This window comes from Lepidochelys kempii, chromosome 1 (genome assembly GCF_965140285.1).
Source record: "Lepidochelys kempii isolate rLepKem1 chromosome 1, rLepKem1.hap1, whole genome shotgun sequence".
NCBI lineage: Eukaryota > Metazoa > Chordata > Testudines > Cheloniidae > Lepidochelys > Lepidochelys kempii.
Genome location: NC_136380.1, coordinates 222,642,602 through 222,930,959, shown reverse-complemented (window position 1 = coordinate 222,930,959; position 288,358 = coordinate 222,642,602). Strand labels below are relative to the sequence as shown.

Sequence of the window (288,358 nt, the reverse complement as noted above, 5' to 3'; positions counted from 1 at the left end):
CAGGCCCCTGACTGGCCTTGGCCATTTGAAACCCCTTCTCACAGCCCTGCCTACTTTTGCAAGCATAATGGAAATCTGGCTGGGTAATACTGCAGTTTTATTGTTAGCCTGGATCACCCATAGCTGTTCACACACTGAATCTTGTTTTTGAGGGGGGATTGAAGTTAAAGAGGGATGAAATGTTAAAGGTAATATGCAGTACAGCTACTGCTGTTCTGGCCTTTAAAAATAAATTACTGACTCGTTAGCTTGTTTTCACTCCTTTTTGAAAAAAAGTCATTTGAATGACAAAGAAATTGTATAAGAAAACAGTATAAACTGGACTCAAGTATGTTCCTAAGACATCCCATTAATCCCAAGGCATTCTTTACCTCAAATGGAGCAGAAACGGAGAGGGAGCAATATATATTGACATTTTATTTCCAGCTGTGAGAGCCAATAATCTGGTCCAGAAGAATGAAGGTGGTTGACAAAAGCCAAACTGAAGATGTAAATAAAGGAAAATATAAACCCATTAAAAATAGACTAAGAAGGCATGAGTAATTGGTAGAGGGCTATGGAACTTCTGAGGAACCAGTTCAAATCCTGGCCATGGTTTTAGTCAGAGCTGGTCAAAATGTTAAAAAAAATAATTTTTTTTTTACCTTGGAAAAAATGGCCTTTTTTTAAAATCAGAAATTTTCTCCCCAAAACTTTGTTTACAAATGTTTCATATTTTCTTGGACAAAACTGAAAAATGAAAAAATAGGGTTTTTTCCTCCTCCTCCTCTCCCCCCCCCCCCTTTTTCTTTTCACTGCCTTCTTCAGTGGCAAAATGGAAAAAGGAAAGGAAAAGGGGGAAGGATAACTGAAAAGTCCCAAAATTGTAAAATAAAAACAAGCATATCAAAGCTAGAAATTTGTTAATTTTCATTTAAAAAATTCAAAACAAATAAAAGTTCCTTTTCAAAATCTGTGGAATTAAAATTGCTGTGGAAACATTTTGCAAAACCCTTTCCATTTTTCGACCAGTTCTGTTTGAAGGGATTTGAAAGTCACCGCCTTTTGTGCACTTATGTAAACAGGGATACAGGAGAAAGCATGGACAGTGAAAAGGATTTTAGATGATGATACCTTGTGTGGAATGTTGCCTTTATGTGCTTAGGGAGAGGAGAAGTGTCGGGCGGTGGGGGGTAGCTTATTTCTTTTTTCTTTTCTAATTAAGCTGCAAGAAGATGGCGGTGCCGTCCAGAGACTGATGCCTTCATTTTTTAAAATCACAACTCTATTTTGTGAGTGCTTGACTTCACACACACACTTTTTGCTGTATTACCACTTGTGCAAACAAATGACAGATGATTATACACATGCAGACCCCTTTTATACTTTAATCAGGTTTTGGGTTTTTTTTGCTCCGTGACAAGAGAGATGGATATTTTAACACCAATATTTAGATCTTGGAGACTATTGCCACTCATGAGACCTGGGTTCCATTCCCGGCTTTACCACAGGCTTGGGATGAAATCTGGACCCCACTGAAGTCAATAGGAGTTTTGCTATTGATTTCATGGGGCCCAAGATTTCACTGTTACTATACAACCTTGGGCAAATCACCTAGTGTGAAATCCTGGCCCTATTGAAATCAATGAAGGTTTTGGAGTTGACTTCAATGGGGCCAAGATTTCACCCTTAATTTCTCTATGCCTCAGTACCCTATCTATAAAATGGGGCTCATAATGCTCGCCTGCCTTTTGCAGAGTGCTTTGAGATCTGTGATTAAAAAGATGCTATATAAGGGTATTTCTGAATCAAAATATTTCAGTTTTTAGGCATTCCACGTTTGTGATGGAAAAATTACAATTTTCCATGGAAAGTAAGCACTTTTCATGAAAAATGCCATTTAGATAAAAGTGCAATTTTCCATCGAAAAACAGCTTCAGTGGGACATTTTTGACTAGCTCTATTAATAAGCCATAATTATAAACAATCTATTGACTTGTTGGACTCTATAACAATTGATTAACCATTTCTTAAAGCCTATATTAATAAACTATTTATAAATTGAATCATAATATAAAGTATGAACTTTTTTTACGTGGCTCTGCAGTTTGCTAGATGCCTCCCAATGCAAACTAGTAGCCATGGCCCCCTTCCCAAAGATTTTATAATCTAAATTCAGACATAATGCAAAAAGGAGGGGTGGTAGGGTGGAACTTTTTGTAACTCAGAATTTCCATTTAGCAGGAAATTTTGACATTTTGAAACATGTTTGTTTTGAATCAGAACAAAATCCAGTATTTTCAAAATTTCCTTCAAAGTGAAATTCCAAAAATTTCAGTTTGGGAATTCCAAGATTTAGCTGAGAATTTTATGTTAATTATTTTTCATTTTTATATTATTTTACATTATTTCATAACATATTGGTAGCATAATATGCCCCACTACTATTGACGTGTTATAATTAAGACTAAGATTTTGTCATGCATATTTCTAGTAAAAGTCACAGATATATGACTTTATTGCCCATGACCTGTCACGATTTTTACTAGAAATATGCATGACAAAATCTTAGCCTTAATTATAACATGTCAATAGTAGTGGGGCATATTATGCTACCAGTATGTTATGAAATAAAGTGATATATCTGTGACTTTTACTAAAAATATGCATGACAAAATGGGGAGGTATGGGGTCCCCACAACACCCCAGGGGACCCTGGCTCGGAGCTGTGAGATCCCATCACAGTTCCCAGCCACCACGGGTTGTGGGGGGGACCCTGCAGCTACTAGGCGCCACAGGATCAAGTCTGGGAGATCTCTGGAAGTCATGGATTCCATGACCTCCGTGACATATTAGCCGTAGTCATAATATGATGATCTTATAGGGAAAAGTTGCAGTTTTGCTGAACTTTCACCCTAAACACAGGCAGATTTTCATTGGAACCCTGCCTAATTTTCCTGCCAGATCGCCTTGTGGGCTACTGGGGAGTACTGTCTTCCAGGGTCTACAGCTCCAAGGCAGCCCCACCATGCATACTGTTCCAGAGCTGGGGACCCAGAGTTTCCAGAGCAGCCTTGCTGTGCAGACTGTCTCAGGGCTTACAGGTTCCCTGATTCAGAACCTGGATGCCCTGGGAACCCTGGGTTGAAGTAGTGCTCTCATAGCTTCTAGGCTTCCCAGCTCCAGGGGGAGTAGCTTGGGGAGTCCTGCCGTGAAGGGGCATCTCGCTAGTCCATTTTGTTTTTAAACAAAAAACACCTCATCACATTTATTTGATTTTTCTGCAGCAATTGGGTTATTTGGAATTTTTTTTCTGCAGGAAATTTCGAAATTTCTGATCAGAATAAAAATTTCTTGAAACACTGGAATGCCCCCTGAAACGAAAAATCTAAGTTTTGACCAGCTCTACTCACATGTCATGGCTCCTTAGTCCTATGCTGTAACCATGTGCCATGAAATGCATGGTTATCACTTCACTGCAGAATCGAATAGTAAGAACAAAGGGATCATGAGGGAACTTTTGTTTGGATGCCAAAAGCTCTTGAAATGATTAGAAAACATATTCCAGTTTAGGGCAGGTGTATCAGAGTTAAATAGATTTGTTTTATATGATACACTTGACATTTTCCATTCCTAAAAATGTCTTTGTGGTATGTGAGCACTTAAAACTCATGTCATGGCTGTAATGATCTAGATTAGAATCCCTGACTCCAATCGTTAAGAAAAGACTGTGTTCAACAGTTGTCCCATAATGTTCATGAAGCTATTTGAAAGGTTGTACACAAGAAATGAACTATCTCAAGCAGACACTAATCTGACATTTAAAGCAGAGCAGATGAAGCATTGTACTTTTTATTTTATTTATATGTATTTCCTTCCCCTGACTCCACTTGGAATGGACAAATGAATGACTCACGATGGCTCAGCTTCAAGGCAATCTGACTCATGGCAGCATAGCCAAGGCAAAGCAACAGCAACCAAGCAAAAAAGCAAACAAACAGACAGGATGTTAAAATGCTCATCTGTAGCAGCAAAGTGCTTTCCTGACTGATGCATGAAAAATAGGTCTCAGCGCTCAGAGAGGGAAAAGGGAAGGCCAGAGCCAAAGATATAAATCGAGCCATCAAAGCTCACTGCAGCTGGTGTGGGTAAAGGATGCAACAGGAAAAGTGAAGTTACGCTATATTAGAGCTGGGCAAAGATTTGTGCTAAATCTTTCTTTGCCAAAAAAGTGCAGATTTGGGTCCAATGAAACAATTTAAGAATTTGAGTCAGTTTTAGTAAGTTGTTTTGATCGGGGGAAAACAAACACACACACATATTTTAGAAATGTCAAAACAATTTGTTTTAGCATTTCCAAAAGAAAATGGTTGACTTGTTTCAGAAAGAAGTTTTTCCTTTTGAATTTCACTCAATTTTATTTAAAAAAAATGTACAGTTTCTTTTATGGTGTTTTTAAAAAACCTCAAAATCAAATGAAACCTTTAGTTTCAGGTTGAACAAAACATTTTGATCTACCTAAAATGAACTTTTTTCCGATGTTCAAATTTTTCAGCAAAATGAAAATATGTTACTTGTGTGTGTACCTACATTTGTTTTTCAATGTGGCACCAAACCAAAAAGTAATTTTTTGCACAGCTGTATGCTATTTGTGTACATTTAACCACCATGTCTGGCCATGGTGTTTTGAACTAATCCCAATTTTGCTCCCATTGACTTTCAATAGGAGCTAGTTGGAACCTTTATTTAGGAATTTGTCCTGGGACTTGGGTAGCCTACATGCAAATCCTGACAGCAAGGACAACCCAGCCATGGGTTTTTGTTGGTTTTTTTTTTTTTTTTTTTTTTGCAGTGACAGTGTGTAGAGTGAGAGGATAATTCTCATCACCAACACCTTGGAGCAGCACTTGGAAGTGAACAGATAATCACTGAAAGTTTTGGGGTGCTAGCTTTGTGCTCATCTCACTCAAGAGGCAAGCTGCTGCATTCTGCATTGAGTCCAGCTTCAGAACCTTCTTAGGCAGAGTCTGCATTAGCCTGTATTTCTAAATTTTCTCACCATTGGTATCACTAGTGCATCTCTGTTGTTAGGGAGGACTCATATAGATTGGCCAGCAGCATTTTAACCACCATGTCATCTAACGTTACATGGAGGAGGTCTGGACAACATGGTGGTTGGACGCGAGCGCCAGGTCTACATTAGTTCTCCTACCTGCGGCTACTCAGTAGAGGGCTGTAACTGTGTTAATGTTGGTAGGACAATTTTGAGGAAAGGGTTAATGCCAATGAAGTCTTAGAGAATAGACTCAATGGGTACGTCTGCACAGCAAGCTGGATCCCACGGCAGTGAGTCTCAAGGCCTGGGTCTACAGACTTGGGCTTGCACTACAGTGCTACAAATAGCCTGAGACTGAACCTCTACACAGCTATTTTTAGCACCGTAGTGTGAGCTCAATTCTGTAGAGCGGGCTCGGAGACTCAAAGCTGCAGGATCCTGCTTGCTGTGCAGATGTACCCAAATGGCGCATATTGTAGGACTCTGATCATGAGGTTTGTATAGACCTGGATCACTTGCAGCGTTCACATCAGAGAGGAATGGACACAGCTCCTCACTAACCATAGATGGGAAAAGGCATTATTTGCCACTGGTATCATTTGAGAAACTGGGGTCAGTGATATATCCAAAATAACACAACACATATGTACCCCATGTTTACTCAATGTGGCTATCTGGCACCTTCTCGGGCAGGGGTGGCCAACCTGAGCCTGAGAAGGAGCCAGAATTTACCAATGTACATTGCCAAAGAGCCGCAGTAATACATCAGCAGCCCCCCATCAGCTCCCCGCACCTGCTCCCAGCGCCGCCTGCCCACCAGCAGTCCCGCCAATCAGCGCCTCCCCCTCCCTCCCCACGCCTCCTGATCAGTTGTTTTGTGGTGTGCAGGAGGCTCGGGGGGGGGGGGGGAGCAGCGAGGGCACAGCAGGCTCAGGGGAGGGGGCGGGAAGGGGTGGGGGCAGGGCCTGTGGCAGAACCAGGGGTTGAGCAGTGAGCACCCCCGACACGTTGGAAAGTTGGTGCCTGTACAAGGAGCCGCATATTAACTTCTGAAAAGCTGCATGTGGCTCCGGAGCCACAGGTTGGCCACCCCTGCTCTAGGGATTGGCACAGCAAGCTTTATGAGTCTGTACAGACTTTGAGCTGGCAGAGCGGAGTCTTTCAGCTTAGGCAGTGGTGATTCATGCTTTTGATCCAGAGGTCCTGGGTTCAATCCCTGCTATGACAACTTACTTGGCAGCAATGCAAGGCAAATCCAAACCATATTGGTAAAGGGTAGACAAATAATACAGGATGGACCCACAGCCACCACCCATTCTTTTAGCTATTTCCTCATAGCTACCAGTGTGTTTCTATCACGAGGGCACTTTTAGTGCATCCAGCAGGATCTGCATAGGCCAGTTAGTGCAAAACATTGATGTGCTTCAGAATTCACACCCCTTTAGTGAACATTGCTGCACTGGGTAGTCAAGCCCTTAGATTGAAAGCTCTTTGGAGCAAGGATTATGTATGGTATATGTGTGTGTGTGTATATATATGTATATATATAGTCCCTAGCACAATGGAGCCCCTGATTTAATAGAAAGACAACAGGAGCAAAAAGGAACTTTAGCACTTCATTGGAGTTATGCCTGATTATACAAATGTAAATGAGATAAGATTCAGGTCTTGTTTTTTAGACTGATGCTCTGAGGACTGGAGCTGACTTATTAAATTTAGAGCAAGTACAGTTACTTCAGTTCAGTTGTCTAAACTCAAAAGCCAATTTTTGTGTGTCCTTTCTTCCTTCAAGATTTTTCCACGCCCTCACTATTCATGATAAATAGCTGGCTCAGTAAATAGCCTAGGGTATTATATAAGCTCTGTTCCAAGCATTTGGAATCTCCCTTACTGAAATTGTAGCCAAGCAATTCCCTTCCTATTTGCAAAGCCCATTTTGTCTGTACTTCTTGTACCTAATTTAACTGCAGTGAGAGAGTGGTTCTCAAGGTTTTTTTCTTCTTCTTCTTCTATATTATGACACCGTGTTACAACAGAAAAAGTTTTGGGAACTCTATGACCCCCCCCCCCCACACACACACACACACACCCTGTCCCATCTAGCCTTTGATTGCAACCCCTTGACACCTGACTCCCTGGGGTCATGACCCCCAGCTTGAGAACTAATGCACTACCAGAACCTAACTAACTCATGCTACCTTAGGAGGGCCTGTGGTGCCCTCTGGTCTTGCAAAATAAGCAGTAGTGGGGCACTATTTGGATGAGAGACCTCTAAGAACCACACAGGTGCTGAGGGAAGTGATAGTGATAAAGGAGGTGGTGTTTTCTCTTCTGAGTTGGTACCAAACCCACGCCACAGCATGATGTTAAGGGTTACTGTGCCAGCCAACTAAGTGACCAATGCAGGTGGGAGTGGAATCAGGAATGGTGAGGGTAACCACTATGTGATGATTGCTTAGTCTTCAGTTTCGGCACATTTATATCTTGGTGGGTCTCTTAAGAACATAAGAATGGCAATACTGGGTCAGTCCAAAGGTCCATTTAGCCCAGTATCCTGTCATCCGAAGGTGGCCAAAGCCATGTGCCCCAGAGTTTCTGTTTTGTGTTGAAATATTGTGGAGGAAGTGAGTAGCTAAATCCGCAATATAGTTTCAAGAGGAAAAGTTAAAGTATTCTTCACTTTCTGTCTTAAACTGGGGCTTATGGATAATTTTGCTATTAAGCAGTTTCTGAGTCTCACCTTTTAGTAACAGTTGAAGTGACTATTTGCATATTTTGTCTATTTGAATCCATGATCGGTTTAAGTCCTGACCCTGCAAACACTTATGCACATGAGTAACTTTACTGATATGAATAATCCCTCTGAAGTCAAAGGACCTGACCTTAAGACCCCTTTATATCCCTCTAGCAGTATAAAGGAACCATAAAGTGGGAATACCCAATTTACACACCCAATTTATAGCCTCTTTACACTGCCAGAATGGTGTAAAAGAGCTTTAGTGTAAATAAGAACCTGGCCCAAATACTTTATTCCCATCAGCTTCCTGTTGTAGCTCTTGCATATGTCAGGCAGAACACAGCACATCTGTTCCCTTAGGGAATACATGTGGATTATTTGTTTCCTTACAGAATAGTGATAATCTACATTTGTATCACAACTTTCATCCAGGAAAATCCAAATTTTTTTTTTACAAACTTGAGTCTTGCAAGCACTTATTTACTCACATGAGTGGTTCTGCTGACATCAACACCTGCTCAGTGGTGCTTAGCGGTGAATACATTTGCAAAGGTTTGAATATTTTTCTGTGTGTTTGGCAGGAAGAACACATGGAAGAAAAATGTCTGGAAGTCTTTAAATATGTTTATACGCGGTTCCCAAAAGGGCTGTAACACTGGTAAGGCCAGCTATGAAAATAAACACTGAGATACTGTACACATATGTTGGGAGTATTTTTAGAATTTTCCTCTACTGTAAATAAGAAGAAAAGTAAAGGCCTCTTTATTGGAGCAGGAGCAACGTGTCAAAATGGCAGGCAGTCAGGTGACACAAGAAAAGAGTCAGTTATTTATAGAAGCAGATGAAACAATTTTAACAATCCTCTTATTATTCTTTGTGCTGTTATGGCCCATTTCAGCTGAGGATCTTTAAAAAGATTCGTTGATTTTAATCCTCAAGTTCCGCCTGTGAGACAGGACTTAGGTGCCAAACTTCCACGTTGGGTGCCTCAAGCCATTGACAATCACAAAATCTCTGCTCAGCTGTGTAACACTGTAGGTGCCTAAAATCTCTATGGACCAAAGTTTCTACCCTGAGTTTCCCAAATTTTCATGCCAGGGCATGTGCACAGCTGTCTAGTTCCTGTCACGGCCCAGCACGTAACTCTCAATGGGATTCACAAACTAGGGCCCAACCAGTAGGTGTACTCTGCTCACACCTAAATTGGTTGGAGGAGGAGGGCCAGAGAGCATATGAGAGAGACTTTTTATAGCCTGTTGGTTAGGGTGGAACTGTTGCCGGCACAGAGTGCCCGAGGCAAGCAACAGCTGGGTTCGTTGCCCGGTGTGCATCGCGCCAATGACCACAATGGGGTGGAGAAGCAGAGAGATTTATTTGGAGCTCCAAATAGGGCGCAGGGAGACTGAGCTGTCTCAAATCTTGCAGCAGCTCATGCAGATTCCAGTATACATTTTATACCTTTGCCTACTTCACTACACAGGCTTATGCAACCCATTACCTGTTGCCCCGTACAATACCGTAGCCAATCAGCTAAAGCAGCCAGTTGTGTTTTTCTTCAGTAGCATTTCCCGAGCCTTGCCTTATTTGGTCCTATTTGTTACCGGTTTTTGCTACACATTTCTGCCTTATCTATCTGTTTCCCAGGCCGAAGCTGGCCTTGGCTGGCGATCTGTGTGCAAACCTGTCTGTTTGTGTGCTAGCTTCCTCAGAGTTATGCAGGATCACAGAGAGTTCAAGAAGCAAAGGGGTCTTGGTTTATCCGGGCCTAGAGCAGGAGGGCTTCATCGACACTCGTGGTCTTCCACCCTCCCGAGTTACCTAGTGTAGTGCCCAGTGTCCCCAACAGTACTGTGGGAGGGCCAAGTTCTAGTCCCCCTGCTCCAATGAATATTTAATTATTTAAGCAAAGTGGAACAGCTTCATCAGAAGAGATCAAGTGCCCCATTCTAGAATACCCAATAGCCCAGTGGTTACAGGGGGTAGGGGGGCTGAAATGGGAGACCTAAGTTCAAGTCCCTGTTCCAGATCAGATAGAGTGGGGCGTTAAAGCCAGGTCTCCCACATTCCATGTGAGTGCTCTAACCACTGGGTTAAAGGTTGGGGGCAGGGAAGTGTCTCTCTTTTTTTTTTAAAACAGGTGAATAACTCCAGGAGAGTTGTGATTAGGGGGTCAGGGCACATGACTTATGAGGAGAGGCTGAGGGAACTGGGATTGTTTAGTCTGCGGAAGAGAAGAAGGAGGGGGGATTTCATAGCAGCCTTCAACTACCCGAAGGGGGTTCCAAAGAGGATGGAGTTCACCTGTTCTCAGTGGTGGCAGATGACCGAACAAGAAGCAATGGTCTCAAGTTGCAGTGGGGGAGGTCTAGGTTGGATATTAGGAAACACTATTTCCCTAGGAGTGTGATGAAACACTGGAATGGGTTACCTAGGGAGGTGTTGGAATGTCCATCCTTAGAGGTATTTAAGGCCCGGCTTGACAAAGCCCTGGGTGGGATGATTTAGTTGGGGTTGCTCCTGTTTTGAGCAGGGGGTTGGACTAGATGACCTCCTGAGGTCTCTTCCAACCCTAATCTTCTATGATTCTATCAGCGGAGAAGGTTCATGGCTATGAATCCTGAGTGGAGATAGAAGTCTGGCTCTGGCCCAGAGTATGTGCCTACCAAACTCCTTTTGAAGGGCAAGGCTTACGCCACACTCCTTTCTTCAACATTTCCTATGGGCTAACATGGCTCCCCACTCAGGGTGCTGGCTTTTGTGAATCCCCTTTTTAAGTGCCTCACTTTCCATACATTCTACAGGGAGTCTGGTTGCCTAATTCAGAGTTGTGAAGTCTGTTAGGTGGCAGAGCACCTAAGTCCTCTTGTGAATCTCACCCATAAGCTTTAATATCTCCATTTTGCAGAGAAGTAAACTGAGGTATAGGTAACAAAGTGACTTTAGATCATTACAGTGAAATAAGGAGGAAGTCTAGACTTTGGGTCTCTTCTCTAATTACAAAACTGCACTTCCTCCTCCTAGAGTAAAGTTATTTAAATACATATATTTTAAATATAGAAAAAGTCTGCCTAATAGATTGTGGCATGTGGTAACCCCTTCATTATGTAAACATGTTCACCTTGAGCAGAATTTATTACATGCTAAAGAGAATATGATTATTTGTGTAAGCCTCTTTTAAAACATTGGCAGCACATCACTGCAGGAATGCAAGAACTGCCACTTTGAAAACAGTAGTAGAGTTTTGAAACATGCACTTATTTAATGAATTGATATTAGCATAACCCTTGCCCCTCCTCCCCAGAATTCTGCAACACAAATTACCTAAACAACAACAAAATAAACGTACAAACAACTGTAATGTTCTTGTCCTTACTTTTTTCCCTATTCTATTGCAAAATGTTGTATCTTTTTCTTTAAAGATGACATGCAAAGAATTTTTTTAAATTTGGGTTTTACACACACACACCCCTATATTAAATTGTGTTTTATATCTATAGATAGACATAAGGCCTGAATGGTTTTAGTTTTTTAAGGCATTGGTAGGGAGTATTCTGCTTGTTTTTTTACCTTAGGAAAAGGATCTAGGCATCTCAGAGATGTGTATTTTGAGCCCTCATACTTTAACTGAAGGGGTAGGGATACTGAACCTTTAACAAATACATTCTTTCACTGAAATATTGATTAGGCTTTGGAGTTTAACAGGTGTTAAGAATAACAAACACAGTGTTAAACATTCTAACAATTCCTTCCACATTCAAGACTTAGCTTTCACTTTCTTGATTCTTGTGATGTCAACATTTTGCTTGTTCTCCAGTTGCAACAGATAATATTTAATATATAATAAACTAAGAGTATTTCTGTATAATATTTCAAGGTAAACAAACCAGAATGTCTAATGTTTGGGTTTTTGTTTGGGGCTGGGGGAGGGGGATTTTTTGGCTTAAAAAAAAAAAAACCTTTCACCTCGCTCAGTTTGTTTTCCTTTGCTGGTCACCTTTAAGAAAACTTTAATAATGTTAATTTAAAAAGTAAAAAGATCCCCTCACCCTCCAGCCAAAAAAAACCCAACAACCCACTCTTAAAGAAAGTCCCATTAATGCCTTGCTAGAAAATCTGTGAATAATGAAGACTTGCTGATGCTTTAAAACAGATGGCAGAGGATTGAGGGGGTGTGGGAAGGAGGCCAGGAAGAGTGGGTTCTGTCACAGAGTAGTTTTCCTTTTGGTAATGGAAAACTGCTATTTTGCTTCCAGAAAGACTTCCTTTCCGTTCTGTTGTAATGAGGATTTGCATGCATACAATGCCTTTCAGGACTTCTGAGGTCCAGTAAATCCAAGATGTGTTTGTACATATCCCGAAGACCCATATCCCATGTTTTTCTTGACTTATTTTTCATTGGAACATCAGATAATTCAGAGGGAATTCAACAGCCCTTCACTTTTGCCAGTTAGTTCAGCTTCTTTGCCTCCAGGCCCAGGTTTCAAACAGGAAAACTGAGTCACAGCAATATTTTTTTCCTTCTCAGCTGCAGGCAATTATCTTCACACAGTTTTTTTGGAAGCTGAGTTATGATCAACCCTGCTTTCCACATATGAACCTCAGAAAACCCATTTTAAGGAAGGAGAATTACCAGCACTTAATACTCAAGTCCAGACTATTCAGGGAAGATCTGCAGAGGCAAAAAAAGAGAAGGTGGCTGCTTGACTCCAATCAACGTTCAATTTCCATTTGCAAACTATCCTTTGTGCCTTTGAAAATCTCCTTTTCATTCATTAGCAGGAAGCCTACTCCCATGAATTCAGCCTTTTTAAAAACCCACTTATTTAATTTTATTCTTGTATTTTAACAAAACCTTCCAACTATCTCCCATTTGGAGCTGTTGGGTGCTCAATGATTTTGTAAATCAGGCAGATGCTTACATATGGATTTAAAAACCTAGTTTTAGGATCCTACTCTTGCTATGGTTTATATTATTTTCTGCTATCATTAAAGACTAAGATTTTTCAGACATCTTTGGAATGCCCTGGTTCATCAGAAAATGCCAATTCATTGAACCTGAAATGCTTTGTGGAAACATATTTGATTTGACAAACTTCTGATGAAACACAGGTTTCCTGTCAGCACACCCAGCAGGCTTCTGGGGCAAACCCATCATGCTCAAGATGGGGCTATCAGGTCTTCTAGGTTCCCCATTCTACTGCAGGGATCCTGGGAACCCTAGCTGGATCAGGGGCTTTCAGGGCTTCTAGGCTCCCCATTCTTTGGCAGAGGACTCCCCTGACTCTGGGGGGACTTGGAGGCAGCCCAGTGAATCCTCTAGAGTTGAGGGGAGTTGACTGCTCCATTTCATTTCAGTAAAATCGAATTGAAGCTGCTCAGTGTTTCCAAAATGAAATTTTTCAGCTTTTCTTTTCCATGGGAAATTTTGCAGTGTTTTACTTTTTGTTCCAAAATGGAATTAAAAGTTCTTTGAAAGATTAGAATTTAGTGTGGAACAGAAATTCCAAGTTTTGAACAACTCTACTCCTGACAACCTCCTATGAATTATAATGGCATAAGAAATCATAGGTAGGGCTATGATTTTGTCATGGTGGTCACAGAAGCTGTGAATTTGAATAAAGTCCGTGACATGCCTCCAAACACAGTGGTATTGTGACCTGACACACACAGCCCCTCCATCTCCATCTATGGAGGGTCAGACAGGTCACATCTAAGTGGTGTTGTGAACCTGTGTGATATGTCACAATGCCAATCAAATTTGGCCCTTTGCCCCTCCATCTTCATCTACGGAGGGGTGGATGCACCAGACCTGAGTGGTGGTGCAACCACATACACTAGGTCGCAACTCCCCGAGTAGAGAACCAGGCCCAGCCTCACAAGACAGTAGCTGCCACTGTGGGGCAAATACAACGTGCTCTCGCTCTCCAACCCCTACCCCCAGGTCGCCTGCTTTCTCCTTTTCCGTGACTTTATTATTTTTTCCCTGCATGTCTGCCATAAAATTTATTTTAAAAATTCCATGACAAAACGATAGCCCTAATCATAGGATACATACTTTACAGTACTCTAATTGCTGAATATGTACTTTGACACAATACTATCAGTTGAAAATGACCAGTTTCAATAGTTACCAAAATATCCACTTCTCCTTCACATTGCCAAGTGCCCTTACTGTGGTGTATTGAGAACTGTGCTGGAATTGCCAGTTATCCCTTTAAGAATGGGGCAGGGAGGGATTCTACTTGCAGACTAGGAGGCTGTGAGTGAAGCATGCCATCTGGCAGCAGCAGTCAGTCTGAAGAAAAACGGCCTAGAACAAGGAGGGGTGAATTGTGCCTCACTGCCTTATGGAGCAGCCTGTTTTGTCTCTGCTTTTGATTACTGTGTGTTCTCAATCTGGATTCTAAGAATAAATATAGTGTTATGTTGCAACCTTCCAGCAATAGTATTTTGTTTTTTAATCTTACTTCTCTCTTTGTTTGCCATGAACATAGCATTACCTCCCATTGGGAAGATGAAGGTGCTCAGCACCTCCTTTGCTGGAGTTCTAGGTCTCTATCTTGTACAATTAAAAACATACGAGAGAGACAGAAATTTTTGTTTTAACTTTTTTAAAAAAAAACATTATTCTTTTGCTAGAGTTCCCAGCAAACTAAGACAAAGTAGCCCCTTGTCACAGTGTAGCTGGCCTCTTTAAGTGAAGTGGGTCCAGCACTCCTGTGCCAGCACAGGGTCATCCCCAGGGTGATCTGATTAAAAGGGTAGGGCAGAATCCGGAGCTAATAGATGAGGGGAAAACAGTTGTGGTGGAAGGAGGTCCCCGGAGGGAGAGGCTTGAATTCCCTAGGGGAAAGGCCTGGAAAGCAGTGGAGGAACTAGCCTGCTGACCTTCCTGAGCTGAAGAAGCCAGTGCCAGCAGTTTGAGAAGGGCTGAGGCCTAGGAAGCCAGTGGAGGGGCAAGCTTGCGCCCTTTCCCAGGCAGAGGCTTGGAAGCCAGGAAGAAGCCTAGGAAGGACTTCAGCTGGTCATTTTGATAAAAGAACAGGCAGTTTAGGTTGGACATTAGGAAAAACTTACTAACTGTCCTAACTCAAGCACTGGAATAAATTGCCTAGGGAGGTTGTGGAGTCTCCATCATTGGGGAGTTTTAAAAAGCAGGTTGGACAAACACCTGTCAGGGATGGTCTAGATAATACTAGCCTTGAGTGCAGGGGGCTGGAATAAATGACCTCTCGAGGTCCCTTCCATTTCTATGATTCTATGACTCTACGTTTAAGAAGAAGAATGGGGTAAGTTAAAGGATTTCAAGAAAGGAAAGAAAATTGATGTAGGAAGAAAGATGGCCATGGATTTAAAATGTATAAGTGTGCCCTAGTAAAAACAGAGTATTTTATAATTTATTTATATCATGTTCGTGCCTCGGATCCCCAGTCATGGGCCAGGATCCCATTGCGCTAGATGCGGTACAAACACAGAACAAAAAGAACCCAAAGAGGTTATAATCTTCTGCAAGACACGCGCTACACATGCGTTAGGAGGAGACGGGAACTGCTTTGCACGTGAAAACTGATGGAATTCAAAGGGCCCACAACCGGAAGGCTATCATGAGGTATTGGCTGTTGTGTTGCATGTGACCTTATGCTTTCTAACTGATGTTGCTGTCTTTCGAAGCAGTGGGCTTGTCTACACGGGCAAGTTACAGCGCTGCAACTTTCTTGCTCAGGGGTGTGAAAAAACACACCCTTAAGTGCAGCAAGTTTCAGCGCTGTAAAATGCCAGTGTAGACAGTGCACCAGCACCGGGAACCGTGCTCCCAGCGCTGGTAACTACACCCCACATGTAGATGTTTTCTGCTGCAACCACACAAGCCATGTTAAAGCCTTCTCTCAAATATTAGAGCTCTTTACAAAAGTTGTTCCCATTCCCAGTGCTTTCTGATTGAGCTCTCTGATTACAACTGATGCAAAAACTGTTCTGAGGAATGACAGAGCAGCAGCTAGCAGTCGTGTTCTGTTACTAGCGGGGCAGGGAGAGAGCTCTGCTTCCTTAGGGGAAGTTCAAGAGTCACAGCCAGTGACTCAGCATTATTCTGGTAACTACTTAGAATCATAGAACTGGAAGGGACCTCAAGAGGTCATTTAGGCCCGTCCCCTGCACTCAAGGCAGGACTAAGTATTCTCTAGACCATCCCTGACGAGTAAGAGTCCAACCTGCTCTTAAAAATCCCCAATGATGAAGATTCCACAACCTCCCTATGCAATTTATTCCATTGCGTAATCACTCTGACAGGAAGTTTTCCCTAATGTCCAACCTAAACCGCCCTTGCTGCAATTTAAGCCCATTGCTTCTTGTCCTAGCCTCAGAGGTTTAGAAGAACGTTTCTCCCTCCTCCTTGTAACAAACTTTTATGTACTTAAATTATTGTCATGTCCCCTCTCAGTCTTCTTTTCTCCAGACTAAACAAACCCAATTTTTTCAATCTTCCCTTATAGGTCATGTTTTCTAGACCTTTAATCATTTTTGGTACTCTTCTCTGGACTTTCTCCAGTTTGTCCACATCTTTCTTGAAATGTGGTGCCCAGAACTGGACACAATACTCCAGTTGAGGCCTAATCAGCATGGAGTAGAGCAGAAGAATTACTTCTCATGTCTTGCTTACAATATTCCCGCTAATACATCCCAGAATGATGACACCCCCCCCTTTTTTTTTTTTTTTGCAACGGTGTTATACTGTTGACTCGTATTTAGCTTGGGATTCAAGCCAGATCCCTTTCCGCAGTACTCCTTCCTAGGCAGTCATTTCCCATTTTGTATGTATGCATGCCAGAGGACACACAATTTAGATCCTCCTCTAAATGCGACCATTAAAAATGGCTTTCATATACAATTAACTCCATTTACAAGTGAAAGAATTTTTTTTTCTGGAGCTAGTCAAAAAAATGGAAAAACAACTTTGCAAAGAATGTAAATAATCTTTGAAGTTGTTTCTACTTGCAGGGTTCAAAATGAAACAATTTCTCAAAGATTTTCACTAAATAGATTTTGAAAAAATGTGAATTTTCAAAATTACAGATTTTTTTCTTCTTCCCTTTTTGCCACTGAGTGCAGTAAAATGAATAATGACCAGGTTTGGGTTTTTGTCTTTGTTTCCTTTCACCTGTTCCACTCTGTAAATTATCAAATCTGGGGTCTATTCCCAGTTCTGCTCCTGGCCTGCTGGGTGACCTTTGGAAAGTCACTTCCCCTCTCTGTGCCTCCGTTTCCTTTTGTAAAATGGGAATAATGGCACTGACCCCTTTGTAAAGCACTTGGAGATCCACTGTTGAAATGCAAGTATTATTTATTATTACATGGATAGAGATAGGGGTATGCAGTCATGGTAACAATCACAAAATAATTTGATAACTTGTGTGGTGTTTCATCTGCATGTGAAATGCAGACTGACAGAAGAACTGAAATGCTGTATGTTTCCTTTGAGTTGGGCATGGAAGTAGTTTTTAATACAATGGTATATAACTAAATGAAATGCCCCAAAATTCTCAGTGACTGTGTCATTTAAAGGCTAGATGGCAGAGTCTGACCTCAACCTCTCCAGTTGTCACACAGCAATATTGCCAAACCCACACGCACCATTGCAAGTGCCAGGTTATCATGTCCTGAAAGAACAGGAAGTTTATAGGAAAGTGCCAGAAGGTAGGGATTGTTCATGCTGGACTCCTTTTTTGCCAAGGAAGGGGTGCAACAGACATGGTGTAGTGGGGTGGTCACCCTGCTCTGGCCCAGAAGGGGTTAAAACAGCCCTGGGAACCAATAGTAAAAGCAGCCCTGGAGGGGAAGGGGGGAAGAGGAATGAGAACAGTTGGGGCAAGTTGAGTGAGTAGCTGACCACAGCTGTGACCAGCTCAGTCAGGGTCCAGCTGGCCCTTATAAGAGAGCTGTGGGCCAGAAATGAAGAAGAGTCTCACTCTAGTCCTGGAGTGGGAAGGGTTAGCTGCTGGGAGCAGAGCAGAGCAATAGGGCAAGGGAGCTCGAGCCTGGTAAACCCCCACACTGCAGGCCTTGAGGAGGGCCTATGAAAATGTACTGGGGCTGCAGAGGGGTAACCCAAGGATAGGCAAAGGTAGCAGGTCTTAACCCCTTGCCAATGATTAGTGGCCATTACAGACTGCAGACTGCCTCAGTGAGCAGGGGCTTGATGATGACTGGCAGTAGCCACTGAGGCAAGGTGGGTTTAGAGGGTTGGGGGCCCTCCTGGGAGGGGAGACCCAGAGAGTGGGGGTACTGCTGGGGAAGAACCCCAAGGAAAAGGGCACTGGAGTCTGGGAGGGACGGGGCCACTGGCAGACGAGATTCTGGCCAGAAGGAGGCGCTCTGTGCACTGGAGAGCTAATTCCCAAGACAATCAGCAGGAGGTGCCGTGCCAGTGAGTCTTCACTTTGCTACACATGGTAATTCCTGCAATATCTTTGAACGATATTATTGTATTAAGTTGATGTACTATTGTGGGCAAGGATTGTAAGTAACCTCTCTAGTGGGGGAGTCATGACAGATAAAAGACCTGGGAGTTCAAAAGACTATATTGAAAATGTGCTAGGTAGGTATGGACTTTTGGGACAGTAAGCGGATCCCTTGGGGAATCTGTAGGGAAAGGTTCATACAAATTCTTCAACTCTGGTTATACAAAAACCCAGACTTTTTAAGTTGCACCCTGAGGACAGGGTTATTGTCTGCTGATTATCTGTTACAGAAGACCAAGAACATAACAGCCATGCTGGGTCAAACCAATGGTTCATCTAGCCCAGTATGCTTTCTTCTGACAATGGCCATTGCCAAATGCTGCAGAGGCAACGAACAGAGCAATTTCAAATGATCCATCCCCTGGCCTTCAGTTCCAACTGTTGGCGGTTTAGGGACACCTGGAACATGGGGTTGTGTCCCTGATCATCTTGGCTAAGAGCCATTGATGGGCATGAATACATCTAATTCTTTTTTTTTAACCCAGTTCTACTTTTGACCTTTCCAACATACCATGGCAATGAATTCCACAGGTTGACTGTGTTGTGTGAAGAAATACTTACTTTTGGGTTTTTTAAACCTGCTGCTTATTTATTCATTGGGTGACCCCTAGTTCTTGTGTTATGTGAAGGGGTAAATAACCCTTTCCTAATCACTTTCTCCATAGCATTCATGATTTTGTAGTCCCTCTATCATATTCTCCTTAGTTGTCTCTTTTCTAAGCTGAACAGTGCCAGTCTTTTTATCCTCTCCTTGTATGGAAGCTGTTCTATACCTCTAATCATTTTTGTTGCCTTTCTCTGTGCCTTTTCCAATTAGAATATATCTTCTTTGATTAGGTGAGCTCAACTGTATGCAGTATTTTGACTTCACATTGAGCAGATGTTTTCAGAGAACTATCCAGGGTGACTCCAAGATCTTTCTTGAGTAACAGCTAATTTAGACCTCATCATTTTGTATGTATAGTTGGGATTATTTTTTCCCAATATGCATCAAAGGCCCAAGGTGTACTAAGAAATAGCTGATCTGCGCTCTGGTTCTAAAATGGATGACCTTGTAATTGTGGGGAAAACCCAGTTGTGGGTTTTGAACAACTAAAACCTACCAAAACCCTGGGCTGGAGTTGGGGGAGTGACCTCTGGTAAGCTTTTCAGCATGGGTGTAGGTTTTTATAGTTTTGATATTTTCACTGTAATGCTTTCACTTTAAGAATAAATGTGCTTGCTTAGAAGGAGCTGTGTGGTAATTTATAACTGTGGGCAATATATGGGTTACAGCTTTACACTTTAAGCAAGTTGGGTGCTGGGGGGACGCAGGCCCTCCCACTCCACTGCGTCCCAGCCCAGGGCCCTAGCAGTGGCAGAAGACGCGCTGCGGAGTCAGTGGGGATCCTGGCCACACCACACTGACATGGGCTCTGGCAGTGATGCAGCCAGACTAGGGTTGGCTGCCCCCAAGCTACTTCCATACTCCCCCTCTTGAGGTACCTGGATCAGGGTGGTGCCCTCAGGGGGATCCAGCACCATGGGTTCCTCGGGATTGTTGGCCAGGGGGTACACTCGGCAACTCCTCTGGGTAGATGGCACGGGGCAGGTCGGGCCAGTCCTCAGGTCTTCCGCAGGCCGGTGGGCTTTCCCACTTGCAAGCGAGGCCGGAGGCGTCTGGCCCTGGTGGCTGTTTCCCCAGTGAGCCCTGAGGTTGGGCCTTTATACTCCCAGGGCAGTGCCTGACCCTCTAGGGGGTGGGCTCAGAGCTCCCTGGCTCCGCCCACTCTGGTGTCCAGAGGGGCTCGTCTCTCTCCGCAGCAGCAGGGAACCACACCGCCTCACTACAAACAGCTAAATGTTGCTAGAGGACCCATCCAAAGGGGCCTTTGCAGACTGTGCCCCACAGGGCAGTGGGGATGGGCAAGGCCATGGGCCACCTTTCACTCAGGCACCCATCAGTGAGGAGGCAGCAGCTCCCCCTGGAGGTGGCACTCACCTGTGTGCAGTGTGGGGAAGGAGGATGCAGCAGGGCATCTGGCTGCGGGCTGAGTCCCCCACCCCCTTCGACATGGGGCTGCTTCTCCGTCCCTGCTGCTGAAGTCCCAGCGCTCTCCAGACTGCCCTGGGACAAGTGCCCTGTGCCAGTTCCCAGGGCAGAGGCTGCTCTCCCACTCCTATAGCAGGGGCTCTGCCCAAGGGAAACTGCTCCCCTTGCACTGCAGTGGGGCTTGTCCTGACTTCCATTTAACAACAGCTTCTAAGGTGAATCAAGAGTGGAGGTGGTGCTCCCTCCCTGAGTCCCACCATGTGGGGTTGGCGTGAGCTGCCTGGCGTCACTGGACTGAGCTGCCTGGTGTTGCTGCTTTCCCTCCCCACCGAATGTTCCTCCACGCCCATGCCTCACAGCTTGAAAACCTCTATGCTAGATCCAGAGGTGATGCATGAGGCATTCATGTGCCCCCCTTCCCCCCTGAAACTTTAAATTTTTGCCCCTTGCACTATCAACAGTTACATGTCACCTCTGTGCTCGAGGGACCACTGAGGTAGAAATACAGGTTCAGTTACCCTGAAACTGTGACAAGGAGAACATCTGAATACTTGGCTATGTCTCTATCTACTCCCTAACAACCAGGGTGTCTCTCATCCATTTCACGGATCTTTATTTGTTTTGGCTATGCCTGCAACCCAGCCTGCTGCAAGCCTTTGTGTCTGTTGCTTTAAGCCTAAATACCTTCCAGTAGTTAGAAGCAGAATGAAATCTGGTCCTTTGATTCATAAATCTGAGACGGGAATGACTTCAACAGCCAGACTCATTTATAATTTAGGCACTGGAATTAGTTTTAAAGCAAACGGCTCACATTTTATTCTGGTCTCATGCTTTGATAAACAGTCACCATTTACTCCTAGTAAATAACTACCCTTTCCATTTACCCTTTCACTTTCAGGCATGGTATCTGGAATGATAGGGCTTAATTAAGATCACATAAATCTAAAAAAAATCAACAAGTATAAATAATGCAGATTTTAAGACAATCCACCTTGAAAAACAACTTCCAATCACCTGCTTAATTTTGTCTTTGTTATTTAATCCATACAACTTCAAATGAAGCCTCAAACCTAAAATCAAGATCTTTCATTGCTTTATAACAAATGGTTCCACATTTCAGTAACTAGCTACAGTGCTGTAAAAAGCAATAAAGCGTCTGATTTAGAATGACTGGTTCAGTCTTCCAGCATTGTGTGTTAGCAATTAATCCTTTTTAAAGCAAAAATAATATTCAACGGATGCGACTGCAAACGTTGCTGCTGAGCTCATCTTATTGTCCTTAAGAGCGGAAGCAGTCTTGGCTATTGAAATCTGTAATACTTATAAAATAGTCAACAAAACAGAAAATCCCACCAGGGTATATGCGGGAGGGAACAGTTGCTAAATAGTTGTCGTCCAGTGCTATTCAGCAGGAAGGTTGGTGGCTGTGAAATGGCATGTGGAGGGTGGGATTAAAATAGGGTAGCGGGGATGGGGATGTAAGGATCCTCAAGTCTCCTTCTGTGCGACAGACTCCTAGAAAGGGAGAAGAAACATAGACCTGTTCACGAGTGATAGTGTTGAAAAACACACTTGTGAGTGGAGCCAAATGAGAGAGGACTTTGTCATGCATCAGTGGAAGCACATTGGAGTGCTGCCATTGACTGCAGTAGGTGCAGGATTAGGCTGAAAAAGAGCACCCCAAACAGTAATTATTCAGCCCCAGATTTAAAGGAGGATCTGTGTGTTCTTCCCAAACATATATTTTTACTCTCTAGTGATTTTACATAGATCTGAAGACTTTAGTATTACATATAACACTCATTTTGACAGATATTCTGTTTGTTATTATGGAGAAATTGATGGTGGTGTAACAAGTCTGACCCCTAGGGTATGGAGACAGAGGCTGCAGGAAGAACTCCAGTTTGTATGCAGAAAGGCCCAGAGCAGACAAGGGTGCAGCTGACTGTGGCAATCAGAGTGGGAAGAATTTCCCCCTGTAGAGGCCTTGGACCTGGTTGACCAAACTGAAGTGTTTTTCAGTTGCTGGCTCCGGAGGATGAGGAAGAGAGGCAGTGGCCATTAGCAGTGGTAACGAGGGAAAGGCTGCAGGATAAGAGAGGCTCTTGGGGATGCTGCGTGCAGCATTTGTGGAGTCAGACAGTTGTAACTGTCGGTGAGCAAACTCTTTTCTTTTGTTTTAAGCTGGTTCCAGAGGTACCAGTCAGCAGTAAACAATAAAAGATAATTCATTCTTCATCCAGTAACTGATCTCCTGGTTCCTCCCACTCTGGTTCTAGTTATCAAACCTTGATCTTCCCTTGATCGGGATCCACTCCATCACCCGGGGTCTCTAACTTTACCCTGGGGGAGGAGAAGAGTAACAACTGGTGTCACATGTGGGATAGAGAAGTTCTGAGAGGAGACACTGAGTTGGTAATCTTGATGAGTTGACATAGAGCAAGTTGCTGAGGTGCTTGCTCAATCCATGCCAGCCAGGTAATGCTTGAGGGAAAGATCCTATCGTGCGTCTGTATTGAAAAAGATTCAATTTAATCAGGCTGCACTGGAGGGAAATATTTTATTCAGTCATCTGGAGATAGACTGTTGAATCAGCAGCTACAAAGCATTCAGGCTGACCTTGGAGGCCACCAACAAGAAGTTAAATCTGAATTTATTCTAGGAGATAATGAAGATCCAAAAAGACTTAGCTGATCTTCAACTGGCAAACAGAGTTGAGATGGAAAAGGGATTGAGAGAACTGAAAAGGAGATTTCTGGTCTTGCAGCCCACCCTAGAAGCCAGCATTTTGGATGAGATGAGTAGACATTCGGGTAAACCAGAACCTTTCAAAAACATTTGCACTCCCATCTCCCTTCATATCCCTGCAAGGATAATGTGGAAGCCCATTGTATTTGAGAGTGAAAACTCATTGGAAAGCTTACTTTAAAACAGTTTGACATAATATGCCAAATGAATGGCTGGGGAGAAGCAGATAGGGAAAGTTTTCTGGCAACTAACCTGGATGGGCTGGCCCTTACCCTGGGGCAAAATCTGCAGCACTGTAAGAGACAGAGCTATAAAGATTTGCTGCAAGCTTTGGACACGTGACTGGAGCTAATCACCCATCAGAGTTGGCCAGGACTCAGCTGCAGGCCATATGGAGGGGCAAGAGGGAGACCCCACTGAAGTTGGCAAAGGACCTACAGAGGCTGGTTTCACTGGCTTATCCCTGTACCAGTCCAGAAACCCAGAGCCAGCTGGCAATGGAGCATTTACGATGCCCAGCTGGATACAGACGTGCAGCTGAAACTCTGCGAAAGGAGACCAGGCTTACTCCAGACAGTGTGGAAATCCTCACTGAACTCGAGAGCTTCCTTGCTGCAGTTCAGCAGAGAGGACGGCCGCCATTTGTGAGGAAGCAGAGTCCTATGAGAGCCCATCTGCATCCAATACAAGTGGAGGAAAAGGGGAGTTTAATCAGGTGACTGAACTTGTAAAGCAGTTAGGAAAGGGCTAAGTCTGGCGGAAAATTCGACGTGTTAGCAATGGTGGTGAGAATAAAGAGACTGGCTCACTTAAATGTTGGCATTATGGCAAAATTGACCAAGTCAGTAGAGAGAGTCACGGGAGTATAGGGAGGTTCCCTCATACAGTTCAGGAAATGAAGCTAAAGTGGCAAATCCTAAGCGTGCATGTCACATCCCCACTGTGCTTGTGCAAATCTGGGCAATTGAGTAACCACTGAGGAAGTCTGGCAATTACATGTAAAGTGGGGACTACAAAATGCAGAGGGCTTGTAGATATTGGTTCAGATCTAACAGTAATTAGACCAGACTTGCTGAGAAGGCCAGGGATTGGAGGTTCCAAAAATTGGTGTTCGCTTAATTGGTGAACTGAAGATAATAACTGGGGACCAAGCACCAGTCCCAAAATGGGAGACATTGGTCTTAAAAGTTGGCCCCCTAAAGCTTGAACAACAGGTCTGTGTAGCAGAAATAGGGGATGAGTTTATCCTTGGGTTAGAATTTGTCACATCTAATAAATCTGTTACTAATGCCAATGGAGGTGTTCTGCAGATGTGATCAGTGGCAATTCCCTTTCCAGATATAATTAATTCAAGAGCAATGCCTTGCAAGAGGTTGGTGCACTGTAAACAAGTTATCATAATTCCTGGAACTGAAATTTATTGTGCCAACTAAATGTGTGGGAGACATCCCCGCAAGTGAGAGTTGGCGAAATATTGAGACTTGTTTGGGCAAGATTAGTCAAAGAAGTTTTCTCACTGCTAAAGCTCTAGTTGATCTGAGTCAGGGTTTTTTCCCTGTCAGATTACTGAACGTCTCACATAAACCTCAGGTCAGTAAAAGGAGTACTACAATAGTACAGTTTGAACCAGTGAGTTTGGTGGCATTTGATGCAGAAAAGGACTCTGTGGAAGGAGGGAGTGAAATAGAGTTCCTAGAATTCTTTCAGTGCAATGCTGTACATTTAAAGATGGAACAGTAGGGAAGTTTGAAATATTTTCTGCAGGAAAATAAGGGGTAGTTTCCCTATATTGCTATTGGACCAGGAAAAAGTACGCTGGCATCACACGAGATTGACACTGGGGAAGCCAGGCCAGTAAAACAGACACCTTATTGGTTGTATGCCGTGTTATAGCAGCCATGTTGGTCCCAGGATATCAGAGAGAAAAGTTGGGTGAGGTAATATCTTTTATTGGGCCGACTTCTGTTGGTGAGACAAACTTTTGAGCTAACACAGAGCTCTTCTTCACATCTGTGAAACTTAGGACTTGTCTACACTGGCACTTTACCGCGCTGCAACTTTCTCGCTCAGGGGTGTAGGAAAACACCCCCTGAGCACAGCATGTTTCAGCGCTGTAAAGCGCCAGTGTAAAAGAGCACCAGCACTGGGAGCCTCTCGTGGAGGTAGTGTGTTGTTTTTTTTTTTTTTAAGAGTGTTGGGAGAGCTCTCTGCCGTGACGACACAAGCCACATTAAAGCGCTGCCAGTGTAGACTAGCCCTTAGACTGTCACAGTTAAATGCAAGGTGGAACAGATTGTTTAGTAGAAGTAATTCCAAGGAACCTATTCAAGGTGAAGTGGCCCATTAACACCCCTCCAGACATAAGGCAGAAAGGAAGGGTGGAGAAGCAGCTGGGGGGATTCTTAGTGGGTTGTATCTTTTGGCATGTAATAAGCCAATACTCATTGTACCAGTAACTTCCCTTGATCAGTGTCCACTCCTCCACCCAAGATTTCTAACTTTACCCAGGCAGGAGTAACAACTGGAATTCAGGAACATTTTTTTCCGCTTTGTTTTATTGAAAAATATCACATGAACTGTCTGACTTTTGTGCAATTTTCCATGCACACGGTTCCAGGTATGAACTGAGGGAATCACTTTGAACTGCATGTAGCCTTCGTATCTGATTTTTATTTTTTTCCTTTTTATTTTCTATATGTTTGTTATAAAATAGAACCTCTACATTCCCATTGGCGTAAACGAAAGCCCGGTCATCTTAGTGGATATACTGTTTGCTTTAGATTGCAAATACGGGGCTGGATCCAACCCAATGGAATTCACTGTAAAGCATCCCTTGACTTCAATGGGCTTTGGATGAGGTCCATTGCAGACGTCTTCAGGTGAATTGTGCCAACTCTGCACACACTAGAATATTTAGGGTACAAGTTTACTAAATGGCACAGCAAGATTACTATCAGTGCATATGTGATTCTGCATTGGCATACAGCCAGCACAAGGGCCATACTCACGTTTCCTCTTCACTGTCCTCCTCATGGGGAAAGGAGGCATTGTTATGCAGAAAATACTACACAGGATCATTTAAGGGGACAAGATAAGATGTCATGTTTATTATAACACAATTTGATTTATGACCAATAACTAATATCTAATACTTATGTCCACGTACGCAGACGCACACACACACACCCCGAAATGTTCTGCAGCTGCTGTATAGTTACCAGTCCTGAATGTAGCTTGAGTTTGTGGTTTGATTTCACAGCTTGGAATCGTAGTTCGTGGTGGCTAACTGGCCAGGAAAGCCGGGCACAAGGAAGGGCTGGGTCTCTGTTGGGCACATACCAATGCCCCTTGATGTTGGAAGCAGAACGTTACCCTCCAAAGTCTTCCATCTCACTCATCCTTTTTGTAGGCTTTAGTTTGAATCCAGAGTCTATAGGTCTTGCTGTGTCACGCTGCCTCTGGGTTCGGTGTGATTGATCACCCGTCAGTTGCAGACATGACTTTCAGCCTGGGACCTGGCTTTGATGTTTCTTCAATTGTGCTTTTGTTCTTTTCTTTTTATGGTGGACTCTTCTTGCTTTGTCAGGGCTGTTATCTGCATCTTCAGCCATTGGTGTTTACACTTTATTTCATCAGGACAGGCTGGGGCTGGAGGTTGATTCCCTCATCCATACACACCCCATTCATACATCTAAACTACACAAATAAGATTACATCAGGGTTTTTGCCAAATGAAGGTTGCAGCAGGGTTTACAAAATGGAGTGAGCATTTTAAAATGGAGTTTGGGACAAGTTAAAATGGAATTTGAGTTACAATATGGACAAATGTAAGGAATGGCAAACAGTGACCAGAAGTTAGTGTTGAAACAGTGTAAGTTTCAGCAATTTAAGCAGCAATTGGATCGAAAGTGAAACTTACAAGGGCAGACACCTGAATAGCTGTGGCTCTTAACAAGCAGCTTCATTGTCAATTAGCCAGTTATTGGGGTAACCGGTTTTATGAATGAATGTTTCATTCATAAAACTTTGTTTATGAAGTTATAATAATAAAGCGAACAATTAAATAATTTCATTGATCAGATTTACAGCATCCAAGCATCACTAAGTGCTTGAGTGGCTAAGTATTGTTATACCTACAAGTGGAGGAACTGAGGTTAATTACCTTACCCAAGGTCACACAGACTCCCAGTCCCCTCAGACAATGCTTCCTCACTTCGTAAGTGTTCTGTGAACTTGTATCCTTTAAATAATCCATTTACTTGGAAATTAAATTTATGGAAAACAATCACCTGACAGAAACAAAAAAGTAGTTTTCAGCCACGGAATTGAAAAAATCAATTATTTGCTCAGCTCAACTCCTGACCATGGCTTTCTACATCTTGGGGCAAGCGTTCCTAGATATGGCAAGTCTTTGATTACCCTGGTAAAGACAATTGAGTACTGTTACAAAGTTGTTGCGGTGCTGTGATCACAAACCAAGATCTCATGGGAGTGAAATTGTGGAAGGGAAGAAAGATGCATGATTAGATAATGTAGAAGTGAAAAGGTTGGGTTATAATTTTTTTAACTGCAAAACTCCATTAGTAACTGCACATTTCCTTTGCAAGAATTATAAAATATGTATATTCAGATATTTTTGTGGAAGTGTCTGTGATGTCACTCACACTTCAGCTTGCAGACCTGTCAGTCCAAACTGCAGATTTTATTGGTTCAGTATTTCTTGCATAGGTGCTGGAACTAGAGGTGCTGGGGGTGCTGCTTGAAGTGGTTTCCATCATATACAGGGTATACAGTTTGGTTCAATGACTCTCATCACCCCCACTATACAAATTGTTCCAGCACCCCGTAATGCATTTTTTTTCTTTTAACTGTGCTTTCTATTGACTTCAAAGAAGATAAAGTCCTTTCATTTTAAGCCAAAATAAGTAAGAGTTAATTGAAGTCTCTAAAGAATGGAAATTACGGAATACTAATTTCTTCCCAGCACATTATTTCCATAGACCTCCATAACTAGTTTCTTAAGGCACCTTTCCTTTAGGTGATGGCTCTCTAGTAAGTCAGCAGTAACTATTAACTGCACAGACATCCAAGATTTCATTCTCATAAGATCAGTCAACGGACTGGTGTAAATAGACTATATAGTGATTTACACACGAGCTGAGGATCTAGGTCAATGCATTTAATCTGTTTGTTGCAGCAGCACGTTATTCCAGTTTCAAGAGCTTCTGGAGTTGGCTGTATTTAAAATATTTTACTTCAATAGTGATAGAGCACTCACTAACTGGAGCTATTGATAATTATTCAAGCTCCTATTGCTTCTGGATGTTCCTCAGAACTCAAACTCCAGAATCTGTATCAGTCACAACAGCCAAGACTGCTCAGATAACTTAGTTTTCTTTCCCTCTGCTTTTATTACTGAGAAGAAAATTAGATAGCTCAAATAGAGGGAGGAAAAGCTTGTTGCTGTTTCTTGCAGAGTGAGAGGCACAATGCAAAGCTTCTCAAGAAGGCTACTTGAGAAAATCAGAGCCAAATAAAATTCAAAGTCTGAGTCCTCACAGAAAAGCTTTACTGTCAGCCCTTGATATGTCAATATTACTACTACTTGAAAGAGCAGACTTGAGAGTTTCAAGTCCAGAAAAGAGAGGAGAGAAATTATTTTTATTCCATGATATAGCTCAACAATTTTCTGTTCTTGCAGCTCAGTAGATATTTCTTCTTCAGATCCTTAGTTGGATAAAAAAGTGGGACTTGACCCTGCCTCTATCCGCTGCTGAATCTCCTAATAAGAAATCAGGTCATTTTTCAACTGTTTCAGGAAAATTAGTATAACTCCTCAACAATGCCAAGAAAGTTTCTAGCAAGAATTACATTAGAATAGATACTGTATAGAATAGAATGAGGTTTGAAGGACTTTCATTCACAAGCAAACTTCCTGGAGAAGATAAAATGTTCACACACACGGAGGAATTTACATTGTCACCAGAGGAGGGGTGGGTAGGAGACCAAGAAACCCTGAGGGACAAGGATGATGATATACCTGCTGTTTCATGCACTGTGTGCTGGGTAATAACATGACAGACTCCCAGTTTCTAAAACTAAACTGACTCTTTATTAAGGGAACTATTTACAGCAGTGGTGGGCAACCTACTGCCCAAGGGCCGCATGTGACCTATCAGGGTAATCTGATTGGGAGCCATGAGACATTTTGCTGATGTTGACAGTCTGCAGGCATGGCCCCCCGCAGCTCCCAGTGGCTGGGGTTCGCTGTTCCCGGCCAATGGGAGCTGCAGGAAGCAGGGACATGCTGGCTGCTGCTTCCCGCAGCTCCCATTGGCCAGGAGTGGTAAACCGTGGCCACTGGGAGCTGTGGGGGTCCATGCCTGTGGACAGTCAACATCAGCAAAATGTCTCGCGGCCTGCAATCAGATTACCCTGATGGGCCGCAGGTTGTCCACCACAGATTTATAGAGGTGCTGCAAACTGACTTCCTGGTGCCTCCTCCAAACTCTTCACACCTGAAATCTGTGCTCCTTCCTTCCTTTTCCTGCAGGTTGCTACATCTTTCCTTCTAGTAATTTTTAAAACAATGTTGTCTTTTGTGCCAGCATTTGCCGACTTGCTAGGGCCAGAGTTTACTGGTGCATAACCCATTGCACAGACACGGGCTTTACCACAAGGCTGTTGCGGCCTTTTATGCTTCACAGTCCATCAAGTGTGCTGATCTTTGAACCAGCCTCCCATTCCTTGTTTGTGGTGGTGTTCATCGTGGGGGACTATCTTCCATCCTGTTGGTCCTCTGTATTTCTCATTTATCATGTTTGTTCTGACTCTCCCATATCAGGCCAACTAATAGCTGAGGCTCTCTCTAAGTCCTAGCTTTGGCCCTGTATGTCTGGGTGTGTCGTCTGTCTGCCACTACTACACAACTGTGCTTGATTTCATCTCCACCACAGTCCTGAGTCTATAGGTACCTCATATTACCTGTGTTCCCCTGCAGCTTTGAGTATTGCCTTTTGCCATTGCGTTACGTGGCTGTTTGATTGGACCCAGATCTGCTCACCTCTGCATAGTGGCCTCAGATTCTTGGCTTTGTCATAGCTGACTGTATGCCTAGCTTGAGATTCTCTTAACTGCTTCTCTTTCCTGTCCATCATTCCTCCACTGGGCTGCATCAGATTGCCCTTCATGGAAACAGTCTTGGTTCTCTGGCCCATCCATCAGTCCCTGTTCTGGGCTACTATCTAGTCCCTAGTTAGGTATATTGTGAGGGTCCAAAGTAGTAATAGGATTTTCATTTCTTCTTCTTCCTCCACCACTAATGTCATGACGTATCTTGATTTTTCTCTTCCATTTGCCTTTGTTTCATTTCTCTCTCCTTTCCTTCCTATCTCTTTCTCTGTGTGTTTAAACTTGGTCATCTCTGAAAGGTGGCTGTAGAACAATTGTACACTGTACAACAGGGGTGGGCAAACTTTTTGGCCCGAGGGCTACATCGGGGTTCTGAAACTGTATGGAGGGCCAAACAGCCTGGCCCCAACTCCCGTCCAGGACCCCACCTCCTATCGAACACACCTCTGCCTCTTATCCAACCCACTTGCTCCCAGCCCCCTTACCATGCCAGAGCCAGCCACGCCACCGTGCTGCCCAGCAGGAGCGGCAGGCCAGAGTGATGGCAGTGCAGTGAGCTGAGGCTGTGGGGGAGGGAGGACAGTAGGGGAGGGACTGGGGGCTAGCCTCCATGGCCGGGAGCTCAAGGGCCAGGCAGGATGGTCCTGCGAGCCAGATGTGGCCCGCAGACCATAGTTTGCCCACCTCTGCTCTACGATGTGGCTAACCTTAAGGTTATATTTTCTTCTCTTTATCACTAATATTTGTGGCCTTTGTGCAATTGTTAAATAGACTTAATTTTGAAATATACTCAATGCATAAAGAATTTCTTGAAAAATGCATGATTGTCTCCTATATATGTATTGACACTTCTTAATTCTGTGATTAAGCCTTTGTACACCAGTGTAATAGACTTTATTTAGAATTGTACTCGCTGCATATTTCCCTCATAAAATGAGGGGAAAGCCTGAAATCTATATTTTATTTGTAATGCTTTGATAAATATAAATTAAACCTCATTTTTCAAAATGCTACAATATTGTACAGTAATGCTTCAAATATTCCATTTTACTATGGTGATACTGCACTCCTTGGGACCATTACTGAAGAAAATGTTAAGATTCCCTGGAGATGTATAGTACCTCTATCTTCTCTTATATTCTGGGACAGAGGAGGAAATAATCAGCTAAACTACCATATGAATATTATTGAATGCCTGGTACAACAGCCAAGTAAGGTCCAAGGCAGATAGATCACTTCCTACAAAACACCACTAGGTGTCCTCTGTTAGTAACTGTACTCATATACTGTATGTAGTTTTCTATATACTGATGGGAAAGCTAGTTCAGACTATATGAAAAACCATCCTGAACATTTTCCTCAGAAACCAAATGGAATTTACATTTTGGGGTTTGTTTGTTTTTTTAGGGTCATCAAATTTCAGTGACATACCTGAAACCTAGGAATTACTGGAATGCTGTAAAAAGACCAAGAGTACTTGTGGCACCTTAGAGACTAACAAATTTATTACAGCATAAGCTTTCGTGGGCTACAGCCCTCTTCATCGGATGCATAGAATGGAACATATAGTAAGAAGATAAGCACCTATTTGTGTGAGATTTTGTGCATGATTTGTAAATTGTATAGGCTTGGATAAACATCCACTTTTTGAGATGTGTAACAAATCAATGGAATGCTCAAACTTACATCTCTCCTCGACTATCATAATAAATGGATTTTTAGGTCACCTAATAGATAAGCTAACCCTCCCCATGTTAGGACCTCCAGTAGTAAATCCTTAGGAAAAGGATTTACTTATATTACAAATATCTATGTAATGGGAAGAAAAGCATGATCCTGTCGTTAAAGCACAGGGGTCTGTTCCTTGTTCTGGTGTAGACTCACTTTGTGCAAGTTACTAAGCCTCTTTTTGCCTCCATTTCCTCATCTGTAAAATGGGAATAATACTACTTGCCTACAACATGGTATCCCAAACTGTCTCTTTTGCGGCTTTCATCATTCACATTTGTAAAGCAATTTGCGATTCTCGGATGCAAGGCATTACAGAGGAGCAGAGTAATGTTGGTTCCTAATCTGACCTGGAAAAAATATGAAGAGCTTAATCATTGCTTTATGGTACATGCGGATGATTTTCAGCGGTGGCACTGAAACAGTGCAAAACAGCAGCTAACTGCAATGCAGCACATTATGTTAATCTGACCTTCCTGAAACCATTAGACCATACAAATGACTTCACATTGTAGCTCCTGCCCCAGCCTTATACCTTTACGAGTTTGACAGGGTCTTCTTTATTTACACTCACAACTTGCCATCTTTCCTGCCTGCTGGTATTTATTGTGAGCACATGTAGAAGCTGCAAACAGCAGTACTACTGTTGCTCAAGAAATTCAACCTGTCTGAAGTCTCCAGTTAGCTTTCTATTGCATGGCTAGGGCTTAAATCAGCACCTGCTGTTGTTATGAAGGGGCCTCAAGCTCCCAGGTGTTGAGATGTTAATAAGGCCCTCTTTTTACTGTCATACAATTAAAGAGTTAATTGTAGGGTTAAGGTCTTATGTAAAGGGACTCTCGTCTTCATCCACCCTGCAGAAATCTTTGCCAATGTTTATTAAGCATAAAAGAAAAGAACAAGGCAGCAACACAAAAACACTTGGCGTTCAAATATTAAAGAACAAGTCATTCTGGGGATACTGCCCCTTTCCTTAGTTTGCATTCAGTAAAGTCTTCCAGAAGAAAAGCGTTGATTAGAAATATCTCTTGCTGGTGCCAAAATTCTATCTTGTGAGGAAAATATAGTTAATCCACTGTTGGATTTTGGCTCAACAGTTGGTTGTGGGTGCTCAGAGTATTCCTGCTCTTTAGACAAACTCCAAAACTACCCTCAAGACAGGAAGTTAAAGGATAGTTCAAAAAATAAATGGTCTCCCTGTTGCTTTCTTTGCTCACATGCTGGAGTCAGGATGTAGTACTCAGGCTAGTCACAAATAGGTGTGCTTTCACCTCTGGACCCCAGATGACTTTCGGCTTGCATGATCTGGTCTGTTCTAACTCGTCCTCCTTTACATTGGGGTGAGGCTGCTTGCAATGTCTTCACCTGTTTTGCTGGCCACAGCAATAGATTTCAATTAGTTCCAGAGCTGGTTGGACTTTGAATGGATCAGATAAATGACCAGCAGAAAGAGCAAATAGAATGAGGGTGAAGTGAAACGCAAGTGAGGGGATAGCAGGAAACTTAGGGAGGGAATCTTACAAAACCTTCAGTGTTGGCCTAACTTCATAGCAGGGACCATTAGATTATCTATTCTAATCTCCTGTACAACACAGGCCATACAATTTCACACTTTTATTCCTGTATTAAGCCCAATAATTTGTTTGTCTAAAGCAGATCTTCCAGAAACTTAAAGGCATCTAGTCTAGATTTGAAGATGTCAAGAGATGGAGAATCCACCACTTCCCTAGGCAGTTTGTTCCAATGGTTAGTCATCTTTGCTGATTAAAAATATTGTGCTGTAGTTGAAGTCAATAGTTTTACATTTACTTCAGAGGGGCTAGAGTTAGACCAGTGCTATGGGTTTTTGAAAACCCCACCCTTAAGTATTACATCATAGAGGTGCTTAGGCTTCATTGAATCTGGCAATGATGGCCTGACATCCTCACTGGACCTTTTGCGTCTGAATGTATCAAACAAAACCTTCCGAAGACCACAGCAAAAGTCTTGTCCCTACTTTTAAAATAAAGACCTTCTTGACCTCTTTAATGTCTTGTTTTTACTACTAAAAAAGATTGGAGTAATGCGTAATGCGCTATACAGGGGCGTGATTTCTAAAGTGCACCAATGGGTTGCACGTTCATCGGTCCGTGCAGACTCTTTGAAACAGCAGTACATTCATGTGCACTAGGGAACCTTAGTGCGCACCAGCAAGTTCTACATGGACCAATTAATGTGCAACAAGTTAGTGAACTTTAGAAATCAGCCCCTCTAGAGTGCATTATTCCTCCCCCCATGTAGACAAGCTCTAACTTGCATCAGGTAAAAACACAGTGAAGACAAAGCATTATAGGTTTACTGTGAGAGAAACTCGGTATTGTTACCATGAGCGGGGGTTTAGTGCTGACCTCACCTTGTTAACTCGGCAGTAAAACTAAAATGCCTTTACGTTCACTGTGCTGTTACCTCAGGATAGTTCACGTGCATTAGTTTCCCTGAGATAAAACACTTTTTATAGCAATGGAGACAAGGCCTGTGACCCGTAAAGACCCAGAGGGCATGGGAGTGCTCCTGTGCTGCTCTCTCTGAATTGTTGACTCCAATGTGTTTAACCATCACTGTTCCATCAGTCTAAGCTTCTGATGTCCCAACAGTGGGTGTTTCTTTCAGTCTCAAGGAATCTTTTTCCATTATAAGCGTCCTTTGAAGTAATTTCTTCATTGTTGTATTTCAGCCTAAAGAAATTCAGTCCGTGCAGTTCCTTGCACTTCAATTTGTGCTGCTGCTTATCAATTTTAGATAACAGATTTACAGGTCATGACAGGTTTTTGATACCTTCTACCTACTTTGAATCCGCAAGGCTTTAATCTACTTAGCTAAGTTCTTAACACCATAAAATTATAGGTTCCACCGCAGCACGATGTACCACTTTGCCTCTGTAGTCTTTTAGGACTGTTAAGGGTACTGATTCTCTGCTGTCCTGAGTAGCCAATGAGAACCTCTCTCTTTTTTATTTTGATTCTTTTGTAGTTTTTTAACACAATTTTCTTAGCATCTTATTTTCTACCCTTAGTTACTTGATGGCAAACATTGCTCTGGCATTCCTTTTCTCTGCCTGGGTGGAAATAAGATGCCGTTCTGTGTAAAGCATAGGATGGTACTTCGCATATCGCATACTTGGTTCCTGAATCACAAAGGAGCTGGAATCCGTCTGCAGCTGCCCAGTTTTGGGGAAGCACTGTCCATTATCATAAAGACAGCAGAGCTGGTTCCTACACCAATTGCCCTCTCACTCTGGTTTAGGGATGTGTGTCAGGGGAAGGAGGAACATGTATGATACGAAGGAGCAGAGCTATGCTCTGCCAATTCACAGCTTCGGATCCATAGGTTCTGTAAGTTTAGAGCAGCCCCAAGGCTGCACTAGCATATGAGAGGGTTTGGGATGAGGTAGGTTTACAATCAGGGAGTAATAACCAGCTTCCTGATGGTCTCCCTTCCTCCTTCTCCACGAAGCAGATCGCAGCATAGGAGATAATCCAACCTATAGTGTTGCCTTCAAGGTACACTATATACTGGTGCTTTACATAAGAGCATATATAAAGCTGTTTGTAGACAGTCAGGCCCTGTTCAGTGTAGGGCACACATCAGGGTGATGTTTTGTGTAAGAATATGGGGTGCTCTTGATAGATGCATGGTGGTACTTTGCACTGAATATTATGACTTTATTGTGTACAGTGCGGGATGTGAAATCTTGCATAGATGAGAGCAACATAAAATGCAGATAAAAGCAGGCCAGGGGTCAGGAGAACTCAAGCCTGGATTAGTGAGGGCAGTGCCACACAGTTGGCCTTGCCTAGTAGCCAAAGTCCAGCTTATGAAGGGAACATGTAGCTGAGTGCCTTATTAGCATGAGGAGGATGGCATTAAAGCTCCTATTTTTATGGATGCTCCTTTGTCCCAGCTCTTTTTTACCCTGAATACTTGTAAACAAAGGAGCAAGCTTGAAACTTACTCGTCAGTGCAGAGGACTGCACGTAGCACTTCATCTTATTTGAAGCCTACCCTCACACTTGCGCTGAAGCTCAGAAACCTTTCTCATCGCACAAGGGGGTTGAGTCTCAGTTTCATCCAAGCTGTACTTAGCATGTGAATGAGTTGGGGGGAGGGGGCATAGAAAGGTTACTTAAAGCCACTTCCATGCATTCAGTCTCTGGCATAAGTTAGGGTATCCATAAGGCTGCTCTAATTTATACCTGGCTGCAGCAGCCCTCTAGGAGCCATCCAACAGCTGAGAAGGGCCAAAGAACAGAATGCCTCTTGTCCTATACACATCCCCTCTGTCTGCTTCCACTAGGTTTATAGCTCTGCTTTTCACCAACAATGGCATAAAAAGGCTCAGACAGAATGGAAAATTGGCTCAAAAACTCTTGAGGAGTCCTTTAGTGTTGTCCTGGGCTGCTTATCTTTAATGATTGATCGTTTCCTACCTGTGTGAGGAATCATTAATTATTATTCCTTCATGGCTGCAGTCTGTTGCTTCTCTAAAGCGTGTTTGGTTTGTTTGTTTGACCATTTGCTGCTTGCTCTATGCTGTTTCCCACTGGGGATGTCATTCGTAGCTACATACTACATAGCTTTATTGTTCTGTTTCTAATAAAATATCATGAAACTGTGCATACTGATTATCTTGCTATTGGTTAGTTCATTCCTGAATAGAGATGGTGATTGTACTTTGCCTCAAACAACAATATGCCAGAATTATTGTTCAGTGACCATGTGCTGATCTCTAAAAGAATGTGAAGGTACTAACACTGACTATTTTGCACCAGTCTGACCATGTAAATCAGCCATAGATCTGACTTAACTAGTTGATTAAGCCAGAGTGGTGGAGAATAACCAAAAGGTACAGGTGAATCTGACCATACACATATCAAGGAAAGTTAAATTACAGAGTGTCACATGTGCTTATTATGTTTGATATTTATAGATGCGTGTACTCAATTAATGGTAATAGAGAAATACTGCTAGATCTTAATTTGAATAGAATATTTGTTACCAGGTACAGAACAAAAGCTAATCACCAAATTCCTCTTACAGATTCCTACAACAGTTGAGGCTTGGCAGGTACAAGCAAAAATGAATCGCTGGTTTATTATGTTTGGGAATTCACATGGCAGAATTAGAGGCAAACTCTCATTTTTTCTGTCATCACATGAGAGGCCTGGGATCATTGTTAAAGAAGGCTGGGCTCTGCCCTGGTGAGATTTACCATAATTCCAACATGAAGTTTGTTGCACTGATCTTTCACCCCCATAAGTTTATATTCAAATCAAGATCTCAAGAGATACGCCTATGGAAAATACACTCCTGCTTACTCACTTGGAGTGAGGTTTATGTTCTGTGTCAACAACACATTCTCTTCACCCTAGGAAGCCAAATTCACAGCAGAGTTATATAAAGGTAAATGACAGTTGATGAGTAAAATTTTATAGTATGTAATATAATTATATTATACCATATAATAACTAGAGTTACCTTCCTCTTTCAACATTTCACAGGAGTTGATGGGCCAGTGTCAAATGCTGCAATCCAGAAATGATAGGTCACACTGTTACTCCCTTAGGGGAGGAGTAGAAAGTTCTGAAAGAGTATCAAGATTAATTTGCTCTGTCTTCTGTAATAACACTCCTCTTTCTCTGTTTCCCCACAATAGCTAATAGAAGCAGATTGATCTGAGATGGGGTTCTTCAGAAAGACTGAATTTAGTTCATTGGGAAGAGTTCAATCTAGCAGAGAGGCATTGGGAAGGAGCCAAAGAAATTTTTATTATCTTTTGATAAAAACAAAAAATAACTCAGGCCTGTCAGGGTCTTCCTCACAAGAGTTGGGCCATTTCTTCAAAGTGTTTGTCAGTGCTCTGTAGGAAACAGCTTGTGGCTTAAGATCTTCTGAGGAAGCTGTTTGAAGGCATTTTTATTTCACAGCATCCTCTAGCTGCTCATCCCTGCCTTTCCTACACTACACTAGTTCCCTATGCAGTTCCACCAGACATCAAGATAGGAGCTAACAATTGTCGATCTGTGTGGAGAACATCTGGACAATACATATAGACTGGTCCCATCTGAAATGTGAAGGTCCTTCTCAGGGGAACTGTGCCAGAAACAAACTACATATCTCAGAATAAGTGCTAGCATAGGTACCAATGCTGCAAGAGGGGGAAGAAGTAGCTTGATCTTACCCTAATTTATTTGCCATAATTTGTTACAGTCACTCCTGGAAAAAATGCTGATAAGCTGTAATCCATTAATTGGTGGTTGTATGTATTTCTTGTGCTTCATCTTTTTTTCTGACTCATTTAGAACTAGTCTAACCTATTCATTACCAAGCAGCCTAGAGGCTATGTTAGAGAATTTGGGGAAATGAGGCTCTTGGGGTCTGTTTCGAGGGGGGTCAATGTGCTTGAAGAGCAATAGGAAAATCTATAGATTGGTTTTCCCATTTAAAGAAAAATGCATTATCTTAGCCCACGGTAGAAGCAATACAACTTGGCAAAGAAATTTTGATTTCTTTGCAACATGCTGGAAATATTTACACGTTTTCTCTTTGAAAGAATAGTATATATGATAGTGTAGCTCAGTGTTCAACTTCTCGAGCTTAAAATGGGGCTAGGGTGGGAAGGCTTTCGGGGGGGGAGGGTCAGGATTTAAAACACATTTTCCTCTCAACCAAGCCCAGGGGAAAAAAATTATAAAATGTTCAATGAAACACTTTGTGTTTAAACTAATGCAACCCAAATGATTCCCCCCCCCCCCACCTTTCCAGTTCATTTTTATGAAAGCTATGTAATCACAGGAGATTTGGTGAGACTCCTAAAGCTGTCATAGCAAAAATATGCAGATGACATGTGGCTCTGGGTCCTTTACAACAGACCACATCACTGTCACCTAACTAACCCAAAGCCTGGCCAAGATCATCTCAGAGAAGAAGGAAAGTTGGTTTAAGTTAAACCCCAGCAATTTGGAGGTTATGCTGATTGGCAGAAGAAAACACTCTGAGGAGTTTGTTGTCATGGTACAGTCCCCACTAATGGAAGAAACACACACACATTCCTCAGTGACACTGAGCTCTGACACAACAGTGTTGATGAATAACACACAACTTTTCTGGCTGGCTAGGAGGCTACATCTCATCCTTGCAGAGACTAACGTGGCTTTGATAGGACATGCTTTTGTCACCTTTCAGAGACTTTAAGCAATGTAATCTGCCTGGGAAGCAACAACTAGTACAGAATTCACCAGCTTGTGTCCTCAAGGATACTGTTTACTGTGAGCATAACCAACCTATCCTCCACTCAGTGCTTTGCCTCTGTGATGAGGAGGCATGGTCCCCCTCAGACGCAGACACGGAGGGAACACGGCAGGCTGCCTGGTGGGAGGAGCCAGGAGGGCGATGCCCAGCATGCTGGAAGCAGAGGGGTGGGACAGGAAGGAGAAATATAAAAGGCTGGCCCAGTTGCTCAGTTGAGAAGAAGCCACTGGAGGCAATAAACTCTTCTTCCCCACTGCTGGAGGCGAGCACCAAGGAGAACTGCTGTTGCCCCAAGGTCCAGCATGAGCTTCTAGGGAGCCCTGACTCTCTCAAGGCAGAGAAGCTGCTACCTCTGTCCTTGACAGTGTACCCAGAAGAGATTGAGGATGACCCCTGGATTCAGGTATGCCCGAGGGGGAGAGAAGCAAGCATCCCAGGGGAATCAGGCAGTAGTCTAGGGGAGAGTGAGCCTGAAGCAAGGTCAGCGTGTGGGCGGATCCCCGCTGACCCAGTGGTGGACTGCTCTGCCACTGATAGCCCCCCAGGCTTAGGATACGGTGGAGTTGGGTGGGCCCATGTCCCTCCTGTCACCCCACCTCTGGGGTGGTAGTATTCCCCCTCTACAGGCCAGGAGGCCTGTTCTTCTGAGTTCCATAGACTGCATGTGGTGCTCAACCCCAAACCTGAGCCCCTACACTGGGCTGGTACGACAGCTCGGCCTGATTGCAGGCCAGAGCCTTAACTTATGGCTGCCCTGCCTTGCCTAAGGGCTGGGTGAATAGACAGCTGCAGCCCACCCTGGTTATCCGCCAGAGCCCAGACTGTGCATGGCCTGCCCCACTTGAAGGATGGGCCCCCTTGTGAATCGCTAATTCCCCTACTCTTGTTCAGCTTAGAGAAGGCTTTAGCAGACCCAAATTGCGAGGAGGCGTGGCCACTCTCAGAAGCAGATGTGGCGGGATGGCCCCGCCAGCCTACAGCCTCCCTAAAGGATATTGTTCCATGTCTTCATCTTTTATCTTCAAGTTTCTTAACAATCTGGGCCCTACAGACATAAAGGATTGTCTAGTGCTCCAGGATGAGGACTCCATTGATCAAACCCCTGCTCTGACACAGTAGAACTCTCTACTGAAAGGATAAAGCTGCTATGTGCAGAAGAGAGTGCTTCCTCATGGGCTGGTCCATAACTGAATGGACTAAACTCCTGCTCAGTCTGAGAGCTACCTCACCACTTTCTGTTCTGAAAGCTGGATGCACTTGTTCAACTTTGCTTTCCCAAATTAAAGCACTTAGCACGTTATAACAACAAATATATATATATATATATATATATATATATATATACGTTTCCCTCTGGGTAGAAGAAGAGGGAAAGCACCACACATGACAGATGATGGTCATAGAGCTTCATGGATCACTGGAAAGTGTCCAGATACTGCTGTGATAGGCACAGTATAAGAACATAGAAGACAGATCAGGGAGGAACTGCAGTAGTAGAATCAGAGAAGAGAAATCATCCCAAATTGTAAATTGAAAATTGTAAATTTTCAACGGCAGAGATTGTTTTATTGTGGATTTGAATAGTACCTAGCACAATGGGGCCCTGATCCTGGCTGGGGCCTCTAAGCGCTTTTGCAATGCAAATAAATAACAATAACAATCCCTTCAAAGTAGAGTTCAGATTTTAACAAGGGGCTCCTGAGAAACCACAGGTGTACCTTCTAACACATCACTAGTGTGTTTCAAAAAAGCTTATGAGTCATAGCTATTAATGAGCTTTCATCTGAAGATACTCCTTTCTTATTTGCCCAGAGGGAGGACACGTGGAATCTGCAGTGAAGCAAAACACACCATGGATCGGAAGACCCTTATCAAGACTATTTGCTGACTGTGCCACAAAACAATATCAATACCTAGAGCTGGATGGGTAGTGTAAGGTATATAAAGAAAGACTTGCAGCTGGAACATGGCTACCACAGCCCCTACTGACTCTGTTTGTGTGAAAGGCTCATTTACAAAGCTACTGTTTTTGGTTGCAAATGAGTCCAGACACTGGGAGAAGGATTCTACTAATTTGGTTTGTTTCTGTTCTGGTGTCTGACACAACACTTGCTTCAGAGCCCGTTTCTCTTAGCTATTGTAAAGGCTGAATTGATATGAATGAGCTAGTCAAACTTGTGTCTCTCTTCTCCCCCCACCCCCCCATTCCACTTATTTTTGCTGCCTTCTCTTCTTGTCACTATAGGCCCATGTGGCTATGAAAAGAAAATATTTATGTTGGACTGGAATTTTACATTCTTGCTGCCAGGGCTGAGATGCACAAGCTGACTCTTCACTCGCAAAATAGGGGAGCCTGGGATAAAATCCTTACCTTTAACAATATTCCCAATGATTATACTTTTGTAATCAAGCTGCAAATGTTATTAGCCTTTTAAAAAAATCAGTTTTTCATCTGTAGAGAGAGACAGGTTCTTCCCTCCACCTCTTAATGACATTCCTACCATGGCAGAGGAATGCATACACAGAATCATTTTCTGTGATGTTGAATGAATGTGGTGTTTGGCACCCACAGGAAGCTGGGGTAAATGCTGTTTCTTTAAAACAAGCAACTGAATTTCCATGATCTCTGCAATTTCGGATATGTTCAAGTTTCTCTCTTGTTTGCTCTGACTGCCAAAGAACATGTCAAGTGTCATTCCCATTCAGCCTCACAGACAATGGATTTACAATGCTTTTTATCCAAAAAACAAAACCCCAAATCCCCAAAGCTTTCTGAAATCAAAATGCCACATTCATTATAGGCTATTAACACCATGCCACTGATGCCTCATTAGAATCTTTGAAGAACATTGTATTTAGAAGCTGTTTTGTTTTAAACGTTATCAGAATAGGCTTGCTATCATTAAGGTTGAGAAGAGCATTTCATTCTAAACCTCTCTCTTCAGCCATTTTCTCAAACAAAAATGTGCACTTAAAGATATAAATAGTCATCGAAAATGCTGCACATGTCACAGCTGCAAAGTGAGTTAGTTACCACTGCTCTGGGGAACTTTTACTTTTGAAATATTTGACTTTTGTGGTCTTGAGAGTGTTCAAGTGGACACAAGTGCACTTGAGCTCATGTACAACTTAGAAGAGTCTCTTAAAACATTTATCCCTATTGGCTAGTTTCTTAGCTGGAGTAAATCAGCATAGCTCCATTGACCTTAATGGAGCAATAGCCTTTTGACACCGGCTCAGGATCTGGCACTATGAATTCAAATGAGGGGTAGGCAGAGATAACAAACAGACATTAGTTCTCATGAGTAGCCCACATGAAAATAAGTTAGTTAGCAATATCTAGGACTGGAAACAGTTTCTGAGCAGAGACACTTGTGAAAAGGCATATTGGTTGTTTCTGAGATATAACAACAGTTACTGAGGCTACATTCAAATAAAGTGTCACTTTCAGATCATTTTGAAATCTCCATCAGTCAAATGACTGCTCATGACAAGAAAAAAGGGATTGTTTTTCAAGGTTGGCACTGCCCCTGTTTCTCAAATGTATGAGAACATGTTCCTAAAAATATCCTAACTGGAACCATACAAACATCTCTTGAATTATGTATTCATTGCTCACAAAATATGATCAATCCACTATATTTTGAGACCCCCTCATCCACATTTCTGTTTAGATTCCGTACTGCAAAATCTTGACATACCTAAATTATAGTGACATTAGTTGTGTATCCATAGTTAAAGGTGAGCTTAGTTTTGTACTCAAAGCAGGGATGCAATCTCTGTTACGTATGAAGAATAGAGTGTGTTTTTCCTATATTTGTAAAACTTGCTCTTTGAATAGTGTATCAATTTTTAGAGAATATACAAGTAAATCCATTAATTAGTTTTGAATTAATATTCATTTATGGGATTTTATTAAATTTATTCTGTATTCAGCCTTTTTTGGTCCCAAATGATAAAGACCACCACACACTCTTCACACATTCAATATCATTAAAATTCATTGGAATCTCTTGCATAGGTTTTGTTTGAAGAAATTAATTTACAAATAAGTTATTAATTGTTGCATTAACTATTATGATAGACTATTCTCAGACAAAAACTGCATTAAGATGGAGTTAAGGTTGAGAGTGCACATCAGTAATTTTACAGTCAGAACATTACAGGGCATGTTGTAATTATCCCCAAACCAACTAACATTACAAACCTATGAAATTCAAAGTTAAGTTTACCATGTCTGGATTTCTTTCACCTTATCTGAGCATTTCTGTACTCTAAATGTATCTAAACAACCTTAACTCATAGACTTTAAGGTCAGAAGAGATCATCATAATCGTCATGTCTGACCTCCTACAGATTGCAGGCCACAGAACCTCATCCATCCACTCCTGTAGTAGGCCCATAAACTCTGGCTGAGTTACTGAAGTCCTCAAATCATGATTTAAAGACTTCAAGTTACGGAGAATCCACCATTTATACTGGTTTAAACCTGCAAGTGACCCATGCTGCAGAGAAAGGGGAACACACCCCCACCCCAGTGTTTCTACCAATCTGACCTGGAGGAAAATTCGTTCCAAACCACAAATATAGCATTCAGTTAGACCCTGATACCTGAGTGAGACCCACCAGCCAGTCACCTGAGAAAGAATTCTCTGTAGTAACTCAGAGCTCTCCCCTATGTAGTGTCCCGTTTCCAGCTGTTGGAGATATTTGCTCATAGCCGTGACGGATGGGCCACATGCCGTTGTAGGCAACGTCGTCATACCATTCCCTCCATAAACTTGTCAAGCTCAGTCTTGAAACCAGTTAGGTTTGTTGCCCCCACTGCTCCCATTGGAAGCATGTTGACCCATTGATTTTATGTTCTAGAACTTCATTCCTCTGATGATTAGAAACCTTCATCTAATTTCAAACCTAAACTTATTGATGGCCAGTTTATAACAATTTGTTCTTGTGAAGCTATGCAATAACCATAAAGATTATGAATAATGTGCATGCCTCCCTGCCATTTGGGTCATTATTCCCTGGGTTATATTGCCTGGCTGTCTTACTCCTTTCTCTCTTGCCCCCCAAACATCATCTCCCACTGCTTGCTGGCAGCTTCTTTCTTTCTGGTGGCTCGGCTCCCCCAAAGCTGGCTTTGGTTTCCTCTCCTTTTTCTTTACCTATATCAGTGATATTAGAAGAGTCAGCAAGGCTAGCTTCTCTTTCCTGTTTCCATCTGCTTTTACAGGCTTTCTCTTTGCAATGAAGATTCAGGAGGAATGGTAGAAGCAGCTGATAACATGGACAGCCATTGCAATGTGACCAGCCACCTCTTTGCAGATTGCCAGTAAGTGTTCTGTGGACAACTAGTCGTGCGTGGACAGCAGATAAGGTGGATATCTGAAAAAAGTCAGAGGTACTAATAAATGAAGCAAGAATAGTTGGTGTCTTTAATGACTTCTCAGGAGAAAAGTCACTGGTATCGTGTGATTATTGAATAGGGTTTTATTTTTAGAAAAGTGCCTTGAATCAACCTCTTGTTGTTTACTGTGTATAATAAGCCACCAAAAGCAGAACCTTTCCCCACTTATGATAGAGGTGCCCATAAGCCTTTCATTTAAGGGGGAAATCTCTCTGTGCAGAGCCTCATATTAGACTTTAAATATTTAAATAATTACATTAAATTTCCAGTTACAATGCTGAGGGTGAAAGGTATTTTTGCCATGTTAACTGACAACGGTCAAAGATTTTGTCAAGTGTACACAAGCTTCAGAGGAGCCCTGAAGGGAATCTATTCCTCTCGGTCAAATGATTTTTCTCCAGTATCACTGGATATTGAGAAGACATTTGACCAGGTAGAGCAGATTACTTATTTCTGTTACCTGAGGACTTGGACTTCGGAATCCAGTATGCATGTTTTGTTCAAGGTTCTGTTCAAGAATATCCACAGGAAGACTGAATAGCTGAGATTCTGCCTGCTCTGATTAAGAGGAATTCCAGTAAGGAGGGATGTCCCTTGCCCCATTACTATTTGCCTTATTTGTGAGCTCACCGGCACAGACTTTGTGGGCCAGATCCTTGACCCTGATATGACCCACTTTTCATGATCCAGTTCTTCCAGCACTGAGGGCTCCTTGAGTGGCACTGGTTAGGGGATGTGTCAAGGGACATAGCAGGAATATGGAGTGAGGTTGGAGTGCTGATGTGCTCTGGCAATCCTCAGCCAGTTAGAGCTGGCTGATTATTAATTATTATTATTATTATTATTATTTGGCAAATAGTAAATTCACAGAAAAATGCCTTTGCGGGGCACTAAAACTATTTGGTTTCTAAATGGTTGAAAATGAATAGTTTTGCTTTTTTGATGAAGAATTTATTTATTCATTCATTTTTGCCAAAACTGATTGCTCAATTCAACCCAAATTCTCAAAAGGAATTTTGAGGGTTCATTTTGACATGTTTTGTTTCAGCCGCTTCTAAATGAAACGTTTCTGCTTTTCATATCGGAAAGGGATTTCATTTTGAACTTTAGCTAATTTAATAAAAAACAAAAAAAGGGGAGTGGAAAATATCCCAGGATGACCCCAAATGAAAAAACAGAATAAAAATAGTTCTGGGTCAAATGGAACGTTCAGCCTGAAATGATTTTTTTTTTCCAATTTTCTTTTTGTTTTGGCAAGAAAACACAAAACGTTCATTTTTGGTTCAAACTAAACTGAATTTTTTTTTTGGTTTGGCCCCTGAACTAAAAAATCAATTATTCACTTAGCACTACAGCTGATGTTAAGGCTTCTTGAGGGGCTGTCACCAGCCTTTGTAACTTAGAGCAGTCTCTGGGCTAATTTAACTTGTGCTGGAGAACAAACTGGCCTCTGGCAAATCCGGGGAGGAATGGAGCTCTGCTGATTGACACCAGTTGAGGAACTGACGCAGCAAGAAAATATTATTTGTAGACTCTTTAATGAATGCAGAAGTAAGAGGAGCATTGCAGCAGAACAAATGGGGAAGCCAAAAACACAAAAGAGAGAGGGGGGCTGAGGGAAGCAACCAGCTTAACCATAAAAGTTATTTATTGCCAGGTAATAACCATACAAGGAGAGCCAAACAAACAAAACAGTTACAATATTAAATCTAGCTTAAATTTGATTACAAAGTCAGATTTAGAAAACTATACCTGATCACACAAGTCAGGGTTAGAAAGCTGTACCTAGAGTACAGAGAGAGAGAGAGAGTTGGGTTCTCACCACTCCATGAAGCTTGAACCAGTCGGGGTTCCCAGGTGGTGGTAGTGGTAGCTGAGGGTCTGGAGTGCTGGAGACAGACGGAGCCCCCAGCATGATCAGTCAAAAGAAGATAAAGTCCCAAAGGAACTGATATGGATTTTGGATCCAGGAGGCATCAGACCCCTTACTTGAGCGTGGGTAGGGATTTTTGTAGAGAAACAAAAATGGTTCAAGGGAGAACACTAGATTTGTTTATGGGTAAACTGGTGGCTCAAGGAAGTATACCAAAGTTGTTTTGTTCAGGCTAGTGAGCTGGAGAGTTTGGTAGTGTCCAATGCAGAAAAGGACTCAGCGGAGGAAGGGAGCAAAGCAGTGTTCTTAGAATTCCTTCTTGAACTGTTCCAGTGCAGTGCTGTACATTTAAAAGCACAACAGCAGAGTAGTTTAAAACACTTTCTGAGGGAAAATTAGAGATTGCTTTCCCAGTCCAATATTGACGTAGAGCAAACTGTGCTGATACCACACAAGATTGACACTAGGGAAGCCAGACTGGTAAAACAGACACCTTACTGGTTATCAGTTGACAAGAGGGGAGAAACTTTAAGAGTTACTGAAGAAATGCAACATGAAGGTAGAGTTGAATCTTCAGTCAGCCCTTGGGCCTTGCTCATAATACTGGTAAAGAAAAAGGATAGCAGCACTCAAAAGCTGAATGAAGCCGTCTTGAAAGATTTGTATCCTTTGCCAAGGATAGATGATACACTGGATGCTGTGGCAGGGTCAGTTTGGTTTTCCACATTGGACCTCGAAAGTGGGTAGTGGCAGGTGCAAGTGGACCCTATGGACAAGGAGAAAATGGCATTTACATCAAGGCAATTTGAGGAGATGCCATTTGGCCTATGTAATGCAGTGTTTGAAAGGCATATGGACAGGATTTTTCATGGTATGCTCCCTTCCACTTGTTTTCTATATCTAGACAACATATTGGTGCGTGCTAAGGATTTTGAACAAGAAGTGATGCATTTGTAAATGGTCTGTGACGGGCTTAATGAAGTTAATTTGAAGCTGATTCCAAAGAAGTGTGAACTGTTTCAAAAGAAGATAACAACATACCTGGGATACGCGATAAGTGCAGAAGAAATTTCCACAGACCAACAAAAAACTGAAGTTTTGGAAAACTGGCCAACCCCTAGTACGGATGTTATACCAGTATAAAGGTGCCATGACCAAGGTAACTGAGTCAACGCTAGGTGGCCTTGTACTGCTTTAGCTGTACTGATACAGTTAAAGTGGTACAATTTTATGTGTAGACAAGGCAAAACTTAACCTTGGTTCTAAGAATCAAGCTGGACTCTTTCTTTCCCACACATCATCACCAGCAAAAGGTTCTATAGATCAGATTAGTCCTTCATTTACATCTATTGTTATGAAATCCTATTGTCTTTCTTTTATGGCCCCAGTGGCCTGTGCAAGCCCAATGTATTTAATTTTTTTAATCACTTGATAGCCCTAGTTTTTATCAATTTTTGTTCTGTTTGTACACTATGAACATACAGGAGAATAATTTAATTGCAATTAATCACGTGATTAAAAAATTAATCCTGATTAATCACACTGTTAAACAATAATAGAATACCATTGATTTAAATAGTTTTGGATATTTTCTACATTTTCAAATATATTGATTTCAGTTACAACACAGAATACAAAGTGTACAGTGATCACTTTATATTTATTTTTGATTATAAATATTTGCACTATAAAAAATGAAAGAAATAGTATTTTTCAATTTACCGAATAAAAGTATTGTCATGTAACCTCTTTATCATGAAAGTTGAACTTACAAGTATAAAATTATGTACAAAAAAACCTGCATTCAAAAATAAAACATTGTAAAACTTTAGAGCCTACAAGTTCACTCAGGCCTACTACTTGTTCAGCCAATTGCTCAGACAAACAAGATTGTTTACATTTTCAGGAGATAATGCTGCCCGCTTCTTGTTTACAATGTCATCTGAAAGTGAGAATAGGCATTCTCATGGCACTGTTGTAGCCGGTGTTGCAAGATATTTATGTGCCAGATGTACTAAAGATTAATATGTCTCTTCATGCTTCAACCACCTGTGATTCCAAAGGAGATGCTTCAATGCTGATAACGGGTTCTGCTCAATAACCATCCAAAGCAGTGTGTACTGACGCATGTTTATTTTCTTCATTTGAGTCACATGCCACCAGCAGAAAGGTTGATTTTCTTTTTTGGTAGTTTGGGTTCTGTAGTTTCCGTATCAGAGTGTTGCTCTTTCAAAACTTCTGAAAGTTTGCTCTACACCTCATCCCTCTCAGATTTTGGAAGAACCTTCAGATTCTAAAGCCTTGGGTTGAGTGCTGTAGCTATCATTAGAAATCTCGCATTGGCACCTACTTTTTTTTTTTTTTTGAAATCTGCAGTGAAAGTCTGCTTAAAACGAACAACGTGTGCTGGGTCATCATCCAAGACTGCTATAACATGAAATATGTGGCAGAATGTAGGTAAAACAGAGCAGAAGACATACAATTCTCCCTCAAGGAGTTCAGCCACAAATTTAAGTACTGCTGCACTGGGGAAAGGCTCCAGCAATGAGGGAGAGCTCTGGTGGGAGGAGGAAGAGGCAGTGGGGAAAGGATCTGGCAGTTGCAAGAACATTTCCTTGCTGCAGTGAAAGGCTCCAGCAGTGAGGAGTTACTTGAGCCTTTCCCCCCACCTGGGCCTTTCACTGCCACGTGTAGCTACACACCCTGCAGCTAGTGTGGACACAGCCTACCTTTAACTGCAGCATGTAGCTACATGTACTCTACATGCTACCACAAATGTAGACGTGGTCTACGTGTGCTGCAGTCACACCTCTGATTGTAATGTACACATACCCAGGGAGCAGGTCTGCAAAGTAAAAAAGTGCCCCTTTTTTTACTTAAACACCTTTGGAAAAGTAGAACTTCACCTTAAGTAGAGATGGGCGAGTGTTCCTAAATTTCTGATTGTTTTCTGATATGAAAAACCATCCACCAGGGACTAGATGAGACATTACATTCATTTTAATTGTGCCCAAAACAAGATTTGAAGCATCCTTTCTCTGAATGGGAAAAAGCTCACATGTTACGCTTACTGCACCATCAACTTTATTTCTACCCCTGAAATAGTGAGACCCAAAGAATTTTATTTTTATTAATTAACACCAAAAATGTGTTAGATGCTGTATAGAATGTGTAGGGGAAAAATTCTCACCTTAGAGAATTTATGGTCTATATAAAGAGCTGAAACAACAAGCAGATACAAGGAAAAAAAGAGGAAGGAAACGAAGAGGACAAAGGTTACAGACTTGGCTTAGACAGGTATGGAGCCATCTGAACTGATTTTTAAGTGAAGGGGTTTCTTTAAGTGTGTTCTGATATGTTATAAAACATTACTGATTTTGGGGTGAGTTGAAGTGGTGAGGGGAAGGAGAAGAGACTATGGCTGTAATTGTGTGGGAAGATGGGAGGAGGAAAAAGAAAAAGAGAAACCCAGGGGAGGAGAAGGATCAGATGTATGGTAGGCTGAGACAAACCAGTTAGCGAGCCATGGATGTGGTGGAAGAGGAACATAATTAAGGTGAAACTGACAACCAGATAATGATCAGAATGTTCATTGTTCCGAAACAATGAAGAAAGGCCTTGAATTTATCCTGTGCACCCTCACTGGCAGCAGCAGATGTAGGGAAGGAGATGTGAGGGTCTAGATCTTTTCCAAATCCTTGCTGCTGCTAATTCCCATCTCAGGGGAGGGAGGGAGGAAGGAGAGCAGGATGCTGAGACAGATCCCTAGGCTTGTCCTTCTAGGGCACAGGGTTAGGTTGGACTGGAGTAGTTGCTTTGCGAAAAGGAAATAGAATTGCCTGGATTTAGCAGCTGAATATAAGGAAACCAAACTAGGTCTCATCTTGCTCCAACCAACTTTGAGAGTATCAGCTTTACGTCCTTCAGTGTAATGCAAATGTTATAAAGGGTTAACAAGACGTTTAAAAGATAACTAAAGAGCTGGTGATTTGATTGTATTTTTAATGAACTTCCTGTTCTTTACTACTTGCTGGAGTGTCTCAGGTGCTTGCTTTAGACACCATATTAAAAACTGTTGATTACTTGATTGAAGTCAGGTCAATTAGAAATTAAAAGGTGCAAAACTTCAACCCACTGATAAAGGACCATTTCTGTTTGCTCTTAACTTGTACATGGTAGCTTCTTCAGTCACTGATTGAAGTATTCTAATAAATGAGGACATGTTGCTATAAAAATGTTGATCCTCCCTTGAAAGAGAATCTGTCTATCTTAGGTACTTCTGTTATCCCTTTTACAGTAATATCCGAGCACCTCACAATCATTCATTTATTTTTACCCGCAACATCACTCTTATTACTGTCGCAGGACAGAAGAGGAGAAGAAGCGGGGGACACTGGAGGGGAGAAGGGAGAACCATCAGGTGTTAGGGAAAGCTATTAAACCTCCACCCTTGCTGCAGAAATCATGCACTACTGCTTGGGAGCTGAAAAGCAGCTGATAGTGAAGTGACTGGCTTGCCCAGCTCTCTATTTGCTGATCAGTCCAGCTCCCACTGTAGGCCCTGCCCCAGCTGGCTGTGGAATGGCAGTTAAGTAGCTTACCCAGGGGAGTAGAAGATGGCAGAGGTCCTTTTTACCAGCGACCACCAGCATGGGGGGGGGGAGAGGAAGCGGGGCTCTGGTGAAGGGCGGGGTTAGAGATTCCAAGTGGGAAGGTGAGGATAGAGACAAAAGGTGCTCAAAGGGACTTAGGTGCCTAGATCCCAGATTTAGATGCCCAAGTCTCAGTTTTAGGCACCATAGCATTCCCTCAAACCCCCGTTGGCTGTAAGAGAAAGGGAACGAAGCACCTAAATTTACACAGCACCTAAATTTTTGCTGTAAAAGTCCCCATGGCACCTACATTTCTGCTTCCAGGCACGTGCACTGCTGCCTCACTCTAGGCATGTGAATTGCTGTCTTATACCTAAGCCCCAGCATGAGCCACAAACCAGGGAAAGATAGGTGTTCCTCTGCCTAGCTTTCCTGAGGGGCCTGATGTGGTAGGTGTGCTCAGGGCATGCTTAACTCCACACCAACTACCCTGGGGGAGGAAACCGCCTCTCTCCTAACTTTTAGACCAGCGGTTGAGGAACTCACCCAGGGTGTGGGAGAGAAGGTTCAAGTCCCCCCTCTGCCTGATACGGAGAAAGGATTTGAACAGGAATCTGCCATCTCTCAGGTGAGTAATGTAACTACTGAACAATGGGATATTCTGATGTGGGTCTCTCTCAATTTCTCTTGTTGAAGCCATTCTACTTTTAATTAAATATTTATTGGGCCAGAAAGAGAATGACCGTCACTCTGTAGTTGATTTCAGTGTTGCTGTAGCTGTGTTGGTCCCAGGCTATGAGAGACACAAGGTGGGATAGGTAATATCTTTTACTACTAGACCAACTTCTGTAGATAAAAGAGACAAGCTTTCGAGCTACACAGAGTTCTTCTTCAGGTCTGGGGACGGTAATCTGAGTGGCACACCTAAATACAGGTGGAACAGATTTTTAGCATAAGGAGTTAACAGAGGTTACAAGAGACCATTCAGGACAAAGTGGGCAATTAACACCTCTGCAGTCATAGGAAAAAGGAGAGTTAATGGGTTGCAGATTGCTGTAATGAGACATAAAACCAGTGTGTCTACTGAGTCTATGATTTTCAGTGTTTAGCAAAGTTATATATTTAAGCTGCCAGGCTCATCTTTTGTGCAGGTTTTCTTTGAGCATGGGATGTCAGATATGCAGTGATCATTTTGTGAAAAACATTCACCCGCAGGTGATACAGTGTTTTTGTCTTTTATCATTTTTCTGTGTGAGTTCAGTTGAGAGCAGTGATTCTCTGGTTTCACCTACATATTTGTTGTGGGTGCATTTCATGAACTGGATGAGGTGCACCACACATTGTGAAAGGCATGTGTAGGACCTAGGATCCTCAAAGGTATATTGTGTGGGTGTGACACTCTATACCTCGGGGGACTGCCTTGTAACCCCAGTATTAATCATTTATATATAAACTGTGATATTTCATCTAAAGCATGTCATGGGAAAGGTTATGATCTGCTGAAACTCACTGGTCTATCTAAATATGTATATCTTTAGTGCATATGAGGTTATGAGATTGTGTTGTATGGTTGTCACTAAAATATGCTGTGAGTTAGGGAATCGACCAGATATTAGATCCCAAGAAGCAACAATTAGGGAGGTAACCGATGCCTGCACGGGTGTCAAAAAAACATCAACAGCCATTGTCCAGCAAGGAAGTTACAATTCAGTGACTCACTTGCACAAGGCCACACCAGGGGAATTGCTCAACCTTGCCTGGGGTGACTCGGCAATGCCCACCAAACATGCCATATGAAATAGGGGACAGAGGCCTCATGGTTGGTCCTTTCTTTTCTCCCTACCCACACTGAAAGAAACGAGAACACTGGAACTGAGGAGACTGGTCCCCAGGCTAAGAGGGAGAGCTTGCATATGAAACACTGTAACCAACCTACAAGTATCCAGTGGGGTGAGAAAAACGGCTTAGCCCAGATACTGCCTACTCTATTAAGGCTGAGAATTTAGACACCATGCTTACCTTCTATTTTCCTTCGGTACCTACTCTGACTTTTGCCTATTACTTATAATCCATCTTTTGTAATCAATACATTTATTCTAATGTTTATCCTTACCAGTGAGTTTGACTGAAGTGTTTGGTAAATCTGCTCAGTTTGCGAAGGCTGGTGTATGTGGTGAATCAATTAATAAACTTGCTTTGCTCAAGAAAGGGTCTTGTATCACTTTCCAGTGATACAAGGCTGGGAGCTGGTGGGATTAGACTGGTGTTTTTCTCTGTATGATTCGTGAGTGGCTCTGGGAGCATTCATGCAATTTGGCTGGCTGTGGGGCTCCACATGCAGTTGTAGTGAGTGGTAACAGCATCTAGAGGGGTTTTCTGCTTCTCACCAATAAGGCATTGTGAGAGACAACCAGATTAGTGAGTAAAGGGGCACAGTGGTTCCACAGTCCCAGGTTCCATCTGGGGATCCTGCCACAGTGGTGCAGCAAGCAGGATGAACTGCACAACTTGTTGTACTGAGTGAATTTGGCACTTCATACACTGTGATAGAGATTTTAAGTGAGGCTTCAAGTGTAGTGCTAAGGATGGTCAAGAGGAGTTTATCAGTTTGTTATATTCTGTTTGCTTATTTTTGGAAAGGGAAGTAGGGACAGAAAAGAAAAGAGAGTGAAAGCAGTGAAGCCATTGTGAAACTGGAGCTGTTCAGACTGCAGGTGGCAGAAAAAGAGAGAGAGCACCAGAGAATCTTGGAGCTGAAAGAACTGGAGATAAAGGAGAATCAAAGAGAGTGGGAGGAAAGAGAGAGAGAGCACAAAGACACCAAGTGGACCTGCTAGAGAAACAGAACCAGAAATCACTGACCCAATGAATCCTGTCACTCCAAAAATCCATAATTAGGGCCATTTATGTCCTGCATACAACAAGGCAGATGATATTACTGAATATCTGACTAGCTTTGAAAGGCTGTGTGCAGTGCACAAAATCCCTGATGCCAAAAGAGTTCCTACCCCGATGGCAAAATTAACTGGTAAAGCTCTAAATGTATTCAGTGAAATGCCCATTGACGATGCGTTAGACTCTTGTAAATTTAAAAATACTGTTTTGCAAAGGTTTCAGATTTACCCCTGAAACATATATAGCCAAATTTAGGACTCTTAAGAGGGGTATTAGTAATGGGGAATACGTAAACAAATTTGAAAATTTGATCGGAAAATGGGGGAGGGGCAAAGGAGTGGCAAGCTTTGAAGGAATGTTGGATCTTGTTGCTCAAGAGCATTTCCTAAGCACATGTAAGGCAGATGTAAAGCAGTTCCTATGGGACAAAAATGTAGAGACTCTGGATGAGATGGCATCTCTAGCTGATGCCTTTGAATAGACCCAGGCATCTGTTGACAGCAATCCATCAAAAGAGGGGTTTAAACCTGGTGGGAAGGGAGGATCCTGTTTCATCCCTAGCAAGAAATAAGGGGGTTGGGAGCCCAGAAATTCTCTTCCCCAAAAACATCCCGTGTCAAGGTTCCTCCCCCACTCTGAACTCTAGGGTACAGATGTGGGGACCTGCATGAAAAAAAACCTCCTAAGCTTATCTTTACTAGCTTAGGTCAAAACTTCCCCAAGGTACAAAATATTACACCCGTTATCCTTGGACTGGCCGCTACCACCACCAAACTAATACTGGTTACTGGGGAAGAGCTGTTTGGATGCGTCCTTCCCCCCAAAATACTTCCCAAAACCTTGCACCCCACTTCCTGGACAAGGTTTGGTAAAAAGCCTCACCAATTTGCCTAGGTGACTACAGACCCAGACCCTTGGATCTTAAGAACAATGAACAATCCTCCCAACACTTGCACCCCCCCCTTTCCTGGGGAATGTTGGATAAAAAGCCTCACCAATTTGCATAGGTGACCACAGACCCAAACCCTTGGATCTGAGAACAATGAAAAAGCATTCAGTGTTTTACAAGAAGACTTTTAATAAAAAATAGAAGTAAATAGAAATAAAGAAATCCCCCCTGTAAAATCAGGATGGTAGATATCTTACAGGGTAATTAGATTCAAAAACACAGAGAACCCCTCTAGGCAAAACCTTAAGTTACAAAAAAGATACACAGACAGAAATAGTTATTCTATTCAGCACAGTTCTTTTCTCAGCCATTTAAAGAAATCATAATCTAACACATACCTAGCTAGATTACTTACTAAAAGTTCTAAGACTCCATTCCTGGTCTATCCCCGGCAAAGACCCAGCATACAGACAGACACAGACCCTTTGTTTCTCTCCCTCCTCCCAGCTTTTGAAAGTATCTTGTCTCCTCATTGGTCATTTTGGTCAGGTGCCAGCGAGGTTACCTTTAGCTTCTTAACCCTTTACAGGTGAGAGGAGCTTTCCCCTGGCCAGGAGGGATTTCAAAGAGGTTTACCCTTCCCTTTATATTTATGACATCCCGTTACTGGTAAATCCTATCCCAAACCTCCTGTCAAAACAGAGGAGCCCAGAAGGTGCTACCTCTGTAACTCCACTGAGCACCTGAAGAATAAAGGTCCCAAGCTGAAGGAAAATAAGCCACCAATAGCCCATGTTAGTGCGTCTGTCTTCAGTCCAGAGGCCCCAGAGGAGAACCAGGCAGGAACACCCACATTTTACCTAGCAAGTTTTGTGGGGACTGGCTCCTGTGAACCAGATGTGGAGCCACATTAAAATTGTCAGAATTAATGGCAGAGAAGATGTGGGGTGGAAAGATACAGGGGCCCAGGCCTCTCTGGTTAAACAGAGCATGGTCCCAAAGGCCAAATGGCAGAGACTGTGGGAGTGAGTGAAACCAGATTCTCCGTACCACTAGCTAAAATTCATGTGGTGTGGGAAGGTCTGGAAAGCAATCTGATTGTTACCATTACCCCCAATGGAGGGCATACCGGCTGACATGTTAGTGGGAAATGGTTTCTTCCACAAGGCTAAGAAGACTGTTAGTGTGGTGACCCATAGCAAGAAGGAATAATATATTGGGTTCCCAGGGGGAGGGGTCGAAGCCCCAGGAGCTGCTGAGGGGAATGGAGAAAGTTTCTTTGATTCTTCTGCTTTCAGGTAGGGAAAGGGCTGGAACGAGCTCCTTCACGCCCAAGGAATACAGAATATCCTTGGGATCAGGGGCAGGGGAAATGTCGCCTGTGACTGAAGATGCTGTCCCAGTTGGTAGCTGCCAGGGTTTTGCAGATGAGCAAAAGATAGACCCCACTCTAAAGAGCACAGGGAGATGTGTCCCAGAGGGGAGCCCAGAGAAGGGTGATGGAATCTTAGAAATCACTGAGGTGGATGATGGTTCCTTTAACTCTACAGCAGGGGGAAGCAGCATGCTTCTAGGTGTGTAGGAGTGGTTGAGACCAGCCTCTGCACTGAAGCTGGAGGCCACACCACCCCTGGAAGGGAGCGGGGTGTAGCATCTGTCAGTGAGAAAACTGTCCAGGCTGTTAGCTGTGAACCCTTCACAGCTGAACAGGGGATAGATCCCACTCTAAAGAACATAGAAGGGCATGTCTTAGAGGGCGATCCAGACGGGGAAACTGGGGAAGTGACGGGAATGTCTCTTCACTGGTCACTTGGGAGAGGATGCCCAGGACAGAATGGTTGATTCAGCATCTGTGAACCCAGGCATTCATCCTGTGACCCAGGTTTGGAGAAAGAACTGGATAACTTACCTCCTGGAGGTGATCAGTCACACTGCTGACTTCTTGGGGACAGAAAAAGGAGTGACCGAGGGTACCTTAATTCAGGTCCCTGCTTTTCAGGATGCTGTTCCTGATAGGCTTTCGGAATGTTAACTGTGTCTCTAAATCAAGATGCAGCTCCAACGTCTGTGATAGCAGAGGAGTTGAGACCAGAAAATTGTCAGGTGGTGGTTTGTGAGAATGCAAATGACGCAACTAATGGGGCAGGGTGTTTTTCCCCAGGCTGGTGAGATACAGAAAACAGTTATGAAAAAGCTACTGGGGAAAGGTGCATCTAATCAAAGGGGAAACACACTTAGCACAGATCACAGCCTTCTTGGAAAAGAGGGCTGGAAAGGACTCAGTGTTTGGAAGGGGGAAACACAAGATAACCCTAAAAAGGGAGCTGGATTTTTTGCATATGTACAGTTTTGGGGTTGGGAGACAGCTCCCCAAAGGACCAGCCAATATGCAGGATCCCCCTAAACCCCTATCTTGCCAGACCCAGAACAGCTGTGTCCCTTCTATTCTCCAACCTGGGCTGCCTTTTCCCTGACTTTGCAGTCAGAGCTATCACTCCTGGTCTGCTCTCACAGCCTCCAGCATGTAAGTTACTCCCAGTTGTATTATATGAGCGATATAGCCAGCCACTCTTGAATTACACCAGCAAATTCCCAGTCCCAGACTTACGCTAGAAATGTATGTCATGTACTATCCAGCTCTCTCCGGGACAATACAAACTCATATAAAGTCTATCATTTTATTAATAGAAAACTATCTACACAAATCCTGTTATCCCAAATGGGGTTTCCCAAACACTTCAATCCAACACACTGGTTTAGATAACTCAATAAAAAAAGTTTTATTAACTACAGAAGGATAGATTTTAAGTGATTACCAGTAATGAGGCATAAAAGTCAGAATTGGTTACAAGAAAATAAAAGTAAAATGCAACTAAGTGCCTAACTTAACAAGCTAAAGTAAATTCAAAGCAAAGGTCTCTCTCACCACATATTTCAACAGCCTTACTGGCTGAATTTCTTTCAGTCAGGATCCCTCTCGCAGTCTAGTGCTGCTTCCTTTGTTCTTCCATTGTTGTCCATGCCAAGGGTAGAGAGAAAGGGGAGATCATTTGGGGTGTATGCTCTCCCTTCTTTTACTATAAGAATCATCTCCAGCTGAGGTTCAGGAGACAGAAAGTCTGTGTGGGTGGGAACCCCAAGATGTTTCTTTGTCAAGATGTAGGGTTTTTCCCACACCCTCTTGCCTGCCAAAGAATGACCACTTAACCTGGCTGAGGCATCCGCTTTCATTTTGTCTTAGAGGAACTGGTTTGTGGTTGCTCCCCTGACTTGGAACATGTCTCATTAACACCATACAGAGGGATCTTATAACTTTATATACAGTGTTGCCGTACATATTTTACCAGGACAATCATGATCAGCAAATTCTGAGTTTTCAAACAATACCTCACCAGGCCTACTTTGTACAAAATGTATCATCATCTTGTAAAAGGGGTAAACGTAGGGGTACAGACTGTCACAGCCCCCCACAGATCCTTTATTCTTGCCCCTGATTTTATCTTTGTATTGTTCTCCTTTTGTGCTTCGAGAACCTTCTCCATCTTTGCTCTGCACAGCCTAAGGAGCCTGCTTCCTCCACACAAAAGCTGATGCTGCCTCTTTCCTTGCTGCAATCTGCTGCTTCTAATTTAGTAGCATTTGACGTTTTTGCTTTGCAGTCACTTTGCACATGTGTAAATGATATCACAAGGTGAAAAGCACTGTGGTCAGATCCATGCCCTATTCAGGGGATGTGGGGATCAGTGCAACCTTAGCACAGCACAAACTAGGGCAGCCCTAACTCATGTCCCTCTTGCAAGGGCCTCTTAAGCATCTGCATTAGCCATACCACTGTTGACCAGCTAAGGCCCAAACATGGGACACAATGTATGACAGAGACAAAATGAGGAGGACACAAACTATTCATGGAGGGAATTTAAAATCCTGTAGTGCAGATCATTCTTTCTTCCTCAGCACAGGGTAAGAGACTACGTGATCTCTTAAGTTTCCTTCCAGCCTTCTACATCTATAGATTCTTCTTCTTATTATTATTATTAATATTAACATTTATATTATAGTAGCGCCTAAAGGCCACAACAAACTTATTCTCCATTGTGCGAGGCACTGTACACACACATCAGAAATGACACACAAAAGAACTCATATTCTAGAAGACAAAACATAACAGGAAGATAAGGCAAACCTGGGGGCTGGATTGGGGAGAAGAGAGAAGTTTTTTAATATTATAGGATGTGTGCAATTCTGTACTACTGATGAAAGTAATTTTCAATGAGAATAGTTGAGAGAACTCATATTTGTGTAGAAAGTGAGAAATATGGGAACTCACGTGAGTGATGTCCCTCAAAATGAGGTAGGTTTGAGAGGTGTGGCCCTGGTCATGCTTCCCCACAACACACCTCAAAACTCTCCAACTGTGGCCAGCCTCTTACTCAGTGCAAAATAAGAGGCAACACAGAGCAGTTAAAGCAGCTCTGTGCCTGACATAGGAGCTCTCTACACTGGGAGCATTCACCAGAGTTGAGGACAGGTTTATGTCTACCTTCAAGCCCTTTGACATCATCCTATTTACCTAGTTCCCCCCCTTCTCTCCCCCCCCACGCCCTGAATGTAGGATATTCACCTTGGTACCAATTATTAATGCTAACGGGAATCATGCATATAGCTCCCAGGATGCCCAGGAAGGAAAAGGAGATCCTGTTAAGTTCCATCTTTACAAAAAAGCACCTGCGAAAACAAGAAAAGAATAGGAGACTTTGGAATTGTAGATTTGCGACAGGAATAATTTTTAGAACTCTGGCTACAGGTGGTTGGGAGACATAGATTACCTCACTTGTCCAATCAGAATACTGAACAGCTTTCTGTTCATAGTTGTTGAACAGGTAATAAAGTGAAATAAAAGAAAGAAGGAAATTTCAACGGGGAAAGAAAATGAGGGCCCAATTAGAACTGAGCAAATAACTGATTTTTATTTATTTATTTTTTGATTCAGGTCCAAAATGGGAAATCTGAAAACAAAATTGGTTGTTTTGAAGCAAAACTGATTTTTTAAAAAAAATTTCTCACCAAAACAAAAAATTTGAAGATGATGATTTGTTTTGAATCAAAATATATAATTTTGGGTGGGGTTTTTTACCCTTTTTAAAAAAAAAAAAAAAAAGCTAAATTTCTAAACAAAGCACAGTTTTGAAACAAAATAGTCAAACCATTTCAGTGCAATGTGTGAGCACCTAATTCACTATTCCTCCACACCCATGTCCACTTTATGAGTTGAATTTGGGAACAAGTATATGGCTTTGATTTTTTCTGAGCTTTTTATTTTAGACAAGAAATACTAATAATTATTGGCCTTGTACTGCAAAGCCCATTTATTAGTATTTTCTGATTTTAAAATATTAATTTATACTATTATGGCACTTCTGTGGTCTGGCATCTGCAGGTAGGTCTCAGGGTTCTAATCCTGGCTCTGACACTGCCTCGCTTTGTAACCAGAGACAGTGTCCTTACCTCTCTGTACCTGTTTCACCATCAGTAAATTGAAGAGAAATGATTTGATTAATATTGCTTCACAAAGTTAATGTGAAGGTTAATTGATGTTTTTATGGAATTCTGAAGGTGTGTAGCACTGTATAATTGCTAACTATTACTGCTCAGGCCACATACTGGCTTGAAGGATTTTCATACTTATGCTACACCCAAAGTAGGACAACTTAATATTCCTGGCAAAGCTGCAGTAAGTAGGGTTTTCCCTCCCTTATCTACCTATAGTACCTTAACTAACCTAATTACATTGATTTGCACCACCTTTGTAATTAAACAAAAAAACCTAAAGGCATATTTGTATGGGGAAAATAAATTTGGTCAAGACTCTCGACATTTGTTGGTTGTAAAGTGAAGATGGAATAAGTGGGCAAGAAACAGGGTTGCCATTTAGGGATGGTTGGGGGGCTTCTGCACCACCCCCAAGTTTTGTATAGGAGGTGCCCTCCCAAATGTCGCTCTTATCTACAGCATGGCATCAGTGTGGAATGTGAGTTCTGCAGCGGAGAGCTGCTGCTCCCAGCTTGTGCCCCTGGGACGGGAAGTCAATATTTTGTTTACAAACAGAGGCAGGGTGATTATGATAAGAAAGGGTGGGTGATTAAATTAAGGATCTAGGAGTCATTAGATGAGTCTGTGAAACAGGAATCCCACTGTAGGGGGTGGGGGATGTTGAAGAGACAATGCAGGGGACTCAGCCCTTGTCTACGCTACAGTTTTGTCAACAAAAGTTATGTCAACACTCAAAAAGTACTATAATAAAAATTGGTATTGCATGTTCACACTCACTCCCTCTGTCAGCAGAGTGTGTCCACAGTTGGGACACTATCATCGACAGTGTGAGCAATGCACTGTGGGTACCTATCCCACAGTCCAGCTCAACACCTTATGTCGCCAGGTCTTGTGGGAAGGTGGAGCATATCCCAGCACATCTTGGGACTAGGCTCAGTGTCCCATGATGCATTGTTTTCTGTCCCAGCATTCAATGGGCTTCTGGCTTTCTTTTGTGGCATTTTTCAACAGCCTTTGTTTGCTGTGCACCCCGGCATCTTTGTGAGAAGGGAAGGATCCTGCTCTGCTCTCCTATGCTCTGATAACTGTCATGAAGACATTGCGGATGGCAGTGCAGTTAATCGGAAAGTTCCTAACTGAAGAAGAATCCCAGTTGCCTGACATGCTGTGTGATATGGATAGGAGCAACTTTAGATTGCTTTTGGCATTCACAGAACAGCTGCATAGGGTAGACACTTTTGGGCTCAGGAAACAAACACTGACTGGTGGGATCATATCGTCATGCAGGTGAGGGATGACGAGCTGTGGCTACAGAACTTTCAGATGCAGAAAGCCACCTTCCTGGACCTATTTTCAGAGTTCGCCCCAGCACTATGGCACAAGGACACCAAAGTGAGAGCTGCCCTATTGGTAGAGAAGTGTGTGGCAATCGCTGCATGGAAGCTGGCAACTCCAGACTTCAGCTGGTCGGTCACAAATCAATTTGGAGTGGGGAAGTTGACCACTGAGGCTGTGTTAATGCAAGTGTGCAGGGCAATTAATCGCATCTTGCTATGAAGGACCGTGACTCTGGGAAATGTGCGTGAAATAGTGAATGGTTTGCAGAAATGGGTTTCCCTAACGTGGAGGGATGATAGACGGCACTCATACTCCAATTTTGTCACCAGACCACCTTGCAACAGAGTACATCAGTAGGAAAGGGTACTTCTCTATGGTGTTGCAGGCGCTTGTGGATCACCGTGGGCGTTTCATTGACATCAATGCGGGATAGTCTGAGAGTGCATGACACACGCATCTTCAGGAACACTGGCCTGTATCGAAAGCTAAAAGTGAGGACTTTCTTTCCAGACCAGAAGCTTACAGTGGGGGATATTGAAATGTCCATAGTGATCCTGGGAGACCTGGCATATCTCTTACAGCACTGGCTCATGAAACCTTACACGGGAAACCTGCACAGCAGTAAGGAGCAGTTCAACAACAGGCTTAGTAGGTGCCAGATGACAGTGGAATGTGCCTTTGGCAGGTTCAAGGCACGCTGGCAATGCCTTTATGGCAGGTTAGACCTCAATGAGGATAATATCCCCATGGTCATAGCTGCCTGCTGTGCTCTGCATAATCTTTGTGAAGCTAAGGGTGAAAGGTTTGCTCAGGGGTGGAGTGTTGAGGCAAACCGCTTGGCTGCTGATTTTGAACAGCCAGATACCAGGGTTATCAGAGGGGCCCAGAGGGGAGCAATTTGAATCAGGAAGGCTTTGAGGCAACACTTTGAAAATGAGAAGCACTAATAAAAATGAGAAGCAATTTCTCTGTGATTGGTGCTGCGATGTTACATTGCATGTAGTTTTCATAGGAAGTAACGCTGAAATTTGGGGCCTTACATTCCAGTAAGCAAATGATTAAACTGTCTATGTGTGTCTTGTTAGTGCCTGCTATCTCAATTTGTAGAAAACAAATAAAGATGAGTTACCGTTCAAAAACTGTTTTTATTGCACAAGAAACAACACAGACACACAAAAATGCTTGGTGGGAAAGGAGGTACCAGGGAAGGGCAGACTTTCAGAGCTATGTGTAGGTTCAGCAATGATTTTAAAAGTTGTCTGAGGGGGTGGAGTGAAGGGAAAACCGAGAAGTCCCGGAAAGCAGCAGGGACTCTGAGGGCGGAATCAGGGGCAGGGGAGGCATGGAAAAGAGTTCTGAGTGTGCTGCAGGGGAAGGCAGGCATGCATCTGCTCAGTCTGGAGCATTATTAAGGACTTTAGCATCTGTGTTTGCTCCTCCACGACTTTAATCATCTGCTCAGTAGCATCCTTAAACTCCTGATTTTCTTTTCTGTCCTAGCTTTCGGCCTCCTTCCACTCCTTGCGTTCCCCTTTCTCTGCTTTGGAGAAGTGCAGTACCTCCCGGATCATGTTGTCTTTGCTTCGTCTTGGGTGCTTTCTTATCTGGCAGAGATGCTCGGCCAGTGTATGTGGAGTGTTCCTCAAAGCCAGATCTGCTGAAGCACAGGGAACAATGTACAGAAGCACAATTGTTAAGTTCTCGCTCAGTATTGAAACATCTACTACATGCTTGTGGCGTCTACCCTGATCCCGATGCTGCTGCTTGCCTTTGTGCCACTTTGGTCCCTGCACAAGTGATTGCCAAATGGCACGGGAAAGTTTCCGACAATGGGCCAAGGAAGAAAGCAGCTCTTCCAAGAAATCTTCGGCAGACAATTGCCGAGTACCTCCAGGAAACTTTCCTAGAGATCTCTCTGGAAGATTCCCATGAGATCTCGCTGTGCATCAACACCCTGTTCTGCCATACTGATTAGCTACACAGGAAATGTCCAGCTCATGGAAACACAACCAGCCTCCCACATTTCTATACCCCGAACCCACCTCTGCACAACACAAACCACAGCCACTTACCAGGCATCTCCTCTCCTGCTTCTTGCTCGTCGGAGAGCAACTGCTGAGACTGGCTAGACGCCTCCGGAGTGGAGAACAGTTCCTGGCTGCCTGCCCCACCGGGCGACCCTGCCGGGAGCTCCACATTGTTGTCTAACTTCACCTCTTCATCAATGATTTCGTCCCCCAGGTTAGGTCCCCTTTCCACCACCTCCAGGCCCACCGAAGTATCCATGGCAGTGGAGGTGGGATTGCCACCAAGGATAGCGTCCAGCTCCTTATAGAACTAGCAGGTCTTAGGTGCAGCATCAGAGCTACAGTTTGCCTCCCTTGCCTTCTGGTATGCCTGCCTCAGCTCCTTTATCTTCACTCTGCACTGCAGCATGTCCCGATCATAGCCCTTTTTGCACAAGCCTTGAGAAATCTGCCGGTAGGTATCAAACTTCCTACAACTGGAGCACAGCTGGGACTGCACAGACTTCTCTCCCCATATACTGATCAGATCCAGCAGTTCCGCAGTGGTCCAAGCAAGAGAGTGTTTGCTGCGATAAGCCATGATCACCTGGGAAGATGCAATGAGACTTTTCTACGCTGAGCTCACAGGAAATGGGATTTCAAAAATTCACGTCTTCTAACGGGTAGGGGTGGATGGTTGTTTACCTGGCTGCAGGGCAGTGGAGTTCAAACTGCTGACCACAGTGGTCAGAATGGGCATTGCGGGACACCTCCTGGAGGCCAATTAAAGCAATGAAATCAAACGTTGTGTCTATACTGGCACTTTGTCAACAAAAAATTTTGCACAAAAAGCCTTATGTCTCTCTTTGGAGTAACTTTATTTTGTTGCTAAAACAGGCCATTTTTGCCATCAGAAGTCACATCTCAGTGTGTATGCATTCACTGTTTTGTTGACAAAAGGCAGCTTTTGTCGACAAAACTCTGTATTGTAGACAAGGGCTCAGAAGAAATACAGCCAAGTCCTCTGAGCCAAGGTTACATTCAGAAAAGAGGGGGATTTGAGGGGCATAGTTGAAAAGAAGGGTCCCAAACCCAGGGAAGTAATAGCAGTGGTAAAGAGAAGTTCCCACTCTACTTGTGTGCTTATGTGGTCCCCATCACCATATTATCTAAGTACCTCACACTGTCTAACCTATTTCTCCTCACAGCCCCTTGTTGAGGTAGAGTAGTGCTGTTATCCCCATTGTACAGATGGGACACTGAGGCACAGAGAGACTAAAGGCCAGATTTTTAAAGATATTTAGGCACCTAGTGGGATTTTCAAAAATACCTGGAAAGTTAGGTGCTTTGTAAACCCCACTAGATACCTAGCTACATCTTTGGGTGCCTAAAAGACTTTGAAACTCCGTCCCTGAGGCACTGGCTTGAGGTCAGATAGGACGTCCGTTGTGGGAGTCTCCCAGGTCTCTCAGGGCTATCTCCCTATCCACTGGACCAGCCTCTCTCTCTGCTGCATGCTGCAGAGAAAGAGGACTCTGATAGATGGGAGCAAAACGAAGGAGGCCAGTTCTCTGAGACTCCAGCAAAGAGTCTGAGGTGATTGAGAAGGATGTAGTGCTTGACAGCATGAAAAGCAGCACAGAGGTCAGGAAGGATGAAGAAAGAAAGAGAGATAATAAGAAGTAGATGAGAAGAGATCACTTAACGCCCAGGGGGTGGCAGGTTCTGCCCCCTGCTGGGTTGTAGAGAAATGGCTGCTGTGCAATTTTACATTTTAATTGAAAACCTTTTTGTTTTGTCATTTTTTGTTCTGAGTTCGAGAAAAGGAAGAAATGAGAAAGTGTTGGATAAATATCAGATGTGTTTCCTTATTCTTGTTGTGCCTTATTCTTAGGGTTTCTGCTGTGTCCAGGACAATTCCAGAACAAAGAACAGAAATTGCATTCACAGGGTCCGTAAAGTTGATGATTATTATTGTGATTTGTGTTATTCACTGGGCACCATCTATGTGCTCAGCACTGCTCAGAATATGTCAGAAAATGTAGTCCCCGAGCCAATGCGTGTAAGATGTGTAGCCCTGGATAAGATGGCTCAAATATTTAAGTATGAAGTGTATAGTTATTGAGCACATGTTAATATCTGAGTGGAGGTGCTGATGGCAATAGAATTTTTACATGATTTAAGGACTAGAAGATTTGACCTTCCAAATTTCTTTCAAGAGGTAGAGCTTCCCAGAGCTCCTGTGCCTGTTTATTTTCCTTTCCTGCCTGCAGTGGCCCTGATATACCCCAGAAGCTTCAATTTTTTTCTCCACTTTAATATGTGGAGTTTTCTTGGTATTTGGTTTTAAATATTCTCCTGTGAGAACTGCAACTCAGCTACTGTAGTGTTGTGTTTAAGAGCCTTGTGGAAAGTAACTAGTCTTTGGTAGATGGTGTAATGCCACCCTTACTTCTGCACTGCTGTTGTGGCTTGTGGTGCCTGGTGCTTGGCTGCATTTTGCCAGAGCCCAGGGCTCTCCTGCATCCCTCTGGCCATTCCTGGCTCACCATTTCAGATTTTTTTGGGGGGTGGGAGAGGAAAGGAAACTTTAACCATGATTCCAGGGACTACTTAGGCACCTGAAAACTCTAGGGTTTTTGCAGATAATAACTTATGAATTAGCTGACAGCAGCACTCTAATTGTTATATAAAAAAGACAAAATATATACAAACTCCAATTAAAGCCACACTTAAAGTTTATATGTAAATTTAGAACAATCAGGAGATAATACAACAAGATATTCTCAATCCCAAGCCTTGAGGTATCATTTCTGGAGCTTTAACACAGATATCAGAAACACATGTCTGATACTTTGTACACTATCTTTAGTAGAGATAAATAAAAATAAATAAAATCTGCTTACTTTCTCCAATAGACACACTGTGTTATTGCCATTATTTCTTTTTTATTAAGACAGGGAATTAATTTTTCTAATTATTTTGGCATTTAGCTTTACTGTCACAATCATGTATGTGACTCACTAGCATGTGACTCTATCACTGCTGTTCGTGTCATAGTTGGAACTGCATTTATTTTCATGCAAATTTTCAGTTATTTTACAGATATAACTAATAGTACAATTTGAAAATAAGCAAACTTCATCTGCCCAGTGTCGAAAGTTATGTGTTTAGCTAATGTTTTTAAAACTGGCACTGCTAAGGTTAGTACAAGCTAAAGTTACATTCTAGAAGGATACTGTTATTTGATTGTACCACTTTAAATAATGAATGACAAAGCACAATATGATAATAAAAGTAATAATGATAATTACTCCAGCCAGGACAGGTTAGGCATTTTAGAACTCACTACTCAAAGAATTAAAGTTAAGCCTAAGAGAGAAATACAATTATGAAATGCATAGACCAGTCAAAAAAACTAAAATAACAGCACTTTGAAAAAAGAAAAGGAGTACCTGAAGTGAGCTGTAGCTCACGAAAGCTTATGCTCAAATAAATTGGTTAGTCTCTAAGGTGCCACAAGTACTCCTTTTCTTTTTGCGAATACAGACTAACACGGCTGTTATTCTGAAACCTAGCATTTTGAAAGAATACACTTACAGAGAATATATCTGCACTGCAGGAAGTACCAACAAGTAACAACAACAATATAAGTATGTATTGGGGGCGAGTGTGAAAGAGCCAGAGTACATGACCTGGGGGAGTGGGTGAGAGACCCCGCGGTGCCCCTTTAAGAGAGCTGCACTCACCAGTCTGAAGGAACACTCCTTCAGACACAGCAGCAGCTGCCAGCAGCTCCGTCCCACTCTTGGTGAGCCCTGTTGTCCCCCCCACACCCGCTCTGTGGAGATGGAGTACATGGATGGGGGGGGGCAGGGGCCACCCTGACGTCAGTGCCCCGTACAGCGAACAGGAAGCTCCAAGCAGCAGCTGGCCAGGGGCAGCTCCAAGGCAGGGAGTGGGGGGGGGGGGGGCAGGAGCTGTGGTGCTGCAGACGCCAGCAGAGGGAGGAGCACCCCTGCTCCAGAAACACCCTGTTTATAATGGCGCCCTGGGCTTTCGCCCAGTTTGCCTGTGCCTAAGGCCAGCGCTGCTAGTCTTTAAACAGAAGTGAAAACAGTGATGCCAACTCATGATTTTGCCATGAGTCGCACAATAATTATTGTTTTCCTTAAAGCCCCAGCTCCTGGAGTCAAGTGGATATGTGATGATTTCAGCCTGCATTCTTAAAGAAACATGAAATTTCTAACCCTCCTGGCTGTGGCGAAAGCTTCAAAATGTGACCACAGTGCACCCTAAAGGCTCAAAAAGCAGATGACAAATAAAAAGAACACCAAATCTATTATTTTTACATAATCTCATGATTTTGGGTGAGCCTGATTCATGATTTTTTAACATTGGGGGTTTTTAACATTTTTCATGAAAGTGACTTGAAAGTGTCAATTTCACTCCTGTTTAAGGTCAGTTTGTAGTCTATTATTTGTAGTGAGGTAAACCCTAGCACCCCAGGTAGGTGCCCTAGTACAATGTTTCCAAAAGTTTAACTATCTATTTCAAGCTTGATGAACCACAAAAGAGTGATCTTGATTTTTTTCTACAATTGTTTCAGTCCTTGTAGTCAAGAGTTAGTAACAGAGTTAGAATATACATTACAATTTTAAACCTAACCAATGTCCCTTAAGGGACTTGACACAAGATATCCTAAGATGTTTGTATCAGAGCTGGGTGGGTCTAATATTTATTTAATTTTTTCTTTGTATAGGAATTAGATACAATGCTCCTGTCAGCTAATTTCTGTTATCTGTAAACCAAACAAACCAACCCCTAGAGTTTTCAGGTCCTCAGTAGCCCCTATAATGAAGGTTCAAGTCCCCCTCCCCAAAAATCTGAAATGGTGCCCCAGCAAGAAAGCCAGGCATTCAAGGCCTAATAGTCTTTTACATGGGCCAGTTCAGGATGAATTTAGAGCATGCTAAATTCCCCTCCATCCCTGATGGTTTCCCTTCGCCTGGTGTGAGTACTGGAGACCAGACGGCTCCCGTCCCTTTCTGTCAAGCGTGGCTGCCCCCCCCCCCGCCGCCTCCTTTTACTGAAAGCTGGAATGTAAGAGTAAGAAGTGAGATGATGATGATGATAATAGAAGAGGCAGGGAGGCGCTGCTCAGCCAGGAAGGCGAGGCAAGCGCAGCTGCAGCTCTAGCGCGCCTTTTCTCTCTCTCCCCTTGCTTCTGTCTTTGCTTCCCAAGTTCCAAGGCGATCCGAGAGCCAGGGAAGCCCGACAGAGGAGATCCATGCTCACGGTAGGGACAGACGTCGCAACAGCCTACCCCAAATATCCCTGCGCTTTCCTTAAAGCGCCACTGCCGAGGGGGGCTCCCTGCGGCATGGCTCAGGGGCACATGGGAAGAGGTGGGGCGAGGCGCGTACAGGCTGCAGGGACCCCGCTGCTTCGCATGAGGCGCGGCTGTGCGCCGGCGGGCTGGAGGAGGGGGCGCCCAGAGTTCATTCAGAGCCAGGGAGCGGAGCCGCTGCCGCCCCGCCGCCGCTTTTGTTGTCTTCGGATCAACGGGAAGCAGCCGCCGCCGCCGCCGCCGCCGCGCGTGTCTACGGCAGGTCGGCGCACGCTGATGCCAGCCCCGGGGCCAGAAACGGGAGCAGAACCCAGCCGGGGCGGGTCCGCAGCCTCTCCGCCTGCCTCTTCCCTTCGGGTAGGGGCGGGTGCGCGCGCAAAGGTTGCGCCCGGCGCGCCCTCCGGGAGGCAGCGCCAGGCAGGGCAACTCTTCCCCGCCACCTCCTGACTCAAAGCCGGATCTACAGGATCAGCGGCTGGAGGAGGAGGGAAGAGGTTTTGTGCGCCCCCGCCCCCCGCCTTGCCTAGAGTTGCTTGTGAGCGGGGAGGTGAGGGAAGCGTTTTGGAGCCGGGAATTGATCGGAAACGGTAACGAAGGTAACAGCCCGCTGGAAAACGGGGACAGTCCGGGTTTCAGCCCAGCAGAGACTTTTGCCTTTCGCCCCCCCGCCGCGGGGAAGGCGAGGAGGACGGGAGTGAGAGAGCCTGGCTTGGGGTGGGGCTGCTTTGGGCAGCGGGGCGCGCCCGGGAGGGAAAGGGGCCGGGGCAACTCGGGTTGGGCGCCGTGCGGGAGCGAGGGCTGGGAGGACACAAACCGCAACCCAAGGACGCTGCTGACTTGCACAGTGGGTAAGCGTCGAGCTTTAGAGAGAGAGCGAGAGACACGCCCGGACTGGGGACTCGCGAGGGTGCTTCAAAGCCAATGGAAACGGGGGCTGTGCTGGTACCTGCCTCTCCATCGCACAGGAGTCTGTCCTAGGCTGGCTAGTGATCATCTCCAGCCCCCGCACGTGTAGTCGCTTGGGCTCCTCCTTGGGAGAGTGGAACATGAAGTGCAGACATATGAATGAGGACAGGAATGCCATGAGCGGATAGTCACACTCCGTTTCACAAGATTTGCTCTGGGGAGGAATAGAGACTTTGTGGTGCAGTGAGGAGACCCAGTGTGTGTGTGTGTTTTTTTTTTTTTTAAAGGTGCTTTTAAAATTGCAGGTTTCTTCCCCACCCCTTAATTGTTTTCTGCCCATCAGTCAGTACAAAGAACAGCATATAACACGCAGCTTGGATGCAACTATTTAGATTTTTAATACATGGGAGGAAGTGTAATTCTGATCCCCCCAAGCACTACTTCTGCTCACATTTTATTGCAACTAAGGTAGTTCCAGGAAACAGCATAGGTTTTTCAATATGAAGACATATCCTTAATTTTAAATTGGGGTCCTAACTGTTCCTAAATCTGAGATGATCTTCAATTTTTCAGGAACAAGAGGCATCTCTTTGTGCTGTGTTTGTATAGCACTTTGAAGATGCATGCTGATAAACTAATTAAAGTGCTAACTTTTTTTGTGTAGTCATAATGAATTTGCCTCTGTGTCTTTAAAGGATTTAACTAGAGAAGAGGAGCCGGAAATTATCAGATACAGCTTTATCTTTGTAATAATACATTGAACAGCTATTGCTCCGTCCGATTGTTTTATAATCCCAGAAATTTGGTGAGCAGATTAGGCACATAAATTGATAACTAAGATTGTAATTTTGTGATAGCTGTAAAGGCTTTCTGTATACCCCAAATTTCACCCCAGTTCTGACATTTGAATTGGTGTTAAAACAAAAAGGAACTGACGTATAAACAGACGCAAAAGGTATCAAACTTCATGAGTTTTTATGAGTTTTTCAATCAGAAATCACAAGTTATGATATTCCCTTTGCAGACTAGTCAGTTTACTGCATTTGTCTGCACTCTTGATTCCTCAGCTCCACCCAAGTGGCTGAGCACGTTATTATTGATGTTACAGGCACATATCATTGTGGCTCTTTTATCTGAAGCTGTAGTGTCTGAAATGTAGCTAGCAGCTAATATAGATTATGTTTGTTATTGCTAGAGGGGTAAAGCAATGTTCTTACTAAACAGGGAAATTGCTTCTCTGTGTGTGTGTGTCTATGTCTATATAATAGAGAGAGGACTCCTCTGTCATAGGGGTAATCATAGTGATTTCTTAGGTAAGGTTGCACTGAGATTTGCACTTAAAACTGGTCTAAATCCTTTCTCTAATATAATTCAGTGATTGAATTTAGTCTCGAAAATTGACAATGTCTCTCTAGTGTTGCATGTTCTATGTAATAAGTTTTAGTAAGATACTTACCAATTTTATGTAGTAGCAATGTTTGAAAATGCTCCCTTTTTGAAATTTTGCCGTGTTTTCTTTATATTTTTGGGCAGTGGGATGGGGGACTCCTTTAGTTAAACAACCATACTCCCCTCAAACTCCACACTTAACACTCCTGCATATTCAGATGATAGTTCAGCCAGACATATTTTTAAAACACAGTGGCTAAAAAGTTTTAATGAACACTTAAAAAACAAAACAAAAAAACATTGCGTAGATAGAATATGTGAGTCGGTCAAGGTGAATCTCTAGAGAGGCTGATAGGCTTGTAGAGAGGGCCAGGAGAGTTGTGGGTCTCTGACAACCAGGCCTTTACCTTGCATCTCTGCTACAGAGATCACTCTGCTGAAACCTCTTGTGATTTTTCAGAGGTCAGCCTTGGTCTGGCAGGCCTGTGGTAGCCCTTTGGGTTGAACTCATCTGCAGGGCTTAATGACTATGAGGGAGGAAGACTATGTGTTGTGGGGAAAGAAGGGGTATGGATATGGGGGAATGAGTAAGGTGCCATTGATGATGTGAGGTAGAGAGACAGAATTGGTTACTGCAGAAGAGTTGGGGAGCAGGAGCGAGCAGCAGAGCTCTTCCCTATCTCCCTGGTCCACTGGTCTCTAGATCTGCTGTAGAGCACAGTTCTCTGGTCGCAGCATGCAGTCTGGTCTCCCTAGTCACATGGACCTTCCACCTGCATTCCACATAGAAAATTATGTCCCCCCTTTATTTGTATATTTGCTTTAATGACCATTTATTTTCATCCATAAAAGGAAATGATCATGTAAATAAAGGGGAAAGATAATTTTCTATTTGGAATGGAAGTGAGGGAATCAGGCAACCAGCTGTGACTAGGGAGCTGGGCTCTGCGCGTGGAGCTGGGAAGTGGTGGGAGTGGGATCAGAGACACTGTCTCTGATTGATATCTGTTTGATACAATGCATTTTCAGTGCATATATTATTTGGCTATGTTGGACTTAGGGGAAACAGCAGGGAGATAGTTGAATATTCTGCATTCTGTTCACTGTGCTCTCTGCCTGAATTTGGACACACACATTTTTGATTAGCCAAAGAGTTTAAACATTTTAGGCACTGTGAATAAAATTGTCAACAGCACCAAAGTCACTTAGACTCAAGGGCTAGATCTGCAAAGGGATTTATGCACTTCACTGCTACTTTACCCAATAGCCCAGTAGTTAGACACTCCCCCAGAATGTGGGACACCTGGGTTCAAATCCCTGCTCTGCCTGATATGGAGCAGGGACTGGAACTAGGGCAGGGATCAGTAGCCTTTGGCACCTGGCCCGTCAGGGTAAAGCTGCTGGTGGGCCAGGCCAGTTGGTTTAACTGGAGCATCCGCAGGCACGGAGCCCCGCAGCTCCCACTGGCCGTGGTTCGCCATTCCCGGCCAGTGGGAGCTGTGGGGCTCTATGCCTGCGGAGGCTTCAGATAAACCGGCCCGGCCCGCCAGTGGCTTTACCCTGAGGGTCCAGGTGCTAAAGGTTGCCGACCCTGAACTAGGGTGACCAGAGGTCCCAGTTTTATAGGGATAGTCCTGATATTCAGGGCTTTGTCTTATATAGCCACCTATTACCCCCCATAGCTGTCCTGATTTTTCACACTTGCTATTTGATCACCTTCATTGGAACCCATGTGACTCCCCCTACCAGGCAATAGAGTCATTGGATCTCTCTCTGGTTACTGCCAGTCTCGCTATGTCATGTAAATGATAGTATTACATTCTGGCTCTATGGATTTTTGACCCAGTTCAGAAAAATGCTAAGCATGTGCTTATCTACAATGGGACTTAAGCGCATGCTGAATCAGGGCCGTCGGAGTCTCACTGTAAGAAGCAAGGTTTTGGCCCAGTGATGCCAGCCTTGCACTGGATAGTATCTTATCCCATAAGAATGGAGGATCAGGGCCTTAGAAATTAGCTACACGATCATAGTGATGTTTTCACTCTGGCTTAGTCTGATCCCTCTTTGTGAGGGAACCTGAGCTGCTGTTTGGGCTACTGGGGCTCTGTCACTGTGGACTCCGGCATAATTCCAACATGGCTTAATACATGGTAGCCACTTCAGGGCTAACTCTGGCCTTCAGACACATCTGGCACAGATTCATTTTCATTTTGCTATTACAGGCAGTATTTATAACAGAGGGCATCTTCTGTCTTTTATTATATTACCCCTTCCCCAGTCTTTTTGTGTTTTGCCAAGCACGTAACTCCTCTTTTTTCTGACACCATCTGAGTTAGCATTTTATCCTGTTTCTACTTTTTTCAACAAATTTTTTTTCAAATTAGTGCTTCCAAATTGCTGATGACCCTTCAGAAAAGATAATAGCTATTGGGTGATGCCTTTATACAAAACATGGTATCAAAAATAATGTTTAATGGTGTCTCTGCACTGTAAATAGTGAACAGTATGTAATTAGTCTCCAATTGAGTAATTATGGGTGTGCTGGGAATTATTTTCTTTAATCATTGACTAAGTTTGTTTTATTAAAACACTTGGACGCTATTGAAGGCTTGGCAAGAATTTCTGTAATCTGACTACAAGTATGTTCAAACATAATATAATTTTGTCTCTCTCTTGTTCACAAGATTCAACTGTACATACAATCGCCCGAATATACATGCATAGAATCGGGAATGCAAGTGGTGAATAATCACAAAAGGCTAGATTCTTCCATCCTTGATCACAGTGAGTAGCACCCTTACTCCTCCACAAGTTGTGCGATCATACCTCACTCTTTTTATTTTCTACTTGCCAGGAATCAAAGCGGAATAACTAGGCGCGTAGGATGTATAGTGTATTAGAGTCTTCTCCTGAATTGAACTTTATTTTTATTATGTATGCCTGATTCTGTCGTCCTTGTGTACACTGAGAAGTAGTTTATTCCTCAAGAAGTCCGATTTGAAGTTAATGGGACAACTTGCAGGATAAAGTACTACTCAGTGTGTGGAAGGGTGGTACTTACAATTAGGAACCTCATTCAACATAGCACTTCACCATGTGCTGAAGTCCCACTGAAGTTAAGCAAGGGCTTAAGTGCTTTGCTGAAGCAAGGCTAAAATGTATAGAACCAGATTCTGATACCCTCAATTACATGAGGTAGTACCTTACGTCCAGCTCCTCAAAGGTATTTAGGTGCCTAACTTTCCATTGACTTCAAATATCTTTGAGGATCTGGGCCTTACTCCAGATTAGTCCTGTTGACTTCAGTAGGGCTATTTCAGGAATAAGGAACCAATCAACATGAGTAGGGGTATCAGAACCTGGCCAGTATTCAGACCCTGAAATAAAAGTGGCTTGATTTCCAGAGGTGTATGCCCACTTTTATTTAGGTAATTACTATCGACTTAGAAGCCTGTCTTTAAGCACCCAGGTTTGTAAGTAGGAGCCTCTTGTTTTCTGGTAACCCAAGCTCCACTATAATTCTTTTATAAAGCTGTATTGCACAACAAATTTATTATTTATAGTGTCTTTAATATCAAATGTATACCTCAGCACTTTTAGAGAGTTCATCATAACTACCCACCCTGATGTATGAAGTATAAATAATAAAAATTAAATAAAAGAAAAAGATACATTTTTGGATTAAAAAATCATGAAACATTTTCTATCCATATTAGTGTAAAATGCCATCTGACACCAAAATTAAATTTGGGACCAACTACATTGGCAGTGTCCTTTTGCTTTACCTGTCTTGACACAATTGCAAAGCCTTTCAGTAAAAGGAATGAAAGGTTCTTTACTTTCACTGCAGCATCTGTAAAAGAGTGCTGTAACCTCTGCTGAATACTGTTTGGTTAATTCCTACAATAGTCCTCCTTAGTGAATCCCAAGAGATTCCTATGTTATACCCAGACACTTGGGTCACTGTTTTTCCTTTCTCTGTTAGCGGAAGCACACCAACTGATAAAATGGTGTGCTGCAGAGTTGAATATATCGGAGGGTTAATAATGGGATACAGAGCCTCGGTTGGTAGTAGCCAAAATTTGATTCCATTTAATGGCTTCTTGGTGGCATATGTGAAATGAGTTGGTCTCAGTTCTCCTAATGCACAGCTGCCCATATCACAAAATCCAGGGCTGTAGTTGACTTTGACTGTAACTTCACTTTAGTAAAGAAGCCAAGGGCTGAATGACTACAGTGACAGCGTATGCCTATCCTCTTACTCTCTTGTATTTGTTTCTAGTTTAAAATATAGCATAGCTTATTATTAATAGGTTAGCCTTACTTACCAAGTAACATGGCAAGAAATGAAAGCTTTAGCAGCCAGCTTTGTTTTAGTGACCTGGAGCCAGTCTAATATTATACTGTAATGAGCTGTTACAGCTGTCTCTATTAATGCTACAAGATGACAATGAGGTGCAGATACCATGGAGATGGGTGCAGTATAAATATTCAAATAGAAAAGACTGCACTTTTCACAGGTATGGTGAATGTTGGTATTACAGCAAACTGTTCTCCACAGACATTGTAGTCACAAGTGTTGCTCCAGCATATTTGGTTCCAGTTATGTAATTCCCCATCTTCACATATTTCTTGGAAGTACCAGCAACCTCATGTCTCTTACAGAAAGCAGAGTGTAGTTTCTAATTTTCTGTTGTCTTCTGGCATTCAGACAGTGGCAGAAGGGAGAAAATGAATCATTCTTTCCACCCGTTTTGAGATGGAACATCTGTAATTGTGCACCCTGAGCTCTGCTCCAAGCTACACTTGTAAATCTCAGGTCATTCTGTAGTGGAGGGTTTTGTTTCAATCTTCAGAAGCACCTCACTTGAAGCACTTCCACAGGTTTTGGCAAGCCTTTAAGAAACTACAACAGGACTAATATTTTTGTGGCTGACTTCTTTACTGCTTCCAAGTGCTGATTTGAAATGGAGGGCATCCTCCTCATCCTACAGGCTGACTTTCCTTGGGCCTTACAATACTTGGGTTGAAATCTTGCCTCGGTTGAAGTCATTGCAAAACTCCCATTGATTTCACAGTAGCCAGGATTTCACCCTGGACTTGTTCATGCATTTGTGGAATCGCTGTTTTTAGTCACATAACTCAAGCACCAGTCAATGAGTTTCACAGGTCATGCATTGAATTGTTGGTTTTTGGATTAAAAAATCATGAAACATTTTGGCACTTTATAAGCCAGTCTCTGCTCAGCTACCTAATTTATCATTATTGAACCATTATTGAATGTAATTGATGTGAAGTGCCCAAGTGCCTTGTTATCCAACACATTCATGAAATGATTGGGGGTGTGTTGATCTCCAGACAGTGAATGAGGCCGTCATCCTGGAATAATACTCTTTGTCTACCACAGGAAACCTGATGCCTCAATTGATTCTCTGTCCAAATTTGTAAACTGGAGGTGACAGAAGAATACCTTCGGTTTTCCTTTGCTGAGAACTGTTGCAACCTGACTACTTTTACCTCCGGGCTTGTGGGCAGCAGAGAAATGGGATGTCTGCTTTTCTGGCAGATTCTGTGGTATTCACACACAACCACAGACACTGATAGCTCTGCAGTCTAGTGCTGGAGCCAATATATTCCCCTATGGACAAAACCACTTAATTACCAGCTTCAATTATCTTTGGGAGAAATCTCTGATTTTGGCTACTTTACTTGTCATTTCATGCCTTTTTCTGCATGCATTCTTCCTTTGTGGATTTGCTTGCACTTCTCTATAGAATTCATCAGCTTGCCATCTTCAGGAAGAAATTAAAATAAGCCTCTAGTCTGGTCAGGGCTTTGGCATAAGATGGGACTGTCTACTGTAGGTCATCTGCTCTAATTGCTGATTGCCTTTTTCTATACTTGTTACTCTGCGGCAAATTTGTCTGAGGTGATTGCCTTGCTTGGAACCTGTTGCATTCTGAGTATGTCTTCGCTTTCATCTGGAATAAGCATGTTTGGTTTGGGTTTTTTTGTTTTTAAACCAGACATATCAGGACATTTATGCTCTGTCCTGACAGACACCTTGGTCAAATTCTGCGTATGTCTTTGCTTTCATCTGGAATAAGCATGTGTTTGTTTTGGGTTTTTGTTTTATTTTTTAAAACCAGAGATACCAGGACATTTATGCTCTGTCCTGACAGACACCTTACTCAAATTCTGCAGAGCCTGTCAACTCAGTGGCAAATATTTGGGGCCCCAAATTGCTACCATACCCAACTCAAGTTCTGGGGAATTTCTCCACATACTGTCAAATACCTTCCCCCATCCCCCCAGATAAATAAATACCTAAATGTCCTAGAGTTATTCCAGTTTTGGCCCTAAAGTCTCAGGTCATGATGAGGATCCGGATGATCTGTTAACTTGATGGTGTGCATCACATATTGATACAGACAGTGGTCCCAATTTACTGCCTGTCATTTCTAGCATTTCATCTCCTTCATCCACTTCTTCCATCACCAGGCTGACAGAAGAGTTGAGAGGTTTAATTGCACCCATAAAGAAGGATTGACTTCTCATCTGAGCCACAGGCTCATCCCTTCTATTTGGCACTTCACTGACCCTTCTCTACTGCCATAAGTCTATGCATAGTACTAACATGCATTCTCTTGCCTCCTTTATGCTTGGAAGGGAATTTAACTGCCGCATTCTTAAGTTGCCTTGGCATGGGGCAGTTAAAGTGTATTATTCTTGTGTGCATACATAATTGAATTCCCTAAAGTGTTTGTAAATTACAGGGGCCAAGTTAGCATACTATACGGGGAGCAGAAACTGGCTTCAGAATGGTCTGGGCCTTTGAAGGTCTGGCAGTGTTTCTACTGAGTGACCACAGCAGATGATACACAACTTGTATGCAAGTGATTCCTGATCTGTTGGCTACAGCACCATTCACTCTGTCAGCTGAAAGCTTGATGCTGAGGACACTTGGGTGAGTCCTTGCAGAACTCCCACAGTCACTGGAAGGCCCTGATTGGGTATCACTTGCCACTTCCAAACTTGTTACAGAGGACTTCATACACTCTTCTTGGGCTCAGACAAGACCAGCTCTATATCAGGGCGATACGACAATGACACCTGAAAACCAGGGAGACATTGGACTCTACTAAGAGTAACAAAATTGTTTATCTTTGTGGTTGGTTTAAAATAATGTTTAGTGTTCCTTTAATTCTCAAGCAGTGCAAAGTTCATATGGACAAGATGTGGAAGTTTCAACAGCCACCTTTATTTTAGTAACTAGTAAACATTTAAATAGCAGCATATCTCAGTGGCCTTCTCTTTCCCAGTGCTATAGTTCCCGAGGTCAGGATTAAGGCACGTAGGCAGGTAAGACTGTCACTGTCTGTGCTTTGCATAATGACAGGTTTCAGAGTAACAGCCATGTTAGTCTGTATTCGCAAAAAGAAAAGGTGTACTTGAGGCACCTTAGAGACTAACCAATTTATTTGAGCATAAGCTTTCGTGAGCTACAGCTCACTTCATCGGATGCATACTGTGGAAATGCAGTATGCATCCGATGAAGTGAGCTGTAGCTCACGGAAGCTTATGCTCAAATAAATTGGTTAGTCTCTAAGGTGCCACAAGTACTCCTTTTCTTTTTACTGTCTGTGCTGTACCATTTAAGTGGAATAAATAAAAAAACTTTAGTCTCTAGGGTGTCTTTTTAGTTATCCTTAAATTCACTTTAAAATTATATTATAACACCACAAAAATATTCTGAAACACGCTTCCCAGCACTGATAATAGCCCAGTACTTATTTATGGAAGAATCCTAGCCTTTACATGGAACAATACCCACAGTTCTTTTAAAAACAAATATTCTGCTGTTCAATAACATTTAATTTCCATGGCAACTTATGCATCTTGTGCTGCTGAAAGCTGTCAGATACAGACCCTTTTCTTAAAGGAACTCCCCTCACTGTTATCTTATCCAGTGTTCAAATATCCACAATATTTTAAAAGAAAAAAAATCTTTAAATAAATGACTTGTCCAGGGTCAGCCTGGATTTCTGATTTGATTGTCAACAAGAAAATGAGCCTGCAACTATTTTGTAGCCAAAATATTTTTTTTCTTTTTCATACATTTGTACTACATGTAAGACTGGCTTGGATGTTTTGGGGGGCTATGGGACATACGGTATATTTCCTTTGGCTGAGTTGACTTGTTGGAGCTGGTCCTGAAGCCTACTAGTGTTCCTCATTTCAATGCAAGATTCTCCCAGACTTGCTATCTTGATGGGTATACTCTGAGTGGAGGGGAGGCTGACCTTTGGCATTATGGATTCAGGGTTGTCAGTTCACTTGATGGGAATGCCATTGCCACTTCCCCTTGTGTGTGTAAGCAGTGACACAGCAGTGTTTGAATTTGTGGTAGTTCTTTTTTTCTGTGTTTTTTTTTTTTAAATTGTGTTATTGCTAAAGAGACGGGGCCATAATGTGTTCTACATGGCAGAGCCAATGTTCACTGGGACCTAGAGCAGTAAGGGGAGAATGCACAGTTTGAACCAAGGTTGCAACAAAGGTAGTAGCTGGGTATGAGAAGAGCGGGCTACCCGGCTGTTTCTCAGTGCTTGAAACCTTGCCTTGAGTTCAGGCAGGAGGAAGACTCCTAGATGTTGTGTGGTTTCCCTCAATGGAAAAGCTGCTGATCTGATTTAACCAGTACTTAAAAATCCTGGCTGCATGGAGTATTCAGCATGGAAAAGCTACAGCTGAAAATAAAAACTCGCCTTCAGCATCATGCCTGTAAATGCCACTGAACAGCAAGTGGGGTCCCAAAAAGGCACTTGGAGTTGAGTGTATGTGCAATTAAGCCATGGGCATGTTTCTTAAATGCAGAATGAGTATAACTGGCTAAGTGTCAGAGGAGGAGTTTGAGAAAAGTAGCAGCCTGGTGGGCAAATTTTCCTCCTCTTTTGCTCTTTGGTGCCATTTATGAGGAAACAGAGAGGAAAGGAGGTCCATTCTTCACTTTCAGCCACAAGCCTGACCATCTCTCTCTTCCCCGTCTCAAATACCCTCACTGACCTCCTTTCTCTCTTCATAACCAGTTCAAGTTCCCTGTCTTGACCTTAAAGGCTCTGCACAAATCCACCCTACATGCCCATCTCCTCCCACTCACTACATGCTACCCAAGCTCTTCTGACTGTGCTTATTGTTTACTTCACCCATTCGGGTATTTTTGTGACAACTTTGCTGTCTGTCACACTACCAATTAATGTTTGCCAATCTCTCTTCTCCTCCCACTCACTTCTGAAAGTTAAGCTACTCTGCAAAGAAATCCTGCTATCAGGACTGCTCTTCACTTTGAATTAATTCTGTGCCTCTTTGTGTACTCCTGTGATTTTAGATGTTAGGCCTTTTGATATGGTTTGCTGCTCTTTTCATTCATGGTTTTTATTTGCATATTGCACAGCTGCTTACACTAACAGCCTTTATATAAATAATCATTTGAATAATAAAATTGGTCCCAGTGGTCAGAGCTCCCAGGATATTGAAGTGCAGTTTAGTAGTTTGTTGGATGGCTAGAGAGTAAATGTTGGCTCTTCAGATTGGGGTTTTGATTGTTCCAAGCTAACAGAAAATAGGATTCTTCTAAGCATCATGCATACGGTACGAGTTCTTTTGTTATTTAAGGATTTCTAATGTAATTTTTTTTCTTCTCCAGTTCTTTGTACAGATCTTCACAACTACAGGATTGTCTCAAAGGGTGGCTACTTGACTGCACTATGTTCTAGAAGGCTTTATATAAATTCCACTTGTTGATGTAGTGCTAATTCCTTGCATTTGTAGATCAATAGGATGCTTCCATACACACCTTTTTGTGAAATATGTATCTGACAAATGCAATCCTCTGCCATGTCCATCCGCACCTCTGAAATAATAATTGCTCTTACATGGTGTTTTCTATCCAAGATGCTCTGAATTCTTCGAAAGTGGTTTTCTTGATAACTGATACCTAAAGGGCATGATTTTTCCACTGCGTTGTATTGCGTATAATCATTAGCATATGTGCAGAATTGGTGTAAAAATGCAGGCAAACCAGAATTCTCCACTTTCATGGGAGGTAACATTTCACACCCACATTGCTCATATGTAAATGACTGCAGAAGGTGCAGTGAGAATCAGGCACAGAATCTACATCCAGGGTTTTATATAACTTTATATTTCCATTGTCAAAAGGACAAAACCTGGTGGCTTATCTTCCAAATAGGAAATATGGCACCCATAAATCTTACTATTAAAAAACTAGCAGCAACAAAGATTCATGCCTGCTTCATAGTCTCTCTCCTCTTAGTGCAGCACAGTCGCTGAGAGATTTTGAATTCACTTCTGTTGTCCCACCTGAAAAGTTGTCTAAAGGTATTTTACCAGACCAGCTCAAGGCAAGCTTGTCAACATCAATTCAATCTGTAATGTGAGTGGCTACGCAAAGATGTCTTCGTTATTCCCTCTTTATGGCAAATGATAAAATGTAGAACATCACAAAGAGAAAACATCTGTACAATGTTGCATTTACCTGACCTGATCCTCTTTTCTTTTTCAAGGCAGATTTAGAAGGAACCTGACTGAAGAATAAGAGCTAGAAAACAGTGTCCATTTTTGTTTCATCTGTCTGCCTGTTCAGAAGTCTGCTCTGAATGGGTGGTCAGATGTAAGCTAACAACTTTTTTGATGGAATCCCTTTGCTTTTTGTATTTTGTGCCCTCCTCTATCGCTGTTGATTGCATGTCTTTAGTGTACACTGCAAATACATCTTCACAGTAGTGTTTGCAACAGAATGTGCAATTTAGTGTTTTGAGTAGAAGCAACAAAATTCCATTAGGAGATTCCCTTGAAGAAACATGAATACAAGAACAAAATTTGAGTTCCTCTGTTGGGCCAGAGATGTCCTGCATGATCTTGTGGATGGATGTATTGTGTCATCTGTCAGGGTATTTATATCCTGCACTTGCGAGTTGAAGATCTCAATGATCTTGTAGGGTTTTTACATTTCCAGCTTATACGATCCTTCTTGGATATTCTGTATCATTTATCCTCTTCTTTTGCTATCCATATAACACTATTGGCATTATCGGCCTTCCGTAGTGGAGGTAGCATAGCAGAGGAGAAAAATGATACTCCTGCATACAGCTACAGGAAGGTGAGGTTTGCTAAAAGCAGGATAGACCTCAGGCTGCTGTGAAGATACAGAAAGCTACCAGTGTCTCCTACAGAGGATGCAAACAAGTAAACAACTGCCTCCACTTTGCAAATGTGTCTTCAGCTTCAGTGTAAGCAATTAACATTCGTCTCTGAAGAGGATGAATGCAGGGATGCAGAAAGTTCACGGATACTCTAAGGAGAAATGTTAAACGTATATATGATTATTCCCTTCAGTGGCAATGGCTTGTTCTGTTTCACTGTAATAAGGCATGCATGGCAAGGTGGTAGAAGGAAATCTGTTAAGACTGACTTGGTATATCTACATTGCAGTAGCACAGCTATAGCACTCTATCTCCAGTGTTACTCTTGTGGGAATTCTGTGCCAAAAAGTTAAAAATTCTGTGCACAGTATTTTAAAAATGTTCAAATTTCTGCATTTTATTTCTCAAAATAACACAACATAATCATGCCAGTTTCAATTATTATGGTAATTTATTTAAAAATACCTGTCAGCAAGTATGTCTGTAACAATACAGACAACAAAAAAGATTCAGGAAATGATTTTGACAAATAGATTCCTTACTAGGCATATTAATACTGAATTCTGAGTAATAATTCATTTAAACTATCCCTGACTTACCCAAGCCTTTGCACTGCTTCTGAAGGGTGTGGGACATACATTTCTGTATTGTATGTCCCGCACCCCTCAGAAGCAGTGCAAAGGCTTGGGTAAGTCGGTGGTAATGGAGGGGCTGAGGGAGAGGGAAGTAATTAATGGGAAGGAGCCTGGGAGGGAACCTGGATTGTTGGGTGTGGATAGGAGAAGTATAGAACAATTTTTTTTTTCCCTCGGGGAGGGATTGTTAGGGAGTTGGGGAACCTCCTCCAGGCAGATCCTGGCTGACCCTTAGCCTCTCCCATTCAGTCAGGTACGTCTGCACATGTCCCCATGTGGCCCCTGCACCTTCACTTCCCTCTGTCCACATGCGCCCCTGCACCCCCATTCAGCCAGGCATGGCTGCCCCTGTCCCAATATGTCCCTGCATCCCCCACTTAGGGATATCCAGAGTCTAGGTTTCACAGTTGAATGGATGATGTTGATGTCAGTGGCTGTGAGGACTCCTCTTGGTTGCTGATGTGTGGCATGGGAGACAGAAAGCTGCTGGGCCTGATGCTCTGGGTGGGTCCTTCTGGATCTGATGGTGAGGTGGTTTGGGACTGGAAGATCCTGGTTTACCCTCTGCACCCTTAACTATAGCTGGCATTAGCTGCATTGATCCTCAATCTGTGTCTATAAACATTAACTTTACTTGACATGCAATCTTTCATTTTCTAGTTCAGGCTGTTTATTCTGTGAGTATAGTAACAGCTATTAACTTTTCCTAGACTACACCCATTTGGTTAGCTCAAAAATTTGGGCTTTGCTGTTGGTTTACTATAACTTCCTGTTAGTAAACTCTGCCAGAGGTGAAGTTGTAATATGCAAAAACGACATTTTGAGTCAATGTGGATTTCCTATGGTTTATATCACCATAGTGACATTTCTGTGGTTTGGAGAGAAATAACTGTAAACGTTGCTGTTGCCCTTAAAAACTATAAAATAAATATATATCTGTATCTATAGAACTATTTACTGAGGAAGTGAACAGCTGAATGTCAAGGGTAGTTAGATAAATCTGGAAAAAAATGCACCATAAACTAGATTTCAGTTCAGCAAAATCATTTATATCAAGACAGCTTTTTCTAATGATGGTCTGGGAAGTTGTCACCAGAAAAGAAATGCATTCGTCATTCTTGTGTCTCAGGATTTCATATATTGGTTAAAGCTTATCGTCTTAGCTGTAAGGCTATTCAGCGGTTAGAGTGGTTTCCCTGAGAAACACTGTTGGTGTGCATGTGTCTCTCACTGTCACAACAGTTGGATAGTTTTACAAGGGAATAATTATGGACTTGGCTATGTTACTGTGGGGACAGATATTAGCTTGACATGTTGGGTAGAGCGTATGTAGATTTCATAGAGAAAATAATCTGCTAGGGACCATTTGATTAGTAAATTTGAGCCTCGTAATATTTCTGGGAAAAGTGTCCATGCTCAAATGTGCTGTAACTATTGAAGAAAGCCAATCATGGATTTTAATTGAATGCATCATAACTGGCTGGATAAATACAGGAAGCAAATTAGCACCTGGAGAGTAGAAATGTTCTAATGATCCTGTTTGGGACTTAAAGATGTGTCATCAAGAGGCAAACTCTGATTGCTTTGCTCAGGCTGCATGGTGCCTTACTTTATGAGTAGTTCCACTGTCATTAATGTCAATGTAAATATTTGCTGCAGTAGGATTACTGGTAGAGGAACATACTACTCAACCGGAACAGGGATATTTGAATCTGAGCCTTAAATATTACATTTTTAGTTATGGTTCTTATAATCTGTTACTGACTCAACAGAATACATTGTGTAATGCCTGTGTAACTGTTGCTACAGCGCAGGAGGTAACAGAGACCATATATTGGTGAGTGGTCAAGGTTTGATCACAAGCTCAGAATCCTTGTAATGGGAACAAATGCATAAGCTTAGTTGGTGCTACGTATTTTCTTGTTTTCCCTTTGAAACGTCACTGGATGGTCCAGCCTCCAAGATCCAGAAGAGTTTGCCCCAATGAATGGTGGAGAATCTTATCTATAGCATCAAAATAAATTTAAATCATACCCTGTTTTGTCCCTCCAAGTAGGTTCAAATAGCATAATTATGACTGGCCTGTTAACTTCACGAGCAGTACAATCTGCTCTGGGACGTGGTTTGCAACTGACCTTTTAACATGAGAGCTGCTTGGATCTGGGGATCGGGGAGCTGGGTGGTTTATTGAAGTGGCTTTCTGCCTAAGGAGAATGATTTTTTTCAGCAGTCCTCTTGGGTGCATCATGCCCAAGTGTCTTCAGGGAAGCAAGAGTAGAGAGAGGGAATAGGATCATGTTCCCATTGAGGAAAGTGTCAAGGAACTATAGAGAGGTGAGTGAAAACCACAGGATGGAACTTGGTTGATCATTCCCTGAAGTGCACTATGTGTCATGGTTCAGTGAGAGAGAAAGAAACTAGTGTTTAGTTTCCTAGCCCATAAAGAGAGAATAAAATACACTGCCATAATAATATGTAGAATAGAATTGAAATCACTGGTCTCTGGAGGAGAGAGAGAGATTACAGCGCATGGATGTCACATCACATTGGTGGCTTTTCTAGCCTCCATATTTGTAACAAAGCTGATTGCAGTGTGTTTAGTGGTGGAAACTATGTGAGTCTTCCAAAGCTATTAGATACACTTGTACGCATCAGTATGTATTGGACCGCTGCAGAAGATTGTTGCAAGAGTAGAAGGTTATAAAAAAGTGGCAAAGTGATCCATAATTTCTCTCTTGTTATCACATGGTCTTAGTGGAAACCTCTAAAAACACCAGAACATGACCATTAGGTGTTACAAAGCTCCTTGTTAGTGCGTACTACTCATATGTACAAAACCATGATTAATATGGGTTCTGGAGCTTGTGAGGCCCACACATGACCCCCTGTCATAAATATAAAGGGAAAGGTAAACCCCTTTAAAATCCCTCCTGGCCAGAGGAAAAATCCTCTCACCTGTAAAGGGTTAAGAAGCTAAAGGTAACCTCACTGGCACCTGACCAAAATGACCAATGAGGAGACAAGATACTTTCAAAAGCTGGGAGGAGGGAGAGAAACAAAGGGTCTGGGTCTGCCTATATGCTGCTTTTGCCGGGGATAGACCAGGAATGGAGTCTTAGAACTTTTAGTAAATAGTCTAGCTAGGTATGTGTTAGATTATGATTTCTTTAAATGGCTGAGAAAAGAATTGTGCTGAATAGAATGACTATCTCTGTCTATGTGTCTTTTTTGTAACTTAAGGTTTTGCCTAGAGGGATTCTCTATGTTTTGAATACCCTGTAAGGTATCTACCATCCTGATTTTACAGGGGTGATTCCTTTACTTCTATTTACTTCTATTTCTATTAAAAGTCTTCTTGTAAGAAAACTGAATGCTTTTTCATTGTTCTCAGATCCAAGGGTTTGGGTCCGTGGTCACCTATGCAAATTGGTGAGGATTTTTACCAAACCTTTCCCACGAAGTGGGGTGCAAGGGTTGGGAGGATTTTGGGGGGAAAGACGTGTCCAAACTACGTTTCCCAGTAAACCCAGTTAGAGTTTGGTGTTGGTAGTGGTTATTCCAAGGACAAAGGATAAAATTAATTTGTACTTTAGGGAAGTTTTAACCTAAGCTGGTAAAAGTAAGCTTAGGAGGTTTTCATGCAGATCCCCGCATCTGTACCCTAGAGTTCAGAGTGGGGGAGGAACCTTGACACCCCCTTCCCCACTTTATAACCCCTTTCAGTTTTCTAGGATATTTATATTTTTTTTATTTTACAAATAACAGGTCAGATCTTCCGATGATGTAAATTAGTGCATAGGAGGTACACTGTTTTACATCAGATGAGGATCTCATGCGTGTTACAATGTGGTTTAAAAATAAAAAAAAAATGACAGTGGCAGAGCACTTGTGTGCAACTTTACAAAAACCAAACTTGTGTGCCGAGGAAGAAAATCTTTTAGGGAAGGAAACAAATGTGTGTCTGTATGTAGGAGTTTGTCACTTCATAATTTTAAAGAGACTTTTCACTCCTTAGTGGATAAACAATGTCCTTTCTAAACTCATGAATTTGATCAAAGTTAATACAACTAGTCCTTCAAAAGCTATGATTGTGTAGGTAGAATTTTACTTGCTTTCCATAGTTCCTGTGTTATGAGTTGGTCTTGCAAAGTGGTTGGTTTGTTTTCAGAAGTACTCAAAAAAAGGGATATGTGATATGCCAGTAACCTGCATTCCTATTGCCTTCTGAGACTAGATGGAGTGCAGAACAGAGAACTCTCCAGGCTGCTGAGAAACTGAACTGCAGAAAGGTAATTTGGTAAAGTTCAAAGACAAAGTTTCTATTGTTTTTTGTTAGATTCTGTTGGCATATTAAATCTGGAAATTATAATATTGAGTAATATAGCTAGTGAGGCTGACAGAACAATTTAAAATGCCAATGAAAGAAGTCTACAGTCCTGACTGTTGGTAAAATTGCTGGGTTTACTACCCAAAAATTGTCTTGTATTATCTGCAAATGTCAATAAAACGTAGTTCGTTTAGACCTGAGAAATACAGTAGCATGCAGTCTGTGATTGTATTTGTATTAGGTGACTCATTCAGTGGGGTCCATTAAAATATTAAATTTATAACCTGCAATAGTTGGGTTTTTTGCCATTTTTTTTTCTTTTTCTAAGTATCAAATATTTAGTAAATACCATTGGGTAGTAAACATTAATTTGATTAAAAAGATGCCAACTATAAATTGTTTGTTTAATTAAAGGACAGCCCCCGCAAATGGCCTATGAATAAAGGGTTCCACTTCTGGAGCCCTTACTCAAAAAAACCTCCTGCTCATTTTGAATAAAAGCTTCAGGAGGGAGCCCACCTTGAATATTCACTATCTAATAATCCCAGTCTTGCCAGTTCCAAATGGTCATGAATCAGGCCCCCAAAATCATGAGACTGTAAAACAGTAATAAATTTTGGGTTCTTCTCATTCACCTTCTGGTTCTTGATCCTTCATGGCAGTGGTCACATTTTCAAGCTTTTATCTGGAACCATGAGTGCTAGAAACTTAATGAAAGGCAAGATCCTCATGTAATCACAGGGCTCCAGGAGCGGGTACTTTAAGAAAAACAGGAAATATCACAAGACTCATGATAAAATAATGAAAGTTGGTAACACTGTGGTAGCGGTAAGCTTTTTTATAGTTATTTGGCTATACCTGAAAAAAATGGTGTAGATGTTGAAATGAATTTATGGTTCCAATGCATCTTAAACTCCATGTGACTTCATTCTAGCATAACCTGTTTGTTGATGAGTCCGGGCAAAATTTATATGCCTTTTCTGTTCATTCTGGGGAAGACCCTCTTGAGACTTGCCAACACAAGGGTTAATACCATAAGTGTTACATTAGGAGCTGTGGGCCCCTTAAAACCAGACTGGGAGGAAAGAAGCTGTTTCTTTTAGGGGAAGTGGAATGTGCAAGAAGAGGTGACTTATGGTCCATTAGGTTGGGTGCCTGGTGAAAGAAGGCCCCACACTACTAGTTTGAGAAGGTCTTGTAATGGGTTCCTGAACTGCTGATGTGGATACAACAGTTGGGTCTGTTTAGGGAAACAAAGGCATCTGTTTTCCTGTAAAGCAGGAACCTTTCTGGAACCTATGCTAGAGCGACTCATGTGATATTATAGCTAACAAATTTGGCTAAGGAGAGCCAGAGAGACTGAATGGAGAGAGAAGAGATTTTTGTGCCATTCTGTATAGCAAATGTTTCTGTTCTAGGTAACTTAAGTTTATTGCTAGTATAATGATATTTTAGCAATATTAGCCAAATGAGTGTTTATACTGTGAACTTCTGATTATTTAACAGATCTTGAGCTCTTTCTCTCTTCTCCTCACCCTGGTGAGTTTTGGGTTTCAGAAAGTAGGTTTTGCGCAACTTCAGTTGCTTATACACGTCCATTTGATTTGTAGGTTAAAATGAGTGCTATTTGTTGACATATTACTGCTTCTTGAATTACACGATTTAACCGTCTCGCAATATGTCCTAAGTGGAGGAGCTTGCAAGTCGTATATCTAACAACTTCCTGGTGTGTTCTTTGAGTAGGGAGATAAAAAAACATTTGCCAAAGAGTTTGCCTGTCAAACCTGTAGCATTTTGGATCTGTAAAACACTTCAGTATTTTTCACCTAGCATATTCTCTCTTGTGAGAAAGTGGCTAGTGGCACAACCCCCAGGAAGGTGGGATGAACAGTTCTATTTAAATGGTGATTGGAAAACTGCCCTGCCAAACCAAGCATCTGATCTGGAAGCAAAGGCATGAGAGCAGTGCTGTATAAAAGTGTGCACTGAAATCCCAAGTGGCAAGTCCATTTATTTCCAAAAGTTACGTTACAGAGACAGGCCATAGATACTGCCTTATTTCAGCTGAGTGAATCTTCTGTCCTCTGGGGAATTAAACCTTCCCTAGAGTGAAAGAGGCCTACAGGACTCTGGGGATTCATCCCAAAAGTGGAAATATACTAAGGCAATACTTTCCCTAACTTTCTTAAATTTTCCCTACTTCATTTTAAACCCAGCACTACTTATGATATTTTCATTGACTAATGAGAACAATTAATGCCTGTACTCCTTTTATATTGCCATGCCTCCCCTTAGACTTCTTTTCTGAGACTGAACAACTCTATAGGAACATTTAAATATTAGTTTCACAAGCTACAGGTACTGGTTTTTTTTTTTTCTCTACTCCCCCTTTTCTCAGTAGCAAGTCAGCATTTCACTCATTTTTAAGTGGAATTACACAGAAGTAAAAATCCTTCAGGAAACTCAGTTTTCAATTTGGAATTATGAGAATATAGTAATTTGGTCTGTCATGTTGTCTTCCTGATTTTTAATCCTGGACAACGTTTGGATCTACAAGTACAAGATTACTTTTTAGAAATTTCAAGTGAACCAGAGGCTGCTCCTGAGGAGTGGAAGCGAGTTTTAATAGAGTGCCACCGCCGAATAAATAATTCACCGTTATTCAGAAATGGGACCATCCAGATCTAGTCCTTTGAAAATGTTCTGACGTTTGGCCAGGTGGTTTCATCCTGTGTCTCATAGCACATGCTGGGATTTCAGTATTAATGCGATTTCATCTCTGTGCCCCTCTGCTAGCCTTTTGGAGGGGCTAAGTTACCAAAAACTCCTGGGGAGCCGTAGGTGTGTGCTGGAAATGTGCAATGGTATTAAGGTGTGTAGTTCTCCATTGCTTTGTCTGGTGGCTAGGAATGGACACCCTCCCAGAACAGAAGGAGTAATTGTTACAGGAGGCATGGTACCAGTGCAAATGGGTGGTGGGAACTGTGTAAACCCCTGATGAGCATAAAGTACAGACCCTCCTCTGTGCCCAGTCCACAAAACCTGTTACAACCCTAGCCAGAGATGTAGCAGTTCATGATTTAGCTCTGGAGATCCCTGCTTTAATTTCTGGTATGTGAGTCAAGATGGCGGCTGTCACAATTGCTCACCCTTTGAGCTGTGATAGCTGCGGGGAACCCAGGAGAAATGTTCTATATACCACGGCTACTTTAGTGTGATAAATAGAATCAGGGTGATAGTGCAAAAATAAACTCAGGCTTATTTACTTCCTGTAGTACTTGCTACAGGTTGTAAATAAGTCACCAACTCTTTTGTTTGTGTAGTTGTTGGCTTTTAGTCTCAGTAAAACTTTAATTGCTCATCCCCTGCCTGCTCTTTGCCATCTCAGTCTCTCTGCTTCTCCATCTCTGCAATCAGGTATTTGACGTTAAAGTCAAAAAGCTGAATAGACTAGCAGTGGTCTTTGCAGGGTGAAGTATTTGCATTTAGGCTTCAGTTATATTTGTATTTGTGTTTGTATTTCCTGAGCTGTTCTGACAGTTAGGGTGTTTTTAATTGGTTTGGTAAAACTTGTGATATGGTCTGAGAGTTTCCACCTTTCCTTCCCATTGTATTTATGGCAGTTTTGCTGAGTAAGGACTTCAGATTTGGCTTCAGAGTAACAGCCGTGTTAGTCTGTATTTGCAAAAAGAAAAGGAGTACTTGTGGCACCTTAGAGACTAACCAATTTATTTGAGCATAAGCTTTCGTGAGCTACAGCTCACTTCATCGGATGCATACCATGGAAACTGCAGCAGACTTTATATACATACAGAGATCATAAAACAATACCTCCTCCCACCCCACTGTCCTGCTGGTAATAGCTTATATAAAGTGATCATCAAGTTGGGCCATTTCCAGCACAAATCCAGGTTTTCTCACCCTCCACCCCCCCACACACAAACTCACTCTCCTGCTGGTAATAGCCCATCCAAAGTGACAACTCTCTACACAATGTGCATGATAATCAAGGTGGACCATTTCCTGCACAAATCCAGGTTCTCTCACCCCTCCACCCCCCTCCAAAAACCACACACACAAACTCTCTATCCTGCTGGTAATAGCTCATCCAAAATGACCACTCTCCCTACAATGTGAATGATAATCAAGGTGGGCCATTTCCAGCACAAATCCAGGTTTTCTCACCCCCCCCCCACCCCCATACACACACAAACTCACTCTCCTGCTGGTAATAGCTCATCCAAAGTGACCGCTATATTGATGACATCTTCATCATCTGGACCCATGGAAAAGAAGCCCTTGAGGAATTCCACCATGATTTCAACAACTTCCATCCCACCATCAACCTCAGCCTGGTCCAGTCCACACAAGAGATCCACTTCCTGGACACTACAGTGCTAATAAACAATGGTCACATAAACACCACCCTATACCGGAAACCTACTGACCACTATTCCCACCTAAATGCCTCCAGCTTTCACCCTGACCACACCACACGATCCATCGTCTACAGCCAAGCTTTGCGATACAACCGCATTTGCTCCAACCTCTCAGACAGAGACAAACACCTACAAGATCTCTGTCAAGCTTTCTTACAACTACAATACCCACCTGCGGAAGTGAAGAAACAGATTGATAGAGCCAGAAGAGTTCCCAGAAGTTACCTACTACAGGACAGGCCTAACAAAGAAAATAACAGAACGCCACTAGCCGTCACCTTCAGCCCCCAACTAAAACCCCTCCAACGCATTATTAAGGATCTACAACCTATCCTAAAGGATGACCCAACACTCTCACAAATCTTGGGAGACAGGCCAGTCCTTGCCTACAGACAGCCCCGCAACCTGAAGCAAATACTCACCAACAACCACATACCACACAACAGAAGCACTAACCCAGGAACTTATCCTTGCAACAAAGCCCGTTGCCAACTGTGCCCACATATCTATTCAGGGGACACCATCACAGGGCCTAATAACATCAGCCACACTATCAGAGGCTTGTTCACCTGCACATCCACCAATGTGATATATGCCATCATGTGCCAGCAATGCCCCTCTGCCATTTACATTGGTCAAACTGGACAGTCTCTACGTAAAAGAATAAATGGACACAAATCAGATGTCAATAATTATAACATTCATAAACCAGTCGGAGAACACTTCAATCTCTCTGGTCACGCAATCACAGACATGAAGGTCGCTATCGTAAAACAAAAAAACTTCAAATCCAGACTCCAGCGAGAAACTGCTGAATTGGAATTCATTTGCAAATTGGATACTATTAATTTAGGCTTAAATAGAGACTGGGAGTGGCTAAGTCATTATGCAAGGTAGCCTATTTCCCCTTGTTTTTTCCTACCCCGCCCCCAGACGTTCTGGTTAAACTTGGATTTAAACTTGGAGAGTGGTCAGTTTGGATGAGCTATTGCCAGCAGGAGAGTGAGTTTGTGTTTGTGTGTGTGTGTGTCCCCGGGGGGGGGGGGGGAAGGGGTGGGGGGGTGAGAGAGCCTGGATTTGTGCTGGACATGGCCCACCTTGATTACCATGCACATTGTAGGGAGAGTGGTCACTTTGGATGAGCTATTACCAGCAGGAGAGTGAGTTTGTGTGTGTGGTTTTTGGAGGGGGGTGGAGGGGTGAGAGAACCTGGATTTGTGCAGGAAATGGCCCACCTTGATTATCATGCACATTGTGTAGAGAGTTGTCACTTTGGATGGGCTATTACCAGCAGGAGAGTGAGTTTGTGTGTGGGGGGGTGGAGGGTGAGAAAACCTGGATTTGTGCTGGAAATGGCCCAACTTGATGATCACTTTAGATAAGCTATTACCAGCAGGACAGTGGGGTGGGAGGAGGTATTGTTTTATGATCTCTGTATGTATATAAAGTCTGCTGCAGTTTCCATGGTATGCATCCGATGAAGTGAGCTGTAGCTCACGAAAGCTCATGCTCAAATAAATTGGTTAGTCTCTAAGGTGCCACAAGTACTCCTTTTCTTTTTGCAGATTTGGGCTGTAGATAATTAGCATATTGAAAAACTCAGGTGAGGAGATAAAAGAGATATTATCTTATAGTACCATTCATTAACTGTAATAACTTTCATCCCAGAGCATTTTATACATCAGGAATTGCTTCATGTACTGCCAAATACAGTCACTTCTGGGGTAAAAAGGCAGCAGCTGTTGAACTATGCACAATGTTACTATAGGTCTGGTTCAACAGGAAACATGCGGTCCAGTTGGATCTACAAGGGAACTTCATCTTGCGATTCTGAGGCAATCACATCTCAAGGTTGTGTGGCTTCAGGCCCTCACTGGTGGGAAAGATAAATGTGTTTTATATTTGTATGTTAGCATTTTTTAATTTTAATTTGGATTCTGTTTTGTTGTTTGTATTGTCTTTTTTTCCAAAGCAAGCACACACACCAAAACTGGTAGCTCAGTAAAATAATGTCATTCATTATTAACATATCCAGGCATGGAACTCCATGTGGGTGAAGTTAAGTCTAAAATATCTAACGGAAACATACGCAGAAAAATCTGTATGAGAATACTGTAGTAAACAATAAATAGACAAATCAGTCAGGAAATTTGGAGGTAGGATTACCTCCAAACATCTGAAATAATGGGAAGACACAGTTAAGACACTTTTTTTTTAAAGTGTATCTTAATTTATATATCCAAATGCTATTGTCACTTGTAGTTTATTATTATATTACCTTAAAAAATCCTGTGTTTAAAAGAGTGTTGAGCTTACAAAGTCAAGCTCTCAGGAGTTTCAAATGCCAGCAATAAGGTTCCCCATGAAATTTATCTCCCCTCCCTTTAGAATTTTACTTTAGGATTTTACATTTTAATTGTCTGCTCTTTCTGTTAGCTGCATCTTGAGAACAAATCCTGTGTAATCTGATCCTGGAAGGAAGAACATTGCACTAGATGCACAATAAAGTTCCCTCTCCATTGGGAAAATGAAACATTCCAAGAATTTCCCCATGGGAGCAGGGGATTACTCTCCACTTTTTCATTTTTTATGGTTACTTATAATTATACTGTGGTAGCAACAGGCCTCAGCTTTGTTGGAGCTCTATTGTGCTAAGCACCATTACACTTCATAAATAATAGTCCCTGGTCCAAGTACTTAGAATCTGTCCCCTTCTCTGCTGAGGAAAAAAAACAAACCCAGAAAGGTGTTGATTGTAAGTACCAAATCAATTTGAGTGCCAATTCAGCGCTGTCCAGCAGTGCTGTGGAGGAATGGGAAAAAAAAACCTGATTAAAAACTGATGATTCTTATGACCTGTTTGAATAATTGTAGAAAAAAATGTCTGGTGTCATGTGATAAAATAGGAAGCAAAGGGATTGAGTTAATGCTGCATGTCCAGTTTTATCTTCTTCCTGGCTTGACTCTTGTGTGATTAAACTGTGCAGCCTCTCGTTACATAGCTTTATTTGAAGGACTTATAGCCAGAGTACACTGTGATGCTTGTTGCTTATATTTAGGGCTCTACCAAATTCATGGTCCATTTTGGTCAATTTCACGGTCATAGGATTTAAAAAATCGTAAATGTTCATGATTTCAGCCATTTAAACCTAAAATTTCATGGTGCTATAATTGTAGGGCTCTGACCCAAAAAGGAGTTGCGGATGGGGGAGCCGCAAGATTATTGTAGGGGGGGTTGCGGTATCACTACCTGTACTTCTGCGTTGCTGCTGGAGGTGGCGCTGCCTTCGGGGCTGGGCAGCCGGAGAGCGGCGGCTGCTGGCCAGGATCCCGGCTCTGAAGGCAGAGCCACTGCCAGCAGCAGCACAGAAATAAGGATGACATGGTCTGGTATTGCCACCCTTACTTCTGCACCGCTGATGGCGGGGCACTGCCTTCCGAGCTGGGCACCCAGCCAACAGCTGCCGCTCTGTGGCCGCCCAGCTCTGAAGGCAGCAGCACAGAAGTAAGAGTGGTAATACTGGGACCCCCCCATAAAATAACCTTCCAACCCTCTTGCAACTGCCCTTTGGATCAGGACCCGCAATTTGAGAAACGCTGGTCTCCCCTCTGAAATCTGTTTAGTATAGGGTAAAAGCGCACACAAGACCAGATTTCACAGGAGGAGACCAGATGTCATTGTCTGTGGTGTGTTTTTCATGGCCGTGAATTTGGTAGGGCCCTACTTATATTGTACAAGCATTTTTTATTCAAAAGGCTCATTTTCAGATCTTTACAACTTTGTCAAGCTTTCCCCCTTCAGATTGAAATTTGGCATGTGTGTTCCAAGCCCAGGAAGGGCTCTGATTTGGAAAGAGTGCAGACTTGAATGTGAATGAGGCAGGATTATGTAATGAATAAAACTGGGGTACAGATGATCAAACCTTCATTCTTTCCTAAACTTGGTCATTTGGGTCTGAAGGATCCTTCCCTCATTTAGGGCAAGCATTGGATGGAGTGCATTATATGAAACATGGAGCACCTACATGATGACACTAAGAGAAATATTGAATAGCTGTTTCAATCTCTGAACATCATCCATCGTGTGTACTGGGCATCCAGATTTGACATCCTTATTGACATTTAGTAGTACGTTGCTTTGTGAGTTGTTTCATTGACTTCATTGTGTACAACGTGAGCCAGGGTGACAGAATTGGGGCAAGGGGTCTTATGGAAAAATAGTAAGCAAAGGTATGTTGTTTGTACAGTGCCTTTCACCACAGGTCCTCCTTCCTGACTAGGGGGTGTCAGTGCTACTGGACTATGAATTAACAATGATTGTATAATTAAAGATTGTGTTGTAATGCAAACCTGCAATGACTTTGGTGGTTGCAAAGTGTAGCACTCAAATGTTCTTGCCATGTAGATTGCAGAACAAAATCTAGTGCAGGGACGGCAGTCTTTGGCACGCGGCCCGAGGGTTGTTGGCCACCGCTTCCCGCAGCCCCCATTAGCCTGGAGCGGCGAACTGTGGCCAGCGGGAACTGCAATTGGCCGAACCTGCAGACGTGGCAGGTAAACAAACTGGCCCGGCCTGCCAGGGGGCTTACCCTGTCGGGCCACGTGCCAAAGGTTGCCAATCCCTGATCTAGTGTGTGCTTGCAGGTACATGGAATTCTGTTATAATCGTCCTTCAATTATCTTGATTTAAATATAGGTATTTACATCACCCCCTTAAAGCACTAGGTCGAGATTGTGCCTTTAGGGTGAGGAGTAACATGCACCACCCCAAAAACCCCAGGAGGCAGTGTGCTTCAGAAACACCTCTCCTCGGCCCAAATCACTCCCTGTCTTCCCTTCCTTTGGGAGGATCTGTACCAGCAGCAAATTATAGAACCCCCCCCTGTGACTGCACAGTTATGCTGGCTGGTGTGTGTTAGGAGGTGGATCCAAGACTCCATCCATTATCCATAATTCCCCACCCATTTGTTCTGGATAGCCCACACAGGGATATAGTTGATCCTTATTCCCTTGCATGGGTATACATCCTGAATTACAGTCTAACCTTTCATAAGGGCACGCTATATAACTACAAAGTAGTAGGAAGGTAGACAAATTGACCCAGGATATAATCCTGCCCTCCCTGGTGTCAGTGGCAAAACTCCAATTGATTGCATTAGGGCCAAGATTTTACCTCCAGTGTTACCACAAACCAGAAGAAAATTTAAGCAATGAGTCGGTCAGTAACTATTGCCTAGTACTGAAGTAGTCAAAACACCTTGAAAGTAAAATCCCAGATTTTTCAGAATATGTTCAGTTTCTGTCCACCTTAGTAAGACAGGAAAAACCATAATCTGCATTGTTCTTTTTATATAACTTTGTTCGTGTGCTACCTTTTACATTTAGTGTGACAAGCACATTAGCAGGGTGCATCACCTCCTGTTTTTCAAGCCGGTGGGTAAAATGCTTCCAGATTGACTTTATTAACTATTAACAGACTTTTCCAGATGGCCATCCCCTCTGAGAGGCAATCAGAGACAGGTGCTGCTGGGGACAAAGAGTGACAAAATGAAAAAGCAGGGCTTGTAAATAAAGTGAGAAAAGAACTGCCAGACAGACACTTACAGTGTAATGCTAATAAGTTCAAGAGCCTAGGGTGTATTTTTTTTGAGAGAGAGAAAGGAAGGAGAGGGATTTTTTTTTTTAAACAGTTAGTATCTGATCACCCAAATGCCGCCTGAATAATTCAACTGTATCCATTTAATTCTAACACAATGCAAAGGTTTGTAAGGACTCTTTACTGGCAGAAGCAGGAGCTTTAAAAATAATAATAATACCAATCTCTTTATAGAGCACTTTTTATCAGTAGATCTCAAAGGACTTTACAAAGAGAGATAAGCATTGTTATCTCCTTTTTACAGATGGAGAAACTGAGGCACAGAGAGGAGCAGTGACTTGCCCAAGATCACCCAGCAGACCAGTGACAGGGCTAAGAATAGAGCCCAGGTCTCCTGAGTCTCAGTTCAGTGCTATCCACTGCCACTCTGCCTCTGTCATGAAGAGTAAACTGAAAGAAGCACCTTTTCAGAGATCTGAAGGAGAGGGAGGCCACTGAGTGCATAGGAAGAGTCAGGCGTGTGAGGGTGGAGGGTGACTTAAAGGCACAAAGCTTAAACATTAGAGTCAAAATATAATGGGCTCAATTCTCTACTGTGCACAAGCAGTGTTCGGGGTATGTAGAAGCCGGGGTGTTCTCAAGGAGTCAGTCACAGCTGTCTGATTCACAGCCATCCAGCCTTAGAGTAAGTGAAAATTGCAAGGGCGCAGCTTACACAGTGTCATGTGAACTAAGAGAATCTGGTCTAATATTCCTTTGCCCATGTTAGTGGTAGAGAGAGAAGTTGGTGCCTCCTCTTAGTCCTCAGTGGGTGAGATGAGTATAAGAATATATTGAACAAAAGCTTCAAGATAAAATATTCCTCCTTACCATACAGTTGTTAATATTCAGATATTTCCTGGGAAGCTTTTCCAAATGAACAGAGAGCTTGAGAGATTGCATTTCTTGTATTGGCTTTCTGGTGAATTTTAGGCTATTTTTATATGACTAACACCCTCTGTGTCTCAAAACTGATGCAGCTTCAAGTTGTTAATAGAGACCTCCTGTCTTCCCAGACCAAGGTGACATTCATGGAAATAGCCATCATTGCCAGCTCACATGATTTTATCACAAGAGTTGCAATATTTGTTTTTTTCTTAAAGCCCCTGCTCCTGGATTCCTGTGATAATATGAGAATCTCAGCTTTTTGGGGGGAGGGATAGCTCAGTGGTTTGAGCATTGGCCTGCTAAACCCAGGATTGTGAGCTCAATCCTTGAGGGGGCCATTTAGGGATCTGGGGTAAAAATTGGGGATTGGTCCTGGTTTGAGCAGAGGATTGGACTAGATGACCTCCTTAGGTCCCTTCCAACCCTGATATTCTATGATTTTGTTAAAAATAAAAAAAAAGTTCCTAACCCTCATAGTTGCAGAGAAAAGCTGGAAGTTATGACCTGAGTGCCCCATAAAGGCTCAAACCCTACAAGACTCAAAAAGAAACAACCCACATTTATGATGTTTTTAAAATCTCATGGTTTTTGAGACAATCTCACACTTTTGGGGGCCTGACTCACGAGGTTGGCACAAACATTTGGGGTTTGTCAATACTGAATAACTTTGAATAGAACTGAGGAGGACTAGAGTATTGGGCGCTGTTCAGGTAGGCTGCAAAAAAGCCATCCTCAATTATTGTACTCCACTGTTGTTGGAGGGGCTGTATTATTTTACTGATTAAAAACACAGTTATTTTTTTCACAGATGGCAGAGAAATCAGGAAGTCATTAGCTGGAAGAAAACGTTTGGCTTTTGTAGTTTCCACATTGCAAGCAGCTATGGGGTCACCTTACCCTGTCCTTTCTCCATACCTCCTTTCTTCAGTTTCTCACTATGTGGGGAGAGGTTTGCACTCCAGTTTGTGATTAGGAACAGTGGAGTTGTAAGTAAAACTACTGGTAACAGTGATTGCTTCATGCATTTTCCCTCCAAGTTCCTCATTCTGTCATTTTGCTGTTCTTGTGGAGATACTGCTTGGAGCAGATTAGCCCTCCCTGAGGGGGGAAAAGGAGTCAGCTGTTGCAAGGAAGTAAGATGAGCACAGTCTTCTTCAACTACAATATCAAACCTAGGTTCAAAGGAACAACCAGGCACCTAGGCAACTATTGGGTCTAACCGACTGAGCTCACTGGTCTACCTTTCTAGAAACTTTAGGCAAGTGGGGCAAACTGAGCTGGCTTGGGCCTACCTCTTCATAGGAAGACAGCAGAAGTGGGGTAGTATGGATAGCCTCTCATCCATGTTTATTCAAGTCTTCATATTGATTCCAGATAGTGTTACTCAAACGATTTCCCATTTGGGCAATTAACATGGTACTGAGATTGGCTGTTCAGGAAAGGGACAGATGGGTAAATGAAATGGTTTTACTAATCGAAAACATTGATCAGGTCAAGTGTTTTTTCCTGTTTGCTAAATAAATGGTGTCAGCTTGCAGAAAATTTGTGGTGAGACATGCAAAGAGTGACTTCCATCAGTGATAAGCTAAGGGCATGTCTTCACTAGCAATGTTAAAGCGCGGCCACGGCAGTGCTTTAACATGGCTGTGTATTTTGCGGCACCAGAGCTGGGAAAGAGCTCTCCGGCGCTATAAAAAACCCACCCCTGAGCGAGAAAGTTGCAGCACTGTAAAGAGCCAGTGTAGACAAGCCCTAAGATTCTAGTGGGTCCTCCAACGTTCCCTTCCTGCCTCACCTGTCAGAGCTGCTGTTTACAGCTCAAAGAGGCCTAGCTTGAGGTTTGGCAGCATTAGTGCGCAGAAGGCTTGCATATCAAATTCAGCCACTAGAGAGAGAAGACCACTAATTGGTTCAGACTTCTGTAGTGTCTGCCCACCAACAGGGAAGGTTGACTTTTTTCTAGAAAAACCAAAAGCTGGTTCCTTATGTAGATTGTAAGCTGTTTAGGGCAGGGACCATCTTTTTGGTCTGTGTATGTACAACACAATGGGGTCTTGTTCCATGACTGGGGCTCCTAGGTGTTAGCGCAATACAAATAATACATTTAAATATATTTTGGCTGAAAAGATTGAAAAATTATCTGCACAAAGCAGACACTTTTTGGTAAAAAGTCATTGAAAACCCAATTTTCTGTCAAATTGCTTCAATGGGCATTGTTTCTGCCAGGCCTAATGTGAGGAGATTTTCTAGAAAGTGGAGATTTTTTAAATGAATTTTCAGTCGGGCTTAGGCCCTTTTTGCAGGCATAATTTGCAACTGCTACAGATGTGCCCACAAACCAATTGTAGGCATAAGTCTTAGCTTCATGTTTAATTATCTGATTTATACTTGCAACCAAGTAGTTAGATGTGTAACTTCTAAGATTTCTGCCCAGTTAAAAACAAGTTAAACCACTGAAAATTTGGCAATTTGTGTCCCAGAAAAGTCATTAGTGTCCAAACTGAAGTTTTAAGCTTTATGCAATCAAAAAAAGGTTCCTTTTAAAGGATTTTCATACTGGGGAAAAACTTCATATATACTTTACTTAAATTATACATCCTTTCATCTGTAATACCTTTTCTCTGTTTGTTTGTTTTTTGTTTTGTTTGTTTGTTTTAATCATCAGAGACTTTGGCAACACTGGCCAGCCCTGGTACAGGACTGGGGGTCCTAAGTTATATGATAATACAATTAACTAATAATAAGCTATATAAGATCTTTGTCTCTTAGCTGTTTCCTCCCTTCTCAAACTAGCAGTCAAGTCATAATTAGGAATATGGTGGGCAAACTGGTGTGGAATAAATAAAAATCTCCTATTAGATGTCTGCAATACAATCCTCTTTTTTCTCATCCTTAGGGTCAATGATTTGGGGCAAAGGTGAGACAACAATTAAAACTAAATGAAACCCCACTCCCGAGAGCCTACACCCTATCATATGTGTCATTAAAAAGAAAAGGAGTACTTGTGGTACCTTAGAGACTAACAAATTTATTTGAGCATAAGCTCTTGTGAGCTACAGCTCACTTCATCGGATGCAGCCACTGAATGCATCCGATGAAGTGAGCTGTAGCTCTCGAAAGGTTATGCTCAAGTAAATTTGTTAGTCTCTAAGGTGCCACAAGTACTCCTTTTCTTTTTGCGGATACAGACTAACAGGGCTGCTACTCTGAAACCTGTCATATGTGTCAGTTTCTCTATCGTGTTTAGGCTTGCTACTTAAAAATTCCTTATGAGCCATTACCATCACTCCCATTATCCTCTAGCTCACCACAAGTGCCTTTTTTAATGTGTCTCCTACAGCTCTTTGCAGCACATGATATTAAAACACTGTGATTTAATTATTAACCAATCAGGATGCTTTTACTATGTTATTAACCAAATGCAGGTGACAAAATAAAAATACTTGGCCAATCATTTTGCTGTGAGAATAATATTTATATAAAAACTAAATATTTCCCCTGTCATACTGAATTCACACTACAGTGGCTGTTTTGGGTACTGTTGATCACTAATTTGTCTCCTGAACCACTGAGGTCTGAGTACCACTGCTCTAAACATTCATGTACAGCCCACCAATAGCATATCTCATCTATTACATCTGACAAGTTTGTCACACTGGACATTACATGCTGGGGTCCTTTCAATAAATGTGCATGAGACAGGCATGCCACAGTAGACGGATTACTAGTGTGCAGATACTAGCTATGCCTTGAGGCCCCAGCCTCGCTAGTTGCAGATATCTAATGCTTGTAACACAGACAATAATCTTCTTACCTGTTGAAATAGCTTGTTATACCATCAGCCACACTCTGAGAAGTGAGTGGAGATAGTGACTCAAATTGAAACAATTAGACACAATTGCTCATTGTAATACCCATGCCATCAACATGTTGTTGATATAAACAGTGCCATGTAATAAAGATGATAATCATGAGTCCAAAACACTCATCTCCATGGTTGATTCAAACAAAAATATCTCCCATGTCTATCAACATTGTGTGGGTTAAATAACATCCATCCCATGATAAGGTGATACGAGTTGCATCACCCGAGACAATTGGGAAACATCATGGGATGCAACAAATGACAAGACGTGCATTTTGTAGCCACACAAACAGTTCTTCCAGTGAATATCTCCCAGCATCTGGCCCCCACATACATATGCAGATATTCACCCAGGAGCCATCAACACCTTTCTGGCTGCTTAATGCATGAGACACTGAAAATGAGGGTAAGTAATGCACACTCAATGTGGTGTTATGGCATTCTGTCTCCTTCTAGTAGTGGCAAGGCCACAAAAGTTTACAAGCATGTTACAGCCTTGGCTAAAAGATCTTTTAGGGTCTTTTAGGTCAAGCAGAAAAGGCTCATGCATTAAGATCCAGAGATCTCAAGTTTGATACCTTCTCCTAGCGACCCACCCAGGGCATCCATGTTACATGAGTATCTTGTGTAAAGCCAGGGCATTTGGCAAAGACATGGATGGTAATGTGCCAGCCATTACATAACATGTAAATCTTGAGAATGTGGACCTCTTTGCTGTGACAGCACTTCTTTCCAATCCAGCTAGTTGTACAGGCATGTGAGTCCAGTCAATGACATATGACTAGGAAAACCTAACTGATCAACCTTAACACAACTATTGAGGGTTTGAACCGCATGTGTATAAAATGATGTATGAACCATATATCAAGTAAGATCAAGTAGCACTGGTAGCAATGGTGATTTGTGTTTAGAAGAAACTATACCCCAGTCCCTATTGTATCACAGAGTATCAGACTATTTAAAGTGACACTATAATTACACACATGATTTGTGTATATCCTACCAATATATTGGTCTCAATCTATGAATAATTGAGGAAGGTGTGACAACTTCAACACATTCAAACTCTGTGAGGCCATAGCTGGACAATATGTCTGATACACCTGACTACATGTGAAGCTTTCACACAAATCTCAGGTTGCAAAGATCCCCAAGTTGAACCGAAGGGCAAAAAAAAGTAAGCAGAATATGAAGCATAGATGCAAATTTACCACCTGTTTCTCCATAGATGAGCAATTACATTACTGAACCAGACCATGAAACAGGATACCTCCCTGAATGAGTCCTACAACTGCCATGTTCTTAGGATGAGATTCTGGATCCAAATGCAGTCATTGTGGCATATCTATGCAAGATCAGCTTAAATAATAGATATATGTGACTTATGGGCATGTTGATTACTGTTAACAAGTTGTATAATGCATGGGAATGAAGATCACAATTGGTTGAATGAATTTGCAGACAAAAATACTAACAAGGGTATTGTTATCTTAGAATATCAGGGTTGGAAGGGACCTCAGGAGGTCATCTAGTCCAACCCCCTGCTCAAAGCAGGACCAATCCCCAATTTTTGCCCCAGATCCCTAAATGGCCCCCTCAAGGATTGAACTCACAACCCTGGGTTTAGCAGGCCTGTGCTCAAACCACTGAGCTATCCCTCCCCCTATCTTAAACTAGAGGACCTAAATAGTCTCCTGAAGTGTGATCCCAGCAACTGAATGTCCCACAAACAAATGGGAATATTTGTTACATAACACATATGCAGCATGCTGTACTGTATCATCATGTGGATGTCAGGGCTGAGGATTCCTTGGTTTTTGCAGGACCAAACTGATACCTGTAGCCAGCCGTGTAATGAGACATCAGCAGTGTAGGTGTAGCACAAAAGACGTGCTGCTAGCATCCCATTTCCCAAGGCAAATAGGGCCTGTTTTTCAGAGTTGTTGAGCACTTGCAGAATCCATTTGCTTCAGCTGGAGTTCAGCATCTCTGAATATCAGGCCCAGAATATATAAAATAGCAGAAACAACACTGCAATATGGAATGTGTATTTTCTGCACAGAGAGCCTCACGGACATTTCATCAGCTGTGGCGATATGGCTGCAGTCCATTTCACCTCTCAGTGCTGTGTCTCAAGCATTACAACTTACAATACAAGACCTGCTAACCATTCTCAGGCTTCTGTTGCCTCCCCACAGAACTGCATAAATTGGCAGATATTAGGGACTTAAAATTAGACAGTTCTTCAGTATTCCTCTATAGGGTGAACTGCAAAAGAAGCAAAATCCCAGTAGTTACAATCTTCCAGCTACAGTGTTGTGGATACTTCTTGTAGTCGATGACATCTGGACAATCCTGATGGGTCGGGGAAAACATCTTGCCCAAATAAATCAAAATTATGGAGAAGAGTTTTGAAATTGATACGGTAGGGTGTTGTATTTGAGTCAAAGATTCCTTTCCATATGTAATGGTTGACTCAAGCTGATAGTTGTGGTAGAGGTTGGGTATCTTTCCAAAACCTTGTTCTCAGGCCAACTATTCAAATACAGCTAGTGACTATGTCTAGAGTTGGGTGGAACTTTTTATGGCTGAAAAAATGCAGATTTGGGTTGATTGAAACATTTCACATAATTAGAGTTGGATTTGCCAAAATAATAATATAATTAATAATAATTCTGAAAATAAAATCAACATTTTGTTTTGATACTTTGAAAACTAACTTTTTTTGTATTCAAAATAACTTTTCATTTTGAATTTTCCTTCAATTTTGTTTTAAAGTTTGAAAAAATCTCTAAATTCTGAAAAATTGAATTTTGGGCTGAACAAAACATGTTGTTTGATCTGAAATTATTTTTTTCAACTTCGTTTTGCTTAACAGTTTGTTTCAGGCTGACCTGTATCATTTCAATCCCCTCCCTCCCCAATGATTTTTTTTGGTTCAGACGCCAAACTGAATAAGGTGATTTGCACAGCTCCAGTTATGTCCTGTTCTGTGTTTGTGTCCTAGAGTGACAAGGAGTAACTTATGCTACCCCAATGCCTCTTTCTTTTCCTAGAGAAATATCAGGGTAAGATTTTAGTATAGCTCCTGAAAGCATTAGGAAAGAATGGCTTATCTATTGACCTACACATCACTGCTTCTTTGAGGACTAGCTTACAGTTTAGGGAGGTGGATCCAGCTCCCCCAGTTAGCTAAGGGTGTAGTGTATTGTCAGCAGCAGCTGCTAGATAAGGCACACTTGGAATCTGTTGAAAGGAATGGTAAAATATGCTCCTGAGCATGCCTTTTAGGGCCACCTGAGGTATCGTGCTCTGGCTGGCAGAACTTCTGTAAAAAAGGATGCACAAAGCACAATGTGTTTGTTCCCTTTCTGCTATGTCAGGCAGGGCATGGATTTAGTCCAAAATATATTTAAAGTAAGTAAAGCTGCCTGAGATACCTTTGTCTAACAGAGCACATTGTATAGTCCATGGCACAGCCAATTGTGACCAGAATCTGAACACGCGCTGATCACAGGATGCAAGTCAGATGGTTGTTTATGAGTAGTCTGTAGCAATGTGCACTCTTCTGAATCCACCTTATGCTCAGGGAAGAGAGGAAACAAAAGCAGAGTTCTCTGTGGTGGTATATACTGTATAAAGTGCAGAAAACATAATTTTTTTTTGAACAGTTATGGTTAATTGAACATTGAGGTCCAGCATGAGAGCTAGTTTGTAGCTGTTAATATTGCCACCTCATTTCATATTCATCTGTAATCCACAGTTTATTAGTCCATCCCTGGTACCTTTCAACAGTTGAGGACTGTGCATTCCCATTCCTGCATATGCTATTGCAGCTGTAGTGCTGGTATGTGCCTCAACTGCTCCACCCCTGCCCAAGAATCTCATTAGTGGTTCTCTGTGTTTCTCCGATGTGGTTTTTGCTATACCCTCTGCCCATTACCAGTCTAACCCCCAGCATATTTCTCCACTGAGGAGCCATGCAATCAAATGCCACACTAGAAATTGGGATCTGCAGAGAGTTGAGCCATGACTCTTGGAGTCTGTGAAGAAAAATTAAGATCTTCCAGAGCTGCTTAAATGAACTGATTGCAAGCATTTGAATGGCACTCTGATGTACTTCAAGATAGGAGTGATTACTAGTGAGCTGCACAGAAATTGTGGTGATATGTTACCTCGGTCTAGGTACTTATGGCCCTCATCACTTTGGTAGATTGTGTTCCTGTGTGTGCTACCAAGGTGGCAGATGTCAATGGAAGTTTTATGCAGTGTTGTTGTAGCCGTGTTGGTCCCAGGATATTAGAGAGACAAGGTAGGTGAGGTAATATCTGGTCACCTGAAGAAAAGCTCTGTATAAGCTTGAAAGCTCGTCTTTCTCACCAACAGAAGTTGGTCCAATAAAGGATATTATTACCTCACCCATCTTGTCTCTCTAGTTGGAACTTTATGCCATAGGTATGACACAAGGAAATATGTATTGGATAACATCTTTACTACAGTGAACACAGAGGTGCCCCTGTAGTCATAGTTACTTATGCTTTCAGTCAGATGAATGTGGCTGAGTCAGTCTGTGTGGGGAGCTGGGGCATTTGAGGTTGTAACTGAGCATCATGGTTGGTGTGGTGCTGACTCTCTATTAGGATTATATGGGCATCTTCTGGTTCTTACTGTTTATGGTGTCGTGAGCTGGTGGGTGACTGTGGTGGGGTCATACATGCGGGAAAGAGGGAAGTTAAGAATTATGATAAAGTTAGATAGGGATGTCTAAAACACTGGGTGACTGGATAGGATTTGCCAGAGCATGAGACTGTGGGCCTGGTTATCAGAGATACCAAGCACCTGCAGCTTCCATTGACTTCAGCTGGAGTTGTGGGTGCTCAGAGCCAGCACCTTTGGAAGCCCTCTCCTGAGGGGCCTAGAGAAGAGACACCTGCAATCAGGCAGTGTGGCGGTAGAATGGTATTTATGTAGTCCTTTATAAATGGACCCATTATGATGGTCATAGGGTTATAACAACCTGAGCATGTCACACTTGTGACACAGCATTGCTACTGTAGACACTTTGCTTGTTTTCTCTCCTGGGACTTCAGCAATTCACACAGCTTTCAGCATGTTCAGTTGCTGAGGTGACTTAGCCCTCCAGCAGGGTCACTTGAGTCCACTCTTTTCAGGGCATTAAGATCCAAATAAACCACAAAACCAAAAATAATTTTCTGCTGCCAGTCACAGCGCATTCCCACCCCTCCATCCACCCTCTCTTCAGATACTCTTCCAACCCTCCTGGGTTCTGCAGTCTTTCCCTAACCTAGGGCTTCCGTGGCAGTCCCTCTGTTCCTTGCAAAGCCTCCATCCTCCCTTTTATAGAATGCTGATTCTCCGGGCTGCTCTTCCTGGAGTCCCTCTCTGTTCAGGTAACCCAAGGGCTTCTGCAGGGGCCTCCTTGCAGCTCCCCACTTCAGTTTAGCTCTTGCTGGCCTTTTAGTTAGGTACTCTTCACCAGGGAAGAATTTGGTTCAATATATATCTTAAAATAAGTCACAGCCAGCTATATACTGCATTAAATCTTCAATTTCCGTTCAGTTGCTTTTTTGAGTTCAGAATAATCAAAGAAACAAAAACAAAAAGATTTCCCCCCTTTACTGTCATGCTACGTATTTGGAGGGACACTATCCAGGCTGCTAGCTCTAAAATTAGAACTGCCTGCCCTGGTTTGGTTTGTGGACGCATGTTATGACATTTCTGCACTCTGCCTGTCTGTTCTGTTCTTGTGAGCAGGTAGGATATTGAAATAATTGCTTCAGAGAACAAGATGTTTGTGATTTCTCATAAGGAAATATAAAATCGGGACTGTCCCGATATTTAGTTGTTTGTCCCGCACCCCGGCCGATGTACGGTGGGATGCCATTTGTCCTGATATTTTGGCTCAAGGCTAGAGGAGTACACTGGTGAGCAGTCACCTGGGGTCCCAGCGGCACTTATTTGGGGTAGCTCCCAGGAAATGGGGCAGCAGGACCCTGCAGACCCTAGGCACAGGGGCGGCCAGGGAGGTCTCTGCATGCTGCACCTACCACAAGTACTGGCTCCATCGCGGCCAATGGGAGCTGCAGGCGCGGACAGGCGCAGACCCCCCCAGCTGCCCGTGACTCTGGGGCGCTGCGTGCTACTCACGCCCCCAAGTAAGTCCCACCCCCACAGCTTCCAGCCAATGGCAGGGTGGAGCCAGTGCTTGTGGCAGGCGCAGCACATGGAGTGGAGACCCCGCTGGCCGCCGCTGACCCTCAGAGCCAGAGGAACCTGCCAGGTGCTTCCCAGTGGGTGGGAACCATCCCCCAGGTAAGTGGTGGGGCTGCGGCTGGGGTTCTGCGCTTGTGGCGGGACTGCGGGTGGGAGCTGGGGCTGTCTGCTTGTGGCGGGGGCCGGGGCCGTGAGCCCCTGACCTGGCTTTGGCCGCAGCCCTGCCACAGGGCTCTGCGCCCCCGACCCACCACGGGGCTGCAGTGGGAGCCGGGGCTCTGCGCCCCTGACCCGCAGTGGGGCTGCGGCCAAAACTGGGGCTCTGCATCCCCGACCCGCAGCTTCCTCAAGCTGTGTATCCCCATTCCCCCATAGCTCCAGTGGGGCGGGGGTTGTGAGCCTGTGGCTGCCCCCCACCCGCCATGTGTCCCGATATTTTATTCTTGTCATCTGGTCATCCTAAAAGGAAATGACTTGTTACTAGGCTCAGTTACAATATTTGTGGCTTTCCGGAAGCCACTGGACTTTGCTTTCCTTCTTCCTCCTTGGTGTAGCCACTACTTGCCAAGTGTGTCGTGTCTATATTAATACCATAGGCAAAAAAAGTGAGAGGGGAAGTGAGTGACTGTATCTGATTAATGTGCATCATGGGGAAGCAGCAGGAAGTGCTGAGGGCAGGAGTTTTAGAATCTGAGTATAATGTCCATTTACTTTGAGGTTTCAAGCTGCCAGACATCAATACTGTTAATGCTCTTGTGAGGCTCTGCATTTGTAGTGCAATCCACAACACACCAGATCTGGCATTTAGTTAATGTACCAAATGGGAATAAGTCTGCATGAGCGGCTTGCTACCCAGAGCTGTATATTTTCTGACTAGCCAGATCAAGGGTCCAGATTGTGAAGCTTGAAGCCTCAGAGCTATGGTTTCAGCAACAGGCAGCATATTTTCCCCATCCACACACACCTGCATCCTTAGTACCCTACCACAACTACTTCTGATGCGGATATCTTAACATCAGTTCTCTGGGAGGAGCTTCCTTGCTCCCCAGCTTTCATGAAGTGCTGCATCAACCTGGAATATTTGATCTCTAGCATAGGAGTTGGATTCTCTCTAGAATACACATCCCCTTCTGCTTCTACAACCGGCAGCAGCTGCTGCTGTGGCAGATCAGAGACTGTTCTTTCCTGGAGGTGCAAGTTAAACTGCCAAATACAATCTATCTTAGGAGCAGGGATCCAGTCTCTCTAGTCAGTGAAAATCATTGTGGTATCTCCATCCCCCTTATGTTGTTGGGTAGCACTGTCATATCACATTTCTTTCTTCAGTGCAAATATTAACAAATTAATCCTCCCACCACTCTAAAGCATGCAAATAAATATTTCATTTTACAGCTAGGGAAACTAAGATAGCAAGACTTTATGATTTGGCCCACATCACAGACAAATCGGTGCTAGAGGTTAGATTAGAATCCAGCCAGCTCTGCCTCCTTATCCTATGCCCTGCCCACTAAGACCACACCTTCCCCTGGTAATCTGAATATTGAGATTAGGATGGGAAAAAACAGGTATGTCATAGAGGAGAAACAGGGACATTTAATTTCTGTTTTACAAACATGTTACCTGCCAGACCTAAGCTCACTAATGAATGAGCTGGGAATGGGTGACGGGATGGATCACATGATGATTAACTGTTCTGTTCATTCCCTCTGAAACACCTGACATTGGCCACTGTCAGAAAACAGGATACTGGGCTACATGGACCTTTGGTCTGACCCACTATGGCCATTCTTATGTCTGTTTAACCCCTTCAGCTTTTGACTTATCTTCTAGAAAGTCAAGTTTATGGTGAAATAATGCTGCTTTCTAAGTACTGCTCCAGGAATAAAAATTCACAGTTTTTGTCCAGATAAATGTGTTTTGTACATGTGCATGCACTCTGTGTAATTGCAATTTATGCATCTAGAGAATTAGATGAAACATCTAGGTTTCATTATGTGAAAAAACTGCAGTAAGTCTGGCCATTTTACATGAAATTTCAAATATAGAAAAAGACCATAGGTGGGATTTTCCAAAGCACTTAAGTGTCTGAGGAGCTAAATAGGACTTATATTCCTAAATCACTTAAATCTTTTTGAAAATTCCACCCCATATGTGTTACCCAGTTTCATCCACTTAATTTTCTCTAGCTCTGTCTGTGTTTCACTCGGCCTCCAAATGGACGTATGAACTCATTTTTCCCTATACAATCCCTGTTCACTCTTTGCTTTTCCCATTGTGAATCTAAACATTGTTGATGACATGGAAAAAATTCTTTCCAAAGAGAATTTATCCTTTGACCTACATAGAATCATAGAAGATCAGGGCTGGAAGAAACCTCAGGAGGTCATCTAGTCCAACCCCCTGCTCAAAGCAGGATCAACCCCAACTAAATCATCCCAGCAAGGCTTTATCAAGCTGGCCTTAAAAACGTCTAAGGATGGAGATTCCACCACTTCCCGTAGGTAATGCATTCCAGTGCTTCATATATTTGCCTTTCTTGTCCCTTTTCTCCTCCTAACCTCCATGAGATATAAGTATAGTTGTTTTATTAATTTAAACTTATGCTGAAACGGTGGAAAAATCCATCCAGATGTCACAGAGAAAACAAAAAACTTTCTCACCAGACTTCCGGCAAAACCTGCTAAAACATTTTGTCAGTTTTTAGTTTGTGTTCCCTAATGTCCTTCTGTGTTGTATCAGACAGTGGATATCATACCCTTCCTTCCAACTGGTGGAAACAAGAAAATGCAAAGCTTTTGAGTCTGTCTTTAGGCTGTTTTCTGACATTACAGACAGGATGCGACTATGTCCCCAGAATGTGGCATTTGGACAATGGATATTATTGCAGGTGGACAACTCCAGACTCATGATTCTGATTTCTTGCTGCTGTGAAAGTCTTATTATGTGGGCTGGCATAGAAGGATAACAGGGAAGGGGAATTTCTTTACTGGTAATTGAATTTTTTGGAATTCACTTATCTGCATTTATATATCCTTTACAACTATATTATAAGACAAGACAGCCTAGCTAGCCTTCCTCATAGTAATGAAGTCAAGCCTAATAGCTTTTTTTCCCAATTTCCTCATTGAGACAGGTATGGCAGATTGTTGATTTTATGATAAGGCCTCTATTACGACTTTACAAAATTCACTTTGGGTAGCCAGCAAAGGTTCTGTATGTGAACACTTAGATTACCAAATGCTCTTTTTTTTTCTGACTTAACCTGCTGAAAGAATAGATCGCATACCCACTGTTTGGTTTGACATAGTAATCCAATTATCAGATAAGAAATTACCATTTACAACCAAGTATGCTGTTTCACATATAGTGCAATATACTTGACGTTTTTCATCTTCGAAGTGTTTTACAAGTATGAAGTGATTAATCATCACAATTCCCTGGAGAGGTAAGTCAGATTCTCATTTTGCAGATGGGGAAAATGGAGGCAGAGAGCTTAAGTAATTAGTTTGAGGACACAACAGCTCCTGAGTTCAAAATTTTCTGGCTCTCACTCCTGTGGTCAGCTCAGTAAATCAAACTATTCTGTCACATTAAAAAATAAGTGCATCATGCAGTTCTTACTGTTTTAGGGGGGAAAGTGCCTCTGTTTAGTTCCACAGAAATACATGTTGCCTATACTTTAAATTCCTTGGCTGCTTTTAATAAGAGGATTCTGTTGATGTTCTATGTGGAATCATATAAAAAGTAATAGGCAATTGTTTCATATGGTGGTTTTAAATAATGGACTAGAAGCTTGGGATCTACCTAGATGCTCTTCCTTGTAACGTTTAAATGTTTAACACAGGCTCTGGAAGGAGGGAGGAAAAGCAAAATAGAATAAATTGAAGTGACGCAAGAGACAACCAGCAAGTTATCTCTTGAGTGAAGCTGTGTTGTGACTCCCTGTCTGTGTTAGGCAACTGCTAGATGACACCTGCGTCATAATTTATAGAAAACACTGATGTTATTTCCCCTGCTATTCATATGAGAGTTGCAAAATTCCCTCTTGCCTCCACGTCCTTTGAATGGAAAGATTAGCTGTTGCACTAGCAGAGCAAAGCCTATTATATAAAAATGAAAGTGGCTCTGAATTTAAATGTTGCCACTTGAACTGAAAAAGGTAATATCCCTATAAATTGCATGGTGATGGAACATCATGGACAAGATTCAAGTGACACCCCTATGGTGCAAATGAGATGTTGGTAAATAGGTGTAACTCTATGGGAGTGTAAGTTGTATTCCAAGGTGCAGGGAAGGAAGGTCTGTAGCAGGGAGAGAAACCAACAGAAGGATGTGAGCTAATGTCTTGTATGACACCCTTCTCCTAGTACGCATTCGGCTTGTAAGTTATGTTGATTTATCAATATGTACATTTTCCACCACTGGTGTCCCATCTAAATCTGACTCTCAGCTTCCATATAAGGGATAGCCAGAGTTCTGCAGTGGGGCCCATGGTTGCCTTAACCTTTAACAGGGATGTGCAACCTATATATAGAGAGAGAGTGCTCCAATTTGTGCTGAAATTCCTGCCCCCATTTTCTGCCACTATTGGTGTTCTCTATGAGCCAGTCTTCTACATTAAAGATAAGTGTGGTGCAATGTGAAAATTAGATGCAAGCCATCCTGAAAGTAGTAGTAATCTAGGGCTAATAAGATAAGTTTCTCCTTACTTTCAATTTAGGGTGGTTAAGCCTTATTTTTAGATATTGATAATTGCACCTGACAAGTTAATAGTGTAGACCTAACCTGGGAAAGTTTGAGGATCCCTGCTGTATACTGTAGGGACATCATGTGTAGTTCATTATAGACCACCTTGGTTCAGAAATGTTTTTGGATAATTGTAAACAGGCTGAATCCTTATCCCCACTCACAGTCGTGGTTAGTGTCCCAAATTACCCATCTTCTTGCGAGACTTCGTTTATCGGTAAATAAAATAACAGTTTATGCTTATGCCTCCTGCTAGGCTGCTCCTTGGGTTTGCCTCCAGCATTGCTCTGTTCCAGGCTTCAGTCTTCTCTATCTAGAGAAGTATTTCCACCTCCCTTTTGTTCAGGATAGGTTAATGAGTCTCACTATATTTATTTAGTCAAGCAATATTTCCTTGCAGGGTTCCAACACCTGCTGGGATGTCAACAGAAACCCCTTCCACTCTGGATTGGAAAGTATCCCCTATGAAAGCACTACTCCCAGGAATAAAAACACAGCAGACTATGCCAGTGGGCTAATGTATATCTAACCTATACACTCTAAATAACCATAACTGTGGTATCTGAGCAACTTCCAGGAGAAGTAAACACAAAAATGTCTCTCTCTTCCATACCCACTCTTAAGAACAAGTTTAAAGTTATTATTGGGAATTTTCCTTTATTTAAAATGAAGTGTGAGGGTGCTGATGTGTTTGAGGGAGTTATTGCAGAAAAGCTAAGTCAAAGAAATGTGTTTTGCAGGTGGCTGTGAATGAAGTGAGGTTTATGATCCTTTTAATTTCACCTGACAGAGAATTCCAAAATCATGGTCCAGCTCCTGTGAAAATTCCATCTCCCGGGGATACAAGTCTTCCCCTCTTTGTTGACAGCTTTATTCTTCTAGTGGAGGGAAGCTTTTGGGTGAAGCCACCATTCCAAAAGCAGAGGCAATCTCTGTTAGGTCCATTGCCATGGCAGTTAGATCCATTGCCATCCATTGTAAACCAGTACAGAGACCTGGAACTGGATGCTGTGCTCAATGAAGAGCCAGTGAAGGGAATGGCAAATCGGGGTTCCCAGGAACCCGGGTTACTGTACAGGCATGTTGCTGCATTCAGGGTCAACTGTAGCTTCCTCAGAGCATGGAGCTGTATTCCTAGGTGCAGATATTGCAGTAGTGAAGCCTGGAGGCTACAAACATGGGTACATGGGGCCGGAGCAGTGTTTGATAGGATGGAGTGTAATCCTCTAAGCAGGTGTAGAGTTCTTTGCCACTATGGCTATGTAGGTGTCTAATGGTAGTGCAGAGTCTCAGACAACCCCAATGCTACTGAGTGTGAAGACAGAGACTTTCAGTGGTGTGGGTTGGGAGGGAGGCAGTGAATTCCTTAAATAACTTCCCTCAATCTTCATTTCCTTCTCACCTCCATCTTTGCAAGATTCAGATTCAGACAGCTACTAGTTAGAGCAGATATTCACTATACTTTATAATGAGATGTACCATTAAAACCGCTGGTATTTTGCCTACACGTGAAAAGTCAAAGGCAAACTGCAAGAATAGTAATTGTTTTCACTATAAGTGGCACATATGCTATGCACCTATAAAATGGTGGTGTGATTCCCCAAGACTTTGATCTGACCACTTTAAACTTTATCTGGTAACCATAATGAGAGTTATACTTTTTGCTTACACAGTACCGTTAATCTGAGGATCTTCTCAAGAAAAATTATTTGAACAGCATTGTTAGGTAGATTTACCCATTTTACATTTGGGTAAACTGAGGTACAGAGTAGTCAAGGGATGCACTGTGTGTTATTTGCTGAGCAGAGAGTCCTGGGCTGAGACCTTTGCTTGGACCACAGGAACACTCCCCATTTTGTTAGTCCCAGGAGAGCTCTACATTCTCTAACATATGCTGTTGGACTGCAGTAGGAGTGATTGGAAAGTCCGGATTGATAAATTGATATTTCTTACTGGGTAAGTGTTTTCTCTTGGTGGGGAGTGTATGTATGTGTGAGGGGTTGGGGGAGGAGTCTGAACAGAAAACAGTTGGCTGATATGAGAAATGTGTTTTATCTCAGTTTAACATACCGGGATATGTTCTCTCACTTTTTTGACTATTCTAATGTTATACAGAGAGGGGTTTGGTAAATAGAGATCCTCAAGAATCTAGCTATTTGTGATTGTGAGTATGGTTACCAGGACCCATGTAATATGCTAATAATAGCAGGCAAAAATGGATAGTTATTTTTTTTTTTTTTACTTGGGTTTGCAGATTTACTTAAAAGGACAAGAGAGCTGTTTTGCTTAACGAGTGACAGAGCATTGTTTGATGGGATGTAGTTAAGGGCTGTAGGTGTGAAATTATATCTGCTGGCTCTGGTGTATTGGTTTGACTGTCTCTCTCTCTCTCTCTCTCTAAACAAAAAAAAGCAGGCAGACAGATATATTATCTAGATCTATATATAATGTACCCTCTTCCCTGTCTGCCTGCTGCTGTTATACTTGTGAGTAGGTAGAATATCAAAATCCTCAGCTGCCATCTCTCTCTCCCACTCTTCCCCACTACACATAGCCCCACTTCCTTGCTATGTTCCCAGCACTGCCCATATCCCCCTTAGCAAATACAGGCCCTTGTGCTCCCTGCCTGACTTACCTTTCCTGCTGACCATCCCCTCCGCATAGAGTTCTCTTGAGCAATGTGCAAGGAAGTCCCCACCACAGCTACTGTTCTGAGCCTACCACATCCTGCTGCTTCCCCATGTCAGGCAGGGGAGTCTAGTAATGGTGGAAGGAAGAATAAGATTCCCAGGTATGCTATGGGAAGAGACAGGTTACTGGCAGAGGGGAGGAGGGTTAGGTTAGGACAGGCCTGTCCTGATCACATGAAACACTCCAGGATTGGCCAGTGAAGTAAGGGTTAAGTGTCACGATAGGTTGTGTGGTTTTTTTCAAATCTGTCTACTTGGCACAGCACTGGATTCATTGTGAGGGAATGAAAACAAGTCAGCCACTCACGATGACATCAATTATGTGAAGGATGCAGCTGGAGCTCAGCAAAATGAATATATCCCCTGTACAAGAATAATCAATGAAAGGCATTGATTGGAAAATAGCTTTCAATTGGCTATTTGAGCCCATTAAAAATATAGTAACTATCTCTCCCACACTGGAGTCAGTAGATTTTACCTAATGAGATCGAAAGAAAACATTAGCCATATGAAATGATTGAAGTACCTTGCAGAACAAAGATCACTAATTGGAGAAGGGAGTTGTAATGGAAAATGGACAAATCAAGCCTTTTTCTGAAGCATTAGAAAAGACCTGAGTGAAATTTAGACTGGTGAAAAATTTCCCGTGGCCTTTGACATGGGGGGTATAATTCTGACTCCATCGAAGTCAATGGTACCATACCTCAGTGCATCCAGGATTTCATCCATTGTATATTTTCTTTTCTGTGTATTTATCAGTCTCAGATAGGGACCAGAAGAAATTACTGTTAGCATTTGCAGTCCAGGTTATGTCTGGTTGGGTGTTATCTTTGTACAGTTGGCAGTTAAGACCTTGATGTCTCATGATCTTCTCTAGTTGACTTACATCTTTGTTGATTGGGCTTGTTGGGAAGGACAGTCTTCTATAACTCCACAAATGAGGGCTCTGGAGGAAGAGACTCTATTGCCCACCGTAGCCCCCGAGGACTGTTTCAAGAGGAAGGATTTAAGCCAGCACAGAAGGTTTCCTCTCTCTTTGCCAGGTCTTTTGGATCTAGCATGTCTTCTGCTGTATCTCTTTGGCTCTCCAGTAGTAAGGGTGAGTGCAGAAATATGGTAGTTTGACCCTGAACAGATACTGTATTTGAAAAGATTAATATGAGGTCATCAACTAACATAGCTGATAACATGAAATTTAGTCACTTAAAGGAACAATCAGCTTCAAGGTTGAAAAGCCTAAAGCTTATGTACTGTTCCTTGATTGTTGTCCTATCCGGAAGGCCACAACCTTTGGGACAGTAGGTATTTGAACTTGTCTTTCCTCACTCCAAATGATCATTCCTACCATGAATGGTAAGGGAAAAAGGCAAACATTAATTGAACTAGTCTATTCAAACTACCATAAAAATTGTATTCTGGCATAAAGTAAAAGTTAAAAGTTAAACCCGCTAGTTTTTTCCATCTCACTTCCAATTCTTCCTTGCCTGGCAAGAAGATTGGCTTAAATACCCATTTGGTGTTTATATACTGGGATAAGTTGTCTTAGACATACCTCTGACAGATCCTTAGTGGAATGGAGAACAAATTAGAGGTGGGAAAACCATTTAGAATGAAATAGATACTGAGCAGAACCTTTGTCCAGAACTCAGCTCATACTAAGCCATTTTTTTCAGAAGTGGAAAAGTTTGCTTAGTTTAATCATTTTAAAATGTTTTTGTACCTTCGCACATCCTGGATTTGATCAGGACAAGAAATGCAAGTGTGGGACTCTCACAAGAGAGCCTGATCTCTTGAGGCCAAACAGGCTGAGATAAGCATATCTGGAACTTTTGTGTGCCTGTCAGAACCAAACTGAACCTCCTGAGATCCATCCGTCACGAGGAATGAAACAAAATGCCTGCAGCCATGAATGTCAGATATCAGGTTATCAAGATAGTTCAGTTTTTAAGTTTACCATTCTGTAGAGTGTTTCTTTGAGTAGCCATACTCCAACCACATCTGAAAGTATTGGTTCCCTCTTCCCCCAAGTTTAAAAAAAAAAAATCTAGCCTGCCTAAAGTTGCAACCTTAGGGTAAAAAAATTCTGTCCTGTCTGCTCAGCATAGAATTATAGAAGATTAGGGTTGGAAGAGACCTCATGAGGTCACCTAGTCCAACCCCCTGCTCAAAGCAGGGCCAACCCCAACTAAATCATCCCAGCCAGGGTTTTGTCAAGCCGGGCCTTAAAAACCTCTAAGGATGGAGATTCCACCACCTCCCTACGTAACCCATTCCAGTGCTTCACCACCCTCCTAGTGAAATAGTGTTCCCTAATATCCAATCTAGACCTCCCCCAGTGCAACTTGAGACCATTGCTCCTTGTTCTATCATCTACCACCACTGAGAACAGCCTAGCTCCATCCTCTTTGGAACCTCCCTACAGGTAGTTGAAGGCTGCTATCAAATCCCCCCTCACTCTTCTCTTCTGCAGACTAAATAAGCCCAGTTCCCTCAGCCTCTCCTTGTAAGCCATGTTATCCAGCCCCCTAATCATTTTCGTTGCCCTGTGCTGGACTCTCTCCAATTTTTCCACATCATTTTTTTTTAGTGGGGGGCCCCAAACTGGACACAATAATCCAGATGTGGCCTCACCAGTGCCGAGGGGAATAATGACTTCCCTGGATCTGCTGGCAATGCTCCTACTAATGCAGTCCAATATGCCATTACCCTTCTTGGCAACAAGGGTACACTGTTGACTCATATCCAGCTGCTCATCCACTGTAATCTACTGCAGTTTCCACGGTATGCATCTGATGAAGTGAGCTGTAGCTCACGAAAGCTCATGCACAAATTGTCTACTGCAGTTTCCATGGTATGCATCCGATGAAGTGAGCTGTAGCGCACGAAAGCTCATGCTCAAATAAATTGGTTAGTCTCTAAGGTGCCACAAGTACTCCTTTTCTTTTTGTAATCCCTAGGTCCTTTTCTACAGAACTGCCACTTAGCCAGTTGCTCCCCAGCCTGTTGCGGTGCATGGGATTCTTCCGTCTTAAGTGCAGACTCTGTACTTGTCCTTGTTGAACATCAGATTTCTTTTAGCCCAATCCTCCAATTTTTCTAGGTCACTCTGGACCCTATCCCTACCCTCAAGCATATCTACCTCTCCCCCCAGTTTAGTGTGATCTGTGAACTTGCTGAGGGTGCAATCCATCCTATCATCCAGATCATTAATTAAGATGTTGAACAAAACCGGCCCCAGGACAGACTCCTGGGGCACTCTGCTTGATACCAGCTGCCAACTAGATATTGAGCCGTTGATCACTACCTATTGAGCGCAACAATCTAGCCAGCTTTCTATCCATCTTGTAGTCCATTCATCCAATCCATGCTTTTTTAACTTGCTGGCAAGAATACTGTAGTAGACCGTATCCAAAGCTTTGCTAAAGTCAAGATACATCACATCCACTGCTTTCCCCATATCCACAGAGCCAGTAATCTCATCATAGAAGGCAATCAAGTTGGTCAGGCATGACTTGCCCTTGGTGAATCCATGTTGACTGTTCGTGATCACCTTCCTCTCCTCCAAGTGCTTCAAAATGGATTCCTTGAGTCTTGTTCCATGATTTTTCCAGGGACTGAGGTGAGGCTGACCGGTCTGTAGTTCCCCAGATTCTCCTTCTTCCCTTTTTTTAAAGATGGGCACTATATTTGCCTTTTTTCAATCGTCCGGGACTTCTCCTGATTGCCACGAGTTTTCAAAGATAATGGCCAATGGCTCTGCAATCACATCAGCCAACTCCCTCAGTACCCTTGGATGCATTAGATCGGGCCTCATGGACTTGGGCATGTCCAGCTTTTCTAAATAATCCTTAACCTATATTTTAACCACTGGGGGCTGCTCAGGACCCATGGACTGGCTTCATTGACAATAGACAACATGAGATCAAGTCTAGTCCAAGCTTTCTCCACAGGTTTTACAGCTCTTATTGTTTCCAGTTAAGTGCAGTTGAGCCCACCCCCTAAATCCTCTCTATTTTCAATCCCTCCATAAGGGCAGCCCCATTCTGAAACCTGCTCTCCTCTCTTTTTATTCCTGCCAGCTTGATATTTTTTCTGGGTGTTGTGCAGTGGACCAGCTTCCAAAACACAGGTTACATCTACACTATGACCAAGAGATCTGACTCCCGGCTCATACAGACCTACTCACGCATGGAGCTAGTGCGCTACAAGCAGTCACGTCGCTGTGGTAGCACAGGGGGCAGCAGTGGCCTCCTGGGTACGTGTGAACAGATTGAAGGTGGGTTTGTACTGGATGCAGCTAGCCTGTGCCACCACGCTCTGCTGCCCGTGCTGCCTTAGCGCTGCTACTATTTTTAGCCCACTGTCTTGATGAGAGCTAATGCAAGGGTATCAGTGTGAGCTGGGATTTCACACCCTGAGTTCATAGGGTAGCAGTAACCATAGTGTTAATCCCTTCCTACCCTGAGCCAGCATGGGATTTGCCCACCACATCGCAACAAGGAAAATACAAGTTTACTATCATTGTGTTTTGTTCTATAACATAAGCTGTCTGCAACTGTATAAAGTACTTGGTGGTATGGTACTTTACTTCTATATGAACCTCTTTCCTGGGTACAACTTAGAAATACTTCTCATATTTTATCGAAGTAGCCTACCTCTCTGTAATCAACAAACATGAATGACAAGACAAATCATTTGAAGGAAATCCCTCCTATAACTATTCACCATGCCCTATATTACTTTTTCATAAGAATTCTTTTAGATCTGAAATGCATTATTTGTCAATTAATACTGACAGGATGTAACAGGATCTATGGATAATCTTTTTGTGCCATCACTAAACGCAATGAAGCCTACTTAGCCTTTGCTTATCAAATGCTTAAGAGTACCAAGTAGTCGAAGAAACAGTATTTTTGATGCATGGGCTTAGGTGGATAGCTTATTTGGTGTCTGGCTGTGGCACATAAGCCAATAGAACAGGTGTAGAAATGGAATTCCAGATCCTAGCTACACGCTATATATTCAGACCAACCCACCAGCTGAACCCTCCAGGAAATGAGGGTGTGATTTTGGGACAAGAATGTACATACCACATGCTCTGTTCAGTTCTAGCTGTGCACGTGGCAGCAGTGGAAATTTCAGCTTCTCCTCTTCCACAATAAGAATAACAGGAATATACAGCCTGCTTCTGTAATTTCCTGAAAATCCTGTGTATATAAAGATCCTGTAATTTCAGAAAATCAGTGTATAAAGGTCTTGTCCAGGAACCAGTACTAACATCTCTTGGTGAATTCATCCTTAAGATATTTACCTGATGTTGAAACTAGAGAGGCAGGTCCTAGGTACAGATAGTAGGTTCTGTATAAGGGACTGTGGCTGTGCTCGTGAGTGCTCAGAGATGACAACATGGAGTAGTGTAAACTGTCTAGAGCTGTTTCAGAGCAGCAGCCGTGTTAGTCTGTATTCGCAAAAAGAAAAGGAGGACTTGTCACACCTTAGAGACTAACAAATTTATTTGAGCATAAGCTTTCGTGAGCTACAGCTCACTTCATCGGATGCATTCAGTGGAAAATACAGTGGGGAGATTTATATACATAGAGAACATGAAACAATGGGTGTTACCATGCACACTGTAATGAGAGTGATCACTTAAGATGAGCTATTACCAACAGGAGAGTGGGGGTGCAGGGGAGACCTTTTGTAGTGATGATCAAGGTGGGCCATTTCCAGCAGTTGACAAGAATGTCTGAGGAACAGTGGGGAGGGGCAAATAAACATGGGGAAATAGTTTTACTTTGTGTAATGACCCATCCACTCCCAGTCTTTATTCAAGCCTAAGTTAATTGTATCCAGTTTGCAAATTAATTCCAATTCAGCAGTCTCTCGTTGGAGTCTGTTTTTGAAGTTTTTTTGTTTGAAGAATTGCAACTTTTAGGTCTGTAATTGAGTGACCAGAGAGATTGAAGTGTTCTCCGACTGGTTTTTGAATGTTATAATTCTTGACGTCTGATTTGTGTCCATTTATTCTTTTACGTAGAGACTGTTCAGTTTGACCAATGTACATGGCAGAGGGGCATTGCTGGCACATGATGGCATATATCACATTGGTAGATGTGCAGGTGAACGAGCCTCTGATAGTGTGGCTGATGTGATTAGGCCCTATGATGGTGTCCCCTGAATAGATATGTGGACACAGTTGGCAACGGGCTTTGTTGCAAGGATAGGTTCCTGAGTTTGTGGTTCTGTTGTGTGGTGTGTGGTTGCTGGTGAGTATTTGTTTCAGGTTGGGGCGCTGTCTGTAAGCAAGGACTAGCCTGTATTTTCAACTGAATGCATCTGATGAAGTGAGCTGTAGCTCACGAAAGCTTATGCTCAAATAAATTTGTTAGTCTCTCAGGTGCCACAAGTACTCCTTTTCTTTTATCTAGAGCTATGAATCATCAGGCTAGCCCTCATTTATTGCCCGCTGATGACTCTTCACAGATAAACAGATATGGTACAGATAAGAAAGCAGATGTTCACCACTGCTTAGGGAAGCAGCCTTGATTGTGTCCTGGCCACAAGCTCCGATTCCTTTTCTGGAAGCTTTAGCACATTTAAGGAGAAGGGAAATCAGGGTTGACTTGCTCAGGTGGGCACACTTAGATTTGAAGGAAAAGAGTGTGGCCCTACCAGCAATCCATAGTATTGTACGTCAGGATGGAAACCCATCATGACTAAGCTGTTTTTATTGATGGCGTGAGTAACAACAACAAAACCCTAGCATTGTGAGACTTGCATTAATATTGTAAGACGATTAATGCAGCTTCTGTCTAGTCTGAGAGCTCATTTTCAGCCATCTTTAGAACTCCCATTGTCTCCTGTGCACCCATGTATGGCTGTAATTTTACAATAAGGATTCAGGCCATCTCTATACTACTTTGCATACGCTTCATCTGCTCTTGTATTTCCGCTTATTTCTGTTTCAGAGAGGATCTTGTGTATGATTAATTGCCATTAGGATGCCATCTAACAGTTCTGTTTGGTCTTTAGCAACTCCATCATGTGTTCATACTCTCCCATTTGTTTTCTCTAAGAAGCTAAGGAGGGATTTTTCACTTCAAATTATCTGTTGCAGGTTGGCAACAACAAAGAAATTGACTTTGCATGTGCTTTGCAGAATTTTATATGCTGCTTCTCCATGATGGAAATATTTTTGTCCAGTGGAATGCTCTAAGAGGCAAATCCTCTCTGCAGCCTGAATTGCTGGGCTTGGGTGCTGGGACTCGTCACAGGGTGAAGTGTGAGGAATCCACCTCTTCCAGTCATAAAATAACTGTGCTGTTACTCTGTTCACCATCCAAATAGGATCCAAGGTCCAAGCAGCTCTCCTCTCTCTGGAGGAACAAAGAATGGGGAACACATAGTGGCAGATCCTCCCCTTCCCCCCCTCCCTTTTCCCAGTCAGCACCTGTCCTGCCCCCAAAGCACCCCAGAGAAGGTGACTGGGAGTTAGGACACCTGGATTATATCTATGGCAATACTTCATACTGGTATGTCCTAGGGCTTGAGACCATAGAGTAACTTTTAATGACAGAAGTAAATTTATACTTCTAGGGTATAACTAGTGGCTTCAATGTGGAGGTGCTTGGATACCTTGGTGACAGGTACCTTTATAGATACTAGAGGTAGATAGATAAGTGGGGAAAGGTTAAGAAAGTGCTGAGCATCTGTGAAAAAGAAGTGAGAGGACAGAACAAAGTGAAGCTGTGGAGTAATGTAGAACCATTTCTTAACTCCAAGTCTCATTGCACACTGTGCTGAGGGCAGTATTTCTATGCGTTACAGTCACTTAATTCAAAGTCTGTCTAGAATAATATCCAGTGAAGGTGTTGGCTTTCCAGCAGCCCTGCTGCTTAGCTTCCAGTACTTATTACAGCTTTCACAATACCACTAGTCTCAGCAAACTTGTCTTGCTAAGAATCTTGGGTTGCAGTGTCTGTCAAAATGAGAATCCCATTTGAGCACACAAGACTAGAGCAATCCAGGTCCAGTTTGTGGCTTTAAGGGGAGGCTTCCAGTTGCACTGAATGCAGAAGAGGAGCTAGGAACGTCTTCCATGGGGAGGCAAAGACACACACCCTTAATCAGAGCACCCATGGTTTCTGCTTCCACCTGGCTGAATGGGGTGGGGAGGCTAAGACCACTTGATGTTCCCACCTAAGTCCCTGAAGCTTCCCAGTCTCAGCAGGCAATCCCATTATGTGCAGGTTGACAATGCTCCCTCTTCCCCACCTCACTCCAATGAGGAGTAAGGTAGGACAGAGAAGCCTTTATTTATCTCCACAACACAAACATTCCTGGGAATCCAGCTACCCCTTGTGTCAAGGGGTGGTATCAACACAGTAAGGATAGAGCCCCAAGTGGGGAGGAGAGCAGAAGTTAGTCTATGCCAGAGATCCCCAACCCCTTGAATCCAAAACACACTCCTCCTCTACCAGGCAAGGGAGCCTAAGAGTTGGAAAAAGAAAAGGAGTACTTGTGGCACCTTAGAGACTCACAAATTTATTTGAGCATAAGCTTTCGTGAGCTACAGCTCACTTCATCAGATGCATTCAGTGGAAAATACAGTGGGGAGATTTATATACACAGAGAACATGAAACAATGGGTGTTACCATGCACACTGTACGGAGAGAGATCAGGTAAGGTGAGCTATTACCAGCATGAGACTGGGAGGTGGGGGGGAACCTTTTGTAGTGATAATCAAGGTGGGCCATTTCCAGCAGTTGACAAGAACGTCTGAGGAACAGTGTGTGTGTGTGGGGGGGGGGGGGGGGGGGGAATAAACATGGGGAAATAGTTTTACTTTGTATAATGACCCATCCACTCCCAGGGTTGGAAGAAACTGTTTCACAGTGGCAAAGAAAGGCACATGTCGAGAGACTGACAGACACTTCTTGATTTGGAATTTTATCCCATCAGCCAGGTTTCCCATGTTACGAGGCTGTTAAAGTTGCATCCATTCTTTGTCTTTTTTTTTTTTAAAGTCCTCAGGTCAGGCTGGTGGCTTAGGAAGCAGCATTTAATTTGGGGCTCTATACAGCTGCTGGCAGGAGCCTCTAAAGGGAAGGTTTCAGAGGAACAGCCGTGTTAGTCTGTATTCGCAAAAAGAAAAGGAGTACTTGTGGCACCTTAGAGACTAACCAATTTATTTGAGCATGAGCTTTCGTGAGCTACAGCTCACTTCATCAGATGTTTACCGTGGAAACTGCAGCAGACTTTATATACACACAGAAATCATGAAACAATACCTCCTCCCACCCCACTGTCCTGCTGGTAATAGCTTATCTAAAGTGATCAACAGGTGGGCCATTTCCAGCACAAATCCAGGTTTTCTCACCCTCCACCCCCCCACACAAATTCACTCTCCTGCTGGTGCTAGCCCATCCAAAGTGACAACTCTTTACATAATCAAGTCGGGCTATTTCCTGCATAGATCAAGGTTTTCTCACATCCCCCCCACCCCCATACACACACAAACTCACTCTCCTGCTGGTAATAGCTGATCTAAACTGACCATTCTCCAGGTTTAAATCCAAGTTAAACCAGAACATCTGGGGGGGGGGGGGGTAGGAAAAAACAAGAGGAAACAGGCTACCTTGCATAATGACTTAGCCACTCCCAGTCTCTATTTAAGCCTAAATTAATAGTATCCAATTTGCAAATGAATTCCAATTCAGCAGTTTCTCGCTGGAGTCTGGATTTGAAGTTTTTTTGTTTTAAGATAGCGACCTTCATGTCTGTGATTGCGTGACCAGAGAGATTGAAGTGTTCTCCGACTGGTTTATGAATGTTATAATTCTTGACATCTGATTTGTGTCCATTTATTCTTTTACGTAGAGACTGTCCAGTTTGACCAATGTACATGGCAGAGGGGCATTGCTGGCACATGATGGCATAGATCACATTGGTGGATGTGCAGGTGAACGAGCCTCTGATAGCGTGGCTGATGTTATTAGGCCCTGTGATGGTGTCCCCTGAATAGATATGTGGGCACAATTGGCAACGGGCTTTGTTGCAAGGATAAGTTCCTGGGTTAGTGGTTCTGTTGTGTGGTATGTGGTTGTTGGTGAGTATTTGCTTCAGGTTGCGGGGCTGTCTGTAGGCAAGGACTGGCCTGTCTCCCAAGACTTGTGAGAGTGTTGGGTCATCCTTTAGGATAGGTTGTAGATCCTTAATAATGCGTTGGAGGGGTTTTAGTTGGGGGCTGAAGGTGACGGCTAGTGGCGTTCTGTTATTTTCTTTGTTAGGCCTGTCCTGTAGTAGGTAACTTCTGGGAACTCTTCTGGCTCTATCAATCTGTTTCTTTACTTCTGCAGGTGGGTATTGTAGTTGTAAGAAAGCTTGACAGAGATCTTGTAGGTGTTTGTCTCTGTCTGAGGGGTTGGAGCAAATGCGGTTGTATCGCAGAGCTTGGCTGTAGACGATGGATCGTGTGGTGTGGTCAGGGTGAAAGCTGGAGGCATGCAGGTAGGAATAGCGGTCAGTAGGTTTACGGTATAGGGTGGTGTTTATGTGGCCATTGTTTATTAGCACTGTAGTGTCCAGGAAGTGGATCTCTTGTGTGGACTGGACCAGGCTGAGGTTGGTGGTGGGATGGAAATTGTTGAAATCATGGTGGAATTCCTCAAGGGCTTCTTTTCCATGGGTCCAGATGATGAAGATGTCATCAATATAGCGCAAGTAGAGTAGGGGCTTTAGGGGACGAGAGCTGAGGAAGCGTTGTTCTAAATCAGCCATAAAAATGTTGGCATACTGTGGGGCCATGCGGGTACCCATAGCAGTGCCGCTGATCTGAAGGTATACATTGTCCCCAAATGTGAAATAGTTATGGGTAAGGACAAAGTCACAAAGTTCAGCCACCAGGTTAGCCGTGACATTATCGGGGATAGTGTTCTTGACGGCTTGTAGTCCATCTTTGTGTGGAATGTTGGTGTAGAGGGCTTCTACATCCATAGTAGCCAGGATGGTGTTATCAGGAAGATCACCGATGGATTGAAGTTTCCTCAGGAAGTCAGTGGTGTCTCGAAGGTAGCTGGGAGTGCTGGTAGCGTAGGGCCTGAGGAGGGAGTCTACATAGCCAGACAATCCTGCTGTCAGGGTGCCAATGCCTGAGATGATGGGGCGCCCAGGATTTCCAGGTTTATGGATCTTGGGTAGTAGATAGAATATTTTCTCTATTCCCTTTTAAAAGGGTAATGTTATAGAGCTAATGGAAAGAATGCTAGGCAGGAGGGAAGTAGACCTGCAGGAAAGTAGAGAGCAGCCAAGAGCACCGAAAAAATTGACAGCCAGCAGAAAGACAGAGGACAAAGGTAATAATAAAAAGACTTTTCTACATTCATGGGGTTGGCTACCAGCTACCTCTTTCTCTATCTTCTATAGAGCAGGTCAGGCAAACATCTTTTTCCATTGAAAAATCTAGGTTTTTTTCGAGGGGGGGGGGAAGAAAAATACTTTCAGTTGCTGAAAACCAAAATATTTTTTCAGGGTGTTTTTTTTTTTTTTTTTTTTTTTTTTGACAAACTGTTGTTTTCAATGAGACCTTGCTTTTTGATTGGGGGGAAAAAAATCTCTTAATTGAAAATGAATTCAAGCTCAAATCTGCTATCTGTTCCTGCTCAGACACTGGGTAATTATTATTATTTATCATTTGTATTACTGTACTGCTTAGGAGCCCTAGCAGCTGTGGTCAGAAATTCCCAATGCTTTGGGTCTGCCTACAATGTTTAAACCTTCTAATCTGTTGCAGGATTTTTTTTTTCAGCTTGAAATGGGAGATTTTTGTGTTGAACCTTCTTAGCTTTTCTCTTTTGAAGTGTTAATGAAAATTTGATCTCTTGGCTCTAATCTTACATGTGGATAAGAAAAAGTAGCATTCCGTTTACTGTAGGCATGTGGAAAACCTTGCACTTGAAATAGAAAATCTTAAATCAGGTATGAAGGGAGGGAAAACAACAAAAGAGAGGGTCTTCCATTCTGAAGTATAACAGAAAATGTCTTTTTCTCTCTGCCTCTCACAGAAAATCTGACAAGAAACTTGGTTGTTTTAGTAATGAGTCATAGGAATATTTTTCATCAAGTTCTGGCAGAAAGTCAGAATTTGCCCTTCCATGAAGTTTGTATTGGATCTCTTAATATCTGTGTACTGTATCATGCTTTCATGATAAAGCAAGACAACAAAAAATAAAATAAGTGGAAGCCTAACTTCTCAGATTATTTGCAACAAACTTTTCATTCTCTAGGTCAATGCAGAAAACCTGAGCTCTTCTTTTTGTGGTGGACAGGATTTGCCATTATATTTCTTGTCATGTTTGTTTGCAGAGTAAAACATTTATTGGGATGTAATCCATGAGTTGCTATAATGCACATTTGAAGGAAAGTGGTAGGAACAGAAAGACAGAAGGGGAATGGGAAACAGGAAGGAAGGGGCCAAAAGAAAGAAGGACAAGGGAAAGGAGTACTTGTGGCACCTTAGAGACTAACCAATGGTTAGTCTCTAAGGTGCCACAAGTACTCCTTTTCTTTTTGCGAATACAGACTAACACGGCTGTTACTCTGAAAGGACAAGGGAGACTTCTTTATTTAAGGGTACATCTGGCCATTATCCATAAAATGAGAAGGTAACATTTTAACTGAGGGGTTTATTGAGCCACATTTGTGTTAAGGGACCAGAAAAATGTAGTTATGCAGGAGAGGTGATCATTAATTAAAAATAAAATAGTACTGGAAGCACTGGAATGCTTTGAGGTGGTTGCTGAAAATGGGCGTTACACAAAGCTTCTCGCTTTGAATAAGCGGGTTTCAGTGAAGTTTCATTTTAGGATTCTGGTAACTGGATAGTTTTGCTCTTGTGGGTTAATGCTGTATCAGAAGAATCCCTCCCCCCTCAGAATAACTAGTCCTATACTTCACTGTTGCCTGTAACTTACTTTATGTGGATCTTATACAGCATCAGTGCACTCAGAGAGAAATACTGAGATGTGGATTTTATGAACAACCTAAAATATATCTACTTGCCGCAAAGATACCAAGAAGAGTTTAGGAACATGGGCAGGTAAGAAACTGAAGTTCAGCCTGGAAAGGAACAAGCTAATACATCTCAGGGGACAAAGCAACCCAGAACACACACATTCAGTAGAAAGGTGGGAACAACTGAAAATAAGTAGTGCTCAAAGAGTCCTTTGGATGATAGCAAAGAGTGCAATGAAGAAACTCTTACATTGTTATGCAATAGCTAGAAAGCAAATTATAGTTTCAACTATATACAAAGAGGCACCATGTCACAATTCAGAAGGTGAATATCCCTCTTTCAATGAGAATAGTTTATTGACTAGTATGTCCACATCTCGGAACCTTTCCATGAGTGTAGCAGAGTGGCCACAAACGGAGTGCCCTCTCATGGCCAGGAGTCACTTTGCAAGCACCCTGCCCCTATTATCCCCCTCTTGCAGGTCTCTTAAGTACACCACACAGTCTCTCTTGTGGCTAACAGCACCTCTACCCAGGGCTGGTTTTAATAACAGAAAATGTTCAAACCACCCTCTGAATCTTTAATAACAAAAATTGTTCAAACAATCCCCAGAGAGTCCGCCGGAAAAGTCCATTACACAAAAGTTTGTACACAGTCTTGGTATTTCTGCCACATCCAGAGCTCTTCCTAGCCCTATCTGGTTGGCACTCATCCAGCTGGCCCAGGCTTCTTTCTCCTGTCAGACACACCCTTCAGCTTCCTGCTCCTTTTTAAGCCTAAGCCAACCCAGGTGTGCCTCTTTAGTAATTAGGGCTGGCTAGCCTCAGCCCCTCCAGGCTTTAACGGGTGAGCCGCCAGTTGGCTGACAATTTTCTCACTGTAACAGGGCAGAAGAGAAGAGTGAAAAACCAATATTGGTTCTGGATGGATAGATTTATGAGGAAAGATTAAAAGAACTGAATACATGCGGTACTGCTAAGCGATAAGCAAAAGGGAAAGATAAAGTTGATTGAAAATTGGAATTTCCATTCTGCAGAAAGTCTGATCATTTCAGGATGTGTTCCTGTCCTGAATGAAAAGTCAAAATGTTGAAATTTTTTTTGAAGAATGAAAGATTCAAAAAAATAAATTGATTTGGAAATGTTGCTACGGGTCAGTTTGACATTAAACCATGTCTACCTGAGCCTCTGTGGTGTCTCATGGGAGTTGTAGTTCAGATGCCTCTTGCCCCCATTCATCTATATGAGCTCCCTGACTGGACTACTTCTCTCATGATGCACCACGCTCAGGAGACTCTGATGCTGCACTGCAGCAGTTCAGCCAGAGGAGAGACCTTGGTACAACATGGGATTCCCATGACTGAGATGTGGCTCAGCCAGGAAGCCCAGCCCAATAAAGACATGAGTCACCCAAACTAGAACTCCCATGAGGAATCACAAGAGCTCAGGGAGATGTAGATTAATCTGAATTGAGTCAAAACAGATATTTTGAGTGGGTTCTGTTTTGATTCAGAATGAGTTGATCCCAAACAAAATATTTTGTTTTGATCTTCCTGACAGAAAATCTAAAAAATTTAGCGCGACTGACATATTTCCACAGAAAACGACAATTTTGTGGAAACTACATCTTCTATTAAGAAAACATTTTGAGTGAAAATTCCCAGTAAGCTCTAATAACAGCTGATATGTATCTTAACATTGTAAACCCTACAGCAAAAGAGTTATTAATATTTTGGGTGGTCTAGACTTGAGTATAATAATAATCAGGAGTAATGGGGTGAAAATCAGTACAGGACAAATTAGGTTAACTTTCAAGAAAAGGGCTGAAATCTTGGCCCACTGAAGTCAATAGGACTTTTATCATTAACTCCATTGGAGTTTGAATTTCAGGCAATGATTCTAACTGAGAGAACTATTAAGATGGAATAGCTTGTGAAGGGATGTACAAGGAGTCCCCATGCTCAAGTCACATAAGACTAGAATGGAAAATCATTGGAGAATCTTCTGTAAGAAACAACCTTGCTGTGGCAGGAGGATTAGTAAAATGACCTAAGAGGTATTTTCCATCTCCAGTTTCTTTGATTCCTTTGAAGCATATTTTCCCACTTTACTGGCAGATGATGCTATTGTTGGATTATGTAACTGCATGATACAACTAATAAAATACCTCTAGATGCAAAGGTTGATCCAAACATGCTTGAGACGTGTGCAAACAGCAGTATTTTGCAAACAGCCAAAATAATGCATATTGTTAAGAGGGCCTTGTTTGTATAGTGCAGTATGTATGTGTGGTGTGTGTGAAATATCGAGAAAGCCACTTGCATTGTGGAGCATTTCTAACTGGGAAAGTCTCAGTGCATAGGACTTGAGCAGAGTGAGGTCTGTAGCAGAGACGGCAATCCTGCGATGGGAATGCAACAAAGCTAGAGGGGCTAGTGAAAGCTGCGAAGAAAGGCGGACTAGGGAATATACTGAGGCATATGGAGACAAAAGGGTGAATAAGAGTAGAGAGGACTGATCCAAATCTTTGTAAAGATTCAAGTAGTTTAAGACCCTGCACTCCCCAACAACTATCCTCATCCCCAAGTCAGTTTGTACAAACTGTGGTTGAAACTTTATTTTTTACTCCCCTTATGTAATTAAACAGCGTACCTCAAAGCTCTGTAGATGCAACGCAGTGCATCCCCTGATATTCCAATCCAAAGATCTCCAGACAGCTTTTCATATAGACCACAATCCTGATCTGCAGCACTCCCTGCTCCTCTGGTGTTGGATTGGCTGAAAGCTCTGCACCTTAGTCTGGAAAACCTGCTGTGATAGGGCCTAATATTGCAGGGTGCTGAACAACTCCTGGAATTGCTGAGTGTCTTCAGTGCTCCTTGACTTCAGAGAGGATAGAGACTGCTCAGCATCTTGCAGGACTGAGCCCACATTCTTGGAATCTCTTTTCTAAAAAAATCCTTTTCCTAAACAACACTGAAGGAAGAAAGTTTTTTTGGTTTTCTTTGGCTGTGTACTGGGCTGCCACTTGGACAATTCCCATTTCTCTTGCTGTTGGTGACCATTCTAACAGCAATTCATAAATGAATTATTGACGCTCAAAGGTGGTGCTAATAAGGTCATCTTCCTGTCCCATCGTTCTGACCACTGCTCCACATACTGCTCCTCCATTTCTCGTCCACATCAAATTCAAGACTCCCATAAGGTCTTTCACAACCCCGTCCCTCTCTCCTTATCTGCCTTTGTATGATATCATGTCACTCCTCACACTGCTTCCGTTCTGCCAGCAATACTCTCTGCAATCACCCATCTGTCCACTTCTCTGAGTGCCACCCCTAATGCATGGAGCACCCTCCCCGAACGCCTCTGCAAAGCCACTGCCCTCTCCTCCTTCAAATCTCTCTTGGAGACCCACTTTTTATGTGAAGCCTGTAACAAATCACCAGCTACCACAAAGCCACCTCATTGTTCTCCTTCAAATCCCTTCTGAAAATTTTTCTTTGGCATGATGCCTATAAAAAAGCTCAACGGTGGTTAAGCGGATCATGTGCTGTGACCCCTGCTTATCACACTAGCAAGTAACAACCTTATGGTCTCACTGTTTTTGTTTTATCCACATATTTTCTACTTTCTCCTACTTAGATTGGAAGCTCTTCAGGGCAGAGCCCACAACGGGGTTCTGGCCCGTAGGAGCTACCACATTACAAATAACAGGTAATCATTCTAATACGAATACCTCATATGCTGGAGGCTTATTAATATCCGCCTCTTTATTTACATCTTACAGCTAGAAAAAAACAAAATAAAAACCTTCACATGACTCAGAATCAACTAACTATGTATCTGGCTAGTCTGTGTTTCTCTCACTGTTAGTGGTAACCTTGTCCTCACTTCCCCATTTCATCATTGTTTCTTACGCCACCTTGCTGTGTTTTGCTTACAAGCTAATTGAGGACTCTTCAGGGCAGGAACTGTCTCTCACTATGTGTTTGTACACTGCCTCACATAATGGAGACCTGATCCCTGACTGGAGCATCTTGATGCTGCTGTAATACAAATAATAGTCAATGAAACTGCAACCCACCCTGTACTAACTAAAGAGAGGGAGATCCTCAAATTCAGCTTGTGCGTTCCACACAGTGACTAGCTGTAGCTCTGCCACGATTGTTTTCATTAAAAGGGATACTTGGTCATCTCTTTGCTTCTCTCATGGGGTGGTATTTAATCAGGACAATCTTTCTGACATTTTGATTGAGAGAGGCACCAGGAGTGGCTCATGTGAATTAGTCTGTCACACTGACAGTGTATGAAGCTCCCATTCTGTGAGTTTCAGATAACAGAAAAGAAACAGATTAGCCTCTGCAAGGGTCATATATTACATGTAAATCACAAATTGGACATTTTAGTTTTCTCTCTGTGGGCTAAATTCACCCCTGGCATAAGTGGTGCAAATCCATTAAAGTCAATAAGGATGCATCTGTTGACATAGAGCTGAATTTTGCCTTGTTGCTATTTGCTCACTTAAATTACGTGTATGCAGTGTTGTGTGTTGCATTTGATGACTGATCACTTCACTCTCTTGGAAATAGAAGTCATGTTCCCAGAGTGAAGAGTAAAATTAGTAAAAGCCTGAAATAGGAAGACAACTAATTGTTTCTCAGATGATAACATTGAAAGATCATCTGAATTTACTTTTAATCACTGGTAAAAATGGGATTTGGAGAATGATCTAATTTAAACCATGTCTAATTGGACCCAAAAAATGAGGCTGTCTAATTTCTCGTGGACCAATTGCAGAGTGTGGATGTTAATTTGCATCTCTCGCATTATCTTTAATGGAAGTCACATGACTAACTCCCTGGCATTGAGCTGATGATTTGTGACTTGGGTGGGGGCGCTGAATTTCAGTCAAAAGAAAATGGAAAAGTTCCCCAAGTTCTTGTGGTTAAAGATGGAAATAGAGAATAAGATTGAGCCAGGACAACTGAGCAGGGAGATCGGTGTGTGGCTCCGCTGGTCATCCCTAGGGCCCTACCAAATTCACAGCCACAAAAAACATGTCACGGACCATGAAATCTGTTCGTTCCCTGAGTAGTCCTTTTTATTGTTTTTGAGAGACATGCTACCCAACATTCAGAGAGGTGTAGATCACCTAAAGGGTCATGTCCAGTAGTGAATAAGTGGGGAGGTGAGGTAGGGTGGGAGGAAGAGGCATCCATTTAAAGGTGGTGGTTGGTGGTAGAATGGAAAGCATTTCCTCTCCCTTGGGAAAAAAGGAGGGAGACTCCAAAAGTACTGCTTTTTGTTTACTTGTTTTTCTGAAGATGTCCTTCATCCCAAAAGGGAATTGTCAAGGGCAGCTCTTTCATATAGAATGTTCAGTTGCTGTTTTGTGAGTGAGAGTGACTGCTGGCTACTAGCTGAGGATGGCAGTTTGTGCTAGGGAGTATAAAGACAGCCATATGAAGAAAGATGTCTATCATGAAAGTTCTATCGGCAGTGATAATATTGTCCTTTGTAAATGGGCAGATTTATTGTATGAGTGAAATTTTAACCTTTTCACTTCCTTTATTTACTAAATCCTTCCAAGATAAAATGGCAGACTTACAGTACTAGTAAGAATATGAATCTGCTCTATGGCTAGTTTGAGCCACTTTTTGTTCTGTCTCTCAACTTTCTCATCATCCTGGTTGGTTTCAATGTGGAGAGGAATTGACGGGAATTTCTTACTGCTGTGGTATGAGCACAATGGGCTTAACACTAAAAGTGTCCCGGTTTGTTGCATCATTGAAGATACCAAACTTATTTGGCTCATGACTCGCAGTTTGGGGTAAATACAGTCATTCAGTGTACAGTGAACTCTACTATAAAGAGGCTCTCTTTCTAGACTGTAGAATGAGAATCCCGTATTGTTTCACTGGACTACTTTGTGCATATTGCACAACTACCTCTATGTAGAGATGCTCAGTTTATAGTGAAGTTATTCTGTGAAAACAATGACTCTCACCTTTTCAGAGGGCCCAACTATAGATAACAAAAAAACAGAAGCATTGTGCATAAACAGGAAATGCATCTTACAGAAAGATTTGTGAGAAAAAAACTGTCAGTAACGTGCCATCTTAGCAAGTGTCTTAACCCTTTGGGTGCCATAGCTGTAGTAAAACTTCTTCCTGCTGTTATAACATTCCATGCTGTCCGATAGTCTGCTTTCAAAGCAAACATTCAGAGAGCCATAGCTAGGAGCAAAAAGAAAAGGAGGACTTGTGGCACCTTAGAGACTAACCAATTTATTTGAGCATAAGCTTTCATGAGCTACAGCTCAGCTCACGAAAGCTTATGCTCAAATAAATTGGTTAGTCTCTAAGGTGCCACCTGTACTCCTTTTCTTTTTGCGAATACAGACTAACACGGCTGCTACTCTGAAACATAGCTAGGAGTGGAAGCGTTCTGCGTACATATAAGTTGTTCATAATAATGGATGGTTTTCATTTCCTGCAGACCGAAACTTATTCTCTGTTTTTACATTCCTGGTATTCTCCTGCTGCTCATTGTTGCTCTCTCTCCAGTTGCAGAATCTGCAGGCCTTTGTGGGCAGATTGGTGGCCAACCAGTCATCTTTTAGCTACGGTTGCATTGGTGCAACAGTAGTTACTCCAATGAGTGCCCTGACATGCCAGTTTTAAACGTGAAAAGCAATGTATCATGTGCCACACAGAGTGCTGTGCTGTTATGAAATCCTGGGCCATGTGAGATTAGAACAATTCATCTTGTGAGAAATTGTAGGGTTATCTCCGGTGGTCTGGCATAAGCTGCAGAGCGCCTTTTACATTTTAAAGCAGTGGATCTGTGGGACCCTGCAGAGAGTTGCTTGTTTCCGGTGCATCGGAACAGGGGACTGTGCTGCCACAAAGAGATGAGGCCTGATTGGATGGGCTGGGGAAAATCGGGCTACCTAGGTGTTGGAAGGGATTTGCTATAGAAGAGGATGAACAGAGAAGATAGCAGGCCATCAATGGCCTCTTCACCTAGAAGACAAACAGCAAGTCATGTGAGTTATGGCCTGTTGTGAGCGAGGGGACTATGAAGGGATAGAGAAAGAGAATTGAAGGCCCTGGAAGGGTAATGTCAGAACTTTGGCTAAACAACTCAACCCTGCCTTTTGAGTTTCTCCTGTCACTGTGAGCAGAGACAGCCTAAAAGTGCTCAGCAAAAATGGCATCAGTGCTCAGATGTGTTAAAATAGCAAAGTTTGCTAACAAGACAGATGAAATGTGATTGCCACCAGTTTGGAGATTCACATTCACAGATGTTCTGCTCGCACCAGCCATGCCATAAAGACACTAAAAATAATCAGTTGGTGAGACTAGTGATGCTTTTCCTACATTAAATGGGGCTGTAGTGATGCTAAGTGTGTCCACTTCACAGTCAGAATTGTGGCCCATTGGAAAGTAAGACTGATAATCAGACTGATTTTTAGGAAATGTTTTGGCCCAGGCGCTCTTCGTGCTGTGACACTGGTGCAAGGTGACCCATCTTGGGAGGTTCACCACAGCCTAAATTGCTACTGTGGGTGTAGAGCTGACCTAACAGCTCCCATGCCACCGCCTCTCCTTGTGGCTGGAGGAAAGGGAGAGAGGTGAGGATTTGGCTGCACCTTATAATCCTCAGCTGCCATAGGCCTGGGAGAAATTGGCAACAAGTTACCGTGGCAGAGTGGTCCATCACACAGACAGCCCTGGCCCCAGGGAACACAAAGGTGCCTTTCTTTTCTTTCTATCCCAGTTCACCATCCATGAAGGGTTTAAAATATTGCTTTGTGCTTTAATTATCTCACCAGTGTGAACTTCTAATTATCAACCTTATTTATCCGGTCATAATTTTGAAGAGTTCAATTAGATCAGTTGAAATTATTCTTCTTTCCAGTAAAAATAATCTAAAGTCCCTTAATTTTTCCTTATAACTTGAATTATTGTATCCTGGTTGCATCACAGTACAGTGCCTGGTACCCTTTTTCTCTCTGCCAAATGAATCAGACTAAGGTCAGATATAGGCTTTTCCCCATCCTATTCCCCACATACATCTAGGTACATCTCTCTTGCACCCACATCTCTATCCTTCAGGTTAAAGAGCCCAGATTCCCTGGTTTGGCTGAATTGTGCCCATTGCAAGGTATGAGGGAGACGTAAATCCTAGAGCTCCTCAAGGGCTCATCTAGCCTCTACTATAAATTAGAGCAGCCTCAACACTGACCTGTGCACACTTGCCAACGGTCTCAGGAGCCTTTCTGACAGTCAGGGATCCCTGGGACATAGAGAGATCTGGCCACAAGTGTGCTGATTTTCCTCTTGTGCTGGGGACAAGAAATGAGGTTGGTGTAGATTACGTGAGTCTTTGCCACCTCTGAGTTCTCCCATCCAGGAAGAATTCTCAGGAGGCCAGATCTGCCAAGGTTCTGGCTGCTTTGCACCACCAGCACTTAAGTGGCCCTCAGAACCGGGCTCTAGGTATGTTAGAGAGATTTCAAAAATTTTAATACTGAACCAGTGCTTTCCCACTCTCCTTTTTTCAGCAGGAAACAGAGAGTGGTATCTTCTTTCCAAACTCTTTCTTACGCTGGTGAGGAGGAAAATGGCTGTTACACTCTACCTATGCTTTTCCTATTTGTTTTTTTCCCAGGAGGTGTAATTGAGCTTGAGCCTTGCTTTATCGCAGTGGTGGGCAACCTGCAGCCCATGGGCTGCACGTGGCCTGTCAGTGTAATTCGCTGGTGGGCCACGAAGCAGTGTTTACACTGACTGTCCGCAGGCATGGCCACCCACAGCTCCCAATGGCCGCAGTTTGCCGTTCCTGGCCAATGGGAGCTGTGGGCTTCTGTGCCTGTGGACGGTCAATGTCAACACTGTCTCGCGGCCTGCCAGCAGATTATCCTCATGAGCTGCAGGTTGCCCACAACTGCTCTATCTGCTTATTTTGATAAATGTCTTTGTAATTTAGGACATACCCTATCCTAAAGCCCAATTTTTGGCAGATAAAATTTTATGTTTTGGCTGTCAGTATATACAGATTTTATCATCCATGTTTTAAAATGCCTTCTGTGGATAACGCATTCCCTCCTTGCCCGATTGAGCCCTGGGTCTTGGCTAAGAACCCCAAGCACAGCAGATCTGGATAGCATTCCCTTCAGACCCTTTTCATACGGTTGTTAAGTCAGTCAGTATAGACAGAGGTTTATTAGTAAAATTCCAACAGAAGGGGCTGTCAGATAAACAACTCAGTGCTTTGTGCTGAGGTATATGCTTTATCCTGAATTTTTCAAACATGATAATGCAAACCATACCACTGTGAACGACCGAAAAGGATAATGCATCTCTTGGCTAGAAAGGTACTGAATTTATAGAGCCAGACATTAGACAGTAATTTATTTGTTCAGCTGTAGCAATGGAAATTTCTGCTTCTTCATATATGCATCTTCTAAATTAAGTTCTGGTCACTAGTGAGTCACTTATATCCATCTTCACAAGAGTTCCAGGATATAGACTGAGACACCTAACTTACTATTTGAACCCAAGTCTTCCATGTGGCAGTATAACACAATAGCATGAGTTTATTGAATATAGGCTTAGTTTCTTAATTTAAAAGCAGGCTTATTTAAATGCATAAAAAAGAGAGATGCAAGATATGATGACATTTCCTTTTGATGGATTTATTGGCATACTGGTATCCATAACTTTGAATAGTAGGCATCTCTCAGTTACGCTTTGCCGCCAAAGGAAGTGGGTCTCATAAAATCACGGAGTACATTTTTTTTCATTTTCTGAAAAATACAATAAAATGTTAAATGGAGCACACAGTCATTATTTTTTTTTCATTTATTTATTTTATTTTTTACTGTGTCAATAAAATCTTTTCATTTCATAAGTGGGCCTCAACAGCATATTATGTTTTTTTGTGTTTGATCAAAGGTTGAAACTAATGGAGTCACATTGCACCTAAATAAATTAATTTGGTCCATAACAGTTTCCAATCCCTATAAAGCAGAAATGGATTATTATAAACATCAGAGCAAATCACAAAGGAGCTGTGGGTATAGGGTAACTGTGCTTAAGCCTGAAATCACTGAGTCACTATAGTGCAGCTTTTGTTATAACAGAATACTGGTACTGTATAATGTAATGACCGAGAAGTTTCATAGTTATTTTTAATGTACTTGCTCACATTGTATATTTTGTAATCCATTTTGTCAAGAGCCAATAGCCACATCCTTGTAAATGGAAAGCAGTCTTTCTCTGGGATAAATGAGCCATGCTTTGGTGCAGGGACTAACACTGAGCCTTATATTTAGACAACCTCCTATGGGCTTTGAAAATTTTGGGCAGGCTTTTATTGTCACTTCAGAAGCAATAATGTTAGAGCAACTAGAATTTTATATGTATACCTTAAGGCAAGGCAGGAAGAGAAGAAAGTTTTCTTTCCGTCTGGCTGGGGTGATGTGTCTATTGTTGTCCTTCTTAGGTTGGATGGCTTCAGCATTTCCTACATCTAACTGTGCTGCAAGGTATATTGGCTGACATGTGGCTAACCTAATCTAAGGTCATCTAGAAATTTGGCTATGTGTAGACTTAAATAGGGTCCCATGGAATTCCCTATGACTAAGAACTATTTCTTTTGTCTTATAGGATCATGGTAGATAGACTTGCACTGCTAAATTCTACTTTGCAGATGAGCAGTGATTTTCCATAGTGTTCTGTTTTTTTAATGGAAGAGTAAGATATTAATTGTGTGATTATCATCAGTCATCATCGAAAATGTTCTGAGTAAATTTTGTACAGTAAGTGGGCTGGTAAATTTTGCAAAGCTTTGATTAAATGATTGAGTTTTCTATTTCTAAGGGCAGGAAAGAGAGCCTGATCCAGTAAAACACTTAAGTATGTGCTTTGATCTTGTACTGACTTCAGTAGGGTTATGCACATGTTTTAAATTAAGCACATGCTTAAGTGTTTTGTGGCATTAGGCCCACACTCTCTTGCAGTTTGGGAGCAAGATGTAAATTGTAATTTGGGTGTAAATTCCTCAGGAGATAGACCCTATCATTTGGGTTCATCTTAAAAGTTTACTTTAATAAATTACAGCTGAAATCTGGGGAATTTAAAACAAATATTCCACCAAAAACCTGGTTAAAAGACCGTGTGTTCATTCAGTATAGCCTTCCATATCATTGCTGATTACTGAGAGGATTTATGCTAAGAGATGCTTTTCCCCTTTATAATCAACACATTTCTCCTGTCTGATGCGTTCACTGATGTTGTCGTGCCGCACTTGTGAGATGACTGAATGCACTGATAGCAGGAGCTTTTTCTCCATAAATACATATTTTCCTTATAATTTAAAAATGTTGTTTATCACCAGTCATAGGGAAAGAAAGCATAAGAACAGCATGTGAGTGTTCTCTCTCTGTTGTATCACCAGCACTGTGAATGGTGCCGCTGTCACTACCAGCAAAAGCTGGCAGTCTAATAATACTTCTCAGCAGGAGCACCGGTTTGATGACACACAGTTGAACAGGGAATCAGCTTCACTGCTTGAATGCTTGGGAAATCAGATTATCAAAGTGGTGTAGTGTAAATTGTATTATTTCTTTTATTTCCACACACAGTTGAGCTCATTCCCTGAGTTCTCTTCTACGCCATCAAAGTACTTGATTAATTATTTTCATTGTTTATAACTAATATTTAATAATACTTGGTTATTCTGTCATAATACTGGCTCTAAAATACAGCTTCTCATCAGTAGATCTCAAAGCACTTTACAAAGAAGGTCAGTATTATCCTCATTTTACAGATGGGAAACTGAGGCACAAAGAAGGGAAATAACTTGTTTAAGGTCATCCAGCAGGTCAGTGGTAGAGCCAGGAATAGAACCCTGATCTTCTAAGTCTTAACCAAAGGATATATCCACAAGACTACTGGTCATCTTTAGAACTCATTTCTTCCACAGGTTTCAAAATACTTTACAGTGCAGGATAGATGTCTTTATCCCTATTTTAGTAGCATGAGAAGCTGAGGTAGAAAAAAATTAAATGACCTGCCCAAGGTCACACACTGAGCCAGTAACACAGTAAGGAATAAAACTATTTAGGCTAGTGATTCATTCACCTTTGTAATTAAATACCTTGATTGAACTAACCTTTTATATTATCTATATTCCTATGTATCATCATTTCAGTGATCATCTAAACTTTGATGGACTATGCCAGTGCTTGTTTAGACAAGCTAGGAACTTGGAAAAATAGGATAGGGTGGGATTTATTGTTCTAAATTTCATGTCTAATGGATCTGAATCTCCCAGCTGTTCTTTAAACAACATTTAGTTGGGATCTCAAGTAAAGTGGATTTCTTTATTTTGCACATTAATGAGGATTCAGCTAGATGCATTTTATTCTCTCTCTCCCTTTGTTTCCATTCCTTCTCTGTATTTTGGTGCACAGCCAGGTATTAGAAGACATTAGTACAGCCTGACAGTGTTTTTTCTAGTACTTGCTGTTTTATTCAGTGCCCCTTTTTGAAAATGTATGAAATGTAAAATGTCATCTTTCATCAGATCTTTGCCTAAATATTTGGTGGGGAGGGGCGGAAAAAGGGCAGCCTAATCATATTCCGAAGAAACAATCTTTTCTCTGCACCGATATATGCCAGCTGAGGGCATTTGTGCTCTTGCATTTTTGTTTTCTTTCGTTGGTGAGGATATTTCAAAAGCTCCCAGTGCTCCAGGGATTCTTTAATTCTTCAGGGAATTGTTGATTGCCAAGCGAAGCTCCTTAAAGCATTCTTCAATAACCTGAGGGAATTCTTTTTGCCTTCCTCCTCCTGTCTCCTCAGGGGATGAATTGCTGTCATACTGGAGAATTTTGGAGGGAAAATGCAACCAACTTCTCACTCTTCTCCCCACCCCAGAGAAACCCAAAAAGACGTTATCTAACGCATACAAATATTTAATTTTCACTTTGCTTGAAGACACAGGGTGGGTCAAACAACAAAATAATTGCAAGTTCAGCAGAAAAGTAATTTATGTATTTTTAATACTAGAAGGTGTCACTGTGATCACCTAGTCTGACTTCTTCCATATATATAGTTCCCCACATGGGCCTGAGTGCAGGCTCTGAACCCAGGTCTTTCAAATGCACAGTACAAACTGCTTTTTCTTCTGCTCCAGGCGTAACTGCACAGCACAGATTTTTGGGAGTAAGATGTGTAATGTGGAACTAGTTTTGTGACTGTAAATAGATCATATTTTGTAGACTTTCTCGTTTACAGTATTGTAAGTGTATTTACATATGACTCACATTAGACCACAGCATTGCAAAGAATGTATCGCTGGAAATGTAGCAACATATTGTACTGAACTTTCTTCTTTATAGTTCTAATGTTTCTTTTGTTTCCATTGAGGGCACTTTTGTTCCCCATTCTAGCATGACCCAAAGTGCCTCAAGGACTGTGCACAACTTAACATAAAAATGAGAGGGAAGTGCTGTATCATCTTTAACTACAGCATCACCATCCTGGTACGCTGTTATTGACTCTAACAAAGGCCTCGGACAAGTCATGCGCCTCAATTCTAAGAATGGGGATAGTGTTATACATACCTACTCTATTTCGTTGGGGGTATTTCAAAGACAAATTATTTGTTTGTAAAGCACTTTGAAGAAGGAAAGCATCATGCAAGGGCTTGCCTATATGAACACTTTGTTCTCAGCAAGCCAGGGTATAAATCTACCTTGCACTAGCCTGCTAACTGTCCATACAGACTCTGCTCCTGCACACTAAAAGTTCTTAGTGCACTTTCATCTACTCCCCTTTCAAAGTGGGGTAGATCAAAGCATATCCGAGAACTTTCAGTGCATGGCAGCAGGCTAGTACAGTGCTAGTGTGCAAACTAATTGTTCCTACAGACAAGCCCAAAGTGTAAAAGCATTGTTATAGTAAATCAGACATGGAATGGGTAGAGCATTGAACAGTATACATGGGGGAATACAAATCATGAATCAAAATTGTCTACTTTAGGTATAAAAACCTAGAAATATTATTTGAACTGTTGTAGCTCTTAAAGGCCCAGCTGTGGTCTTGATCCCATTTTGAGGAGCACTTTAGGACAGAGACTCTCCCTTATTATGTAAAGAACTTATGACCTAAGTAGACAAAGAGTGATGAGAAAGGAAACAAGAAGTGAAGTGATTTTCCTGAGGTCACCCAGCAGATCAATGGTAGAGAGCCCAGGTCTCCTGACTCCCAGTTGAGTGCCTTATCCACTAGGCCACTCTTCCTCTCACAAGGTCCTTCTTCCCTACTTCACTTCATTTCCATTTCCACTCTCTAAATTATTACAAAAGTCCATTTCTAGGAATGCTTAAGACAGACCAGGAAAAAAGGTATCAGTTAACATCAAATATGAAGACAGCCAAGGGAGAGTGTGGCCATCTCTCATGATTTTATTGTGCGTCTCTCGCTATTTGGTGGTTTTCTTAAAGCCACAGTGGCTGGCATCGTGTGATTATTCAAGAATCTCAGTTTTCATTTTTAAAAAGTTTCTAGTCCCTACGGTTGTAGAGGAAAGTTTGAAAACGTCAATTCTAAAGGCTTGAACCGAGAAGGCAAATAAAAGGAAGCCAAAATTTATTATTATTACTTTTTTAAATTGCATGACTTTTAAGCCAATCTCATGGGGAAGGTGGGGCGGGGGAGGGGGCATTTTGTTTTTCAGGCATGATTCTTGGTTTTGGTGTGTCTGTAGATAGCAATACTGAATAAATGCCCTCATGAACCATATTAGCATGTCTCTTGTGAAAGGATTTATAGAATATTTATTATGTATAATTTGTCATTGTCAGAGCAATGAAAATATTGTTGCTGGATGCCTGACAGAAGAGAGTCATAAATGTCTTCGCATTTATTTGGGGGAATTCCTTCAGGCTTTTTCTGCTTAATGTGTGATTACATGCAATTTGATTTACCATATAATAACTATCTATCATGCACTTAATTGGACTCTGGAAAAGCCTACACAGTACAGCTTTATACTATGTGTTTTACTAGACTATGTTTACTGTATACTGGATATAGCTAATTTAGATTTATAGCACTAGCAGAAAGAAATTAATAGGGACATTTTGAAGGGGTGAGACTAGAGAAAACAGGCACACTTGACTCTGAACACTTCGGTGAAAAAAGGCTAGAGAATAGAAGATTAAAATACCATTACAAATGTTGTGTTTGCACTTTAGCAAATTTGTGTAATCTACTGCAGTGAGACAAGTTTCAGGGTAGCACATATATCATTGGCTACTGACCTGAGGTCTAGTTATTAAGTTTTCTTCCCAGTATATACTTCCCACGAGATTGAAGTTAAGATGAATAGAACTGGTCGGGAATTTTTTGAGAATTTTTTTGTTAAAGGAAAAGGAGTACTTGTGGCACCTTAGAGACTAACCAATTTATTTGAGAATAAGCTTTCGTGAGCGACAGTTCACTTCATCGGATGCATACTGTGGAAAGTGTAGAAGATCTTTTTATACACACAAAGCATGAAAGAATACCTCCTCCTACCCCACTCTCCCACTTTAGCTTATCTAAAGTGACCACTCTCCTTACAATGTGTATGATGATCAAGGTGGGCCACTTCCAGCACAAATCGGACGTTCTTGTTAAACCCTGGATTTGTGCTGGAAGTGGCCCATCTTGATTATCATACACATTGTAAGGAGAGTGATCACTTTAGATAAGCTATTACCAGCAGGAGAGTGGGGTGTGGGGAGGTATTTTTTCATGCTTTGTGTGTGTAAAAAGATCTTCTACACTTTCCACAGTATGCATCCGATGAAGTGAGCTGTAGCTCACGAAAGCTTATGCTCAAATAAATTGGTTAGTCTCTAAGGTGCCACAAGTACTCCTTTTCTTTTTGCGAATACAGACTAACACAGCTGTTACTCTGAAACCTTTTTGTTAAATGCTGATTCAAAACAGAATTTTCACACAAAATGGTTGGTTTAGACAAATATCCTGTTTTGACATTTTCTAAACCAAAACTGTTGTTTTTCAGTTCTAAAGAATGTTTCATTTCAAACGTTACATTAGTTAAATTAGAATTAAAAAATTAAAAGGTTGACATTCAAATGAAAAGTTTCAAAATTATTTAAAACAAAACGTTTTGATTTGCCTGATCTGAATTTTTTGTTTTATTTTGTGCTTTGCAAAAATTTTCATCCCCATTCAGGATGGGAACAACCTTTTTTTAAAAATTTTCTCAATATTTTTGTTGGATAGAAAAACTGTTTCCCTCCCAGTTCTAATGCCGAAATCCTATAAGCTTTGATGAGGAATGGAGGTAAGGAGACCTAAAAGAACCAAATAATATCACACAATAACACTCATATACCAGAGTAATGCTCTACACATGGGGTAATGTGACAGGAAAAGGATTTAGCTAATTAAACATATTTTCCTTCATAAAACACTAAAAATATTGTCTCCGCAGCATGCAATATACATTAATTCAAGCCTTGTCATTTCCCTCTCGTGCAGCTGTCAATTTACTAGCAGAGATTAGCATCAAATGACTTAAATTATGAAATCAAGATTCTAAAATGGCTATTTTTTGCAACAATGTTTAATTAGTTTAATTTAATTTTACCTTTCATTTTGCCATTTTCCCCATGTTACTCAAGGACCGTGTCTGCCAGCAGGGCAGTAACTAGGCTGAAAGCTAAGAGTGAGCTAACAGGAGATTATTTTACTTTTAAAGTAAGCAGCCCTTTTGAATTAAGGAGTATTTTGTGGCAGGTGATTTCTCCAAACCATTTTCTTTCAGTAAGAATGAACTGCAATAACAGCAGAGTTTTCAGGGTGAAGGAATGGCTCGTGGCGAAAGCCTACTGTGTGTTTCTGTATGAAAAATGCTAATATTCCCTTTAGAAGGTTGAATATATTTTATGAACTACACTGTGTGTATCTTTAAAATATATTTTAGAATGTTGTGAAATTGGCCAATTCCTGCAATATTTGAAGGACTGGGTGGATCAGGGAATTGTAATGACCAAGTTATCATCTAACAGCTGTTTGGAAGCCTATGTGAAGTGAACTGGTCTCAGCCTATTTCCTAATGGGAAGGTGTCAAAAATCCTGCTATCACTATGAATGCTAATTGTACTTTTTTTGGCAGACTTAAGTACCAAATGACCACTGGACCTTTGTTAACGGAGTCCATTGCAACTGATCCCTCTCATCCTTAAAGGTAGTCCTTCCAAGTCAGTTTAAGTTCATGCTCGTTGGGGCATTTTCCATTGCTTTCATCTTGTGACCTTGCACTAGCCTTAAATAAATTTCAAACATCAGTGAGCTAAATTTATCCATTGAATAACTCCCTGGAATTACACAAATGAATTTGGACCAGTGAATGTAGGGCTCCTAAAATTATTCTGAAGGACTGAGTAGCACTGGATAGATCTAGGCATGATGCAGACAAGTGCTGTGCTACATTCATCTACATAACCCATTTTGGGAACCAGTTTTACTGGTGCAAGACAGATGGGTAGCTCCTCTGTCATATTACTGTCATATTAATCAGAATAGCAGTCAATGGTACAGAATAGTTTTGGAGCCCATCAATGAGCTGAGCTCTGCCCCTTTTCACTATTGAGATGTTTCTCCTACCTTGTTGGGAAGAAGCAGCATTTTGTATCCTCCCCTGGCCCCCAATTCTCTTGTTTACTTTTTGGCTTGTCTTGACTTTTTGGTCCAGACAGGTCGGACTTTTCTAGAGTCGTTTGGGGATATTCTATACAATTCCTCTCCCTTCCAAAACATATATCTTCTGTTGCCTCCCTTCCAATGCTATCTCCTGGACACAAGTACAATTTGTCTGATTCCTTGTCCCAGGGGGATGGAGGGCGAGTGGGTGAGGGGGTGCCCTTTGATTGGTCCTGGACTGAAAGTATCTAATTCACTTTATTCTCAATCTCTCTCTCTCTCAAAAAAAAAAAAAAAAAAAAAAAGCTGCAATCTTTCAGCTCCATTCCTCCAGCACTCAGTCCAAAGGGTTTTCTGGCTCTATTAGATGTGATTGATCCTTATTAACACATTCCACCTACTTACATACATTTAATGAAGCTTTCACCATTAGGCCTGAAAATTTCTATGCTTTACCTCCATTGCCTGCTGGGATTCCAGGGAATTATTGACTAAAAAGTGGAGCCAATTGTTTGACTATATTCACGACTCATTCTTAAAAAATGTTTGAGTCCAAATAACTGAATTTAGCGAAATTTATTGTCTAAACAAAGCAGTACAATACAAAAAGGTGACATGCATATCTTCCTTCTGGGAAGCAATTCTTATCTTACAGTATGTTCACCTTACACAGAAGATTTGCTTCAAACATATGCATTTCAGCTTGTAGTATTTATATTATGATTTTACAAGTTACCAAACTCTTTTTACACAGTGCTAGAATCTACCCACCAGTTCATAGCAGTCCCTTAATTGGTTGTTGTGTTCTGTACTTTTCTTATCTCTGTTTTGGATACTACATTCCAAATCAGTTCGGTGTCCCAACCTGTTCTAAGATATCTTGCCTATCATGTATCTTGCCTTTGACTGGCTTCCTATTTTCTAATACCAAAGCTGATGTCAGCTTTGCACAGTGTTGTGGGGTGAACAGAATCGTGGGGAGAGCATCATACATTCAGTTGACATAACATCCCAACACATACATGCATATTATACTAATACTGTGCATGTATTACCCATTAATGTGGATTATACTATATCTGACATACACTAACAGAATGCAGATGCCCCCACTGTGATCACCACTCGCAGCACTTCTTGCTTTCAGGGAGGGGTTCCAAGGAGGTTGCTTCTAGACTCCACTGCTTCCTTTCCTTGTGGATGGGCTCCCAATGGCCTTACTGTTCACCTCCTGCCTCTGTGCAGTTCATCTCTGCTGTCCCAGGTCTGTGAAGTGGCCTGGGGAAGGAGAAAACCTGCCAGACAACACTGCTCCTGGCTTCTCTTTCCAAGCTAGTTGCAGGGGTCCTGAGATTTGAGTGGACACCAAATTGCTCCCATCTGTGGCTCCTGCAGGTGTTGTAAGGTGAAGTGGAGAGAGATACCCACCTCAGTGGAAGGGTCTGCGCAGGGAGACATGAGGGTAGTGCAAAGCAGACAAATTCTCTTCATTGATGGGTCTCAGAGTGCTGTGAAATGCTCAAACTGGACAATGAAAAAAGAACTAAGAAAAATACTTTCCTCTGAATTCTTTTGGGTTGTCACTTGTCAAAAAGGTAGAGGAAAGGTTTGCAGGCAGATGAATGATGTTGGGGGATGATGGTGTCCCTTTTAAGCACAATATGAAAATAAGATTTGATTGGATCTTAAAGGTGTGTATTGGAAAGGGTATGTATTTTTAGTTGGCTTTGAATTTCATGTTTGAGGCTCTGATGTCAGCCAGATCACCCTTTAAAGAAGATGTCTCTCTTTAAGAAACTTGCCAAACATTTTTGTCTTTTATCCAGATCAAGCAGAGGCTGTGCCCTGAGAAGGGATATAGGGTGGGCTTTCAAAAAAGCCTGTAGCTAAACATAAACAAAAACTGCTGAGCTCAGCTTTCCACTGACCCCCCAAAATTCTAAGGCAGGACACAAAAGGCAAATTTTCCAGTCTCTTAGACTTCCTAGTATAGTGTGTAATTACATTTTAGCCTGCTGTCAGAAGACTATTAGGCTCCTTGGGATACAAGCTGCATTTGATATCTGGTGATGTGGTACAATGACGTGAATTGCTTATACACACTCATCGAGAGGTTTTGCTGACAACATGCCACAGTTTCTCCAGCTGTGAAGTTGACTCCAGAAGACCTGCAAGCTAGTTCAGGGAATATGAATGTGGGGAAGGGGAAGGAATATTTGTTCTGCTAGGGCCTGGCAGAGCCAAATAATGAATGTTCCACACTAAATGGGCAATGGATAGACACTTGTGGTGTTGATGTGCCCAAAATAGCAACATAGACATGACCCAATAAGAAAAGAAATTTAAATTAAACTAGCAAATGTCCTTGCTCTGCCTGTTCTCTGCCCATACACATACATATGGTCCTGTGCAGTCAGGTAAAATAGACTTTGTAGAAAAGTGATCATTAGTAAAAGCATGAATATTTTGAGTGTTTGGAGGAGGAATAATATAACAAAGTTTGGGAGATTCATCATATGCTAGTTGTGGCAGGGAATATTGAGTGAGTCATCAGAACCCGGAGGAGTATATATTCATGAGCATATGCTTTTATTTTTTTTCTGCAGATAGTGTCATTCAGAGCTTTTCATGTGCAAAATGCAATATATGGAGTTTAGCATAAATGTTTAACAAGAGAAACTTGGGTAAAATATTCTGAGCTGGTGCACCAAGCCACTGACCTCTGTATTCAAGCCTCATGTGTACCATGATACTTACAAAAAAATAACCATCTAATAATGGTTAGGTAGAGGGGCATTTGGGAAAGATTTCTACATAACATTTTTAAAAACAAGCCATCCTAAAGTCAGCACCTTGACCACTTTCTTTGTATGTTGCCCTCCTCGCCCCTTTCTCTGTTTGCTTGTCTTTTTAGGCCCCCGTTCCACAAACCCTCATGCACATGCTTAAATTTAGGCACGTGAGTAGTCCCATTGACTTCAACTGGACTACGCACATTCTTAAAGTTAAGCAAGTGCATAATTCTTTGCAGGATCAATACCCACTAACTCTCTTCTGCAGAAACAATGCCTTCCTAAATGTCTGTACAGTGTCTTTCACATTTTGGGTGCTACTACAATATAAATCATAATAATTACCAACCATCCTGCTTTTAGTTTTTATATAAACATGAGAAAAATGCTTTAGATACTTGTTTTCAACGTTCAGTTTTATTTTAGAGGATCAGAGGACAGTTATTTGTTGGGAAATGGGATGGTGAAAGTGGTGATAATGTAGCCAGTCATTATGCAGTTGACTTCATTGCACCATCAATGGTGGGGCTGCTGCAAAAATTGGGGGGAAGTGTGGCTTAATAGCTAGAGCACTGGACTAGGACACATTCCAAGTTCTGCTACTGACCTGCTGGCTGACCCTGGGCAAGTTACTTTCACTCTTTCTGCATCAGTTGCCCCATCAGTAAAATGAGGATAGTGATACTGCCCTTCTTTTGTAAAGCTTTCTGCACTCTATGGATGAAAAGCATTATAGAAGAGCTTGTTGTTATTTTATCACTATTCTGTCCGATATGAATTATAGCCTTCTGACGACATTACAACGAGAGAGAACTGTCTTGCACGCTAACTTGCAGTGAGATTGTAGATCAATGTGTAATCTACAGAGCGTTTATTGTGTGTGTGTATGTGTGTGTATGTATATATATATATTCGGAGCTAAGGGCATCTCTTACATGTCTGCTTTGGTGAATAATGTGAAGTTATGTACAATAGCTTCCGTCTCAGAAAGCTGATCAATGTAAAGGGCATGGAAATCTAGTGGATTACATGTGACTTTAATTTCATGATTTTGGGTGGGAGGGTGGTATTATGGACATCCCAGTTATGTCAATAAAGAATTAACACAGTGATGTAGTTTTGGAGGGTAGGAGGGGAAAAGAGAGAGGATATTTGCAGGAATATGCTGGCATAAGAAAACTACAACACCTAACACAATGGGGTTCTGTTCCATGATGGGGACTCCTAGGCACTACGATAATACAAATAATAATAATAATAATGATATTACATTGAACTATATTGAAGCAAAGGAAGCAGAATCTCCTCCAGTTCAGAGTAACATGGGCTCGGTGCCATTCCATGTGCAGTGCTGGAGGCCCTGTGTCTCATGAGCTGCTCAGCACTGATAAAATTAGCACTGATAAAAGGAGAGCAATGCTGAGTACAAACACTATGCATCCGATGAAGTGGGCTGTAGCTCACGAAAGTTTATGCTCTAATAAATTTGTTAATCTCTAAGGTGCCACAAGTCGTCGTCCTCTTTTTGCGGATACAGACTAACACGGCTGCTACTCGGAAACCTGATCTGAGTAGTGCAGTTCTTCAAAAGCAGCCATGCTGAGCTCTCCATGGGCGGTACTGCTGCTTTTATCTGTAAGTAAGAACTAGGGCTTATCTACAAATGGAGGGAATAGCTGTTCCTGAATAACTTCGTGTAGACAGGCCCTTTATTCCTAAAAGGTAACTGTGCTGACATGCTATGGGCATTGGCTGGTTTTCACAGATCTTAAAGAGAAACTAATGGAGCCAAGAGAGACTAGGAGATTCTCTGAAGAGTCAAGAGGACACACCTACTTTTATCATACCAGCAGGGATTCTGCTTCACTTGTTGTGCTCTAACAGTCTGGGAGTAATTAATACACGATGGAGACAGTCTGTATGAATGAGATGATCTGTGTAGCTGGGCAGATAAAGTTTAAGCAACTATAGAAGCTTGAAATTCAAACTCCACTCATTCATTGACATGAAGGGGTGAATATCAACAGAGGGAAAATTACTTTTTGTAGTGACCCAGCCACTCCCAGTCTTTATTCAGGCCTAATTTGATGGTGTCTAGTTTGCAAATTAATTCCAGTTCTGCAGTTTCTTGTTGAGGTCTGGACACAAATCAGACCCCAAGAATTGTAACATTCAAAAACCAGTAGGAGAGCACTTCAGTCTCCCTGGACACTCAATAACAGACTTAAAAGTGGCCATTCTTCAACAAAAAACTTCAAAAACAGACTTCAGTGGGAAACTACAGAACTGGAATTAATTTGCAAACTTGACACCATCAAATTAGGCCTGAATAAAGACTGGGAGTGGCTGGGTCACTACAAAAAGTAATTTGCCCTCTGTTGATACTCACACTTTCTTGTCAACTGTTGGGAACTGGGCCACATCCACCCTGATTGAATTGGGCTCGTTAGCACTGACCCCCCACTAGGTAATGCAGCTCCCATCTTTTCATGTGCTGTATATTTAAACCTGCCTACTGTATTTTTCACTCCATGCATCTGATGAAGTGGGTTATAGCCCATGAAAGCTTATGCCCAAAGAAATTTGTTAGTCTCTAAGGTGCCACAAGGACTCCTCGTTGTTTTTACTGATACAGACTAACACGGCTACCCCTCTGAAGGTCTACATAGTGCACTATGGATGCATTAGCACGACCCGCGTACAGCAATTGTAAGCCTGGGTTTACAATGCAGTGTAAAGCTATCAATTTTCTTGAGTTGTATTAACATCCATAGTGCTCATATGAAGGATAGATGATGTTTTCTTTGCTTTTATTTTTATGGCTAACTAGCACTGTTTTTTTGTTTGTTTGTTTGTTTGTTTTTATTAAATGGATTTTAATGTCACTAAATAGCTCTTAACGGTATGTCAGCTAAACTGAGTCATTACACGGCCTTGGGCACATCACTTTAACCTGCCCTTGCCTCATTTTCCACAACTGTAAAACAGAGATAACCAGACCTACCTTTCTAGAAAAGCTCTTGATTCTTGCGTGAAACTGCTGACTCAGAGTTTCAAAAATATTTAGGTGCCTAAATATGCAGATAGGCACCTAGTGGGATTTTCAAAATCCCCTAAGCGGGTTAGATGCCTCACTCCCATGGAAATCATGCACCTATCTGCATCTTTAAGCACGTAATTATCTTTGAAAATCTGACCCTATAAAACTTCAAAGCATGGCTGTTGTGAGTTTCTGTTTTTCTTTTCTCCTGTGGCTGACGCATACCTACTGTCATAAAATGCTGTGCCGTGTCAGAACTCAAGCCTCTTTCTATATTGACTCTTTCCACCACTTAAAGCACAGACCTAAAAATATGGAGGCCTGGAAAAATACGAGGCCAAATTATTTCCTTGTGTAACTTCAGTGACTACTGTGGAACTGCACCATTGGTGAATTTGGCCCAGTGTCTTGTTACAGTAGAGCTGAATGACTTTGTCCCCTCCCTCTTTTACAGTGACTGAAGATTCAGCCTCCTGGCTTCTCTGTAATGAAATCTGAATAACTTCTTTATGTATTTGCAGCATGGTCTGGGACTATGTGACTCTAAGAGCATAGCATGCTCTATTACTGCCGCATGTCCTGAGGCTCAAAATATTGTGTGAAATCTTTGAAGCATAGCCTGGTGATTTCACAAAGCCTTGACATAAAATTAAAGCATCTCTGATGACTGGCTGCACACCTACGTATAATTGTACACATAAAATTTAACTGTGAAAAGATAGCTAGACACAACATACACGACACAAAGACACAAAAACAAGAACATGAAAGGTGAAGCTGTCTTCCCTTTGTCATTTTTTCCCTTCATACCCCTTACTTTACATTCTGTGGTTGAAGGAATCAGGAAGGTAGAAAAGACACTTTTATTTATATACAGTTTATATGTTGGAACTGGACTTCCTTCCAGTAAAGCATAGGAGATAGCGTGCTGCAATGGATCTGTTAAGATTATTGGGACAAAGTCAAATACCAATGAAAACTCTTCACATGTGTACAATCCCTTCACTCCACTGATTTACTTCAAACCATGGAATTGCAGTGTGCAAATTAGCTTGAGAGGAAGGGTGCTGATTGGTTGAGTAACCTTTGCTGTCACCTTAGTGCCACATAAGCTTGTGCCATTGACCTAATCCCAGTATTACCATAACAACGAGATAGCACATTTGCTAATAATTTAGGTTAATTACAAACTAATTTCTTCAGGTGGAGCCTACACATGAGATGCCTTAGTTTTAACCATTATGGAAACTCGGAAGAGTCTGTTATTCTCCTATTAAAATCATTTATTCTGAAGAGGGCCCATTATTAGTCATTTTAAACTCAAAGTAATTACCAGATTGAGCAGACAGATGGACTGAATTGGTTTTTGGTCACATTGTTTCAGGTTAAGGTTGAAGCGTATTTGTGGGGCAGTGTGATGAAGGGAACATTGCTGTTACCTGTGTATTTCAAGTTTTTGGGGCCAACAGAAGAGAGTTTTTTCCTCAAGGGGTGTCAGTCTGTCATATTTCACGCACGGTAAATTAAACTTTATAAAAAGAGAAAACGTAGTGTGTGATACTTTCAGGAATGCCACCTGCTCAGAAATTGGGTAAAGTTATATTACTGGCTGCAAAACACTGACTGTATCGGAGCTTAAAAAAAATTATTGGTTTGGTTTGCATTCACTGATGGAAAGCTGGTGCCACCATTTTCACTGAGCTCACTCTGATGTTTGAAATCTGTAATATAATTATAGAATCATAGACTATCAGGGTTGGAAGGGACCTCAGGAGGTCATCTAGTCCAACCCCCTGCTCAAAGCAGGACCAATCCCCAACTAAATCATCCCAGCCAGGGCTTTGTCAAGCCTGACCTTAAAAACTTCTAAGGAAGGAGATTCCACCATCTCCCTAGGTAATGCATTCCAGTGTTTCACCGCCCTCATAGTGAAAAAGATTTTCCTAATATCCAACCTAAACCTCCCCCACTGCAACTTGAGACCATTACTCCTTGTTCTGTCATCAGCTACCACTGAGAACAGTCTAGATCCATCCTCTTTGGAACCCCCTTTCAGGTAGTTGAAAGCAGCTATCAAATCCCCCCTCATTCTTCTCTTCCGCAGACTAAACAATCCCAGTTCCCTCAGCCTCTCCTCATAAGTCATGTGTTCCAGTCTCCTAATCATTTTTGTTGCCCTCCGCTGGGCTCTTTCCAATTTTTCCACATCCTTCTTGTAGTGTGGGGCCCAAAACTGGACACAGTACTCCAGATGAGGCCTCACCAATGTCGAATAGAGGGGAACGATCGCGTCCCTCGATCTGCTGGCAATGCCCCTACGTATACATCCCAAAATGCCATTGGCCTTCTTGGCAACAAGGGCACACTGTTGTCTCAAATCCAGCTTCTCATCCACTGTCACCCCTAGGTCCTTTTCTGCAGAACTGCTGCCGAGCCATTCGGTCCCTAGTCTGTGGCGGTGCATAGGATTCTTCTGTCCTAAGTGCAGGACTCTGCACTTGTCCTTGTTGAACCTCATCAGATTTCTTTTGGCCCAATCCTCTAATTTGTCTAGGTCCCTCTGTATCCTATACCTACCCTCCAGCGTATCTACCTCTCCTCCCAGTTTAGTGTCATCTGCAAACTTGCTGAGGATGCAATCCACACCATCCTCCAGATCATTTATGAAGATATTGAACAAAACCGGCCCGAGGACCGACCCTTGGGGGACTCCACTTGATACCGGCTGCCAGGTAGACATGGAGCCATTGATCACTACCCGTTGAGCCCGACAATCTAGCCAACTTTCTGTCCACCTTATAGTCCATTCATGCAGCCCATACTTCTTTAACTTGCTGGCAAGAATACTGTGGGAGACCGTGTCAAAAGCTTTGCTAAAGTCAAGGACCAATATGTTCACCGCTTTCCCCTCATCCACAGAGCCAGTTATCTCGTCATAGAAGGCAATTAGATTAGTCAGGCATGATTTGCCCTTGACGAATCCATGCTGACTGTTCCTGATCACTTTCCTCTCCTCTAAGTGCTTCAGAATTGATTCCTTGAGGACCTGCTCCACGATTTTTCCAGGGACTGAGGTGAGGCTGACTGGCCTGTAGTTCCCAGGATCCTCCTTCTTCCCTTTTTTAAAGATGGGCACTACATTAGCCTTTTTCCAGTCGTCCGGGACTTCCCCGGATCGCCATGAGTTTTCAAAGATAATGGCCAATGGCTCTGCAATCACATCCGCCAACTCCTTTAGCACTCTCAAATGCAGCGCATCCGGCCCCATGGACTTGTGCACGTCCAGCTTTTCTAAATAGTCCCGAACCACTTCTTTCTCCATAGAGGGCTGGTCACCTCCTCCCCATGCTGTGCTGCCCAGTGCAGCAGTCTGGGAGCTGACCTTGTTTGTGAAGACAGAGGCAAAAAAAGCATTGAGTACATTAGCTTTTTCCACATCCTCTGTCACTAGGTTGCCTCCCTCATTCAGTAAGGGGCCCACACTTTCCATGGCTTTCTTCTTGTTGCTAACATACCTGAAGAAACCCTTCTTGTTACTCTTAACATCTCTTGCTACCTGCAACTCCAAGTGTGATTTGGCCTTCCTGATTTCACTCCTGTATCCCCGAGCAATATTTTTATACTCTTCCCTGGTCATTTGTCCAATCTTCCACTTCTTGTAAGCTTCTTTTTTGTGTTCAAGATCAGCAAGGGTTTCACTCTTAAGCCAAGCTGGTCACCTGCCATATTTACTATTCTTTCTACACATCGGGATGGTTTGTCCCTGTAACCTCAATAAGGATTCTTTTAAAATACAGCCAGCTCTCCTGGACTCCTTTCCCCCTCATGTTATTCTCCCAAGGGATCCTGCCCATCAGTTCCCTGAGGTTGTCAAAGTCTGCTTTTCTGAAGTCCAGGGTCCGTATTCTGCTGCTCTCCTTTCTTCCCTGTGTCAGGATCCTGAACTCAACCATCTCATGGTCACTGCCTCCCAGGTTCCCATCCACTTCAGCTTCCCCTACTAATTCTTCCCAGTTTGTGAGCAGCAGGTCAAGAAGAGCTCTGCCCCTACTTGGTTCCTCCAGCACTTGCACCAGGAAATTGTCCCCTACAGTTTCCAAAAACTTCCTGGATTGTCTGTGCACCGCTGTATTGCTCTCCCAGCAGATATCAGGGTGATTGAAGTCTCCCATGAGAACCAGGGCCTGCAATCTAGTAACTTCCGTGAGTTGCCAGAAGAAAGCCTCATCCACCTCATCCCCCTTGTCCGGTGGTCTATAGCAGACTCCCACCACGACATCACCCTTGTTGCTCACACTTCTAAACTTAATCCAGAGACACTCAGGTTTTTCTGCAGTTTCATACTTGAGCTCTGAGCAGTCAGACTGCTCCCTTACATACAGTGCAACTCCCCCACCTTTTCTGCCCTGCCTGTCCTTCCTGAATAGTTTATATCCATCCATGACAGTACTCCAGTCATGTGAGTTATCCCACCAAGTCTCTGTTATTCCAGTCACATCATAATTCCTTGACTGTGCCAGGACTTCCAATTCTTCCTTCTTGTTTCCCAGGCTTCTTGCATTTGTGTATAGGCACTTGAGATAACTCGCTGATCATCCCTCTTTCTCAGTATGAGGCAGGAGCCCTGCCCTCTCGCGCGCTCCTGCTCGTGCTTCCTCCCGGTATCCCACTTCCCCACTTACCTCAGGGCTTTGGTCTCCTTCCCCCTGTGAACCTAGTTTAAAGCCTATACATCAAATTTTAGAACTTCCATCACAACCAGAATAAATATATAAAGACGCCAGGAAGTTCCCTCTCAGATCTAGAAATAAGTCAACACGCTATCACTTACTCCCACACAAGACCAGATTCTTCTTCGAGTGATTGCTCATGTGTATTCCACAGTAGGTGTGCGTGCTCGCCACGTGCACCGGTGCCGGAAGTTTTCCCCTTAGCAGTACCCGTACGGGGGGAAGCACCGCTGTGACCCCTGGAGTGGGGCCTGTATATCGCGCTATAAGGGGAGCTGCACACTCCCCCCACCCTCAGTTCCTTCTTGCCGCCAGCCTTTTCCAGTGATCTTAGTAGTACCTTTCGTTAGTGTTAGCAGTTGTTAGTTTTAGTTGTTAGAGTAGGCCCTGTGCCCCTGGCTTCAAGTCGTGCGACTCCTGTTGCCGTTCCATGCCAAGGAGTAAGCCGCATGCTGCGTGTCTTCGCTGCTTGGGCGAAACTCACGTGAATGAACGCTGCAAGATCTGCAGGTCATTCAAGCCGTGGACTAAGAAGGAGAGGGACATCAGGCTTCGCACTCTCCTTATGGAATCGGCGCTGGCCCCAACTCCGGGACACCAAGCAGACTCAGTGCCCGGCACCGTGACTTCGGTGCACAGGGAAGTCCCCTCCTCCAGCCGGCACCGCTCCCCCTCCAAGAAGCAGGGGAAGAGCTCCACCTCACAGTGGTGCTGAGGGAAGGAAAGGGGAGAGGCTGGTCCCACATCGGGCAGCCCTCGATCCCCCACAGGCCCGAAGCCTCCGACTCATGATGAGCGGAGCAGCCCGGCACCATCCACATGTGCGTCTCCGGCAGTCAGGAAGCCATCGATGCCAGAGGCTCTTCAGGCTGTGCAAGACATTGAGTTTGCCGGTACCCGGGGCGCCACCGATGACGGCCCCTCAGTCCTGCGGCAAGCTGCCCCTGGGGGCTCACCAGACCTCCCCAGCATGGCGCAGCTCCCATTCCGAGGACCACTCCTTGCCTCATTTGACGTGCAGTGGCCAGTCATCTCACAGCCCGCCCACCGCCCTTGTCGCAAGTCAGGCTAACCGGTTCGCCGCCTGGACAGGAGTCTCAAGGTCCCTCCACGCCACGCAGTAGCGGACGCAGGCACCGTGGCAGGCACCAGAGAAGCTCCTCCTTGCGTCGCAGCTACTGCAGCCAGTCCAGACACCATTGACACTGACGCTCCCGTTCGAGTTCCCGCTCTGCCAGACGTCACACACAGGACTCACCTCGCGATTCATTGGCACTGGAGCATCGTAGCCTCAGGCGCCAGAGCGAGTACCGGAGCAGCACTTCCGACGGGTACTCGTCCTTGACGTTGAGGTCCCGGTCCCGCAGAAGACTGCATCACAGGCACCTTCACTCCCGCCGCTCCTATGGGACCGTGCATTCGATGGTGACCTCAGCCTCAGCACCCAGCCACCCATCACTGGGTCGCACGGCTCAGCTGGACCAGCAAGCACTGCCAGGGCCCCAACTTGGACAGTGGCAAGGGGCCCCGTGGCAGGGGCAGCGGTGTCAGTGGGCACCGTGGCCACAGATGCTTGCCCAGACGGGAACCCGTTCGGTGGCTCGGGCAACCCAGCCTCCATCGGCCTCTCCATCTTGGCCGAGGGACAAGTCAACAGGTCACAAGTCGGCGGCCCCTTGCCTGGACTCTGAACCTGGGGATCAATTCCTCGGTACCACCAGAGGCCCACGGCTCCAAGCCAGCCCTCTCTCTGGCACCGGATGACACCATAACGGCACCGCTGCCCGTTATCCCACAGGAGGATTTCAAGGCACATCAAGACCTGTTAAAGCGGGTGGCGTCCAACCTCCAGCTGCAGGCTGAAGAGATGGAGGGCCCGTCTGACACGCTCTTTAATGTGCTGTCGTCCTCGGCACCAGGCCGTGTGGCCCTACCCCTCCACCAGGGAGTACCCAACATTTCCAACACCTTGTGGCAAACTCCGTCTTCCTTACCCCCTATTTCCAAGAAGGCTGAGAGGAAGTACTTTGTGCTGGCTAAGGACCATGAGTACCTCTATTCCCACCCGGCACCTAAGTCTCTGGTCGTGGAATTGGTAAACCACCGGGAACAACAGGGCCGGGCCAGCCCGCGCCCACCCCCAAAAACAAAGACTCCAGGAGACTGGACTCCTTTGATAGAAAAGTTTATTCCTTGGCAAGTTTCCAGCTCAGGGTGGTCAATCATCAGGCCCTGCTGAGCCGATATGACTTTAACTTACGGGAATCTCTGCCAAAGTTTGAACCACTCCTCCTAGAGCAGGAGAGGAAGGACTTCAAGGCTCTGGTGGAGGAAGGGGCGGCGGCGACCAAAGCAACCCTCCAAGCCGCGTCCAACGAACCTGATACGGCCGCCTGTTCGATGGCTTCTGTCATATCCATGTGCAGGGCATTGTGGCTCCTCCTGTCCAAGCTGTCGGTGGAGGCTCAGTCCCTCATGCAGGACCTGCCATTTGACGGAAAAGCACTGTTTGCAGATCAGATGGATGTCCGCCTGCACGGGATGGAGGATTCCTGTACCACCCTGCAAACCTTGGGACTCTACGTTCCTCTGGCTAAGGACAAGGCCAAGCCACAAACGTCAGCTCAACCTGTGTGGAGCAGATACAAGCTGCCGTATAAGAGGCTGAGAGATCAGAAGCTTCGGTCTCAGTGTCAGTCCCGCCCTGCCCCGCAGCCCGGGCCCTTCAAGGAAAAGAAGCAGGGAAAGAGGCAGTTTTGACTATCTGCAGGGGGATGCCAGGGCAGTTGCCAGGGAGACCCTCCTATTAATAAAGTTGGTGTTCTGCAACCGTTTGTCTGCTTTCCACATGGCGTGGTCCCATATAACATCGGACCAATGGGTCCTCAACACCATCTCCAGGGGCTACACGTTGCAGTTCATCTTACCCCCCGCCCAACCACTCCCCCTTCCCAATGGCCTCAGGGGACCCAGAACATGCCCACCTTCTAGGCGGGGCAGTGGAAAGAGTACCGGTAGAATTCCAGGGAAAGGGTTTTTACTCCCGGTATTTCCTGATCCCCAAGGCAAAAGGGGGTCTCAGGCTCATCCTGGACCTGCGGGATCTCAACCGCTTCCTGGTCCATTCCAAGTTCTATTATCCCCTCCCTGGACCCGGGGGACTGGTACGCAGCCTGGACCTTCAGGATGCGTATTTTCACATTCACGTTTTCGAGGGGCACAGGCACTTCCTCCGCTTCCTAGTGGGGTTAGACCACTACCGGTTTACGGTCCTTCCGTTTGGCCTATCCACAGCGCCCAGTGTTTTCACAAAGTGCATGTCCATGGTGGCGGCCTACCTCAGATGGGAAGGAATACAGATCTTCCCATACCTGGACGATTGGCTTCTCAAGGGCAACTCTCGGGCCCAGGTAAGGGCCCATGTGGAACTGCTCAGGTCCACATGCGCGGATCTCAGCCTAGTGGTAAATGAGACCAAATCACTGTTAGTTCTAATACAGCGCATAGAGTTAATCAGGGCGCTGCTGGACTCCTTCAGGGCCGCAGCATCTCTCCCGCTGGGCAGGTTCGCAGCCCTATGAGACCTCATCGCCTCAATCACGGGTTTCCTGGTGACAACAGCGAGAGCATGCCTTCGGATCCTGGGACACATGGCAGCATGCACATATGTGGTCCGCCATGCCAGCTACATATGAGGCCCCTCCAGCTCTGGCTAGCCTCCCAGTTCTGCCAGCCCCGGGACGGGCTAGACAAGGTTCTCACGGTACCGTCCCCGATACTTACCTCTCTGCAATGGTGGTCTTACCCGAACAATATGCTGCAAGAGGTTGCCTTTCGGGAGGTGACCCCGTCATTAGACCTGGTGTCCGATGAGTCAGACTTTGGCTGGGGAGCTCACGCAGGGAGCGTGCAAACCCACAGGAGGTGGTCGGCTTTGGAATTGTCCCTCCACATAAATGTCAAGGAACTCAGGGTGATTCGTTTGGCGTGTGTAGCTTTCAGCACGAACCTTCATGGCAAGGTGGTCAGGGTCCTTACGGACAACACCGTTGCAATGTACTACATCAACAAGCAAGGTGCGACTCGTTCCTCGGCCCTCTGTCTGGAAGCCCTGAGCTTATGGGAGTTCTGTATAGCCCACGATATCTCCCTGCGAGCTTTTCACCTGCCGGGCATCCGCAATGCGCGAGCCAATCGCCTCAGCAGGATTTTCTCCCCCCAGTACGAGTGGTCGCTCACCTGCTCTTCCGAGAGTGGGGAGTTCCCCAGGTCGACCTCTTTGCAACCTGCCAGAACCGGCATTGCCCCAAGTTCTGCTCCAGGGGAGGAGTTGGGAGGGGAGCAATATCGGAAGCCTTCCTCCTACAGTGATCAGGCCAGCTTTTCTATGCCTTCCCACCATTTCTCCTCATCGGCAAAGTCCTGCAAAAAGTAAAAACAGACAGGACGCATGTCATCCTCATAGCCCCAGCATGAGCCTGCCAGCACTGGTACGGGACCCTCCTACATCTCCTAGCAGCCCCCCACGACAAAGTTGCCGCTTCGCCCGGACTTCCTCTTACAGGATGGAGGCTGCCTCCTCCATCCCAATCTAACCGTGCTCCACCTAACAGCGTGGCTGCTCACTGACTAGGCGAAGAGGAGAGGAGGTGCTCGGAGGAAGTCAGGCGGGTCCTAATAGAAAGTAGGAAGCCGTCCACATGCCGGACGTACCTGCCGAAGTGGTCCAGATTTTCCAGATAGGCAAAGGAGCGGGGAGCCTCCCCATCGTCTGCATCTCTCCAGCTTATCCTTGAGTACCTCCTGTCCCTTCGGACCCAAAGGCTGGCACCGCCTCTGTCAGGGTACACTTGGCGGCCATATCGGCCTTCCACCCGCCGGTGCAAGGCCACTCGGTCTTTTCCCACTCTATGACCTCTTGCTTTCTGAGAGGCCTAGACCATTCTTTCCCGTATGCTAGATCCCCTGTACTGCAATGAGACCTAAACCTGGTGTTGTCTCGTCTCACGGGACCCCCCTTTGAACTCCTGGCCATGTGTTCCTGGTCTTACCTCTCATGGAAAGTCGCATTCCTTGTAGCAATCACGTCGGCCTGACGTGTCTCGGAGCTCAGGGCCTTGACCTCGGAACCCCCATATATGATCTTCCACAGGGATAAAGTCCAGCTTTGCTCACCTCCCGCATTCCTCCCGAAGGTGGTCTCCGTCTTCCACATGGAGCAGGACATTTTTCTTCCAGTGCTCTGTCCTAAGCCCATTCCTCCAGCGAGGAACGTCGCCTTCACACAGTAAATATGCGTAGAGCACTGGCCTTTTATCTGGATTGGACCAAGCCCTTCCAGAAATCAGGGCCTTTGGGGTCTGTTCTCACTTCAGTGTAGTGTACATAAGTCAATATTTGTGTGACCCCCCACTAATCATTGCTGCAAGCAGAGAGGATAATTGCACAACCTCATATAGACTCCCCACAGACACCCACAAATAAATGTACCTACCCATCTGAATGTGAACAAACCAGATAAGGCACCTTGGCAAGGTGGGTGGAACTAAAAGTTGGACATTGGTTCCGTATTAAAGTTCCTGACCCTGATTCTAAACCTTAAATTATAGGAAAGAACTGAATGGTATTCATCTTTACTAGTGGCATCATCCATTGGTGATGTAGAAGCACTTCAGTGTAAGTTAAGCACATAACCACTATTTTGAGTCTCTTTATTTTCCTATGTTTCCTGCTGTACATTGGTGCTGGAACTAGGGGTGCCGGAGGTGCTGCCGCACCCCCTGGCTTGAAGTGGTTTCCATTATATACCATTTGGTTCATTGGCTCCCAGCAGCCCCACTATACAAATTGTTCCAGCACCTCTGCTGCTATATTGACAATTATTGATAATTTTGCTTAATTACAACCTAATGTTCAATTGAGGATAGTTGGTAATAACTTTTAACTATATGGAGAGGTTGAAGGATGACAAACCAGCCATTTGTTAGCAAAAGGGGTCCACAAAAAAGAAACTGATTTTTGAAATATCCAATTTTTGAATTATACTAACCAACCAATTTGATGGCAGTCCCAGAAATACTGAATTTCTACCAAGCCTCTATACTATACTTTAATATGTCTAAATTAGTGGACGTGTCAAATTCATTATTTAGGGTAAAATTTTCAGAAGTGACTTAGGCAAACAGGCACCTGTCACTCTTGAAACTGGGAGTAGGCAGTCTTGAAAATTTTACCTGGGTATCCTAGTTTTGAACACCCATTTTAATGCATCAAATAGAAGTAGGACTTTCAACTATTGGTAGTGTGATGCTGTGGCCAAAAGAGCTAATGCGATTCTGGGGTGCATAGTCAGGGGAATATCAAGTGGGAGCAGAGAGGTTATTTTACCTCTGCATTTGGCACTGGTGCAACCGTTGCTGAACTACTGTGTCCAGTTCTGGTGCCTACAATTCAAGAAGAATGTTGATAAATTGGAGAGTTCACAGAAGAGCCATGAGAATGATTAAAGGATTAGACAACAAGCCTTCTAGTGGTAGATTTAAGGAGCTCAATCTATTTAGCTTAACAAAGAGCAGGTTAAGGGCTGACTTGATTACAGTCTATAGGTATCTACGGGGGAATAAATATTTAATATTGGGCTCTTTAATCTAACAGAAGGTATAGCATGAGCCAATGGCTGAAAGTTGAAGCCAGACACATTTTGACCAGAAAGAAGACAAATTTTTAACAGTGAGGGTAATTAACTCTTGGAACAATTTCTCAAGAGTCATGCTGGGTTCTCCATCACTGGCAATTGTTAAATCAAGATTGGCTGTTTTTCTAAAAGATCTGCCCTAGGAAGTTATATGGCCTGTGAAGTTCTGGGAAGTTCTATGGCCTGTGCTATACAAAAGATCAGACTGGATGATCACAATTGTCCCTTGTGGCCTTGGAATCTATCAATACAAGTAATAGCCCAGGCTATCATTTTAGAGGATAAATACAAACATAGCACAACTGGCATCATTATTGGCAGAAAGCCTCATGGTCAAGGACTGTATAGATATAGAGCAGGTAACTTCCGACCTTTCCAGGTCATGGTCCTCCTATGGCAGTCCTGTGGCACAGTGGCTAGCTGGTGCTGGGAAATTTTATATTGTCATTACCTGCGTTACATATTTATTGGATCTATATAGAATTTTCAGTCTCCAGTGCTGCCACTCTGTCAATTTTCATCAGCACTAAATTCAGTATAGGGGAAAAAACAGTGAACAGGAAAGAAGCCCAGATGCTTAAGTTAGTGAATCAAATCCAGCTGAAGTATTATCCCAAGCCTTGTAGACTCTGCATTATATAATATAAAACAAAGGAAAATCCCAGCTTTAGAAGCGATCCAAAACCAATCATCGGGTGTACCATCCAATTTAGAAAATGGGTCAAAGAGAAACTTCGCTGTCAAATGAGGTTATTTCACAAATTAATAATTGTGGGGACTCTGGCTCAGTAAGTGAATGCACTAGCCTACTTTCAAATCCAGCCTAGGCCACAATTAAATGAGTGTAATGGATGGCCTCAAGTAGTACTTATTAAACAGTTGCCCATATCACAAAACTGTGACATGATTGGTCATATATAAATCCAGATAGGTATATAGATCATTAGATTACCAGTAATACAGCAAATAGATAAGAAATCTGTGCTCAGGAGAAACCCAGGGTGATGAGAGAAACAGAAGATATCTGTGTGTCTACATTGCATGTAAAGCCCAGGTCTTTGGGACCTGGACTTGTGGACTCTGTGTTTCCAAGCCTGTGCTTGAGCATCCACATTGCACTGTATACCTGGGCTTACAATTGTTGGCCCCAGGTCTGATTTGGGTGAGTGGCTTAAGTTGCATCCACACTGCAAAATGACAGGGCTTGGACCCAAGTCGCAGCAGGACTTGGGTTCTAACCCACCTCCCTAGCAGGGTCCAAGGGCCTGGGTCCTGAGTGCTTGCTTACCCAAGTCAGCCTGATTTGTGCATGGATGGAAGGGGGGCTGGGGCTTGGGCTTGGGCTCAGGCTCAGACCTGAGTCAGAGCCCATGCTTAGGGCATGTCTGCAATAGAAAACCCATGGCACTAAGTCTCAGAGCCTAGGTCAGTTGACTCAGGCTTGTGGGCCTTGAGCTGTGGGGCTAAAAATTGTAATGTAGATGTTTATGCTCGAGCTGGAGCCTGGGCTCTGAGACCCATTCACCTTACCAGGTTTACCCAAATGAACCCATTCCCAAATCACAGGTGGTAGGGAAAAGTTGGCCCCCTGGGAAGGTGGCTGTCCAAGGAGAACTCTTTATGCTGGGGGACAATCCCTGTTGATTTGACACAGTGTGCTCTTCTGGATAAGATATTCATTAGGAGGCCTGAGTTCTGTTCCCTGTCCGGCAGCTGATCTACTGCGTGAACTTGAACAAGTCACTTTGCCTCTCTGCGCCTCTGTTTCCCATCCTGCTGTTTGTCTGTCTTGTCTATTTTGGCTGCAAACTCTTCAAGGCAGCAACTGTCTCTTACTATGTGTATGGACAGTGCCTAGCTTACTCCAGATTGCAGCCTCTAGGTGCTACAATAATATAAATAGTAATATGGAGGCTAAGGCTACACTGGAGTTTAGGCTTTGCAAGTTCATGAGTTTGTCTGGTCCGTGTTCAAGCCTCTATTTTAAAAAAAAAAATCTTTAAAGTTGCCACTGATTGGTCTGCTGTGGGAGCTGCTTCAGCTAACAGACTGAAACGGCTATTGCAGATGTCAGCTTGCATGGTCTGGTCTGGGCCCTAGTGGTCCTCAAGTGTGCACCATATTCTTACTCAAACTTCCCAGCATCTAATCTCTTGCTCTGTTATTGATTCCCCTCAGGTACTTCCTGCAGGAAGGCAGGAGGACAGAGAGAGAGAGAGAGCACCATGTCTTCAATTGCAGCTTATTACAATGGAAAGACCGTACTCATCACAGGAGCCACAGGTTTCATGGGCAAAGTACTGATGGAAAAGCTACTGCGCGCCAGCCCTAATGTGGAAGCTGTTTATATCCTTGTGAGGCCAAAGGCAGGACAATCAATGCAGGAGAGAGTGGCAAATATGGTGAAATCCAAGGTAGGTTGCTGCATTTTACAAAGAAATCTAAACTGTAATCAACAGGGCAATCACATGTGTACAGTAGATGACAAGATGTTTTATCTCACCTGTTGAGGACAGTATCACTCTTCTGCTACAAACCTTACATAGGTTTAGTATGGAAAAAATAAGCTGCACACAGATCCCTTAAATCCTAGAATCTCAGGGTAGGAAGGGACCTCAGGAGGTTGTCTAGTCCCACCCCCTGCTCAAAGCAGGACCAATCCCCACCTCCCCAGATCCCTAAATGGCCCCCTCAAGGATTGAGCTTACAACCCTGGGTTTAGCAGGCCAATGCTCAAACCACTGAGCTATCCCATCCCCCCAATGATATACAGGATTTGAAAACTATATATTTTTATTTTTTAATTGATTTTTATATGGAAAATAATAATTCCCAATGAACATCAAAAACATGTTGACATCAGTGTGGTGAGACACTGTGAAATCGCCATAATCACAATGCAAATTTGGTGTATCCATAACAGAGTTCAGTGACATTTAACAAATGTCGTCATTGTAAATTACGTGGTGACATTTATCAGCCATTAACTAACTCCCCCCTGCCCCTGAGGAAAACTGAACACTGCTCAAACATCAATAAAATTCAAAGTAATCCCCCTGTGGGATCTCCCTGCCCTTCTCAGGGCTGTTGAACCACCACAACATCAACAGGTGCTAACAATTACGATACTTGTTTTCTCTCATAGGGCACAGCAGTAAAGCTGATAAACCAGTGGAGGGACTTTGTAGTCCATTCACATCCTGCTGTCCATCAGTGCCAGTTACAGGATCAACCTCGATTATGAAACATTAAAAATACTGGGAAACATTAGTGTACAGAGGCTGTATTGAGGCTACAAGTAGCAGCCATGGGAGAATTTAGAGTATCTAAAACTCTGTCCTGGGCAAAACTGACTCAAGCGATGTTATTTGATGTCCCACTAGTGGTCCCCAGGGAGTTAAAGACTTAACAAACAGGGCTAGGAGGAGGAAGGGATGTTGTAAAAAAAAAAAAAAAAAAATGTCTTTGCTGGCCCCTTACGGCCTGGAATTAGAATTGCATACTTACCTGCAGAGGTAACTTACATCTAGCAAATGGTTCAATGGAGAAGTGTCCTATTGTTTGCTTTTTGCAAATATGTCAAATGCACAATTTTTCTATCATTTTGCCTTCAGTGAATATTATTTTCCACATAGTTCTACGGCTTTCTTCATTGCAGCTACATTTTTCATAATAAAACAACAAAAGTCCAAATGCAGTCCTTTCCCACAAAATAAAGTGAAGGATATTATTTTTACAAAACTTCTAAAAGCTCTGTTTGCATTTCCTGTGATAAATGTTAATGACCTATTCGCTCAATAGCTCAGCACAGCATACTGTTGTTGTTAGCTCTAGGTAAGGTTCCCTAGTAGCTATTTTATTGTTGCAGCTGTCAGTTACTAGATATTACCCTCCTTTTGTAATGTGTGTCAGCAGTTTTAGACACGCCAATGGCATAGAGGGCTTGATAACCTCTCCTTGAACTTTATGGCATTATGCTTCAATGGACTCCAAAAGGAGTAAATGTTAAAGAAAATCAGCGGATAAGTTTCTGGAAGTTAGTGTAATACTCAGAAATCAGGCAGGTTGAGGGTGGTCCAGATCAGTAGTCAGATGTCTAGCAAGAGGTCCAATAGTCAGGACTTCCTATCCAAGGGAAAGGTACAGCACGGCTGCTGGTGGGGCTTGGTGAGATGGCAAGGCAAGATCGAGTGAGGTGATAAGACAGGGGTCAGGCAAGGTGGCACAGCAGGATCATATAGGGTCCAAGTAGCAAGCAATGGCTTGTTGCTCAGACAAGGTCAGGAATGAAGCAGGAAGTTTATATATAGCCACCAGCCAGTCAGGGTCAAGACCATGTGGCCAATCAGGAAGCAGGTTATAGAACCCTGGAAGCTGGCGCACCCAAACCTGTGATTTCCTTGGTAATTGGATGGATCGGTGTGGTGCAACAACTAAGGCTGCTGCCCAAGAAACCAGTGGACCTAGGTTTATCAGAGACTTTGAAAATCAGTTTCATGACTGGCCAGGCTATGGTGTGACAGTTGTGTGTGTTTCTCCTTGCTGCAAATCCACCCCCTTTGTTGATTTTAATTCTCTGTAAGCTAACCACCCTCCCCACTTCGATCACAGCTGGCAAAGGAAATAAAGAAACTATTGTTTTGAAGCCATGCATTCTTTTTCTTAATTAAAAAAAAAAAGTGAGATAACTGCCAAGGAAGCCTGGGTGGGGTGGGGTACGGGAGGAGGGAAGAACAAGGCCACATTGCTTATTGTAGCCACACTACAACTCAAAATTGTTTAAATGACAGCCTTCCATTGCTTGGGCCATCCTCTACAGTGGAGTGGCGGGTGCCTGGAGCCTCTCCATGCCACATTCTTGGGCATCTGGGTGAAGAGGATATGGAACTTGGGGAGGAGGGCAGGCAGTTGTACAATGGATGCATCAGGGATCTGTGCTCTTGTTGGCTTTCCTGCAGCTCCAACAGACACTTCATCATGTCCGTTTGCTCCCGCATTAGCCTCAGCATTGCCTCCTGCCTCTGCTCTTCGCACTCACTTAATGCTTTCCTGGCCTCTGTCACTGAATGCCTCAAGCTGTGCCCTATCAGTGCAGGAGGACTGTATGAGCTTGGAAAACATATCATCGCGAGTATGTTTTTTTCACCTTCTAATCTGCGATAACCTCAGGGATGGAGATGATAGGGCGAGCATAGAAACATTTGCACCTAGGGGGAAATAAAAAGGGAGAGTAAAGTTTAAGATGATACATTTCTGAGAACAAACGGGAGACTCTTTCACAGTGAATCAAGCAATTCACAGCAGACAGCACTTGTGCTTTAGGTACAAGGTCGCATTTTGCCTTTTATATTGAGCGCCTGCCAGTATGGTGACACATCACACGCGGCTGGGCAACAGATTTCGGTTTCCAGGCAGCCATGGTAAGCGTCTTGGTACGCGGGGTTGGCTTCTTACACCTTCATAACATGTGGGAATGGTTTCAAACTGCAGTGCCATCCTTTCCCATAGCAAGCAATGGCAGCTGGGTTTCACATTTAAAAGGAGGGGCTGCGGTTTTTGGGTGAATGTGCAGCACACACCTCCCTCCACCCCACAGCGTGGCTATTCTCTGGGATGATCCCTTTTAGCCAAGGGCAAACAACCCAGCATGAACGGAGTCCTCTTACTGATCCCTTACAAGAATTCCCCTATTTCAACCAGGTGACCATGAATGATATCACTCTTCTGAGGCTAACAGAGAAAGATATAGACTGAATGTTGCTTGAATGCGACCAAAACCTGGAACCATTCGCTGCCATGCTTTGTGCTGCAATTATTCCAGACTACACACCAAGCCAGTAGCAAGTAACGTGTCCTGCCGTGGAGGATGAAAAAAGTCAGCCCTCCCCAGAAACCTTCTGCAAAGGCTTTCAGAGAACCTCCAGGAGAGCTTCATGGAGATGTCCCTGGAGGATTCCCGCTCCATCCCCATACATGTTAACAGACTTTTCCAGTAGCTGTACTGGCCGCAAATGCATCCCAATTCTTCAGGGCAAATCAAACAAACACTATTGCTTTAAAACCCCATTCTGTAGTTACAAATGTGCACTCACCAGAGGAGCCTTCTCCGGCTTCAGGGTTGGGGATCCTGCCGTGGGAGGGTATTGGCTCCAGGGTGATGAAAAGGTCCTGGCTGCCGGGGAGAACAGGTTCACTGCTTGCCGGCTGCGCATTCTCCTCCTCCTCCTCCACAAAATCCCCCTCCCTGTTGCGTGAGACTCCCCCCTTGCAGGTGTCCACAAAAAAAATGCCAGCTGATCATAGAAGCGACATGTATGGGGCTCTGACCCGGAGCGACTGTTTGCCTCCTTTGTCATTTGGTAGGCTTGCCTGAGCTCCTTAACTTTCATGTGGCACTGCTGTGTGTCCCTGTTGTAGCCTCTCTCCACCATGCCCTGTGCGACTTTGGCATATATATTATCATTTCTTTTTAATCAGAGTTCAGCCTGCACACATTCTTCTCCCCGTACAGCAGTCAGATCCAGTGTCTCCTGTTCGGTCCATGCTGGAGCTCATTTGCAATTCTTGGGAGACTTCATGGTCACCTGTGCTGCTGAGCTTGCCATGCTGACCAAACAGGAAATGAAATTCAAAATTTCCCAGGGCTTTTACTGGCTAGTATACCTGGCTAGAGCATCAGAGTTCAAAGTGCTGTCCAGAGTGGTCACATTGGAGCACTCTGGGATAGCTCCTGGAGGCCAATACCGTTGAATTGCATCTGCACTACCCCAAATTCGACCCAGCAAGGTCGATTTTAGCGCTAGCCCCCTCACCGGGGGGGGAGTACAGAAGTCGATTTTAACAGCCCTTTAGGTCACTGGAATGGGGTTGGTTGTGTAGACACATTAATTTTAAAATCGACCTAACGGGGCTAAATTCAACCTAACCCTGTTAGTGTAGACCAGGGCCAAGAGTTGGACTTGCTAAATGTATCTGTCTACCTAAAGAATATTCCTTTGTACATAAACATACTGCAGTATAAGGGCCTGATGCAAAGCCCACTGAATTCAGTGGAATCCTCCCAAGTGAAATCTACAACCACAGTATTGGAGTGTTCATTAAGTATCCTTTAAACATGCTGAATGCCATAGATCTAGTCTATGCTGCATATAAAAGCTTAGTCCCTGGTACTGAGCCAGTATTTACTGTACAGCTGCATGTCTAGGAGAGCAACTCGTGAGAGGCAGGTGCATAGGGTTGAGTTGTCTCTGTATTCCTCTTAGACTGAGAAAGACCTGAGCAGTGCCAGCCGCATTCAAACTAAACACTCCCTTTTTAGAGGCCCTACACCAGCTCCACTAATTCTCTGATCCAAAGAGCTCTGCAGCGGACTCTAGTTAGAGCCCCACAATCCTGCTCCTTTATTATCCAGAGGGAGAATTGTTGCTATTAGGGAATATCATTTCCCCCCCCTACTCACAGTGTGACTAGGGCACAAGGCTGTTTAAATACTACATCACTCCCAGTATGTAAACTACTTCTTTGAGTGATTGCTCCTGTCCATTCAACTTAAGTGTGTGTGCTCACCACATGCACCGGTGCCAAAAGTTTTTCCCTCAGCAGTATCCGTAGGGGGCTGGCTCCGGCACCCCCTGGAGTGGCGCGTGCACATGCTGCAGTATATAGGGTCCCGCCAGTTCGCCCCACTGTCAGTTCCTTCTTGCCGCCAGTGATGGTGCTGGAACGGTTGTTGCTTCAGTTAGTGCTGTAGCTGCTGGTTTGTACGAACGAGTTATCTCCTGTATTAGACGGTATATAGTTTTCTGTTAGTGTTTATAAAGCCCAAAGCTATAGTTGGAGACTTTGTAGGTCCCAAACGGGACTTCGCCTCAGGCATGCCCTGACCCCCAGGCTTCAAGTCCTGTGATTGCTGCAAGAGGCCCATGCCCATTAGTGATCCACATAGAAGTTGTCTGTATTGCTTGGGTGAAGGACATATTAGTGAGAAGTGCAAAATTTGCAAGTCCTTCAAGCCAAGGACTAAGAAGGAGCGCGATATTTGTTTAAGAGCGCTCCTTGTGGAGTCGGCCCTCGCTCTGGCACCAGAGCAACACTCCGACTCGGCGCCGGACAACATGTGACCTCTGTGTGCAGCGCCCCCTCGGGGCCAGCACCGGTCCCCATCCGTGGCTTCGATCAAGAAGCCCAAAAAAGTGGGACAGTGCCGGTCTCCAACCTCCCTCACGGGAAAGGATAAGACTGGGAGTGAGCAAGGTCCCATGCTGGGCAACTCTTCACCCTCATTGGGATCTCGGGCCCAAGCTCTGGTGGAGCAATGTAGCCCAAAACTGCTACCTGCTCCCCACTGGCTACTCTGAATAGTGGCGGAGGCCTCCATCAGCTCTGGGTGCCATCCACACCAGAGGCCCTGCAGGCGGCACAGGAGAGAGATCATGTTCCTCCCAGTGCCACCCACACTGGCTCCTGTGGTTTCCTGGTCATGGGGTAAACCCGCATTTGGACTGTTTCGGTCCCTGCCTCAGCGGCACCATTCCCCATCGCGGGGGAAATTCTGCCAGCGTTTGCCCTCCCGTAGCTGCAACGCATCTGACTGTGATAGGCAGACACAGAGCAGCCCCATTTGGTCCCCGAACCTTGGGCAGAGGCTTGAGGCACAGCTCGCTGGCCAGCAGGCGCAGACCTTTGGAGGCACGCGCCCCCTGGCAGGAGTACCAGTCCCGGCACCCAGTATCTCAGAGACTGTGGTACTGCGAGACGTAGATCAGTGGCTCCAAGCCGTTGCAGATCCATCGAGCGCCACTGGTCCCTAAGACTCCGCTCCAAATCAGACAGACCCACCGTTCTGCTCTGTCCTGGTCACCTGGGGGTAACCGCTCAGGATCCAGCCCTGGTTTGAAGCAAGATTCCCTGACGGCGGGACAGGCTCCGGTACTGGCAGTACCAGTTACATTGTTGGCACCGAAACCGGCCCGGTGGCCTCAGGCACAGTGGCTGGTGCCATGATACCCATGGGGGTTCACCCAGCCCTCCCAGGCCACCCGCTCAGTGTCCAAAGCCTCGAAGAGACCAGCTGCCTCTCTCTCCCACCGTCCTCTGGCAGATGAAGCCTTGGGTGCGAGGACCTCACAAGCCCAAGAGGGAGCAGGGGAGCAAGCCACTGGGCCACCAATGGTTGTGGAGGACCCTACAGCACCGGCATCTTCCTCGTCATCACGAGACAAGGCTGTAACTAGGCTCCCTCCCATGGTTCCTCACATGGTCGATCCTGGACCTGTGAGACCTGAACTGCGTCCTAGCAAAGCTGAAGTTTTGCATGGTCTCCCTGGCCTCAATCATCCCCTCCCTGGATCCAGGAGACTGGTATGTCACCCTTGATCTGAAGGATGCGTACTTTCACATCGCCATCTTCAAGGGACACGGACGCTCCCTCCAGTTTACGGTAGGTCCTGACCACTATCAGTTTGCAGTCCTCCCGTTTGGCCTAGCAACAGCACTGAAGGTATTTACCAAGTGCATGTCAGTGGTGGCTGCCTTCCTCAGATGCTGGGGTGTCCAGATCTACCTGTACCTCAATGACTGGGTAGTCAAGGGCAGAGCCAGGTCCCATGTCCAAAGGGATGTCTTGATGCTGTTAGTCACCTGCCATCGCCTCTGCCTGTTGGTGAATGACAAATTCACATTAGTTCTGGTACAGAGGATAGAGTTCATCAGAGCGGTGCTTGACTTGACCTGCGCCAGGGCTTTCCTGCCACTGGAAAGATTCAGGGCACTGATGGGCCTCGTGGTGGACGTCTCCGCATTTCCCCTGACGACGGCAGCGTGTACATATGTGGTGTGCCACGCCAGGTTCTGGATGCAACCTCTGCAGCAATGGCTGGTGATGGTCTACTCCCAGTCCAAGGAACACCTGGAGAAGGTTTGTCACTATCCCTGCGGCAGTACTAACCTCACTGTGATGGTGGACCAACCTGGGAAAGTCCTAGAAGTCCTGGTGCACTCCTCACTCAGTCGAGTTGGTTTCGGACGCCTCATACCTCAGCTGGGGGGGCGCACCTCGAAACCTCCAGACCCAAGGGATGTGGTTCCTAGAGGAATCGACGTCAGATAAATGTCAAAGAGCTCAGGGCAGTATGCAGAGCATGCGCGGTTTTCCTACCTCACCTGTCAGGCAGAGTGGTCAGAGTCCTCACGGACAACACAGCCTTGATGTTCTACATCAACAGACAAGACGGAGCATGATCCTCAGCCCTCTGCCAAGAGGTACTCTGTCTCTGGGGCTTCTGCATCAACCATGGAATTCATCTAGAAGCGTGTCACCTTCCAGGTGCCAGGAACATGCTAGCAGATCACCTAAGCAGGGACTTCTCCCCTCACCATGAGTGGGTTCTCCACCCGGAGGTAGCCGGCATGATCTTCCGGAAGTGGGGAACTCCCCAAGTGGATTTGTTCACCACCAGGCAGAACAGGAGGTGCCACAGGTTTTGCTCCAGATGGGGTCTGGGCAAGGGCTCCTTCTCCGACGCCTTCCTCCTGCCCTGGGCAGGAAGCCTGAGATACGCGTTCCCTCTGATTCCACTCATCAGCAAGAGAGACAAGGCGCAGGTTATCCTTATCGTCCCAGTGTGGCCTTGCCAGCACTGGTTCGGGACACTATTGAGCTTGTCAGCAATCCCTCCCTGGCCCCTTCCAAATTGGCTGGACCTGCTGTCACAGGATCACGGCCGACTCTTGCACCCCAACCTTGCATTCCTCCACCTCACGGCATGGACGTTGCATGGCTGAACCCAGATGAAAGGGGTCCTGTTCGGAAGGGGTCCAGAAGGTCCTCCTTGAGAGTAGAAAGCCCTCGACTAAGCAGACCTACCTGGCAAAGTGGACGAGGGTTTCCCCCTGGGCAGCTGAACAGGGCATCTCTCCTTCGCACTCTTTGGTGCAGTCGATCTTAGATTACCTGCTTCATTTAAGGAACCAGGGCCTGGTGCACCCCTCTATTAGGGTACATCTGGCGGCCATTTTGGCCTTTCATCGCCAATCCAGGGGCAGACAGTGTTCTCCCATGACATGACTTGTCAGGTTCCTTAGAGGCCTCGAGATACTCTTTCCTCAAGTCAAGTCACCAGCCCCTCTGTGGGATCTCAACTTGGTTCTGTCCAGGCTCAAGGGCCCGCCCTTTGAGCCTTTGGCCTCATGCTCCCTGTCTCACCTATCGTGGAAGGTAGTTTTCCTGGTGGCAGTGACGTCAGCAAGGCGAGTGTCCAAGCTGCGAGCCCTGACCTCTGAACGCCGTACATGGTCTTCTATAAGGACACTGTCCAGCTCCAGCCCCACTCTGCCTTCCTTTCCAAGGTGGTGTCTATTTTCCATATGAGCCAGGACATCTTCCTTCCGGTCTTCTTCCTTAAGCCCCATGAGACTGGTGAAGAGAGGTGCCTTCACATTTTGGACATAAGAAGTGCTCTGGCTTTCTACCTAGATCGGACAAAGCCTTTCCGTAAGTCAACTTTTCATCACTCATCTTTTCATCTCTACAGCTGATAGGATGAAAGGCCTCTTAGTGTCCGTGCAGAGGATTTCTAACTGGATCACCTCTTGCATTCGGACCTGCTATGAGTTGGCGTGAGCCCCTCCGGCGCTGATCGTCAGAGCCCACTTGACCAAAGCGCAGGCATCTTTGGTGGCCTTTCTGGCACACTTCCCGATCCAGGACATGGTCCTTGGTGCACACGTTCACGGCCCACTACACCATCACTCAACAGGTCAGGGACGATGCTGGGTTCGGCATAGCTGTGTTGCAATCTACATGTCTCTGAACTCCTACCCATCTCTGAGGGGTACTGCTTGGGAGTCACCTAAGTTGAATGGATATGAGCAATCACTTGAAGAAGAAAAGACAGTTACCTTTTCCATAACTGGTGTTCTTCGAGATGTGTTGCTCATGTCCATTCCTCAACCCGCTCTCCTTCCCCACTGTCAGAGTTTCCGGCAAGAAGGAACTGAGGGTGGGGGGAACTGGCTGCGCCCTATATACTATGGCATGTGCACACTACTCCAGGGGGCGCTGGAGCCAGTCCCCTACAGATACTGAGGAGGGAAAGACTTCTGGCACCGGTGCATGTGTCGAGCACACACACCTAAGTTGAATGGACATAAGCAACACATCTCAAAGAGCACCAGTTATGGAAAAGGTAAGCTTTAGCCATACTTGTTCAAGTAGCTAAATTCAATAAATAGGTTCTCTGGACATGGAAACAAGTTTCTATTTCACTTTCATTTTGGCATTCCTGATTATAATAGGCAGGCAGAATACATAAAATTGTGTAAGCTATGAGCAACAATGGAGGTGTTTTAGAATAAAATGCCCTCCTTATTCATTTATAAAGTTATACTGCATGCTGATTCAGATGAGGTTCTGGTAGTGAAATATCTGCCCTACGTATAATGTACCATACCCTACGGCTTGCAACAGTGTTAGTGCAGTATAATGCTGTCATATTTCTTTCAGTAGGAAATATTTTTTATTTCCACTTTTTTCCATTTTATGATTACACTGAAGCAGAAAACTTCATGAATCATATGTCTGCTTTGACAATATCATCTATTCTTCCTGTCACAGTCGCTGTTCCTTTCCTCTGTTCTTCTCCTCCAGAGCTTTCATCCCTCCCTGCCCTGCTAGTAACAGAACACAACTGCTAGCTGCTGCTCTGTCATTCCTCAGAACAGTTTTTGCATCAGTTGTAACCAGAGAGCTCAATCAGAAAGCACAAAGATTGGGAACAACTCTTGTAAAGAGCTCTAATGTCTGAGAGAAGCCTGTGAGGAGTCAGAGATTTTACTAGGTATTTTCTGAAGTAAAGTGAAAGCCTACTGCTTTCTATTGTTGTCCAAATGCAACTTGTTCCTGCAGTATATACAATGTTTCAGCTAATACCAAGAACACAGGTCACTTGTTGGTTTGAACTAGAGTTACAGGTGGATTCTTTGTAGCTCACCATCTTTAAATCAAGATTTGAGGATATCAGTAACTCAGCCAGAAGTTATTGGCCTATTGCAAAAGTGTGAGGTTCTGTGGCCTGCACTGTGCAGGAGGTCAGACTAGATGATCATGATGGTCCCTTCTGGCCTTAAAGCCTATGAGTCTAACTCTCTCTCTCTCTCTCTCCCTTTTCTTGTTGTCTCTTCTCTGAAGATTGGGTTGGAATCACACTTCTAAAGTAGGGCTGTACTCTGAAAAGTGACGAGTTGGTTTTTTTTTTTTTTGGTTAAAAGTCATTGTGGGAGGCCCAAGTTTCTTGTCTCGTAATAATTTCCTAGTCAAGTGTGTTCAGTTTACAAGCAAATATATGTTGTTTGTTTGTCCCTACCTGCTAGCCCTGCTAGTTCAGCTTGGGATCGGAGAATCAAGCTGAGCTGAGCTTCCCGCCCTTCATCTATGCATCATCAGTATTAATAAAAGTTCCATGGGCCAAATTAAGACCTCGGTGCCACCTGCGCAATCTCATTGTCTTCACATTTTGCTTCTCCCCTAACTCACTGCTCTTCATCCTCATCATCATGATGTTCCCATTACACCCAGGACCGGCTCCAGGCACCAGCATTCCAAGCAGGTGCTTGGGGCGGCAGTTAGAAAAGGGCGGCAGTTCCTCTGGCTGCGGCGGCAAATCGGTGATGGCTTCTCTGTTCCTCCCGCCGCGGTGGCAAATCGGCAGCAGCTTCTTCCTTTTGCCGTCTGCGGCGGCAGTGTTTTTCACTGCTTGGGGCAGCAAAAACTGTAGAGCCAGCCCTGATTACACCTCTGGCGTTTAGGGCAGCAACAAAGCTGCTCCACTCCTGTCTGTTTCTGGCCAGTCTTTCAGTGGTTCCCCAGCTGTGCCCCAGGTTTTTCAGCCTGGCTTCCACAGCTCTTTGCCCTGTTTGTTTTCGGGTGGCCTCGTTTTCACTTGCCTTCAGGTGTCCATCTTAATAATATTCTGGTGATAGAATCCGTTTCCATCCAAAGCACATGGCCAATCCATCTCCAATGCCACCAGGCAATGATAGTGCTCAGATCTTCTTGGCTGCACTGTGTCAATAGATGTTGGTTTGAGGCAGGTTGTATGGAATGAAGATTGTTTGGACATGTCATAATGCTGTTGCACAGGTGTAAATGACTGGAGTTTACTAAACAATTCTGTTATACCCAAGGTAGAATACAGTCTAGCTCACTCCATGATAGGTGCAGTGGCTCTGCTGCGCTACCAGGAGTAAACTGTGGTAAAAGCTAGCTAGCTCTTTCTCTCTCTTTCTTTCGTCAATAGCTAGGATTCTGAATATACAAAAGGAACAGGCCTATTGGGTAAGAAGGTTCCATCTTTCTATAATCTCTTTTTACAGTGATACCACATTTTAAAAATTGGTTTGGTATAGCCCGAGCTTAGCCCTAAGTGTTCTAGCATTACATGCAACACAAAGCAGGTAGTATTAATCTCTCCCTTCCTACTTCACTGGATAACCTCCTCCTCCCCCCCACCCTCTCTTTTCATCCTGTCTCTGTGTCCATCCCCATTCACTTTTTGATGACAGGTAGCTTCTGGCCAGCCTACTACCTGCAGTTTAAGAAAAGGCTCCCAGAATTCCCAGGGCTTCTAGCCGTATGGATGTTTCCTGAAGTCAAACTCCTCCAAAAGTCATTTTAAGGTGCTGTAATATGCTATATAAAGCCTACACTGCAACAGTCACAAAGGAGTTAATGGAGAGAACAGCAACTTTTCCACCTTTGGCTAATTTATGGACTAGCAACAGCTGGAATAAAAAACTGAAGCTCAGGCAGAAGACTGTGGCTCCAGAGAGATTGGGGACTACATTGAGGAAGTGCCTCAGCAGTAGTCTGGTAGGGAACTGCCAAGGAACAGACCAAGAAACCCCATAGGGAAAGAGTTGAGATTGCTGGGGAACAGCTAAGTGGATTGTCCTTTCCTTCCACACCACAAGATGGTGGGAGAATTGGACTTTAAGGTCCGTGTTGTGAGTCCTTTGGGAAGATTACAACACGGGTTAAAAGGTTTTGGGTGTAGGTCAGAAGACCAAGACAATAGGGTCTTAAAGGGCTGATGTACCCTCAATAGTCCCTTAAGTAGAAAGATGGGATTGAGCCCCCTCACAGTGCCCCTTTAACACATGGAGCACAAGACATCTGCCTTTCCCACCTCTGTCTAAAGCAGCCCTACACACTATGCTGTCACCACCACAGTGTGTACCAGTAAGTGTAGCTTGATGGACAACATAAAATCTCATCATTTTAGCCATTAGCACCAATTAATCTTGGTTTCTTACACTTTGCCTATTATTGCCCTTCCAGAGTTTTCAGCACAGGTTGGCTCCTTTGAAGAGGTTTAAAGTGCAATTTGGCAAAGTAAGCTTCAGTTTTTAAATCACAAGAGATGTGGGGAAGGAGCCAGGTGATGGTGAAGACAGAAATGTGATGTTTGGAATTTTGTCATTCATTACATCACACACATGAATCTAGTTTTGAACCAGGTGATGAGGAAAGGATAGCCTTGTTTGGCTGTGACAATATATTTTATTTAGTCTATGCCATAGATCAAGGCACAATGTGACCTTCGGTGATTACCTGTGTAAGCAGTTGATATCATTTGGTAATCCTGTATATCTCCAGCTATGCTGCATAACCTGTTTAGAGTTACATTCTCTTGCTAAGGCAGTCACTAGTTGGAAACAACCATTCCTTTCTTACACTATATTTTATTTATTTTTTGTTACTGTCACTGGTTATGTGTTAAGTGTGTCTTAAATCAGGCATCGTATAAAGAGAAAATGTCTTATTATTTATCTATGTATTTATTTGCCAAGCCTTTCAAAAGGGTCTAGTGATTTGGGGGGCCCAACTTGAAACAACTTTAAGAGGGGTCTGAATTTCAGGAAGTACTGAGTATCTGCCCCGTGAAAATTGGGCCCTGTAACAGTGTATACTGGGCCTTTACAAATAGAGGGGGCCAGAAGACCCTGTTCTAGTGACATTGGAATAAACAAAGGCCCTAGAGATGGTCTAGTAGCAGGAAGAGAGGAAGCGATTCTGGAAAATTAGTAGTTGGATTGGGGAAAAACAGGATACTGTCCCTTTAAGGGTCTGGGACCTGGAGTCCTGTAAAGTAGGGTGGGCAGGGCTTCCCTCTCTCCCAACCAATCAGGAGGAAGCTCTCTGAAGGAGCACAGTATATATGATGCCTTCTGTCTGTCAGAATAGGGAGTGTGCTGAGAGGGAGAAGGAAGCCAGAAGGCTGAGCCTGTGGTTGGAAGGATAGGATTGGTGGCTCTGTGAAGAACAATCTGGGACAGAATAAGAGCCAGAGATGAGTGTGAACTTTTGTTTTGTTGTAATGGACTTTATTTTTGGGACACTGAGGACTGTGTTCAACCGCTTTCGGCTATTAACCCAGCCTCAGGCAATGGTTGGCAGTAAGTCACAAGAATACTGTGGGAGTTCCTAAGGGGCCCCAGAGAGGGAAGAGAGCAAGGGTGCCGTAGAGGCACCTCTGGCCACAAGGGGGCACTCAGTAAATAGCAATCCTTCTACAGGCCCCTTCAAGGCATCTCAAATTGGGAACCCCAAAACTGAGACACTGAAAATCCATAGTCAGTTTGAAAATTTTGGCTGTTATTATTTAACAATCATATTCTTACAGCACGTGGAGGCTCCAAACAGATGCAGGGGCCCTGGTTGTTCTAGGAACTGTACATACACAAATGTAGACATGGAGTAAAAATTTCAAAAACTCCCAGGTCCCATATCCTAAAGTGACATAATCTCATTGAAAATCCGTAGCATTTAGACTTCTAAGTAACATAGGTGCTTTTGAAAATGTTAAGTACGGTCTGTGCCCTGAAGAACATACAACATAACTCAAACAACATGCAAAGGTTGAGGGAAACATTCACATAAATACATTTTTAGTGTACAGTTATACACTTCCCTCTCTTTGGTTTCATATTATATAAATATATATTCACTATCCCTTCCCCAACTGCCCTAAGTCTAGGCAGCATTTGTTGCCTGGCTTCTTGTATTGAGAAGGATGAAGCAGGAGAGGGTTGTGGGTTTGCAAATCAGTTCAGGGAGGCGATTCCATGAATTAGGGGTGACCTGGAGGAAATCATGAAGATGCTTCTTGGAGAAGTGGACAAGCTGATATTTGAAGCTGGCTTTACTGGTGGAATGGAAGTGGTAGAGGGCAATGTGATAAGAGACAAGCTACGTAGGGAGTGGCAAGAGTCATGGGTGGAGCTAAAAGTAAAAGCAACAATTCTGAGCTTGTTCTGGTGGGACTAGGGGAGCTAGTGAGCGGGTTACAAGGGGTTGGTAATGTGATGAGAGTAATGGACAAGGAACACAATCATGGTCAGCTGTATTTTGCATGGATTGGAGCAGAGCTATGTGGGTATTGGGGACACTGAGGTGGGGTGGGGGGGATATTGCCCTGATCAAGATGGGAGAAGATGAGGGCCTGGATAGGAGATTTCATAATGAGGATGGACAGAAGTGATCAGATTTCTGATACAGTAGAGAGAGGAAGAAGTGGTAGGGTTTGGATACAACCTGGATGTGTGGAGCAAGAGAAATCAAACATGAAGCCTAGGTTTCAGGCCTGAATGACAGGGAGGATGGTGGTGTTGCCAACAGAGCAGAGAAAGTGAGGGGATGGAAGGGATTTTGGAGGAAAGGTCATGAGCTGTGTTAAGTTAAAGTGAATGGCAAGACATCCAAGAGGAGATGCTAGCTAGATAAAATGAGATTCTGGATTGGATAGAGGGAAGCAGGTCAGGAGCAGAAAGGTAAAATGTGCAAGTCATTGGCATAAAGGTGGCAGCATGGAAATAGTGTAAGCAGAGGAGATCACCCAGAGAAGGGGCTAAGTATGGATTCCCAAGGAGAGTACAAGAGTGGTTGGAAAGGACTCACTGAAGAGAGTTCCTGAAGGAACAATTAGAGAGAGAGGAGGAGGAGGAGGATCAGTAAGAGGATAGATTGGCAAAAGCTGAAGAAGGGTTTGATCAAAAGCAGCTGAGATGTCAAGGAGGTAAAGAATGGAACAGTGGCCTGGTCTGGCCATTAAGAGGTCATTCGAGACCTTGATGAGAGCAGTTTTGATGGCATGAAGGAGGAACTGGAAGGGACCCAAGGAGTTGGAGAAGAATTTAACAGTTGTGAACATCATGTTTAATGAGTCTGGAGATGCAGGAAGTAGGGAGATAGGGTGGTAGCTGGAGAGGCTGGTGGGGTCAAGGATGCATTCTTAAGGATGTGGGTAACCAGGATGTGCTTTTACTTACAGGGGAACAGGCCAGCTGAGAGCAAAAGTTTGAAGAGGAGGGAGGCGGAGGAAGTGAGCATATTTGGGAGAGGATGGGATTGAGGGGGCAAGAGAAGGAATTAAAGTCAAGAAGTAAGCGAGAAACCACAACCATGGCAACAGGGAAGAAAGATGAGAGGGTGCTGGAAGGGGTGAGGGAGGAAAAGGGGAGAGAAATCACCAAGGAGAAAGGTTATGTCTCTTTGTCATGTTATGTGAATATAATATTTATATTGTGGTAGCACCTAGGAACCCCAGTTATGGTCCAGAACCCCTATTGTGGTCGGTGCTGTACAAGCACTGAACAAAAAGAAGGCTCCCGCCCTGTCCCTGAGTGAAAAAGTTGGTGGTATTTGAATGATTATGGCAGAGATAGTGGAACTGGTTTGGAGTGTTACGAGGAAGTCAAAGGGAGTGAATTATCAACAGGGATTCAAATTACACCACGAGCCATGCCTGATTAAAATTGGAGACCCTGCATCTGCCATACTGAATTTATCTGTTTCCCCGCCTCAAAAGTTCCCTGTCAAGCAGTCAAGATTTACTAAACATTCACCTTCACTGAGGCTTTATGGAGGAAGGGAGGAGGTTGTTGGCTCATTCAGGATGTTCAGCTCAGAGAAGAAGGTCTATATCTTTGACTGACAGATTCCCCTTTACAGTTCCTTGCTGTCACTTACTAAACAGGCCAAGTGATTTGAAATCAACACTCTTTTGAACTAAACTGAAGTAATCTACCATTCTCAAATTTTAATCACATTGCATAATAGAAAGAGGTTAAGTGTGCAAATGATTTGTTCTTTGTCCCCACTGTTCTTTGGGATCTTTAAAGGTTACACAGGGCTATTTTTTATTTTACACAAAAAAATCTTTGTAAAGGTTTTTTGGTCAGTTAAATTCTCTCTCTTACTCTCCTCTCATGGGCCACCCTTCCCGCTCCCCATGACTGTGTGTGGATGAGCCTAAGGTTGACTAGTCATCCATTGCTTTTCATCAGTGCCATAAAAGGTATGAAAGAGGCACTGTTCACCACAGCCAGTCAAAAATGTCTGTCTTGTCTTTTTAATTAAGATCAATCTTGGATATTCTCAAGCTACAGTAGATACATTCCAAACAAGTTTTGTGTCCTATTTTTAATCAGTAGGGAATCTTAAAAAGAACACTCCAGCTGTTTTAAAAATATTTTCCTATTCAGTGTGGTTTCTACTAACGCTTTAGAAGCTTGACAATGCATATCTTTGTCATTCCTGAGCTGTTTCCTTGCTGTTGCCTATACACACTGCTTTGTTGTATCATTTGTTATATATTCTGGACTGCTGGCAATTATTTGTTCTGTTTTTGTGTTTTTAGACGGTAAAAGAGCACTGAAAATTATTAAAGGTGACTTACAAATGCATTTTACCAGGTTCTTTTAACTGTAGCAGTATGTGTGAAATGCAACCAATACCCAAGATACTGGAGACATCTCATACATTATCAGCCAAATTTGAGATATTTTAATTTGTATAAGGGCTGTAAACCATCATACTTCAGGGCATAAACCAACACCTAAGTGATAGGGGCTAAGAAGTGACTTCTCTTTTGGACAGATTATTCCTTTCTTAAACATTTAAGAGTTTCCTGAATTTTACTCTGGAACATCTGTTATAGACAGTATTTTGCATTAGATGGATCTCTGGTAGTATTAGTATAACTGTTGTGTTTTGTTGTAGTTACTTTATATTTATATTGGAATAGCTCCCAGAAGCCATGGCTAGGATTGTGGCCGCATTGCTCTTGGCACTGTACCAGACACAAAGTTTGATTTGATCACTGCCCCAAAGAGTTTTTCTGCTGTCACTTACTCATGTGCTTAGCTTTAGCCATGAAGACTACTCACAGTGCATAAGTATTTGCAGAATTTGGAACTAACAGTCTTACAAAGAGTAGAGTGAGGACTGACTGCTTGACTCAGATGAAGCCACACTGACATCAATGCCCATGTAGGAATAGTTTCCAAGATCAGAGCCAAAGAGGGGATTGGAGGCAAAGACACAAAGTGGAAGGGAGAATATACATCAGTGTAATCAAATATACAGTACACAGTTTTAGTATACATATACACACATTTGTAACTTTACAAATACCTTATAAATAAATAAGCATGCACTATCCCCATCTTCCCTTGAGCCTCGCCATCACTAATTGGTCAGATCTGATGTGGCAATTCTTAACACACAAGTTGTGCCCAACAAACATCTATGAGCACATACATAAAATTATGCTTCCAAAACATCCATTCGTGTGTGCATGTTCAAGCACCCCCTTCTGTGTGCTTAAATGCATGGTCTGCATGCATAGTTACCTGTTTGTGTGCACAATTTGCAGGTGACACTGGAGCTCCCCTCCTTGAAAGCTGGGCTTCGTTAATGTAAAGCTCACTTAAATCCCATCATAAGAAGTACTGATTGATCACCAGCTCCTACTCTGTTCTTATGCGTCAGCATGGAGAAGGGCACTTAGCTGACTATCTCAAGACTATCTTTTGCATCTGTACCCAATGCTTACAATGTGTGGTTCTTTGTCTCCTTAGTGGCTGGACTACATAAAAGGAAACACGAGTCCACTGCATTCTTTGAGCTAGCAGAGCTGAGTCTAGTTCAGGCAATAGAAGCTCATACTTTAGATCCAGAGATCGCAAGTCCAGTACTCAGTGCTTATCACCCACTCAAGGCATTGCATTACATGTAATTTTGTAAAGTTTTAATTATTTTATATCTCAAAGGATATATGATATATTTTTAAAATCTGCATGAAGTGCAATATACAGCACTAGGTGTGGCTATTAGTCCCTCATTTTTATGACCATGAAATTCATTGACAAATACCATTACCCATGTATGATAGCTATGCTTCATTGTTTTCAAAATCTGAATGTTGTGAGCAAGGCTTGAACAATGCACTTGCCCACACACTACTGCTGAATAGGCAACTTTCCCTGGTCAGTGGGTGAGTGCTGAGAGCAGCGGAATGACACTGACAAATGTCTGGATGCTCCAAATTCACCAGACACCTACAAGCCAAAAATAATGTGAAAGAAGCAGCCTCTCAGCGCGGTCTGGTGAAAGTAGCTAATTTCTGCTATTTCTAGCAGAATTTTCAGGAGGGTATCACTTTGGGACCCCATGGTGGGGGAATTCCATCTTTCATATCAGCCTCTGGCTAGTGGGTGTCTGGGACACTTGTCAAGTCCTGAATATATGCTATGCAACAAATGACAAGTGAATGGAAAATATCATGACTGGGATGCATGGGGTCAAGCAATTCCTTAAAAAGATCACTTCAGGGTCTTTCCATGCTAGAGTACAGTTCCCCATGCAACAAACAATGTAACCGAGAGTACAGTTATCAAAGTACAAAAAGTTGTTTGTTTCTCTCTTGCATGCTAATATCTTGCAAAAACATCCAGCATCTAAAAAGTAGCATAGAACAGCATTCTGCTCATTTTTGGTTACCTTATATCTTCTCCATGTCAATTTCTAGCTATCAAATGCATTATAAAAATCATTGTAAAATTGGAATAATAATAGTTAGGAGGAATAAAAACTATAAAGATTCGCAAAATGATAAAATATGGAATTTTATGTCCTCTAAGAAAGGTGCCGTCCAAGTAAAATATGGTCTAAAAGTGCATACGTCCAAAGTGAAAGCCAAACAAACCTCAAATATAAACATACTTTAAAAATCCTTCTAGTTCGTTCCATTTCTGGATGGGAAAAGGAAAGAAATAAAAGAAAGTAGAAATCTCTCTGTTCTGCATCGGACCCTGATCCAATGAAGCACTTAAGTGCATGTGTAACAGCAAACATGTGAGAAGCCCTTTTAAAGTCAATGGGACTGATCACAAATGTAAAGTCATGTACATGTTTGAGTACTTTGATGGATCCGGGTATAAATGTATTTTATCAAGAGAACACTACAGCTGACTGCTTACATAGAGTAAATGTCACTGTCACATTTTATATAAACACTTGTGCACCCTTTTGGTCTTCCTGGATCAGGTTCATTTTGGTTGAATTTCTTGTTTCAATTAATTGCCCCATGTATTGCTGAGCCAATGTGTTAAATGTGGCTGTATGGTAGGCTGTGATGTGTGCAGTGAAGAACTCTATTAGTAGGCACATGACAAAATAATGAAGGGTTCCACTCCTGAAGCAAATAAGCAGGCAATGCAAATCAGAATGATGCAAATTTTAGTTGTTGTTTTTTTTTAAAGTTGAACAAAAAAGTTGTTGTAAATTAAAATGTAAGAGGTAGAGGCCAAATTCAAGCTTTGTGCCAGTTTCATTAAAATGAAATGCCCTGTAATGGTGAATAAACATTAGAACAGCCATACTGGGTCAGACCAAAGATCCATCTAGCCCAGTATCCTGTCTTCCGACAGTGGTCAATGCCAGGTGCCACAGAGGGAATGAACAGAACAGATAATCATCAAGTGATCCATCTCCTGTCACTCATTCCCAGCTTCTGGCAAACAGAGGCTAGGGACACCATCCCTGCCCATCCTGGCTAATAGCCATTGATGGACCTATCCTCCATGAACTTATCCAGGTCTTTTTTGAACCTTGTTATAGTCTTGGCCTTCACAACATCCTCTAGCAAGGAGTTCCATAGGTTGACTGTGCGTTGTGTGAAGAAATACTTCCTTTTGTTTGTTTTAAAACAGTGTTATTTAAAGCAGTGTTATTTTGAGCTCATTGTTGTCTGCAGCCAAGGTTACAGCTACTTGCACACGTCATATTAGACAAACACCTGTCAGGAATGGTCTAGATAACAATTGTCCTACCCTGAGTGCAGGGGACTGAACTAGATGACCTCTCAAGGTCCCTTCCAGTCCTCTGATTCTATGATCATTTCTGCGAAGTGCGAAAGGAATCTGATAAAAAAAAAATAGAGAATCTTATCAGGGAGTTTACAAACTAAGGCTGCAGCTCAGCTGAGCACTTAAGCATATGCATAACTGTGCTAAAGTGCTTTGCTGAATTAGGCCCTATGCCTGCAATCCAACACCAGTTGACATCAATGGAGTGATGCCCAAGCCTGTTGGAATCAGTGGGACAAGTCCTAAGATGCACAGACAGCCATAGGCTCTGGCGTCAGCCCCAAAGTCCTGGGGCATCAGAAAAGTGTGAAGTCAGTGGGTTTTTAGGGAGCCAGAAGCAAATGGTAACTGTAGTACTGTACAGTGCCCCTTCTGGTTGCCTCTCTCACTTATGCATAAGTGAAAACAGTAGCCTGAATGTGGTCCTAGATGTTCAGGACAAATTTCCTATTAAATATGTGAAAGTCCATCTATTGCTTGCATGTCAGGAACTGAGTCCAGGGATCACTTGTCCCAGGATGATATGACGAGCACTTAAAGCATACTATTACCCTGACTTAATTAAGTGCTTTTGGTGTCAACTCTTTGGGAGAAGAATATAATCCTGATATCAGAACTTTGCAGGTAAGTAAAGAAAAAGGGCTGGATTCTCTGGTTCACTGAATTTACTTTGTGCTAATATATGCCAGCCAGAGGTTTCCCCTAGAGAATTGCCCCTGCAAAGGGTGAAGTGCCAGCTAGGGTAAAGTTGGCAGAGGTGACTCCACGTATTTCCTGCAGCAGTTCCATCACCTGCTGCCTCCTCTGCCAGAGCTGTGTAAGGGGGAAGTTGCATGTTGAGTCAGAGAGAGGAATCACGGGAAAAACCATGGGACATGGCCCATCAAAGCTCCATTTTGCCTGATCCTCAGATGGCATAAGAGCTTGTGCCAGCAGCATAAATTAAAGCTGTCTTCCAGCAACTTTAACTTTCACCAGGCAACTGAAAGTTAAGGAGCTACATCTGACATCATGTCACCATCACTGCCTCCCCAATGTCACGGCACCCAGACTTTGTTCTGGCCCCGTGGAGGAATGAGCCCAAAGTGGTTTGCACTTACGTAGCATGTTGCTTTTTCGAACTTTTGTGACCCCAATAATTCATGACCAAAGCCTTGCTTTTCCAATATCTTATTTTAAATGTCAGTTGTCACTTTGCTTAAGTCTATGGACCAAATCCTCAGCTAGTCACTGGGTTCATGAGCTACTTTGCTGAAAATGAATGGGGGTTTTCATGGGCTTAAAGTTAAGCATTTCCCTAAGTGCTTTGCCAAATTGGGACTATGTAAAGCAGCCTGATTTTAGGCACCCAATTTCGAAAATCTTGGTCTATAGGTCATATTTAAGAACTGAGACAAGCAGTTATGCTTTCCCATTGTCAGCGGTAGAACAGGCATTCAGGGCCCATAAAACAGAATTTGCTTCTTTGCCATTAAACAAAATATACTAACTAGCTCTTTTTTCCATCCTTCAAGTCTCAGGCTTTATTACATTCTGTACCAGGTGGTTTTTTTTTTCCCCACTTTTAAAGAGAGCTTTTCAGTCCCCCTAAAAGCAATCACTTTCTTCATTTTTGCTTCTATCATCCGACAAACTACTCTGATTGAATGACAGATGTCAAGACCAGTTTTCTGGTAGCACAGCGTGTGGAGAAGGCTGTGTAAGTAGAATACATTGTTAAAAAGTAATCGTAGAAATATTGGGTCAGTTTCTCCAGTCTGTTAGACTGGTACAAAACTGGTCTAAAGTTGTCACACTTGGGCAGTAGAGGATTCTCCATATATAAAGGAATCCTTGGCTGGCATAGAGCCAACATATTTGCTCTTATTATGTGCCTTTCCCAGCTGCTAGCACAGGGTTGTGGCTGGGGGAAAGAGATCATAACCAGGGCATCCTTGCACCTCAGTGATCTACAGCTGGCAGAACAGACCCTATTGGGCTATTAGCAGCCAGAGAGATTTAGAGCAGCATTCAAGGTGCTCTCATCTGGGCCAGCAAACCAGCCCAACGCAGATTCGGCCAAGGATCAGAGGGTCAAAAGGTAGCTTAAAGTCACCTTCTCCAAGGCTGTCAAGGTGTGGGAGTACTACAGAGGGGCTGTGCTCTGTTCCTGGTGGAGTGAGGAGGGAGCGCCTGACAGTTGTTTCTAGAAACTCTCTTTGGCTGATGGAAGTTGCTGCTCTCCCTGAACTCATATGTGGCTTTGCACCACTTGAGAGAGTTCTTAGAGAGGATGAGGGGGAGAAGAAAAAATAGCTCAACTCTTTCCCTACCAGAAAAGTTAGGATTAAAAGAAAACTCCAAAGCCCCCCACTTACCAACACCAGAATTCCCCACATTAGTTTTTGGTAGAAAAGGAAAAAAACACAGTGAGGCAAGACAAAAAAGGAAATGACAGCCATCACATCTCCTCTGCCAAGGGGGTGGGTGGGTGGGTGAGTGAGTATGCAGTATTGCATGCATTGTGTTTTTAGTGAGCACAACAACCCCGGTCATGTGTCTCATTTCTCTGGGTATGAAACTGTCCAGCAGCCCTTATATCCTCTAACTCAGCCACTGTACTGTGTCTCATGACCAAAGAAGCAAAGAGGCCAGCTCAAGCCAAAGAGCCTTCGATCAATGTTGGAGAGTGGTGTGCCTGCGAGACACAGTTGGAATTTGTGCTTTCTGTGTTGTATCTCACACACAGTCCCCAATCCTGCCCTTACTTACATGGTTATCTTTAAGTATGTGAATAGTTCCATTGAGTTCTCATTGTGGGGGGCGCTGTGATGTAATGGTTTGCTTTATTTACTTCTCTTTCACAATGTGTTTCCATTTCTTAAAAGCAGAGTGTGGGAGCCCATCTGTTTATTAGAGTAAACAATGAAATTGCAGATTATCTACAGTCGGTGTTTATCTATGTTGTGTTAGACTTGCACACGCACACATATAAATAACCACTTTTGAAATTAGCTTGAATGTTAATTGGATTCATTCTCTTTTAACGTCTGATTTATTTTGTATGCATCAGCACTGCCTCTTTCTTTGAATGTCTCTTTTGGAAGCCTGTTTGGCCAATTTGATGATTATCCTTGCATGAAGGACCCATTACTCTATATTAGCATAAACTCCAGCATAGTAGATTGAATGACCAAAAAAAAAAAAAAAAAAAAAAAATCACACTGAAGACCAGAAAAAGGAAACGATGTCTTTGACAGCCAACCTTTAACCTCAAGCATAGAGGTTGGGAACTGTTTCCTTGGCAACTCTGCTGAAAATCGAGAGCCATCATATTCAATTTAGTTGAAAAGTCCTTGTTAAATAATGTTGTTTCTCTGGTGTTTCTTCTGGTCTGTATCATTTTGTATTTTAAGTGGCAGTAAATATAGACACACATGCAAAAATAGGGGGTTGTATACACATAGGTACATGCACTCTGTATTTGATTGAAAGCTGCACCTTCATCATGCAAACTACAGTGGAAAGCAATTACATTTAACAGACGCCACAGCTTTTAAATGCAAATATATAGTATATGTATATTTCTTTATTTGTAATGGACTGTTTTAATCTTATTTTGTAAAGAAGAATTGCATTCATAAGTAGATTTGTCAAAAAAATATTTGTGGCTGGTTTCCTTGGGAGGAGCCAAGAAACATATTTTCCAAAATATGTTTCATTCATTATATAATGTAAGAGTGAGGAGACTGAGAAACTGCTGGAAGAATGTCAACATTTTTCATGACAAAAGGCTCAGAGTGTTGGCTAAATAGTGCCTTTTGTGGTTGTCCTATGCCAAAGTGCAAGGATTAACCTCCTGCTAAACAGGGCATGAAAGAACAGCTCTAACTGTCTTCGGTATTTCATTTATTAAAAGGTTTTTGTGCCCCAGGGCTGTTTATATCAGTTACATACATGTATCCTAGTCTAAGCACACACTACCCATTAATTTACAGAAAATGTGTGATATCAGAATTGCTCTTATTCGGATGTGCTGTTTTTAGAATCTGAGATCATGTTTCTGGTGAACACTTGTACCATTACACTCCTACTTTAGCAGTGGCTGTGGGTCTATATTTAGCCAAATGAGATCAAATGATACTGATCTCCTTTGTAGAATGCTTTGAGATCTACTGATGAAAAGATATATATATTGTGACAAAGCTCTGTCCTTGCCTCCGTGGGTCCCACGTTTCCTGGCAGATTTCACTAGCCTCAGGCTCATTGTGACCCTCTATGTAACCCTTCTCTCTCTAGAGACAAAGGTCAGTCTACTGAGCCATTTTCATCATAAGCCAGCAAGGGAGGTGAGGAGAAGTTATCCTTCCTTGTACAGTCTATGTTGTCTCCCAGTCTCAGTGATTAATCAGGGGGCAAAGGCAGGAGGGAGCCCAGGCCCACCCTCTACTCCAGGCTCCAGCCCAGGGACCCTAATAGCATCAGCAGTGGTAGCTGACCTTTTAAAAACATGACATGTACAATTCCCTGGGCTACTTCCCCCACAGCAGCCCTCACTTTCTCAAGCTCCACTTCACCCTTACCTCAGGGCCTCCTTCCTTGTGCCTGATATGGTGTGTACTCCTCACTCTCTCCAACAGCACAACTTCCTCCCACAACTCCTGACATGCACACCCACCTGACTAACTGGGAAGCTTTTAACTAGTTTCAGCCAGCCCCTGATTGGCTTCAGGTGTCCCAATCAAGCTAGCCTTCTCCCTGCCTTCTGGAAAGTTCTTAATTGGCCCCAGGTGTCTTAATTGACCTGGAGCAGCTGCCATTTCACTTATCCTGGTACCAGGGATTTGTTTAGCCTGGAGCTAATATATCTTATTTCCCACTACTTTTCTATAGCCAGCTGGCCTTGCCCTGACACAATATATGTAAGAGCACTACGTATTATTTATGTAGTATTATTGCAATATTGTAATATTTTAGTCAAGAAACAGGTACAGCACAGAAAGAAGAAATGAAAGCATCCATACTCTGACCCACCATTTTGCCCAGAAAGACTGACCCACCTCTGATAGGGAGAAAGTAGTTCAGTCTCTCCATGAATCCCTGCATAGAACTTCTTCTGTACTGTGTGTTCCATAGCTCAAGGGCTTTACGAAAAATGAATTACTTATAATGCAGTGACTTGCTAGAGAAACTGAGCAGTCAATATGTGCTTGACAATAGATCATGCAGGCAGCTATGGATATTAGAGTCTGAAACTGAGAGGGCCAAGAAATGTTTGTTATGCTAAAATCTCCCCTCCCTCTCACCAGTGGTGCACACAAAACTGATAAAAGGAAATACTTGTTCACACAACATGTAATTAAACTGTGGAACTCACTGCCACAGGATGTTGCTGAGAGCAAAAACTTAGCAATTTTTAAAGGGGATTTGATATTTTAAATAATTAATAATGACAAAAATGGTAGAAGGGCCATTTAACCTCATGCTTCAGGTTTAAGCCAATCAGTAACTATTAGAGACCAGGATGAGACCAAGCGCGTGGGGGCAGAAAGGATAGATTATCCCACAGCTGCTTAGCGTGGAGTTCTTATACCTTCTTTTGCAGCCTCTGGGACTAGTCATTGTCAAAGCCAGAACTCTTGTCTAGATGGACCTTGGGTCTGTTCGAGTGTGGCTATTTCTATATGATTCATCTGTCAGAGCCTCCTTTTTTTTATTATTATTTTATTCTCTAGCAACTGCTACATCTATCTTACCAACCCTCCTTTCCAGTCTTCCCCTTAGCTTTCACTCTAGCAGCAGTGTTAACCCAACTACCACCCCAAGGCACAGATGGTGCCTGTGCAGTAGTCCCCTATCAAAGCTTTGAATCTGTAACACTGAAAAGAAAGAGAGCCTAGAAATGAAATTTCCATTCTGGGTAATTCAATAACCTCTCTAGGGCCAGCAGCAGTGCTCCAGGGATTTGTTTTAGCAGGTCACTGTAAGACTAAGTGAAAAATGTCTTAGAGGTAAAATGTAGAGAAATGCCATTTATTTAACAGCATCCCCTCCTGACCTGAATACAGCAGTTGGCTTTCTCACTGCTTCCCCAGTTGTTTTCTGTTGCAAGCATGGCATGTATTTATAAACTTACTTCTCCACTGCAGTTTGCCGGGTTTTTTTGTTTTGGTTTGGTTTTTTTGCTTGAATAACATAAATGAAGGTGACAGCTACCCATGATACATTTGGGCCTGGTATTTGGTGAAGCATGAACACACAGTGCGGGCTGCAATTTAGCTTCTGGTCTATGGTCTGTGCTCTGCAGTTTGTATGAGGTCTCCAACATCAGGTTCATTGCTTTTTTTTATTACTATTTGGCATGTATAGAGGATTTGATGGAAGAGTAGGTTCTCATTATAGCAGATCTATTAGAACTTTTGGTTTGATCTTATTAACAAATCTAGCTATCTGAGGTATTTATATGTAGCCCCCAGAACTGTAGTATCTGACATCTATCATCTCAATTCCCCATAAGGTTGGGCAAAGCTATTACCCCATTTTACAGATGGGGAATTGAGGCGCAGGGAGACTAAATGACTTTCACAAAGTGAGACAGGAGGTCTGTTGCAGAGCAGGGAATTTAGTACAGGTCTCTTGAACCCCAGGCTAGCACACTATCCACTGATCACCAATCTTTTCTTATTGTACAGTAGGTATGAATATAAAGTTCTGTTCTACAGGCAAACCTTTTATATAGTCTTTCACTTATAAATATACAACGATGTCCTCACCTGGAGTAAATGGCATAGCTCCACAGAAATCAATGGAGCAACATCAGTTTATACCAGCTGAAGATCTGGTGCACTGTATATGGATCAGCACAGAGCAGATGATCATATAGCCTCATGACATAAAGCCTATAAAATGTTAAGCCTGAAGTAGAGATGTGACTGACTATGGATATGACAGCCAGGAAGGAGAGCTCCCCTTATTAAATATTTCTTTCCTGTGCTGGGGCTGTTCTGGCAGCTGTATCCTTTTTATATCCATCCCTCTAACACTGTGGTTTGCAGCATTATTCCTAAAATTAGGGTCTAACTCATTAGGGTAGAACTTACAGATTCACTAGTCCTCCCCTAGAGTCCTTCTTGGAGTAATACTTCTGGCAAATCAACGCCTAAAGATTGCCATCTCCCTTTAGGTCTAAACTGTTAGTAAGTATGTGTTATGTTAACCTATAACATAGTTTAGATAGGGTCTAAAACCAAGCAGTAGCTCTCCTTTGCTACAGAAGTTCAAACCAACACAAACCTTTTTGTATTTTAACCACAATTCTTTGAGTGGCCACATCAAACAGTCTCATGAGAAGAGAAGTTTTCTTTGTACAGGTAATAAGTGTGAGCTATGGTACAAGTACTGCATGTTGGCCCCCTCAAAGACTTAGGTCTCCTAAGTGATTGCGGTTATTTCCTTCCTAACAGAAGAGACAAAATGCATGGACGTTTTAGTTCAGTCGTGGAGTGTTGACTTTGAAAGCTGGGGAGCAGGTGATTCTGGGTAAACAAAGTCTAAGACTAAGACAAATTCTCAGAGAGGGGAGAATGTATTGTGCTTATTTACCACAGAATGAAAATATGAAAGATAACCAGGATGTCAACCCAAAAATTAACCATGAAGCAAGTCTTCAAACTGTACATTTGACACTGTTTGTGAAAGTTCATGGGGAGAACCCATGATATGAAGGGGAAACCACTTCTTAAATTCTGTCCTATCAAAAGTGTCTTCACATTAGGTTGTTTTGAGGCTGTTAATTAATTTACTGTGGTCGGCGGGAGATACAGGGCTGGACTAGATCAAAAGACACCAAACAAAGACATTAAAATTAGGCTGAACACAGGCGAGTATAATCTAGTAGCAGTCCCCCATGACAACTTTCCTATTTCTCTAGACTCTCCTCTACCAATCCAAGAGTGCCACAGGAAACACTTTTGATTATCCAATGAAAGCCAGCACTTGGCTCTCACATGGCCTTCATAAAAGTCTTGAATAGTTCAAGAAGTGCCACAGAGACAATGAGGGATACCAGTATTTGGGCAAGTTCCTCATCCAAGCTCACTCAAAACCATTGGTGGTACAACACACAACTACAATGATTTCCTTCCTTTAACCCCTGGTTTCATTACCTGTTTAGAAAATGGCCACCATTTCCCAGCACAGAAGACTTCAGTCATCAGGCTTAGGAGAGGACTGATCCATTTAAATCCTTCCCCCGCCCCTACACCAATTCAGAAGCAACTCATGGGTTATTAACATTGTCCTGAATGAGCTGCTGATAGCTCCTACTGAGCCATTTGATAACTTAGAGCTCAGGTTATAGTGTGTGTTTTATCGTCAGTGTGTATAACAAACACTAATTAGACCTCTCAACCCCCCTGGGAAGTAGGGAAATGTCTCAATTTTACAGGTCGGAAAGGTTAAAGTTGCTAAAGTTGTAAAAATGGCACCTTCTTACTCAACAGATCTGCTGCTCTCTGTGTATTTTCCAAGTCTTACTTGCTTACTTTACTGCATAAAGTACATTTTTATTCCTGTTAACCCAGCACAACTTACACAGCTCTGGGATGGTGAGCAAGAGCCTATTCTGGTTGCACTCATGCTCAGCAGAATTTTTAACCAAGCTCCAGTTGCAGTGTGTTTTCCCTCAGGTGGCCAGTTAAGCCAGCTGGTCAAACACTTCTTGCTGCCAAAGCAGCACAAGGCAGTGAGACTGAGGAGCAGGGATCTAACCCCACCTCTTCTTGTGCATCTGGTACAGTACTGAACTCCATGTTGGGACTTATGAAATGGTCAAAATAATGGTAAAGTTAAAATGAATTTCAACTGGACACACAAAAATCCACAGCGTCTCTATTTCTGCTTACTTTTGATTTCTTTCTAAATGATCAGGGCATTCCTGCTGAATCACTTTTCTTCATACCAATCCTTTCTGTCTCTCTAAATACTGTGGTATATTGTTTAAAACTGGGCCACAGCAGCTAAAAAACAGTCCCACATCAGTGCTCCGTCAGCGAGTGCCTGACACAGGCAAGCCCATTTATGTAGGGTGAACAATGTTCCCTCAGCCGTCTCAGCTTTAGAATATCATTTTCTGCTCAGCACAAATATTTGCATCTGTGTCTATTTCCTCCTCTGTTTCTCTCTCACTCTCTCTAATTAAAAAGTGTATTATTTGAAACTGAAGTTATAATTGTGTTGATCAGTATAGGACACACTAAAGCATTTGCACTGCATCGTTCTGTGCTTAGTACAAGAGGTAAATTTCATAAACTCTTCTTCACCTCTGCGGAACCAGCAGATGCTCCACACCAGCAGTAAGGAAGGATTTGGAGGTAGTTGTGCCTTCTTGTGGGATGTGCTGACCTCAGCTTTTTTCTGGCACCTTAACCAGAATTCATCTCAGTCCTGTTCCTATTCGACAAGTGTCCAGAATGACTTCACAAACACACACCACCAGCACTGGTCACCTCAAGCAGAAAGGCCAGGGATTCAAAGGGCACAGAAGTTGAACTAATCTATCACCCTCCAAGTTTGTTCCTCCAAATCAGGGTCAAGACCCAAGGGTGTGACAGCAGCTTGCGCAGCTGCTGCTCTGATTGTACCTGTTCTGTGAATAGATGGCTTCAGTTTCCAGGGCTGTCACTTCAGCACTTTTTGTAGGCATTTATATCATAAACTAAAAATCTCCTAGCAACCAATTAGAAGTAGCCAGCAGCATTCTCAGCTGCAACAACATGGTGTAACTGCTGAAGACTGCATGAGTGAATGCTATTACATATGAGGGTGGGCTGCCTTAGAAAATCAGATCCTAAACTGATCATCTGTTCTGAGCAATGTGATCGAGTACAAAGAAATGGATATATCTGAGAGGATCCCCCAGTCTCAGACTTAAGTTGATGTTACTCAGACAGTAAGCTCTTTGGGTCAGGGACCATCATTTTGTTCTGTGTCTGTACAGCCCCTAGAACAATGGGGTCCTGCTCTGTGACGGGGACTCCTAGATGCTGCCACAATACAAATAATAATGAATAAACTGAGCTACTGCTTTTCTTGGCTCTGAGGCTAGCAACCTGCATGCTGCCCGGGATTTTCACCTTCCACAGCCCTCCCTCTTCTTCCTTCTTCTGAACCTGTAATGAAGGACGTAGACCAGGAAAGCTGTGTGGGGATATATCCATCAGGCAACAAGACAGCATGTCCTTCTTTTAGTAAGTTTCTTCTGATCTTCGGCACTATTTCCTCCTCCCCCTCCCCCCTCGCTTCAGAGAATAGGCAAACTGCCACAACTGCACTGAGTATAATGGACTGACAGTGAGATTAGAGTGGAGCTGCTACTACTGGCAGAGGAGACTTCAAACCTGTCTGCCAGGGAATCAACCCACCATATAGTGTTCATTGTTAGGAGGAAATTATCACTCCACTCAACCCCTATGTTCCTCTTAAGGTGTCAAGTTACAAACACTTTCAATGAAAACATTTAATCGCTATTTTTCAGCACATTAATGTTCATATACACTCAGTCCAGACGTGGCAGTCTGTATGTATATTTGTGGAAACAAGTATCTGAACCCACTTGTGTTTGATCCCAAATGAAATACACATATAAATGAAAGAGTAGGAATTACTACAGGACTGTTTTCAGAGTAGCAGCCGTGGTTGTCTGTATTCGCAAAAAGAACAGGAGGACTTGTGGCACCTTAGAGACTAACCAATTGATTTGAGCATAAGCTTTCATGAGCTACAGCATCCACTGAATGCATCCGATGAAGTGAGCTGTAGCTCAGGAAAGCTTACGCTCAAATCAATTGGTTAGTCTCTAAGGTGCCACAAGTCCTCCTGTTCTTTTTACAGGGCTGTTGTTCTTGCAGCATTTCCAGCCTGAATACATTCATTAGGCAGACTATGTGTGTGCACAACACCCACACATACAGTCACAGGAGTTGTAGACATGCATTCAGGCAAGAATAGATGACAGCAGAGGATTGGCAACTACAGTCAATGATAATTCAGACTCCTTTGCTTTTAGACCTATATTGCATCTTGCTGTGCACAGCAAGTGGAGCTGAGGGAATGTATTAGGTGGCATTCACTGCTTCTATTTGCACCAACAAAGCACTAAATGACATTCATTATGTGAGTGGTGACCAACCTTAACCCCCCTCTCATTTGGAATATGTTGTAGATTTCCTCACATAGCTTTTGTAACATTGTACCTCTCCACTGTGGTTGCACAAGAAAAGGGCAGAGAGTGGCATGGTGTAGTGGTCAAAGCTCACAAATAGGAACTAAGAATTCCTGGGTGTAATCTCTGCTCTCACACAGACTTCTTTTTTGGCACTGGGCAAAACACTTAAACCGCTCTGCCTTCAGTTTTATTTCTGTTTAAATGGTGATGACCCTTATCCACCTTACAGATGCCTAGTGAGAAACAGTAAATACTGCATTGTACTTTGAAAATGAAAGATGCCACATGAGAGGAGAGCATTATTGGTGTGTCTGTCTGGTATCTTATTTTGCAGATTTCTAATTCACTTCTCTTTAGGACTTTTTGCTATGGGGTTAACTTTGTTTTGTGGCCGCCATCACAATTTATTAGACACTGGGTCACACCTGTTCACTTTCCCTACACAGTCAGATGGCCCAACTGCCCACAAGGCTCCCCCGGTCACATGGAGTGACATTGTGGTGCGGCTACAGAAACAACTCAAATCTTATGGTACTGGTGGATCAGTCAGTGACGACCAATCACATCTGCCAACAATATAGCCTTGTCACAGGGAGGAAGTCTGTCCTAGTGGTGGACAGGGCAGAGCTCTGGGAGTCAGGGTCCTGCTCCGGGGGCTCTCTCTCACTGAAATTCACTGTGTCACCTTGGTCAACTAAATTAACCTCTGGGTGCTTTATTTTCAGTATCCGTTGTTGTTAGTAGTAAATATTTGTATGCTGGTGGTGCCCAAAATCCCTAATTGGAATTGGGGTTCCATTGTGCTGGGAGCTCTGCAAACATAGAAAAGAGACAATCCCTGCACTGAAGGGTTGACCGTCTAAAGATGTAAAACACACTTACCAGCCTGTGCAAAGTGCTTTATTATCTATTGATTACAGATAGTAAGTAAGTATTCTGGGGACCTGGAAAACTCATCATCACCACAGGGCTGGCTCTAATATATATATATTTGTGTAATATACAGATGAGTGGCAAGTGTCATAAATTAATCCATAATCTAGATATAAAGTTTGTTGCAAGTGGAGCTTTGGAAAAGATCATGATTCAGTAGTTATAACCACCTTCTAATTTTACGTGTGTGTGTGTGTGTGTGTCCAAGAATTTCAATATAGGTAATTGGGTTTTTTTTCCCCTCCTTGGAGGGTTTTTCAGCAGCAGATTAATGCATTTAAGTATTTATAACCTGGTAGGTCTGGTGCCATGTGCTGAGACTCATTATTAGTAATCCCCACTCACAGATGGCTTCAGCAGATTTTTGGGTACAAGCAACATTTTTGTGTTCAACCATTTGTTGAAAATTTTGCTTGTTTTGCTGACTCATTGGCAAGCGACCCATTCACTCAAAGCTTAATTAGCAAATTCCCTATCCCCCTCAACACATGCTCACTCTTATACCCTGCATGAACTGGATAGATGGAGTATAATTAATCAGTGAGGTCTGGCATTGGGAGACGCATAGAATCCATGAATGTCATTGCAAGTGTTTTCTCCTTTGTGGTTTCCTTCATGGGGATGTATGCTTAAAATTAATTGCAGAGGGAAATAACTTTTCCTTTAATGAATATACTTTTTAAAAGTTCATTCATCTATGGAGACTGCATGTCAATTTGAAACAAGTCTTATATGGCAGTTTCCCTGATCAGCAATGCTTTTGACAGAATGGCTTAGTTTTGACAATTAAAAGGAATGAGAGCTCCAAAGCTAATAAGTGAAGCTTGTAAATGTCTCTCTGAAATACACAACAAACTCCTGTATTACCCAAGTGAGATCTTTAGGACCTGCCTTAAAAATTGATTCCAGATGCAGGACACTTGATAGGACTTCCTTGATATTCATTAAAAATGTATATTTCACTTATCAAAATATCTAGGCTCATTTACAGGAAAGACAACCACATCTGACTAGTAACTGGCCACACATACCAGGCCTATGGACCACGTTAATGCAATCTAGGTACCTTTTAGTTTATACTAGCAAAGTCTATACAGGGCAGTTTACAGTTTAACACTTTAGTGGTGTGAATTGTAACACACACTAGACAGGAGCCATAACCCAAAACTCTGGATCTGAATCTGAACTTCATGGGCTGAATTTTCCTTTCATTTCAATCAGTGCAATTCTCTTGATTTCAATGGGGTTATTGCGGATTTATGCCAGCACAAGCGAGAGGCAAATCCTATCCACTATGTCTGATATGGGCAAAACCAAAAGATCTCAACACTCACAAAAATGGGGCTTTATCTGCAGAACACGATTCTAGCTTTCCCAATGTACAGAGAATTTGGATTCAGGGGGAGAATTTTGAGCTGTGACTATGGATGTTGGATTCACACTCAGAGATTTGATTCAGGACCATTTCTGAAGTATGTCTGTAGATGCTTCCAAGGACTTGCCCATAATCTTAAGTAGTGACTGCAATTGGTCCCTGGTAAAACTATGCTTAGAGCCATCCTGCATTGTAAGTAGTTGGCCCTATTTTGACAGATGGTTCTATCTTCTTAAAGAGGTTATAAATTCCCTAAGCTGCGTGCTTCTTGGATGTGAATCAAGGATTAATAGTAATTCTATATTTTCTTGCTTGTTTAGGATGTTGGCACAAAAGAATGACTTGATACTAGCTAGGCCACTGGTTCTCAGATCTTTTCATATTATTGACAACTTCCTAAGAAAGAGATCCTCTCATGAATGCCATCCTTTCCAATACTGAGACAACCCTTTCCTTGCAGTAACCATATGTCATAAATATAAAGGGAAGGGTAAACACCTTTAAAATCCCTCCTGGCCAGAGGAAAAATCCTTTCACCTGTAAAGGGTTAAGAAGCTAGGATAACCTCGCTGGCACCTGACCAAAATGACCAATGAGGAGACAAGATACTTTCAAAGCTGGGGGGGGGGACGGGGACAAAGGCTCTCTCTGGCTGTGTGATGCTTTTGCTGCGAACAGAAAAGGAATGGAGTCTTAGAACTTAGTAAGTAATCTAGCTAGATATGTGTTAGATTCTGTTTTGTTTAAATGGCTGATAAAATAAGCTGTGCTGAATGGAATGTATATTCCTGTTTTGTGTCGTTTTGCCTAGAGGGATTCTCTGTGTTTTGAATCTGATTACCCTGTAAGGTATTTACCATCCTGATTTTACAGAGGTGATTCTTTTACTTTTTTTCTTCAATTAAAATTCTTCTTTTTAGAACCTGATTGCTTTTTTCATTGTTCTTAAAATCCAAGGGTTTGGGTCTGTGTTCACCTATGCAAATAGCTGAGGATTTTTATCAAGCCTTCCCCAGGAAAGGGGGTGTAAGGTTTGGGGAGGATTTTGGGGGGAAAGACGTTTCCAAGTGAGCTTTTTCCCTGTTATATATTTGTTAGGATGCTTGGTGGTGGCAGCAATAAAGTCCAAGGGCAAAAGGTAAAATAGTTTGCACCTTGGGGAAGTTTTAATCTAAGCTGGTAAAAATAAGCTTAGGGGGGTTTTCATGCAGGTCCCCACACCTGTACCCTAGAGTTCAGAGTGGGGAAGGAACCTTGACACCATACATGACATTATACAGTAGCTCGGTTACATGAAAACATAAGTGTATGTGTGATGCTGAGCCAGCGAAGGTTAAGCAGCCTGCATACTGGTTGAACTAAGATTAAGCTTTCAGGACATATTAGGAAAGTACAGAAATGGTAAAGAGGGCTATTTCTTGTAGATAGTTAGCAAAGCCATATTAAGTAGAATAGAGTTCCTGAAATATAAGCCTGTATTATCAGAGAATCAGAAGTAGATACTAATTTTGTTTGACTGTGTTTACCTATATATTTTTGGATTTTAACAATGTGATCTAATTAACCTGTAGATGCTAAACTTCAGTTTTTGTCTGTAATGTTTCATTACTATATTCTATTGATTCAGAGAGCAAAAGGGGATATTAATGTTTAGTTGAAACTTATGGTGTAATAGTATCATTATCTTTATTTCTCTTTGAAGTTTGTAGTAAACTGCCTGTGAACCGTTTGAATGGTTAATCACCTTATGCTAATGAAGGCAACTAGTTACCAGTGTGTGCCTAAGAAATAGAGATTTATTTCAGAGCAACAATGTATATTACCTGTTCTTCATCCAAGGAATGCCTGCTCTGATGTCTGCTGTCAAGAGGCTATTAGCCTGCTAGAGAACTATAAAGGAAGCTGATCCTGTTTTATCTTAGATCTGCTTAAACTTTGTCAGGGGAAGTTCAAGTCACAAGACAGAGGTCTCCAGGATTGTCCCTCTACACATGGACTGTCTATTGGACTATAACCTATTGTTTCTGGAAGGACCAGCAGTCTTACCATCTCTGTTATGAAACTGACTTAAGAACTTTATTCATATCTGTATATAATATGATCTTTAAACCACAATAATAATAATTTTCTTTTTTTAACAAATTTTAAATTAGTTAATAAGAATTGTCTCTAAGCGTGTATTTGGGTAAGATCTGAAATATTCATTGACCTGGTGGGTAATGTATCCAGTCTCTTGGGATTGGTAGAACTTTATATATGGTGAATAAGGTTTTAAGTAACTCTCACTATATTAGCCTTGGCTGTCTAAGTGGGAGCCCCAGGCTGGATTGTTTTAAGGGAGCTGTGTTTTAGCTTCTTGGTAACCAGTAAGGTATTGAAGAAGCTGTTTTGTGACTGGCTTGGTGAATCTAATTCTAGAATAAACCACCGATTTGGGGGGATCGTCAGCCCCATTCTTTGCAGTTTGCCCTGATTGAGCATTCTCGGTATAGCCTCTCCAGCAACCATGGTCACAGCATGTTGACTGATGTACTTCAGACATGCAGATTCATAGTGGAGGTTTTATCAAAGATGATAGCACTGGAGCTGTTCAGGAAAAAAAGTGTTGCAAAGTATTTTTTTAAAATATTTACCTGTTTTTATTTTGGACTTCGAAATTTTTCAACAACCCCTGTAGTTCATTGAAAAACGTAGGTAAATTTAGCTAAAATGTTGTTCAAAATTGTCCAGATTTTGGTTTGTTTTTTTAAAATTTCAAACTTTCATCAAAAATTGAAAGATTTCTACAAACTCTCAACAGTGCCATCTCTAGTATATGATGAAACAAATCTGAAACAGGACAATATTAAGGAAACTAGAAAATCTCACTTTAATTAAATGGATTTGGATGCTTAGATATAACCCCTTATTTTGTATCTACAATGTTCATTTCCTCTGCCCTCGTTGTTGCACTGTGCATTTATTAGTCCTCTTGGTGCCTTTGGTGCCTTCTGATAAAATCTCTCTTGGTCCTTTTGCTGTTCATTTAATCCTTGAAGGCCCCAGATTGCTGTCTGAATAGCATTGCTGTGGCTTTGCACTTTATCCCTAAAGAACTGCTAAAAAGGTGTGAAAAACAAAACTGTTCTCTTTGTCCTTCATAATGGAAAGTTGTGGGCTGAAGGGACCTCTCTTTCCCAGCCAATTAAGGAGCAACCAGTGCTTCCAAAGGGGGCTCCCTGTTGTGTCTGCATTGAAGATGAGGTCACAATAGGTCAGAGAGGGGAGAGTTCCTGAGAGCGGAGATCCAGCCTTCAGGCTCTTTTGAGCTCAGAGTTATGTGGTGCAGAACAAGAAAAGATACACTAAACAGCTCAATTTTTTTTTTAGTTTTCCTACCCATATCAGGTGCCTTGAAAAGGAACTTAAATTACTTAAATCATAATGGCCACTTAAAGATAAAAGCAGACACAGTCATAATTTCAAAGAAGGAGCTATCTGTGTTTGGTATGGCTTGTGTGCCTGGCTGTTTAGTCTTTCGGGTCCCATCAGCTACTGCTTAGCTTTCTTGGCATCCAAGCAAGGTCTGTTACTGAAGCTGCAAAGAGCTGTTATTGAGTCAATGGGAGTGGAGAGCCAGGCTTAAATAGTGTGGCTGGATAACTTTATGACCATAACATTTGTAATTAGGCAAACTAAGGCTACGGTAATCAATTCTCTTCTTCAAAGAGATTGAAGTGGAAAGGGAAGAGGAAAGAGGTATAAAATTCTGGTAATTGCCCACTCCATATTCCACCTCTCTGGTCACTGCTGACTCCCTTTTGACTTTTCTCCTCATTCATTTGAAACCTTGGGGTATAACAAGGGTAATTGATGGAAATTATGTGAAGGAAATTTTAGTCTGGGAAAATTTCTGAAAAGCTGCTTAGAACGGGAAAGGTCTGTTTAGATTTTGGAATAGTCTCTTTTGAGAAGTGGTGGAAACTTTTATCATTTAGGCTATTTATGCAACTGGTCCGGATAAATCACTAGAAAATGTTCCTGACACAATACCCAAAATTCTCTTTGCCAGAAGCTGGGAATGAGTGACAGGGGATGGGTCACTTGATGATTACCTGTTCTGTTCATTCCCTCTGGGGCACCTGGCATTGGCCACTGTTGGAAGACTGGGCTAGATGGACCTTTGGTCTGACCCAGTAGGGCCATTCTTATGTTCTTATGTACCTGCCCACCTTTTGCTTGTCTCTGAATTCATCTGCCTTCACTTCTGTCCATTGTGTCCATATCCATACATATATCCGTTGTATGGCAGTGTATTTAGATCTCCACTTTCTATGAACATGTGGCTTCTTAATTACCATCTGGAGAACAGAAAACCAGTCTCCGCACCCTAATTTCTCCGCCACTTTGAAAGTGTCATTAACATCATCAATCACGCTATCCATTCTGGTGGCAATGCATTCCAATACACAGCCTAGAGATTACAAGGGTGTGTGAGTGACCTGAGAAGTGGATCACCGGACTATGAAAGCATCAAACTTTGTCCCTTGCATATCTTCCTGCATGATAGTATCACATACCATGGAAAGCTTTCCTGTCTCTATAGAATCTTGTAAACAGAGGTATTAACGGTTGGATCTGAAAGGGTTCTTCCAGAGCTCCAGGTTAAATGCTGTGTAATTCAGAACTCTCTCCAGAGCTAAGCATTGGCAGCAGGCAAAGTTCATGGAAATTGGCTTAAATACAATGTCAACCCAAGAACATCCATTTAAAAACACATGCTGAGTAGCTAGCTGGGCACATTTGCCTCTGCTGACCCAGAATGGAATTCATGTTTTGTCATCTCTGTATCTCTATTGTCAATATTTGCCTTGGAATAATCAGTTCTTTTGTTTACTAGTTATTGGTCACGGATACTGCATTTTCACTGCACTGCTTCTACTTAAGAAAAGGCTGTAAATCTGGGTCTGATTAGAAGTCATTTGTTAACTGATAATCAGGGAAATCCCTAGTGCATTTTTTAACTAATTAGATTAATTATGTCTCATTTACATTGAGAAAAATCATGGTTAAAGTCACTCAGGAGAGAAGAGGAGGCAAAAAGGGGGTGGAGGAGAAGGGCAACAGTGTAGCCCTGATTAACACTGCTCAAGCTATGGTTTTCACACATTGTCTGGCTAAGCAATGCATTTCACTCAGAATAGGCCATGTTAATGATTAATGGTAGACTAATGATCTGATGTTGGGAAGCTGCCTAATTAATTGAGAATATTGCTATAATGGAAGTTCTAAAAGTAGGCATCAGGAGCACACAGTTTTTGCAGACTATTGGAATGGGTTATCAGCAGTAAACACAACTGGGATGTATTAGGTAAGCTCTTTTCTCCAGAAATAGAGAGCAGGGATCATTCTGGCTCTTGCTGAGCTATTTTTATAACTTGAGTAAATCTTTCTAAAATTTTGACATGCTGGTTAGTTTTGTCCATTTATAACAGTGCCACATTTTCATAGAAATTAGATATAGACCTGAACACCAGGGAGGCATAGTATAAATATACTATCATGGCAAGATTGTCCCCTTCAGTGTGTATACCAGTGACTGTTGTCCAGACTACTTTTAAATGTCCCAAACAAAGGGGGTTTCCACCACTTGCTTTCTGAGATTATCTACAGGCTCATGGAGTTCACTGTTAGGAATGGTTTTGTTTAGGTGGTGCTTTGACATTCAGCCTAAATTTTCCTTTGCTTAACTTGTGTAGTTTTTCTTTACTTTATTATTATTTAACTATGCTCCTTTGGATTATGCTAAACAATTCTTACCCCTTCTTGATGTTTACTTTTAAATACTTGTAGACAGATTCCTTATTACTCTTATTCTCTGTTTGGTCAAACTATACGTATTTGATCCTGTTAATCTTTCCTCATATATAATACATTTCAATCTCAAGATCATTTTTGTTGCTGTTCTCTGAATTTCTTTCAATTTTACAACTTTCTGGTATTGCAGTATTCAAAGTTTCACTCTTCCCTACTCCCTTCCCCAAAGCCTAATAAAATGGTATGTCTTCAAGATCTGCAGACACAGGGCCTGTCAGACCAAGCAGGGACCACATTGCAGTTCAGAGTTTTTTACCAAAAACACCAGTACCTCCCAGTGCAAGTAGGAGACTAGTAGTTCAGACTGTTCAACTGCTTTGTTACCACAGAAGCAGAGAGGCAGTCTTCCACGTAGCCAGGCCCCAGACCATATAAGGACTTAATGCTGAATCCTGAAATGGGCCAAGCACTCTGGCCCTGATCCAGCAAGTCACATAAGCACATGCTTAGCTGCCCATATGTTTCAAGCTAAGCACATGTAAAGTGCTGCTGTGACAGTTGCTCTGCTGGCCAACACGCTGGGGACCTTTAGAGCTAAAAGTGTGAGCTGCTACAGCTTAAGCTAAAGAGCCATGGCTGTGTAGGTGGGGGCTGTAACAACTCATACTCTCTGTGACCAGCACTTATAATACATGCTTCTCAGTGGATTACACTGTGCTGGATCAGGGCCTGAATATTCAGCACTTTGCAAGATCACTCCCTTAAGGACTAAAAACAGCACTCTGAATGGCAGTTAGTGATAAACTGGCAGCTAGTACAGACCGGGGGGTGGGGGGGCACTGATGCACTGGGCTTGCTTTGGGAATCAGGGCTAAGCACACTGAGCCCTGTTTTCTGCTCTAGCTAAAGATTCTGAATGGACTTCTGCCCTGTGTGGAGCATATGCCAGTTATCCGGTCTATCAGTGATAAAGATATAGATAATTAGTGAGGCCCACATCTGAAAGAAAAGGCTACAACCTTCGGCAAATAGCTGTCAGAAAACAGAACTGGTCAAATGTTGGGCCTGCCAGCCTTGACAGTGTTCCTTTAAAGTAGGTGAAATATTAGGCCCTATCTCGTTGTCTTTACTTCAACATATTAATTTATTGGGAATTTTGTCTGAGTAAAGAGGACAAGTTTAAATGTTCGGCATCTCAAACTGCCTGATGAGTTCCTTTTTCAGTTTTGCAGGTGACCTGAAATAAACTGTTTAACTGAGGCTTTTATATCAAATTATGTAGAAATCATTCTAATTAAAAGCTTGACAGGCAGGAGCGGTTACGAATTATATCCACCCTCTGGGATGGGCGTAAGGAACAAAACATTGCTTTTTCCTCTCTCTTTTGGGGAAAGTGAGATCAAGCCTGGGTTAGACAACAGAAAGGGAGACTAAACATTAGGAACACACGTCCAGTGGACATTTTCAGTTGATGCATTGCATTAGGGACGATCCCTGACACAACTCTATCATGAAGCATGTAAAATGGAGTAAATTTAAGTCCCAGAGATCTGACTAGTCCTGGAACAGGGAATTATGGAGGTATGGAATAAAAACAATTCTGCAGATTCTGGAGTGAAACTCACCCATATGCAGAGGGCCAGCACAAGGCTTATGTACCACTTAAGTCCCACTTAAACTTTATTTTGAGGATTTGGAGTGGGACTTCAGTGGTACGTGGCTGTTATGGTGACCTTGTTGTGCAGGTATGAATGTATGCTGCATGACAATCAGAAGAAATAACTCGCACTAAAACTGTGACATACTAGCCTCAGTTTTCCTGGGTTTTCTTACCTGTGGCTATAGTTAAATAGATAGCCGGGGGGGGGGGCCCGCGGGGAACACTCTTTTTCTTTCTCTCTGCTGTTCACTGCAGTAAAGAGTCAGCCATTTTGGGGTTCCTCTGACTCTGTACATACTCTGGGTATTACGTTTAGCAGTTCCAGCTGGATAACCCATGGACACATCTGCCTTTTAAATCCTTGCTTGCTTTTGAAGATCCCTTGTGAAGAGGAGGAGCCTGAACAGTCCTGAAGTCTCATATCACTGGTGAAGGTTAATCAGATAAACATGATAATTTCAACTGAAAATCAGTATTTAAAAATGTAATTATTGCCTAACCCTAGGATACAATGACTGGATATGTTAGCCATTTCTCCAGCTAAAAAGCAGCATCCTTAGAGGTTTTTAAGGCCTGGCTTGACAAAGCCCTGGGTGGGAAGATTTAGTTCGGGTTGGTCCTGCTTTGAGCAGGAGATTGGACTAGATGACCTCCTGAGGTCTCTTCCAACCCTCATCTTCTATGATTCTGTGAAGTTGGCTGTGTTTTTTTGTTTTTAAATCTTCACAGATTAAGGGCTTGGCTACACTTGTGAGTTACAGCACAATAAAGGAGCCCCGGGCACCCTAGCTCACTCCCCGTCCATGCTGGCAAGGCACGTAGAGCGCTCTGTCTCCATGGCTACAGCGCTGCTGGTACTCCACCTCGGCGAGTAAAATAACGTTTGCTGTGCCACCGCCGGAGCGCCGTGTCGCCAGTGTGGACACCCTGGTCTGTGATTGGCCGCCAGAAGTATCCCACAATGCCTATTCTAGCCAATCTGGTCACCACTTTGAACTCTACTGCCCTGCTCTCAGGTGACCAACCATCAGACCCTCCCTTTAAATTCTCTGGGAATTTTGAAAATCCCCTTCCTGTTTGCTCAGCCAGGTGTGGAGTGCTCTCAGCGAATCTTTCCAGGTGACCATGCCTCCATGCGCCAGGCGAGCCCCAGTATGGAGCAATGGCGGGGTGCTGGACCTCATCAGTGTTTGGGGGGAGGAAGCTGTCCAGTCCCAGCTGCGCTCCAGCTGCAGGAATTACGATATCTTTGGGCAGATATCAAGGGCCATGCTGGAAAGGGGCCATGACCGGGAAGCACTGCAGTGCAGGGTTAAAGTGAAGGAGCTGGGGAGTGCCTACCACAAAGCCCGCGAGGCAAACAGCCACTCCGGTGCTGCCCCCGCAACCTGCAGTTTCTACAAAGAGCTGGACGCTATACTTGGGGGCGACCCCACCTCAGAGGGCCAGTGCAACAAGGCAGGAGGAGGAGGAGGAGGAGGAGCAGCAAAACGGGAGCAAGAGTGCTCCAACGGAGGAAGACACCCCGGAATCCCTAAATGCATGCAGCCAGGAGCTGTTCTCAAGCCAGGAGGAAGGTAGCCAGTCGGGGTGGGCAGTGCTTGGGGAACACCAGAGGAGGCTCCAGGTAAGCAGCTTTTATTTTGGGAAGGAAGTTATTTGGTGCGGGCTCTTGGGGCGAGGAGGGTTAGGGCTGCATGCATGCCTAGATGCAGAATAGGGCGTTGAAGTGCTCTCTCACATCACAGTAATCAGCCTCAGTGATCTCTTCAAAGGTCTCAGCCAGAACTTGGACAATGTGCTTGCGCAGGTGTCTTGGGAGAGCCACTGTGGTCCTTGTCCCAGTAAGGCTAACTTGTCTGTGCCTCTGTGCCGGGCTGGGTGGGGGGACCATTGCTGCACACAGGCAAGCTGCATATGGGCCAGGGCGGAAGCCACATTGCAGTAGAAGACCCTCCCTTGCTTCCCTGGTCACCCTCAGTAGCGAGATATCTTCCAGGATGAACTCCTGTGGAAAATGTGGGGACAATGTTCAGTATAGGGGCCCCCTGCAGCTGTTGACTCTCCCCAAGGCACAGAAACCCAGAGGACAGTATGGCCCTGAAACAATCAGTCACGCTTGACCTTGTGCTTACTCACCATTTTGGGGCTCCTGTGGGTTATGTGCACTTGCTTTGGGACAGACAAATTATGCTATTTTGTAGACTGTGCTTGCCCTTGAGTATGGGGGAATCGTTGCTCTGTCTGGTGTGAACAATGCTGCCTCTGTTAAGTGTTGCATTTTGCCTTTACAGATGCAACCTTGAGATCTCAGCTGTCTGTGTTATCACCGGCCGAGAGGCTGCAAAGAATCAGGAAGAGGCCATGTAGAAGCAAAGAGGACATGCTGCATGAAGTCATGCAGCATTCAACTAATGAAAATCAAAAAGAGCAGGAGTGGCGGGAGAGTGAAAGGACGGTCCACCAGCAGAATGCAGATCACCGGCACCAAAGCACAGAGCAGCTGATAAGCATCATGGAGCGCTAAGCAGACTTGATCCAGGCACACGTAGCCATGCAGGCGGAGCACTACTGCGCCCGCCCCCACCCTGCAGCCCTTGTCCCAAAACTCTTTCTCTTGTGCCACCATGTCACCTCCAAACCACTTTCCCCAACATCCGGGTTCTTATCACCACCAGCTGCCTCCAACATCTGTAGTTTCACCAGCCATACTTTGGGAATGATTTACAGCTGTAAACCCAGTTTCCATAGCTAAAGCACTACTCCCAACGTATACCTAGTAACTGTACAATTTGGAAAAATAAAACATCATCCTTATGTCCATTCTCTTGTTAACTCGCTCATTTGGGAATGTCTTGTTTATTAAGGCCATACAGCAATACGTCGAAGAAAAGAGACATAGCAGACAAACACACTGCTTTAGAGAGAAGGTGGATCATATCCTGATCACTGCTATATTGCTGCAAACATGGAGGCGTATCTGGATTTGTTGACCAAATAAACAGAAGGATGATCATCCCTTAGTCAGATGACAGAATATTTGCTTTAGTTGCAATTTAATATATTTGTACATCTTTTTATTTAGTGATGTTTATTTTAAATCACGTACTTCATACCCTTCCATAAGCACTGGGCAAGTCACAGGTAGGACAGTATCTGTCAAAACAGAGATCATGGTAATAGAAAGAAACATAGCCCCACACCCTCCCTCACTGGACTGGGCAGAAAACCTCTAGTGTAACAAGCAAGGAAAAAAGTGATCCTTGAAGTGTGGTTCTGCTCTGAAATCTCACTAGGTTATACCTCTACGATTTCATAGGTGTTCTCATTATTCTCTCTGTACCCCAAAAGGGCAGAGACATCATCAAGTCCACTAGAGACTTCACTATTATCGATTTTATGCAAAAAGTGCTCAGATACTACAGTAATGGGTGGAAGTATAAAGCCGTAAGAGAAGTTTTATAGTTTGACCAATTTGCAAGTCAAAAAACAATTTTAACTACTAATCCAGCAAACTCATGTGGAGTTCAGAAAATCAAGCCATGTTCTCTTTGCCTCTTACTTCATCACCAATAACAAAGATTTTGCGACTAGGATTTACAGTTGTTGGCTATTTTGTTCCTGATGCACAAGGGAGAATCAAATCTTCACTCTGCTGACAGTTGTAACACTGCATTTTTCTCAGGCAAGCAAACCCATGTTATTCAAAGACACAGGGAGCAGAACTGTAGAATGGGAAAGGTGCTAATTTTGTCAGCACTTTTCTAACCATAAGTGTAGTTTAAAGGATTGTTCATTTTTTTCACTTATTTTTAGGTGGATTTTGGACAATTAAAATATTGTTTTTGTGCATCTACTTTTTGAGGTCTTAGGAAAGCAGGATGTAAATGCAAAATATAGTTTATGCTGAGCCCACTTGTCTCTGAGATCTGCAGGAAGAAGAACCCCTCCATGCAAAAGGGTAGGCAGTGGTCAGCCACTTCCCCAGTACTGATTCCTCTTCTCCAGATATCATGGATGTCTCTTTGTGGGACTGGGAATACACGAACTGTGAGAGGGAATCAGCAGGCAGTGACAGAGGGTGAGCTGGGCATAGGATGGTGCACATTGTCTCCCTCCTCCCCTCAAGCTCTTTGTAGAATCAGCAGGAAAGCTAACAGAGCCTAATGCTACTTTAACTTTCCCACTCCACACCTTACCCTCATCCCCCACCTGTCCATATAAGGTTCTAGGGTCAGCCACCAATGGAGGAAGTCCTGGCAATGCAGCTTCATTGGTGCCATGCTAGCCAGATTGTATGTAGGGGGTTGCAGAGCCACTGTGGAGGCATGGGACCTCCTGTGGATTCCCCAGGAGACATGGGATGCTGAGAGGACCCTTTGTTCATTCTTCAGCAGAGCAACTCATCCCCCCCTCAAATTTTTGGGAGGGCACTCTCTCTCTCTCAGGTTTTTCTAGGGGAGGGGACAATCAGGTCCATTATTATTTGTCTGCCTACATGCCCCAATAAAGAACCCAATAAAGAACCAGTCATTCTCAGTCATGTTAGCTTCATCAACTGATGCAAATATAGCAAACGGGCGGTTAATCAAGGTGCTATTGTCATCAATAGGAATGATAGCAATAGTCCATGATCCAGTAGTTGATCGTTGTGTTTGTGCTTCTAGGTCTTTGACAGAGTCCGGGAAGATTGCCCTAACTTCCAGGAGAAGATTAAGCCTATTAATGCAGAACTCACTCAGCCAAATCTGGCCATCAGCGCCAAGGACTCGCAGGAGCTCCTGTCCCGGGTCAATGTTGTCTTCCACTGTGCAGCAACAGTTCGCTTTGATGAGCCTCTAAAGTATGTCCCTTGTTCTCTGCTGTTTGCATTTATTAAGTAGAACTTAGCTTCTTACCGGGACACACAAAATATGAGAGACCATTATTGTAATTTCTTGTACAATTACAGTAATAATTCTCCAGGTATGTTTTCAAACTGCACATAAGTTCTGGATTGGACATACAATTTAAAGAGCTCAAATTATTGACTGCCTAAAATATCATGTATGTCAGCACTTAAAAAATACATACACACACACACACCAAGATTGAGGTACTGTGGCATTGCTACATGGAGCCGAGGACCAGAATAAAAGGGAGTTCTGCAAATTAGGATTGCAGTGCACTGGCAGAGTTAGGTGTGGCTCCAGAACTGGAACAGCAGATGGGTGCTATGGGTCAGGACTGAGATGTTTTGGCAGGGCTACACGGAAGGAGTGCAAAGTGAGTCTACGCTGTCTTTGACTCTACAGCCAATGTTGTTGGTCCTACTTTTTCACTAAAGGTAACTCAAGGAGCGAAATGATATATTTATGAAGCAGCATATTTTAAATAGCAAATCACAAGGTACTGTAATGTTTTAAAATATTCACCCAGCTTTGAAAATGTTGCCTTCATAATGAGGCATTTTAAAAAGGTGGTCTGTTACTTAGGGGATTTCCTGGAGAAGCACTTGGTTTGTTCATTGTCACATATAAATGAAAGAGTTCCTAGCACAATGGGGTCTGAATTGTGATTGGTCCCTTTGAGCCCCACTTTAATAATGATAATGATCTGACTGTGGTCATAGATACAGGCCCCAAAAGAATTTCATTAATGACAATTATAATATCCCTCTCTGAGACGTTACATTGATTGTCTCCATATCACTCAATATGAGGGTTTTTTTCACACAGGGATGGGGGGAATTTCTCCCAGAGCACTGTATAAATGTGGTACGTATTTTTTGCCTTCCTTTGAAACATGAGGGGTGAGTTGCTGCTATGGGCAAGATAGTGGATTCTATGACTGGTGATTCAACATAGCACGATAGATTGAATGTTCTTGTGTTCCAAAAACAAAGCCCTTAAAATGAGATTATAGATAGAACTAGGTGAATTTTTTCAGCCAAAACTACATTTTATTTAAAAAAAAAAAAAGTGTGTATTTGGCAACACTGAAAAATGTTTTGCAAGTTCATGTTGGTTTCATCAAATTGTTCACATCAAGGAGGGGGGGAATATTGAAATATTTTGGTTTTACATTTTTGAAATTAAACATTTTGATTTTTCAATTTGAAATTAGTTTTTGATTCAGAATTTCTTTTACTTATATTTTAAAAAGTTTTAAAAGGCTTTAAATCAAATTTAAACATTGCATTTTGAGTCGAACATATCGTTTTGTTTGACCTGAAACAAATTTTTTTCAACTTTTTTATTTGCTGAACATTTTTCAAAAAATTATTTTAATTTCTCCAAAACCTTTTTTTTGTTTTGTTCAGAATTGTCAGTGAGCTGAAAAACTTATTATTCACTCTGCTCCAGTTAGAGACTAGGTGATATTGTGCGGTGTGTGCAAAATAAATGAATTTAGATTACTACTTTGGCCAGAAATCATAACTCATGGGTATTTCTGTCCAGTCCAGCTGAACTGATAATGAGTTCTTCTTTTTCCCCTAAAAAACTGAAAGCCCCTCCTGCTGACAAGTTTGCTGAAACTGGCCCCATCTTCCCCAGTGTCTCTGCCTCCTTGGAGGAGCACACATTTCTTCTAATATGAAGCCTGCAAGCAAGCTCAGGTAAAGGGAGCCCACACATCAGTCAGAGCCCATGCAGAAAACCACCAGAACACCTTGAACATATCCTGAGTGTTTCAGGGAGGACCTTCACACTGGTACCCTTTTTCTCTTCCCCCCCAACCTTTTGGAATCACTAATTTTATTACTTGTAACTTTAGCTTCTTCTAGTGTTATTCCATTGCTTTGGACAAGGCCCCATATACTTATCTGGAATCCCTTGCATGTTGGTATAGCATGTGTCTTTCAAGACCAGATATGAGACAATGTTGAATGGAGTTAAAAAGTAAATAAGAACAACACTTCATGTCCTTCTGTTTAAATACTTGTATTTTTCTTGAGGCGGAATGGTTGTTCAGCAAACATGCCAGCAAATAGGTGCTGTCAGTTTTAATTTCCATAATAAATTAAAGAGGAACTTTTGCCTCCAGTCCATTGGATTGGGTAGAAATACCCCTGAGTTATAGTTTTTGACCAGAGTAGTGGATCCATAGTAGAAGAATCCAGCACTACAGGTTTGAAAACTAATTTTGCCTCTTGCATCTCATTTAAGCTTCCTCTTCTGCTGTGCTATTTTCCTCACTGTGGAGGTTTGCCTCTCAAGAGAGATTTGCAGTGTATGTAGTTTTAATACATTCATCCCCTGTGAACCCCTTTTGTTTGTTTTCTCTCCCCTTGTTTAGACATGCCCTGCTGCTGAATGTCATGGGCACACAACAGCTCTTACTGCTGGCCCGGCAGATGCAGAAGCTCGAGGCTTTTATCCACATCTCCACTGCCTATGCAAATTGTAATCGGAGAAATATAGATGAAGTCATCTACCCACCACCTGTTGAGACCAAGAAGCTCTGCGACTTAGTGGAGTAAGTAGAAACAGACACAGATTTCCTTCCTGATGCTGGTGTGATGCGCCATCTTTGTAGAAAACCTGTGACTGGATTGTTCACACACCTATGCTATGGAATGTTCCCCCAGACCAGTTATAGTTGCAGTGCCCTTCTCATTTGCACATCAGCTAACAGTGCTGGGAAATGGGTGTGTAACAGAAGAAGGAGACAAAGGGAGGTGGTAACTTGGATTCCAAGTTTCTTCAAGAGATCAACTTTCAAAACATTGATTGGAGGAATCATTCCTACATGCTTGTATCCAGTAATGTTAGCATTTTTGGTCTTCCCCTTTAACCTATTTTTATTCATATTTTCTGGAAATATTAGCAATATAGACATAACCTCTGAGTCTTTATTGGAGGTCTCTTAAAGTCACATTAGATTGTTATTTGGATCGACCTTCCAACTGTATTTTGATTTCATTTTGAATAGGAAAGAATTAGCAAATAAAATGATCCATATGTGTCAATCCTATTATTTCAGATGTTTTTCCACAGTCTTTATTTATAGTGGCATGTGACTCTTTAAGGTCCAGCATGGAGTCAGCTAAAGGTGCTTGTTTGTGTTAGTGAGAATGATGCAGTGCTTCTTCCTTTTCTAAGTCCCAACGCTCTTGTTCCCTCAATAGGAGCTGTAATGTTTTAGAAAGTGAGCGTGATTCACCATTGCATTACTCCTGTTGTCACTCAGTGTGACTCCACTTATTTCAATGCAGTCCCAAATAGTGTCAAACTGGAGTGAATCAGACTCACTGTTTCAGAAAGAGATTTAAAATGATGACCCCTCATTCTAACCCTGCAAGAATCCCAGCCCAGACTGCTGCGTTTAGCTCTTTCTAATGGTTCCTTTCCAACTGCTTTCTCCCCATGTATGAGCTGTGCATCTGCAGGGCCAGGTTCATTCTGTATTGAAAACCACAGCTCAGCTGGAGAATTCAGTAAATCTGCAGGACAACAAAAGTGTTTATTTAACTGAGTTTGTTGAATAGATGGATAATTAGAAAGAAAAACAAAACCTGCTGACAGGGATTCCAGGGAAGCCTTCTCCTGAGAGGAGCTAAACTTCCCCATGGCAGTTTGTTCTGCTTTCCTTTTTCTTTTCAGATAATTTTCCATTTGCATGACATTAACTTTAACTGTGCCAGCCATTAGCTCAGAATGCAGGTGTGAGCCTTCTTGTCCTTCGGACTTCTTCAAAGATGGGCATAAGCAGTATCTGCTGGCTTTTTCTCTGAGAGAAGAATAGAATTTGGCTTTTGCTCTTGAATCCCATGTTGCCAAAATAAATGATTGCACTCTCTGAGTGCTAACTGGAAAAAGTAATGTCAAATATTGTTCTGTCTTTAATTTTTGTCTAGCAGCCCAGAGTCTTGAGTATAGTTCTCCCCAGCCAGCATATGAAGTCAGAATAATTTAAAAAGTCTTTTAATGATATCAGAATCTCCCACCTTCCCCACTTACAAAAAGGGGTTTGCCAGCTTGCAGAGTTCATTTTTCTGTCACCAGCAAGTGCTGACTCAGAAAAAAGACTTGAGCAAAGGACACAATGAGCCTCTGAAACCAGCAGGGATTTCTGACAATATGCCTCTACCACTGGCTCCAGGTTGCACAGTTTTCCCCTTAATCCCTTCCTCCACCCCATATAGTTCCAAATAGTTACATGGATTTTGTCAGCAAAAAGGAGAAAGAAATAGCAAGTTATACTTTGGGCCAGCCAGCTGTGAAAGCATCCCTTCATATCTACATCAACTGTCTATTTGAAAACTGATTTTAAAGCATTCAACTGAACAAGCATCGATATTTTTCTTGTTCCATATGTCTGAGGCTGTCAATACATTATAATCCTGGCTGTTCACCTGCTGTTCAGGTTCATAGTAGCCAATGCCAGCAGAAACTGGAACAGGTCTGTCAAGGTTCCTCCCCCACTCTGAACTCTAGGGTACAGATGTGGGACCTGCATGAAAACCTCCTAAGCTTACTTTCACCAGCTTAGGTTAAAACTTCCCCAAGGTATAAATTAATTTTATCCTTTGTCCCTGGATCTCCACTGCCACCACCAAACTCTAACTGGGTTTACTGGGAAATGTAGTTTGGACACGTCTTTCCCCCCAAAATCCTCCCAACCCTTGCACCCCACTTCCTGGGAAAGGACTGGTAAAAATCCTCACCAATTTGCATAGGTGACCACAGACCCAAACCCTTGGATCTGAAAACAATGAAAAAAAAATGAAAAAAACAATGAAAAAAAAGCATTCAGTTTTCTTACAAGAAGACTTTTAATAGAAGTAAAGGAATCACCTCTGTAAAATCAGGATGGTAGATACCTTACAGGGTAATTAGATTCAAAACATAGAGAATCCCTCTAGGCAAAACCTTAAGATACAAAAAAGACACATAGACAGGAATAGTCATTCTATTCAGCACAGTTCTTTTCTCAGCCATTTAAAGAAATCATAATCTAACACATACCTAGCTAGATTACTTACTCAAGTTCTAAGACTCCATTCCTGGTCTATCCCCGGCAAAAGCAGCATATAGGCAGACACAGACCCCTTGTTTCTCTCCCTCCTCCCAGCTTTTGAAAGTATCTTGTCTCCTCATTGGTCATTTTGGTCAGGTGCCAGCGAGGTTACCTTTAGCTTCTTAACCCTTATCAGGTGAGAGGATTTTTCCTCTGGCCAGGAGGGATTTTAAAGGGGTTTACCCTTCCCTTTATATTTATGACAAGGTCATTCAGATATACTCTTCTACAGTTGTAGGAAATTGGCGGTTATGATGTGTAATGGGGACTTTTAGGGCTAATGTGTAAAGAAGCTTCTTAGACCAAATAGGAAAGTAGAATTTTTACAAAGCTATTAAAAGGCATGACCCTACAATCATAGCTAAATAACAGATCCTTTAATGGTCCTCTCGATGACAGATTTAATTTGTATTTATGATTATTTACTCAGCTAGAATTCTTGGTCAGGCTCCAAGCTGTTTCTTTTTCCATTCGTCCTCCTCCTATCTCCCTGATTTCAAATATGATGCTTCTTTAACTGCAACTGAAACTTTAAGATTGATCTGTGGAAACCAAAAGTCACACTACTAAATACCATCAGGCCAACAGAGGAAACGTATAATCTGCTACATCAGGCAAGATTTGCCTTAATCTAAATCTGAGGGAAATCCGCTTTGGAGGGTGCGCTGAGGTAAGGAGCACCACACAGTCTATAAAGTGTGGACCAAAGCAGGGTGCACACTGTCCCTGATTATAATATAATAGGAAATGTAAAAGGAGGTCAGTTCTAATTTACATAAGGGACCATCTTATTTGTGGTAAGTGTAAAATCTTAATACAGAAAGTCACTTTTTCTCAGGGGAAAATGACCTGTCTGTTTGGTGGAGTGGGGGACAGTGGGCAGCTAACCAGAGCATTTTTCTTTGATTTCGTAAGGCACCAACAGCAGTGAGCAAAAGCAGTTACTATATGAATTAGCCTTTCAAAACCACAAATGTAGGTCACAGAAAATGTAGGGCAGCGTAAGGCCTTGTTGAATTGTCGGCTCGGTGCTTCCATGATGGGAACACTGATTAATCCTAGGACCTGGGAGGTTGGGATACTTGTGATGGTCTGTGGCACAAACCTCTCAACTATCGCTCAGAACGGCATGGAGGCACACCCAAGATACTGGAGTTATGACAGGGCACTTTAGCTGGGCACTTTGAATGTATTTAGGGCCATACCAAATTCACGGTCCATTTTGGTCAATTTCGCGGTCATGGGATTTTAAAAATCATAAATTTCATGATTTCAGGTATTTAAATCTGAAATTTCATGGTGTTGTAATTGTAGGGATTGGACCCAAAAAGGAGATGGGGGGGTCACAAGGTTTTGTAGGGGGGGTTGCGGTACTGCTATCCTTACTTCTGCACTGCTGCTGGTGACAGTGCTGTCTCCAGAGCTGGGCAGCCGGAGAGCGGCGGCTGCTGGCTGGGAGCCCAGCTCTGAAGGCAGAGCCACCTTCAGCAGCAGCGCAGAAGTAAGGATGGCCTGGTATGGTATTGCCACCCTTACTTCTGCACTGCTGCCTGCAGCGCCAGGCCCTTAGCCAGCAGTCGCCCAGCACAGAAGTAAGAGTGGCAATACTGCGACCCCCCCCCTAAAATAACCTTGTGACCCCCCTGCAACTCCCTTTTTGGTCAAGACTCCCCCAATTTGAGGAACGCTGGTCTCCCCGGTGAAATATGTTTAGTATAAGGTAAAAGCACATGAAAGACCAGATTTCACGGGGGGAGGAGACCAGATTTCGTGGTCTGTGATGTGTTTTTCATGGCCGTGAATTTGGTAGGGCCCTAGATATATTAGATGGACAAGTTGCACCATCTGGTAAATCAGCATTACAATTGGCCCTGGTACCCCGATGGCTTATTCCCATGGTAGCTCAATTACACTGGGAAAGCAAAGGCAGTATTCTGACCATAGCTATGACTGTAGGCAGGGTTTCTGTTTAAAGCTGAATTTTATATCATCGCTGAAATCCACATAAATGGTCAGAACTGGAACAGGGCAGGAAACTATTTCCTATCCCACAAGAGTTTTTGAGGTTTCAACATTTTCTCCCATCCCAATTTAGGATGAAAAGTTGAAATCTTGAAAATTTTCATGAACCAATAATCTGATCTGAAATTTTCCAGGAGTCAGTTGAAATGTTCTGTTTTGATTTTATAGAATTTCACTTTATTTAGTATGAATTAACTATACTTTCAAAATGAAGTCATTTTGAACCAGAAAAGGAAACTTTTTGTTTCAAAAATGTTGAAAAGTCTTGTTTTGACCATTTGAAAACTTTTTTTTCACAATCAAGATTAATAAAAACCAACCCTTTTCTGCAAACAGTTTTGGGTTTCACCAATCTGCTATTTCCAATTAGAAAAAAATAACATTTTGTCAGAAGATTCCTAACTGTCTCCTGTCAGAACTGGTTGAAAATCACTGTGCTAGTCCAGAGACAGAATTTGTGGTGCAAATTTGAGCTCATTTGATGAAGTGGTTCTCAAGATACAGCACAGTGGTCACCAACCAGTCGATCATGATCAACAGGATGATCCTAGAGGATCTCCCAGTCAATCACGATCTCCAGCATAGTGTGGCTGTAGCTAAGGCAAACGGCCTGCCTACCACGGCCCCACACCACTCCCAGAAGCGGCCAGCGCAGCCCTCTGGCCCCTGGAGGATGCATGGGTCTCCCTCCGTGCGCTGCTCCTGCCTGCAAACACTGCCCCCGCAGTTCCCATTGGCTGGGAGAGCTGTGGGGGCAGTGTTTGCAGAGAGGGGCAGCGTGCAGGAGTGGTGTGGGGCCGGGGTTGACAGGGAGCCTGCCTTAGCCTCGCTGCACCCGCCACCAACCGGGACCCACCGGAGGTAAGTGCTGCCCAGCAGGAGGTCCTGTACCCCAATCCCCTACCCCAGGCTCAGCCCAGAGCCCCCTCCCACACTGTGAACCCCTTGGCCCCATCCCAGAGCCCGCACTCCCTCCCGAACATCAAACCCCTGCCCCAGCCCGGTGAAAGTGAATGAGGGTAGAGGAGAGTGATCGACAGAGAGAAGGGGGGATGGAGTGAGCGGGTCCGGGCTTTGGGGTAGGGGAAGGGACAGGGTAGATCCTGGGTTGCCCTTAGATTCAAAAACTGATCTTGGGTGTAAAAAGATTGGAGGCCACTGATATAGCACAGGCACCCTTCCATTTTCTGCCCCCAAGTGGCCTATTTTTAAGATATCAAGTCTTATGACCTTATTTTATGTAGAGATAGGGGAGAGAAGGAAGTGGTGGAGCATCACTGGAATGTCCCCAGTGAGCTCTACTGTCCAGCACAAAGAAAAAGCTCCAAAACTTAATAAAAGGTTATTGGACTTTATTTTTGGTTCTATGGAGTTATGCACCAGACTTCTGTGAACCCTATCTAGATTGCCAGCCCTGTCTGTAGACTTCAGAAACACAGCCAGTTCCCTTCCTCTCTGAACCAAAACACAGGCAGATGAGCAAAGTGTTGCTGGTTTGCCAGAGCTCAGTTTGAACCCAGGGCCTCCATTTTAACAGCAATGACTCCAGGCGCCAGATTAGTAACTCCTTCATCTGGTCTTAGTAATAGTCTCCTATCTGGACCAGCCAATAGAAGGGAACACACAACATTTACTGAGCCAGCCATTTGCATTCATTCACCTCCATAAAAATATCTTTTGGCAGAGGGGAAAGCAAATATCATTCATCTCCTATAACGGATGGAGAAATTGAGGACAACAGAGGTTCTACAAAGCCACCTCTGGTACAGCCAAGGTCTCTCAAATAGCAGGCTCAGCTTATCCACTGAGCCACACTACCTCTCAGAAAAAATGAGCCAAACCTTTGTGCTTGGCTAGAGCAGAACCAAACACATGAATTTTTTATTTTTATTTTTTGTGGTGGTGGAGCTGGTGGGGAGATTTGGAAAGGGACCCTGCATGCAAACACAGTGATAATGTCAGATATTTGCATAATAAATGCAATTTCAATATCATTGAAGAAAATAATTGACATTTTAAACTTTTATAATGCTGCTAAACTTTTGGTGGAATTGAATTTTACCAAGAGTTTGCATGCGTAGCTGGGGACTGTGCTAGCTAATGCATCACTAAACAATGCTGTAAAAGCAGCAAAGAGTCCTGTGGCACCTTATAGACTAACAGACGTATTGGAGCATAAGCTTTCGTGGGTGAATACCCACTTTGTCGGATGCAAACTATGCTGGTGCAGCACATCTGTACTAGGTGGCTCCATTGTAGTAAATAACAAAGCTCCCAGTTATTCTTTCTTTTGCCTAAAAGTATTCTAGTTGCTGACTTCCCCACTGCAGGTAAGAGTCTTGAAACTATAGACAGCTGAGTATGCTGACCAATTTGCGTAACTTCTTCCTCATTTCATTCATCTGTCTGTGTGGTTTATGTCAACAGAATTCTTTTCTTTGTCCCACTAGGTGGCTGGATGAATCTATCATTCAAGAGATCACACCCAAACTGATTGGGGACTGGCCGAACACGTATACATACACCAAAGCCTTGGCAGAGTACCTGGTCCAGCAAGAGAAAGAGCACTTCAACATTGCCATCATCAGGCCATCCATCGTAGGAGCCAGCTGGCATGAGCCTTTCCCAGTAAGCCTGATTACACTCCTTCTTTTAACCATTTCCCAGATCTGCTCTCCAGATCCAGCTGAGGCTCCTGCTCTACATCCAGCCTTACTGCCAAGGGGCAACACCATGTTACAAAGATGCCTGCTGATCATCTTAGAAGTGCACTCTCGTTCTTCAGGGTCTCCAGGGAGGGCAGTGGGAGATGGGAGTAGGCAGTGTCTGGTGCAGAACTGCAAGACTTGCTCGACATCTCCAGGAAAGATTCACACTTGCAAGGTGAAAAAGGCAATTTAAAATAAAAAACAAATTAATTGGATTTACTGTTGGTGGGAAATGCTGGACTTGCAATACTGGAGACTGAAGTCCTATATCCAGAGAGCTTCTACACACTGCCACGCCAGCATATCTCAGCATTGAGCTGGGGGAACACTCCTAGGGCTCACAGGACTGGTCAGGCTCTCCATCCTGATCTTTATGCTAAGGCAGTCTGCTAGGTGTGCCAGGTAGGGCCATTTATGAGGGTTTTTTGGATGACATAACATGACATTCAACAACTCACCAAGCTGAGATGCTCCATATGCACACTTATGGGGAGTGTTGCAAATATTAGGAGTATCACACATGGAATTGAAGGCAGCTACATTTCTACATTGAAATAAATATTCTAGGCCAAATTTACTACTGGCATTAGTAGGTGCAACATGTCCTAGGCTTGCACCTGGGTCATAAAGTTGACATAGTCTACCGTACCTGAGTGGGACCAGGCAAAGCTCAGACATCACCTAGGATCTGAGCCAAAATATCCATCTTGGAAGGACAGAGTGGAGCATAATAATGTCATTCGAAATATTATTGGAATGATTAACATAATTAACAATAATTAACATTCCCACAAGATGTGATTTTCCTTACTGCAAGAGAGTGCTGTTCAAGAGTCCTGATGTTCTTTACTGTCTTTGAAAATCAAATAAATTACCTCCAATCTGACCGTTAGACAGGTGTGCCACACTGATCATTATAAACCAGGGGTGATTGCATCAACACCAAGATTACATGGCATTTGGAAAGTCAGATCTGGTTCATGCAGTCAAATTATCACCCTAATGTGGTGATCTTTAAAACAAAATTTGACTATATTTGACTATATTGTAAAATACAGACAACATTGGCTGTTTACCATGTATCCTTTATTTAAAATCAATATTTTGTGCTATCTTTGCTCTCTGGCAGTCGTCCAAGCTAAATTGGCATCCGTTTTAACAGTGGTCTGATTAAGTGGCTTCATCCATACCACAGCACTGTAATACTTTTTGAAGCCTGTATGAGCTAAACATTGTTGAAAGAAATAATAAAAAATACCTTTCCTTTTTTGCAGGGTTGGATTGACAACTTCAATGGACCAAGTGGAATTATTATTGCGGTACGTATAGTTACTAGTTAAAAAAAAATATTTTGCTGAAAACTTGTGTGCAGATAATTCCATAGCATTTCATAATACAGACACATACCATACATCTTTATCGGCATATGCCTACAGCACCTGACAGTGTTGTCTGTTTATACTGCATCCAAAAAAACTACCTTAAAAGAAAATTAAGGTTGCATAGTCAAGTACTGAAAAGTTAGGAAATAGAAGAATTAATGTTACCTGTACAAGCTTACTTTGTCCCCCTTCTTGTGCATATGCATTATGATACAGTCTTTAATTACATGATCACATACTAGTTTTTCCACAGGATCCTGGCCTCCTACCAGCAGAAGGTGAATTGAGAGCATAGTCTCCATGCTTTCAGTTCTGGTACCTGGCACAACAGTAGCAGCTATTAAGGAGCATATGCCAAGCTCTTTGGGGATGCCAAATGCTCATCCTGGTCAGCATGTAGGATCTGTGTGGGTATGGAGCATGCTCATTGCAGACAGAATCTTGGGAGAATCTAGCTGCCAGCTTGTACTAAAGCTCTACTGAGCATGTGTGAACTGGGATTTTCAGAGGCTTATAAATTGGCCATATTTGGGCAATTTTCGTGGGGCTAGCAAAAGGCACACCCCTGATGGTAGGCACAGTTGCCGACTTTCACATGGTAAATAAGCATCCCGACTTTCACAATAAGCCAAAAATCAAGCTAAGACCCTGCTTGCTGGGTGCCAATCAAAAAAAAAAGAAGTAACATATAATCTCTCCACATATAGAAGCCGTTCCATACCCCTAATCATTTTTGTTGCCCTCTTCTGTACCTTTTCCAATTCTAACATACCTTTTTTGTGATGGGGCAACCAGAACTATATGCAGTATTCAAGGTGCAGGCATACCATTAATTTATATAGTGGCATTATAATATTTTCTGATTTATTATCTATCCCTTTCCTAATGGTTCCTAATGTTCTTTTAGCTTTTTTGCCTGCCACTGCACACTGAGCAGATGTTTTCAGAGAGCTATCCACAATGACTCCAATATCTCCTTCTTGAAAGGTAACAGCTAATTTAGACCCCATCACTTTGTATGTGTAGTTGAAATTTATTTTTCCAGTGTGCATTACTTCGCACTTATCAATATTGAATTTCATCTGCCTTTTTGTTGTCCCGTCACCCAGTTTAGTGAGATCCCTTTGTAGCTCTTCTCAGTGAGCTTTGGACTTAACTATATTGAGTAACTTTGTATCGTCTGCAAATTTTGTCGTCTCACTTCTCACCCCCTTTTCCAAGACATTTATGAATATGCTGAACAGCACAGGTCCCAGTACAGTTCCTTGGAGGACCCAGCTATTTACCTCTCTCCATTGTGAAAACTGACCATTTATTCCTGACCTTTGTTTCCTATCTTTTAAACAGTTATTGATCCATGAGAGGCCCTTCTCTCTTGTTCCATGACTGCTTAGTTTGCTTAATTGACTTTGGTGAGGGACCTTGTCAAAAGCTTTCTGAAAGTCAAAGTACAGTATATCCACTGGATCTCCCTTGTCCACAATAGATTGGCGAGGCATAATTTCCCTTTACAAAAGCTGTGTTAACTCATCTCCCACAAATCATGTTCATTTATGTGTCTGATAATTCTGTAACTTACTATAGTTTCAGCCAATTTCTTCGGTACTGAAGTTAGGCTTACCAGCCTATAATCGCCTCTGGAGCCTTTTTTAAAAATCAGCATTACATGAGCTACCCTCTAGTCATCTGGTAAAGAGGCTGACTTCAGTGTTAGATTACATATTATAGTTAGGAGTTCTGCAATTTCATATTTAGTTCCTTCAGAACTCTTGGGTGAATACCATCAGGTCTGGTGATTTATTACTGTTTAATTATCAGTTTGTTCCAAAATTTCCTCTACTGACACCTCAGTCTGGGGAAGTTCTTCAGGTTTTCCACCTAAAAAAAGGGCTCAGGCATGGGGATTTCCGCCACATCCTCTGCAGTGAAAACTGATACAAATAATTCATTTAGCTTCTCCACAACAGCTTGTCTTATTTGAGTGCTCCTTAAGTATTTTGATGGTCCAGTGGCTCCACTGACTGTTTGGCAGGCTTCCTGCTTCTGATGTACTTTAAAAAAAATAGTTGTTCACTTTTGTGTCTTTATCTAGTTGTTTTTCAAATTCTTTCTTGGCATGCTTTAATTACACTTTTATATGTGACTTGCCAGCATTTGTTCTCCTTTCTGTTTTCCGCAGAAAGATTTTACTTCCAATTTTTAAACGATGCCTTTGTGCCTCTAACCACCTCTTTCATTCTGCTGTTGAGTCATGGTGGTATTTTTTGGTTCCCTTAATGTTTTTTTGTTTTTGATGGGAGGTGTACATTTAATTTGAGCCTCTATTACGGTGTTTTTAAATAGTCTCCATGCAGCTTGCAGGCATTTCACCCTTTAATTTCTGTTTAACTCACATCCTCATTTTTGTGCAGTCCCCCAGCCTTTTGAAGTAAACAAGATTCCCTCAGAAAAACGTGCCATTACTAAGAGTGCTGGGCGGAAAAACATACAGTGCAGTGTGCAGTTAGATCATCCCAGAGAAGCCAGCAAGCAAAACTTTTAAAAAGAGAATGCAAATTGTTCAAGAGCACTTGGCGCCCAAGCCCCTCATTATGGCTGAAAGGTTTGGGTATGGGCAGCAGGTAGGGGAGGCTGGGGGAGGCTGTGCCTCCCCAGACAGCCAGCTGTGGTCCCAGCCATACTCCACCTCCAGGGCCCCATTTCAGTGGTGCCACTGGGCTCCAGGGGCTGGGGCCATGCCGCCCACCTTCCTGGCGTTCCGGGGCTGGGGAGTGTGGAGCGGCACCATGCGCTCTCCCTCCCAGCGCTCCGGGACTGCGGGGGGCTGCAGGCACTAGCCAGCCTGGGGAGGGGGCCAGCGGCCATGGTGGGCTCTGGGTTCTGGGGGCGGGGAAGGGGCGGGGCCGGCCTCAGGTGTAAGGGGCAGGGCTATGTACTAGCCTCCTCCAGCCAGCGGTTCACATGCTGCCCATGGGTTTGGGTTTCATAAGCGGAATCAACCTGAAGGTGAATCTATTTCCTCCTTTGGGACAGAGTTAAGAAGATTATCAAAACACTGTCTTTTTAAGGATGGTCTTAACAAGGCCTTGAGAGACAGATTTGTGTGTGGAGTTCTTAATGGAAGCGTACAAAAAAGGCTCTTAACTGAGGAAAATCTACCTTTAAATGTACAGTAGAAATTGGAGTAGCAATGAAAACTGCAGCAACGGATGCAATAGAATTGCATGCTGAGCTAAAACTGAAGTAGGAATGCATACACTCTCTGTGATCCAAAGCAAGAGCTGGTACACTCAGCAGACAGACATGTTATTAGTGTACAAAAGGGCTCCACGTGCCTTCTGATTGACAATTTAAAGATGCATATTGCAGAAGCATATTGTCGCACTAAGAGAAATAAGAAAGAGACCAAATCAGGGTACAGAAAAAGCAGTATCAGTGTACACTCTATACACAGAAGCAACAGTAACACTGACTGAGAAAGTGGAGTATCCAGCCCGGATATATAGAGTGTGAGCAAAAAGGGCAAGTCAGCAATCTAGTTGACACCCCAGGTGGCAGGAAAAATACTGAGAATGAAATTGGATGCAGGCTTTGCAGCATCTGTTAGGTCACGTTCAAAATATGAGAAAACTTTTAAAAATACCAAATTGAGGGAGACACCAGTGTTGCTAAAAACATCTATGGGAAAAAAGATAGTGCCAAGTGGAGTGATGCAAGCGAATGTGGAGTATAACAATAAGCAATGTTTATTAGACTTGCATGTGATTGAGAAGGGGGGACCCAGCCCTGTGAGGCCATGAATGGTTACGTAAGATTCCTCTGGATTGGAAATCTATAAAGATATTGCAGTCACTTTCAGCAGAACCCACTAAAACAATTGAACAACAGCTGGAAGCGGTATTTTGTCAGGCATCAGGAGTATTCAAGGAGGGCATAGGAACTCTAAAACACACAAAGGCTAAAATAATCCTAATTGAGAAGGCACAGCCCAAGCTTCACAAAGCTCAACCTGTCTCTTACAGTATCTGCATGAATTGGAATGTCTGGAAAGATGGGGCATGCTCTCAAAAAGTGACCTCGGGGAGGGGGGAATTCCTGGGGTTCCAGTTGCAAAAAGCAGTAAGGAAATGTGGTGCTTTTAAAGTCACCATAAGCCATGTACTAAACATTGACAGATACCCTCTGCATCGGATTGAAGACATTTTTGCTACGCTGGCGGGAGGGCAACAATTCAACAATATTGATTTGTCATAGACCTACTTACAAATGAAAGTTGAGGAATAATCTAAGTCATCTCTCACAATCCACACACAAAAGGGTCTGTGGCAGTACAACAAGCTAGTGTCTAGTATTGCGGCAGCTCCTGCTATATGGTAATAGGCAACGGACCCAGTTTTCCAAGGTTCTCTGAGAACACGGTGTTATATGGATGACATTATTGTGACCGGTGGAAGTGATGAAGAACATCTGGAAACCCTGAAACGGGTATTAAATCTCTAGAAGAATATGACTTATGAGCCACTTACATAAAATGTGAAATTTTCAAGGACTCAGTAGTTTTTTGTGGGCATGTTATTGGTGCAAAAGGCCTGCACAAATCTCAGGAGAAGATTAAAGCCATCCTGGAAGCTCCACCACCAAAGGATGTGTCATAATTTAGATATTTCTAGGATTTATCAACTACTATAGCCAATTTTTACCAAATATAGCCGCAGTATTGCATCCATTGAACTGTTTACTGCAGGCTAAATAAAAGTGGGTATGGTCACATGAGTATCAAAAAGCTTTTCTCAAAGCAAATCCATTGGTCACATCAGACAGTGTAGTTACACACTTTAACCCATCCTTACCTATCAAGTTAACGTGATTCTTCCTCATAGGGAATTGAGGCATCTATATCCTACACCATGCCAGATGGCAGTGACAGACCCCCATAGCTTTTGCCTCCAGATTGCTTGCCATGGCAGAAGGTAACGGCACAATGGACAAGGAGACTTAAAATCTGATATTGGGCGTGAAGAAATTAAGCCAATATCTATATGGGAGGAAATTCAGCCTTGTCACAGACCACCAGCCCCTAGTAGCAATCCTTCGTCTGAGGAAGTGAGTTTCTATAGCAAATGCAGCACATATGCAACAATGGGCTCTCTTCTTAGCGGGTCACATCTTTGACACAGAATTCAAAAGAACAGAAGCGCATGCAAATGCAGACAGGCTCTTCCATGTGCACTTTCTAGTTGAAGGGTGACCTGTAATCGAGACAGAATCTGTTGAATTTGTCAGCTTGTTTCAGTTTGAGATCACCCCGTTGATTTGAAGTTTGACCAAGCAAGAAACCAGGAGGGATCCCATGTGAGCTCAGGCTTATGAAGCCACTCTGAAGGGCTGAAAATATGCTAACCGCCCTAATTGGGGGTGAGCTTACCATACATTAAGGATGTGTCCTGTGGAATTCATGTTGTTATACCTAGTAAACTGTGCACAAGAGTCTTAGAAGAGCTCCTTGTAGGTCACCTAGAGATAGTAAAAAAGAAGGCGCTTGCCAAAAGTTTTGTATGGTGGCCAGTCATTGAACAACAAATAGAGCAGCTTGCTAAGGAATGTTTTGACACCCAACAGATACAACACATGCCTAAACCAGCATCATTGCCCCTGGGAATGGCCATAAGCTCCCTGGCAATGTCTGCATATTGACTTTGCCGGACCATTTTTGGGAATGATGTATCTAGTAGTGGGGGGTGCCCATTCCAAATGGCCAGAAGTTTTTTTGCATGAAAACTACCACAGCTGCACAGACAATAGAAAAACTTGGAAGTTTATTTGCAAGAACTGGACTGCCAGAACAAGCTGTGAGTGACAACAGTCCTCAGTATTGCTCAGAAGAGTTTCGGCAGCTCATGAAGAAAAATGGTATTAGGCATTTCACCTTAATGCCACACCACCCATCCACAAAGGGCTTAGTTGAAAGGTTTGTACAGGAGTTTAAGCAAGCCCTGAGATCCATGGCAGATGAGAAGGGGTCATTACAGCAGAAGCTGGCATGCTTCCTGCTAGCATATAGAAATACAGTATGTTCCATGACAAACCAAACACCTGAAATGCTGTTTATGGGCAGAAATCTCAGGTCACACTTGGACTTATTAAAGCCAAATGTACTCCTACAAGTCAGAATTTGTCCAATAAGTCAAGCTATGGTGAGAGGGACCGGTGCCCCTTGTCAGCTACAAGTGGGTCTAATAGTGTTGGCGCATGATTATCGGGGAACCAGTATGTGGCTTCCAGCAACTATTATCGCACAAACAGGTCCTTTGTCTTATATAGTACAAGGGGAACCCAATATATTTTGGTTCTGCCATGTTGATCAAGTGTGAGATTCGGGAGTGACCCTGTGGCTGACAAAAGCAGCAAAATTTGGGGAACTGCCAATTGTTCCAGTATCAATGCCCCATCTTGAAGCAGCAACCAAGAAGCAGGTGCGCTGAACAACCAGCATTATCTGAGGGAACATCTGAGTCAGAAATTGCTGCAGACACATCACTTCCTCAGAGAAGTGTTCAAAATGTTGGCAGACGCTATGCAGAAAGACAAAGCAAGCCACCTTAAAGACTTCACTCGTAACTGGATCTTGGGTTGTTCGTCCACCTTCTGAAGGTTTGTGTCAATTCCATTTTTCAAGGGGAAGGACAGATGTGATATACTTGACTGTATTGAGTAGAGTTTTGAATCTGTTTTTGTGAATTTGCAGGTATAGTTTCTTAAGTAGATGCTTATGCTGAATCTATTGTTATGTAGTGGTTACTATGTTTTTCTTCTCTCTCTCTTTGCAATACAAGAGTCAGTCTGCCATCCTGGCTGCTGTGTTTCTAATCAGGGATTTGTGCTATATCTGCCATACGCGCCACCTTTTACATCCCACCATGGACTACTGCACTGGGCAGCACAGCATGGGGAGGAGGTGACCAGCCCTCTGTGGAGAAAGAAGTGGTTCGGGACTATTTAGAAAAGCTGGACGTGCACAAGTCCATGGGGCCGGATGCGCTGCATCCGAGAGTGCTAAAGGAGTTGGCGGATGTGATTGCAGAGCCATTGGCCATTATCTTTGAAAACTCATGGCGATCCGGGGAAGTCCCGGACGACTGGAAAAAGGCTAATGTAGTGCCCATCTTTAAAAAAGGGAAGGAGGAGGATCCTGGGAACTACAGGCCAGTCAGCCTCACCTCAGTCCCTGGAAAAGTCATGGAGCAGGTCCTCAAGGAATCAATTCTGAAGCACTTAGAGGAGAGGAAAGTGATCAGGAACAGTAAGCATGGATTCACCAAGAGCAAGTCATGCCTGACTAATCTAATTGCCTTCTATGACGAGATAACTGGCTCTGTGGATGAAGGGAAAGCAGTGGACGTGTTGTTCCTTGACTTTAGCAAAGCTTTTGACACGGTCTCCCACAGTATTCTTGCCAGCAAGTTAAAGAAGTATGGGCTGGATGAATGGACTATAAGGTGGATAGAAAGCTGGCTAGATTGTTGGGCTCAACGGGTAGTGATCAATGGCTCCATGTCTGGTTGGCAGCCGGTATCAAGTGGAGTGCCCCAAGGGTCGGTCCTGGGGCCGGTTTTGTTCAATATCTTCATAAATGATCTGGAGGATGGTGTGGATTGCACCCTCAGCAAGTTTGCAGATGACACTAAACTGGGAGGAGAGGTAAATACGCTGGAGGGTAGGTATAGGATACAGAGGGACCTAGACAAATTGGAGGATTGGGCCAAAAGAAATCTGATGAAGTTCAACAAGGACAAGTGCAGAGTCCTGCACTTAGGACGGAAGAATCCAATGCACCGCTGCAGACTAGGGACCGAATGACTCGGCAGCAGTTCTGCAGAAAAGGACCTAGAGGTTACAGTGGACGAGAAGCTGGATATGAGTCAACAGTGTGCCCTTGTTGCCAAGAAGGCCAATGGCATTTTGGGATGTATAAGTAGGGGCATCGCCAGCAGATCGAGGGACGTGATCGTTCCCCTCTATTCGACACTGGTGAGGCCTCATCTGGAATACTGTGTCCAGTTTTGGGCCCCACACTACAAGAAGGATGTGGAAAAATTGGAAAGAGTCCAGCGGAGGGCAACAAAAATGATTGGGGGACTGGAACACATGACTTATGAGGAGAGGCTGAGGGAACTGGGGATGTTTAGTCTATGGAAGAGAAGAATGAGGGGAGATTTGATAGCTGCTTTCAACTACCTGAAAGGGGGTTCTAAAGAGGATGGCTCTAGCCTGTTCTCAGTGGTAGCAGATGACAGAACAAGGAGTAATGGTCTCCAGTTGCAGTGGGGGAGATTTAGGTTGGATATTAGGAAAAACTTTTTCATTAGGAGGGTGGTGAAACACTGGAATGTGTTACCTAGGGAGGTGGTGGAATCTCCTTCCTTAGAAGTTTTTAAGGTCAGGCTTAAAGGCTTAAAGCCCTGGCTGGGATGATTTAATTGGGGATCGGTGCTGCTTTGAGCAGGGAGTTGGACTAGATGACCTCCTGAGGTCCCTTCCAACCCTGATATTCTATGATTCTATGGACAAGCTCACAAATGTTGCGCTCGCTCTCTCTTTCTCTCTTCTCTCTTCTCCACACTTACCCACCCACCTTGGGTTCACCTAGTATGTGTCTGTTCTGTATTCTTTCACACAACCTTGCCACTGTTAGCATGAAAACCTCCTCTGCAACTTATATCTGGAAACTCCTTGTAAATGTAAATCTTTGCTTCATTAACTCCCTATTGCTTTTCACTATCAACTGAAAAGAGATTTTTTTTTCTTCTTTGCCAACATCTCTGAATTTCTCTCCATTTGCTATTGTTTTAATTTTATATCTGTATTATTTAACTCCGTATGTTCTTTGGGATACAATTTGCATGAATGATGTTACACAAAATAAAGTTCTGTTGTTTTGTCCTTTATTTCCCTTGAGATTGTTTTGTGAGTCAGTTGTGCTGCATACATCAGGCACATACATCAGGCCGAGTGCTTTCAGCCACCCAAGAAATGCAGCGATCAAGTGTGACCTTGTGACTTGAAGTGTTTCACTGATTTTGTAAAATGTTTTGCTTGCACTTTTTTTGACTATCAGCAATTCAGTCCTGACCTACATGTTGAAGTATCTTGAATCTTCATCCACCAATAATATTTCTTCTTTCATTAAATCATCTGCTGAAATTGTACAAGGTCCCGTATGTATTTCATGTCATTGTTCCTTGGCTCAGCAACAAGGGGGAAATAGAGCCATATGCCGTCATATAACTATATCTTTTCCTGAATTCCATCTGTGAAATCCAGGCCTCATTGATGTCCGTGGCAAAACGACCATTGATTTCAAGAGGGTCAGGATTTAAAGCTACGTCTTTAGTACTGAATGAATTCTAGTGTACAGTTGGGGTTTCTGACACTGCAGGACTATTTTACTAATTCTTCCTAAACTGCAGTTTTCTCTTACAAAAATTGCCCACATTTTGTGACTTGAATATTTTTAAGTTGTGAAAGATTTTGGTTTTGTTCAAATGGATCGGGTGCCAAGGTTCTAGGTTCTTAAATCTCTGAAATGAAGAGACAGCAGAAAATAATCACAAGGAATGAGCATACATTTAGGTTACACTGAACACATTAACAACCCCGTGCAAGATCTGACAATTTAATTCCATCACACATGAAAGTTGGAGAAGGAGAATCCCACTTCTGCAGTTTCCTTTGACAATACAGGGGTTTCTCACACATTTTGATAACTTTGTCCTGAGAGTCCCAGAGGGGACAGCTCACTAATCTGTCTTTTCTTTCCCAAGAAAAGCGGTTGAAGTATTTACACAGTGATAAAGTTTAGGTTTTCACGTATTGCAAGATCATTGTGGTTTTTAAAATATCTACACTATATTTTATATGATCTATAAAACCTATATATTACAAAATAACTATTTTCCACTATATAGTTCAGTAGTTTTCAAACTGTGGTCTATGGATCCCTGGGGGTCCGCAGACTATGTCTAAGGGGTCTGTGAAAGGTGACTATGAAAATAAAGTTTCAGATCCCAGAAAAGGCATTCTGTTTTTCTGATCAATCAAAAGTATGTGGATACCCCCACCTACAGGTCAAAACCGAGAAGTGTTGTCATTACTGTAGAAGCCCACAGTTTAGCATCCTTACACTGTGTCAAATGCCGTGCTGAGCATGTGTATCATTTATAGTTGAATTCTCTTCTGTCAGTTTTCAGTCTGTCTTCTGTGGTAGGGGTCCGTGGACCACAGGTTGAATTACCAAAGGGGTCCGCACCTCTGTTCACATTTTTTTTAGGGGTCCGCAAATGAAAAAAGGTTGAAAACCATTGCTGTAGAGCACTGCCATAACTGAGTGAGTATAGAAAAGTATCAATATTCTTAAAATGTTTCATTTAAGTTACTACTCATGAAAAGGGCTAGATCATCAGCCCTGGAGTTTAGTCGAGGAACAACAGAAACATAGGCAGCATCAGTGCAAGTTTTGCCACTCTACCCTGCCAGTGTGCATGAACACTGACATTGGAGGGATTACCTTTACCTCTGTTGAGACTAAAAAGAGTGTCAGTTTTCATTAGATAGGATAGAGGTGTTCACATCACAGAATCTCCTAAAACTGGACTCGGATGGTCATCACATTTCACAGGGACTACTGTCCTCTGGTGGGTCCATCCACCAGCTTGGGGAAAAACAGTCAGCCATGCCCAACTATGTTATATCCTTCTACATGGGCTCTGTTATTTTTCTGACATAGAAATGCAAAAAATATGGAAAATGTAACAAAAATGATAGTCCTGACCTGGACTGATACTGCAGGTCCTGTGCACACCCAGTAGCTCAAGGGTCACAACCTTCCCTTTGCCTCAGGGGAACCACAGGGCTTACTTGCTCTGTTGGAGCCTAGTGCTGCTGCTCAGGGAACTGTTTGTCTCTCTTGCCTGACCCCTCCCCACTTGCAGAGTTTGGTCCTTACTTTTATATCTTCCAGCTGGAAACCAGAGCCACTCTTTAGCTGCCTCCTAGCTGGATCAGCTGGTTCCCAACACCTGCCTGCTGGGATTCTCTGGAGGCCAGGGCTTGCTGCTCCCTGACTCTGCAGGCCCTAAATGGGCAGACCACTCTAATACATTACCAAACAGGCCCTCCATAAAAAGTATCCATCTGTTCTTCAAGGATTTGTTCTTGCACCATTGACATTTTCCCTTTGACTTCATTGAGTGCAGGACCAGGCAGTAAGTGGGGAAAAAATGCATGCTCTTATCTTAATACTTGTTTGAATCTCTGTTTCATGATAACCAGTGAATGAAATTCATGAGGAACACATTTTTTCATTTCTGATTGGCAGGAGGCCATGTCTAGCCATTGCAAATGACAAGCTAGCAACTGTGATCCACCTGTTCATCTTCTCAGGGCTGGACTTCCTCTAAGTAGGTCTGTTGGTCACGGTCAAGCAAAAACTCCACCTTGTCCAACATATACACTTTGAACAGGACAAGTAGCTGAGAGCATATCACACGTGTGCCCTCTCCAGTTAAGTTTCCTTCTCTGCCTAATTCAAAGTCCTGGGCCTTATCTTGAAATCCCTTAGTGGTCTTGAGACAGGCTACATCAGAGACTGACTCTCTATCAGTGATCACTCAAGACAACTGAATTAATCTGGGACATAGAAATTAGAAGTGCTTAGGGTGAAACTTTCAGGAGCTGGAAGCAGGATGTTCTCAATGTTGGGTGCTGGACTGCCCTAGCTGAGGAGATCTGAATGGATCCCTGTCTATCTGTTTTCAGAGCCCATTCTTTTGATCCTACTTGCAGTAATGAGGGAAGAAGGAATAATTGAAGGTTAGTGGTTTGAAACCTATGATGACAAAAGCAAAATTCCATTTGGGTGATTTTCTGTGCTCATCAAGCAAAGTGAATTTTGTTCCTATATCTTGCAGTTATTGGCATCCTATAAATATAAGAGATTTGACTGTTTTTCCAGACTAATTTTGTAGATAGTTCAGATAAGCATCTTTTGGCTGCTTTATCCAAACTGAACCTGAACTCCAAACCTTTTGAACTTTTCCCCCTCATTAGCATTTATATAGAAATGAGAGTCTAATAATTTGTCTGCACAAATACATATGTTTCTGTTAAATACACCATGTGAGGGGGCAGAGCTCTGCTTTATTGCATAGAGTGATTTATTTCCCTTTGCCCCAAATTGCTTCTTTTGCTGGGAAGAGAAGCTTTGGTTTATCTGTTGATTTCAGACGGTGTGTGAAGTGAATCACATTTCTGCTAGACTATAACTGAAGAGTTATGTCTTAGTGTAGCACAGCCTTCCTTCCCCCCTACAAAGCTATGATTAGCTGGTGTGGGGAATAACTCTGCTTTTGGTGTGTGCCCTGAATTGTGATTGGCCCCTGAGCTCTTCCACTGGGATACTGCCTAAAAATGTCAAACTCAAACAGGGAAGTGATCTCAGAGACCTCAGTTGAAGTAGCTTTTATTATACCAAAAAGAAAATGTCAGCAATCTGATACAAAAATTAGACCATGCCTTATACAGAAATAGTGTACCATATATAATGAACCAAATAATGTGCAGCATTCAATTTGTTGAATTCTTTATATATTAATATGTATTTATATATCAAAGATCTACTTCAAATATATATGACCATCAATATGAATACAGTGTGTGTTTATAACACGTCATAACTACTAAAATAGGTAAATAAGTATGCATCAGCCTCTCTCTTCTAGTGAGTTCAAGTAGTAATTGGGGGCACAAGTGAACGTGAGTTCGTTCACCTGTATGTGATCACCATTTGTTCACATCACAAAATTCAACATGATTGGCTGCTTCTTCTGAAGAGAGCACTAAGGTTGCATCTACACAGCATGCTAGTTTGGGTGGTAGGTAGTGTACGTATGTGCATAGCTCCCCAGCCCAGGTATTGGTAGCCGTGTAGCTGGTGAGGCAGGGCTTAGGTGAGTCAAGTGGAGGCCTGGCTGAAGGCTGTGGGTAAGTACTTGAGTACATACCCTACACAGCTCTCTACTGGCCCAAGTTGTGCCGCCCTGTCTACAGTGCTATTTTTAGCAGTGTAGTGTCCCACTGCCTCCCCATTGCTGGAGCCTTTCCCTGCTGCAGTGAAAGACTCCAGCAACCGGAGGTGGTTCTGGCGGGGGGGAAGGAGGAGGAGGCAGTGGAGAAAGGCTGAGCCTTCCCTTGCTGCAGTGAAAGGCTCTGGCAGCAGGGAACAGCTGAAGCCTTTCCCCGCTGCCTTCCCTCAGCCAGAGCCTTTCACTGACACGTGTAACTACGCACCACAGCGTGGATACAGTGTGCTTTTCACTGCGGAGTGTAGGTACACATGTTCTACATGCCGCTGCCCGTGGTGTTTAGCCTAGGAATGGGCTAGCAGAAGGTGATGTTGTAAGTTAGAACTGAAGTGTTTCGGCAGAGTTGTTTTGTGGCCCAAGACTAGAACAACAGAAGGTTGCTGCAGGATATGATTGAGGTACATTGTCAGAGCTGGCTGGGGGAGCTTACATGATTATACCTTATCTGCAACTTTCTTGTGACTCTACTATCTTTAAGAAGCATCAGAATGACCCAAAACACATGCATTGTTTATGGGCTAAGAACAAACTTTAAAAACTGTCATTCTAGCAAGGGTTTTTCAGCCCAGATTTCAGACAAGTGATTATGCAGGGCTGGACATGCTCTGTTTGTTTATAGCAGTGGTCCTCAACCTTTCACAACTAGCGAGCTACTTCATTATCCGAGGGAGTTACAGACTGACAAAAAAGAATTGTATCACAGTAGTCTGATGTGATGAGCACAATGGAACATTGCTTATAAATAGGTGATGTTGCAAAATCCTCTTTCCCTCTCTCCCTACCTTGTGGCTGCTGAGTATCTCTGCTCTCTTCCCCACTTCCTGTGCAAGCTCCACTCCTGCCTTAGCGGGAAGGAGATGTTGGGGAAAGGATTTTTGGCAGCTTCCATCAAAGCTTGTCCTTTTGCTCATTGCTCCCCTTTTCCCTGCAGCTCACCATTAACCAGCACTCTGCTCTCCCCTTTGGATCCTGACAGTGTGTGTCGTTCACCACACACATGGACACTAAAAAGCCACACAAAGGCCCTGAGAGGCATGGGCAGCTCAGGAGTGGTAGGGGAAGATAAGAATGGTCATACTGGGTCAGACCAATGGTCCATGTAGCCCAGTATCCAGTCTCTGAAAGTGGCCAATACCAGAGCTTCCAGGGGAATATTCAAAACAGGGAAGTTGGAATGATCTAGCCCTGTCTTCCCCTCCTGGCTTCTTGCAGTCAAAGGTTTAGGGTGACCCTAAGCATGGAGTTGTGTTCCTGACCATCTTGGCTAATAGCCATTGATGGACCTATCCTCCATGAACTTACCTACTTCCTTTTTGAACTCAGTTATACTTTTGGCCTTCACAACATCCCATGGCAATTAATTCCATGGGTTAACTACATTATGTGAAACAGTACTCCCTCTTGTTTGTATTAAACCTGCTGCCTATTAATTTCAGGGTGTCCTCTGGTTTCTGTATTGTGGGAGAGGGTAAATAACACATCTATATTCACTTTTCCCACACCATTCATGATTTTAAAGACTTCTTTCATATTCCTGTTCTGAGTCTTTTTTCTAAGATGAAAAGCCCTAATCTTTTTCATCTCTGCTTGTACGCAAGCCATTCCATACCCTTGATCATCTTTGTTGTCCTTCTCTGAACCTGTTCCAGTTCTACCATATCCTTTTTGAGATGGGGTGACCGGAACTGAACACCGTATTCAAGGTGTGGATACACCTTAGATTTATATTATGCTTTATGATATTTTCTGTCTTACTTTCTATCCCTTTCCTAATAGTTCCTAGTATTCTGTTAGCTTTTTTGACCACTGCTGAACACTAAGCTGAAGTTTTCAGGTGATTCCAAGATCTTTCTTGAGCTAATTTAAAACCCATCATTATATATGTGTAGTTGGGATTATTTTTTCCAGCGTGAATTACTCTGCACTTATCAGTGTTGAATTTCATCTGCTGCTTTGTGTCCCAGTCACCACGGTTTTGTGAGATCTCTCTGTATCTCTTCACAGTTAGCTTTGGAGTTTGGACATAACTATCTTGAATCTCTTCAATCTGTCTTGAAGATCACTGATTACACTGGTTCCAAATCTTCTCTCGTAACACCAATCGTCTCCTCCCTAGTCTCTTACAGCTGCCCAAAATGCGGGTGCAGAAACATTTTCTTTCCTGCTGATGTTACTGCATCCTTTGCTCTCCAGATCTGTTCACTGATTTTTCTATTGCCTTCTACATCAAATTCAGGTCCCTTGTCCTTGTAGTCCAGGCATTACACTCCTTAACTCCTGCCTTTCTCTCTTTATCCTCATAACTTTTCACTCAGCTATTTGCACGTAGGCCTCATGCCCAATACACTCTCTTAGTTTCCTTCCCCCACTTTCACCTCCATGTCTCGTGCCCCCCCACTCTGAAACAGCCTGGCTTATCCAGTCTGCCATGCTGCTACCCTTGCTCCTTCAAGTCCCTCTTTAAAAGACTTCTTCCATGAAGCCTCCAAACCCTCATCTCCCTTGCATAGAATCATCATCACAAACACTCAATTAAAAACAAATAATTTTGGAACCCCCGAGAAGTGCATTACCAACTAAATCAAGCCCATTATCTTATGGCTCTGACTTCCTCCTCCCTTCTTCACAGCATTTGTCATTGGCACTCAACAAAGTTACATCTTAACTTAAAGTGTGTCTAGACTGTGACTGCACCTTGAGTAGCGTGACAAAGTTCCTCCTCTGCCTTGGTGGGTCCTGCGCTTATTGGCGGATTTTCTCCCCTCAGAGGTTCACGGCAGCCCTCAGTTTGTCCATTTTCGTGGCTCAAATCTGCCGTTCACTGTTAGCCTCATCACTGGGCCAGCATGGGGAAAGGAAGATGAACAATCCCCGCAGTCTCTGCTGATCCACCTAGAGGATTGGGGAACAGGCTAGAGAAACTCCCCTCTGGTGGAACCCACAGTCCAGTTCAACTCCTCCGGTATCAAGTAGGGAGTTGGGGGGATGGAGGGAACCCAGGCCCGCCCTCTACTCCGGTTCCAGTCCAGGGCCCTGTGGATTGCAGCTGTCTACAGTGGCTCCTGGAACAGCGGTGTGACAGCTCTGACTCCCTGGGCTACTTTCCCATGGCCTCCTCCCAACACCTTCTTTATTCTCACCACAGGACCTTCCTCCTGATGTCTGATAATGCTTGTACTTCTCAGTCTTCCAGTAGTACGCCTTCTCACCCTCAGCTTCTTGCACCTCTTGCTCTCAGCTACTCGCATGCACCACAAACTGAAGTGAGCTCCTTTTTAAACCCAGGTGCCCTGATTAGCCTGCCTTAATTGATTCTAGCAGCTTCGTGATTGGTTGCAGGTGTTCTAATCAGCCTGTCTGCCTTAATTCTTTCCAGAAGGTTCCTGATTGTTCTGGAACCTTCCCTGTTACCTTACCCAGAGAAAAGGGACCTACTTAACCTGGGGCTAATATATCTGCCTACTATCACTGTCCTGTAGCCATCTGGCCTGACCCTGTCACAGTAGACACACATGAACTAGCTTTAATCTAGCTAGCTTGGGTTCCAGAACAGTGAAGCAACAGCAGTGCGACCTTCAGTGCAGGCTGTACAAAGCCACCTAGAACCCTGGGTAGCCAGCGCTGAAACTCACATAGCTGTGCTTTCACTGTTCCAGGACCCAAGCTAGTGAGATTGAAGCGAGCTCACATATGTAACCCTGAGCTGAATTACATTGCGTTGTTGAAGTGCAGACATATCCTATAACTGTAAGCCCTCAGAGAAAGGACAGTGTCTTGTTTAAATACCACACACGCTGATGGTACTTTCGGAACAAATCATAGCGTGGAAGGTAAACTTCAGAATGGATGTATAGCTAAATCCAAAAGATTGGGGTAAAATTTTCAAAAGCACTTAAGTGACTTAAGAGCCATTTCTAGAGTGCTTATTGACTTTCAAGAGACGTGGGCTCCTAAATGCCTACGAGGCTTTTGAGAATGGAACTTAGGCCCCTAAGTCATTTGAGCACATTCAAAAATGTTACATTTAGGCACTGAGGAGCCTATGTTTCATTGAAAATCAATAGGACTTAAGCTCCCATGTGATTTTTGAAAATGGAATTTAAGCTCCTAAGTCATTTAGGTGCTTTTGAAAATTTTACCACAAAACATAAAAATGTCTGTCTTGCTGGATGTTCTTTTAGCATCATGAGTTACACAAGGCCACTACCTTTTTATACACTTCTACTGACATTTGCGCATCACATTTCCAACTTCCTCTGACAACACTAAACAATTTGATCCGCACAAGAATATAAAGCGCTGGCTCTCCACAGAGGCAGACTGATCTTCTGAGTTGCACAGTGGGCTTGAAAAGTGACTAAGTGATGCTGCCTCCTCTCTAGGCCAAGGAAATCCTGTCATGGCATATTGTCACTGACTCTCTCCCTCTGTCACACAGGCTGGTAAAGGGATTCTGCAAACTGTCAAAGTCAATAATGATGCAGTAGCAGATCTGATTCCAGTAGATGTCGTCATCAACCTCATCCTAGCGGCTGGGTGGCACACAGCAGTTCACAGGTAGGGATGAGCACTTGTTTCTCAGATTGCTGGTAAGGTATTATGGCACAATATGGATTTTAATGGGACAGCAAATATCATCCAGCTTTTGTTGGTTACATGATACAGCAGCATTTGATTCCCAAGTTCAGTATCTTCTTTCCTGGGTGTGGTAAAGGCTAAAAGTGCTACAGAAGCCATGAAGACATATCCTGGGATGTGGAGGAGCTTCTTATGCCACTCTGCAGGAATCCCTTTGGTCAGTAAGATCATTATTTAGCACTTATAAAGTATGGGACATACACATGAATACATAGAACTGTAAAAATATTAATTAATCAAAGTGGGAATGGTGTTGAAAAGTTGAAAAGGCTGTCTAGTCTTCTAGACGCTCTTTAACCTAAGGAAAATTGGTGGAATATGGGTTTCAGAGGGTGGCTGTGTGTAAACAAGAGGGCAAATAAATATGACCGTGGGGGTGAGGGGTGGCAAGGAGGGAAAAATGTTAGAACCTGCTGAGGAGTGTCCTCTGGATTCTATATGGGCTAAATCCTTACTCACAAAAATCTCCTATAGATTTTATTGGGAGTTTTGCCAGAGTAAATACATGAGTTTTCAGAATGTGTCCCTTATATTTAACTGGTGCTCTCCTGCTTAGTATACTAAGTTCATGAGGCAGAGCTCACCTCCAGTTATACTCATTAATAACACTGTCCTTATTAGCCAGCTTACAACTGGGCACAGACTCCTACAGCTGGGGAAAGCCATGAATATGACATGAGCAACCCTTAGAAAAAGCCAATATACACCCATATGCCACATCATCACCTCTCTGAAGCAGCTGTGTTACACTGCAGAATATCAGCTTTCATTTTTAAAAAGTAAGTCTCCATCTGTTATGGTTGCAGAGAAAACCTTTAAAATGTGAATTGTGTGTAAGGGCTTGTCTACATGGGGAAGTTAAGGTAGGGTGTGACCTTAAATTGCTATACTTATACCAGTAGAACTCTCCGGGTTCATGCTACAACAGAACAGCTGGGCCGCAGCAGCGCTTCACTGTAAACTCTACATATGACGATGGGAGGGATTCTCCCATCAGCATAGGTAATCCACCTTCCTGAGAAGCAGTAGCTAGGTCAATGGAAGAATTCTACATGAGGACTTAAGTTGGCTTAACTACACCACTCAGGGCTGTGGATTTTTCCATACTTATGTCAATGTAGTATAGACCAGGCCTCCATGTGGACATTCTTATTGCAATATAGAAGTGCCCTTTTCTGATTTAGCTTATATCATTTTGGAAGCAGTATAAGACAAGGTGAAAAAGCCACTCAGATGTTTAATATGAAGAGGGGTTATACTTGTATAATGCTTGCAGTTTAATTTTACTGATATGATTATACCAATGTAACTAGAAAAATCTCCCATTTAAACAAGTCATAACTGATTCAGAGAAGAGTCTGCAGAGAGCCTTGAACAACAGCTCTGAGGATTTTGAACTGTCCTACTCATCTCAGTGGGGTATTAATTCAGAGGCCCACTGATGATCATTTAAACGTCGATGCTTATGTAAAAAAGGAAAGGAGACTTGCATCTGCACAATTTACTGTAAGTGGTGTCTCATTATGGTGCCGCAAGTGGGTGGCATTTGGGACATAGCACCACTTCTCCCCACCCCCAGTCAAGAAAGATCCACACCCAGGATTATTGCAACTGTCCAAGTGCATATTCAAGGGGGAGAGAGGCACAAACACAAGGAGCCCAGCGGAGCCAGGTGGCACACTGTCATATTTTGAACATCTGCCCAATCTACTGTGAGTTTTTGTAATTCACATGGCAAAGCCTGTTTTGTGGGCAGGGACTGGAAAATACCAGCAACACTTTGTCCTCAGTATGGCTTTTGGATATGAGGGCTGAGGATTTACTTCCTCTCACTTCATCTCTGCAGGTAGAGAGCTCTCCCTGTAGTCATTGGCCGGATGGGATCCTTACTCACAAGCTATGACCAATGCCTGTTCCTCTGTGCAGTGCAAGCACAGATGGGAGACCCTAGTTTCTCTCTTCAGCAGTAACTTTTCTCCAGCTAACTACAGTCCTGAACCTTTAAAATTCTACTTCTTTTTCATATTTCCTACCCTACATGGTTACAGCCATTAAATAACACAGTTCTTTAAAAAGGCAGCTCTTGCCAGATAAATGGAATTTTAAAACTCCAGAACTGTAATCACAAGGTGGTTCTTCTCTTGAGGTGTCAAGTTAAAGTCATTTAATTGTCCCCCTTTCCCAAGCAGTGCATTGAATCAGCTATTCATACGGGTGTTTTCCAAATGGATGTGGTGTTTCATAGATGGAATATTTTGTTTTGAAAAAAATTGCGTGATTTAAATAGGTAATTATGTTACAGGTTCATGTGGGGGGTATTAAAACCCAGTTCTTTGCCTGGTAAACGCACATGTATAAGGCACATTAAAGATTTAACATCTTTTCCCGTTTAACTTCTTGTTCTGACATTTAAATCTGTGTGTATTGGGAACTATGGTGTAAGCTTCATGGATTATTATAGAGGCCTAAGTAATTGTATGAAATCAATACAACACAAAAAAGAAAGAAAACATGAAAGCCAGTCTTATCCTTTATCCCTTGAGCCTAGGCTGAACAAAACCCACAAACAAGAGCCAGAATATGGGGAGCCAGAAATGAGCCTTAAAAGCAGTTTAGACTTTGCAGTTTCATTTTTCTCCTCATTCCCACCCAACAGCGACTGGCAAAGAAGAGGAGTGACCAGCACAAGCAAATGACAGCACAACGGCTCCAAGTCCAAAAAACAAATGCCACTCCCCTCCACCAGGGAGAAGCACCCTCCATAGAGTGCTGTCTTACCAGCAAAGCAGGAAGCAGAGAGAGCCCCAGAGCCAGACTTCCTGGGTCTGTGAGCTTCGAAACCCCAACCCATTCCCCCTCCAGGAGAAAGAAGGGCCTGTCTTACCACAGGGACTAGGAAAACTACACCTTCCATCATTCCCAAACTGCCTAATGCCTGCACCTAAAATAGTGGAGGGAGAAATGGCTCCTACTTGCAAACCCCCTTTCTGCTACTCTGGAGTGGAGTTTGAGCAGCGTTGCTTCTTCCCATAGCAACAGCATAATGCCCAAAGGTATTGAGAACCTTTGCCAATTGGTTCACACCCAGGTCTCTATCAAAACCAGCCACAATTATTACCCAACACTTCTCCCCAATCCAAGTCTTATCTGGAAGAAATGCAAACAGGAAGTGCAAACCAGGACCCCGAATACAGATTGGTATAAATTTGCTGCCAATTGTATGCAGTCATACAACAGCCATTTCGTACAAACTTACGACGGGGGGAGACAAACATCAGGATATCATGTTCCCGCTGATGAATGTGAGGTGAATTGTCAGGAAGTCCTTTATACTCAAGAGGTCCTGACCTGCTTCACTGAAACCTCAGTATACCACAAACCTAGACCTGTACAAGGCAAGCGTGGAGGGGTATCAGTCACCATATTCCAAATGTAAGAGAAGCCACCTGGCCAAGAAAAAATAGAGAGAGGATCCAGTCATTCTGCAAATCCAAAGACCAGTTATACATGGTGCATTATGCTAATCTATAGACTGCAAAGAGCAAAGGGTTCCGAGAGGGACTGCCTGAGTTGCTGCCTGATATGTTAATGAAGTCCCCAAGACTTATTATCCTGAGATCTTTCACATCCATATTGACAACAACTCAGATACAATAGCCCCAAACCTTTTCTGTATATTTTCCACTCTCTGTTTTTGACAAGTCATCTTTGGACCTGGACATGCTGCCAGTCATATTTTAGCTTGATTTTAGACTTGGCTTGGATACAGGGGACACAAGAAACTGCCGTTATCCTGGACTGACCACAACTTCCCCCCAGGCTGAGATCAAAACTGACCTAATGTACAGGCAAGAAGGAACCATAACAACAGTTGGCCTCAGGCTCAGGGACTGAGTTAATTTCCACAACACTATTGTAGATAATGCCTCACCACCAAAAAAGATCGCAGAATAGAAAATCTAACCCATCACTATGATAACTCATTAGCCACCTCTGTAACCAAAGTGCCCTTCTCCTCTACAGATCTCCTTTGTTTCTTTGATGTGCTGAAACAAAAGCAGCAGGTGGAAGGAAGCTGAGCTCTTATGTGTGTGGCATAAAACTTGGGCAGATGCAGACAGACACCAGTACAAGGAATTCTTGTGAATCTATGGACTACTTGTGGAAGAAACAAACAAACAAAAAAATTCCACCTCTCCTTCACCACAGCAACAGTAGTTAAATCATACTCTACTGAACTATTCTGGACCATGAATTGTCGTGTTAATGGGGAATGTTCTCACTCAGCCCCAAAACTCACCATCTCCTGTTGCAAAGAGCTATCAGTCTACTTCTCATAAAACATCACCAACATCAGAGAGGCGCTGCTGGGACACCATGTACTGTACATTGGCCTTTTCCACCGTAACACAAAACCATCCTCCTCTGAAGCCAGCCCAGCTCACAACAGGAAGTTCTAGAAATACAGGAGAAAAACTGAGCCACCACCTATGGTTCTGATCTAAATTCTCATTGACTCGTCAAAGAGTGTCAAGAGCATCCGGGACTCCTACTAACTGAGATACCTATATCTTCACTGAGGAGGAAAATCCTGCAACCCCCCCTATAGTGTGTCATAATCTGGCAAATACTTAAGAAGCCATCCCTTGACATAATCAACCTCTGTAACTACCAGCAGGTATCTAACCTAACTGAGAAGCTCTCCAGGTGTCTCCTTCAACTCTTCCTAGGTGCTAACAATATCTTTGACCCCTCCCAATCAAGCTTCAAGCCAAGATATGGAACAGAGAGAGTCCTCTTAGCACTGATGGATGAACATCCTTTAGCCATGGACAAGGGCCCTTCATCTACACTTGTAGTGCTGGACCATGATACCGTCCATCTGATGTCCTGCTTCAGACATGCAGCAGGGATTACTAGGATCATGCCACGATGACTTCAGTCATTCCGCTCAGATCGCAACCAGAAAGGCATGACTGATTTCTGCTCCTTCATCTGCAGAGCTCACACCTTTGGAGTTCCTCAAAGATCTGTTCTCTCGGACACTCAACATCTATATGAAATCACAAGGGAGACTGATCAGCATGAACTACAATGCCAACAATGAGCAGATAACACACAGCCCTACATTACCTTCTCATCAGCTGAAAACAACACCATTTCTCATCTATCCAAGGCCTTGGTTGCAATCAGCAATTAAATGAAGAACAGTCTCCTGAAGCTGAATCTTGGTAAGGGAGAAGGAAGCACTTCCAAGAACTCCTCACCTCTATAACAACACCCTTCACTGAAGGCATTTGTCCTCAGATTAAGTCACTACTGCTTCAGTATTCACCCGATCTCCTCACTGCTTCTGGATGCCAGCCATGGCAGTGAAAAAAGTCTTTTTCCATCTTCTCCTGGCAAGAAAACTAGGCCTCCTCTTGTCAGATTTGGAGTTAACTGTGGCGATTCATGCATTTGTGACCATTAGGCCATATTCCTGTAATTCTCTGTATCTGAGTATGAAACCAAAGAATTTAAAATGCTGGTTCAGATCACAGTAGCCCATGTGCCCATCAATGCATGGCTGCTGAGAGCACATCACTCCACTTCCCTGACTGGTTCCCTGTTGAATACCTGGTGAAATGTAAGATTTCAGTCCTCCTCTTCAGAGCCCTCTGTGGAATTCACCCATGTTACATGAGTGACCACTTTACCCCTGTGTGACTTGAATGCCCTTTGACAACCACATTCCACTGGAACAAGAGAATTGTCAACCTCAAGTGTGAAACTCATGAATACAGAAGGTAGCGTGTTCTCAATGACTGGCTTATGAACCTGGAACTCACTCTCCAGACAGATCAGGATGACCATGAACTTCAGTATCTTCAAAGCACAATGCCGTACCCACTTTTTTGACCTAGCCTTCCCACAGTGACACCACAACCAAAAATTAAAAACAAATAGGTAATGCTTTGCAAGGAACACAGAAAAGAGAAAGAGATTTAGTTTATATGTACATTTCATAATTTTGGGAGGAGGTTAGATACCATAATGATGGGCATTATGTAAGAGCCTAGATAGTGCATGGCAAGTTGTAGGACAAAGATAAACTGCTTACTTGATGTGCTTTTTATTTTACGAAATAAGAAACACACTTTAAATAATCAATGTAAGTATAGAATATATTTAAACAGTGACTGACACCAGCTGGACAGCTTTGAAAAACGTTCTCTAAATTCTCTTTATATATGTCCGGGGAAATAGTCAGGTTTTACCTCTAACCTGTCAAAATGGGTAAGAGGGTTTTTTTTAAAGCACCTAAGTGATGTAGAACCCAAACTCATCTCGACACTTTTGAAAACTTTACCCAGTATATTCACAGTGGTGACTGAAATGAGTAACCCCAGGCATGGAGCAAGTTGGTGTTATTCTAAGCAGAAGTGTAGCACTAGATGAGGTCTTCAAGGCAGTAGGAAGGTGCAGAGATGCACTGCCCACAGGGAGCATTTAGTATGTTGCTATTTATCTTACAGATGAGAAAACTGAAGCACAGAAAAGTTAAGTGATGTATCCCCACAGCTACACAGCTGGCTTGATTCTTATTGATGCTAAAGCCCCTGTTACACCACTCGGACAGTATAAGAGGCCTTCAAGGAAGCATAAATTACATTTATGGCCTCTATACGCTGCCAGCATGATGTCAAAAGGGCCTTAATGTAACTGAGACTCAGGCCTGAAGACTGTGTAGCAGAGCTGGACTATAACTCAGGTCAGTTCCCTTTCTTACCCACGCTCACTACCCCTAAGGAGAGGGCTAATCCCCCTGTCCTTGCGTTTGCTACATGGCAAAAAGGAGTTGGAAGGAAGACTCATTGCACCCTCTTCATCTCCTTGTGCACCTGTGCATAGCCAGTCATGAGCAGGCTCATGGTAAATATAATATGGAATAGCATAGACTTCTCCAATGTAATTTCTACACAATAACACTGCTAAATGCAATAATCTGCAGCTGACAGTGTGGGCTAGGATGGAATTTATTAAACAATTCCTTACCCTGTAATTTAACTATGGTTTTTCTGTGGTTCCCTTGTTTAATGCCTGTGGGACTCAAAAGCAATTACAGATTATCATTACAGACTTCATTTGGCTGGCAAAACCACTCCATGTTGAAATGAGATATTTTGTGGCATGTAAATCTAAAGGGAGAGTCTGAGCATTTCTAACATTCATTTCTACTATCTACCCAGTAGCCTTTGGGGTGTTTCATGCCTTTGTTTATTAGTGGTGCTGCTATATGGCTTACTAAAAAAAAAATCAGAGATCAAGAAGGTCACTATCATTTCTGATCAGGTGACATTCTACAGGAAAACCTTACCTTGAAATACATCAGAGAAATGTGGGACTTTATCACAGAACTTGCAACCTCATTCCAGGTTTTGATTCTCTCTCTCCCATCTGGGTAAATGAAACACATTATTTTGGGGAAACTGGGGAAAATGCAAGAATTGCCCCAAGTCACCACTGGTTTTTTTGATCTAGCAAACGTGGCATCTTTCAAGTAAAAGATTTTTAAAGCACATCGTGTCTCCCTGACTTTGGCTTGGTGCTTGGACAAATGAGTTACAACACATTAAGAGAAACTCTGCAGTAAATAAAAAACTGCTTTTATTAATACTTTCCTTTATTGTTTTCATAGTTTGTTTAATAACTGATGTATAGATAATTTATCTCAAGCCAAATCTGTTATTTATTGATTGATTGCATACACTACCTAGATTCACTGCCTGGATTTGATTAATCTTCATTTTTAATTGTATTTTGCATTTATATATAGGATGAACCTTGTTTAGTGTCCTCGTTTTATGAGCTGCTGACTTTCATGCTTCATTATAAGGCTTTGTGTGGCTTGATGGATTCTTGCCTAATGGCTTTCACATGTATGTTAAATTAAGATTTGTTGTTTGTTATACATGCACTTATTGTAGCCCCTGCAGTCAGGTTTCCTGGACCTTGGTGCACAATGCATCCTTAGGGCTTAACCCCTTCCTGCCCACGCTGTAGCAGGGTGGACAGGAGGCGGTTAGGTTATGTCGGTGTCCAGCAGCAGCCTGGAAGTGTTAGCTGTCTTTCGACACTGTGTGGACAGGAAGAGACAAGCTGCTTCCAGCCACAGGGGTCAGGGGGGAGAAAAGAAGAGATGAGCTCTGCAAATACATGGGCCAGGTCATCCCTTTCCTCTCCTCCACCTCCCCTGTGGTTGGTAGCAGCTCCTGTCCCTTCCCTCCCGCACAGTGCCGAAAGGCTGCTGCTGGCCACATTCTGGTGTGAACCCTGGCAGATATCTGGGAAGGGGGAGCATGTGACTTTGTGTGTGTCTTTCCCCCCCCACCCCCCCATGTGTTGCCTCAGGAAGACACGGCACCAGGAACTGGGAGAGGCAGAACCATACCAGGAGCCCAGCCAGGCATGGAGGGCAGAGTGCACCATGCGGGGAGGGGAGGGGAGGGTCAGTCGTGACAGAGACATACGGGAGTGTGTGTGTGTCACCTCTCCCCGTGTGTGTGTAGGAGGATGGGGTGTGTATGTCACCCCTCCCTGTGTGAACCCTAAAGCCTTAAAGATAAGAAGGTAAATAAAAATAATTCAACTACACAGTATTTCTTTTTAATGGGGGCTCAGTCAACTTGATGTTAATTTGAACATCTGTACTGCATAGTTCTGATTGATCGCCTTTGACCTCGCTAGAATACGAGTAATTTTACCAGGTGCCCCATATTCAGCATAGGGAAATATGGTCACCCTACAGATAGGCAACTGTTGGAATTTTCAAAAGCACCTAAGCAAGATAGGCACCTACTCCCACTGAAATCAATAAGAGGCCTAGTGTCCTTGGCTAACATTTGCCCTCCTCTCACGACTGTGCTGTTTGGTTGTCATGCTTCGCCACAGATGTAGCTGCATTTCATTAGTGCTGTATGTTGTGTATAGATTTAAAGCATTTGGGGATGAAAGACCCTATGTACAAGTAAGATATTTTTATTTTTAGAATGTGTTTTGTTTGATTATTTATTATCTAGTTAGCTTGGATTAAACTATATAGAGATAAAGTCTACTCTCATTTGTACCTAACTATCTCCACTGAAGGCAGTGAAATTACAAAGCTGTCCCATAAACTGAAATAGTACAGTGAGACGTAATTGCCATATTTCAGTTAAAGTATTTCTTGCTGCCATTCTCTTGTCCATGATTTTAAGCCCCACCTCAAGATAACTGGATAATTTTTTTTCTGTTTTCTGTTTTCTATTTTCTGTTTTTATTTTATTTTATGTTCTATTTTCTATTTTTCTGTTTTCTATTTTCCAGACCAAAAACAATGATGGTGTACAACTGTACAACAGGTGGAATCAACCCTTTCTGCTGGGGAGATATAGGTAAGTTCTAACTAAAGCAAGAAAACAAACCATCAGTGGGGTTCCAGACATGGAAACAATGGTCCTGGTTTTAGCTGACAGACTCAGTAGCAGCAGCCTGACCCTGTAAGCGCTCAACATGTGGAACTCCCTTTACAGTGAACAGGTGTGCTGCGTGCAGAGGTTTCACAGATCAGACGTAACCCCCAATTCAGAAAAGCACTGAAGCATCTGCTTCATTTTAAAAGTGTGAATAATCTCATTCCTGCTCATCAAACCGTTTAAGTGCATGCTTAATTTTAAGTGTTTGAGTAATCCCATCCCCATTCATCAAAGCCCATGCTTAAGTGCTTTGCTGAACTTTTAAGGTTATGAAGAAAGGAGTAGGAGGTCATGGCTTCAAGTTCCATAGGAAGATGCTATAAATATCCAGACCCAAATTTCCTCTTTTTTGCTTTATTGTGTTTAAATCCAGTTAGAAAACCTTTGACATGAATGATGTAATTTCCAAAGGCCGCTCTAATTATCAGAATAGAAAAAGTTAGTATATGAAGAGAAAATAAAATAGCCGTTTCTTCATGTTTCTATGGTGCACCTTAAGCATACAGTCTTGAAATAGAAATGTTTTTGATTCACTTGAAAAGATGACCCTGGAAAGAACAGACTTAATTTAACAGAGTTTGCCTTTCATTGCAAAAATCTTGTCAATACAAATGTTGAAGCCATTTTCATGGCTATTTTGTTTTTGTTTTTTACTTTTGAGTGAAATGTTTTTAATCTGGCATGATGCTGAGTCAGAGACGATGGAAATGTAAGGATAAATCCTGAGGTCTTTACTCAGAAAAAATGCCACAGAAAGCCAAGAGCAGAATTTGGTCCATACTGTAGAGGTATCTTCAGCTACAGTATTGAAAATCAGCATAACCAGTCAGTATACTGCAGCAGAAACATATTGGGCCTGATTCTCCACTGCCTAGCACAAACTGTCTTCATACCGCTAGTCGAGATCAAAGCCTTCATAACACTCCTATTTGTCACCTTTTCTGTTTTATTTTCCGCATGTAATTTTGTTAATGAAAATACTGATACATAAATGGATTGTACCTAATCTTTTCCTAGCACAGTGCTCATTAGTCTAACTAGGAACTTGGATTCATCAGACACTGTAACAGAAGCTTGCATTTCTGATGGTTCAGCTCCATCCACTTACATCCAGATGCACAAGGCAAGCTTGTGCATGAGCAGTTCGGCTTTGTAAATGGACTGAGGGCAAAATTCTCTCTGATCCGCAGTGCAGATCTGTCGTGCATATTTTTCTGCCCAGAGCTGCCATTGAGGTCAGTGAGAGTTTGCATGGGGACTGAGTGCAGAACGTGCAATGGAAAGATTTACTGTAGATTTGGGAGCAGAATTTTGCCCTAAATGAAGCGGTACTGTTTCTGAAGTGGGTTTGAGAAGGGATTACCACATTAGTAGTTCAGGTTTACCACATAAGTATTGTCTTCAAAAGCAAGTGCACAAGTGGAATTTCCAAATGGTCTGCTTTCCATTTCCTATAAATAAGGATACACACTTTTAAAATGGCCTTTATACATGACAGACTTTCTGAACCTTTCTCTGTGTAACTTCCTATCTATCCTCTATGCTTTTCACGTTGGCTCCTACATTCCAGGATTTGTGGTGTGTACTTTTCATATACAGAGATTTTTAAGGCCAGAAGGGACCATGAAGATCATCTAGTCTGACCTCCTGCATAACACAAGCCATTGAACCTCACCTAATAATCCTTATTACAGGCAGGACTGGTAGCACTTCCCATTATTATACCCTATTTTCAGGTGCTTATAACCTTGTCAAAATTTAATTGTTTGAGCTGAAATTTCCCTTGTCAAATCTGGAAAATTAGAGTAAAAAAGGTCCAGCCATTTCCGAGAACGAAGGTAGGGGAAAATACATTGTTTTGCCTTTGTTAAAAAAAAATTGAGCAAACTTTTTCTTTGAGATCTTCCAGCATGCCCATGTTTTGAAGTCGGTAGTTGATCTTTGGAAGAGGAGTAGACTTTGTGTCATGGATGTCCCTTATACCATCCCTATAAAAATTGTCCCATAATTGGCTACAAATAGCCATTGAAAAATCACAGTTTAAACATGCTCAGTAGAGACCTCTTAGAGTTTAACCGTTAAAATCTCTGATGGCTCCATCTTTATTGAGCATGCTCAAACCTCTCACAGCTTCTAGTGCTGACCGGACTGCATTTGCACCACCCCACAGAGTGGCTGAGCATGCTTCCTCCAACCCTGAGTGATGGGGAGTCAGAAGGACTTTCCCTGTAATGACTGCTCCAAGTTGGGGTGGGGAACATGCTTGAACAGAAATCCTGGAAGTCTAAATCATTATCCCAATTTTACAGATAGGTAAACTGAGGCACAGAGAGTGACGTGACAAGCCTAGTCACCCAGAAGGCCAGTGGAAAACATAAGAGCTTCTAATGTTGACTGGTTCTTTTCCCTGCTACCCAGAATGCTCAGGATCACAGACAGACTCTTTAGCTGAAGAATTATGTTTGTTTGTTCACTGCATCAGTGAGTGATCAGTCCGTCGAAACAGGGCACAGCATAGGGTTAAATGCAAGCACACACCCACATTCAGGTGCTCGCTTTAAATACATTGTTACAAAGTTATTCATTCTATACTGTAGAGCCTCCCTATCATGCCCTTCACAGTAGGGAATGTTGGGCTGTAGTTAGGGGCTGCCAGCTTCTCCAGCCCGGAGCTGCAGCAGTGGGCTGACAGGCCCTGGAGCCTCAGCCTGGGCAGAGTGCTCCTCCTGCCCCACAACTGGGACAGAAATCTCCTCCAGCCCCAGGCCCAGAGGAGCATGCTGCCCTCCGCCATGGCCCCGGGGCCAGAGGAGCTCACTCTGCCCCCGCCACAGCCCCACCACCACCTTACTATGATGAACCCCTGGCTACACAGAACAAATGGCTCGGATCCCCAGGGTTCATTATAGCAACAGTGTACTGTAGTGTATGAACACCTTTTCTGCCAGGTGCTAAGATTAGTTTGCTAACTCATTTATTTACCTGATCAGGTTGCTGGCTCAGCTTTTTACCTGGTTATTCTCTTTCCTTGCAAGACAAGCAGGAAATATACCTTCTACATATTACATCCTACATAGCCCCTTCTTTTCTTATTTTACGTGCAACACTATCCCATAACTTGTTTCAGTTCTTTATTATGTAGTTGTCCGTTTTTTCCATCTCAGTGTGTGTCCAGAAAAATACCCCCTGCTTGGTGTGTATTAGTCTATAGGCCTGTTTGTTAGCCGGGGATAGAATTTTGGCTTTGACTTTTTCATTCTCTTATATCCTTACTAATATGTGTGAACAAAGACATTGTGTGTTACACCTGCCCACAAGCTGATGGGGTGAAAAGAGGTAAGAGATAAAGTTAAAAGTGTTACAGGGTATGCTGGGAGTGCAATATATGAGCATACACTGGACAGCTGCCTGGCTCCTCTCTCAAGCCAAGGTCAAGCAACCAGTTAGGAAGAGCAAGTGGGGATGGGTAGCGGAGGCATAAGAAACACTAAAAGCCAAAGAAAATCCTGGCCTTGGCCAGAACAAAACCTCACTCCTCACCCCTCCCCTGGGATACAAAAGAGGTGGGACAAAGACCCCAGACCCATTACCCTCCAAAACGGAACTTGACCATAAGTTGTAAGGGGTGGGACTAGGGGTGTGCACTTCAGGTATATTTGGGCTTGCTAAGAAGGAGGAGGTGAGAAATGGGAATGGGGACACAGGCAAGGTTCTGCAACATCAGAGCTGGGAAGGGGGACATGGGATAAATGCTCTGTGACATCAGAGCCGGGAACATACTCTGCCAGCATATAGAGCTATGGAGCTGCTTGCCTGAAACTAACCCCAATAAACATAGCATTGCCTGCACTTTGGACTTCTGGTCTAGCATCAGCAGCTGCCGTCCTCCTCTGTCATGCCCAAATAAGTCCAGGTGACCATGAGTTAGATGATTATTCCTAGCTCTCTCTTTACATTGTTCAGTGTTAGCTGTCGCAGCGTGCCTATGTAAGTGATACCAGAGATGGCTTCAGCACTCAATTTACTTTTATGTAGCGGGCCCACTACCATACATGTGGGGAAAACAAGACTTGGGCCGTAGGATGTCAACCAGCAGGGCTAGGCTGCTATTGGTGGCCTCTTTACACACAACCCAAATCCATGCCCCACATATCTTGAGAATGGCTACACGTCCCTATATATGACACCAGATAATGTTGCCAATTAATGTTCCATACATGGGTGTGAGATGTTAGGCCCGGAATACACAATAATCTGTGCTGTAACAGAAACAACTGTTGCTAAGCATTTTGAATATACATCCGTTGCCGTAAATTTTGTAGAAATACACACAACCATCCTACCAAACAAAACACACAGATTACCACTAGGTGCAGGAGGACCAGGTGTTGTCTTCGAGTTCTCATGTTAGCATACATTAAGTCATCCCACCAGTTATTGGCTTCTGCTGCTCTAAACTCTTTTTCCAACCTCATTCACACTTAATTTGAGGATACGTGACATCTTGCTTGTTTCCTGAGCTGTGTTCCATACGACCTCTACTGACTTCAGCAAGGCCTTCCAATGCATTGATTGCTGAATCTCTAATTTTATGTTGTTAAACACATCTCCCCCTGACTAGGTTACATTTTGAGTGATAATGTTGGGCACAGTTTGCCAATTTTAATTTCCCAATTTTATACTCTTTAATGAGACATTGCTGCACCATGTGACTTGTGAGATCTTTACACAATGTATATACCCTTCCAAGGTGACACTTGACACATTATTAGTATTGTTTAAATGAGAGCAGACCTTCCCATTCCCTACATGTGTAACATGATTTTTGGCAGGGGCACTTCCTCTAGATGGCAGTTCTCACTTGTGTTCCAACACCCACCTTTTACCAGTTGCAATTCCCCTGGCTGACAAACCCAACTATCATAAATTTCTTCTACACATATGGAAAAATCTGCATCACTGAGCCTTCCCTCCTCGTCTACCCATGCTTGTGGCTCCTGTCAAATTTTGGTGGTCACATTTTCAGCCATAAGAGTGAACATCCATCTCTCTATGCTAACCCTGCTAACATTCCCCAGAGGCAGTTTATTAGTATATAATTTCAGGGAGGTATGATGGGTATGTAGAATTATTTGCTGACCTCCTGTAAGATATTTAAACTTCATCAGTGCCCAATATGCACACAAAACCACCTTTTCACACACTGAGTATTTTAACTCCACACTTTGCAACAACTGTGACGTAAATGCCACTGGTCTCCCTTCTGTCCCATAAACTGTGTGACTACAGCCCCAAGACTACCATCCCCCACCATTATCCAGAAAGAGTAAGTTTTCTCCGAATTTGGCACTACCAGTGTAGGGGTACTCTCTAGACCTTCTTTTAGTTTGCAGAAAGAATCCCTAAGTTCCTCCTCCCATTCCAAAACTTTAGCTTTTACTAATTCATGTAGGGGTTTTGCCACTTCAACATACTTAAGAATGAAATCCCTGCAGAATCCAGTCAATCCTAAAAATGACCAGAAACTCCTTTTGTCTTGTGGAAAAGGGAGTTTTTCAATTAGGGCCACCCTAAACGTGTTAACACTTCTCCCATCTTTTCCTAGGATGTTACTCCTAGGAAATTAACTGTACTTTGATGGATCTGGATCTTAATCTGGATTAATTTTAAGGCCCCTTTTCATGAGTTAAGTTAGCACTTTTGTCAACAACTCATCATGTTCCTCCTTACTCCTTCCCTGGACTAAGATATCATCTACCTACTGAATGATTAATTTATGATTTCCAAGATCCCCCAAAATCTTTCATGCATTTGTGAAAAATGGCAGGTGAATCTTTATATACTTGTGGTAAAACTATCCATATTGCATCCCCTAGCAAGTGAAGGCAGTTTTATATTGCTGTTCCTCTGTCAGTGGTATTGACAAAAAGCCATTTGCCATATCTACCTCTGAGAACCAGTTTGTATCTGGATGTATTTTAGCAATCATTTGTGGATATGCCACGACTACATTAGCTCCCCCTATTGCACAGTCATTCCAGGCTCTATAATCTATAGTTAGCCTCCATTTGCCACTAGGCTTCTCTACTGGCCATACAGGTGCATAACAGGTAGACCGAATTTCCCTTAGACACCCCGATGCAGCAGCTGCTGCACTTTCTCTGTTACATCTACAACAGCCTTCCAGGGCACAGCATACTGCTTTTGTGGGGGGGTGGGGATCAAGTCCCTCTATCCTAGCTATAAAACTTGTTCTTCCACAGTCTGTCTTGTGCTCTGCCCACACAGCAGCAAGAGCTTTTAACTCTGTAACTTCCATTCTGTTTACAGGCTGGTAATGTGTAACCACATTCAGACCTGGTAGGATACTAGTTATCATTGTGTTCTCCCCCCCCCCGCCCCCCACTCCTGCGGGTGGTGCCAGACACACAGGTTAGCCAGATCTATTAAAAGATTGTAGGCTCCAAGTACTGCTGCTGACAGTATCTTTTCCTTAGCATTTACTACCATGGTAGCCTATACTTGTAAGTTTCCCATTTGTATTAAAATCCCAGTGTTAACAGTGACTTGTTCTTTTACCCCCATAATCCCCTGTATCTTCCTTTGGGCCGTTCCTTCCCTAACTTTGTGTCATGCAAATTGCTGCTCCACTATCTACTAATATTATTTCCTGCTGCCCTTCAATATATGTTTGAACATGAGGCTACCCCCATTTATCTAATTTAATAGGGCAAACCTGTAGTGCAGTGGCCTCAGGGCATGGCTCCCTCTATTGTGGGGCTGGGCTTCCAGCCTTATCCTCTAATTCTTTTACCTGACACTCCAGAACCTTCTTTTCTTCCTGCAACTGCCTGAAAGAAATCCATTCTCTTATCCCTCTTTCTACCCACGCTTCCTCTTCTTCATCCCCTTCCTCTTTTCCATGCACCAGTGCCTCTCCTGGCCTCAACTTGAAACACCCTCACCTCATTTATGGGTAGGACTATCTCCTCTCTTTCCCCCGACCATACTTCAGCATGGGTAATAGTTTCCTCATAATCATGGGGCTGGGGTGAAAACTGTAGGATTGCCATGGACACTCATCTGGTAGTCCTATTAACGATTCAGTATGCTCTTGGGAGTTCCTTCCCACTCAATCATTCGGTCCATGGCCCAAATTCCATAATTCAGAGCCCTTTCCCCTACCTCTGTGGGGCTTTCCCCAGGCAAAGAAGTAACCTACTCATGTCACTTGTAGATGATGGACTACCAAACAAAATTTCACTTAATCTCCTTTGTAGCTGGCCAGTGTTTACACATCCAGCAATTCGTGTGTACAAACCTCCTAATACACCTTTCAACACCTGGTTCCAATCTTTATCATTTAAATTGCTGTCCTTCATGATGTCCGCAGCCATGCAAAGCCACTGACAAAATTTATTCCAGTCATCCCTTGGGATGGGACCTGGATTTTTCTATGGAGACTGAAATTCTCCTGCTGGCAACAATTTATCATCCAGGGTGGTGCAAATGTGATTACTGTCCATCTCAGATTTTTGAATCATAGGGGCAGCCAGATAAGCTGGAGGGACATGAGAAGGAGGGGCTGAGGTTTGGGCAAAGTAGTGAGGGAGGGACATGAGAAAGGCGGATCCTTGGGAACCAGAGGATCCCCTTGCTGGCATTGAGCCAGTTGATCTCTAAGGTTTGCTACCTTGTTCAACAATTCATCCCATTCCTGTTGTATGCTATCACAATCATTAGCTGTTTGGTGGAAGCCTTGATTAGCCATTACTGCATGTATTTTAAAAGCTTCTCCTTTATCGCCATCCCCCTCAAGCTCAGGGGGCAGTGTCTGAAGTTCAACCTCCTGAGTACACACTGCTCCTATAACACATTAATTCCTTTCATTAATCACTGTATAATGCAGACTTTCTTCTGTCCTTCCTTCACTTTCGGATCTAGCATGATTACCTTACGGGACGTCTGAATCTCCTCCCAGGCCCCTGTTTTCTGGGGATCAGTGTCATAGGGACCTCCCTTGTCACTGACCCAAACTTCCACAAAGATAACCAAGTCCATATAGCAAAGCCCAGTTATGACCCTTTACTTTATCCCAACCAGACCCCACTATAGACCTTCAAAATTCCCCACAGGACTGTGTACTCGCCGACCATCGTGGGCTCCACTCCCAGTCATGGCACCAAACTGTTGACTGGTTCTTTTCCCTGCTACCCAGAACGGTCAGGTTCACAGACAGACTCCTGAGTTGAAAATGTGTGTCATTTATTCATTGCTTCAGTGCGTGATCGGTCCACCAAAACAGGGCACAGCATAGGTTAAATGCAAGCACACACCCACATTCAGATGTGCCCTAAATATATTGTTACAAAACTATTATATATTGTGTAAGCATTTTTTCTGCCTAGCACTAAGATTAATTTGCTAACTCAGTTGTTTACCTGACTGGACGCTGACCCTGTTGTTTACCTGATCAGATTGCTGGCTCAGCTTTTTACCTTGCTGTTCTCTTTCCTTGCCAGAAAAGCAGGCATCTTTTCATATGTCCCAACACCTAAAACATACATTCTACATATTACATCCTACACTAAGGAAACAAATTACTCATAAATTTAAACAGTTCATTATTAAATGTGCAGTAAACTCTGCACACATGGACATCTGTAATTAGCATCCCCTTTTTAAAGGATCTTTTTTTGAACTTTGCTCATGTGGTATCCAGTAAAATGTTGCTCAACTTTCAATCAAAGAAATTTGGACCAGTCAAGCAATGATTTGCTGACCCTTTGAGGGGCTGATTCCGGTAAGTTTTAGTGTATCCACATTATCCAGTGTTTTCTTTTATCTTTCAGTTTAGCTGTTTTCATCTTTTAATATAACACTTCCCCTGGTATAAAGTGTCCCGGGATATAAAATGCCACTACAGTCAGTGAGATTGCATGGGAGAAGAATTTGGCTCTTTGTAAGGAGCCAGATCCTGATAAGAGATTAGCCTCGTAATAGGAGCAACGCCTTAACTAATTTCACTGTCTCTGATGTGTCATTTTGCTGTGGAAATAGGGAGTCCCTTACATTTAAGTATTAAATGGGAGTGACTGTAGACTGTATGACTCTATTGGGATTTCTTTCTTGAAACCAGTTGTATGTTTCTTTTATGAGTTATATTTTCTTTTCACCAAGCAGTTGAAATAGTTCATAAGAATGAGTGAGCTGCAAGGAGTGCCAAACAAGCCTCCAGGGCCAAATTTATCCCTGGAAGAACTCTGGTGAAATCAAGGATGAATTTGGCCATTCAGCATGTCTGTGAAAGTAATGGCCAGCCCCTCATCAGACATAAACTGGCATAACTCCAGTGACCCCAATGGATCTGTGCCAATTTACACTGAGAAACTATTTCTAAATGTTTTTTCCCCTGCTTTGGACCAAATTCTGTTCAACACACATACAAATATACAGAAATTAATGGAGTGACAGTGGATTTGCAGTGGAATAGCAGATGGAAGAATTTAGGCTAAAACATGTTTTCTCTAAAACGTTAATCTTTCTTCAGTTCTCTTCTACTTCCCGTACTCCCTTGGTTGATTCTAAGGGCTTGTCTACAGTTGGAAATTTACTGAAATAGCTATTTTGAAATAGTTATTTCAGTGTAAGCCCCTGTCTGGACACTCTTATTCTGAAATAAGTGTTCATAAATGGGGACTTATACCAAAATAGGGTAATAATTATTCTGGAATATGTATTTCACTAAATTTCCATGTGTAGACAAGCCCTAAATGTCAGATTTTCCAATTACTTAAATTATTTTATTCCTTTTCCAAATAACAACATGCCATTGAAAGTATATTTGTGTCTCTTTTCTATTATTGTTATTATTTATTCTTATTGTTACAAAGTCTGTGCCCGACAGCTAAGCATTAGCCTGAAGTAATCTCAAAGCAATTTGTTCTGCTTTGCTGCAATTTAGGTCTGGCCAATAAAATCAAAGTGGGTTAATCTTGCTAGCTGCAGCATACTCAGTATGTTCTGAAACTTCTAGTCAAAAGCAGTTATTTAAAACAGGCCTCAATATGGTTTTCACTGTGTGAATATTAATGAATTTCAAGCCATCCAGTTTTCCCTTGATGAACTGAGATGGGCAGACTGAGTTCTGATTCTGACCCACTGAAATTCTAAATGGACTTCTAGAACTTGCTTCTTCCTTTTTTAAGGAAGGAGGAAGGCTGTCCTGGTGTCATTTTAGCAAATCTATTGGGGTCTTATTTGTGCTCAGGGTTCTTTGCCTGCCCTGAACAATTTTAATATGGCCTCTTGTACACATCCATTATGATGAGTGCTGGATGAAATTTTTTGGCCAAATTGCCAAAACGTGTGGGTGGGTTTTATTTTTGTTTGTTTGTTTGCATGTGGGTTGGGGGGTTTTTTATTTCTGAAAACTGCAGATTTGGGTCAGCTGAAATGTTTAATGAATCCGTGTTGAATTACTTCAGTTGAAAAACACTGAAAAAAATTCTGAAAAAGTCAAAATATTTCAATTTGATATTTTCAAAATAAAACATTTTGATTTTTTGATTTGAACCAACTTTTCATTTTGAAATTTACTTGAATTTGTTTTAGGCCCAGATTTACCTCTTTTCCACACAAACCTAGTGCTTGGACACTTATTACTAGACATTATTTACAGCAGAATTGGTGTACAAGGTTAGAGAAAATATTCTAAAAATTAACGGTCTCTTTTGATGCTTCTTATACCAGTGTCCTTATATGTCCCGCATTTTACATCCATCACATATAGCGATATACATGTACTTATCTACATAATGGCCTTGTTGTACTGAGAGCTATAATACTCTTATACTGATTTGGGATTTTGAACTGTTGGGGCTGATTTTCAAAAGAGCTCAACTCCTTCCCATTTATGCATGTAAATAGGGTTCAGATTCTCAGAAGCGCTCAGCATGCAAACCTCTTTTGAAAATCTAGCTGCTTAATCTGACCCCAGTTGTGAGTACTGAGCACTTCTGAAAAAGCAACATGCCTAGGCACACAGAGGCTAGTACACATAGTACAGATATCGATGCAGCCACCTCAGTGAAATAAGGGCTATGGTCTCCCCAGTGTAAGTCTTGAGAGAAAGAAATTAAAGGCAGGAATTAAGCTACCAGATAGAATAAGGTGGTTTCAATCATAAATTAGCCACAGCACCAGTTACGCCAATTGTGCAGAATGCTTTTGTATTTTCCACCAGTCACCGAACCTCCCTTCATTGAGATTTTCATGTAGGTCTCACAGCCATCTCAGGTATTTACTAATACAATACAAGGGTGATGTCTGCCTCCTGCTTTTCAGCATTTTCTCTTGTGTCTCCTCTGCCATTTGTTGAACATGATTTCCACATCACGAAGAAAAACACTGCAGCATGCTGCAGCTGTTTTGCTAGAAGCCTTAATTAGTTAACACAGAGGAGGCATTGCTGATTTGCCCAAATTCCATGTATGATATGTGATTTGAAATGACAATGGCTGCATTTTATAAATATAACAATGATTTGTCTTTTTTTAATCACAGCCAAAGATAGCAAGAGTAGCGGATGGAGGACTAAATAAGTGACAAGTAACTCTTGTGAGTTTCCATTAGGAAAGGGAGAGGCTAAATAAACTCTGAAACTTGAACACTGTTCAGGACTTAAAGAGCCTTATTAAAAAATTCTCCTTTAGGGGAGAAGGGACAGAGTTCATAGGATTTCCCACCTGATCCACAGATTCATTTATGGGGTAAGCATCTCTCTTATGATTATTTGCTGAGCACCAACATGCTTGACACTGTAATTAGCAAAGAGACGGCCTGGACACTGCCTTCAGCGCGACACCCAGACACAGCCTTCTGTTCCCCAGGGTTGGTTTATATCCCGAATTTTCAGTCTCCACTACTTGGCAAGATTTTTTTTTTTAATAACTAGTCAAATTATACTAAAACTCTTCTCTTCCCAACCCACCCTCCCACCCTTGTAATAATTCCAAAGTGGGATTAATGGAGAGGGAAAGATAGCAAGACAGGAATCTGGAGCTTGATGCATGCCTGAAACATGGAACTATATTTGCTAGCATTCAATGGAGGAACAAATGGTCAAATGTAGATTTTGAATAGCCCAAGTGTGTTCAGGAAAATTCACAGAGGTAATTATGGTCAAGTATAGCTGCCCTTGTCTGAAGTACAAAGAATAAGGTTCCCCACACTTGTAAATACCATAGAACCCATTTGGTTTCCACAATAAAAGAATTCATTGTATGTTGATGATAAAGCTGTTTAGAAGAAGTACTCCCGTGATTGGGCCTGATGAGCTCTATTTACCACTTTACTCCCATGTTCAAGAGGTGCCACATTGTATTGTTATCATCACTATCACCTGGATTCTGAGAGGTAAGGTGGGTGTTTTCCTTCTTGGGTTTCATCACAAGGTTCTGCAAGATAAATCAGGCACTAGGTTACAGGAGGTAGCTCATTTGTTTTCAAATTATCCCCTCAGTTACATGTGGGCAAATCCACTTGAAAATAAAGGATTTCCCCAGGTCTAAATATAGTAAACAATTGTCTTGTCAATGCAGACAAACAAACAGAAGCCTGAGCCGTCTCTCCTAGCTGTTCTGGCTCTGCAGGACTAACTGAGGTAAAAGGCTTTAAATGTTTATTTTTGACTCTAAAGTAAGCAGAAATGACTCTGAATACACTCAAGAAACAGGCCTGCTGAGTGAGAAGGTGCCCTTTTCACATTGCCACTTTTCAGAGTAGAACTGGTGTCAATTCCTCCTCAACCTTAAAACCCTCTCTTTAAAGATTTTTAAACTATGTCATCAGAAGGAGTTTTGTCATCCTGTGGTTAGTGTTTAGTGAAGGACCAAGATGAAAATGCTAAATTCTCTGAAGCTTAATTCAAATTTCTCCACAAAACATCATTAATGTTAACCCAGCTAGTTTACGCTGCCCAGGTGAGACTCTCCCTAATGTAAATCCACAAAAGCAGGGAAAATAAAGAATGAAATTATTCCTACAGTGTGTTACCTGCCAAGCTACATAGCCTATGGAAAGAACACATCAGCCCCAACCCCTCCTGCATATCTCTCCACCTCCATCAAAGCCAGGAGAAAACAGACATAATTAACTAGGACTATTAATTTGCTTGTTGTTTACTTACTGTCAGTGTTGGTGACTTGGAAATATTGTAATAAAATGATGCCTGTTTATAGGTGAAAACTGAAGAAGTGTGTGTACAAGTGTGTTCACTTAAAATTGTTTTGGTTTGAATTAGTGAGGGTTGTGAGTACTCCATCTGTCAGAGGATCAGGTCATTCCCTTACCAGAGATTTGGCAGTCTCAGGGTACATCTTGGACTCACCAGTAACTGCAATAGCTCATATTATTTTTTTTTTAATCTGTATTTAGCTCAGAGGTTGAGGTATTTCCTTGCTGATATAGACCTTGCCACAGTCATGCATGTTTAGTTCCAAGTGAGCTAAGGGCAGTGTTCTCTATTTGGAGCCACTCTTGAAAACCACATGGATGCTTCAGCTAGTGTTGAATGTGGCAACTTGCCTGCCTAGTGGATTGGGTTAATTTGGGTACCTGTGTTCCATGCACTGCACTTGTTTACAGTGTGCCTCTGAGTGCAATATAAGGTGATGGTTGTAGTCATTAAAGCTCTATGTAACTTGAGATCTGATTGTCTTTAGAAACTATCTCATTCTCCATGCACCGTAATCACAGCTGGTTTTAAATGAAGCAGTTCTGCTGAGAGTCACTAGAATTGAATTTCTGGGGTCAAGCAGGTGTTCTCAATGGACTTGTTTTGTCAAAGCCCAAGTTAGCTAACTCAGCATTATTGTCAGACCTCATCTGTTTGGCCATAGCTTTGTCAGATATGAGGCATTTTACTCCCCCCACCCTCTGTGTGTCATGACTTTAATTGATGCTCATTTGGTATGTAATGGGCTGAGATGCCACAGCAGTAAGCAAACTGGAAATTCTTTAAAGAAAGCATGTTAAGAGCCTATTTACTGGAGTCTGTAATATCATCATATGTCTGGCTCAAAGTGGTAGGCAAAGTGCACTCCCGCATTACTTCAAAGGTCAAGTGCATCAGATCCAAATGTGCAGAATGATAACAAGGAGGAAGAGCCAATTTTAAAATTCCAGCTGTCTAGAATCCATAGGACTTTCGGCAGATTGTCATTATGGACCTTGGTACTGCAGAGCTGGGGTGCTAGCTTTTGTGTATGTGCACCTCTGCTATGCTGTATCAAGCATGTTTATGTGTATTAGGGCTTCCTTGACTGGATGAGCTAGTGGAGCTGGCCTTTCAGTTGATAAGCCACAAACCTGTGCTTTTCTGGAGCCAAGGCTTGTGATTTATTTTCCCTAATTACCCAAGGGAGCTGTACTGAATGTATATGGCCACTTATCGTGTTAGCTTCTGGATACGTATGGAATTCTGTAAAGAAAAAAACAATAGCCTCACTCTACATTTTTCTACCAGACTAATTTCCCATGCTTTTGCAGTTTTCTTTTTGATTATGTAATACTATTTATCTCTCACTTCCACCTTTTACTTTTCTCAGTGAATGAATATATGGTAAAGAGAAGCATCTCCACAACAAGAGCCTCTCTACTCTGTGGCCCCCAAGTGAACTATAGAATTACAAAATAAAAGGAATACTAGCTCTGATTAGACAGTTGCAAAAAAAGTTTGAGGAACATTGGACTTTAGCCATTAAGCTCCTTGTAGCATGTTGGAAACAAAGACAGACAACACTGATCTCAAGCTAAAATTATACTGTACTCTTTGGTGTTTTTTTTTTAATGTTGTGTCTGACTCCTCCACCTAGCAAAATCTAACTGGCATCTTCCCAGTCACAGACTACATTCCTACATATGCTTAAGTAGGAATAGCACAGTGATGAACAGACCATACGATACCTAGCAGAGGACGGTCCAGTCACTAAGTCTGGAATCATCCAGTATGAGGGTGGTCTAGACGTAATTTGTGACTGTCAGCATTTTGATTTGGATTTCTATTTGTGACATAAGCCAAGTGAATAAAGCAACAACAGGAACACAGTTCCATGTGGTTCCCATCGAGAAGTAAATTTTTTTGGAGGTATAGGCAGCTGCCTCTGGTCCCAAGGGTCAGGAGCGGTGACATTACAGTGACTCTGTGCTACCTGGGGATTCCCTCATCATAAGGTGATAGCAGGTCAGAGGATCAGCCCTAAGTATTTTGTTTCTTAGGGCTAGTGTACATTACACAATTAAATTGGCTTAACTACATCACTCAGAGTTGTGAAAAATCCACATCTCTGAGCATCATAGTTAAGCTGACGTAACCCTCAGTGTAGATAGCACTAGGTGGATGGAAGAATTCTTCTGTTGCCCTAGCTACTGCCTCTTGGAGACATGGGTTACCTGCGCGGACAGGAGAACCCTTCCTGCTGGCATAGGTAGTGGCCACACTGTACCTGTACCATTGTAGCATTTTAAGTGTAGACATACCCTTAGTATGTGATATGAATACAGAGGTTGCCATTTTAGTCTCATTTCTCAGGCACCATAGATTATGACTACAATGGAATTAACTTCGTTGTTACATAGACAACAAATCCCACAAATGTCCGTGGTGCAGATGATGATTGCAGTTAGTTACCCTGAACCAATTCTGCTCTGAAGGAATGTGAGGAGGATTTTTTAGCCTATACAATGCATAGATGATAGAGATCTGCTCATTGTTTCTTCTCAGTACAACACAATACACGTACTGGCACTTTTTTGAAAATTATTGAAGTTCTCTTCTCTTAAGAAATACAATCATAGTTTAAAGTCAGTAGGTCAAATTTTGCTCCGAGTTATATGAGAGTAAATCTGGAGTAACCACTGACATTCATGGCGTTCCCCTGGATTTACACCACTCTATTTGAGAGTAGAATTAGAATTCACTGTTGTTGAAAGTTTGAAGCTGAAACTGGCTCCCTCTTGAAATGTTTCCTCCATCATATGTTGTTTCATTATGGCAGAGTTGCTCATAAGTGTTGCCATTAGGTTTTAGTTAAGCATTTGTTTTAAATAACTAGCAGCCCAGATTCATAGATGTTTAGGGCCAGAAGGTTCATTAGATTATTTTATCTGACCTTCTGTACAATGCATGCCAAAGAATGTAATCCATTTGCTCCTCTATTCAGCCCAATAATTTGTGTTTGACGAAAGCATATATTTCAGAGAGACATCCAATCCTGATATGAAGACTGCATATAGACCTGAATCCTTCCCCCTTGATGGCGAGACTGCCATGGAGTAGGACCAGTCCCTCAAATCATAATGAATGACGGGGATTTTTGCAAAGAGATTTATGTTGTTAAAAATGTATAAATATAAAACTAATCAAATTTTGGGCCAGCTTATCTTGTCATCCTCTATTTTTAAGGACAGTGGAAAAGACAGAGACTACATCCAACATACATTTGTGATAAATATAACAAAGGCCATGCACGAGTTGGGAAATATGTAAAGTCCCAATTAGTGGGCTCTCATTGTTGATTTTTATATCTATAAACACCACCACTTCTTTTTACATATGTATAGGATATGAATTAATCAGCATGAACCAGCCATCTTTCTCCTCTGACAAAATGTAAATCATATAATCCAGCTATTTCCCTACGACCATATTACCTGGTAATATTAATAGATCTGAGCACATTGATATGCTCATGGCAGCCTGTTCTAAAAGTGATGCATGTCTAATTCAAAATATCTGTTCTCTGTTATCTTACAGGATACTATGTCATATCCACATTCAAAAGGAACCCCCTTGAGCAGGCCTTCAGAATACCCAGGGCTCAGACAACCTCAAACCACCTGATAAACCAGTACTGGATAGCTGTCAGTCATAAGGCTCCAGCCATGCTCTACGACTTCTACTTGAGGTTAACAGGAAGAAAGCCCAGGTGAGAAGTTGCGCTACTCCATATATTATCATACCTAAAAATATCAGAGGAGAAGGGCTCTAACATGTCCTGAGAAAATCAGCCCCACAGTATCTGCACTCGCTTTAAAGTTCTTGGTTGTCTTCCTTTCTCCAGTATTACTCTTGAGCCATTTACTCAAGAAGAAAGAACTGAACCCCATTTGCTCAGCCCAGCACACGGTTCCCAGCTCTCACAGCTTTCCTGGGAGAGTCTTAGATTTTCAATCAGACTCAGCTCCATGGAGTTGGTCTCACAATTTGTGGTTTCCCAAGCTGCCAGCAGGTCAGGAGTGGCCTCTCCCTCTGGTCCCACTACCAGAACCCCACGAAGAGGAATCAGGTCAAGCATTGAACAGCAAGTGTGGGTAGACAAAAGGGTGGTGCCTGAGTCCTTTACTTTTATTGTCTGTGCTTAAACCTGGCCTTAAACCATGCATACACAAGCTTTTGATCACTGCGATATCCTGTTGTTACTTCAGTCTATCGTGAAATTGTGTCAATGCATAAAGACTCAGGCTTTGCAATGTTCAGAGTGTTACCACACAGTTATTTTGACCTGTAGGTCAGTGACACGTCCAGCAGGTGACAACCCGCATACAACAGTCTGTCAGTTGGAAAAGTGTAATGTGTGTTTCTGAGTGTTCATAAGCTCTGAACTGCATTTAAAAAGAACATTTACACTTACAGATGATTTCTGAGCATTGGCAACAGTGTGGCTAAGCAAAATGAAGGCATCCAGGACCCTTGTGTGGGGAACCCCTGTGTAAATAGTATAACAGCTTCTTTCCTGCTTTATTGCTTGTTTAACAATCACAAAAAAAACAGTGGACCAGGCCAGCTGCTTTGGCCCACTCAGGCAGCATATAGCTGGTTTAAGCAGCCATCTGTAGGGAAATCCCTGGATGGCATAGAGCTGCTATCGCAGCTGTGATGTTACCCTACCCCCTGACATGGCTGAAGGAAATGGGCCATACACCTAGAGCCGTAGTTATCCCCAACTTCAGGAATGGCCCCTAGGAACCATAGAAAACTGGGCATAAATTAGAGCAGTGCAAAAGCCTCTAGGCCAGTGGTGGGCAACCTGCGGTCCATCAGGGTAATCCACTGGCAGGCCGCCAGACAGTTTGTTTACATTTGCATGGCCACCCATGGCTCCCAGTTCACCATTCCCAGCCAATGGGAGCTGCGGGAAGTGGCGTGGGCTGCAGGGACGTGCTGGCCACCGCTTCCCGCAGCTCCACTTGGCCAGGAAAGGCGAACCGCGGTCACTGGGAGCTATGGGCAGCCGTGCAAATGTAAACAAACTGGTGGCCTGCCAGCAGATTACCCTGATGGGCTGCATGCGGCCCGTGGGCTGCAGGTTGCCCACCACTGCTCTAGGCACTGTAATGCAAATAAATAACAGTAATAAGTGCTAAATATAGTTATTGCTGGTGTTACAAATGATGGCCCCTTTCAGCAAGATTGTTGCCACTAAGTTCATAAATTATAAAGCCAGAAGGGACCACTGTGATTATCTAGTTTGATGCCCTACATAATACAGGCCGTAAGACATCCCTTCAGAAATGTCAGCTATAATCCTAAATTTTAATTTCAAATGATGAGAAGTACCTCCCAGATCTCTCAGCTGGGCAAACAGGACACAGCCTTGCATTTAAGAGTCCATTGAGTATTCAGCTGAGCCTGCCCCAGCTGCCAAACTCTCTCCTTACCCCTCCTCTTCACCTCAGACAAGTGCATATGTAAGTGCATAGGCATATGCAAATGCCTCCTGGGTGTGGTGTTCTGTCCCATCTAGTGGTACTGAGACAACTTAGAGAGAGAGAGACACAGATTAATGAGTCTGCTCTACAACCTTAGCTAAGGGTCATATGGCTTTTAGCTCATGCAGTAGAGGATCATGCACTAAGCTCCGGAGGTCCCAGGTTCGATCCCACCTGCTGACGACTAGGATCTGTCGATGTTACATATAGCCTTGACTTCCTTCCCACCACCCATTGCAATGTCTAAATCCAAACCTTCCTCCATCACGTCATCTTGAATTCTCTCATTGTCCCTCAGATGCCTCTTCCAACTTTCACACCTTCAAGTAGTTCCTTTCCTTCACACAGCATCATGTTGCCTTCTCCTCTATCCCTGATGCTACATCTTCTGCTGGTCTCCTGCTCCCCAGCAAGTGCCCAGATGATTCAGATTCCCCCTTACCAGCTGTGGCACCCACCCATAATCTTCCCCCACAAACACTCAGTCCTAACTTCTTAGCCATCAACATGCATTCACTTTCCAGGTGCCAGCCAGAGTTAATCTGGGTTGAATTGTTACTCTCTGTCAGCTGTTTGGTGGCTTGTGTGGAAGGATTTAGTGGTCAGTGTTCAACTCCCTGTGGACAGGTGTCCCCAAAACCCAGCCTCACTGTTGGTACCTTCTTAGCATCTTCTACAGAGAGGCCAAAGAACAAAGGCCATATTTACAAGATGGGGGACTCTATCTTGGGAAACAGTGACTCTGAAAAAGATTTGGGGGTTGTGGTGAATAATCAGCTGAACATGAGCTCCCAGTGTGATGCGGTGGCCAAAAGAAGTAATGCAGTCCTTGGATGCATAAGCAAGGGGGAGCTCAAGTAGCAATAGAAAGGTTATTTTACCTCTGTATTTGGCACTGGTGTGACCACTGATGGAATACTGCATCCAGTTCTGGTGTCCACAATTCAAGAAGGATGTTGATAAATTGGAGAGGTTTCAGAGAAGAGCTATGAAAATGATTAAAGGATTAGAAAACATGTCTTCTAGTGATAGACTCAAGGAGGTCGATCTATTTGGCTTAACCAGGAGGAGGTTAAGGGGTGATTAGTCTATAAATATCTACACAGGGAACCAATATTAAATAATGGGCTCTTCAGTTAGCCAAGGAAGGTATAACACAATCCAATGGCTGGAAGTTGAAGCTAGATAAATTCAGACTGGAAATAAGGCATAGATTTTTTTTAACAGTGAGAGTAATTAACAACTGGAACAACTTACCAAGGATTGTGATAGATTTTCCATTGTTGACCATTTTTAAATCAAGATTGGATGCTTTTTTCTAAAAGATATGCTCTAAGAATTATTTTGGGGAAGTTCTATTGCCTGTTTTTTATGCAGAAGGTCAGACTAGATGATCACAATGGGCCCTTCTTCTGGCCAAGGAATCTATGAATCCTTCCTCCTGAAAAGGAACTCTGAGAGATAGCTACCAGACTCACAGCAGCTATGGTTGTGTGATTTTTACAGATGTCAAGAATCCTTCACTCAGAGTGCTCTGCCACCAGGACCTTCCCATTTAAGAAAGGGGACATCATTTAGAGCACCAGAACTGTTCAAAACTGCTGCAATAGTACACAAGGAGACAGGGGGTCTGTAAGATATCCAGGACCTATGTTATGTGTAGACTATTATCCACAGTGAGGAAGCACTAAGAAAGAAAGGAAATGTACATATCTGAAAAAACTGACATTGTGTAATGGATTCCCCAATTGGCAGACCTACCCAGGAATTAGTCCGTTTGTTACTGTTGTTTAGTTCAAACTAGTAAATTAGGCCATGGTCCTGCAACTGGCTCTGTGTAGGTACAGATTCACGCTCATGCTGAGTCTCACTGAAGTCAGCAGTGATCTTCTCAGGAGCCAGGGTCTGTCCCTGAGGAGCCAGCTACAGGATCCGGGCCTCAGTTGGAATTGCTATATACTTGCTAAGGAAGTTATCAGCCTGCTGAACAAAAGAGGAGGCTGCTGGATGGCTGAGTCCCAAAACTCAGATTCACAATAACTAGCAAAAGCAAGTAAGGCATTAATCTCCATGGAGAAACCTATTATGTGAAGTAGGAGAACCCTGCATGAAACTCCAATTTTCAGATAAGAGCAAGTTCTCCTTATTTCATTATATGTGTTGCTGTGGCTCTGCACGGTTCCCACACCTCTGCACTGTGCCAGGATGATGAAGATCTTCAATCGGCTGCACAAGTCTATGATGCTTCTGGAATATTTCACCTGTCAGTCCTGGGAGTGGTCTTCAGAAAATATGAACATGCTAATGGCCCAGCTCAGTCCAGAGGACAGGAGAGTAAGTATACCTGTTGCTAAACTGCTCATATTCTCAATCACAGTTCTGTTTACCTCTAGTCTTCCAGCCTATTATATTTGAGTTATGGGTGAGCCTTTGAATAGCATCTTCCAGGGATGGTCAGCATTAAAAACGCTTCCTTGAAAGAAAGAGAAATAATGTATTTCCCCCCAGTTTTGTTAATTAGACTCATACGAGCCTTCAGTTTTGTTTAGGAGGATGTTCTTCTTCTACAATGCAACAAAGAAGGAATGGACCAAGCATTGAAGATGGCAACTCGGTGTTTACTCACCCCACCACTGTTCACTTCATGAAAGGTCTTCTCAATAGCTTCCCACCAGTACTAAAACCCACAACCCTGGGGGACCTTAATCTTGTCCTCTCCACCCTTCAACCCAATGGTAACGTGCACCCTCTCACGTCTCTCCATGACAGTAATCTCCCTCGTGGCCATCACTTTGGCTCCACAGGTCAGCAAACTAGCGGCCATGATGGCTGTCCCCCCTATCCCCACACTTTCACTGTATTTCATAGAGACACGGTTTCCTTGTGACTGCATCTCACGTTCCTCCTGAAGGTGGTCTCACAGTTCCACCTCAACCAATCTATCCACCATGTCTCCCCTGCAGACAAGACCCTCCATTCCCTCAACGTCTGCCATGCGCTAGCATTGTACCTCCACAGAACTTATGCCTTTCGTGTGTCAACAAGACTGTTAATTTCCATTGATGACTGATTCAAGGGCCAAGCCCTCCCCTCCCAATGAATCTCAAAATGGGTATCCAGCTGCATCTGAGAATGCTACACACTTTCCAACATCTCACCGCCTGACTGAATTACAGTGCACTCGATGCAGGCACAAGCAGCCACATCCAGCTCCCTCGCAGATGTCTCCTGGCAGGACATCTGTCGGGCAGCGATGTGGTGTTTAGTACATACCTTCACCATCCATTACACCATCACCCAAGAGACGGCTGAAGACGCTGCAGTGGACCGTGCCATATTGCAGTCTGTGCCTACCTCTTGCATCTTGGCACCCATCTCCATGCTGATCGCTGCTCGATACTCACCCACATTTGGAATACATTTAGGGACCACAACTCGAAGGAAAAGATGTTACTTACCTGTCCAGAGACAACCTGAACCTGCTGATAGTGGGGGGACAGAGTGAGGGCAGTGGCTTCAGCGGATGTTACTGAGTCTGCTCAGTCCTTGTGAGCATGCTCAGTACAAGCCAAGCAGCATTTCTGGAGGGACACATGACCCTGTGTGCCACCTGCCCATATGTCGCCTCTGCCTGTAACTGGAGGTTCTTTGAGATGTGTGGTCCCTATTTGTATTCCAATACCTGTCCTCCTTCCCCTTTGCTTCAGACTGATCTACTCAGTGGTAAGAGTGTCACTGAAGAGGCGTTGACCCGCACAACCTAATATAACCTCACTTGAGACATGAGGTGACTCATGCAAGTGCGGGTCAATGAACACTTCTGCAAAAATCTTTCAGATCCAGCACATGGCACTCATGTTTGGAATACAAATAGGAACCACATATCTTGAAGAACCTCCAGTTACAGGTCAGTAACCTCTTCTTTCCAATGATGTCAATGGGAGTTGGACAGGGCCGTAAGTACATTATTTTAGAAAATAGTACAGTGTCTTAGCCAGAGAAAACATACAGTATGAACAAGTTCTTGTTAGATTTGAGCAGCTGTAGAGCAATAACTGCAGGATGTCAAAATCTAATGTACTCTTTGCTGGTTTTAAGTACTTCTGCACATGAGTGGGGCAGTGAGGGACAGATCAGCAACAGGGCTGAAGGAATACAATGAGCAGACCTAGGATGAGTTTCAAAGTACCTGTGGGGCTGTATCATATACTTGCAGAGAGATGGGGACTCAGTGGTCGAATAAAATTGGTCTAGTTCCTTGTGAAATACTCAGGCAGATCCCCAGTGTAGGAGATGTAGTACAAAGCCTCACAAGTCATGGAACCTCTACACTGTGAATCCAGCTAGGTAACCTTCCTGTTTTCTGTGGCCATACCCAGAATTCTCTTCTAGCTCACAGCCATGCTGATGCCAGTGCTCTTGCACCAAGCTGAAAGGGTTGGGTGGTCTTGAGAGTGAAGAGTTCTTTTCTGCATATCTTCCTTGAAAATGTTTCTGTGGAGTCACATCAGCCATCTTCTTATTCATTCATAAAACCCTGCTTCATAGTTAACAGTTCTCTCTGCAAAGAAAGCACTTCCTCTTTATTCGTATTTGGTTAAGCTGTTTCTTCGCTCTGTTAGACCTACAATCCCCTGAGAGCATTGCTGACACCTTTTCCATTTAAAATCTTGATCTATGAAACTAAATGTCATTAGCAATGCAATCTGACAAGCTGATGTCAAACAACTGAATAAACAATTTCTTGGATTTCTGGAGCTATAGATACTGAGAAAGAATGTAGCTCTGCCCAGCTGAATTACTGACACAGAGGGACCTGTTGATTCAGTGTCTGGTCCATTTATTTTCACTAAAAATATAATCCCAGTATGACACCAGTGAACTGGGACATTTTTCTGATGTATTCTCAATATGCAGTCTCTGTTCTAGCAAGATGGTTTGGTTTTTTGTAGTGACTCTACATTTACAGATAACCACATGCAAGACAGTTGACAGGAAATAACTAGTTTTTTAAGGTCAGAGGGTTGTGAGTTGAAAGCAGAGCCAGGTGACTCTGATGAACAGTAGTATGATAGAGTTGGAGTCATATTTTTTCATTGTACATTTCTTCATTGAATCTTGTGGTTCGGAAATCTTTAGGCTTTGTTCCGAGTGGAACTCAGTTCAAGATCACAGCATGAAGTTGTACAGCTTTACTCTTACTGCAAATCGGACTGTGGCATTTAATTAACTTTCCTTTTCTTTAATTCCAGTTATTCAACTTTGATGTGCGTCAGCTGCATTGGTCGGAATACATTGAAAATTACTGCATAGGAGCGAAGAAATATTTGCTGAATGAGGACATGTCTGGGATTCCTGCAGCAAAGCAGCACTTACGAAAGTAAGCCATACATGGTCAAATGTGGTAACGGCCCCCAGCTGCCTTGGGTAGCTGTATCTAAGGGTTTTTAAGGCAAGGGTTTCTGTTTTAAATTGAATGATACGATTCCTGGGATGAGGACAGGTGAATAGAACCTGTGTCAAGTTGAGAATGATCTCATGTGAGATAAAAATGACATAGCTCCCTATTTACATCAGCTCAGGATCTGGCTTAATATTTCCTTGCCCGTCTTGTGGGAAAAAAAGGGGGGTTGGACTGGCCTCATAGTGCAGCAGCAGCACATGATACTGTCATGGAAGTAGTCAGTCCTCCTCACCAGTGAGTTATTAGTCACACACACACCCCTACCCCTAAAGAGGCAGAGAGGGGTTACAGATCTATTGCTGCAGAAGTTCCAAAGGTTCATTTAGGACAGGAAAAAAGAAAGGCGCGAGAGGCAGCTTTGGATTTTGGGAAACTCCTAAAGGTCGATGACAATTTCCAGGGGTTGTGTAAAACTTTAAAATAGAATCTAGAAATACACTTGTACTGGAGATTGGGGAGATTTTACCCTCACTCCCTGTCTCCCGTTCCCAAATAAAATAGAGGCTTCAAAGTTGGATTTGATATTTTGGAACTAGAACCTATAAAGTTCTAAAACATTCTAAATTAAAGATCTTGGGCTCCTTTTTTCCAATTAAAAAAAAGTGTAAGCCCTGCTCATCTCCTCCAGACCAAATACTCAGAAGTGCCAAAGAACATGCAAACAGGGACAGAGGTACTTCTGGAGGACCAGTGTTATGCCTTTCAAGGAACAGCACTTTGCACTCTGGAAAACACTGGCTGCTGTGAAACTACAAGTGTAAGACAGGCTGTTGCCATTTCTGGGGTGTCACAAATGAATCATGAGTTTGTTGAGTAATTTTTAAAGATTTATATTCCTAGTTTCTAAGTGCTTCTATAATAAATCAGGAACATATAAACTACATAGTAACCCAAATGTAGCATAAACTCCATCACTACCAGTACAAGCCAAAATATCAAAACATAGCGCGCTCACACAGAAGACCAAGCAATCTTGACCAAGCTAGGTCACAGCTAGTTTGCTTTTGTCCTGATCCTCATCTTGGCCAGACACTGGGAAAGTAAGAAATGTGTAGAATTGTAGAATCTGTGTTTGACAAAAAGTAGAAACAGAGATTAATATAATCAGCATAATGATAACAGTTTAGCCTAAATCCTCTCACAATTTCCCCAAATGGCTTGACATTCGCAATAAATAGGGTTGGGGGGGGAGCAGAACCCTGCAAGACCCTGAAAGTGGACCATTGGGGAGGATGAACCATTGCCCGACATTACCTATCTGAGATGTCGCAGCGAGGGAGGAACAAACCCCCTGAAGGAGCATTTTGTAAATCCCTGTAAACGTTCCATAAGCCAGTCACCAAAATCTCATTGTCGATGTTATTAAAAGTTGCTGACACACCAGAGTAAAACATGGACAATAGGACATCTCTTAGTCCATCCCTAGGCAATCGACCACCAATGTTAATTCAGTCTCAGTTCGGGTCTGAAATCAGAATGCATGGAATCAAAGAAATCTGGGGCATGCTGGTGTAGCTGAATCTATCACGTCACTGCATTCATTGCATTATAATTTCTATGCAGGGTCATGTAGGAGGCGGTGGCTTTGGGACACAAAGGAGACACCTGTTCAGGCACCAGTATCCTTGCTAATAAACAGAAAAGGCAGAAGGGCCACATCATTCCATTTTATAAATAAGATCACTTTAAAAGTGTTCTGCAGTGCAGAAATTCCTCTTTAAGTTTGATCCAAAGATGTTAAGGCTGCATCTCAGGGTATTGTTTTAAGTAATTTTTCTTAATGTGCTTCTCTTTTATTTGTCAGGCTAAGGAACATCCAGTATGCATTCAACACCACCCTCCTTGTGATCATCTGGCGCATTTTCATTGCAAGGTCGCAGATGGCTCGCAACATCTGGTACTTCGTTGTGAGCCTCTGCTATAAGTTTCTCTCCTATTTCAGGGCATCAAGCACCATCAGGCACTGAAATAGTCAGTAGCAGCCAAAAGGACCTTCCTCTCCTCTAAACATCTGGGCTTGAAAGTAGCAGGGAATCCACCACCAACAGCTGCCTGCAGTCAATGTGCCCTGTTACTATGATCACAATTATCTTTTTACTAATGCTTTAATATGTGTCTTTCCTCCATAGGACCATGCTAATTTTAAAGCCATAATGGAAGCTTTAGGCATGGGTTGTTCTGGGTCTTTTGTCTAGATTCTGGTGTGCAAGAGGATGGATTAACCAAAGCTGCCATCTTTCCATCCAAAGTCTAAGAGCTAGACACTCTCATCCCCACCTCCCTCCTTAATATTTGCAGATTTTAGTCTTAGAAATTAGGAAAGGAATATGATAAGAAAATATCAAAGAAATGAATCAGTGAGAGGTTTTCTTAAATGCAGTTCACAAATTCTAGCTCAATGAAACCAACTGGGCCAAATACGTTATTAGATTGTGAAACCACATTTTCCATGTCACTCAAAGCTAAGGGAAGTAAGGAAAAGTAAATTGTGGAAGGCTGATGAATGTGGTTTAGATGTCTATCTCAGGTTGCCAAGGACTGATGTTTTCAAGCCCTGATTGATGAGACATACAGAAGCTGTGTACATTTTTTATCAGCATGAACACACACACACAAAGTGACTTTACTATGGAGAGCCATTAGTCTCTCTATAATTTGGCTTCCATTAAAAAGCCCTCTTATCACTTCTATAGCTCTTGCTTGGAAAGTTTGTGTGGCCTGAGAGTTGTTGTATTTATGCTCAACATGAAGGCGAACGCTTGTGCAAACCTTAAACAAAATTAATAAAGGTGTTTTTGAATCAGTCATTTTAAAAAATCACCATGCTTTGAAATTCTGATTTTTGGCAAACATTTCTTTTGTCTAGCTGAAAAACAGCTTGTTACTACCCTTTCAAACTTTCCATATAGTTAAATTCCCCTGAAAATTCATGCACCCACTTTGTTGAAGAAAGTGTAATTAAGCAAAGTTAGTGACAGTGTTTTATGTGGATCATGCAGCCTGATCTTGCTCCCATGGATGTCAGTCTGAGTAATAGGCCCAGTCCTGTTTTCATGGATGACAATAGGCATTTTTCATTGACTTCTGTTGGAGAGGGATTGCGCATATCAGCTTGTTGCAGCTTAGCAGGCGGACAAGGAGTTGCAACTAGGGTCCCATTGAAAGGCTGATTTTTGTACCAAAAAAAGATACATTATTAAGCTTTCAATTTTTAATGATTAAGTCTCATTGACTTTCTTTAAATTTAGTGAATTGACTGAGCATTTGTTAAGATTAAAAGACTTTAAAATTACTCCTTTTTAAAATGTTTGCAAGTTTCCATTCTGTCTGCCCAAACAAGTAACATTGCATCACAAAATGTGATACACAAGGCAGTTTTCAAGGCCAAAAATAGTCAAACGTCTATGAAGTGGCCATTATTTCAAAATTATACCTGCTTCTGACAGTGAAGGCAACAGAGGAAAAAATCATGGCCACAAGCAATATTTTTCTTTTAAAAAGTGAAAAGAACTAGTAAAGTTACCCCTCCTTCCGCATCCTCTACAGGGCCATTTTCCAAATGAGAATAACAGAGTTTAAACAAGTTGCCAAAGGAGGCTTTTAGTGGACCCCAGAATATAGACGCTCCTCCCCCAGCACTCTGAAATGGTAAAACCATTTCTTTTCTCACTAGACCACAGTACCTCTCATACAGATTGCTTCAAGTCTCTGTACTTAAGTCAAGTGTAAAACGGGCTACTAATGCTTAACCACCTTTGTAAGGTGTGTTGAGATCTTAGGATGAAAAAGTGCTCTGTAAATGCAAAACTTTGTTACAAAAGATGGCTATGTAGGACACAGAGGTTCAGTGAGGTGTCTAGCCGGCACTGCATCCTACTGGCTTAGCTGCTGCTTGTGCAATCAGGAGACGTGGTTTTCTAGCCTTGGATCGGACATGTCATGTGCTATGACTCTTCAGCAGTGTTTGAAGTGAAGGTGAGGTGCACTGTACTGGTGTGTATCACTAACATAGCTACCTAGTGAATGCACCTAAATTGTCAGGTCCACATGGAATGCGGCAGGGCTGTCTCTGCAGGATCCATTGTTAGCTAGTCCTGCACCACTCACGCCTTTATTTTACTAATCAGGTGACACGTTCAGCCCACTGATTTAACACACTATCTTCATTTACGGACACACAAGAGAAAATGAAAGGTTAAAAATAAACAAAACCTGGGTCATTCTGAAATCCAAAAAAACTTCAAATAGCTATGGCAATGTTAAATCTTACACTGCCCCCAAAGGACCCAATCCTTCAATCAGATGCACCAGGGCAAACCTTTCAGCTCACATGGAGCTCCATTGAAAGCAGTTGGGCTCTGAACATGTCTGATGTAAAGGATCTATGCCACGCATATTATTTTCAAAGATTCTGAGTTATATTAATCCCCACCATACCTTCTTTTGGCCAGACCTACTTGTGACTGGTCATTCGCATATCCTATATCCACCCCAACCAGTCTCTGTGTCTCCACATGCCTTGAACATGTCAGGACCCTTGTACCTGCATGAGAAGCAGGATGCAGTACATTTCACGCAGGAGGCTGGTGGTACCAAGTTTAAGTTTTTCCAGGCACCTTCACGTTTTGCCAAATGCAACCCTAGCAGGAAAGTGGGCCCTTTCTTTCTCACCATTGAAGAGTAGCAGAGCTGGTTGGGGACATTGCAAAAGCACAACTGTGACCACTTCTTCTTGTTCTGCCCTGCCATCCTCTTAGCCTCATCCACATCTCTGAGGAACTCCAGCATTGGCAGCGAATAGCCCCTGACCTGTGTTGCCTTTCCTGAGTGGAAGACCAGGTTGCTAATTCCTCTAAACCTGCTCATAAGCATGATAAAACTTACATCTTTAATCCTCTCTTTAATGTGGCTCAGAACATCATCTCTGATTGGCTGAGATCTTTCTGTAGACCAGACAAGGTCTCATCAAGGACAACTCTGGCCATGGTGTTCTGGTGCTTATGTTGACCACCTGGTGGAAATTCCTACTGAGCTTAGGCTTGCAGTGATTTTTCCCTGGGCTCCTGAGATCTTTACAACCTCACACCAATGGTCTATGGGACTTTTGCAATGGTCTCCAAACCCTGTGCTCATCAACATACAGCCACTCTCTTTCAGTGAACTCAAAGCCCAGGGGAAGTTCTCTCTAAAAGGAAACAGATGCTTGCTTCTCCTTTCCCTTCCCCCTCCTTTTGACAAAATGAAGCCAAATCCAGTTTAGTTTTTATTTATTTTTAAAAGTTGCAGTTTTAAAGAGGTCCTGTAGGAAATCGTACTTTGGTTCATTGGCATTACACTTGCTGGGCAAATAACTGATTTTTCAGTTTGGTGGCAGTTTTGGAAAAGAAATTGGTTTGGGTCAAGGAATGTGACATTTTTGGTGAATTAAAAAACCCACTGTAGGTCCCTTCTACAGCAGGGATTTAAACCACAGTCTCCCACATCCCGTGTGAGTGCCCCAACCACTGGGCTAAAGAGTATAAGGGAGGGTGGCAAGAGCAACACCACCATCCCTTTCTCTTCCTGCTATGGCCAGAATTACTGGTGTCACATTTGGGACTAGGCTGCATTTTTTGTTGAATAAACCATTAATCAAACGAATTCCATCCAGTGCTGAGTCATAAGTATACACGACTCACCCGGAGCAAAGTTTGTAGAAATTGGCCCATAGCATCTTTATGAGCGGAGGCCAATTGGGCTAGAGATTTTTGCAGAGGCAGCGTGTTTAGTCCTGTGCAAAGCAGTGACTTCACTTTCCTTGTATCTTGTTGACCAATCACAGAGCTACATCAAGCTTCTTTTCACCATGGGTGGGACTCAAGCAATAGCCTAGAGCCAGCCTAGAATCTTCCTTGCTCCCCCGCTGCCCTTTATGAACAAGCAGCTTTGAGGACAAAGCTGGTGGTCACATACTGTACAATCATGACAGATTATTTGCCACAGCATCACAAAACAGGATAGGATCAGTTACCATTTGTACCCAGTGGACTTACCGTGCAGTTACCACCTCATATTGTGACAGAATACTGCAGAGTTGTCATAGTTACTCGGGAAACTAACCTGTGACACGCTGAACCTGATGCACTCCTGTTTTAGTCAATATTATACACGCCTATCAGGCTATAGCTATAAGCTGAGTGGTATGTAGAAGCCATGGAACGCTGAATATTGTTTCATTGTCAAATGATTTCTATGTTATATGGAGTCTGTCATAAGCTGTTAGCTTTCAAATAACAAATTGTATACTTTAAATTAAACTAAATACCCCTGCTAAAAATCCCCCAAATTAATCTGAACATGCCATTTGACTGACAAGTCCATTTATTTCTAAAGAATTTGCTGCAAAATGAGATTTTTCAATACATTTACAGGAAAACTTGACAACCAGGCCACATTTCTTGGGGGCACTTTTGGTCAGCTTTTGCTGCTGCATTAGGTACTTCTCATGATGTTTTCAAGGCAACCTCTGCGGGGCTGTGGGGGGGTACATATCTGTATGCATATGTATACATTTTCAGCACCAATCATCTCACATGACTTCCAGAAACGTTGCAACTATCTGATCTTTTTGAAAGGCCAGGCCATAACCATTTACTATGTGCTTTTCTAAATCAAATTAAGATGAAGTCAAAACCCCCACCCTAATTTCCCAGGTTAAAAAACAAAACAAAAAACTCCACCAGTACTGCTAAATAATCATTCATGAAACCTTATGCAACTTGGAAACGGTGTGGGGGCGAGAGGACTTTTTGTTTGTTTGTTTTTAAATAAACTGCAGCTTCATGATTTAAAGCATGTTGTTGCTTCTCCTACACTGAAGTTTTACTGCAGACAACAAGGATGAACTTGTTGTTCAACTGGGCTTTGTATTCTAGCACAGAATAGATAATATATTGTACATTCCCAGCAAATGTATCAGTAATGATCTTGCTAAATGGTGCTACACCTTGGTAAGAAGGTGGTTAAAAACTTACTTAAGGGCAAATAAAAACGTGTGCATTAGGAGTAATTTAACAGAATTAAAAAAGGTACTATCCCAGTTTCTCAGTTACTAAAGAAAGACATTGTGATATTTTTTCAACGAGTACCATAGAAAATGAAACTGCTTACATATCATTTCTTGATCCCTAACATAATCTTGACAATAGAATGAACCCTCTTTATAGCAAAATATTTACTGTCCCACTACCCAAAGTTTATGTGGTTATAACTGATATTTCTGTACACTTTTCCCTATGAGACAATTTACTGTTATAAATGTTACATTTTTGAATCAGAAACTTCATAAGTAATGTTTTGAGCCCTCAGTGTCAAAGTTGTAAGGTCACAGAATACAAGAACCTCAGCCATAAAATTGCTAATATTAATTTTATGTTATTTTGAACATTTAATAAAATACTTTAAAACAGTTGTTGTTATGCATTAAGCTACTGGAGTTGCTGAGGAAAAGTTACTTACGAGCAATGGTGTTTTTCCATATGCCTCTTCTTCTTCTTCATCATTTCAAAACTTGGGGTGGAAAAGGGTAAGTTTTACAGGGACATAGCTCAAGCCCTCCACCTACAGGATTCAGAAGGCAAAAGGCAGCTAAGGGGGCAATAAAGTGGGGGAAGAGAGAATTTCTACATTTAGCTTGGGACAGAGCCTGGTTTGGGATACAGACACATCCTTATTGTTTTTTTCTAAATGAGTGCCCACCAGACATACTGACAATTTCCACCGGCTGAGGATCTGCCCAAAGCTATCTTAGGTTTAATTTATAAATTAAGGATCTGATTCTCAATTACGCTAGAGTCACTTTGCATCACTCTGGCAACTTAAAGTCAATATAAATATAAATTACTCCCACTTAAAGGTAGGGTGACCAGATCGCAAGAGTGAAATATCAGGACACATTGGGTGAGCGGGGGAGGGGGAAGAGAGCCACAGGTGCACAGCCCCGACCGGAGCCATGAGAGCACACAGCCCTAGGAAGCTGCAAGAGGGGTATACGGCCCCTGCTGCAGCCCGCACCACAAGCCACGGGGCAAGGACTCAGGACTCGTGGCTCCAGCCTCCAGCAGAAGCCACAGGGCCAGGGGCACAGGTTTTTCCTCCCTCCCAGTACCCTTCCCCACAGCCCCACAACTAAACAATGCCCCACAGGCTCCCAGTGCCCAGACACACAAAGATTTCCCCCACTGCCCAGTCCTGGTGGTGCTTACCTGGGGCGGCTCCCGGGAAGCATCCAGCAGGTCTTTCTGGCTCCTAGGGTTGGGTCAGGTTGGAGGGAGGGCTCTCTGCCTGCTGCCAGCGACTGTAAGCCCCGCCCCTGCAGCTCTGATTGGGCAGGATGTGAGCCAGTGCACCACGTGGAGACTCCCCCCGCCTCTGTGCCTAGGGACCGCACTGCGGGCTCCTGCCAGCAGGCGGGCACTGCCCCACAAAGCACCGCCAGCCCGGGACCTCAGGTGCATGCAGTGAGAAGTCCCCGATATTGGGACAAAGGGTGTCCCAACCGAGTACGGTCAGGACGTGGGACAAATCACTTAAAATCGGGACTGTCCCGATATTATCAGGACGTCTGGTCACCCTCCTTAAAGGGCTCCTTGTGAAAATGAGAATCAGATTGTAAAGAATCGTAGACTATCAGGGTTGGAAGGGACCTCAGAAGGTCATCTAGTCCAACCCCCTGCTCAAAGCAGGACCAATCCCCAATTTTTGCCCCAGATCCCTAAATGGCCCCCTCAAGGATTGAACTCACAACCCTGGGTTTAGCAGGCCAATGCTCAAACCACTGAGCTATCCCTCCCCAACAAATATATGCCCAAAACTGCAGACAGACTTCTCTACATTAAAGCACTAAGTAAACTGCCACTCTTAATCCAGCAACTGGCGTGGCCTGCCCCTCAAAAAGTCCAGAATACCTAGGTCAAGTGCAATGCTTGAACACAGCTTGCAGTGACTTCATGCTTAGATTCCGACCCAGCTGTAGCCAGTTAGAAATAGCGACATAAAACAATGGACTATGAAAATGTGCCCTACCAGAGAGACAGAAGTGCTAGCAGGCAAAGGCTATTTTACTTGCAAAACAGATCTCACAGGTTACTGAACTAAAGGCTTCATTCGTAGGGTTGCCAATTTTGGTTGGACATATTCCTGGAAGTGCCATCACCCGCCAATCTTTAATTCAAAATTAATCTTTAATTCCTGGAGATGCCAGGACAATCCTGGGGGGTTGGCAACCCTACTCATTCTGGAAAATCACCTTGACCTAGAACTTAGGGGCTCAAGATCTCCAGGTGCCTAAACGAAAGAGACGCCTGTCAAAACTTAGAAGAAACATTGCCTAGCAGAGAGAGAAAAATAGGGCATCTTAAATTTAAGTACAAAATTATCAATTTTTTACTGTTTTTGAAATAAAACCTGTGTTTAGTAACTGGAAACTGTATCAGAAAAAAATATTTTAATGATAAAAGCAGCTTTCCAACCAGCACTGTGTCTTGTGATCTTATCCTGTCCTTTGGATGCTTCAGCACACTGTATACCATCTTTGAGGGAGACATCTCCGTTTCTTACTAGTCTGAGGGTGGGAAGCAGATGCAGAACTTTCCCCATTATATTCTAATGTGTCATTATTTATAGCCATCTTTTTCTCCCGCCCCTCGCCCCCAGTGACTATCAGGGCCTCTTTGTGCATACAAGGTCTGCCAATATGAAGCTAGTTGCAGGGTCAAGGCCTAAAAAGGTAAGCAGACAAAGGGATACAACTAGAGCTGTTTGGAAAAAGCCAATTATGATTTTCACACAAAAAATTAACACTTTTTATATTTCCTTTTTTCCCCCAAAAAATGGCAAAATCTGATTCCCCCCAAGAAAAACCCTGCTTTTTGTAAAATATTTCAGTTTTTGGTAAAAAGTTTTTATTTTCAAAATAAAAAAAAAAATTTAAAATCTGAATTGTTTATCTATCACAGACTGGTTTGGTTTCTTTTTCCATTAAAAAAAAACAAAACAAAACAAACACAAATTCAACTTTTGTGACCATTTTTGTTCTGTTTGAAAAGCCATTTCTTTCATTCAAAAAATGCTTTGATGAAAACATTTCAACCAGCTTTGGATATAGCATACATGTACAGTTGTCCAGGTGATGACTGGCACCTATCATAGTTCTGGGAAAAAAGGCTTTTTATGGTATGTAAACAAACAACCATGCAAATACTCCATTACCTAACCATTATTACTTGGCTCATTGGTAGAAGGGACTCCCTCAGAAGGCACTAAATGTAGAGAGGATAGTAGCCTAGAGGGCTAGTACAGATGGCACCTCCCTCCCCCACCTTTCATACTGCAAACATTATTGCATGGTCTCCCTGAATTCTGCATTAATGTTCACCTTCACGGGAATCTGCCTCATTTCATATTGTTTGAATCCAGATCACCAGGTTAAATTTTCAATGGCAGTTTTTGCAAAGGCATTCAGTCTGGCTCTGAGAATTCTCTCTCTCCAATAAGTCTTCAGCATACTCAAGAAGTGATTGATCAGATTCAGAGGGTTCTCTGGCCTCCTTCCAGTCCACGTTCTTAAAAGACAGGCAGATCCCAAGATTTCCCACCCCTCTCCCCCAGATTTTTTTCCCGCCCATTAGTTTTAGTCTTTGAATATATTGCACAACATTTTCAGGTTTATAATAAAGTCAGGCAAAAAGATTTCAAAGAAGGTGCTGAGCATAGGATTGTAATTAAGAGGTAAGTGGGCAGAGGTAATAAGTGCATATTCAGTTAGGTCCCACTTCCTGATGGCCAGGTAAAAATAAAACCAAAAAAAGTGAGTAGTTCAAAAATTTAGTTAATTGTTTTAAGAAAAGGAGGACTTGTGGCACCTTAGAGACTAACAAATTTATTTGAGCATAAGCTTTTCTGAGCTACAGCTCACTTCATCGGATGTAGCTCACGAAAGCTTATGTTCAAATAAATTTGTTACTGTCTAAGGTGCCACAAGTCCTCCTTTTCTTTTTGCAGATACAGACTAACACGGCTGCTACTCTGAAATCCGTTAATTGTTTTGTTACTCTGAACCGTTCCCCTGGTTTTTGTATTCACAAAGTCCTGTGGACTGTAAATTCTCTCTCAGAAAGAAGAATTGCCAGAAATCATAATATGTCATATAACTAAGCTGGTTATAAGCATACAGGTCAGGTTCTGTACTCCAACAAGACCCCTCACGTTGCTCCAATAGAAATATGCCATGCAGCTGAAGGAATTCCCCCAACATAAGGCATATCCCCAGCATGGCAGAGAGCTGTCAGGATAGCTTTTAGCAACCAGCCTCGGATAGGACATGTGTTGGGAAGGAGGGGAATAATAGAGTATACGCACTTTGGTTAGTTCCAGTCCCCAGAATATCCCCTAGATGGCCACTACATCTGAATGTAGATTACAACCACCCTGTGAAGCTACTTCAGCTTGCACTGGAGACCTCAGAATCTGTGGAGGGGCAAAGATGGCTACTATTTTCCTCCACCACCAGCCCATTCTTGCCCTGCAAGTAGTCTTTGGGAAGAAAACAGAAATCTGACACATGCTCCCCAAACTATTTAAATATATGTATGTGTGTGTGCTGATCCTTCTTCCATTGAGGTTAATGGAACACTAATGGGAGCAGGATCTGCCCTATGATGGTGCTATTTCAAAGCAGCTGCATTTTGAAAGCTTGCACTGAGTTTCCAAGTAGTGGTGGTGCCTCAATGTAATGATAAGGGAGGAGATTTTCAAAAGCAGAGCTGGCAGTTAGGTGCCTAACCCTCAATAATTTTGAAAATCATCCCTAAGAACACAAACTATTCTTCATGATGCTGGCCCAAGATAACAGTAAACAGCTTCAGTAGGAATCTTCCACTGCCAGCCAGTATGCCTATAATATACATGAGTGTTAAATGAAAGCTGCATGACTCTTCAAATGGCAATATTAATACTGTCTGGCACTTCAGTAAAATAACTATTTCAGTATGATGGAACACAGTGCATGGGCTGAAAAAGAAAATCCATGTTTAACAACCTTAATATAATGCTTATCATCAAATGTCAGTCAATTTTTAATGTAAATGAGTTCGGGGGGGGGAGGAGAATTGAATTTTGCCATTGACAGCACCTCCAGTGAATTGAAGCCATTGGCAAAAAAGTTAAAATTTATTCACGATGCAAGCAGAGTCAGGATGAGCTCTACCCTGACATCTGGTGGTGAACGGTGGAAAAGGACTTCAGGAGCTGTTCTCGTTTGCATGGGCACACCCATTCTGCCTAGCATGATGGACTGCTTGCCCAAATGGTCACTTTGGCTGCTGTGAGATCCTCAGTTTCTTTGTTATTGGGGCAGGAGTAATAAAGTGTTGTTATCCTGGTTATATGAATCAAGGACAATAGAACTGTACTTGGCATTTTATGATGGAGG

General features: G+C 43.0%; 2 protein-coding genes across 6 annotated transcripts; one reads left to right on the top strand and one right to left on the bottom strand.

The window, feature by feature from the left end:
• Positions 1 to 62,921: 62,921 nt before the first annotated feature.
• On the bottom strand, positions 62,922 to 64,322 carry LOC144930193 (uncharacterized). 2 transcript variants are annotated; one of them, XM_078851472.1, is made up of 2 exons: positions 63,832 to 64,322; positions 62,922 to 63,416 (listed from the first exon to the last, which is right to left on the bottom strand). In XM_078851472.1, exons 1-2 carry the CDS (start codon positions 64,043 to 64,045, stop codon positions 63,256 to 63,258), a joined length of 375 nt encoding a protein of 124 aa, XP_078707598.1. In that variant the 5' UTR covers positions 64,046 to 64,322; the 3' UTR covers positions 62,922 to 63,255. The 2 variants fall into 2 exon arrangements, with proteins under 2 accessions (XP_078707598.1, XP_078707599.1); XM_078851473.1 differs by having other exon boundaries at positions 62,922 to 63,413.
• A 4,581-nt stretch (positions 64,323 to 68,903) lies between these two features.
• Positions 68,904 to 283,316, top strand: FAR2 (fatty acyl-CoA reductase 2). 4 transcript variants are annotated; one of them, XM_073315155.2, is made up of 13 exons: positions 68,904 to 69,064; positions 74,095 to 74,194; positions 166,273 to 166,508; positions 212,934 to 213,109; positions 215,545 to 215,724; positions 222,741 to 222,918; positions 224,273 to 224,317; positions 241,958 to 242,076; positions 251,506 to 251,573; positions 268,471 to 268,642; positions 272,630 to 272,759; positions 275,678 to 275,805; positions 277,694 to 283,316. In XM_073315155.2, the coding sequence occupies exons 1-13, from the start codon at positions 69,056 to 69,058 to the stop codon at positions 277,854 to 277,856; spliced, it is 1,704 nt and encodes a 567-aa protein (XP_073171256.2). In that variant the 5' UTR covers positions 68,904 to 69,055; the 3' UTR covers positions 277,857 to 283,316. The 4 variants fall into 4 exon arrangements, with proteins under 4 accessions (XP_073171256.2, XP_073171247.2, XP_073171266.2 ...); XM_073315146.2 differs by lacking the exon at positions 68,904 to 69,064 and adding an exon at positions 69,205 to 69,472; XM_073315165.2 differs by lacking the exon at positions 68,904 to 69,064 and adding an exon at positions 69,480 to 69,711.
• The last annotated feature ends 5,042 nt before the right edge of the window (positions 283,317 to 288,358 follow it).

Coding starts and splice junctions, on each gene's coding strand:
- FAR2 (XM_073315146.2), top strand. CDS start 69,218: ATGAGGCGCGGCTGTGCGCCGGCGGGCTGGAGGAGGGGGCGCCCAGAG. Junction 69,473..74,094: donor CGCCTGCCTCTTCCCTTCGG/GTAGGGGCGGGT, acceptor CTTGTTCACAAG/ATTCAACTGTACATACAATC. Junction 242,077..251,505: donor TGGCACACAGCAGTTCACAG/GTAGGGATGAGC, acceptor TCTATTTTCCAG/ACCAAAAACAATGATGGTGT.
- LOC144930193 (XM_078851472.1), bottom strand. CDS start 64,045: ATGGATACTTCGGTGGGCCTGGAGGTGGTGGAAAGGGGACCTAACCTG. Junction 63,417..63,831: donor AGCAGGAGAGGAGATGCCTG/GTAAGTGGCTGT, acceptor CCTGTGCTTCAG/CAGATCTGGCTTTGAGGAAC.